Here is a 288,358-nt window from a genome sequence, read left to right as displayed (position 1 = left end):
CAGGCCAATGACTGAGCCCGCTCAAGGAAAAAACAAAACATAAAACGTTTTCAAAGTGTCACAAGTGCTCATGACACTGAACTGTAATGTTCAGCCATATAAAAAAAAACAATAAAATGTGATGTTATGCTTGTCAAACACTCTGTCACGTTTTAGAATGACCTGACAAGCTGCCATCAGTGCCGGCTCATCAAGTAATAGACTCTGCCCTGTCAGTGTTTCACCTCTTGACCATGGATGGTTTTGTTTGTTTGGTGACATCACTGGTTCAGTGAATGGAGAATGTTTTGCTTCAGTTGTGTCAACCGCAGATTCACCTGCTGCAGAGAAAATGACCTATTTTTTAACCCACACTGTCAAATCAGGGTCATATTTTGGATTGGAAATACTTATGTTTATTTGTTTGTTATTAGCTTGTATTGCCAGTACTTATCCACCTGGTTACAGTGCCTTTGAGGGTCCGTGACCGACATCCAATATTGTTCCTGCTCTTAAGCAGACATCAAACAAAAACATGCAACAAACAGCTAAAATTATAATTTTTTTTATTACAACAAATAAAACTAGAGCTTCACAGTTTGTCTCTACCAAATGTGAAGGTTCTGTGAATATGGCTGAAAACAACCACAACATGAGAGTGATTTTCTTGCTAGAAATGACAGTGCAAGTGAAAGCAGCAACACAGTAAAAATATTGCTATTTTTGTAAAACACACATTTTTTGGCACCATTTTGAAATAATTATGATAGTTTCTACAATAAACAGAGCAGTGTTGATAGAAACAGTAAATATTTATGTTATTAAATATATCTAACACATTGTCCATCCATCCATCCAATCATATTCTATCCCAAATGTGTACACAAACAAAAATAATTAAATTTAGCCAGGCTATGAATACCTTAATACCTTTCTGGGTAGGGGCCACATACTAAAAAATGAAAGGGCCGCTTTGATATTTTGTAAAGCACCGTCATATACAGTAGATATAATAAAAAAAATGTATCTTTGCAATTTTGTGATATAGGTTGTCTTAATATTTCAACTTGTTTGCATACTTCCAGAAATTGTCCTCTTGTAATATTCTGACTCCCATATTGTTTTTACTTAATTTTCATATTATGTGTTTTTCCGTGGCCACACAGCTAGGAGACCTGAGTTCAATTCCACCCTCTGCCATGTGGAGTTTGCATGTTCTCCCTGTGCATGCGTGGGTTTTCTCCGGGTACTCCGGTTTCCTCCCACATTCCAAAAACATGCTAGGTTAATTGGTGACTCCAAACTGTCCATAGGTATGAATGAGAGTGTGAATGGTTGTTTGTCTATATGTGCCCTGTGATTGGCTGCCAACCAGTCCAGGGTGTACCCCGTCTCTCACCTGAAGACAGCTGGGATAGGCTCCAGCATGCCCGCAACCCTCGTAAGGATAAGTGGTAGAAAATGAATGAATGAATGAATGAATGACTGTTTTTCCCTTAGCTAATTTACAAAAAAAATCCAACTTTATTTTGTTGATTTCTCATTATATTTCATTATCTCATATATTTCATTATATGTATGCTATTATTTTCTGTTCTTTTTTTTTGTTCATTTACTTGTTAAATCCTATTTTTCGAATGAGCCGTGGGCTGCACTTTGGACACGGTATGTCAAAGACTGACCGAAAGATGCTTACCACATATCTATGCCAACTGTATAATGCCAACTTGCTCTGGACTTACCATTACAATAAAAGACGGTCACCACCTTTGAGGTATCATTGAGTTATCAGTCACAACAGTGTGGTTTTCATTCACAGGGTATTTCTGGCTATGGCATTAAAAGTGCGCACTTTGCTCACATCTGCCACCTTCAGGCTGTACTCAGACGCTGACAGAGAAGCTCCCATTGTCACGCTATTGTTCCTGCACAAATAAAGGATACACCAAACCTTGTAGCGTTATGTATGTAGCACTGATAATTGACTATCATTACTGTTCCAGTCTAAAGTTTAGAGACCATTTCTCATGCTATTGAATAAGAAAGTGCATCCAAACCTGAATTTCATGGCAGAATCCCTGCTGGAGCGGGCAGAGCAGTGAAACTCTTGAGCTCCAGAGCCTTCTAAAATTCTTTGAAGGTTCCTCTCCGTGATCCCACCACCTGTATAAAATATATTCAATGTATACAAGTCATCTATACAACTTTACTTCCATAACAAACGAACGCTGACCTGGCATGATGATAATTCTGCCTTTAGCCTGGAGGGGGTTCAGAAAACAAACATTAAAATGTAAACTTGGAACATCAAGTTTATGCAATTCAGAATGTGAACAAATTTCTTCAGGGGATAAAATAGCTTAAAAAACATTACACTAACCATCAAAAGTGTGAAATGTACACTCAGGTATTTGTAGTGGTCAACTTCTTTTTACACTTGTATAGCAATGAATAGTGTTAAAATGCAACTTAAATAAATACCTGCACAGGTAGTAAAGGCTTTATAACATGGGTGTGCAAACTTTTTTTCCACAGAGGGCTGCATGAAAAGTCAAAGGAAGCGGGGTGCACTTATATATTTGTATATATTTTTTTATGTTTTGTAATGGTAATGGTTTTATTTCATTTGAACATGCATCAGATTACAATTGAGTGCATCGCATAATCAGTTCACAGTTCCACATGTCCAAAAGGAGTAGGAAGAAGCAAAGCTTATTAAATCCTACACCTCCATCTGGTACATTTACAATCAGTAACTGTTACATTTGTTCACTTCCTGCTTTCCTAATATAGTTAAAAAAAATTTTGGTCACGTACCAAAGTACGAGGTGATATGCCCATTAAAGTTTTGTAACAGTTAAAGAAGATCTACAGTATAATTAAAGACAAAGCTTAGTGTTGTTTAACAGTATCAACACTTACCTTGTGCCGTTAGCTCTGTTTTCCCATTTTTGCTGTTTTTTTTGTTGTTGTTTAATTGCATTTCTACCATGTGGTACGGCCCAGTAAAAAACAAGCTACTGGCTGCAAACAGCCCGCAGACCACACTTTGAACACCCTTGGTCTAAATAAGAATAAAGAAAAGTGTTCTACTAAGAACAATTTGTAACTCTAAGTGTGTAAACTAAGAAGTACAAAACAGTACATCATGTGTGGGCCATTAGTAGTCCATTATATTTTTAGACTTTAATACAGGCCAATTCATACAGTACATACCTGATCCACAAGGCGTTTAATGAGTGGGAGTCCCTCCAGAGCAGAGTTGTCACAGCCACTTGTCAACACACGCTGGAAACCTAATGACACTAGCGTTTCCAGGGCAACCGCTGCATCATGGACCATGTCAAAAGCTGACAAATACAGTACAATTGGGTGAATCAATATTTGAACATGAGTCTTTCTGTCCTTTTTAAACTCCTTTTAAACTTTTTTTTTTCAATTTAATCTTTACTAAAAATATGGTCTAAATAGTATTTTGAATTAAGTTTTGACAGTACCTCGATGGAAGGTCACAGGTAAAGGGCGAGCGGCAGCTACAGCAGAAAAAAAAGTGGAACAATACCATTGTGATGAGAATACTGTTTTGGTCATTGTAAGGTTTCAATAGCATACAACTGGACATATTTCTCATTACAAGTATTACCTAGAAACTCCATGCACAGTTCTGCATCCACCCTCCCATCCTCCGTCAGGACTCCCAGCACAAATCCATCTGCTCCATGGTTCTTCATCAACTCCATGTCTTTCCTCATCACTTCCACTTCCTGGTCGGAGTAAAGGAAATCTCCGCCACGAGGTCGGATCATCACATAAACTGGGATTTTCACATACTCTTTTACAACCTGCAGCAGGCCTGCAACAGAGTTAATAAGTAGGAGTACAATGTATAGGAGTGATTACACTTGATGTACTTTGTCCCCACAGTGGTACAAAATTTTGCATGCCAATGAGTAAAACTGGTAGTAAACTGGTGTAAAGTACGTGTAAACTGTGCAGGCATGAATGCTGGTTTACAAAGAATAAGTGATGTCTTCTCGTCAGCAATTCCCTCTTCCACAAAGTCAATTGACTCTTTTTTTTACAGTTTATTGCCTCCTAACTTCAAGAAAATATACATTTACATTTATTTTTGTTATTAGCTTCTTCTCTGGAGTTGAACAACTTGTATGTCCCATGCAAATAGGAATTAATGAAGCTATATGGGTGATCAAATAATGCCGCGACTGCTTCACGAATGTGGTCGTTTCGTACCAATGAGCACCATTTGCGGTTCACCATTTGCGTGCCACGTGAGTAATTGTGCGTAAACAGAACGCAAACAGTGCGCCATAAAAAAACAAACAAAGTAGAAATGAATGGCACGTTTTGCCACTGCAAATGGCGGGACAAAATGCTGAGGCAAAACGCCCGCAGAGCTTGCATGTTAATGTTCTCACCAACACTGGGAGTGAGTCCTCCTTCCAAAAGGCTACAGCACAGCTCCAGCCGACCCGCACCTGTCACAACAGAGATAAATCTCAGGTTGTTGTTTTTTTACATGAAAAATCAAGTTTGTCATTTCAATAATAATAGCTACTACAATGTAATGTGCTCAGACACTTTTTATTTTTATTTACAAGTAGAACTGTTATAATAACTGAGTGTATAATAGTATTACGTTTAGTTGTTTACAGTTACAATTGACAAAACTACACAACCGACCTCCTCGCTCCGCATTGACAGCAGACTCCACGGAGTCCACGCACACCTCCATTAAAAAAACATCTGCCATAATGACGACCTGGATAAACAAAGAGAATCAATATTATTTTTTGCCTCACATAATCGTGTTTTCATTCATACAACTACCTGTCAATGAGGCATTGTAATAGTTGACGTTTAGCTGTAAGTAGCTAACAAACACGGCTGTGGGGTAGCCACTTCCGGGGCGTTGATTTCTTTATACAAGGTTCAACGGGTGGACGGGCTAACATCAGCAGTACAAGTGTAGCCGCCCGTGCGGCATACGCTGTAAAGCAAAAGAAAGCCCACACGACTAAGAGTTCCGCTTTGAAAAAATGTGTAAAAATACGACAACTTTTTACAGTTATATCATCAATATGTATTTATTGTGGAATCACAAATATTTGAAAATACAAAAAAAGTTCGCCAACTATTTTGGTGACGTTGTGACGTCAGAGTTGAAAGTTCAAGCTAATGTTAAGAAACATGGTTGTGTAAACGCTGTGAGCAGAGCGTCACTGACAGCATCCTTAGTGGTGGACTTGTGCTACTTTTTTTATTAATATTAATAGCTTAATAAACAAACATGTTGCTAGCTTCGATAAGGACAACGATATTAAACGGTTGTAGACGAGCCGGAGGGGGAAATCGACACAGTAACGTAAGTGTGATACATCCAAGCTAACTAATAACCTAGCTAGGAAGACTGGGAAGAGTTTCGAATTCGATGTACAGAAGGTGTTATTAGTGACCTGAAGTATTATAAATTAGTCAATTAATTCGTCTCACTTGGAGCTTATTCATTATAACTGATTTGATAGTTTAGTTGCATTACTCAGCTGTCAAGTATGCATGCTAATGTCATATGACATTGCTGCAAGATCAATGGTTACACGTGCAAACCCTAACAGCCTCAGAATCACTGAACTGTAGTCCTGAAATATCTGGTCTTTGTTACTTTGCCAGGGTGCACAGTTACGATACTGGCTGGTGAGAAGGAGCCACAGCACCATCACAGCCGAGGCAGGAGCTTCATCCTCGCCGGCAGCAGCAGTCAGTGTCCCCAATGCATCCACAAACAGGATAGTAGGTCGCTGGTTACTAGGCTGTAGTGGCCTTGTGGTGGGTGCTGTTGTCCTTGGTGGCGTTACTAGGTAAATATCACAGTGCCTGTCATCCATGTGTGTCAAGTATCTGTGGTTGATTGATTGTATGTATATTTTTCATGAATCAGATTAACAGAATCCGGTCTTTCCATGGTGGACTGGCACCTGGTGAGAGAGATGAAACCCCCTCAGTCAGAGGCAGAATGGCAGGCGGAGTTCTCCAAGTACCAACAGTTTCCTGAATTCAAGATGTAAGATGGCGTTTGCTGTTCTTATTAAGCAGGTGCATTTAATTTTCCATGATGTTTGATTTGCAGACAACATGTTTTATGTTACGTTATAAGTAAATTTTCCGAAATAAATAATATAAATGATCAGGTTTGAGGGCTGCACGGCGGACGATTGGTTAGTGCGCAGAACTCATAGCTAGGAGACCCGAGTTCAGTTCCACCCTCGGCCATCTCTATGTGGAGTTTGCATGTTCTCCTCGTGCATGCGTGGGTTTTCTCCGGGTACTCCGGTTTCCTCCCACATTCCAAAAACATGCTAGGTTAATTGGCGACTCCAAATTGTCCATAGGTATGAATGTGAGTGTGAATGGTTGTTTGTCTATATGTGCCCTGTGAGTGGCTGGCGACCAGTCCAGGCTGTACGCCGCCTCTCGCCCGAAGACAGCTGGGATAGGCTCCAGCACCCCCGCCACCCTCGTGAGGATAAGCGGTAGAAAATAAATGAATGAATGAATCAGTTTTGAGTTTTCGTGTGACATTAAATCAGGCATTTCAGTATGTGGAATCAAACTATGGAATGGATTGAGTAAGACCCTCAAACAATGCACAATGATGAGCCAATTTAAGAAACAATACAAGCAGTTGATGTTTGCTAAATAAAAAAGGATGAAGAGTCTTGAACCAGTCATGATGTGCTATACATATCACTATATTGACACTTACTATGATACCGATTATTACCGATTGTATGGTCATATCACCTTGTACTTCGGTACGTGACAAAAAATAAAAAAACAAAACAAAAAAAACAACTTAAACTATATTAGCAAAGCAGGAAGTGAACAAATGTAACAGTTACTGATTGTAAAAGTACCAGATGGAGGGGTAGGATTTAATAAGCTTTGCTTCTTCCTACTCCTTTTGGACATGTGGAACTGTGAACTGATTATGTGATGCATTCAATTGTAATCTGATGCATGTTCAAATGAAATACCATTACTATTTGTAAACCTTTTGACTTTTACCGCATCGGGTTAAAATAATTGTTGACATGTTGATGAAAAAAGGTCCTTGCAGGTGATGTTTTGTAGCCCTGAATTTCTATCTCAATCTCACACAATACAAATGATGTGTCATCCTAGAATGAATCATGACATGACTCTGCCAGAGTTCAAGTTCATCTTCTACATGGAGTGGGGTCATCGTATGTGGGGCAGGCTGGTGGGACTGGCCTACATTCTCCCCACTGTGTACTTCTGGAGGAAAGGCTACTTCACTCGTTCCATGAAGGGGAAAGTGTTGGGTCTTTGTGGATTTGTCTTCTTCCAGGTGAAAAACATGGACGGTAATAAGTTGATGTACATTATGATAGAGCATCACAAGTATTTTGTGTGTTTTGTCAGGGTTTGTTGGGCTGGTACATGGTCAAAAGTGGTCTGGAGGAGAAGCCAGAGTCCCACGACATTCCGAGGGTCAGCCAGTATCGACTAAGTGCTCACCTTGGTTCTGCTTTACTCCTTTACTGTGCCAGCCTGTGGACCGGCCTCACGCTAATGCTGCCTGCACACAAGGTACTTCCTTACAGGTGTAATACTTCATCCACACGTATTCTGTCTTTTGATTGATTAATGGCTGTGCTTTATCTTATGAAGTTGGCAGAAACCAAACGTCTCATGCAGCTTCGGAGGTTTGCCAAAGGCGCGGGTGGGCTTGTCTTCCTCACAGCTCTTTCAGGTATTATGAAGTCAACATTGCATTGGTTTAGCCCCTAAACGTTTTATAGAATAACAGCATTCTGTATAAAAACGGGTTGAATGGAGTGAGCTTTTTTGTAAGTCATACAGTTGCTTTGTCTCTTTGGGGGGAGAAGGGTGGCCTAGCATGCTCACAGCGGAAGAGTGTAGCCGCGTGAGCAGCAATGCAAGGTGACATAATAGAACTAGTAGACGTAAGAGGGAAAAAGATGCAAGGTGAGCTCATCAACACGGATGAGCCAAAATGGTGAATTTGTTTGAAAAGTGGTGGACACAACTTATGAATCGCAAAATAAATTCTGCTCTTTAATACAGTTGAAAAGCCAGCATTTCAAGAAATGCTGCAAATGTCCGACAGTATGAAATGCCTGTGAGAAAAAAATACATGGCATAAATTGCAATTCCATAACTGACATTCATTCATTCATTCATTTTCTACCGCTTTTCCCTCACGAGGGTCGCGGGGGGGGTGCTGGAGCCTATCCCAGCTGTCTTCGGGCTAGAGGCGGGTACACCCTGGACCGGTCGCCAGCCAATCACAGGGCACATATAGACAAACAACTATTCACACTCACATTCATACCTATGGACAATTTGGAGTCGCCAATTAACCTAGCATGTTTTTGGAATGTGGGAGGAAACCGGAGTACCCGGAGAAAACCCACGCATGCATGGGGAGAACATGCAAACTCCACACAGAGATGGCCGAGGGTGGGATTGAACTCGAGTCTCCTAGCTGTGAGGTCTGCACGCTAACCACGCGTCCACCGTGCAGCCCTGGACACAACTTATGAATTGCAAAAGAAATTCTGCTCTTTAATACAGTTGAAAAGCCAGCATTTCAAGAAATGCTGCAAATGTCAGACAGCCTGTGAGAATGCAATTCCATAATTTTACAGAGCGAAAGATTACATATTAAAGGAAATATTGCTGATTTAGTATGATAATATTATTATATATTATAAGAGTGGTTTATTTGGTCTCAAAATATGCCGACAGTAATCGTTTAGTGTCAATTTGTAGGAAAATAAACATTTAAAAACGGCACCTGCATTGCCATTTTCTGAAAATCGTGACAATCTTATCTTGTCTTGTGGACTCAACTTGTGTATTGTTTCGTCTTGTGTCTTATGACACCCTTAATTTTAACTCTTAACTGTGTTTACATACATAGATGTCGTTATGTTTTGTTTTTTTTTTTGATGGCACAAATGTCTATGGGATCTCTTTTAAATGTAATTAGTGTTTACCATCAATAAGCTGAAACTATGTAATGGTAATTTAATGATTTACATGCACACCAGTACTTAACAAAAATATTTATTTCAGGTGCTTTCGTCGCTGGATTGGATGCCGGCCTGGTGTACAACTCGTTCCCTAAAATGGGAGAACGCTGGATTCCGGATGACCTTCTGGCCTTTTCTCCCACATTACAGAACTTCTTTGAAAACCCCACAACTGTTCAGTTTGACCACAGGATCTTGGTACGTCCATTTTTGAGTATGGTCTGGGACATGTTTGCCCGTCATTAGAGACTCCTATAGGACTCGAGTTTGTCAGAAGAGAACCCACGCCTCCGCTCATCAAGCCTATTTTTCTGTTGTTCTCCAGGCAATCACCTCTTTGACAGCCATCACTGGGCTCTATCTCTTCTCCAGAAGGATGGTGCTTCCTAGGAGAGCTAAGATAGCCATCAGCCTCCTAGCAGCAATGGCATACGGACAGGTAATTGTGCATATAAGAAGTTTGCTGCATGTAAACCAGGTCTTGAACTGTGTTCTGGTTCCTCAGGTTGCACTGGGAATCAGCACCTTGTTACTGTATGTGCCCACTCCGCTGGCAGCGACCCACCAGTCTGGATCTGTGGCGCTTCTCTCACTCGCCATTTGGGTTCTGGCCGAGCTCAGAAAAATGCCCAAATAATGTTTGCGGCCTCTCCAACCACATACTCACATTCATGTACCAGTGTGGACAGCCAATCTGGTTTCCGAACAAACTGCTCTATGTCCTGAGCCACTGCCGCAACGTAAATATGCAGCCTTTTTTTTTTTTAAATGCAAATTTCATTACTAAATTACTATGTCTACTACACTCTGCCTTCAAGCTGAGCTGGATTTTACTGTATAAAGGGTTTATTTAAGTTATGAACTAAATGTTGTTAAAATGGTGATGATACATTATGCAGAAAAATGTCCTTGTACGACTTTAATAAAATCATGTACAGTCAGTATGCATAGTAACTGATTTTATTATCTCTGTACAAAATATACATATTTTCATTATGTAATGTAACTAGTTAAGAGGCTCGCTAACAGAAGTCGGAACAACAGGTTAGTTGTCAGTACTCTAGACAGATTACATGCGGGGGAATAAAAGGGCCTGACTTGTGGGAGCTGAAAACTGGCGAGGAGCAATCAGATTTAAATAGAATAAAAATGGATTATTATGATTCTATCATGTTCTCACAGAAAGGAGTGGGAAGTGATTATTGCTGTCTACTTGTGTACAGTAATTCATTTAGGGTGGAAAAAAGCAAATTCTTCATGCACTTTGATGTAATCTCTTAACATTAAGTCTTGAAAAAAAATGAATGAGGTGAGGAAGAAGGTGTTCTGATTGGTCCTTGCCAATTTACAACACATTTATTTATTCCTATAATAGACAGGCCAAATGTTTCTTCTTTGGTGTAACAGAGAAAAAGAGAAAATAGGATTTTTAACATTACACACACACACACATACAATTACTTTAAAAAAAAAAAAATTGAATTACATTGTAAATTTAGCCTAAATCAGGGATTTTGAAAGTGTGACAGCAAACCAGCTGGGGCCTTTGCTACTTCACCCATTTGCATTTAATCTGTAAAGATAGTCAAACCTCCAAAGTCAAACATTTCAACAGTATATTCACATAGGAAATGAATGAATTTGTTCCAGACTCATAAATATACATTTTAACCGTCACACTAGTATAATAACAGGGTACGTTCTGTATGTAATAAAACTAAAATAAAGTAAAACTACTCACCGTTTGGATAAGTGGCATAGAAAATGGATGGCTGGATACTCACCATTTAAAAATGCCGGTACAGTAAAGCAGAAGGAATGTGGTTGCAGAGTAATATTGTCATCTAGTACCATTTCATAAGTATTGCTAAAATGAATGTGTTGTACAGCATAAAAAACTATTTCCTGATTTATATTTGTATTGTATTGGTAACATTGCACTGAGCAGCCGGACACTTGCTGTAGTTACATTTTTTGGTCTATGGTTATCATCACACATTTACATTTGGTAAAAGGAGAAATAAAACCTAAAGTGTCAAGTGATATGAGATATATTTTATTTTTCCGCTCCAAATTTGGGTTTTATGGCGTTTCACTTTGGAGGTTCCACTTTATTTTTCTCAAGCTGCTGCACCTCACACTCTGAAAACCTGCTAATTTGTTGCAAAGAAAAAGTTTTAGTTAAATTTTCATGTAAAAAATGTAAAACCTGCTATGACGACATGACTCTTGTGACCACAACAAGTTGACAAACAGCCTTGCTGTCTACTCCTGCTTATTGTAACGGCTAGAACGACTGGGACCGACTGTAATAGTTTGGAAGAATCAGAATCCTATGATGACAGAAAAAAGGGGAGGGGGGTGTTATTCCCAGTCTCATCTTCCATATGCATGATGAAGGTCATTCCTGTTGCACATGCACGCACACAAAGGGTGAGGCACCTGTGGATGACCGGGAAACAGCAGACGGACACGCAGACTTTGGAGCGCCTCGCTAAATAACGTTATAAGTGACATCATCATGCGATACTGAAATCAGTTCATGTTTGAGCCCCCCAATTGTCAGAAATGTCCTTCTCGTCGGCCGCAGCGTGCGTTTCACAGCAGTGCCACATGCACAAAGTCTGGATCGGATTCACATGGATCTAGAGGTCTTAGAGGCCCATCCGGAAGGGGAAGAAAATAAAAGAGGTGAATTGGGGGGCGGGGGGGCTTGTGCTCGTGTCTATGAGCCTGCTGCTTGCCTTCTTTTCCAGTGTTCCTCCACAGACGAGGAAGAGTCTTCCACTGTTGCTTCACCTGGGGCGGGGGATGGGTTGCTGTCGCTTCCCTCTCGCTTCCAATCCGGAGAAGGTCCACACGCACACACAAATACGCACACACTAACCCTGATACCTTCAACCCCCCCGCTTCCCGGGACCAGCACCCTCCCTGAGCCTCTTCTTTAGATGACATTGTCAAATAACTGCATGGACTGCATGATGTTCTCATCCTAGAGACATAGGACAGTTTGGGAAGAAGTCACTTAAAGTTCAACTGCAGTATCTAAACCAGGGGTCTCAAACACGCGGCCCCACGGGCCAAACGTGGCCCGCAGGACACTAGTTTGAGGCCCCCGCCTTGATATGAAAGTTTAATGTTAGTGCGGCCCGCGCAAGTTTGATATGGATGCTGTATGGTATCATGTACCCAGAAAAAAATATTACGTTTGATTAATGTTCATGTTAAAGGTTAAATAACTGTTAATAGTTATCCTCCCTATCCGTGTGGAAGTGGTAAGTTTTTGGCTATTTAAGTTTAAAGGAAATAACTTGAAGGCTACCGTTTAGGTTGCTAGCTCTCTAGTTTGCGAGTTAGCATGTGTCTCAAGACCCTGCAGTTGTGCAATATGTTGTAAATAAAAAGAGTATAAATGTGACTATAGTCGTGTTTTGTCATGTCTACAGGGCTCTAATAATGCTTTGTTCATTTTAATCTGAAAAAAATAATTTGTCTAGCCACAAAACTATATGTGGTTTCTTAAGTTTTTATTATTTGCCGTTTTATTATTATTATTATATTTATTTATTACTGATTGATTGATTTTCTTTTTTCTTGATTTGTTTATTTATTTTTCATTTTATTTTGTATAGAAAAATAAAAAGTAAGATATTTGAGAACAGTGGAATGTTTTATCAGAGCTTTTATTGTAGAAAATTGGAACCAAAGCGAAGTTTTTTAAATTTTTTTGTTTTTAATAAATGCGTTTTTTTGGGGGGGGGGGGGGTCTCACCCAGACCCGAGCTCCAGTGGCCCCCAAGTAAATTGAGTTTGAGACCCCTGATCTAAACACTGTTGTTGTTACATTAGAGCCTTGCCTATTAGTAGAATTATTTTTTTTAAATATATTTTTTTTAAATGCAAAGTGGTTTGATGGCGCTATCTGCAAGGGAAAATCAGTCCTGCAGTTATGAATCTAAGTCAATTCACTTAACATCTACAGCAGGAAAAGACATCAAGTTGTTAACCTGCATGTTTTGTAAGTGTATTATTGCGTATTGTATGCCTGTAATTATTTCAGAATGTGTAAAATGTATTGTACTGTTAACCTATAGCCAAGATATACAGTAATGGCAGCTGAAATGTGAGTTGTGTACTCATTTTTGTGAAATACTGTACCTATCGGTGTCTTACCTTTTTACACGACTCGATAAACTCATCTATAGTAACCACACCATCTTGATTTCGGTCCATTTTCTGAAAGAAAGAAAGAAAGAAAGAAAGCATAGCAGCCACAGATTTAATCAGTGCTTACCTCTGGGCTACTTTTTTTGGTGCCAACTGTTATTGGTTTTAAACAAAGTTATGTTATGACCTGGAAGAAGCTCTCCACATGCTCTCTTGGTGCATCATCCTGCATAGTGGGGTACGTGTACTTCCCCATCATGTCGTAGATGGACTTCATGATATCCAGCATCTCCTGCAAAGAGAAGAAAACAATGACGGTGGAGCTGAAGGAATTACAAACTCGTATTATATAATTAGTGTCCAATTTTTTTTTCTCACTGTTTAAAATTGACAGTTTTAGGTCAGTTAGGATTACCAAAAGTATTTCTGTTTCATTTATTTCATGATTATGACATGTCATGATTATATTAAGAATATTCAGGTTAGTTGCAGGTACATCTGTGCATGCATTCTAATGCCACACCTCAAACACACTTTCCTTATGTGACATTATGGCAAATCAACCTAAATATCATAAAAATAATTGCGAGCTCTACAAGTCTGGTTCATCCTTGGGTGCAATTTCCAGAAACTGGAAGTTGCCACACGTTCATCTGCACAAACAATCCTCAGAAAAACAGATGTCCATACCGCTCAGGAAGGGTATTTGGGACATATTTTGGTCCGAAATGTGAGAATCAATCTCAGAAACCAAAGCTAAAGACCTTGTGAAGATGGTGGCTGAAGCTGGTAAGAGTTTGTGTGTCATTTAATGCTCTTCCACTAGATGGCAGAAGGTACATAATTAACCTGTGTAGCCACCTTTTGCCATTTATTCCAGAGAATAGACACACTTGGTGGTGTGCAGAGAGATTTTTCTCATGTCTTGGCTATGAGTAATTAATCACATAATTAAAAAATATATATTTTTTACCTCATATATGGAATCACAAATAAACAAACAAATACATAGAATAGATGTATCAACAAAATCATAATTAATGGTTCAATTTATATCTAAAAAAACATTTTTATTTGTATTTATTATTTTTTTAACTGAAAAAATTATTTCTGCAAACTAACCATGATTAATCTAATCCACTAAACCATGATTAACTCATTTGCTCCCAAAGACGTCATTATTTTATTTTTTTTGCAACCTGACCGCTCGCTCCCAAAGACATATTTATAAGATTTTTTGCACAAGAGGCACAAGAAGTGCAACTCCTTGGTGCAGTTTTAAGCCGAAAAAAAAGCCACAATGCATTTTTCGCATTGAAATACTATACAATAAATACAAGGGAGGTTTCAAATTGAAGATACATTTTAACACATGCATACAGAGTTCAATTGCAAATATGAAAATTGTAACTAATTCATGGTGTTATATTTATTTAAAACAAATTTCATCCAAAACGAACGTTTTTTTGTGTTGTTTCTATTGTGGTATTGTTGTTTAGACATGTTGGCTAAATTTTATTGCTAAATTTGTGTCAAAGTGAAAACTGGTATTTTGATGAAACTTACCTATGATCAACAAAACGGAAAAAAGTAGAAATAAACTTCTTCTTTCTGATGCAAGATGAGAGTCTAATGCTTTTTTTTTGGTATATACCATATCTATATAAGCCCAAGACCACAATATTGTGTTCGCTTTGAAAAATCAGTACAAATCATCAAAACAAAGAGGGACAGCTTTTGAAAAATGGCTGATATTAAATGAGTTAATCAATCTATTCATTCTGCAAAATGAGAATAATGGACCAGTGTGGCTATTCAATGTATAAATAAATGAATGCATATGTAATTGCCATGATTAATCAGCCTAATAGCTCATTAAAACAGCAGACAGTTCTGCAAAGGTTAATGAAAGTGACAGTGAATGGAAGGTATTCAAGAAAAGTGACCTCTTTGGTGATGCAGCCGTCCTTGTTCAGGTCATAGAGGTTAAAGGCCCAGTTTAACCGGTCATTAATGGTCCCCCTCAGAATGATTGACAGGCCGAACACAAAGTCCTGAGAGAGGAGAGAACTATTCAGCTTACATCCTGACAACAATAACAATAAGCTCGATGCGCTCAAGCATGTCTGATACGAAAATGAAAAGGTCACCTCAAAACTAACAGAGCCGTTCTTGTCGGTGTCGAAGGCTTCAAACAGGAAGTGCGCATACATACTGGAATCTGCAAAGACACAGACACACTTGCAAAGGAATGCCTTCCTAAACCTGAAACCGAGCTGAGCAGGAAGCTAAATATAGATTTATAAAAAAATGATATAACTGGAGGCAAAGTGGTTCACATTTAATTGAACTAAACATCATGGAATGAGATGAAGTGCCTTGCTTCTTCATGAATGTACAATGGAACCTTGGTTGGCGTCATTAATTCATTCCAGAAGGTCCGAGTCTAACCAAGAGGGACCGCTAAACAAATCAATGGAACAATGGAAATGCAATTAATCCATTCCAGAAAGCCAAATATGTTAACACAAAAAACATTTTTAGAGTTTTATGATTAATAACATCGCAGACGGGTAGTAGGATGTTTTGTAGAAGTAAATGCGAACAAAAAAGCGCAAAATGGTGTGCGTTCACTGAGAGCGTATTTAAATACATGGCCAAAGAAATGCTACTCTTTAATACAGTTGAAAAGCCAGCATTTCTAGAAATGCTGCAAATGTTTTACAGACCGAAAATACTTGTCATAAGTGTCAAAAGCCACAAGTTTACAGAATGAAACATGACACATTAAAGGAAATATTACATTATTGTGATATTTTATTATATATCATAACATTAGTGGTTTATTTGGTCTTAAAAAAATGTTGACAATAATATAATTAAGCATCAATTTGTTGGACAGTAACTATTTCAAAACACACCTAATAATAATAATAATGATAAATTATAAATTTTATAGGCTGCACGGTGGAAGAGTGGTTAGCGCAGGCCTCACAGCTAGGAGACTTGAATTCAATTCCCCACTTGGCCATCTCTATGGACAATTTGGAGTCGCTAATTAACCTAGCATGTTTTTGGAATGTGGGAGGAAACCGGAGTACCCGGAGAAAACCCACGCATGCACGGGGAGAACATGCAAACTCCACACTGAGATGGCCGAGTGTGGAATTGAACCCTGGTCTCGTAGCTGTGAGGTCTGCGTGCTAACCACTCGACCGATTTAAAAAAATAATACATTAAGAACACATCTAGTGTATTAATAACAGGGAAAGATGTGCGCCATTTTGTATGCTAACCGATAAATGTACATAAACCAAGGCAAAATTTTCAATGCTAACCAAGGCTCCACTGTATGCTATATTCTTACTGGACACTTCACTTCAATTGTATGCCATCTTCTACAAGCAAAAATCACTTGGTATTTCTAATATTGTCCAACTCATTTGTTACATATTAGTGTCAAAATATTAAAAGTGACATTATTCTTAATGTTTTGCAAATATGAAGCAATCAGTAGTCAACTGACTCACCTCCCTGAGGAAAGAACTGGGAGTAGATGCTCTTAAAATTCTCCTCATTCACCACACCGCTCGGACACTCCTAATATATGCATAAAGGCATACATAAACACATCATCATGTTTTCTGTCATGAGTGTTTTTCCTTTAGTGGACGTACATTCTTGAAGCCCCTGTAGAGAACCTGCAGCTCCTTTTTGGTGAACTTTGTTTGCTCTTCCAGCTTGTCCATGCTTTCAGGCCGATGACACACGGTGGAGAGTTCAAAGTCATCTTCTAAGCTGTCTGCGGAAGGGACAAGAGGGACATGTTAGCATCACTAACTTCTATCATTTCACAGTAATTGGCATTCCGTAAATACTCCAATGAATGCCTCAGTTTACCGTAAATTATGACACTTAAGTCTGTTACTTTATTAAACGTTAAACACTGTGGCTTCTACAGTGGTGCACCTAATCTGCGGCTAAATTACACAATAAAAAAAACATCCAAATCATCACACAGCAACTTAACACTCAAAAAGCGCACCTATGAAATATACAAACATGCACCAATATGAGCCCATAATGGGACTTGCATTGGTACATGTTTGTATATTTGGTAAATCAAAAGGTAAACCTTTTGAATGTTAAGTCGCTGCGTGATGAGTGTTTAATGTTGTTTGTAAGATGACACCGTGAGTCAGACTGCTATATTGAGTAATGACCTCGTGTTGTTTCCGATTTGTTGACAAGCTTTTATAGCTCCTGAAGAGCTGCCTGGTCCTCTTGGACTCGTGCGCGACACAATATGCTATTTTGCATGGCATATTTTGCATGGCTGTTGGTGCTAAACTCATGCGATTAACGCTCGATGAGCAGTTTGCAGCTAAGAGCCATTACAACAGTGAAACACTTCTCATAACGTTAGCATGTAGCACTCGTGCTAACAGACAGAATATAGACACCACAATGGGATCAATTCAAACTGACAGGCTAACTCCATTAGCTTATGTTACATTTTGTAAGTGGCGTGAGGAGCTGTGAGTGGGTCACTGTGTCACTACGCCAGAAAAGTAGTTCTTGAGTGTTAGCTACTAAAATAACAGTGTCACTGTAGCTTTGTTAATATGCAGGTCATGTTATGTAAATTGAACATTTCACAGTTTTGGATGTGTTTTTTTTTTAAAAGCTTTATAGTGGAAATTGTTAGCTGCTTCATGTTTTTCTCACTTTAGAGATCCGTTGCATCAGTTGTTAGCGCTCAGAAACGGGAAAGACAACATTGACATAATGGAAGAAATTCCATACAAAAGTTCAGTCTTCCTTTAAGGTTATAAAAACCCCCACCAGAATGAAACACTTTGCTCGAAAAAAAAAGGAAGCCGAAACCAATTTTAGAGAGTGGACTGAAGAAAATGATGATGGCGGTTGATAGTGTGATGAAAACAAGGTGCAGACAATCAACAGCATACATTTTCCCATTTTATTCTCACTCCAACTCCCAAGTTTGACCTTCACAAGCTATTGCTTTTATACCCCCACTAAACTTGTCAATGTGCATAAACCATTCTCCCGCTCTCTCTCTTATATACACATTTCAGGGTCCAAAGTATCTAAGAATGCATTGTCATTGTAGACCGCCACAATGTATCCCACCAGGTTCCAGCAGACAATGTCTGTATACCATAAAAGAGAATGAAAAGTGAATGTTTCTGATGCAAGCCTTTCAAAATACATATATTCATAAATACATAATACATATATATCAGATCTTTCAGAATAAAAGTGCAACATCAGATGCACTTTCGCTTTCAATACAGTTGAAAAGCCAGCATTTCTAGAAATGCTGCAAATGTTTTACGGATCGTACATAATGCCTGTGAGAAAATACTTGTCATAAGCGTCAAGTCCACAACTTTACAGAGTGAAACATGACACATTTAAGGAAATATTGCATTATTGTGACATTTTAGTATATATCATAACATTAGTGATTTATTTAGTCTCAAAAAATGTTGACAATAATATCATTTAGCGTCAATTTGTTGGACAGTAACCATATCAAAACACACCTAATAATAATAATAATGATAATTATAAATTTTATAGGCTGCACGGTGACAGAGTGGTTAGCACGCAGGCCTCACAGCTAGGAGAACTGAATTCAATTCCCCACTCGGCCATCTCTGTGTAGAGTTTGCATGGTGTACCCTGCCTCTTGCCCGAAGACAGCTGGGATAGGCTCCAAACGCTCAAAACGATCCAAATAAAGTAAAAAAAAACAAACAAAAAAAAAAACTAAGACCTGTGTTCTACCTGAAAACAAAAGCATCCAGTATATATCTCCCAGGAGTTTGAGTGCTTTGTAGGGCCTGTTGTGCCCTGAACGTGTCAGTATCTGTATGGGCTCAATTCTTCTGGGAATAAGAACACACTAGGATAAACTAAAGATGTGCATAGAGTGAATGAGGACTTGCTTTCACTGATTGAGGGGGTGGCCGAGGGCGTGCAGCACGGCAGCAGCTTGAGGAATCGCTGCTTTATGGTTTTTTTGCTTTGGATGGTGGAAGGATTGCCTGCAATCACCAACCACAGAGGTTAGACATATCGCTTAAATGCATGCACAAACACACACATACACACATATGAGTTCATACCACAATTCACACCATGCCATACACACATAATAACAGGCCGACATGCTCCTGCTGACCCGGGTAAGCAATGGGAGACCCACTTCACTCAATAGAAACCACAACCACTCAATGGAAGACTTAAGAGTGACATCTAATTTGCCACACTTACAACATAGTCCTTACTTACAAGAAGCACACGCGGACCCACAAATTGCTCCATTTGCTTCTAAGTTCCCACGGCAACAATGGATGCAAACGATATCAACCAAATATCCCATAAAAGGGTTAAGGTAGTGGTTTTAAATTATTTTCTGTCTGCGATGGTGGATGTATCCACTTGAACGCTACCCCATCTTTATCCTCCTCATGAAAAGGTAGTGCTAGTCGGTAGAAGTTCACACATAAATACTGCAAAATTGGCAAAACTAAGCCAAAACTGGCAGGTATTACCAGTGCCTTTTACACAGAACTTAGTAAAAGTAGATATTGTGAAGATAAAATGGGTATTACACACAGATTTGCGCCTTTGTTAAGACCTCAGAAGCCGAAAAATGCCCAGGTCATCCACCATGACCTATTCACTTTTATACAGAATTTTGATATTGCCATCAGTGTGCCCTTTCACACAGTACCACATATTAAGTGTTGATCCCCTATACACAGACACAGAAAATTGTCAATCTTGTCAATCTTTGTCTTTCTTTGACCCTCCCATTCTGTGTTGGTGCCTTTTATACAGGTACAGTTCAGTTCATGTTGTCACGGTTACACCAATGCTGTGAGGTCCGCAAGTGGCACACAAAATGAGACGTAAAAGACAGGAATTTTATACGTTGGGCTAACCAAGCCATTGGAATTGGGTTTATCAATCAAAGAGCAGGTATGGTTTTACAGCCGTGCAACTAGGGCCGTCTTAAAAAGGCATATTGCAGTACAGCTCACATCTTCGTTTTTTTTTTACTAGTTTAGAGTGTTAAATCTTGTCTTGCTATTGTAACTTTGCAATAGAGCTTCTGGTAGGTTGAAGCAAAAGTCAACAGACTGATATCCCCGTCAGCATTTTCACAAGCTTCTGCACAAATTAAGTTTTTCTCTCTAATGAACGCCTCCTTCAAATAAATGCCAAGTATTTTTTGCACTTGGGTATATAAACATGCCATATGCATGCATAGACGTATGCTAGTTACTGTCCTTGATGTATAGCCTCAATAAAGTCTAAAGCAGAACAGGGTAGTCTATAACAGGGACGACGTTGCAGTACGTCTTGTTCAAAACAAGCATATTTAATGCAAATTCAGTTTCTACCCTGCACTGTGCATCCCTCGGTGCCATATGCACACCGCACACAATTTACTGCAGGGCTGTCAAGGCCACACCCCTTGCATGCATGGTGTATGGCTCTGAACCTGCACGGCTACCTTTTTACAATTCTGAGTAATGGGGACACATGCTGAATTTAAACATACAGACCAGCATTGGAGTAAGCTTTTATAATAATACAGGGGTAAGGTTTGCTTGGAACAAAGAAATTAAACCATAAAACACACCAAAGATAAAGACAAAGATGTTGATAAACTGCAAGAGGAAGCCTGAAAGGATTGAGTGGGTGCGATTTAGTACAATTTGCAAATCAAACAAAATAAACCAAAAAAAAAATTAATTATCGTTGATTCGTGTGGAAAGTGTCTATCTTTTGAATAATAGCAAAATGACACATTATTTAGGCTACACAAGAAAGTAAGCAACAACAATGAAGTACTCCCCCAGTGAAGACAATTAGTTTTTTTGTTTTTTTTAGCAAAAGTCCTGTCAAAGTCAATCCCTTCCATCACTATTGCCATCAAAATCACCATTTACCCAATCCCTCAGCAGCAGCGTCATAAACCAGACGAGAAGCATCACACCACAATTATGGCCAATATGATTCATTCATTCATTTTCTACTGTTTATCCTCATATATATATATATGATATATAATAGCAGTGGTCCAAATACAGATCTTTGTGGAACCCCAGATTTCAATTTTAGCATTTTCATTCATTCATTCATTTTCTACCGCTTATCCTAACAAGGGTCGCAGGGGGTGCTTGAGCCTATCCCAGCTGTCTTCGGGCGAGAGTGCGGGGTACACCCTGGACTGGTTGCCAGCCAATCACAGGGCACATATAGACAAACAACCATTCACACTCACATTCATACCTATGGACAATTTGGAGTCGCCAATTAACCTAGCATGTTTTTGGAATGTGGGAGGAAACCGGAGTACCCGGAGAAAACCCACGCATGCATTGGGAAGAACATGCAAAATCCACACAGAGATGGCCGAGGGTGGAATTGAACCATCATCTCCTAGCTGTGAGGTCTGCACGCTAACCACTCTCCACCGTGCAGCCAATATATGACATTTTGAGGCTAATAACGTGGTCACATTCTGATCTCATTTGCTACGGAGCATTCAGTTTGTTCAGTCATCACAGATTAGGTGCATGTGATGCGGTTTTCAGGTTGAAGGCCATTGATGTAGCGTCTTTTTCTGCCAATGGATCTTGGCAGTGTGGAGCGGTGTCAGGAGGTCCACTGTCGCCAACAGGTTTCCGGGGGGGGGGGCTGGAGTGCTGCGTGGGGATGACAGTACAGGCTCGGGGGCTGGCGCTGGGAGCCACAATACAAATTAGACAGATACTGGCTGGGTGTGTAGGGAGGGAATTTTGTAGCTGTTTGGTTCCAAAAGTAAAGAAGATGTGGTCATAGTTCCGAGGGGGAGGACGGGGAACAGGAGGCATTAGGCTACTGTTTACCTAGCCTTTTTACACGCACTGTGTATATATATATATATATATATATATATATATATATATATATATACTGTAAATATCACAAATTACGACCTACGTAACCCATGCCACGCCCGACATGTATAGCATCACACACGAGCAAGAGTCTTAAATGTTTATTCATTCATTCATTCATTTTCTGCCGCTTTTTCCTCACGAGGGTCGCGGGGGGTGCTGGAGCCTATCCCAGCTGTCTTTGGGTGAGAGGCGGGGTACACCCTGGATTAGTCGCCAGTCAATCACAGGGCCTTAAATGTTTAACTTGGTCTTATTATCTTCTCTATATTGTGTAATAGGAGTGGAAAGTTGACTATAGGGGTGTTAGTTCATGTCTAGGAGGCTCTAATAAGCTTCATTCATTTTCTTTTTATTTTGGGTGTACCCTGCCTCTTGAATGGAGTCAGCTCGGATAGGCACCAGCATGTCCCCGCAACCCTGGTGATAAAACCAATGAACAAACTAATTTAAAAAAGTATCATAACACTGGTTTCAATGGATGATATGATGATATATAATAGCAGTGGTTCAAATACAGATCTTTGTGGAACCCCAGATTTCACTTTTAGCATTTTCAATAATAAAATTATTCCGTCACTGTTATTCTTATACTTTTTATTTGTCTTCAGTCTTCAGGCGAGAGGCGGGGTACGCCCTGGACTGGTCGCCAGCCAATCACTGGGCACATATAGACAAACAACCATTCACACTCACATTCATACCTATGGACAATTTGGAGTCACATGTTTAACCTAGCATGTTTTTGGAATGTGGGAGGAAACTGGAGTACTTGGAGAAAACCCACGTATGCACGCTAACCACTCATCCATCGTGCAGCCCTTCTAATAATGTTAAAAACTTTAAAGTTAACAAAATTAACAGTCGGGTATGGAACCAATTAACCACAACAAACAAAGGATTTCTGTATTTTGCCATTCATTCATTCATTTTCTACCGCTTATCCTCACAAGGGTTAACGGGTTGCTGGAGCCTATCCCAGCTGTCTTTGAGCGATAGGCGGGGTGCACCCTGGACTGGTCGCCAGCCAATCACAGGGCACATATAGACAAACAACCATTCACACTCACATTCATGCCTATGGACAATTTGGAGTCGCCAATTAACCTAGCATGTTTTTGGAATGTGTGAGGAAAACCCACGTATGCACGCTAACCACTCATCCATCGTGCAGCCCTTCTAATAATGTTAAAAACTTATTAGAAGTTAAAAGTTAACAAAATTAACAGTCCGGTATGGAACCAATTAATCACAACAAACTAGGGATTTCTGTATTTTGCCATAATTTTTGAAAATTGTATACAAGATATCCAAAAGTTGGGTGGTAAATGCTAAAGCTATTTTAAAGTAAAAGCCCTAATTTCCCAGTGACTTTTGTATGTAATCCTACTAAAGTCTTGTGAGAACATATTCCATCTGTTCACCACCAACAAACTCTGTCACATCTTGATTCAGAATGACAGCATCCACAGAGCACAATGAGGGGCTTAATTACATTCATCAACAACGCAGAATTCATTATTATTATGTCCATATATTTCACATATCATTGACTAAAATTACATGAATCATTACATCTTTCCATTCGTCCAAGTAGACGTGTCTTTAGGGGGGAACCAGATGTTCCATATCTTCTACCTTTAGACGCAATAAAATTATAATAATTTGTTCAGGAATAGTCAATTCAGTGACTTTTTATTCCTGTCTTTCTTCCTCTCATGTTTTTCCTCGTTTCTTTTTGGCCTCTGGGGGAATCATGAAATTCGCTGCATGTTGTAATTGTAAATGTGCTCCGGCACAAGTCAGCGTGTCTCCAGGAAAGTGAGGGATCGCTGAGGGATTAACCTGATTTTAATAAACATATGCATACAAACATATCCCTGTAGGGGGGGCCCTGTGTGGTGGTGCCCCTCGTGTAATCAAAGAAACCATGCTGATGCTGTCATTTCTCTTGTTCGACTGCTTTAAGACCTTCATTCGACTGAGCTGAAGGGAAAAAAATAACATTAGACGTTTAATTTATTGTGCTTCATTCATGCATTTTTACAGTGAGATGCGATTTCAAGCTCTCTGAATGTAATTTTAACTTAAACCCCCGGATGTGCCTATTCAATTAGACACAGGGATGCTTTACATTGACCCAAATGTAAGACAACCATGAATATAAAACCACCATGGAAGACCTTCATTTTCATTCATTCATTCAGGGTTGCTGGGGGTGCTGGAGCCTATCCCAGCTGTCTTTGGGCGGGAGGCGGGGTACACCCTGGACTGGTCGCCAGCCAATCACAGGGCACATATAGACAAACAACCATTCACACTCACATTCATACCTATGGATAATTTGGAGACGCCAATTAACCTAGCATGTTTTTGGAATGTGGGAGGAAACCAGAGTACCCGGAGAAAACTCACGCATGCACGCATGCAAACTCCACACAGAGATGCCCGAGGGTGGAATTGAACTCTGGTCTCCTAGCTGTGAGGTCTGCGCACTAACCACTCGTCCGCCGTGCCGCCTCCTTCATTTTCAATACCAATGGAATAACTAGTAGATTACAATGATGGGATTGCAAAAAGACAATTTCTCAGCTGCTTGACTGTTCTCTTCTTAAAAGTGGCGTCATTGTTAACTCCGTCACCCGTCTATGACATCATCACCGGTTGACTCTGTAATTATTTGCTAACACAACTGTGCCACAAGTCATTGTTTTTCTTATTGATCGAACAACTTTGTGCAAGGTCGCGTGGTATACTGGAGCCTATACCACCTGACGTCGGGATACACCCTGGACTGGTCGCCAGCCAATCACAGGGCACATATAGACAAACAACCATTCACACTCACATTCATACCTATGGACAATTTGGAGTCGCCAATTAACCAAGAATCAAATCCAGGTCCTTCCTGATCCCCTGACTGTGTGGCCAATATGGTAACCACTCATCCACCGTGCGGCCAACTAGAATAACTATTAATTGGATTTGATTTCTTTCTTATGGTAAAAATTGGCATGCATTTCAGTTTGACTCGAACGTTCTGTAATTGATCAATGATGTTAACTGATGTCTTTTTCAGACTTTTTTCTAGGGAATAAATACCGTCTTAAAATCATGGAGTATTTTAATTGTTAAGACAATTACAAATATTTCATAAAAACGTTTCTCATGTTGTCATTATGGGGTGTTGTGTGTACAATGTTGAGGGAAAAATATATTTATTTTTAAATAAAAGGAGCTGCATGGCAGTCGAGTGGTTAGCACGCAGGCCGAACAGCTAGGAGACCCGAGTTCAATTAATTGGCGACTCCAAATTATCCATAGGTATGAATGTGAGTGTGAATGGTTGTTTGTCTATATGTGCCCTGTGATTGGCTGGCGACCAGTCCAGGGTGTACCCCGCCTCTCGCCCAAAGACAGCTGGGATAGGCTCCAGCACCCCCAACCCTCATAAGGATAAGCGATAGAAAATGAATGAATGAATGACTGTTTTTCCTTTAGCTAATTTTTCAAAAAAATCCAACTTTATTTTGTTGATTTCTCATTATATTTCAAATTTATGCTATTCTTTTCTGTTTTTTTTTTGTTCATTTACTAATTCCTATTTTTCGAATGAGCGGTGGGCTGCACTTTGGACACGGTATATGAGAGACAGACCGAAAGATGTTTAACATCTGATGTTTCAATGCCTCAGTGGCAAAAGTATGTAGAATTGCATAAACAAAATACAAATCTCATGAATCCCTGCAGAAAATATTCCTGATCATGACCAGGGTAAATGACACTCCTTATTCACAATGCCCCTTGTAGATTGTGCAATTAGTCTAACAGTATGCCCCTGCGTGCTGACAGGCCATCATAACTTCAGGAAACAACACAAATCAGCTCTATTTTTAACTTCCTGGCAACACATTTCTTCCGTCTTCATTTTTGAAGGAGGCTCTCGATTCATAAACCCGAGAGATCTGAGGAGCTTCTCAAGGCAAAGACAATGCAGCCAGCATGTTGATACAGCACGCTGCTGAAGATTAAGACGGGATGAGCTGCATCAAACAGTGAATGTTTCTCTTCTTAAACCGTCCTCAGACTTCTTCAATTCCTACGACCAATTCTGCAGCTCCATTCCACATCATGTAATAAACAGCCGAGCTATGAATACAGTTGACTGTAATGTGTTTTCCCAAAGTAGAGTCAGTTGAAGGTAGCACGGGCATCTATTTCGGCAACTCCGTGGGGAGGTGTTCCAGGAGAAGGCCTCGGGACAGACATAGGACATGCTGGGGGGACTATGTCTCACAGCTGGTCTGGGAACACCTCTGTGTTCTGTCAAGCTGGAGAAGGTGGGGAGAGACAGGGAAGGACATCCCTGCTGGTGCCACCTTGACCCAGATGAGCAGAAGATAATAGATGGATGGACATTTAAAAATCAATCAGTGGATGGAACCAAAAAAAAAAATCTGTGCTTCTAATTTTGTGAGAACAATTTGGGAAAGACCATTTTCTGTTCCAACATGGCATGGAGGACTTCGGTGGGAAACACCTTGGACACCAATTTTTGACTGATACAACTTTTACTTTGGTGCAACTTATAGTCTGCAAAATATTTTAGATACCTCACAGCTAGGAGAACCCGAGTTCAATCCCACCGTCGGTCATCTCTGTGTGGAGTTTGCATGTTCTCATGTTTTCTCCGGGTACTCCGGTTTCCTCCCACATTCCAAAAACATGCTAGTTTAATTGGCGACTCCAAATTGTCCATAGGTATGAATGTGAGTGTGAATGGTTGTTTGTCTATATGTGCCCTGTGATTGGCTGGCGACCAGTCCAGGGTGTACCCCACCTTTCGTCCGAAGACAGCTGGGATAGGCTCCAGCACCCCCGCGACCTTCGTGAGGATAAACGGTAGAAAATGAATGAATATGTTAGATACTGTAGCTACTAATAAAGTAGCCAGAGGAAAATCAAAGTATAAGAATAACAGTGATGGAATAATTTTATTATTGAAAATGCTAAAAGTGAAATCTGGGGTTCCACAAAGATCTGTATTTGGACCACTGCTATTATATATATATATATATTTAAATTTTTCTATGCCGCTTATCCTCACATTGAAACCAACGTTATGATATTTTTTTTAATTAATTTGTTCATTTGTTGTATATGCCTCCTGTTCTCACCAGGGTTGCGGGGACATGCTGGAGCCTAGCTGTGCTGACTTCAGGCAAGAGGCAGGGTACACCCGAAATAAATTCTTTGCCCGCTTAAACCAAAATATTTGAGTTGAAAACTCAATATTTTTTTTTACTTTTCATTTTTATTTTTGAGTTTCTTCCCTGAATGATTTCCAGGGGATTTATGTGCTTCAGTGAACCTCAGAGCCATACCAGCGAGAGACTTCACGTGGGACACCCAAGTTGGACAGGTCTCAGGGTAGAGGAATGACCAAGTGTAATCCACTTCTTCAAGTGGAGAGTTGGACATTGGACCTTCATTGCATTCATTCTGCCTACCCTGGTTTGAGCCCTTATGGAACGCATGGTTGTCTAGAACAGCTACACACATTCACTACTCCCAAAAAGTTAGGGATATTCAACTTCCAGGTATAATTTCCAGATGAAACTTCTCCAACAAGGAGCGGAACATCAAAATTTCCAAAACTGCGATCCATGAATTGACCAATAAATTACCACATCATCATGGGAGCAAGAAAACACCTAAAAATTGATCAACGGTACCTCACTATTGCAAGGTTTCAAACAGGATGTTGTCAGAAGAAAGTGACCTCTGAGCTTCGAGTGTCACAGAACAGCATACTGTGTTTAAAAAGTCACCTGTTGGGAATTTTGCCCTCCAGCTCCTTGTTAGGGAATAGCAAGTAGTGCAAAAAAGTACTTAAATATTGAACATTTGGACAGGAGTATTTCAAAGTTAAGTTCACCTGGAAAGCTTATAGTACATTTTTGCTTTATACTGAAATTTCACCCGGAAGTCCAATGTCCCCAATATTTTTCCGAGTAGTATATTTACTGTATATATGTCTTTCTGGAAAAATTACCGTTAACAATGTGGTGTAAACCTGCACTGCATCAGACAAAGGTGTTCCAAATATCCCGCTCCTGAATGGAGTATCCAAGGATAGAGTGTGTAGTACGTGCAGATAATCAAGTATCCAACTTCTTGTTATTTTTCCTCCTCAAACATCACTGTAACTTCTCTTACCATTAGTCTTACCTGCCGTGGTAAGGTCGATGAGCCCCAAAAAGTGCATCAGTTTGAGGGAGCTGCACACCACCAAGAGGATGCCCACAGTCTGCAGCCCCTCCACCTCCCACTTTTCTCGGAAGAACAGTTGCATCCTTTTTTTTTCTCTTCTTCCCCTTATCCTCCTCTCTCTCTGATTCTGCCAGTCAAAAAATCTTGCACCAGCGCCCCACCAATCACAGATGTCTTCAACTCTTCAGTCTCCCTCCATGTGCCGTATCTCTCCAGCCATCCCGAGACTACACAGCATCCTCATCACAGAAGCTGGATTGTTATTCCCTGCGTTCCCTCATCGAGAATGTGAGCAGGACTGTCTACTCGCCGCTCTGCCCCCACAGCTGCCACCTCAGAGGCTGTCAGAGGTTGTTTAAGCTCCAGGTGAAGTTCACACAATTCACTGTGTGTGTGTGTGTGTGTGTCCTGAAAGTGATGGCGGCAGTTGTTTGCTCTTCCAGATACTGACTCTCAAACTGTCTTCACTCGTTTGTCTGTCCTCCCGCCTCTTCCTCACCTTACCTCTACTCCCGCTGTGTCCCCTCCCCATGTTTAATTGGGCCAGTGAGTGAAGGAATGATGGACGTGGGGGAGGAGCAGAGGAGGGCTACTACATACGCTAGATTAAGGAGGGGTGGGAAAAAAAGGGAAGGAGGGTAATGAATTGAGATGAGACAAGGAGAGTTGAAGCGTGAAGAAAATAACAGCAACATCGGGACGCATTCAAATAACAAATGAAGAATCTAGCAGGGAGAGCGTGTGTGTTGGGAGGACAAATTTAGAAGAAGCACAAAAAAAGACGTGGCGGCATCGGAAAAAGTCGGTTACATTGGACAAAGTCACAGATGTGTCCGCTGTCTCTCTCCCCGAGCGTAAAATCAACACACATACACAAGCAACCACACAGCCTGGAGATACAATCTGGCAACAATCACGTGTTGCATTTGTAATTATGTACAGCGGGAATGTGAGAATAATACTGTCGCATCTGTCACTCGTCCTATTCTCAAACTTTTTTTACATTCTGGCTTTCACAATAGACGCAGTAGGTGGAGCTAATCGCACAACACGTCCAATGACGGACAGAGAATCCTCACTTTAGTGTAGCAATGAGAAGAAAGCTAATTTCATTTTTAAGGGCTGTTGGTAGCTGACCTTGGATGCAAATGGCGTTGCAATCAATTCTCACTCAATGCCCATTTGCAATGGTAGATTACAAAAGTCAAGCTGGGACTGCCTCCAGCTCCCGTGATGACCTGGTATACTGTCAATGGTCTAATTATAGCCGGGGTGTTTATTTAACAAAAGCACAAGGAGGAAGAGGTGTTAAGCAAGTGATAATGGGAGTGAGGCTGTTATTTCTGACATGTGAAAACTCATTACAGTATATTGATTAATTATATTGCACAACACACAAGCAAGAGAACCAATGTTGTAATAGCAGGAAGGCGGAAACCGGTCCGCCAGCCTAGTGTAACATGCTTGAGTTTATGGTCATTTGAACATGCATCAGATTACAATTGAATGCATCACATAATCAGTTCACAGTTCCACATGTCCAAAAGGAGTAGGAAGAAGCAAAGCTTATTAAATCCTACCCCTCCATCTGGTACTTTTACAATCAGTAACTGTTACATTTGTTCACTTCCTGCTTTCCTAATATAGTTTAAGTTTTTGTTATTATTTTTTTTTCGTCACATATACCGAAGTACCTGGTTATATGACCATACAATGACATAATGGGTACCATAGTAACTGTCAATATAGTGATATATATATATATATATATATATAGCACATCATGACAGTTTAACAGTTGAGTAGTGCAACCAACATTTTAAAGTACATGTAGATGTAAATAAAGCTGCTAGACACCGACCACTTATTCATTCATTCATTCATTTTCTACCACTTTTTCCTCACGAGGGTCGTGTGGGGTGCTGGAGCCTATCCCAGCTGTCTTCGGGCGAGAGGCGGGGTACACCCTGGACTGGTCGCCAGCCAATCACAGGGCACATATAGACAAACAACCATTCACACTCACATTCATACCTATGGACAATTTGGAGTCGGCAATTAACCTAGCATGTTTTTGGAATGTGGGAGGAAACCGGAGTACCCGGAGAAAACCCACGCATGCACGGGGAGAACATGCAAATTTCACAGAGATGGCCGAGGGTGGAATCGAACCCTCGTCTCCTAGCTGTGAGGTTTGCGTGCTAACCACTTGACCACCGTGCACACTTATTATACTAAAAGAAATCATCTTGTGGAATTAATGTAAAAACTACATCAGGAATATATAACATGGATGCATATTTTTACGTTATTTCGAGACTTTGCTGTTTTTTTGCTGTTGGATATCATACACCTACGTATACTTGCCAACTGTAGGAGACTCTGTGGTTAATCAGTGAATGCGAGTGCAACTCGTTTGTCTATATAGGCCCTGTGATTGACAGGTGATCAGTCCAGGGTGTATTCCGTCTTCTTGCCTTAAATCAGCTGGGATAGACTCCAGCTTCCCCATAACCCTGAACAGTATAGAGAATGGATGGATGGTTCTGGAAAAAAAAACATCCATTCAAAGGTTACGAGATTGATCCATTGTTCAATAAGAGATGGACATTAAAACAATATGGGAAGTGAATTCGCTTGGCTTCTTCATTAAAGTTCAATAACGCTGGAGGTCAGGAAGTGGAAGCCTCACAGGAAAGGTAGACGAGATACAGTATGTACAGTACATTCTGTACTATTCACTGTATGTCAAAGCAGGCGCCGGGGGGGGGGGGGGGGTAAAGACAGGTCTAAAGGAGCGTTTGATTTGTTTGTATGAAGATTTATGGTCCTTTGAGTCCAAATAAGACCATGAAGCCCACACCTCAACAAACTACAAGTAATCAGTGGCAGAATGCCGGGACCCAAAATGATACCAAGCTATGATTTTGCGGTCAAAGCCATAAAAAATAGAGCCCTGCACAGTCGCCCACAGTTGTCAGTCACTGTCGTTTAGAGAGTTCCCAAGGCGCCATTTTGAATGTCCTTGAAAGATGTGACATGATGATACAAGGTCTTGATTGTGTCTTTTGTCTTGCATGGGCAAAGAGAAGTTGATTGATGAAACCCTGCATACATTGTCTTACAGTATATTTTGCATACACCTACGACAACATTTAATGAAACAGGCCGCGTTGCTTCCCGGAATACGATGACATATTCAGGCCAGTACATTCACAGACACCCTTTGTAGTCGTAGAGTTCAATCGACAATGAAAGAGGAGCGAGACACAGTTCTCTCGGAGAGCAGGAGAATATTTGTCATACATGGAGACTAGGTAGGAAGATCAATATATTGCAAATAAAAAATCGTTGACACCCCTAGATGGTAGTACCCACTCTGAATATTTTTGCCTTTGTTAGACAGCAAAACATTTGAGTGTGTAGTGTGCAGAAGGCTACGCACTGTGGTGAAATTTTACAAACACAAATACGAACATTTATTTAGTTTATATTAATTATATTTTTATTTCATTTTTATATTAATTAGTTTTTATTAATTTAGTTTTATTAAATAAATAAAATATTACTTAAATATAAATATTTGTTTATGTTGTGGTGTAGTTGTTTAGATATTTGATCTGTCACAAAGGCAAAATATTCATGTCAAATATTACACTTGAAATGCATCTTTTCTCCCTTTTTAGTTGGTAACTGATATTTTCCTGAAACCGATGTTCTATCTTCTGGTTACTAATGAACGGAAAAGGGTGGAAATGCACTTTTTTCCCCGAAGAAAGTCATGAGTTGTATCTTTCTTTTGGTAAGTTATTCAAGCTATAGAAGATAATATTCATAATAGATAATATTCATATAATTATATTATAATATTATATTATCATATTAGCAAATATAATTATATTCGATAATATAGTGGCTAATGTCAAAATCGTCTAGAGAGGTTGTTATTTTGAAAAATGGCTGGGATTGAATTAGTTAATTACATTCTGCCTTTGTAATTGTTTGGAATATTTTGTAGGTCTGAAAGAAAGACCATATAAACATATATATAAACAATCTGTTATCAATATTATGTCTCTGAAATAGTAATAGATGCTTTTTCTTGAAAGGACATTTGAAGCTCTTACTGCAGGATCTTACTTTAGCCTGACCTGTTTTAAGATGCAGTACAACACATCTGCAAGACACCCCTAGAGAGATTCTGATCTGTTGTCACCCCAAATACATGCACACACACACACACACACACACACACTCACACAACCACAAAATCACCACACACACACACGCACACAATGATACAATTTTGGGTTAACACGTCGTATTTGATTAGTCTCGTAGTCGCACATCTTGCCTGAAGGCAGACACAGCACATAATTGAAATACCTCCATATTTAGACGTCTACCTGAGCAATTATTCCCCCCCAAAACTGATTAAAATGTCTAACAGAGAGAAACAGTGTGAAGTGTGTGTGTGTGTGTGTGAGTGTGCATGTACATGTGACTCTGCTGAGGTCATTGACAAATGATGCTCAAAATTGGCTAGTGCTTCCAATTAGATAAGAAAATTAGAGAGTAATTTGCATAAATCATTAGCTTGTGGGGATATTTTTAATACTGCAAAAGGGGTTTTTAAGCATGAAGTTCTCATGAACAGTTGCCAAAATTTGATTGATTGCTGGTCTAAATTAATTACTTATGTGGAGATATTTTATGTACAGTATTTTGAAAAAGTTGTAGGACACACACAGTCAGGAGATCGGGAAGATCTGTGTTCGATTCTCTGCTTGGGCATCCCTGTGTGGAGTTTGCATGTTCTCCCTGTGGTTTTTTTCCGGGTAATCCGGTTTCTTCCCACATTGCAAAAACATGCTAGGTTAATTAGCGACTCCAAATTGTCCATAGGTATGAATGTGAGTGTGAATGGTTGTTTGTCTATATGTGCTCTGTGATTGGCTGGCCATTTAGTGGTGGATCTGCATTGTCCTGCTGCAGAACCCAGGTTGGTTGTCGGAAATTCTCCTTCAGGATTTTTCATTTTATGGTTCCATTTATCGCAGTAAGTCTACCAGGTCCTGAAGCAGCAAAACAGCTAGACCACCACACTACCTCCGCCATATTATACTGTTGGTATGATGTTCTTTTTCTGAAATGCGGCATTACTTTTACACCAGATGTGATGGGCCACACACTTCAAAAAAACAGGGCCATGTAGATTTGGATATTTTTCTCCCTTAATAACTAAGATGTTTTCTTTAAAAACTGCATTTTGTAATGTCATTGGTTAATATTTAAATGTGTTTGATAATATGAAACATGTAGGCATGACATACAAGCAACCACATAAGAAATCAAGAAGGGAGCAAACACTTTTCCCCACCACTGTAGATAAAGTATATATATATTCCATGTACTTCTATGCATGCTGATGCATTTAGAGCTGAAGTGAACATCATAAAGATGTTTCTTCTGGTCTCTTAATTAGGGTTTTTCACTGGCTGACCTTTTCAAAAGAGCCAAATTTGAAATTCTAACTTACTCATATATTGCATTAAAACTGACATGTACGGTTGAGGTCAGAATTACATACGCTCACCATGAATGTCATATTAACTTTGGGGTTTCAATTATTTATTTGATGATATGAGAAGAAAACTGGAAATGGGTGAACAAGTTAGACATTTACGCTTATTTACTCAAGACTCAAATATACATTGATATTTTAATACCTGCTGCTGATGGTTGCAGAATGGTTTTAACTTTACATATATTTTATTTATATATTTATATATACTTATTGGTATTTATTTTTTATATTTATTTATTTGAATTATTATTATTATTATTATTATTATTATTATTCATTTTCAACCACTTTTCCTCACAAGGGTCGCGGGGGTGCTGGAGCCTATCCCAGCAATTATTATTATTGTTGTTATTATTATTATCATCATCATCATCATCATCATCATCATCATTATCATCATTATCATTATTATCATTATCATTATTAGCATTATTATCATTATTGTCATTATCATTATAATTATTATCATTATTATCATTATTATCATTATTATCATTATTATCATTATTATCATTATTATCATTATCATTATTGTCATTATCATTATCATTATTATCATTATTATCATTATTATCATTATTATCATTATCATTATAATCATTATCATTATTATCATTATTATCATTATCATTATTATCATCATTATTATCATCATTATTATCATTATCATTATTATCATTATATGTGGGCAAAAATACTGGGCTTTTTTTCACAAGTATGCAACTACAAACTACACTACACTACGCTACACTACACTACACTACACTACACTACACTACACTACAAAGTCCAAGTCTTATTAGCTAAAGTGAAACTACTAGCTGTTAAGGGGAAAAACTTTTTTTTTTTTTAAACCTAGAAAAACAGTGAAATTAATTCATCAAAAGTCACTAATCCACTAGGCACTTTTAGAAAATGTTTCCTTAAAATAACAAACAGAGTGTTTGATGATGTAGAACGCAAAACACAAAGGAATTTCCTGATTTTTTTCCTGACCCATATAGCAGCAATGTAGACAGACACCTGGAGAGGGCAGTGTAACGTAAGCCATTTAATGAGCCACACTGCCCTGCTCAACCTGAGCTACTTTTTTATTCATATAAATTCACCTCCAGAGACCTTAATGAAAAAATCACAAGCTATTAACAATTTCCGAGACATACACACATGCCACGTACACACACACACACACACACACACACTTACAATAACTACTGAAGTTCCATACTTTGAGAGTTATTTCTTTCAACTTTTGGAATGCATGATGTGCTCTGAAGTGATGAGAATCGGTTCGAGCACAGCAATCCACTGAATACATTCCAATCAAATCAAAAGCACCAGCCTCCCTCCTGTTTCAAGCAGATAAATCTGATAAACATCCCCAACAGGTCGATACTGCACAGAAAAGTTTCTAGCGGCTAACTCGATCTCAGTTGTTCAAAAGTTAGACATTCAAACAAAGACCGCAACAACCAACGTGAAGGTTTGATTAAAACAGAATACCATTTCTGCAAATCTATTAACTGGCCTGAAGGAAAGAAAAACATTTAAGTAAAGTCCGACCACGAGTGACGATCATACCAACACTGAAATCGATGGCCTAATGACAACAACCTTTAGCCTTCCATTGTTGCTGCTGTAAGACATGGTGAATAATAGCCACTGCCAGCGCATGAATGTTTTATGCGAGTAAATCCCGCAGCAAGGCTTGTCAGTACTGCAGTTGACTGAGGCAGACAATCCAGCATCAGAGTAAGCAAGAGAGAATAAACAACATCCAGCAGCTGAAATTCCCTCCTAAATCAGCAAAGTCGCAGCGATTTCATAACTTCCTTGGCGTCCAATTCCCGTGGGAGCCTGTTGAGGCAGATGTTTGCGTCCAACTGGTTGCTTTGCTGACAATGCAAAGCAGCAATGTTAAAATCCCACAAAGTTCATCATTGACGGGGTAGGAAATGACATCCAAAAGACATCAAATTGACCATACCAACTAAACACCTAGACCAGGGGTGGGCAAATGTTTTGACTCCCGGGCCGCATTGCTTTAACAAAATTTATAGAGGGGGCGACGTACTTCGGTACGTGACAAAAATAAAATGAAAAAAAACTTAAACTATATTAGGAAAGCAGGAAGTGAACAAATTGGACATTGCTCAATATAAGAGTCTGACTCACGGTTTCATCTTACAAGGAACATTAAACTCATCACACAGCAACTTAAAGGGGACCTATTTTGCTCATTCAGCCTTTTGTATTGGGTTGTGTATTCCCTTAGAGCAGCTACACATAATAACCCGCACAGAAAGCTTTCTAGATCTTCCAGAATCTCTACTTAGTCCAGCTGTATTTCCTCGGATTTCCAAAACGTTAATTTGTTGTTTAATTATGTTACACATAATGTCATTGTATGGTCATATCACCTCGTACTTCAATACGGGAGGAAACATTACAAGATTTTAAAATTTAAAAAAAAACAACCTTAAACTATATTAGGAAAGCAGGAAGTGAACAAATGTAACAGTTACTGATTGTAAAAGTACCAGATGGAGGGGTAGGATTTAATAAGCTTTGCTTCTTCCTACTCCTTTTGGACATGTGGAACTGTAAACTGATTATATGATGCATTCACTTGTAATCAAATGAAATAAAACCATTACCATAGACTATATATTTTACACGTAACAGTCCACCTGGAAGTATTGTATCTGTAAAAGTGTGTGTGTTGTGTCCCTTTTTTTCAGGAGCACTTTCTAAACCGCAGACCACATCAAATAACGAAATTGATAAAACAGCTACTTCAACCATCAAAAAGTTGGCTCAAGCTATGATGCCAGTTTGTATGTTAAGTTTATATTAAATACTTTGGAAAGAACGGGCGGGCCATATTCAAACACTTGGCGGGCCGGATGTGGCCCCCAGGCCGTATTTTGCCGACCCCTGATCTAGCCAGACTGAAGCAGTGGATACTGGTTCTAAACTTAGACCCAACAACATTGCTAGGAAAGCTCAATACTCTTAGTATTTTTTACCTGAGGAGGATGCTGAACTTACGAGCTAAAAGGGGAGCACAGTTCTTGTGCTGGAAGATACAGCCATCCCAATAGTCTGCGTCCCAGGGAGAAACAGTGGCCGTTTTACGATCTTATTTTGTCCATGAAACGTTTAGCACTTATATGACATGATAACGCAATGAGAATGCAGTGGCGGTTCTAGCTATGGACCACATGGGCAATTGCCCAGGGGGGCATTCTCTTGGAGGGCACTGCAAGGGGGAGATTAAAAAAAAATCCCATTTAATTCCCATTTAAAAAAAAACAAACGCTTGACCCCAAAGACATACTTAAATGTCTTTTATATTTTTTATAATTTATTTTTTATTGCGTGAGAGGCACAAAGAGGTGATGATGCAACTACACAATAGAAGAAATCAAGTTTGGTGCAGTTTTAAGATGCAAAAACGGCCAAAAGCTGGTAGAAGTAAATTTTAAAGAGCACCTGCTTCTTTCCCATTGAAATTGGGGTGGCGTGGCTCAGGCCTGCAACAACCAGGAAGTGAAAGTCAAAGTGCATCTTGCTGTGTAGTGCATAGGAGGTTACACACTGAAGGCAAATTTTACAGCACTGTCAAGTTTAAGTGTTTTTCCTGTTGCGCCATAAATGTTTAGACATCTTGGCAACATATATATATGGCTAAATTTGTGTAAAAATGAAAGTTATGCTTGAAATAAAAAATATAGTTTTTCATAAAAAGTATTTTTTTCTATTTTTTTGGTTGAAAACTGGTATTTTGTTGAAAACTTACCTATGTTCTACTGCTGTTTACTAAATGAAAAACAAGTAGAAACAGACTTTTTTCTGATGAAACATGAGAATCTAATCATTCTTTTGGTATATACCATGTCAATATAGCCTTAAAACACAATATTCTATGCGCCTTGAAAAATCAACCGCCCCCCTCCAGAACTTCCACTGCGAGAATGGCATAGTGTGTCATTATAGCTGGATCTGCCTAGCACGTAGCAACATCATTCTGTGCCTGAGGGGAGTAAAAGTAAAAAGTAGTCGTCGGTCTCATGAAGTCTGCCATTATTAATGATAGCTAATGTGCTTTATGTGCTGATGGAAGTAGCATTAGTCACTATGGGCTCTGTGAAATCAATGCACACAGGAACTAACTTCTGGTAATGCTTAAAATGACCAAAACAGGGTAAACTACTTTAAGTATCATGAATGTGCTTAATGGTGTTGCTACATGGTCACAACATAGGAATATGGCTTTATTAGCACAGAAATTACTTACATAAGGATTGTGGATTATTGGCAAAATTCCCCAAAAAGTGTCTATTTTCTTTAAAATTTCATGTATTCAATAAAATTGAAAAGGCTGCAAGACGTTCAAGTGGTTAGCGCGCAGGCCTCACAGCTAGAAGACCCGAGTTCAATTCCACCCATGGCCATCTCTGTGTGGAGTTTCCATTTTTTGTGTGTGCATACGTGGGTTTTCTCCGGGTACTCCGGTTTCCTCCCACATTCCAAAAACATGCTAGGTTAATTGGCCACTCCAAATTGTCCATACGTATGAATTTGAGTGTGAATGGTTGTTTGCCTAATGGAATGATGATGGGGTTACCAGATTGTTTCTTTTGAGGCTGTAGTGTAAGGGTATCAAACTTGTTTATGTTTACCCTAGAGAGGTACCTGTCACTATGAAACCACATTCATATGTAATCGCTTCATCAGAAATCAAGGTACCGAGCACAATTTTGACGATAAAACTTAACGTATAATTCTAGCATGTTGGCCACACATTCAGGAAATCGGGAAGATCAGGGTTCGACTCTCCCTTTGGGCATCTCTGTGTGTGTAGTTTGCATGTTCTCCCCGTGCATGTGTGGGTTTTCTCCGGGTACTCCGGTTTCCTCCCACATTCCAAAAACATGCTAGGTTAATTGGTGACTCCAAATTGTCCATAGGTATGAATGTGAGTGTGAATGGTTGTTTGTCTATATGTGCCCTGTGATTGGCTGGCAACCAGTCCAGGGTGTTCCCGATATGGAGAAAACTAGTTCCAACACACACAAGTGTTCTAATCATACTGAGGGATATTGATGCAGAGGAAAAAGACACAGATCCAAACAGACAAAGCAAGAGAGAGATACTATGTAAGGATAGAGAGAATTGTGTATTGAATGTCCTCTGCCGGAGCCTCCTGTGTAGCAGGCTCTCATCTTGTGGCCAGTGCGCCATCAGAGGGCAACAGCCCCAGACAAGGACAAAAAGAACATCTTACTTTACACTCACATTAGTTTTCTTACTCTTTACAAAGTTGACCACAAGCAGTAACTCAAAATAAGCAGAATTGATACAGTTTTTCCTGTATTCTCATCAAAAAGGGTAGCAAGAACATATACACACTTTTCTATAAGTTGCCTTTTGAAGGGCAATTATAATCAGAGTAAATGGACGCATGAGTGTTTGTGTATTTGCCCTAACGGCTGCCAAGCAATTTACCTGCACTTATCTCTCTCTCCATGTCTTAATCTCTCTCTCTCTCTTTGACACACACACACACACATCATGATGGTAATGTACTTTTAAGATGGAAAACTGCTTTGCTGAGCCTAACGGTGTACTGCTGAGATCTTGCTGGTTCTTTAGTCAACAGAGAATAATAATAAACACCCAGGACTGTATGCACAGTGTGTATCAATGGGGACACTAACTGACCGTTATAATTCACTGGACTCAAATGTCCAAAAAAAAATACTTTTGTTTCATAATTTCTCATATTTACAATTTGTCCTATTTTTATCCCGATGCAACAGTGCAACTGAATCAGCACTCTCATGTAGTTCTCACAAATCTCACTAAATTCTGCCACAGGTCACTATAAACTTTTATCTTGATACTTCTAAAAATAAGTAAACCTGTGATGAATAAAAATTTTAATTTATTTTTCTATATGGATTTAGCATAAAGGTATTTCACCCTTGTCTTGTTGTTGACTTTGAGATGCTGCATTTTTATTTTTATAGAAAGAACAGGCTGACCTTTGACTACCCAAATGTTACCAAAAGTATGTAAAGTATCACTCGCACAGTGTGAACATCCAGCAGCAACACAACATTTTGGAATGAGTACTATTTTAATGAATAATACAGTACACTGACCCGAGTCGACAATCTACCTCAAGAAATGTTTATTTTTGTTTACTCTGCTTTAGCTGAGAGTTGTTACCCCGATTATGTCAATTTTCGGAAATGAGGCTTTAACCGCGACAGCTAATTCGTCATGGCTGGTGCCATGAGCTACAACAATATATAACATATATAAAGTCTCATAGACAAAATATAGCCTTGATGCTAGAATTTAGACAGTAAGTGCCTTAGTAAGCCCTACTGAGAATACTGTATACTGTTTTGTGTCTGTCTGTCTTCTCCAGAGTTTGTGGCTCCAAGAAGAGCTATTGTTAGCCTTATCCACTTTTGACATATACAGCGTAACTCTGCACGTATCCAACATAATAGATGCCATATATCACATGCAACAACATACGTATGTACATAAATACAATAGGGGAACAGGACAAATGTGAGCAACTCCAGCATATACAGTATGTGCTACACTGCTAACATGACATCATATTTTAACAGCACCACCATGCTAGGTTAACCTTTTAAAGAAAAGCAAAATGATCAAACTTTTAGCTCTCACGTCTTTAGCTGACTGATGTGCTAGGTTGCAGACCTCAAAGCTTTATTTTTCCGTCTTTTTTCTTTGTTTGAACTTCAAAAACAACAATTTGAGTGCCTCTTTTCTCAAAAGTGGAACAAACAAGTGAAGTAGATGATAGATTATTTTACACTTTGTGCTCCTAAACAGGCAATAGGGACACATATTACTTGTAAAACATCATTACTCAACTTAACATAATCGGGGGGCCTTTAATAAAACAGAAACAAAACACCTATTACCACATCTACTGCTAATCCACTTTGGTTTTAGACTAGGGATAGATTATTAATAAGAATGTTGTTGGCTCATGATTCTCTACGACTGTTGTCCACACACACTTAGAAGCACAAAACGACAACAAACCATTTAACACCATTACTAGCCTGGGGTTTGTTTTCATAGAGACTATTAATACTATAGTGTGACAAATATGCACTCAAAAATGTCGTGAAATCTTACCATTATGCATTTCCACACAGAATCAGCATATGAGAAAAAGCATAAGGTGAAAGACAAATGGGAAAAAATACAGTGTGCAGCTTTGGAGAAAACAACTATGGTGGGTTCAAGGACTGTCAAACAAAGTTAGAAGGGCTGTGGCTCACAAAAATACAATGAAACAAAACAACATAAATTTGCAAAAACTGTGGGATTTTCATTCATTCATTCATATTCTACCGCTTTTTCCTTACGAGGGTCGCAGGGGTGCTGGAGCCTATCCCAGCTGTCTTCGGGCGAGAGACGGGGTACACCCTGGACTGGTTGCCAGCCAATCACAGGGCACATATAGACAAACAACCATTCACACTCACATTCATACCTATGGACAATTTGGAGTCGCCAATTAACCTAGCATGTTTTTGGAATGTGGGAGGAAACCGGAGTACCCGGAGAAAACATGAGAACATGCAAACTCCACACAGAGATGGCCAAGAGTGGGATTGAACTCGGGTCTCCTAGCTGTGAGGTATCTAACATATTTTGCAGACTATAAGTTGCACCAAAGTATAGTAAGTTCTATCAGTCAAAAATTGGTGTCCACCATGCCATGTTGGATCAGAAAATGGTCTTTCCCAAATTCCCAAATCACAGGGCACATATAGACAAACAACCATTCACACTCACATTCATACCTATGGACAATTTGGAGTCACCAATTAACCTAGCATGTTTTTGGAATGTGGGAGGAAACCGGAGTACCTGGAGAAAACCCATGCATGCACGGGGAGAACATGCAAACTCCACACAGAGACGGCCGATGGTGGAATTGAACGATGGTCTCCTAGCTGTGATGTCTGCGCGCTAACCACTCGACCACCGTGCCGCCCCCTGTGGGATTTTATTTTTTATTTTATTTTTTTTTTAATAAATTAATAGCTACACAAGTCTTCAACATGAGTATAGAAAACCCTCTGTCGGTAGCAGTAGGAAATACACCACAAGGACGCAGAACACAAGGTGTGTTTATACTCTATTAAGAAAAAAAGTAAGTTGAACCTTAATGTGGTGAGGGAACACTATGTTGCATTAATGGTGTAACAACATTTGAAAAGAGGAAGACAGAACAGCAGACTGAAATTTTGCTTCCTCAGGCACACATCCATATATCACTCCAACATTCCAGCCATCGTTCAAATCTATCAAATCCTTGTAAACTTGCACCCTACATTCTGTATATTGTGCACTTTCTCCTCACAGTCTCTTCAATCTTATATTTGCACCTTGCAGCTTTGAGGAAACTTGGACTTGGGGACTGAAAAATTGGTGGGATGTCAATTTGCCTCCCGAGACCTGCTCGGGTGCTTCCAAAATCCCAAATGCTCAGGGGCCACACACTGAAAAGAATGGTATGATGGAACAAATATCATACAAACTATTATGACTATTAAACAGAAAATGACACACCCAATTATAGAACACATTTCCAATAGAAGTACTAAAGCAGACAAATGAGATAAATACGTTATCCAACTAACGTGGTCTATAAATTCAGTCTTTTCATACGAGGCCAGGATATTCAATGTGGTGCGTATAGTGTATGGAGCTGAGAATAGTGCTCCATCTTTCCAGCAAGCGAACAATAAATGTCTAATAAAGTCATCTGAATTTTTCTTCATTCAATAGAAAAAAAAAAACTCATTAGTCTCAGTATTCATTGGCAAGTTGGCTCACGCAGTCATTTTTCTTAATGAATGCTCAAAATATGCATACAAAAGATGCTCATTGTGTCATGGTGTGTGTCTGTGTGCGTGTTTGTAGTGTGCAAAAGAGGACCAAGGACAGTTTGCACGCCTTGACGAGAGTTTTTAATCCAGCGTCCTGAAGAATGAAAATGGTCTGAATCACAATGTATGTGTGTAAACTGCATAAGATAACGTAAAAGCATTGAGACACACCTATTAGTGGTGTGTCAGTCATGAACGAACGGGTCAAAAGAACTAGTTATATTTTGTGAATGGAATGAACAAGGTCACCGCCCCTAAAATACCCGTTCAGTCTGTTCAGCTGCAAATGCTTTATTTTGATTGGCTTGGGAGTTAGTTTACCCTTCCTTTTGCAGGGCAGGACTATCTGCGTGCTTGTCTGTATTATCCTATCGTCGTGCCTCGCTCCGTGGGTGGGGTTAGTTGACTGAAAGACCGAGACCTCGTTCATTCCGTTCACAAAAAAGAACTAGTTCTTTTGACCTGTTCGTTCGTGTCTCGTTCATTCAGTTCACAAAAAAGAACTAGTTCTTTTGACCTGTTCGTTTGTGACCGACACACCACTAGTCATCACATGTTGTTTCGCTGTTGAGTCGGATCGAACGTGAACATGAGTGAACGGACTGACTCGGGTCTATGCACAGGGGGAGATCACAGGTTATCGACCAATTGAACGAAATGACCAAAATGACCAAAGTGAACAAAGTGAACAAAGTGAACAAAGTGAACAAAGTGAACAAAGTGAACAAAGTGAACAAAGTGAACAGGTTCACTGAAATGAACAGTTTGCCCACCACAAACCTATTCATCAACTAATAATATATCAGGGGTTGTGCTTTGCTACTTAGTTCCCACTGAACCTTGATTATTCATCCAAGCAAAAGATCTGTTCTTTTGCTTGGTCTGATACTTGATCTTATACTTCAAACTTTGTGGGAACAATTTGGCTACCCCGCCTCTTGCCCGAAGACAGCTGGGATAGGCTCCAGCACCCCCGTACCCTCGTGAGGATAAGCGGTAGAAAATGAATGAATGAAAGCCAAAGTATTCGTCCCTGGAGTGGAGATCCCAAAATACAAGGTGCCTCCACAAGCAGTTAGGGCCCTGGAAAAACCTTCAAAGGCATCATTTGCCATGTCTGTGTCCTCACAAGGGTCGCGGGGGTGCTGGAGCCTATCCCAGCTGTCTTCAGGCGTGAGGCAGGGTACACCCTGGACTGGTGGCCAGCCAATCACAGGGCACATATAGACAAACAACCATTCACACTCACATTCATACCTATGGACAATTTGGAGTCGCCAATTAACCTAGCATGTTTTTGGAATGTGGGAGGAAACCGGAGTACCCGGAGAAAACCCACGCATGCACGGGGAGAACATGCAAACTCCACACAGAGATGGCCGAGGGTGGAATTGAACCCTGGTCTCCTAGCTGTGAGGTCTGCGCGCTAACCACTAGACCGCCGTGCCGTCCATGACAGGTTTTAAAATGCCATTATTTTTTTTACAGGTAGTGTAGATGGGACTTTTGTTCCCAAAGAAAGACAACGAGCCAACATCTCCTCAGTGAGAGGAGTGCCTTCACACAGCACTCAGGCCCACTCTGTTCATAGTGTTATTGATTAAAGGGTAAAAGCACACACCCCCAGGACCAGAGGGAGGCCTCACACACAGCTCACATTACAGGGGAGCTAGGTGGGGATGGAGAGAAAGCATGGCGCATGTCCCGTTGCGCTTGTAACCCAAGACCTCAGACAAGAACAGCAGCTCGCCCCGGGACCACTACAACGGTGCACTGCAGATGAAAGCATCACTTCACGTGAGCAACAATTTTAGAAAAAGGTTGATAAAATGTTACCTTCACCACCGACTGGCTCAAACATCCCAAACTGCTCCAGGACTTTGATGAAGAGTCCCATGACCACCAGTACAGCAATCACCTCCAAGCCATCCAGAGTCAACATCTTGGTAGACCGCCGTCGCTCATCGCACAACGCTGCAGAGTCGCACCGGGGCCGAGTTCGACCAGAAAGACGAAAACCAACGACACTTAAGACCGGCGTGGTGTTCTTCCACTTAACTTTTAAATCACTTTTATCCTCGTCAAAGTCACCTCACCAATCCTAAGGTAAAAGTTTGTGCGTAACCAAATTGTCCAAGGTCCAACTGGACACAGCAACACACTAAACAGTCAGGAGTGAAGTGCCAGTGCTCAAGTTGAAGTTCCTCCAGGTCCTGCCGACTGATGGAATCTGCTTGGCATATGCAGCGCTGATGGTTCCTTTGGCAGCGCTTGTCAGGACGCCGGTATTGTGCGGGTGGGGTGGTGGGGGGGTTGAGTGAGCGGCGGTGGATAAGGAGGAGAAGAGGAGAGGGATGAGTAGATGTCATAGCAAATGAGACGGTTGGAAAAAGACCAACGGAGAGGGCGAAACATAAACTTAAGTTATGAAATGGAATGGAATAAATTGACATATTTTGACCCATCAAAACTATAAATGATTACTGTAAATGTTCAAATTTCAAATGAAGGTTTTGATTCAATTAACAGTCTCCTATAGTTGCTGGCTTGCGGTCAACAAACCGCAAACAAATGTTGGGGTCTCTAATTTTCTTCTCTGAAAATTCAGACTTTATTCCCATAAAATTTTTACCTAATTTACTAATTTTTACCGTATTATTATAATTTTTTTCCCAAACCTTTAGTTTTGTTTCTCGTACTATCCAAGTTTAAAAATGTTCATTTTTTCCTTAATATTGGAAAACAATGCTACTAAAATAGCATTATTTAATAACATTATATATTCCCGTAAAATTAGAGCTGTTTTTTTAGGGGTTTTTTTGTACGATAATGATATCAGCATAAAAAAGTGTTATCGGTCTATATCTGTATCTGATTTTTCCCCAATCAAAAAAAAACAATATTAAAAGTATGCTGTATACAAATAATATGTGCTCATTCCATCACAGGAGATATGTCATTTCTGCTGTTGTTTTTTTTTATTTTCTTTTTGTAGTATTGTGACTTTATTCCAATAATATTTTGATCTCATTCCCATATTATAATTTTTTCCTCAACCTAATTAATTATTACAACTTTGTAAAAATAATATATTTTTTCTTCAATATTTCAACTTTATGCTACTGAAATGTTATTTTCCCTCAATATTATTACAATGTTATTCTCGTGAAATTAAAACTTTTTTCTCATAATATTTTGACATGTTGTACTGCTGATTTTTCCACTTTCACTGGTTCTTTTTTGTAGTTTTCTTGTTACATTAAAATGGCACTCAGGCCGCACTTTAGACACCCCTAATTTAGCGTGCATGAGAAGATGGAAACGTATGTTGCACAACACAGCAGCACAACAACCAAAGTTGTAATAGAGGTAATGTGAGTGTGAGCATGAGTGTGAACACTGCTGATGAGTTCACTGAAAACAACCTTACTTCAAGTGTATTGCACAACATTTCACACCAATACCACACTATTTTAAAGCGCATGAAGAGATAGATGAAGCTGGCGCTTGTGCTGACCACTAATGACACTTCACATGCAGCTACTGCCATCCTGTGGAGTCAATGAAAAACAACATCGGGAGGTTGCCTACAGCCACAGCAGTCAGTGCTAATGTTTTTGTATCCTACAATTATGGCGTTTTTCCACCAAACTGGAGAAAGTTCAGCTTTCCTTCCATTAATTTCCATTTGTTGACACCACAGTCACCATATTTCCGACACTATTGAACAGCAGGCCTCATTACAAGATACTAAATATGTCAGCAACAGCTTCACTGAGGACAACATGGCGGACACTAAAGTCTCACACACACACACAACTACTACACAACTACACACAAGGTGACAGGAAACCTAATCCTAAGTGACGTTGCTGCTCCTCGGCACGGCGTGAGGGCAAACAAACAGGAGCAGTCCTATTTCTCTTTACTCTTGTGGCACTAATGCATCCTGACTGCATTGAAGCTGAGCTCCGATTGCACACACCACTGATAAAACACTGAACAAAAATGAATGAATAAAAATTCTTTGCCCGGAGATTTATTGGACAGTTGACATTTAGGTAGTTTGGAAGGAGGAAGGTCAAGAGAAGAATGACAGTAATAGGACGTAAAAGACGACTTGGAGGGACAAAGTGAGGAAGCAAAAAAAGATGCATCTATTCCTTATTAGCCGCTAGCACCTCTCAGATCCCGCCGGATGTTTCACCTCATTCCAGTTGGCACCGCTCAAAGATTGGACCTGCAGATGTGTCCTCTGTTCATTTGCTTTTTTCCTCCTTTTCCGCCCCTTTTTCATTAAGTGTACAAAAACATGTTCACGTAGTTTTCAGGGTCAAGGATGGAAAGTTTGATTTAAAGACAAATTGAACTCTCACAGAAAAAAAAAACATTGCAGGGTATTGTTGATGCTTCCACTACAACTTAGCCATTGATGTGCAACAGAAAATAAATATTAAAATTTGTCACTGTAAGTTTAAGTTTAAATACAATAATAAAAATAAATACAAAAATATACAATAATACACAATAATATAATAATACAAACAGTTATTTTAACTTAATTCCGATAATGCATTTCATCCCAGCAAGGCAGTTCATTGGTTATTGCTGCCGGGGTGCTGCGATTATGTCAGCCTCCTCCTGCTGGACAGAGGCAGTATCGCAGCATCCCGGTAGCATTAACCAATGACATGCTTTGCTGGGACAAAATCACAGTTAAAATAGCAGTTTTTTTTTATCTTATTGATACGTGCCTTGTATATTCCATATGTATTTTTTAGTGTTAAGTTGCTGTGTGATGATTTTAGCTTTATTTTTTGTATAAAATGACATCATGAATCAGACTGTTACCCTGCAATTCCGAAGTCTGTTGTGAGTTCATTTGTAGCATGTGATTGGCTCCTGCCAAAGAAAGAGCTATCATTTCGTCACTGAAAACGTCGCAGCCATTAGTAGTAGTTCTGGAGTCACAAGATTAGAACATAGCCATAAATTAGTTGCACTGCTTTAAGCCACAGGGTTCAAAGCTTAAAGGGAACTTATTGTGCTTTTCCACTTTTCTGAACTATAAAATCTGGACCTCCTTTTATGGGCATGCCCAAACACCAGCTGTATGTGCATAGAGTGTTGGCGGGAGGCATGCCTGGGGAGGGCCAGAGTGAAGTCAATTTGGCGGAAGGCAGGAAACCCAGGGAAGCACTGCAGGAAGAAGTGCAGAGTCTGGAAGATCTCGAAAGCTTTCTAGATAATACAAATGTCAGAAAATGAGTATAATAGTTTCTGCTTTGAGAAAAAGATTGCGGCTTTCACCATGGAAATTGCAGTAATAGTATCGCCTCTTGAGGGCAAAAATGGTACTACAACACAAGTTGGTGTTACCCTGCTGAAGTGATTCCAAATTGTCCCTTCAAGCATCTCCAGGTTTTAAGCTTTCAGCTGCATTATTATGTATAGTTTAGAGAAGGGAGGACGTTCAAAAAAAATCATAAATATAGGACAGGTAATAAATTCCCCTCAGTCCTTTTAGATATTCAGTTGTTGCCTGAGGCTGTGCAAGTGACTGTGACCTCTTTGAATAATGAAGTCCTTCAAAAGGAAAAAAAAAAAAAAAACAACAACAGAAACCGTGGCGGCTGTGAGATGATCGACGACATTAGACGGTCTGTCTGCTGCAAAGGAAAAACAAATTGCTTCACTTCCTCCATCTCTCCCTTCAGGCTTCATTGATTTTTCCAAATTTCTACTGCTGTTGCTTACTAAATATAACATGTGAACATTGCGGGGAAGCAAGTCAGCTGATAGGTACAGTGCTGCAGGGAACGTTGGAAATGAAATGGAGGTTTTCATTTTTCAGCAGCCCAATCGGAGGTATGCATGTCACATTTGAGGCCTTGGGGACATTTGAATTCAGGTGATTTATGTCCGTTTTCAAACCAGAATCCTTTTCCATCTTTTTCATAATACTGTATATCATCCATGAAAAGCTTCTGTTGCTTTGTGTCTTTGCAGTGATCACCTTATATGGACCATAAAAGATTGTTCGCAGCACTCACGCCTAATTTCTCCCGGTGCTGATGAGTCATGGGAGGACTCGGGTGAACGTACAGAATTTCTTTCAAATCGATAAAGGTAGACGTCTGGCCAAACACGTCCTCCTCAGGGAGATGAGTCCCCGTGCACGATCAATACAGACGTATAATGGAACATGATGGGGAATATGTGCAGAACAGGAAAAATAAAGCTACTGTAGTCGCATTTACTTTAAATGAATGTGTAACCACACTGCTGGGGACATCTAGTGGACACATTAGAAGGAGTCTACATGGATTTGTTGAAAACAGTTTTATCACAATGCAAATATTATATATACCTGCATCTGTATATATAAAGTGCCAAGATAATGATCACTGGAAATCTCGGAACGTTATTCATTTAATTAGATAAACAACAATAACATTTAACCACTCACAAAATTATAACTCACATTAGCGGTAAAACACAACATGGTGTAAACACACAAACAGACGCACCAGCATGCTTTGCTAAACTAAGCTAACCCCACTAGCTTCCATTCAGGCTCTGTAAGAGAGGAGTTTAGACGTTTTTTCACAATGTTTAGGGTTGCCGTTTTGACACGTTTAGTTTGGGAGGGGGCGGGTTAGTGCATGTGATGAGATTCTGCCACGATGAAGTGGTCCGCCAGGTAAATACTTGCCCACACAAACATTCCTTCTCATTGCGATGACACACCCCTACTTACGCGAACAACTAGTTCTGAACCTGTTGCCATGCTATTGTTGCACAGAGCAATTTAGCGCTGTGTTGTGTTGTGTTTAGTGTTGATGTCGTGCATCTTCTCATAACTGCTTCATGTTACGCTTCTTTTGACAGTGGGACTGAATCAACAGCGCATCTGCTGGTTACATCAAAGTACTTCAAATCAAATCAAATCATATCAACTTTATTTGTATAGCATTTTTCCTGCAAAGACATGCAACACAAAGTGCTTTACAGAATTATAAACAATTACCACAATTAAAAGGAAAAAACAAAGAAACAAAGCCCCTCCCTCCCACCCTCCATACTAGACACACACACACACACACAATCACACACAGTACATGTCTTTGGGTCAAATACATTAATAATTCACAAGTTAGTTAAAATGAAAGTAATAAATAGCTAAAAGTTCTAATAAATATTGTTAAAAACGCTAAGGTTAAAAAGTTTTACAGAGTGAGGCATCTTCTTTAGAAAGTATCGTTTTGGGCCACGAGAGAGTGCTCTCGCTTATAGACAAGCTTTGTCGTTTTTCTCTGAGTGAAAAGCAGGCTGGCTTCATGGCAGAAACAAAACCTGAAAACCTCATAAACACGCGGAAAGTTGGTCTAAACGCTTGTTTCTTGGAAAATGATCGTCTTTGTAAGTATATTTGTAAGCACTTACACAAATGCATCTGCTTTTTTAAAAGTTGTACTTGTTTTGAAGTTCGCTAGCTTCATGCTACTGCTAGCTTGCATTTGCAGTTGGTGTACGTGTGTTAGCTAACTGTTAGCTGATGTGTGTTTAGCCTGCAACATGAGCAGTATTAGAATTTTATTATTTTTCTGTATGTTTCAGTTACCACTTGTTTTTTACAAGAAAGCTCCATAAAGCAAGAAAAGCAAGCCTTGTATGCGGAGTTTTTCTTCATTGGTTCGCTGGCTGTCGAGCAACATACAGACAAGTGTTGTGAGAACAACACAGTACTACACTCCATGCTTCAACTACTTCAAGATGCAATTACACAATCATAAATTCCACACAATTCAAGCATTTGCATTGCAAGCTTGATACCCATTAAACACAATGACCATCAACAATATACCTCCGAGGTGGCCCAGGGGTAGGAGAAAACACACACCTATGCATAAGACGGATTTCCCAAGCCCAAATAAGACAGATAGGACGCAAGGTTTGAAATAAACAATGTATTATTCATGCCCTGAATCACATAGAGAAATCTTTTTTTATTTATTTATATATATCCCTGAGTGCCAGCTCGCAGGTGTTGAATGGAGAGAGAGAAGAAAGAGAATGGTAAAGAAGGTTGGAGGGTAGAAAGACAGGCCAGTGTAATGTGGAGAGGAAAGAGAATTACAAAATAACACAGGAGGGGGGGCTGCACACAGAGAATATTGTGCACAAAATGCATTACCAAGCCAACGGCATGGCAAAAGTGCAACTTCAATCAGCCACCACTAGAGGTCAGCACACATGCACATATAGTTCAAAGAGCACCCACTGTAGTAGCATCCATTGTTAATGTTACACAAAGTTTTTTTCAGTGGGGTGACTTTCAAGTGTTCTTGACGAATCTACTAACGTGATGAAGGTGTCAAGCAGATTTGAGATGGTGCCATCATCCCATCATGGGCACGTCTGTGCCTCGAACGCTAAAGAATAATGTAAAGTAGATTTTGGCACGCTGCCTAGTGCCCTCGTACTTGGGCACATGAAGTAACAACTTACTACCACCGTAAACAAATAGACCAAATCTTTAATGCACCACAGTGGGCTAACTAGAAATAACTGCTATTTTTTGTCAATATGTCAAACTCAAGGTGGCCGACAAAAGGCTTGGAATAATACAATCTAATCGTGGAACAAGATTTTTCAAGCATGTTTTGTTATTTGTCACTTTTAATTCTCATTTCACATCTCATTCCAAAGTTAATTATTCAATAATTAGTTTGTAAAACTATAATAAACTAACACATTGGCAATTGTGGGATACCACAGGGTCGCGGGTTGTGCCAGAGCCTATCCTAGCTTACCCTATTCATATATACAGACAGTTAAAAGTGCCATAACTGTGTACGTTTGACACCCCTGATATAAAGGATGAACTCCACAAGTATGTTTTGCTTTTTCTTTGGCTTGTTTGTGTGTTGCCAACACAGGGGAGTGCAGAGGGTGGCAAAGAGAAAATAGAGGAGGACCACCACAGAAATATGTGATGATAACCATAGAACTGGAAAAGGAAACATTCACTTCTGTCCTGGCTGCTCAGTACAATACACAAATATAGCAACCATAAGTCCATATTAATAATAAGAATAGTCCAATAGTTACTGGTCACCTTTTCCTGTTATACAATATACAGTCTACGTACTTTACATTTTTCAAGCCTATCGGTCAGGGCATAGCATATCAAAGATCACACACTGACATATGAATCCTTTTGCTACATACACCCATTCTATAGTAAAATGTCAGAAATGCATTTATACTAATAGTCCAGCCTGACCTTTTCAGCAATGGTCTCATTCAGCCATTGCACATACAGTATATATGTACACGGGAGAAGTCTAAACAACCTAAATGAGATCATGTGTGATGTCTTCTGTATGTGTTGTGACCTTCTGTGTGAATAGAAACAAGCACAGTGGAGGACAAACACCGATAGCTTCAACAGGACGTTGACAACAAGCTGAATCAGCTCCTCATCAAAAAGCCCAAAATGATCCATTATACTGACAAGGTCAAATCTGAATCTGCTGGATGCAAAGTCACAGGCTAACAAGGTAAATATTAGAGATCTATAGCACAAAAGGACAGTGTTGTTTTGGTGTGTGTGTGTGTGTGTGTTGTGTTAATATGCTCAACTGCAGCTTTGCATCAAAGATTGCGATGAGGGCATGAACAGAGCGTGAGGTGTGTACGGCATTTTCAGGTGTATACATTCCAATGAAATTAGGATGAGAGGAGGAGGAGGTGAGTCTGTCAACTACAAAGAGGAAAAGAGGGAGAAAGAAGCTGTCGTCATGGACACAACCATTCACACACACACACATACAGTATATTGGTCAAATCGACAGGGACGTGTGTTTTCATTTCATCTCTTCTGCCGTGCAGGCAAATGTATTGATCTGGTAAACATGTGAGACAAAGCAACACACAGCAAAGTGTGTGTGTGTGTGTGTGTTGGTTTCATCATGCATACACACACAAGCACACACACACACACACGCAAAGCCCTCTTGTGTTGTTTGATATGAGCAGACTTATGAACATGACAAACCTCATTACAGTGAATGTGCACGCTGCGTGGCAGCCATTAGTATTCTGAGGGCACACAGACAAACACAAATAGATTTATATTGCAAACATATATTTACATGGATGCTATAATGGATAGATAGTTTTAAGCACAAGTTTGTGTTCTTTTAAAACAAAATATCTTCCGGTTTACTTTTTTCTTAAACTTTTTTGCAGCTGTGTGGCGAATTTATGGCTAAATTCTCACCTCATGGCATCTCCTTTACTTCAGAACTACTAATAATTGTTTAAATACTGTGCTGCTCGTGGGTCGGTGAAGAAAGAATGGCGCTTTCTTTGGCAGGAAGCAATCAAAACTTATCAGTGCACCCACAACAAGCTTATGAACCCATTGGAAAATCACAGAAGGACAGTATATATATCCCAGTAAAACAACATTACAGTCTGACTCACGGTGTCATGTTTCAAAGAAGACTTTCCTAACAACACTACATTCATCACACAGCAACTTAACACTCAAAACGTGATTATAGAAATATACAAACATTTTCTAACAAGAATGTTTTTAAAAGAATGGTTTTTTTCCTTATATCGGTGTGCTCGGATACAAGCAGTACAAGCTCAGTGGGACCAATCACACGGGCATTGGGTAGAATAATGGTAATGGTTTTATTTCATTTGAAGATGCATCAGATTACAATTGAGTGTGTCACATAATCAGTTCACAGTTCCACATGTCCAAAAGGAGTAGGAATTAGCAAAGCTTATTAAATCCTACCCCTCCATCTGGTACTTTTACAATCAGTAACTGTTACATTTGTTCACTTCCTGCTTTCCTAATATACTTTAAGGTTTTTTTGATTTTTTTTTATTTTTAAATCTTGTAATTTTTTGTCCCGTATTGAAGTACGAGATGATATGACCATACAATGACATTATGTGTACCATAGTAACTGTCCAATAAATTAAGGTTTTGGAAATCCGAGGAAATACAGCTGGAATAAGTAGAGATTCTGGAAGATCTAGAAAGCTTTCTGTGCGGGTTATTGTGTGTAGCTGCTCTAAGGGAATACACAACCCAATACAAAGGACCAAATGAGCAAAATAGGTCCCCTTTAAGTTGCTGTGCAATTAATGTTGCTTGTAAGATGAAACCGTGAGTCAGACTGTTATATTGAGTAATGGCGTCCTGCAATGTCCAATGGGTTGACAAGCTCATCATGATTGGCTCCTGTCAAAGCTTGATGGTTCACACTTTTTGATGAGGTCTCACTCGCTCACCATCATTGTTGACAATAACAAAAAAAACTCATAGATGTGACTCAATATCACATTTTTAAGCCAATATCGGCCGATGCTATAATGGATAGTTTTATCTGATATACCTAGCACCTACTGTACCATGCTATGCTATTTTTAAAAACTTACTGCAAAACATTCGTCAAAGATCACTGACACGTTTTTATACACCACTGTTCAAAAAAGAAGTGCTTCGCTATTGTGAGAAATTCGCTGCAAAAATGTGGAATGCTGCAATGTTTTGAACTGAGATCACAGGTCGGTGTGATGTCATTCAAGGGCCTGATTTGGCCCACAGGCTAGCAGTTGAGTAGACGTTGTAGAGACTCACACACACACACACATGGTGGTGTGTGCTGCCGGCTTGCTGTCAAAAGGCGGCCAGTAGCACAGGTCATGACGTGCTACACAGTGTGGAGTGGACATCCACAGCTATAAATAGCCCTGAGAGGAATCAGATTTGGAAAACCGGAGGGGGGGAACTGATGAGATCTCACATAGCCATATGTGTAAGCTCGACGCACACACTCACACACTCAGAGACAAGACAATTGGATCTGAGGAAATGGAAACAGAGCGAGAGTGACACCCTGCAGACAGACAAGCAGACAGAAGCGGTGGGGGGCAGCCGAGGAGAGAACAGGCTTACTGAGACGAAGGTGTGAAGTGACTGATGTGGAAGTTGCCGACAGGAAGATGGGTGTGTAGCAGCCACATAAGGAGGACCTACAGAAAGCATGTAAAGCGTTCCTATATGACAGTTGAGTCATGTCGTGTATCGCCAGGCTGTCATATGCTTTTGGCTTTCATTCATTCATTCATTCATTTTCTACCGCTTTTTCCTCACGAGGGTCGCGGGGGGTGCTGGAGCCTATCCCAGCTGTCTTCGGGCGAGAGGCGGGGTACACTCTGGACTGGTCGCCAGCCAATCACAGGGCACATATAGACAAACAACCATTCACACTCACATTCATACCTATGGACAATTTGGAGTCGTCAATTAACCTAGCATGTTTTTGGAATGTGGGAGGAAACTGGAGTACCCGGAGAAAACCCACGCATGCACGGGGAGAACATGCAAACTCCACATAGAGATGGCCGAGGGTGAAATTGAACCCTGGTCTCCTAGCTGTGAGGTCTGCGCGCTAACCACTAGACCGGCTTTCAATTTTGCATAAATATTGTGGCGGGAAAATTGCATATTTTTGTAGTAAGATCATAGAAAACCTTAAAAAAAAATTTTTTTTCATTTTTTTACCATTATTAGAGCCCTTTATACATGAAATAGCACCCCTATAGTCAACTTTATGCCCTATTATTGTTTGTTTACACCACATTGCTCAACTGTAATGCACAGGCTACAGAACCACTGCAGGGACACAAGAGACTCCCACGGCTTAAACCATCAGCAAGCTAGTGAGCTAACGACCTAGCCTCCAATTTATTTCCTGTATTATATATTATATTCTTATATTAAGAAGGGGTATTTAAGAAGGGGTTTACATGGAATGGGGAAAAAGGACAAAATAAGAAACCCCAAACTTACCACTTCCACACTGAATGGGAGAACTGTGAAACATGCCATGGCTGACTCCACGCAGTGTGCATGGCTGAACAGTGTTTCCGGATTCTGCTTACCTTCATGACTGCTAATCTTTATTGGGCGTACAATACGGAAGTGAAAGTCACCGTTTTTACTTTCCAGCATCTTGGGCGGTAATTTTTATGTATGCAACCCTCGTATTAAGACTTTTCCCCAAAAATGTTTGGTCTAACTTCAAATTATACAACCTCAGGGGTGTTGAAGTTATTTATGTTGCAAGTCCCTCTTGCAAAAGGCAATCTAATTGCTTGCTTTGATCCATATTTTGTTGTTCAATTGCTCGGCAAAACAACGGGCCACTTTAATCCGCCGCATTCAAGTTCAAACATTAATGAGATTAATTATTTAACTTAAAAAAACAGAATTAAATTAACTTTGCATGAAGAAAACATCACAAGCCGATCGTAACCTCAGAGGCCGACAGAACCACATTTAAATGTCTCATTTTCCTGTCTGCTTTGTGCCATGAAGTCATCTCGAAGTACAACACACACACGTCAACATGACTGACAGCCATCAAAGTGAAGCGGAGCAATGAGAAGACAGATGAGCGCCACTTGAGAAAACGACAAGATTTACGGTAATGGAGAGAAGAGCAGGATTGTCAATCAACACAAGTGATGACGACTCTCTGCGGGTTGAGATTCATTTTTTTTGTTTATTTTGAACAAGTCATTCACAACTTTATTTCGTCACGTTTCAACTACATTATATCAACTATATTATAATTCATAATGCCACCTATAGAGAACATACTAACTCCTTATTTCTAAAATCACAAATACTTAAACTTGCTGATATTAATCTTCAAACAGCTAAAATAATGCATAAGGCTAAAAATAACCAATTACCTAAAAATGTCATCCAATACTTCTCTACAAGAGAGGAGAAATATGATCTCAGGGAAGAAGTACATTTGAAACACTTATATGCTAGGACTACGTTAAAAAGCCGTAGCATTTCAGTATGTGGAATCAAACTATGGAATGGATTTAGTAAGGACCTCAAACAATGCACAACAATGAGCCAATTCAAGAAACAATACAAGCAGTTGATGTTTGCTAAATACAAGGATGAAGAGTCACTATATCACTATATTGACACTTACTACGGTAACCATTATGGCATTGGATGGTCATATCACCTTGTACTTTGGTACGAGGTGCATTATTAAAAAAAAAACAAAAAAAACTTAAACTGTATCATGGAAAGCAGGAAGTGAACAAATGTAACAGTTACTGATTGTAAAAGTACCAGATGGAGGGGTAGGATTTAATAAGCTTTGCTTCTTCCTACTCCTTTTGGACATGTGGAACTGTGAACTGATTATGGGATGCATTCAATTGTAATCTGATGCATGTTCAAATGAAATAAAACCATTACCATTACCATTACTACAGTACTACGGAGGATGGATCCTACCTGTATATTAGCTAACTTAGATTCATTATATAATCATTGTGTGCCCTTCAAACATCTATTATTGTGTCTATTGTTGTGTCCCCACATACGACGCCACCTCTTTCTCTCACACTTACTTTTCCAACTTGTTCGCTCTGTCTCTCGTCATAGCGAGGTCAACAGGACGCGCTCAAGGTCGTCACAGTGGAAGGACTTTGCTCCTCACACTCGAGCGGCTTAGTAGAGCTGACAGGCAGTGTCCCAGTTGGGGAGCGACAGACTTTTAGTGGCTGTGACTTTCAAAATCCCTGGTGCATTGACATGATGTGTATACTGCTCTCTTTGTTGACCTTTTACTGTTGGGTGTAGGGAAAAAAAGGAAAATGACTAAGGAGGGGGTATAAATATGATGTTGGGGCTAAAAGAAGAACCTGAAGTAAGCAGATTTGACACCAGTGGCGTCCCAATACTTTTGGATGGGACCAGAAGTGCTGATGCTTGTTCATTCATTCATTTTCTACCCGCTTATCCTCACGAGTGTCGCGGGGGGTGCTGGAGCCTATCCCAGGCGGGGTACACCCTGGACTGGTGGCCAGCCAATCACAGGGCACATATAGACAAACAACCATTCACACTCACATTCATACCTATGGACAATTTGGAGTCGCCAATTAACCTAGCATGTTTTTGGAATGTGGGAGGAAACCGGAGTACCCGGAGAAAACTCCACACAGAGATGGCAAAGGGTGGGATTGAACTCGGGTCTCCTAGCGGTGAGGTCTGCGCGCTAACCACTCGACCACCGTGCAGCGCTGATACTTGTTATCAGAGTATTTTATCGTTTAATAGTAACAATAGTTAACTTATTTTTACACTTGTTAAAATGTCTTAAATAATACTTAAAATTGCCTGTATAGTAATTAATAAAGGGTCGACTGATATATACAGGAAGTGATTCAATGTGCAATATACGTGTAATGTTTATCACTGTGGTTATATTTTGTGAAATGTTTATATGGTAAACAAAACTATAACTTACTGTATATGCTCACAGAAAGTACCCCAAAATAATGGGGATCACAACACGGAGAGAAATATTTGTGTATATATGCAGATGTATTATATAAACAAGTAAAACAATGGGGCTAAGTAAAGAATTATGTGCGCACAATGTGTGAAGCCCTTGAGGCTTTTTTAGCAGCTAAAGTTAGCTTCGATTTATTCACTGGTGGCTGCTCGCTATAGTTAGCAGGAAATTTATCTAACCGCCACGGTAACTTGTCAACCCTGCACAGGAAATACACTTCCATCGGGTTAGCTAGTTAGCCTTTAATGGCGCCAAAGGGGGGGCTTTACTGATTAGAAAATTAATTATTTATCCCCCAAAAATTCCCCCAAAAACTGAAAAATTGAGAAAGGGTCATTAAGGTGTAAATTAAATGTGCTGACACCCAGATCAGGACGATGTGTCTTTAGCTGTGTGTCATCAATCTCAAAGGGAAGATCAATAACCTATCAAAGAGTGTTCATGCTGTCAGTTTGATGACTGACTGGCTGAGTGAGGTGATTATCCACAACACTGCTCTGATTGAACTTATTTGCATATTCCTTTCATACACACTCAAGCTTTATTGTCCGAGTTTAAAGCCCTAAATGTCTATTAGGACCTCATTAAAAAAAAAAAAACTACAGTATATCCAAACTTGGAGGTAATTATGCTCAGTTATCTTGTATGATTTCTAATAATTTCAGCACCATGGATAGAGGCAGATGCATTTACACAATACATTTGAGACCAGTTTGAAGCATAAAGGAAAGGATAAAAACCCGTCAGAAGATGTCTTTTCTTCCACTTTGCCAGTGTCTGTGAAACACTGAGAGGCCTTAACGATATATAATAGGATTATATGTTTTCAAGAAGGGAGAGAAATCTTCTATCCAATTAGGCCTCAACTTAGATAAAAGCACAAGGAGCTGAGATATTCCACTGCAGCTCTCCAACTACTGACACAGCAGCAAAATAATCTCAGCGACGACGACAGATGCTTTCATCCACTCTGTCATCATGGCCACTGTCAGCAAAACACACACTTTTTTTTTTGTTAAGAGGACGATGACTCTGCATAGGCTGAGCCACTATGTTCGTACATTGGAAACAAAAGACGCTTCATGAGGTGTACTCGCACTAATGGATAATGAGACCCAGATGTTATGATGATATCTAGTGTTCCACACCGGCCATTAGTAAAGTTATAATACTATGTGCTCTAACTATGATCATTTTCCATTTATAAATAATGAATCATCTACTTTGCAGAAATTCACTTTTTAACTCAATTAATTAACCCTTAGATGCACGAGTGACTGGACCCTACACTCTTCCACAAGTGGGTCAAAAATGACCCATACTAGAATCAATGCATTTTAATGCCAATTTTGCCATTTTGGTTAGGAATAATCACTTGTATGATATTTTTTCTTAAAATGTATAAAAGGTAAGTTTAAAATGTGAATGGCATGATATCAAAAACATGTTTTTTGAGGAATACCTGGAATATAAAATGATAAAAGATATTAATTACGAAGATATTTCAAGAAAACAACCTGACTGGGTCATTTTTGACCCACTTATGCATCTAAAAGGGTTAACAAGGGATTAGTGCTTTGTGACAGAGAGATAATCAAGTTTGTATAATTAATAGAGAAATGGATAAATGGACAATTAGTGTCCCTGTATAGATGTTTTACATGAATGCGGCCAAATATGTCACCAATGTCATGCTACTTCAGCTAACACCCTAAAGTGAGTGTTTGGGGAGGGCTGTGTGAGAATTTTCAAGCCCTTATTCGATCAAACTCTGGGGTTTAATACAGCACCATTAGGTGTATCCTTCCATCCATTATCTATATACCGCTTATCTTCACTAGGGGGTATGCTGGAGCCTATCCCAGCTGTCTTTGAGCTGATCCATCGAGAGCATTTAAAGTCCGTCTACTGTAAGAAGCTACACAGCAACATGGTGGGAAAGGAGAATGCGACATGCATGCTAACAGTTCACTCTAGCATCCATTTAGTCAGGCTGTCTCCTCTTTTCAGGCATTTTTTTTTTAACCCTCTTGTGTGGAACAGGATGGCAGAAAGTATGTTTGCACTCAAATGCAGCAAATCGTGCATCCGTGCTCATTCCCCGCACGTATGAATCCCTTCCGTTGACAGACGATTGTAAACCGTTTTTCCTCCTCACGTTCCTCTCTCTGATCTCCTCCTCCACCCCCGAACTCAAGCTGCTACTAATAGCAGGTTATTTTTAGCCACTTGTGAGAAGTGTGAGTGTGTACACAGATGATGGATGAAAGGTGAGGTTTTTTACACCTTTCTGGGGAAAAGGGAGAAGAGGTAGAGAGGTTGAAGGGCAGGTGAGGAGGGAGGTGCACGGCAGGAGTTACGCTTGAAGGAAAGGTGACACGGGATGCGTCGAGCCTGAGGAAAGGAAAGTCTCCAACAGACCAACAAAGCAGCTGGAGATCAACATGATGCTTTTCCTCAGGGGAGATGCAGATTGATAAGCACCGCCTACAGTATATACTGTAATGATGAATGTTTACCTCACCAAATGGCTACCACAGATTCAAACATAAAGTCATACATTAAAACACAAGCGATATGTTCACGCTCGTCAAAGACGTTCTGTGTCACAATATACAACGATTAATCGATGAATGAGTGATTGACTGATTATCCAATTAATCAACAACTATTTTCATAATTGATTCATTGTTTCATTTAAATATGAACTTTAAAAATGTACTGTTTTGTTCAGACTATCCAATGCCTAACGCAAAGCCTGCATTTATTTGGTGTTTCTTATTTATTTATTAGTAATGCAAATGTTGCAGTCTGTGTCAGTGACTCATTGATTTGCCAGAGTGTTCATGATATTTGACAGTTGATTGTGTATACCTCTCAAATTAAAATAGAAATAGAAAATAAAAAAATAACAAAATAAAAAAATTAAAAAAAATAAATGAATTCACCTTCCTCGCTCTCTTTGCTATGATTTTAGGATGGAAAAAAATACTGCATTTTTAAAAAGGGACTGCTACTAAAAGACCCGAGTTCAATTCCACCCTAGGCCATCTCTGTGTGGAGTTTGCATGTTCTCCCCGTGCATGCGTGGGTTTTCTCCGGGTACTCCGGTTTCCTCCCACATTCCAAAAACATGCTAGGTTAATTGGCGACTCCAAATTGTCCATAGGTATGAATGTGAGTGTGAATGGTTGTTTGTCTATATGTGCCCTGTGATTGGCTGGCGACCAGTCCAGGATGTACCCCTAATTTTACAATCAGTAACTGTTACATTTGGTCACTTCCTGCTATATACACACACATATATATACGTATATATATATATATATATATATATACACACATACATACATACATATATATATATATACACATACATACATACATACACATACGTATATATATATATATATATATATATATATATATCAGTATATCAGTGTGCACAATGCCCGTTTCAAGCGTGGCACAAACACGTCACACAACGAAAGTTCCTCCTGCGCTAAAAGTGCTACATCATGTCTGTATGCTCCCAAATCCGTACCGAGGCGCTACTCATCCCCAAAATTTGCCCACACTTGCACAGCAGGTAAAGCGGGTTGGGCTTGGGACTGCCTGACGGCACCTTGCCAAGTGCTCGAACCCCAAATGCCACACCAATCTAAAGCCTTTTAAAGCACCACCATATTTTTGTAGCATGTTTTAGAGAGTGCAAACTCTCACAAAGACAGGAAGTTCAACACTCGGCGGACAGGATGCTGCAGCGGGTATTTCACTGATATCAGCCGATCCCAAAGGGTGGCCGATCGATCGGAGCACCTCTAGTTGCAGCCCTAGATATAATACACTCTAATTGAGGGGTCATTGAGGGGTGACGGTGGTTCCCACAGCCAAACCAGATGATGGTCTTTTCAGGACCCACTATATGACACAAACATGCTTCTCTTTTTAAAGAGTTACTGCAAAAATGATCTAAGATCATCAATATTTTATGCCTTGGTGGGTTTTTTTTTTGGAATCTGCAGCAAAAAATGTGAGCTGCTCCTTGATCCAAACTCGTTGGGAGACATCTAATGTCACAAGTGAGAAGTCCTAGTCGAGGTCAACAAATACACAGACATCGTTTAGCATTCACTACAAATGCACCGCAGTGACATGCTGTGTGAATATAATTGGCAGCGTATGTACATAAAAACAAATGCCTATAACAAATATAGATTGTCACGCCAGATGTTTTCTACTCATGCTTTGACATTGAACTTGTGCAAAGAGTTTATTTATAGCTGCTCTTGTTTTTGGGTTTTTTTTGGGTCGTGTGAACGTGCAAGTCAGGAGGTGTCGAGACGAAACAGAAGTTAATAATGAGCAAAGGAGTGAGACATTTTAAGTGAGAATCTTCAAGGTTGGTGACAAAACAAGACAGCATTCGGTATTCCGCCACATGGCTTCTTTTGCTTGCAAATCTTTTTTTTTATTTTTTAATCTGGCTTTACTGTCTTAGTATTGCTTCTTTCAAGATGGATCCTTTGAACAAGAACAATAAATATTAGCTGATGGCAGTAAATTTCTGTAACAAACCTTCTGACACTTTGGCATGGACTAACATGAAAATACAACATCCTAACAACATTTATAGGTCAGAAAAGTGGAAAAAGCATCATCGATCATAGATTAATCAAGCATTTATGTACTAAAGATGTTGAAGAGGTGAGTCTCGATCAGGAGTGGGCAAATATTTTGACTCATGTGCCGCGTTGAGTTAACAAAATTGTCCGGGGTTCCAGAACATATATTTAACACACACACACTATTTTATGCTGATAATTTTCATTGAATTATTTGTCTAATTTTGTAATGGTAATGGTTTTATTTCATTTGAACATGCATCAGATTACAATTGAATGCATCACATAATCAGTTCACAGTTCCACATGTCCAAAAGGAGTAGGAAGAAGCAAAGCTTATTAAATCCTACTCCTTCATATGGTACTTTTACAAGCAGTAACTGTTACATTTGTTCACTTCCTGCTTTCCATAATACAGTTTAATTTTTTTTTTTTTTTTTTTTTTAAGTTTTTGTCCCGTACCGAAGTACGAGGACAATATTATCTATAAAAGTGTTATATTATCAGCTGTATGTTCTTTTTTTTATGAGCACTTTAAATATCAGACCACATCATCCATTCATTCATTTTCTACCGCTTTTCCTCACGAGGGTCGCGGGGGTGCTGGAGCCTATCCCAGCTGTCTTTGGGCGAGAGGCGGGGTACACCCTGGACTGGTCGCCAGCCAATCACAGGGCACATATAGACAAACAACCATTCACACTCACATTCATACCTATGGACAATTTGGAGTCGCCAATTAACCTAGCATGTTTTTGGAATGTGGGAGGAAACCGGAGTACCCGGAGAAAACCCACGCATGCACAGGGAGAACATGCAAACTCCACACAGAGATGGCCAAGGGTGGAATTGAACCCTGGTCTCCTGGCTGTGAGGTCTGCGCGCTACCCACTAGATCGCCCAGACCACATCAAACTATGTAATTTAATTTTACAGTTTTGTTGTTTTTTTTTAAACTAAATAAGAGATCCGACTTTATATGTTAAATGTTGAAATACTTGGAAAGCAAACTGGCGGGCCGGATTCAAACGCTTGGTGCGCCGCATGTGGCCCCCGGGCCGTAGTTTGCCCACCTCTGTTCTAGATGAATTCAAAATGCTGTTCTGGGTAACACAATGGCTCTTCTGTCTTTACCAGACGATAAAACCTTCTGGGCAATACTTGTTGTGAAGTGGATACAAATGACACCAAATGGCGAAACCCAGCTTGGCAACGCAGCGAGTAAAATGAGAAGAGCAAATGAGCTGGAACAACGAACGTCTTATACAATATACACGATGACACAAACTTGTGGCTTTCGACTTGCTTCCTGCTGCATATTAAAAAATATGAGCCTCTTTTCCAGTTCTGTGTTTCCATCACTGCCATGGTGATACCACAAGCAGGGGACATTAGTGGGGACTAAGTTGCACCCGTACGTTGATACACATTACCTTTCACAGTGGGAACGCCATTACCGCACTACTCTGCTCTCCACTCCTTCCGAGGCTAACACGGGCAGCCGATGTTTTATTAATCACGATTAAAATTCATGCTTAATGCGTGCTTGTCAACAGAAGTGGGAAGTGACAGACAGGTGTGTGATAACATCTGTCAGGTAAATACGGAGAGCAAAAAGGGGAAGGAGTTGGCCTTCTTCAACCATTTAAATAAGAAAAGTGTTTGATGGTGAGGAGACCCGCAGTGGATGGACTTGAACTGGTAAATGTTGACTTCAATTGCATCAGTTTTTCCTGCATCCAACATTTCTGACATGTTCTCTATGCTGAGGCTTAACATGGAGCATGTTTTATTAAGGAGAGTTCACACTAATCACGCCTGGTTCAGTTCAAATGAAGTCTGGTACCTTTGCTCTGATAGTATGGGTTCTTTTGGTCAATCCAAATGTACCATATTGTCCTGGTGTCTGTAATTGTAAATGTCATACACCTTGTTGTGTTATTAACTCATTCAAGACAGGCTGCACGGTGGACGAGTGGTTAGCGTGCAGGCTACACCCGCCACCATCTCTGTATGGAGTTCTCCGGGTACTCCGGTTTCCTCCCACATTCAAAAAAAATGCTAGGTTAATTATTCATTCATTCATTTTCTACCGCTTTTTCCTCACAAGGGTTGCGGGGGTGCTGGAGCCTATCCCAGCTGTCTTTTGGGCGAGAGGCGGTGTACACCCTGGATTGGTCGCCAGCCAATCACAGGGCACATATAGACAAACAACCATTCACACTCACATTCATACCTATGGACAATTTGGAGTCGCCAATTAACCTAGCATGTTTTTGGAATGTGGGAGGAAACCGGAGTACCCGGAGAAAACCCATGCATGCACGGAGAGAACATGCAAACTCCACACAGAGATGGCCGAGGGTGGAATTGAACCCTGGTCTCCTAGCTGTGAGGTCTGCGCACTAACAACTCGACCCGCCGCTAGGTTGATTAGCGCCTCCAAATTGTCCATAGGTATGAATGTGAGTGTGAATGGTTGTTTGTCTATATGTGCCCTGTGATTGGCTGGCCACCAGTCCAGGGTGTACCCCGCCTCTCACCCGAAGACAGCTGGGATAGGCTCCAGCACCCCAGTAACCCACGTGAGGATAAGCAGTACAAAATGAATGAATGAATGTGAGAATATATTAAATATAAATAATGACTGTCCCAAACCCAGGATAAAATATTAAACATTATCATCACAAGAGGCTTGTGAAAACTATGTGCTACTCCTGTCTTGTTTACCAGTAACTTGTTGGACTTACTGGCTTATGGTGATTCATCCTCGCCGGTATGCTCGCTATGCTATTGTTTATCTGAATTTGGGCACCGTGCGGAGCATGTAAGGTTTTCATGGAAAAACACATTAAAAACATAATTGGCAACTCTAAATTATCCATGGGTGTAAATGGTCGGTTGTGTCCGTGTGACTTATAATGGACTGGTGACCAGTCCAGGGGTGTACCTTGCCTCTGGCCCGAAGTCAACTTGGATAGACTCCAGCATACTTGCGACCATAGTGAGAATAAGCAGAATCAAAGATGATTGGGCTGTTGATCTTTTACATGAACATATCCGACAGCTACTCACACTGTTTGTTCTTGGTCTGTGCAAATGTGATTTTTGTATGTTTTGTTTACTCTTTGATACTTTTTTTACAAGAAAAATGTAAAGGAAGTGTCGCTCTGCTCGCAAAGTGCCAGTTTGAACACGACGCAAACCATCGAACCAGCGTGAGCACATTCTCAGTGCTGAAATGTTGTGTAGCTTCAATTCACAAGAAAATATAAGATATTTACTACAAGGAATACATTTTAAAAAAAGGTGAACGATGCTATTAATTAGAGTATATATTCCAGTGTGCTCTTGGAGAAGATTACAACCTTGTTTCATTATGTAAAAATGCCAGAATGCCTAACAAATGATCTCCCGCGAGGAAGAAGATGACGTTCATGCACGATTCGGTGAATTGAAAGTTTAATGCAGTTAAAAAAAAAAAAAAAAAAAAAATGAAAGGTGCTGTTTCTAACTACCAGATGAAATCACATGCTCTCGCCCCCCCACTCCCTCCTCCCCCCCAATGTAATTACTTTGCGGTAATGAGCCGCGTGCGAGCCGATCATTACGCAGCGGCCCCACCGAACACATTCATCACTGAACATGAAATATTGATTCAAAGCTGTTTGTTAGCAGCTCAAACAACGTGTGCGAACATTCACTGGGGAGTAACGTTGACAGGGCACGTTGTCGCTGAAGAACACCTTTGAATAACATCTCCTTTTACGACAAAGTCATTGTTTTTTTTAATACGCGGAGCCATGCGTGTGCACTCTATTGTGTTATTTCACTGGTGAGCCTCCAAAGAGCTTCATTTTCCACTTAGTTACTTCCGTAAATTGAGGAACTTTGTGATATAATGTTTATCGATCCGTGTGATTGTGACCTTTTCCAACTGACGTGTAATGTCTATAAAAACACTCCTGCCTCCCAATAAGACAATGTCACATGTCCAAGGAAGAAGTGTTTCAATTTAAACACACATAAATGCATCATAGTCAGTAGGTTGTTTTATACTGAAAACTGTATAGGTGCAGTATATAATGTTGGCACAGGTCAGTAATTATATTATTACTATATTACTACATACGCTATTACCTCAGTTAGCGTACGTTTCGGTTAATGTAAAAAATGTAAGCATATATTTAGCCTTTGTGTACATTTCATAACTCATTCAATACCAAAGACGTAACTTTGAGCGACTTGGACTCGAGTTACAAGTTTCATGACTTTGGACTCGACTTGACTCCAAGAACTTGGACTTTGACATTTAAGGGGAAATGCACTTTTGGGGGGAATTTTTTCCCATCATTCCCAATCCTTATGTGAAACATGAACACATATTTCTTTCCCTTATCTATGCATTCTAGTGCAAAAAAACATGTTAATATAAGCTAGCTAGCAATGGACGTCATGGGAAATACCTATTTTGACTCACAAGAAAACTCCAACAGTGTTCCATTAACATAACTGACTTGTGAATTAACCAAGCTACAGCTACTATATGGTTATTATAGTAGCTAGCATGAAAAATGATTAATGTAAAAAATGTAAGCATATATTTAGCCTTCGTTTGTGTACATTTCATAACTCATTCAATACCAAAGACGTCATTTTGAGAAAATTAAGGTAATTTTTTTGCCATCAATGGATTCGAGTTATGCGACTTGGACTCGAGTGACAAGTTTCATGACTTTGGACTCGGCTTGACAATATCACCCAAGGACTTGGACTTTGACATTAAAGGGGAAATGCACTTTTTGGGGAATTTTGCCCATCATTCCCAATCCTTATGTGAAACATGAACACATATTTCTTTCCCTGATCTATGCATTCTAGTGCAAAAAAAACGAATTTTTATAAGCTAGCTAGCAATGGACGTCATGGGAAATTAACCTAGCATGTTTTTGGAATGTGGGAGGAAACCAGAGTACCACGGGGGAGAACATGCAAACTCCACACAGATGGCCGAGGGTGGAATTGAACCCTGGTCTCCTAGCTGTGAGGTCTGCGCGCTAACCACTCATCCGCAGTGCAGCCCGTTACCAATTCAATAAGTGATTTTTTTTTTCCACACATATAATCACAGAATCTTACATAAGACAAAACAACAAAAGAAGAGTAGGACATCCCAGCAAAACCCCAGGACATTGCCCCGAAGCACACCACCAACCCCACCTGGCCCCGACCCCCTCTAGCCCCTGAGTGCACAACACCCCAGCAGTCCCCGCACACCCCGCTGCCCTCCAATAAGAAGCCATTTTGGCTGAACCCACAAGTATGTGTGTATGTGTGCTAGTAGAAGCATCGGTGGGGGGCTACATGGAAGGAGCAGACATTAGCTGACTGTTAATGTCAGATAAGAGCACAGCTAAAAGGACAGATCCTATACAACAGCCTTGAAGTGGGTACAACAGCACAATAGAGTGAGCTTGACGTATGGGAGCACTGTGAGCCGTAGTTAATACCAGGAAACAAAGCTTGTCCCTCTGTTAGCTAAATTAGCTGTAAAGAAGACACAAACCAGGCTAGTAATAAGACAAACTCATTAGTGGACAAACAGGTAAGCACACACACACACACTCGTAGGTAAGCTCATAAGCGTTGTATGGAAACAGGATGTCATTAGAGTCGTAATTGATATAACATGATTAAACACGCCATAGCTTCATCAGTGGCGCGATGTTAGCATAACATCAGAGAGCATCGGAAACAAGTGGCGGCAACTTTGGGAGCAATGTATTTAACAAGTTAAATGGCTATGGTGTTCGTACACAGCAAATTAAATTCCACCTCCCCGTGTGTGAGTAAAATGGCACGTCACTCAGCGCCTTGGCACGGCCCAAAAAGGCCACAATGTGCGATGGGGAACTTTGAATGGCCTTGATGAAATCCCTAAGCAGCGCAGCCATTATACAGTTCAGCTCTCATTGGCTACCAGTGTACCGAGTCCCTAGCCGTGTGACAGACATGCTGGTCGTCATGGTAACCCCGGTCTGTGTAAACTTATGGATGCACATACATATACAGTACATGACACTGCATGTGTGATTTTTTTTTAAATAAATACTTCATGAATGGGAGCTAGCTATGCTTGAATAGTTTATATAAGCAGTCAAATGTCAACTATGACGTTTAACTTAAAAGGTCTCATTTTAGACTATTTTTACACAAGTTTAAATAAGTCTCGGAGGTCCCACAATAGTGTATGGTAATGGGAATGGTTTTATTTCATTTGAACATGTATCAGATTACAATTGAATGCATCACATAATCAATTCACAGTTCCACATGTCCAAAAGGAGTAGGAAGAAGCAAAGCTTATTAAATCCTACCCCTCCATCTGGTACTTTTACAATCAGTAACTTACATTTGTTCACTTCCTGCTTTCTGATTATGGTTTAAGGTTGGGGTTTTTTTCGCTCAAAATCCAGCCACATTTTACTGTTGACTTTAAAAAGTCAGTTGTGCTAAACAAGGCCCTTTTAATAGCACAAATGATGCATGGGACATACTATATATTCTACAGTAGGCGCCAAACTGTGGTTCAGACTGAAAATCTTTAAAATAAAAAGTTCCGCAAGGCCCAATAACCTTTTTTTTAACATTAGCATATTGCTCTTTCCAAAGCAGGAGGAGAACATTGTGCTACAGCAGCAGGATGATGAATGTATTTGACTCATAAACAACAGCAGTGATGATGTCCATGGTAATGAGAATAAATGTCACTGAATCACTGATCACTGTTTTGAACTCTATTATGAGAAAACCCAGATTTGGAAAAATGCAAGTAAAACAGTCAATAGAAGGACACAAACAATTATCAGGATTACACTAAAAAGACTAAACCATTTTATAGCAAACTTTGTAGTGGTGTGACACAAAAACGCATTATATTTTATAAGAGAAAAGTACTATTACAGTTTAGCATGGGTGTCAAACTCAAGGCCAGGGGTTCGAGAAGATATGCTGGAGCTTATCCCAGCTGACTTCAGGCGAGAGGCAGGGTACAGCCAGCCAATCACAGGGCACATATAGACAAACAACCATTCACACTCACATTCATACCTATGGACAATTTGGAGTCACCAATTAACCTACCCTTACACTACAGCCTCAAAGTAACGGACCATCCCGCAAGAAACAATCTGGCAACCCCATCATCATTCTATTAACCTACAGTGTTTCCCACGGGAATTCAACATAATTCTGTGCATAACTGGCCATGATGCATGTGCATGTGATTTCTATCGATGCCGTGGGAGGCAAAAAGTGTGCAAAAAAAACATGAAAAGAAAAACAAATATGTTTCGAATTACTGTACTTTCTTCTGTTGCTTCTTTTAGTGTTATTCCAATGTGGACATGGTGGATATCTAACATGCACGCAACTCTGCAGATGTCAAAAATGTGAAAAGATAAAGCCAGAAGCTGACGTGGAGATGTCAAATTAGCATTCACGCTGGCTTCGACTGACAAGGTCGTCTAAATGCTGCTTTTCTTTTTCCACCTTGCAGGATCACTCGCATGGGGTTTAACACTGTTGAGCCTCCCTGGAGGCCATGTGAGCTGCTGCTCAACGTCAGTGAGAAGAAGAAGAAGAAGAGGAAGAAGAAGCGAGCAAGGTGAAGGCTGTCTCTGGCGAATGTGTACGGTGTATGCATGAAATTTTCTAAATATGATAATAATAATACCACGACTGAGATTAGCATTAAAAGTCATGTGTAACTCAAGGAGAGCTACAGAGAGAGATGGAGTCCATGTACTGAGAGATCGTTAAATGGCTGTGTGTGTGTGTGTGTGTGTGTATCTCCCACTGAGAGTTTTTCAATGAAGGTGGAATGCCACATGCATCCACAGGGCAATCACGGCTATAAAAAGGACACTCGCAAAAATAGAATAAAATAAAAGCGGTAGAAAGCAATAACAGTCACTTAATGGATGAATTGTTCCATTAGCGACATAAAAATACAATATAGCAGATAATATAAAGTAGATCATTGCGGTGTTTCCCACAGAAATGTAATCGATGTTTGGCAGTGTGTTGGACAGACAGCTTGATAGACAGATATTTATAAACAATACAGTAATCCCTAATTTAACACGGTTAATTCATTCCAGACCTGACCGTGATAAGTGAATTTCCACAATGTGGGATTCCTTTTATATAAATAGAATATTTTCAAACCTGTTTATGACCTTCTCAACATGGTTTTTAACATTATTAGAGCCCTCTAGTTGTGAAATAACACCCCTATAGTAGACATAATAGCAGATGTAAAGACATAAATAAGACTCACACGTTAGCATGTTGTTATTGCCTCATCAATGTAATATTACTGACACCTAGTGACCGGTGTGGAATACTACATTTTGCATTTTTTGAATGTGTCTTCTGAATGCTTTATATTTCTATTTTTGTTCATTTACTCATCTTTATGCTTGGAAATACTTAATTTATGCCAATAATACGTAAAAAGTGTTAAATTATACATATTATTTGTTACTAATAAAATTTATTTAGAAAAAAAATGTGATTAAGTGTATAATGTATATATGTAATACAAAATAGATGTGAAAATTTGCGATAAAATATTTGGAATTTATTTTTAACAACATTATTTAAAAATAAAATATAATACAGTACATACAATTGTTTTCAATTAAAGTTGTTTTGTACATGGCGACACAATACAGATTGACAGTATACTGCTACAAAGAGTATATTAAATTACAACATATACATATATAACATGAAAAGTGCAATATTCATTTTAATTTTAATGTGATATTTAATTTTAGGCAGAACAGTGAACAGTATTACACAGTTTGATTGATGTGAAATATGTTTTTATTAGGAATAAAAATACAATTAATTCAAATATTGAATAAAATACAAAGTAGAAAATGGGAACATAGAAGTCATAATAATATTTTTAAACTGTAAGTCATTAGATACTGTAGATAGTACATATTTATTGACAGTATGAAAATGAGTAAACACACATAAAACAGGTACTAGACACTTTAAGATCCTAGAAAGGGGGTCTTATTCTGTCTAGGGATGGGAACAAGCCCCCAAAGTGAAGAATGTACTGTACCAGCCACACTGAATCGACACTACTGTAATAACAAAATGTGCTACAGTCCAAAAAAAAAAAAAAACCCAAAAAAGCCAAACTGACACAGTGCAGCAAAAAGACAACCTCCACTGTCAGGACACCACCACACTACAACTTCAGCTACAGTTGTCTTCTTCACCCCCCCGCCCCAAAAACAACACCCGGAAAGGTTGCTTGCTTTGGCTTGTGCCTACCTTGTGTGAGCGTTCCCATGAGAAAACGGTAGAAGTATCGAGCAACCTTGGTGAGCTGCCTCTTGCAGCGCTTCCTGCACTGGCTCATCTTGATGCAGCTGTGCTGGAGCTGATGTTAGCACTTGGATGGCGACTTTGCCTGGGGAAGCAGGAGTCCAAGGTAGGAGGGGAGGAGAGTGTGTTTAGGTAAGAGTGTGTGTGTGTGTCTATGTGTGTGTGTGTGTTTCTCTAAAAGTCTCTCTTCTCCTCCTCCCTCACTCCATCCCTAGCCTCTCTGACTCTCTCTCTCTCTCCATCCTCCCCTCCACCTGTAGGGTGCTGGCTGTCAATCATTCGCCGGATCTGTCTCTCCTCCCCCTCACATTGTGAGCAGGCGGGAGCTCTCATTGGCTGAGAGGGGCGGAACATTACGGCCCTGCACACATGTTGAGGGTCTCTTTCTATCTTTTTGACATCCCACCTTTACTTGGAGAAACCTTTTCCTTTAATGTGAGCTAATTTGTGTGTGTGTGTTATACTACAAGGAGGTTGGCTTGAGTGGCAGCTGGTGGTTTTTCTCCGGCTGCTTCTTGTTGATGTTTCTTTCCCCTCCCTTTCCACTCACTGCTCATATAACGATGACAGCCTGCAGAAGAGAGACTGTGTATGTGTGTGTGTGTGTGTGTGTGTGTGTGTTAAAGCCAGCTGGAGGTTGTACAAAGTGTCACAGGAAACAAAACAAACCCATTAATTAGCATCACACACCGGATTTATGTGCGTGTCTGTCCGTCTCGTTAGCGTCCTCTTATCAAAGAGAGGAGGAGGACATAAATGAAGAGGTAAAGGGACAAAAAAAAAAGGGGAGGCATAATCAGTTTCCTATCATAAAAAAAAAAAAACGGACAAATAGCAGCCTTGAAAAGCTTTCGATTAACAGATTATGGTGTGTCCCCAAAGGATGAGTGAGGAGGAGGCGCTAAGTCTTATGGGATTGAGCAAGAAAGGTAATTATGTAAAGCCTCCCATCCTGTCTTTATCGTCCCGCCTCATTTTTCTCACCTTTCACTCAAGTGGACGCTTGCAAAGTCGCTGACCTCCCTCACCTTGCTGCTCATTTGGACATTCTACTGTGTGGTTCCTTTTCCTACATTTCTGCCACCTCACCTTCATCCTCCAATGCTCTATTAAAAAGTGAAACCGTTGCCAGAGCAACCAAGACAACTCCATGGATTTTTTTTTTTTTTTTCCCTGTGTCAGACGCACACGCTTACAAAGCCAAGTGCACACACGCCCTCCCAGGTCAGAAAGGAAATCAATCTAAAAGGGAAGCAGATGTTTCCCGCTTAGCGTTCACGGCAACATGCTGACATGAACAGTGCATCCTGTGCACATCTTGCAAATGTTTATGACTACTATAAATATATATAAGACAACAACTTATTCCGGTGTTTCGGGTTAAATATGACATAAAACATGCATGTTTTAGCAAATGTTACATAGGTTTTTCCAAGTATAAATTTGAACTCATTCATTTTCTTATCCTCATGAGGGTCGCGGGGGTGCTGGAGCCTATCCCAGCTGTATTTGGGTGAGAGGCAGGGTACACCCTGGACTGGTTGCCAGCCAATCACAGGGCACATATAGACAAACAACCATTCACACTCACATTCATACCTATGGACAATTTGGAGTCGTTAATTAAGCTAGCATGTTTTTGGAATGTGGGAATTAAACTTGTGTCTCCTAGCTAACCACTCGTCCACCGTGCAACCCTAAATTTGAACTAATATTCCAATATAAGGCATTCAAAAGATGACGTTAGTGATATGTACGTAGCATTTTACACTGGTCACTATGTGTCAGTAATGTTGCTGTAATGTTCAATGAAACACACAAGCACCAGACTTGATTATTGCATTCGAATTATGTCAAAACAGGCACAGTTATCCCTAATAAAAACACTACTACTGTGAAGTACTACTACCACCGTAAAGCATCTTTTTCTTTTGCTACTGCAGACTTTATGACATGAAAGCACCTATCGCTCTTCTCAACGAGCATCGGTTGACGACCCAGTCATGTTTGGGACATTGAAAAAAAACGACAAAAAGAAGCGACAGATGGAAGTTAATTTGTGTTTCTAAACACGTTTTTTTTTGCTCTTTTTTTTCCACTATTCAACCTAATTTTTCTCCTTTTTACCTAAATTAAGCAGTTTTAAGCATAAAAATGCACTAAAAAACACTAAAAGCCAAAATATGCGTTCAGAAATGTTGATCAAATGTAGTATTCTACACTGGTCGCTAGATTGCCAGTAATGTTACTTTAATGTTTGGTAAGATACACAAGCACCAAACTTGCTCGCCGGAATAACAGGCTTTTATTGCATTCCCTAGTAAAAAATCCCAAATAAAAACATGGACTACTGTTGCCAAGCTAAAATTCAGCTCTGAATCACTTCCTGTCCACCTCTCTTACTGGTCCCCCAGGGAACACATTTAAGAACACTTATTTATGTCTTAATTGTCTTATTTATTCCTAATTAGTCTACTATATTGTGTATTATGAGTATAAATGTGACTATAGGGGTGTTATTTCATGGCTAGAGGGCTCTAATGGTGTTCAAATTGTATTTGATGGTCATAAACAGGTTTTCTATGGTCCAACAATAGGATTTGGGGTATTTTGCACATCAATATCATTCGTTTTTGGCTCATATTACCGCTCAACAAACAAAACAGCAACCTCTGTGCTCCACACCATAAAACCAATAGATCCCTCTCCAGGCTGGATATAATTAATTACCATTTAACAACTCCATTTTGTGTTTAGCACTCTTAGAGGAGAATTAAATTAAACGTCAAACGGGGCTCCGTGAAGAGGGTAAAAATAGTCTCCATCTAATTATTGTCTGTCGAGACCTATAAAAGTGGTGAAAATGTCGGGGAGAATTACTGCACTGTTGACATGACACTAGTGCAGGAACGAGACCCTGGTGGCCTCAGACCCAACCCTGAACATCAAGTCACTTGTGGAAACATCATTAAAGCATCACGACTAGTTTTTTATGTCAACCAGGGCGAAAAGTGCATGTCACCTCAGCTTCCCACCTGCCTTTATGTGCTAAAGCAGGGGTCTCAAACTCAATTTACCTGGGGGCCACTGGAGCTAGGGTCTGGGCAAGGCTAGGCTGCTTCAGGTTTTCCAAAAAAAAAAAAAAGCGTTCATTTAAAACAGAAAAATATACAAACTTTTCCAGTGCTTTGGTTCCGATTTTCTACAATAAAAGCTCTGATAAAACATTCCACTGTTCTCAAATATCTTAATTTTATTTTTCTGCATAAAATAAGATGAAAAATAAATAAACAAATCAAGAATAAAGAAAATCAATTAATCAGTAATAAATAAATATAATCATAATAATAAAACGGCAAATAATAAAAACTTAAGAAACCACATATAGTTGGTGGGTAATTATTTTTTTGAGATTATAATTAACAAAGCATTATTAGAGCCCTGTAGACATGACAAAACACGACTATAGTCACATTTATACTCTTTTTATTTACAACATATTGCGCAACTGCAGGGTCTTGAGACACATGCTAACTCGCAAACTAGAGAGCTAGCGACCTAAACGGTAGCCTTCAAGTTATTTCCTTTAAACTTAAATAACTTACCACTTCCACACGGATAGGGAGGATAACTATTAACAGTTATTTAACCTTTAACATGAATAATATTTTTTTCTGGGTACATGATACCATACAGCATCCATATCAAACTTGCGCGGGCCGCACTAACATTAAACTTTCATATCAAGGCGGGGGCTCTCGCCCGAAGACAGCTGGGATAGGCTCCAGCACCCCCCGCGACCCTCGTGAGGAAAAAGCGGTAGAAAATGAATGAATGAATGAATCAAGGCGGGGGCCTCAAACTAGTGTCCTGCGGGCCACATTTGGCCGCGTGTTTGAGACCCCTGTGCTAAAGAAAGGATGGAATTAAAGATGAGTTGAATCAACGATGGGAAAATATTCATGTTGTTATTAAATGCTGTTTAATAACAGACCTCCTCCATCCTCCATCCATACAATCCCCCGCGTCCCCATCGCTCCTCAGACTCCAACCTCCTGCCACTCCCCTGTAAGACCAAACCTAACCTGGGGTGACAGAGCCTTTGCCCCCATTCATTCCGTGCTTGCTCTCTGACCTTCCCAGTTTCAAAAAACAACTAAAAACCCACCTCTTTAAATCTGTTTTTAATATCTAACTTTTTATAACCTGACTGCTGTGCTCCGCCCGACTTTTACTCATGTTTTAACTGTGTATAAACGAATGAATGTTGTATTTAAACATATCATTTACACTCTTTACTTGTTTTTATTCAACTCCATTTTTCTAAATTTTTTCTCATTTTTCCATTTTATTCAACTCAAAGTGTCTGAGTATTTTGAAAAGCGCTAGATGAATAAAATGTATTATTATTTTTCTTCTTATTATTATTATTGTTGTAGGGAATTATTGTTAGACGTATTTAACATTATTGACAAATAGTATAATACGGGACCTTAAACAATCAATTACTGGATCCTTCCCTGTTTCCAAGTTTAATGTTCAATGGTCACAGTCATGATGGGAGGCCAGATGTGACACTGATGCGTCACTAAAAGTGTGTCACACACACACACACACACACACACACACACACGTTCATACAAATTGGCTTTTAAATCTGAGCAGCAGCTGCCGAGCCCCACTCAACAGTCTATTTAGCGAGCGCATAGGGCGATGGAAGATGGAGTGAAAAGCAGACACACACAGGTGGAAACCCTCAACTTCAGGGATGCGCCATATATTCATCAATCCAATAAGTACAGAATAGAATAGGAAAGGAAATTCATCTCACCGCCTTAGTCACTCCATCTTTATTATATACCTTGACAGCTGCTTTCTATCTGAGACTGTTATTTGGACTACCATCATCAGCAATTACTCCTTGAGTCTTTACACTGGATAAAGTGTCACCTGTGCCAGCGTGACATTTCTCTGACCTTGAAATTTGCAAAGCCTGTCAAAGTGGTATTTTAGCGACAAGTACGCAGCAAACAGGTAGGGGGTTCATTATAATTGGGTGATGCAAAAAAAGGGCTGATATTTTGGCAGGAACATCGCCAGGATAAAATGGAGCAAGGATGGTATTTAACACAAACGTTCTCATGACCAGTCAGGAGGATAGTGTAGAAAAAGTAATGCCATTCAAATACAATACTTTGATTACTTTTAAAAAAAAAGTATATGCAGATATTATCATGCCTGTAATTACAGTTAATGCCTTTATTCAGTGAACACGTGTTGTTTACAAACCCGTGTGTCTCACACCTTTTAGTGATCTCCACATGATGGAAGAAGCTGCATTAGAAGTATCATGAGTAGTCAAGCCTTCAGCTTTATCTACCTCTACATGCACTTTCAAATGTTGTAATTTGGTGTGAAACCCATTTTACACTTGCCATACTCTTGTTTACATTGAATTCATCAGAGGTGTTGATGCTGTCTGAGCAGTTTCCTCTAGAACAACATTGGTTCTGTTGCTACTGTGTTGTACAATATAGTTATTGATGATAATACAGTCACAGAGAAGTACGTTTTCCTTTCCACGTTCTCGCTCATGTCAAATCATTATTTGGCTTTTGTTTTCGTTTCCATCTTTCAGGAACTGAACTCAAACTGTAAAATAAAATTTAAAAAAAATCAAAAAATTGTTCCAACTATATTGATTAAAACGGTAATATTAATGTTGATTATAATAATGGTGATAATAACAATAATAATGGTAATAATGATAAAGAGCTAGAGAACCTTCTCTTCAATTGCCATTGTTCATTAGCAATGGAAGCTAACAAGCTAAATGTTAAATCCAGGCTCCTTTCTTAAATATGCCTTACACACTTAATAATGATGATAATAATAACAGGGGAAAACAAGACTTTTGCTTCAGCCTACTCCTTTTGGGCTTGTGATCAGATAGTTGAATACAAATGTAAATAATGGAAAGTTATATTTTGATTGATGTAAGAAATGCACTGTAATGTTTCATATATTTGCCCAAATAAAATATTTAAAAAAATGTTTCAAAGATTCAGTTCATGAATATGTCTCAATTTCACCTTTGTCGAGATAATCCATAGCGTAATCATTGCACAGATGCGCCCCAGCCTGGCTACAATAAAAGGTCACTCCAAAATGTGCAAATGCTTTTTTTTACATATTTTAATTTAAGCCAAGTTGTGGTATTTCCCTTGGAAAATGCACCACTTTTCATCGTTGTGTATGCTTAGAGAATTTCTGCAGAGGCGGTGATTCTCATTTTGTTGGAAATGAGTCTCGTTTGCATTCTATCTACTATGCAGTTTCCTTCTCAATTATTAAGGCATCAACTTTGAAGCTTAATTATGACTTCTGAGCATGCGGATCGAGTAGAAACATGTTACAAATACATAACATGAGTTGCGTCTGATCCATGTTAGTGCAATAATACTGTCATGCATCCAACACTCTTACTGCATTATGGACAGTATTCACCCATAAACACAACATGACACTAGCCCCATCTACAGGCAAACACCTGAATAGCGTCAACTCCAGTAATGGATTCAGATTACTAAAACCTAGTCAGACGCTTCATAAACAAATATAAACTATAAAATGTAAAAAAGTACTGTTTAAGTACTGTTAGACATGACCAAATGAATAGCTTTTATGAATAAAAATAACACATACTTTATTTCAATCGTTGACTAATGTATACAAGATGAGACTCACAATTCCCGCGAATGCATCATTCACAGTCAACTAACGTGACAAAATTAAGCCCCCCGTTCAAATTATACTATTTTAATTACATGAAAAGTTAGTTTCACTTAAAAACAACTAGAGGCCAATGTGAGATTTCTGGAATGTTTTAGAAAAAGAACCTTACTTTGGGCCCCTTTAAAATCATACGTTTCAAAATCAGTTGCACCGCACTAAAACAACCAGTAGATGGCAGAAAAACACCACAAAAATACCCTCTGTGTAGATTCACATCCAGATTTGATGTGTTTAAAATACTGTATATGACCAGCACTTAATCACAAATGTTTTCTATTTTTGTAATATTTTCAAAATATAATAAAATTAAATTAAATACTCATAATACTTCTAATAGGCAGATACATTTTTTATATTATTTAAATATTTTTTTATATTATTATATTATAATATTATATTATTGCTGGCCTGAACACTACCAGAACCACCAACCTACTTAAATTGTCGTATTTGCTCCATAAAATTGCATTAATTCATTCCAACAGTCAATTATTTTTATTTTGTAGTGTTTTTCTTGGCTGTAGTGCTTTCAGCAGTGTATTTATATGTTGATTTTTTTTTTTATTTCAGCTTTAGATTTCAAGGCCTTCAGAATCAGGAGTGCTGGGTCTATGTCACATATACACGATTACCAATGTCTTGTTTTTTGTTGTTTTTCTTTCACTAGTCAAGATTTCAGGATTCACCTCTCAGTGACATCTACACTTTTTTGTCCTCTGTTTCCTGGATCAGAGCAAAAAAAGTGTTCAACAAGCCAAGTTACGCCTACAATGGCTGACTGCGGGGGAGTCATCTCTGGTGAGTAGATATACTGTATATGTTACTTCAAGTGCTCATGACATCAAAACTTTTATGTTCAGTGTATCATGCCTCCATACACGGTGATGCAATATAACGTCATGATAATACACATAATCAACCATAAAAAAAATTATTTGTTAAAAATTAAAATTTTGAAAAACCACAATAGAGCGACTGTATACAATAGCATCAGTATGTTAGTATGTAGTATGTATGTATGAATACTACATACAGTGCAGGGTTGTGATGAGACACAAGGTCACTTGAGGACACGGAAATATATAATGAAAATAATTTTTTTGAAGGTACCAGGATACATTTATCTGTAGAAAAAAAAACAAATTGTGCACATAAAAAGAAAATGCTACAATTTCTGACGATGTAAAAGCATAATCTTTTCCACTTCTTGGTTTTGATACCCCGTGGGTGCTTTCTCAGAATCCTTAAGAAGCAGCCTGGGATCAGGCTATCACTAGATGAAGATAGAAAGTGGACAGAGCCGAGGGAGAGAAGTCACATAAATGAAGAGAAGGATTTAGAAAGGGGGGGGATCACTGGAGGGCTGCAAATAACCCGGCGGGTTTGATAGTGTGGCTTTCATGTTGCCAACCAAGCTTAACTCCGTGGAGACGAGTGACGAGGGTCTGTGATATCCCCCCCTTCACGTTGACACAAAAGCCCCATGTCCCTCCACTCTGGCTTACATGGAACACTTCGCTTGTTACATGCAAGCCTCGCTGTACTGTTCCTCCCCTGGCATCTGAAGGCGGGCAGCAGGTGTTTTGCGACTGGAAGATCAGAGCGGCTCGGAGAGACGAAGCCCCTCTGAGCCAGGCTGCTTGTGTAGGAGGAGGAAAAGAGCCACGCTTTCATTGTTTGCTACACAGTTGACAGCCAATCACGTGTGTCTCCACTCTGTTGTATATGCTCATGTACATACAATAAGAGTGTAAGGGGAAAAAATTTAAATAAAAAAATTCATTAAAAAATTTAATTAAAAAAAAAAGACTAAGAGAAGGATGAAAAGTCCAATAAGAAAACCATCACCCCTTCCAAACATTCTCCCTGTTATTTAAATGAATCAGACAAGAAGTGTGTGTGGGTAGCAGCATTAAGTGCTTCATTTCTTCCTGACACCACTCGCCTTTGGAATACATCTTAAGTGCTTTATTGTTGTTGTGTGCACCAATGTGTGATTTATTTAAGAGCTTTTACAAAACATAAGGTGCAGACTGCTGCACGAGTGGTTAGAGCGCTGGACTCACAGCTAGAAGACCCGAGTTCAATTCCACCCTCCGTCATCTCTGTGTGGAGTTTGTATGTTCTGCCCGTGCATGTGTGGGTTTTTTTTACTCCGGTTTCCTCCCACATTCCAAAAACATGCTAGGTTCATTGGCGACAAATTTTGGGCTGCATGGTGATCAAGTGGTTAGCGCGCAGGCCATACAGTTAGGAGATGCAAGTTCAATTCCCACATTCCAAAAACATGCTAGGTTAATTGGCGACTCCAAATTGTCCATAGGTATGAATGTGAGTGTGAATGGTTGTTTGTCTATATGTGCCCTGTGATTGGCTGGAGACCAGTCCAGGTTTTACCCCACCTCTTACCTGAAGACAGCTGGGATAGGTTGCAGCTACCCCGCGTCCCTTGTGAGGATAAGCAGTAGAAAATGAATGAAGAAATGAAGGTGGGGGAAAAATGCTACATTTGTTTGTTTTTTATAAAAAAAGGGGCGGAAAAGGGGGGTGATTATCCATCCTTCCATCCATTTTCTTCCACTTAGCCGGGTCCGGGTCCCAGAGGCAGCAGTCTCAGTCCCTGGCCCTCTCTTCCAGTTGCACGAGAAGGACACCAAGGTGTTCCCAGTCTCTCCAGCGTGTCCTAGGTCTTCCCCGGGGCCTTCTCCCGGTTGCACATGCCTGTACAAGATGCCCAAGCCACCTCAACTGGTCTACTCTGAACCCCTCCCAGATGAGGGATTCCAAGATTTCGTTCTTTCCAGTCACTGGAGTGATTATTGTGTGTTGTCTAAAGTCCAATAAGTACCAAAATAACCAAATCCTCATCATCCTCTCAACATCTAAATGAGGTAAAAATACAATCTTTATCCTTAATTATGGTTGTAACAGCCAATATTCAACATAATTCAACAGAAATTGTCAACTATCTGGTACACTTCCTCAAGCCTCCATAACTGAACACATCTACATTGATGTGAGCCATGAAATCCATCAATAAAAGTTAAGGAAATTAATAAAGTATCGATCATGTACAACAATGATCCTCACATAATTCCTTTTGGTCTCAGCTCCCCTGGATGGCTTCTCGTGAGCCATTAACCAAGAGTCGAGCCAGTCTGGTGTGTCTGATGAAGACAGCTGCTGGGTTAAATGGACCATCTGTATCTAAATGATATAATCATTCCTAATAGAACAGGGAGACATCAGTCCCATCGCTGTCATCCAGCCCAGAACAACAGGTCACCTTCACTGCAATTTACTGCCATCCACCTGATTGGGATTCCGCTGTCTTGCGTCAGTGTGTGTGTGGTCTTGTTTTATAATATCCGATCATTATAGTGGAGCCTCCTAAGTCTTTAGTTACTGTATTTATTGCTAGGAATGTACAGACAATGTTTGAGGTATCATAAGATGCTAATACAGCAAGAAACTTTTTTACAACAATTTTACAAAAATATATCAATTAATAACGCATGCTGTTTTGTGATTAAATACGGCTGATTATTAGTTTAAAAAATGCATATTTAATATTATACAGAATAAATACATTCATTCATTCATTTTCTACCGCTTTTTCCTCACGTGGGTCGCGGGGGTGCTGGAGCCTATCCCAGCTGTCTTGGGGCGAGAGGCGGGGTACACCCTGGACTGGTCGCCAGCCAATCACAGGGCACATATAGACAAACAACCATTCACACTCCTATGGACAATTTGGAGTCGCCAATTAACCTAGCATGTTTTTGGAATGTGGGAGGAAACCGGAGTACCCGGATGCACGGGGAGAACATGCAAACTCCACACAGAGATGGCCGAGGGTGGAATTGAACCATGGTCTCCTAGCTGTGAGGTCTGCTCGCTAACCACTTGACCACCGTGCCGCCCAGAATAAAAACAACTTAAGGAAATAGCATAGACATAAACATAAACGAGTCAAAGTTATCTGCCTAAATTATGCATTTTCAAACATGACAAATTGATAAATTAAGTAATGTTACTGTAATGCTCGCTGAGATACACAAGCAGAACAAGAGGCTTTTATTGCAGGTATGGATTATGTAATAACAAGCACATCGATAGCTGAAAAAAACACAAGCTACAGTTGTGGTCCTAACTCATGCTAAGCTAAAACTCAACCCCCGACATCACTTCGTGTCCAGCTCCTCCAGTACCGGAACATATTTACAACAACACACACACGTCTTATTTATGTCTTAAAGGGGACCTTTTATACTCTTTCCACTTTCCTGACCTATAAATGTAGTATTCCCGTGTTAAACTATGCCAAATCATCAGATAATGAGGTTTGCCCATTTGGAAGTGAGCCCTCTGTTTTATAGAGGCTTTGCTAACATCGACTTCTACTGACGTCAATGCAGGCATGCCCAGATACGCTATTCAAGGTGCTGCCCACACCCTGCTGCAAGTGTGTAGCCATTGTTGATGGGAAAGTATGTGTGTACTCTGCACCCTGGTGAGGATAATCCATCAGAAAGCGTCAGCGAGTGAAGGTGATTAATGTTAGAGAGCCGTCCAAATGAATCCTAACAGGGCTCCCCTTTAAGAGGTTTCATGAGCTCAACGTGAACATCCCGAAGACCGGAGTGATTTTTGTTGTAGGGATGTATAAACATGGAACCTAAAGGAAGTCTTATTAGAAAAAAAGTTTTGTTTCTACTTATTTTTGTTTGTACTTAGTAATTAACAGCAGAGCATAGGTAAGTTTCAGGAAAATGTCAGTTCCCAACTAAAAAAAAAAAGGGAGGAAAACGAAAAAAATCAATTTTAAAAAGATCCATGACGAGCTCTTATCAAATACACTTCTGCCTCTTTGTGGCAATTTTTAATGGCTTTAACGTCTTTGGTACTGAATGAGTGAAGAACACAGCCAGTGTATTAATAACACAACAAGATGTGTGCTATATTTTATGCTAACTGGAAAATGCATGCAAACCGAGACAAAATTACAGCGTCACTTTTTGCAGTTAACCAAAAAAATGTTAACCAAGGAGGGCATTAACAGAGGTTCCACTGTGTATACTGGGTTCCACTTTTACTACTTGTCAGAGTCCCAGTAGAACATGTACCACCTCAGAAAACAAGTTGGGTGGTATTTATTATGGCCTTTGATGGTCAGACACAATGTACAGCATCATTGGTATTGAAAAATGTATCATAGGTTGTATGTTCCTCAGTGTCGTGTGCCCCAGCCCTTCATGCAGAAGGTAAAACGAGGTGAATTCCATCCCACAATAGCAACACGTTGACAAGAGAGACGAAGCAGACTCAGCAGCATCCAAACAACCTCAACGATCACAGTCGGAATTCTACGCATACTTTTAGTGTGCTACGGCCGCTCTACCACAACTCCACTCAACCACTCTTATGTAGTGTTGGCTATTGTTTTGATATTATCTGATATCGGTGCCAAATTGGCACTACTGAAACTTCTTACTGCTTAAAACAGGGTGGGCAAACTTTCTTGACATGCAGGCAACAATAGGTAAAAAGATTTTGCAGAGGGGCCGTCTATAATAGGCGGCATCAATCAGAATGACATACTTGCTCACGGAGCAACGAAAAAAAAACACAACACATCCACAGCATCACAACGCATCAGATAAATCAACAGCTAAGCGCTAAACATAACACGTGACTTAAAAATTTTATTTCCAAATGCCCACAAGGCATGCTAGGTAGTTTAGCTGCAACAAACAGCTACCCAGCACGCCTTGTGGTGGGAATATATGTGTGTAGAAATGCCCAGTGGGCCAGATTAAGATGCATGGCGGGACTGATGTGGCCCCGGCTTACACGGTGCACCAACTGGTATTACTGTTATTTGTCCAAAAACAGTGCAATTTTATTACATAATTCATTCATTCATTTTCATTCATTTTCTACCGCTTTTTCCTCACGAGGGTTGCGGGGGGTGCTGGAGCCTATCCCAGCTGTCTTAGGGCGAGAGGCGGGGTACACCCTGGACTGGTCGCCAGCCAATCACAGGGCACATATAGACAAACAACCATTCACACTCACATTCATACCTATGGACAATTTGGAGTCACCAATTAACCTAGCATGTTTTTGGAATGTGGGAGGAAACCGGAGTACCCGGAGAAAACCCACGCATGCACGGGTAGAACATGCAAACTCCACACAGAGATGGCCGAGGGTGGGATTGAACTCGGGTCTCCTAGCTGGGAGGTCTGCGCGCCAACCACTCGACCACTGTGCTGCCTGTTCCCGATCATGAAAACCGATATTGAAAAAATGCTATATCCAACACATGTGTGTTCACATATCGGTATCGGCTGATATCGGTATCAGAAATTGAGAGTTGGACAATATCGGCATATCAGTTTTTGTTGAAATATTTTTTTATCTATACTGTACAAACTAAGCTTGAGACTGAAAGCAGTAAAAAGCAACAAAATGGAGATCATAGTAGTGTATTCAAGAGTCAAATTACAAGTTGACTACTGCAAATTTGCACATGTTGCCAGGTCTGCACTAACATTGAAAGCCTCTCCGGCACCACCTGACAGTTCCCCGCACCCCCCAGTGGGGGATCCACCCCACTATTTGAGAAGCGCTGGTGTAAATGAACACAACAATGCAGACAGGAGCCTGGTCAGAGACTCATGGGAAATCAGTGTGTGTACAGCTATGGATCAGTAACAGGAGATGGAGGCTAAGTATTGCTTTCGCCCACTTTAACACTGTTGTTGTTGTCCAAGTGTGTACCTGTATGGAATGGTTGACTTATGGAGAGGTTGAAATCCACTTCATTTTTGTACAAAATGGTGGGTGGTGATATTGAAAAAAACAAACAAACAAAAAAACAGTGAATGAGATCTCATAATCCCCCCCAAGAGGCCGCTTATGGTGAAGCCGTGGTGATCATCACACATAAAAACAAAGCAGTATAAAGACAGTAATGTGATAACCACAGTGTTATTTAAAAAGGGTAAATTATAGCGCTTGGTGGCACTGAATGATTGACTGAAATATGAACCACTCAGACTGCAGCAGTCAGGACTAAATCAGCTGTTGTACAAGAGACGAAGGTCAATCGGTGCTGACAATGAGTGAAATACCGCCGAGCTGAGTGCAATTTTTTGGAGTGCTTTTGTATTAATGCTTACTTTTTTTATCTTTGTAAAGATCAAAAGTGAATGCTTTTGATCACGGTTACTGTACTACTTATTTTAATGGTGATGCTGCTCATAAATTCCACCCCGTGGGAACCAAAAAGTGAAAAATGTATGTTTGTATCATGTTATTAAGGCTACAAAGATAATACAAACATGATTAATTTAAATGTTTTAATTGTTGTGTTTTCTTTTAGGCATTTATCCCTTCTTCATAATTTCCTTTCAGCACTTCCACTTTGGACTTCAATATAAACCTTGAGCTCATTTCTCCTGTGGGGAGTTCTCCTTTATTCTTCAAGGGTCAGAGAAAGAGAGAGACAGAAGCCTGAGGTAAAGTGAGGCATGCTGTGGAGAAAAAGAAGCTCTCAAGACTGCACAACTTTTATCTATAATATATAGTGCAGCTCATTTAAATGCAGCCTTTACTGCCCCGTGCTCCAATTTCGTTAAGTCTCTCGGAATCAAGTGTGAAGCACTTCATCCACACAAACATTGGGGGAAACCATTTTCCGCCCCCCGTGAGGAAAGCTGGACGTTGCAGCGCCGCAGTGACGCTTTGGTGTTTTTGTTCATTTATCAGTCCCCACTCTTATCGACCTTATCTCAGCCAACCAATTTTCCCACTGCCCGCTATTCAATTTTCTCTCTCACATTCATTCTGAAGCCGTTGACACACATGGCCTAGTGTGGAAGTACAAAACAAGACAAAAAACAGCAGGGATCGCTGTCCCGATACGATTATAACAGATCGGATTATATCGGCCGGCATCTAAAATGTCTTGATACAAGCGGTATATTCCTGACTCCGCTCCGGCACATCTAGTACTACCAAACAATGTAAAGAACAAGTATTTAAATACAAATATTTTAATGTTCCCTTTACTTTTTGGAGCAGGGTAGAATCGCTGTGGTGATTAAGGGTGCAGACAAGTCCGAACGTCTTCATGGGTTGATCTGACTAACCTTAAAGGGAACCTATTTTGCTCATTTTTGTCACTTTTTATAATGTGGACTCCTATAGAGCAGCTACACACAATAACCCACACATTGTCCAGATTCAGGCTAAGATAACAACACAGCACTTTATTTGAAATGTGAAGATGCAGGCATTCATTAATTAAAAAGTTTTAATTAAAAGATGTGAGTTGTCATCGTTCATTTACACAATGACTTACTTTTGCAGTAAATCAGTCAATTCTCCAGCAAGCAGGCTCTTGGAAGTTTTGTGAAAGGTCAATTTCCAATAACTTAAAATGCCAACAATTTAATTATGAAAATACAAGCACAATTACAGCTCCAGGGAAGGGATTATGAAGAAAAGAATAAGGACAATAAGCATCATATTTAATGACTACGCTCGATTAAAGATTGCATCACTTGCAGCCAACCGCGTTGCTGATGTTGACTAAACTGGCTGACCATCACCATTTCAGACAAAAATAGACGCACGACTGGATAGAAGGTCAAACCCTGGGTACTAACTGGGCTACGTGTGTTTGCACCTTGCTCATAAATGATGAATGTTTCTTCTATTCCGTATATCTCCGGAGTAAAATTAGTTCCGTCTAAACAGACATGCACCCAAGGCTATACACTAAAAGCCTAAACAAACTCACACACACACACACGTTTATTACTGTGGGCAAACACACACGTATGAGTCAAGAAGTGAAACCGAGTGGGCGAACTTGGCGAAATGACAGCAGAGAGACGCCTGGGGAAAGAGCTGAAAGGGAATAAGTGTCACGTCTCTGACAGCGAGCATTAATGGCGGTAAAATAACCCTCTATTATAGCAAAGGACTCCACACGTATATAAACACACGGACATATAACCAAACGATCAATTTGTGGTTCTTTGATTCTCTCCTGAGAGTTCATGAAGCGTTAGTAAGTTTGCACAATGGAGTGAAATAAACATGATATTGAAATGAAAATGATATTTTAATGCAGGTTGTGCAGCAGCTGTGTTTTCTATAGGTTCCATAAAGCAGCAAAGGCCAGACAGCCTCCTACTGGACTTGCCTCGTTACTTTGGAGAATCTCTCAGCAAGCTGCCTGCACATTCCACGCCACTGGAGAGCGTGGGTGGTGGAGGTGGAAGTGGAAGACCAACGTGGGAGTGGAGTGGCTTACATGTGACAAAACGCACCAGCTGTGTCTTTCCAGCAGGCAACGCATGTAAAAGGCAGCATCCCCCACAAGGAAAGCTGCAAGTGAGGGGATTGCAAAAACAAGGAAAACTTGTACAAAAGTACGCCTGAATGCACCTGGCAACAAGATAAGCCTTCCAAGTCCAAGAAAACGCAGCAATTCTTGCACAAGAGCATCGTACGCCAAAAAAAGGAGTGGCCTCAACAAGGGGTGTTAAGAGTAGAAGAGCATAAGCAGAAAAGAAGAATGTACAGTGCGCAACCTTGGTTAGAGTACACCCTGGTTAGCAGATTTGTCAGTTTAAGTAAAAAAAAATTGCCTGGGTTTCCATCTCATCATGTTATTAAGGCAGTGCATGAGTCTAACGTAAGTTATTTTTAACACAAATCATAAAATAATTTACAGTGCGCAACCTTGGTTAGAGTACACCCTGGCTCACGGATTTTTCAGTTTACATTAAAAAAAATCGCTTGTTTCCATCTCATCATGTTATTAAGGCAGTGCATGGGTCTAACTTAAGTTATTTTTAACACAAATCATAAAAGAAGAATGTACAGTGCGAAACCTTGGTTAGAGTACACCCTGGTTAGAAGGATTTTTTGGTTTACATAAAAAAAATCGCCTTGGTTTCCATCTCATCATGTTATTAAGGCAGTGTATGAGTCCAACACAAGATATTTTTAACTCACATCATAAAAGAACAATGTACAGTGTGCAACCTTGGTTAGAGTACACCCTGATTAGCAGATTTTTTGGTTTACATAAAAAAAAATCGCCTCGGTTTCAATCTCATCATGTTATTGAGGCAGTGCATGAATCTAACGTAAGGTATTTTTAACACAAATCCTCCTCATTAGCAGCTTGTTAGCATGTTGACAATAGACAGGCAAACATTGATACCAATGGAGAGAAAGTGAGGCATTTTTGTGATGCAAATGTATTTCTCTTTTGAATGAATATTGTTTTGAGAATGTTCTTCATTCGTTTCCATGAATATAGTGCCAGGTGTCATTTCTACTCTCCATTTTTCTTCTAACTAACCCTTGATAGATGTTAGACTCCAGAGAACCTGAAGCCAACATCCTGTAACGGAACGGCAGGTGTTTGCAACTCCCCTCCAAGCTGCTGGCTGCAGCTGTGCTGTCTTTTCTCATTGCGACGATAAATCTGCTCTTAGCTTAAGCTAGGTTGAGACCATGGGATTTTTAGGATAGAAGATGGATGGAGGCACATACTCTTGTACAAACTTCAGCTATGCAAACACACAAATACAAACAGCCTTGAAGGCATGTTGTTTGGATTTCTACAGGACTTGTGGCATAAGGTTAATTGTTGGAATGACCCCCCATCTGGGCAAACACCTCAAGATATTACAAGCTGCATTCTCACTTTGGAAAAAAAACATGAGCGGAGAACATGTTTGTTCAAAAGAGATGATGCTCTGTTGGTCATGAAGCATGAAAATATAAAGGTACAGTAGGTCTCCATCCCCACTGCACTCATACTGAGAGACAGTGGGAACAAATAATTTTTATTAAACAGGCAGTCTGCTGGGTTTTAAGCATCGCCTCTGGTGCTGAGGTAATTTGAAAATGATGCGAGGAGCAACGTAAACAACAGCATTATTGTCAGCAACACCATCAACTCTACATACAGTATTGGCGCCTCGGTCTAATAAGAATGGAGCAGCTCAATTAGGGCGGCCATGGTGAATGATGGTGAAAAAAAAAGATTGGGGAGGGTGAATTACTCCTATGTCAGGGGTGGGCAAACTTCTTGACTCTCAGGCTGTATTGAGTTGAGTCACCATTATACTTCACTGCTGATGAGGATGTCATACAATTTCATGTCAAAAAAGTACGAACTATCCCTTTAAGTTGTGTGTCACATGCAGTATTAGATGACTTGAGTGTGTTTGGCACCATGGTTGAGGTAGTGGTCTGGAAAAGCGACTTGATGGACTCCTATGACTTACTTGCAAGTAATTTAAATTACTTTGGAATCAGCTGACTGAAGGAGGAATTGATGTTCAAAATGTTATTAATATGTTTAAATTGTGACTGTGTATGAACAGGTAAAAGAAACATCTGACTTTTGACCTCTGCTTCTTCAGGCAGACGAGTTCATCCATTCATTCATTTTCTACCGCTTATCCTCACGAGGGTCGCGGGGGTGCTGGAGCCTATCCCAGCTGTCTTCAAGCAAGGGACGGGGTACACCCTGGACTGGTTGCCAGCCAATCACAGGGCACATATACGTATGGTAATGGTTTTATTTCATTTGAACATGCATCAGATTACAATTGAATGCATCACATAATCAGTTCACAGTTCCACATGTCCAAAAGGAGTAGGAAGAAGCAAAGCTTATTAAATCCTACCCCTCCATCTGGTACTTTTACAATCACTAACTTACATTTGTTCACTTCCTGCTTTCCATAATACAGTTTAAGGTTTTTTTTAATTATTCATTCATTCATTCATTCATTCATTCATTTTCTCCCGCTTTTTCCTCATGAGGGTTGCGGGGGGTGCTGGAGCCTATCCCAGCTGTCTTCGGGCAAGAGGCCAAAGACCCCCAGACTGGTCGCCAGCCAATCACAGGGCACATATATGGTAATGGTAATGGTTTTATTTCATTTGAACATGCATCAGATTACAATTGAATGCATCACATAATCAGTTCACAGTTCCACATGTCCAAAAGGAGTAGGAAGAAGCAAAGCTTATTAAATCCTACCCCTCCATCTGGTAGTTTTACAATCAGTAACTGTTACATTTGTTCACTTCCTGCTTTCCATAATACAGTTTAAGGTTTTTTTTTGTTTTTTTTTTTTTAGACAACCATTCACACTCTCATTCATACATATGGACAATTTGGAGGGTGAGGGTGGAATTGAACCCTGGTCTCCTAGCTGTGAGGTCTACGCGCAAACCACTCGACCGCCATGCAGCCGGCAGATGAGTTAATAACTATAAATGTAGAAAAAGAACCAACCCCCCTCCCCCCCAAGAGGACCATGGCCAAATTATATTATACTACTTAGAAAACAATGTACATCAGCAGTTTCCAGTGCTGCTGGCCACACAGTCTTGGAGCAGCCGACTTTGACCTTTGCTTTCTCACGCGAACACGTTGGCACTTGTGCTCCTTGCGGTTGCCAGATAGCTCTGAAGACACTCGTTCGGAAAAGAGTAAGCAAGGATAATTGGCTCACAGACAAGGGATGGGGGGGGGGGCAAACATCGGGAAAAGAAGAGTCAAAGTCAGACAATGTGTTTTTACTTTCATGTTATTATGTTGCCTCATAGTTGCACACAAGTTGCAACCATGAAAATCGGGATGTTCATTCCCAGTGTGTGCTGTCATCCGAACTGGAAATACCAGTGTGTGGGAAGTGTGCCAAATCACTGTGTGAGTCCTTCAATTTCACCATGAGTGGGGAAGAGAAACACACACCCCCGAACCTTCACACGTCCCTTCTCTCCTACTCGATCCCCCCAATCCCAACCTCACCACAGCTGGCACAGGGCGATAAGACAAGGGGCCATCAGGAATAGGATAAGAAAAGAGGAAGGTATTTGCTAAGAAATGTCACACTTTTATACGACTGGTGCAGGGATGGTAATGAGCGTCTTTCAGTGTGTGCGTCCATGCAACAAATGTTACTTTTGATATCATTCTGTTGCTCGTATGGATGTCGGTGTAAGGGGGCGCCGTCTGCATTCACACTTTATATACAGTACATGTATACATATTCATAACCAACTGTAACCTGGAAATATGCACTTACAGTATACCACTAGAGCTGCACGGTCTAGTGGTTAGCGCGCAGGCCTCACAGCTAGGAGACCAGGGTTCAATTCCACCCTCAGCCATCTCTGTGTGGAGTTTGCATGTTCTCCCCGTGGGTTTTCTCCGGGTACTCCGGTTTCCTCCCACATTCCAAAAACATGCTAGGTTAATTGGCGACTCCAAATTGTCCATGGGTATGAATGTGAGTGTGAATGGTTGTTTGTCTATATGTGCCCTGTGATTGGCTGGCGACCAGTCCAGGGTGTACCCCGCCTCTTGCCCGAAGACAGCTGGGATAGGCTCCAGCACCCCCGCGACCCTCGTGAGGAAAAGCAGTAGAAAATGAATGAATGAATGAATGTTGCATGAGTTAAGCCCGCAGGCCTCACAGCTAGGAAACCCGAGTTCGATTCCACCCTCGGCCATCTCCGTGTGGAGTTTGCATGGGTTTTCTCCGGGTACTCCGGTTTCCTCCCACATTCCAAAAACATGCTAGGTTAATTAGCGACTCCAAATTGTCCATAGGTATGAATGTGAGTGTGAATGGTTGTTTGTCTATATGTGCCCTGTGATTGGCTGGCGACCAGTCCAGGGTGTACCCCGCCTCTCGCCTGAAGACAGCTGGGATAGGCTCCAGCACCCTTCACAACCCATGTGAGGATAAGCGGTAGAAAATGAATGAATGATTGGGAACGAATTTGACACCAATATCAACCGATTATCGGGATGATAATTATCAGTACAGATGATTATCGGACATCCGTAATGAATGGATATTGTCAGTTTCACTAGTATGTCCCTTAAGTATGATTTTATTTATATTATTGCCGTATTTAAATAACTATTATGGACTAAAATTGCACTGTTTTTGGACAAATAACAGTAATACCAGTTGTCTCGCCTGAAGACAGCTGGGATAGGCTCCAGCAACCCCCGCGATCCTCGTGAGGATAAGCGGTAGAAAATGAATGAATGAATGAGTATTAACCGTTTTATGTCGTATCAAGGGATAATGCTATGGAAATGAAACTGTTACACCTTACTCTCCACCGTATTTCGCTTGAGGATGTCAACACAGGTCACCGGTCTCGGGGCCGTGTTAGGGCTCATTATCATGCTGAAAGAAATAACCCGAGAAGCACCTTAAAAGGTCAGCAGGTGGAGGATGCAGACGACCTCTCCTTTGCCCTTAAAGTGAAGCTGACAACGCATCATAAGAAACACGGGAAAACACCTTCGCGGTATGTTTAACCATCGCCCCACAGCCTGTGAGTGGAGTCGGAAAGCTCCACTCTGACACGGCGTATGTCCTCTTGTGACACACAACAGTTGTTCATGCTGAGGGCTGACAGAAGAAGAGGAATGAGAGGGGATTATTGTCACAGATTCACTGTTGCCTGCGCCACAAAGCAGACTGCACATTCAGCAGGAGAAGAAAGCCATGCGATGAGAGGAAGGTGGATTTACAGTCCAGACAGTCGGGATGTCGACATCAGCAGCGTTACAAGCTCCGCAAATCCTTAAAACGATTCAAACTTTGTTTTTTTGTGCCAAAATAGCACTTTCACCCATCGCTCTACATCTTCACTCTGATTCCAAACCTCTCGTATTCATTCCAATTCACCGGAGAGATGTAAAGACTCAACTACAGGATTCAATTGAAGTAGAATTCCAGTAGATTTGAAGCATGTTGGAGTCAGAAAGATGTAAAAATACATTTTAAAAAATATTGCATTGATGTGTGAATAGTAATACTTTTCTAGATAATAATAAATAGCAGGTAGAAAGGAGTAATAATAGGATAATAAAATAAAAATATACAAGATTATTACAGGCGACTCCAAATTGTCCATAGGTATGAATGTGAGTGTGAATGGTTGTTTGTCTATATGTGCCCTGTGATTGGTTGGCTGGCGACCAGTCCAGGGTGTACCCCGCCTCTCACCCGAAGACAGCTGGGATAGGCTCCAGCAACCCCCCGCAACCCTTGTGAGGATAAGCGGTAGAAAATGAATGAATTAGAAATTACTACAAGACTATATAAGCAATTAATGTTGCATGAGTTAGAGTTAAGCGCGCAGGCCTCACAGCTAGGAAACCCGAGTTCGATTCCACCTTCGGACATCTCTGTGTGGAGTTTGCATGTTCTCCCCGTGCATGCGTGGGTTCTCTCCGGGTACTCCGGTTTCCTCCCACATTCCAAAAACATGCTAGGTTAATTGGCGACTCCAAATTGTCCATAGGTATGAATGTGAGTGTGAATGGTTGTTTGTCTATATGTGCCCTGTGATTGGCTGGCCACCAGTCCAGGGTGTACCCCGCCTCTCGCTCAAAGACAACTGGGATAGGCTCCAGCACCCCCGCGACCCTCGTGAGGAAAAGCAGTAGAAAATGAATGTTGCATGAGCTAAGCACGCAGGCCTCACAGCTAGGAAACCCGAGTTCGATTCCACCCTCGGCCATCTCTGTGTGGAGTTTGCGTGGGTTTTCTCCGGGTACTCCGGTTTCCTCCCACATTCCAAAAACATGCTAGGTTAATTGGTGACTCCAAATTGTCCATAGGTATGAATGTGAGTGTGAATGGTTGTTTGTCTATATGTGCCCTGTGATTGGCTGGCCACCAGTCCAGGGTGTACCCCGCCTCTCGCTCAAAGACAACTGGGATAGGCTCCAGCACCCCCGCGACCCTCGTGAGGAAAAGCAGTAGAAAATGAATGTTGCATGAGCTAAGCACGCAGGCCTCACAGCTAGGAAACCCGAGTTCGATTCCACCCTCGGCCATCTCTGTGTGGAGTTTGCGTGGGTTTTCTCCGGGTACTCCGGTTTCCTCCCACATTCCAAAAACATGCTAGGTTAATTGGCGACTCCAAATTGTCCATAGGTATGAATGTGAGTGTGAATGGTTGTTTGTCTATATGTGCCCTGTGATTGGCTGGCGACCAGTCCAGGGTGTACCCGCCTCTCGCCTGAAGACAGCTGGGATAGGCTCCAGCACCCCCCACAAGCGGTAGAAAATTAATGAATGAATGAATGAGTTAGAAATGAATATTTTCCCATCTTGTGAGGTCTTGTGTGGTACATTAAGGTCATGTTTGATAAACGCTTTTTCTTTTTCGAACTGTAGGGTCATTTGACTTGATTTTCTGCTTTGGTACGCCCATTATTTCCCGCTGCCATCCTCTCGGGGGCATACGTACACGGTCACTGATGACTGCGATGATGTGCTTTCATATACTAATTAGCCAACAGTGACTGGTTGTTTCATTTCTACCTAATGATGATATTGATAAGTCAGCAAGATCTATTGATCTATCTATTGTGACAAAGGCAGTGAAAAAGTTCAATATCTCGGCTAATTAATAACCAGCAGCGGGAGATGTGCTAGCCGCAGTCGGGAGCCATTACAAGAAACAAATTACCAATCATTGCGCTTTAAGATTGAGGCAGCAGCGAGCAGGTTTCCCTTGTATTTCCATTCTATCTTTAGAGCGTCTGTCTAACTCAAAGTTGTGACTCAGAGAGCTGGGAAGAAACACAGACATGGAGGGGACCAATTTATCTCAACTGCAGGAAAGACGGCAAAGCAGGAGAGGCAGGCTTTGCAGACTCTTCAACTTTGCTGTCTGTTCTCTCTCTCTGCATGCGCTGAAATGGCATACACACACACACACACACACACACACACACACACACACACACACACACACAAGGAATCTGTCGACAGCTTTTTCCCTGTAATTGTCTTTCTTTAAAAGAAACAGAAGTCGGAGAAGGAGATGAGTGGAATAAGAAAGCAGATGCAGCCGTATCCACGTTGAATGTGTAACACAAAAAAGGAGGGTAAGCCTCCATTCTACATTCACTACAAGAAGTCAGTCCCCAAAATAATAACAGACAGGGCTTTAAGGATTTCACTTAAGGGCCTATTTTCATAAATAAGTCCCACAATGGTGTATTGGAGGCGTATCGGCCTTGTTGTGTCAATTTCGACAGCTTAAAAGTGATTTTAATAAGCCCTAATGACAACACGGCGTTTTGTGTGTCTGTAGCTTTAACGCTAATTAGCTGTGTTTGTCCATGCCTTGTCCACACCTCATATGTAAAAGACATCCGTGTTGACAATCTAGCGACATTGTCGCTATATTTAGCGAGTAGGGAAAGGGTTTCTTGTTTGTTTCTTCCTCCCGTTGCACATAAGTAGTTTGATGGTGGCTTGAAAGCTGCATAAACCCCTCCACAATGCAGCCTAAACCTTAACTAAGAAGGCAGAACTTGGACACACTGGCAAAAAATCGCCTTCCTACCAAAACTAAAACAGTTGAGCTCACCAAATCTTGTCTGGTCTCATTCTGGACCTAATCTCGTCTATCGTCTCGCCTCATGATTCTGGTGTCTTATGGCACTTTGTGTGTCTGTAGCTTTAACGCTAATTATTTGTGTTTGTCCATGCCTTGTCCACACCTCATATGTAAAAGACATCCGTGTTGACAATCTCGCGACATTGTCGCTATATTTAGCGAGTAGGGTTTTGAGCTTGTTTCTTCCTCCCGTTGCACATAAGTAGTTTGATGGTGGCTTGAAAGCTGCATAAACCCCTCCACAATGCAGCCTAAACCTTAACTAAGAAGGCAGAACTTGGACACACTGGCAAAAAATCGCCTTCCTACCAAAACTAAAACTCGTCTCATTCTGGACCCAATCTCGTCTATCGTCTCGCCTCGTGATTTGGGTGTCTTATGGCACTTTGTGTGTCTGTACCTTTAACGCTAATTAGCTGTGTTTGCCCATACCTCATATGTAAAAGACATCCGTGTTGACAATCTAGCGACATTGTCGCTATATTTAGCGAGTAGGGAAAGGGTTTCTTGTTTGTTTCTTCCTCCCGTTGCACATAAGTACTTTGATGGTGGCTTGAAAGCTGCATAAACCCCTCCACAATGCAGCCTAAACCTTAACTAAGAAGGCAGAACTTGGACACACTGGCAAAGAATCACCTACTTACCAAAACTAAAACTCGTCTCAATCTGGACCCAATCTCGTCTATCGTCTCGCCTCGTGATTCGGGTGTCTTATGGCACTTTGTGTGTCTGTACCTTTAACGCTAATTAGCTGTGTTTGCCCATACCTCATATGTAAAAGACATCCATGTTGACAATCTAGCAACATTGTCGCTATATTTAGCGAGTAGGGAAAGGGTTTCGAGCTTGTTTCTTCCTCCCGTTGCACATAAGTACTTTGATGGTGGCTTGAAAGCTGCATAAACCCCTCCACAATGCAGCCTAAACCTCAACTAAGAAGGCAGAACTTGGACACACTGGCAAAAAATCGCCTTCCTACCAAAACTAAAACTCGTCTCATTCTGGACCTAATCTCGTCTATCGTCTCGCCTCGTGATTCGGGTGTCTTGTGGCACACCTCCAATTCCCACATGGCTCTGTTCACTACTAACTTATACATTATGCAATTATCCAGAAGGAAGAGGGGTAAGAGTAGCGGCTTATCATTTAAGACATCAATAATGTAGTTACTTTCCACTGTGTTCCTGTTAGTGATACAGGCTATGTTACCTCAAATGACCCAAGTGTCAAAGTATCCATATATTAATAGCATAAACATATGGTATATTATATCGCAAAGCCAGGTGGTTCACGGTCAGAATCTCAACTCTGACCTCTCTGAATGGAGCTTGCATGATCTCCCTCGTCTTTGGTTTAATTCGACTAATTCTGCAGGTCAGCCAGGATTAAATTGTCTCTCTCCAATGTGTTACATAAGATGACATTAAACGTCACATGCACCTCCATCGAAGGAACCTAATAACCTTAACATTAGGTACACCCACATCATCTGAACAGATCCACTCATTCCTCAGCCATCATCGTTTTTTTCCGTTGACTCTTCCAATCAGACTCATATTGGTGCTTTATCGTATACCGCATCATGCTAGAACCACAGCATCCACTAATCACTAAATGATGCCACATGACTCCATAAAACTTGGACATGGATCACAGCCCAACAAGCAGCGATGAGTAAAAAAGCCCACGAGCAGATGACAGCAGTTTCTTCCAAGTATGAGGTCATTTCATTTTTCATGATAGGACTGACCTACAGGATGGCTTGTGAGCTTATTAAACCGCGCTTGCTTAAAAGGCGCGTCAACGTGCTTGGCGGCTCGTGTATCTGGCTGGTTGCCCTGCTCACAAAAGATTGCGTGTTTTCCACTGACACCGTGCTGGAGCATAACTAGAAGAAGAAGATAATAGAGTGAACACTATATGTTCTAGTTTGCAGTTTCACCTCCATTTTTTCTGGATTTTCCCTATTGGAAATGAATTAATTGGGAATTAATCAGTTCCAGATTAAATTAATTAACAATCTTGTTTATAATTTATGATGCATTTAACCTACTGTAATGTTCATCAAGCCCAGACGTCAGCAACCAGCAACTCCAGAGCCGCATGATGCTGCTACAAATGCACGATGAGTACATTCCCTGGTTCTGTGCCACCACGGGAAACTTGTGCATGACAAGGTTTGCAATATCTTTTCTGGATTTCAATTTGCGGGCACCCAAGCGTGAGACCTGAAGGTGAAACCATCAATTTTTGCATCCAGTAAATCACCTTACTTCACTCGGGGCCAGATAAGGTCAAACGTGGGGAGAAACGGAGAGAGAAATTTACAAAGCACATAAAACCCCTCAAAATGTAACACATGTAACACATCTTGTCTCGGGGATTAGTATGAACGTATTTAAAAAGGAAACGAGCAGACAGTGAGTAGTGTAATACTACTATTATGTCTGCTCACATGACAAAATACAGCACTCATCACGACGCAGGAGGGAAACAACAAGCTCGTATTTCAATGGAGAAACGTTACACTGGCTTCATTAATAATCATTAGCTCCTTAATGACTCTGTGTGTGTGTGTGTGTGTGTATCTTTGTATGTGTGCACATGCTCACCTCAATTTGCCTTCAGCAGAAACTTGGGAATAAATTATGCTCAAGTCGCAAACTACGAACGATTCTTCTTCCTTTAGGATGAATCACACCATGTTTAAATGGACACAATTCATTCATTTACTACCGTTTATCCTGCTGGAGCCCAGCTATCTTCGGGCGAGAGGCGGTGTACACCCTGGACTGGTCGCCAGCCAATCACAGGGCACATATGATTGCTAAATATGTTGATGTTTGCTAAATACAAGGATGAAGAGTCTTGAACCAGTCATGATGTGCTATACATATCACTATATTGACACTTACTATGGTACACATTATGTCATTGGATGCTCATATCACCTCGCACTCCGGTACGGGACAAAAAATTTAAAAAATTAAAAAAAAAAATCCTTAAACTATATTAGGAAAGCAGGAAGTGAACAAATGTAGCAGTTACTCATTGTAAAAGTACAAGATGGAGGGGTAGGATTTAATAAGCTTTGCTTCTTCCTACTCCTTTTGGACATGTGGAACTGTGAACTGATTATGTGATGCATTCAATTGTAATCTGATGCATGTTCAAATGAAATAAAACCATTACCATTACATATAGACAAACAACCATTCACACTCACATTCATACCTATGGACAATTTGGAGTCGCTAATTAACCTAGCATGTTTTTGGAATGTGGGAGGAAACCGGAGTACCCGGAGAAAACCCATGCATGCACGGGGAGAACATGCAAACTCCACGGAGGGTGGAATTGAACTCGGGTCTCCTAGCTGCGAGACCTGCACGTTAACCACTCGTCCCCCATGCCATAGTAGTCTTTTTTTTTTACGCTTTACTTTACTTGTCCCAGCAACTAGCTGGAACTACTTTCCTCAGTACCAAAGTCGGACCAGAACTTGGCTCAGGACACAAAGTGTGGAGTGAGTCACTGTTGATGGACTTCACTGCTTATGAGGTGTCAAAAAATCTGAACTATCCCTTTAAATGTGACTAAAAGCGATAAAATAAAGACACAAGATCACAGACCACCCCAAATGTCCAACATCAATTTGTGTACAAATTTAAAGGCTGGAAGGAAAGTGATCAAAAAGGATGGTATTATATTACAAAAGACGTGCAGAATTGATGATTTGGAACGGTCTACACGCATGAACGATGTGATTGTGACCGAGCTTCAGATTACACACAGGTCTATGCCACCGTTGGCTGATAACAGAGGACAAAAAGATGATGTTGCTTGAACAGAGCAACAGGTGGCCGACATGAAAAGCAATGAAAAAGGGTGTGGATGTGAATGTCAACATCGATACATGATGTTTGGCAAGAATAACAACACCAATCCTGTCATCGTCATAACAAAAAAACACCAACATCACCAAAAAAAACCCAAAGCTAGCAGGGGAAAATTTTAAGGCACTTCAAAAAGGCAAAATCTACATCAAGTCCAAAATCATGTCAAGTGTTGACTGCAAGTATAACAGAGAAGTACCCTTTTTTTTTTTTTTTTTTACAAAAGTTTTAAATCTTAATAAGCAAAGCAATTTGCAGATGTACTCGGTGGTGGATTAGATTTGAGGCTTCTGACTTGCAATAAATTGCAGCATAATCCTCCACATCCTCGCAGCTCTTGCATGGACATAAATAGCAGCACCCATATTAGCCTGCCAACTTGGCTAAACAATATTTCACTTCAGCTAAGGAAGCTCAAGCGTTCTTTTTCCAACACTGAATGTCTTTGTTTGCACCGCGTACAAAGCGTAATAAGATGCTTCAACATTAGCTACGTTGCACGACATGGCAAAGATAAAGCTTGAGCAACATTACCGAGCATCGAGTCACATTAAAAAAAAAAAAATCAATAGGTTTCGGAACCAAAACTGAGATTCCCAACGGACATGGAAACCCAAAATTTCCAGGTCTCCTGACTGTGTGGCCAACATGCTAACCACTAGGCAACCGTGCAGCCCATTACTAAGGGATTCATTCATTCATTCATTCATTTTTTATCGCTTATCCTCACGAGGGTCGCGGGGGGTGCTGGAGCCTATCCCAGCTGTCTTCGGGCGACAGGCGGGGTACACCCTGGACTGGTCGCCAGCCAATCACAGGGCACATATAGACAAACAACCATTCACACTCACATTCATACCTATGGACAATTTGGAGTCGCCAATTAAACTAGCATGTTTTTGGAATGTGGGAGGAAAACCCACGCATGCATGGGGAGAACATGCAAACTCCACACAGAGGGTGGGATTGAACTCGGGTCTCCTAGCTGTGAGGTCCGCGCACTAACCACTCAACCGCCGTGCAGCCTCAAAGATTATCAAATAAAAAAATTTGGGTCGAGTGGTTAGCGCGCAGACCTCACAGCTAGGAGACCAGGGTTCAATTCCACCCTCGGCCGTCTCTGTGTGGAGTTTGCATGTTCTCCCCGTGCATGTGTGGGTTTTCTCCGGGTACTCCGGTTTCCTCCCACATTCCAAAAACATGCTAGGTTAATTGGTGACTCCAAATTGTCCATAGGTATGAATGTGAGTGTGAATGGTTGTTTGTCTATATGTGCCCTGTGATTGGCTGGCCACCAGTTCAGGGTGTACCCCGCCTCTTGCCCGAAGACAGCTGGGATAGGCTCCAGCACCCCCGCGACCCTTGTGAGGAAAAAGCAGTAGAAAATGAATGAATGAATGAAAATGAGTTATAATGCTAATGCTAATGTTCCATTTGTTATTTCACTGATATTTAAAACATGTTTTTAAAAACATCTTTCGTCTTTTATATGTCAATACGGCAATTACGGTTTGAATTTACCATTGCTGGTAATTTAAGTGGTTGCTGCACTGCCATTAAATGTCACAGTTGAGTGTGTGTGTGTGTGTGTGTGTGTGTGTGTGTGTGAATGTTGATTACTGGACTCCATCAACTCTCATGGAATTCAAGTTGCCATGTGAATAATCCCATTACCAGGTGGTGCCAGGAGAAGATAGATGTGGGGAGTGGATGGGTTTTTTAAAAGACACATTTCAGTCTTGTGAGGTCTGAGATGAAGTCCGAGCTCCATCTCCATCTCCATCTCCAGTCACGTCGGGACACAGTGAATGCATAAATCCCCCCGTCTGAGCACTTCAGCATCTCCCAATGTATTGTTCTGTCATAGAAACAAGATACCTTGAACCTTACATTTGCCTCCGAAATGCAATCTGCTCCATTTCCTTTTACCTTGTCCTCTTGTTTAGCTGTGCTGTGGTTTGGCTGACCTCAGCATCTCTCCGGGGACATAGAGGAGACAAAGCTGTCACAAAATGCCCCCCCAACAGGGCGGTGGGAGAGAATGCAAGCCAGAACAATGGAATACCTGCCAGGGCAGGGATGACGGCGCCAGATTTGATGTCAATCAGGAAATGGGAAAAGTTGATCGGTACTAAAAGCAATGGTCCTCGGTTTTTAATCTCCGAGTATGGAGAGTTTATATCTAATACAGCTGCTTCACAAGAGTACACCGCCTTTCCAAATAACAATGAACATATAGTTGTTTGAGCGGCACGGCGGTCTAGTGGTTAGCGCGCAGACCTCACAGCTTGGAGACCAGGGTTCAATTCCACCCTCGGCCATCTCTGTGTGGAGTTTGCATGTTCCGGTTTCCTCCCACATTCCAAAAACATGCTAGGTTAATTGGCGACTCCAAATTGTCCATAGGTATGAATGTGAGTGTGAATGGTTGTTTGTCTATATGTGCCCTGCGATTGGCTGGCGAACAGTCCAGGGTGTACCCCGCCTCACGCCAGAAGACAGCTGGGATAGGCTCCAGCACCCCCACGACCCTTGTGAGGAAAAAGCGGTAGAAAATGAATGAATGAATGAATGAAGTAGTGTACAACCACGGCGCATCCTTGGGATATGTGTTTCTAATGTATTGTCCCTTTTATATCGATAGCCACCCTCATTTAATTGTATGTAAGTATAAGTGTACTTAATGTTGTGGCCAATGAGTCTATATATCCCAGAGTGAAAAAAAGTCCATCCTTTAGAGTTCTTGCAACTTTATAGAGTTGTCATCTTGAGTGTGGCCTTTAATCAATCTTGCTTGTTTTTCAAGCAGGTGCAAAAAATAAAAAAAAAGTTTGTGGAGAATGTAATCTTTGGAGATTTCAAAGTTTTCGTGGTAAATGTGACCTCAGGATCAAATGGAGAGCCTGCAGACATCACTGCAGTACTTGTTTGGTTTACAGTAATCCCTTAATTAATCACTTAGTTAATTGGTTCCTGACCCTACCTATGAAGTAAAAATCCCTTATTTATTTATATACCTGCTTATGAATACAGGTTTTAACCTGGAGCCTATCCCAGCTATCGCCAGCCAATCGCAGGGCACATATAAACAAACAACCATTCACACTCACATTCATACCTATTCATACCTATTCATACCTATGGACAATTTGGAGTCGCCAATTAACCTAGCATGTTTTTGGAATGTGGGAGGAAACCGGAGTACCCGGAGAAAACCCACGCATGCACGGGGAGAACATGCAAACTCCACACAGAGATGGCCGAGGGTTGGATTGAACTGAGGTCTCTTAGCTGTGAGGTCTGCGCGCTAACCACTCGACCGCTGTGCAGATATCAGAGGTATTAATTTAATATTCATTCATTCATTCATTTTCTACTGCTTATCCTCATGAGGATCACGGGGGGTGCTGGAGCCTATCCCAGCTGTCTTCGGGCGAGAGGCGAGGTACACCCTGGACTGGTGGCCAGCCAATCACAGGGCACATATAAACAAACAACCATTCACACTCACATTCATACCTATGGACAATTTGGAGTCGCCAATTAACCTAGCATGTTTTTGGAATGTGGGAGGAAACCGGAGTACCCGGAGAAAACCCACGGGGAGAACATGCAAACTCCACACAGAGATGGCCGAGGGTGGAATCAAACTCGGGTCTCCTTGTTGTGTGGCCTGCGCGCTAGCCACTCATCCAGGTTTTAACATTGTTTTTATTATTCCCATAAAAATGTACAAAGCCAAACGCATGCCTGTACGTTTTAGCGAGATTAGTTTAAAAAAAAACATGCTGCCATCAAGAACAATGTTTTTGCAGGGGTTGCTGATAAATAAATCACACAATGACGTCGTTTGCCACTCTCTCCCCCCCCCACCACCACCACCACTAATCAGTACAACAACTGTGGGTTGATTGCTTTATGGGAGAGACACTGGGTCCTCTTTGAAACAACATATTGACCAGACATGTGTCCATTCCACGCCTGCATCCCTGTGTGTGTGTGTGTGTGTGTGTGTGTGTGTGCACGTTCACGGACGTCTTTGTGTGCCAACCTCTGCTGCTGTCGTCGTCGTCTCGAAACTCTTGTCAGAACCAGCTGACTGATTGCAAGAGCAGCAGTACATCAAGCTCAAAGCCCTTGTGTGTTTCTTTAAGATTGTGACAGGGCCAAAACCCCGGGGTTCCTCTAATCACCTCCACCTCTCCCTCGTCACTCACTTCAGTGCCGTCAATCATTCCGACGCGATTACTGAGGAATCCTCAGTGTGCGGAGTCACTATTTTCTCCGATCCAAAGCAGCCTGGAGAAGATGTTTCAAATATAATGTACAAAGAGAACAAGCCATCCTTAACACACTCAGTCAATTGGTATGCTTGTCCTTCAGGGCATCCTCCACACCAACAGTATTCACCTTCAATTCTGCCTCTCAGATGTGACACATACAGCTAAACCATGATGACAGAGGACTCTCTCTCGCTGCCTCATACCCACACAAAGTGGGTCTGAGTGGCGTCCTACATAGCTGCACACACACACACACACACACACTAACATTGTTTGGCTTGTTTACTGATCCTTCCTCCTCCACATACTGATGAGTGACTGTCAGTCTAATGGGAAAAACACTCCCAATGAGTTATTGGACACAAAATCATCTTCTAATGCAAATCCAATGTTAGAAGTGGCAGGAGAGGCGAAGCCCCCCCACACCCACCACGAGTGACATCAGGCTCTGAGACACTGTCAGTGACACCGCCACTCAACCGATCGTCAGATGACTAAAATGTCTGACTGAGCAAGTTGTTGCATGTGTGAGACTGATAAGAGAAACAAAATGATACAATAGGAAAAAATGGTAAAAAGTGTGATGATAACCACAGAAACATGTACTGTGGAAAATGTCAGGCTTTTCTTTTTTGTGTTAATATGAGCAGTGTAATTAATTAATTGGAAAATCAACGAGATACAAGCAAATGCCGGTATAAATAGCATATACGTGTCAGCATTATGGCTAACGACTTCACAATGGAAGTATTGGAATTTTTTTTTTTTGTATTTCACAAACAACAATGTCGACTTCCAAGCTTTTAGCCCTCAAGGTACCTTGGGTGAACAAATGTGTACACTCTGCTGATTTGATTGTTTTGATTCTCAATATATTTGTCAGCTCTTTCCCTCCATTGACTTCACTATTGACTGTTATACCCACATATGTTTGCTTTGAATTTAAATGGAAAACACTTAAGGGATCATGTTTGGACCTAGGGGTAAAAAGTGATGTTTTTTTTTTTAATAATAAACTCTCATTTGCTCCAAAAATAGTAATAAATCAAAATCAAAAGTGCTATCAAACACTAACCTAGCAGTGACTGTGGTAATCCCAAATATTGTGTATTTATTTTTTGTATTTTTTTTTTATTTTGAACAAAAATAAACAAAAAATTTACAAAAAAAAAGTATAAAACATTTACAAAACTGGATACAAACATTAATTTGTTTTAAAAAAAATCATAATTAAATAAGAGAAGAAATTCCCAACGCTTTTGATTACAAACAATATGCAGCCGTAGTATCTATGGGTCAATTAGTATGTCTTTGGCTCAAGGGGTGTAGTTTTGAATTGTCTAAAAAGCTACTAAAACAGGAAGCAATAGTGTATGTGAGGCTAACAATCCACATGTCTGAATCCCTATACATGTGGGTGTACCCCAGGGGTCAGTCTTAGCACCAAATCTGTTCACCCTGTACAGGAACGACATCTTTAAAGTGTTGTCGGTGTGTGCATGCTGGATCCGGGTGCTGCAGGATAGAAGTGCTGGAGCGGAGACAAATCTGGAATGGACCGCTCATTTTGGAGTGCTTTCATCAAAAATTTTAGATGCAGGCCGATATACGTAATTAATGCTGCATCCTATCGAACCGATCGGGACACTCACTCCCTTTCTTTTCTAACTTATTTTTTGAGTCAAAAGTCTGCTGAAAACACAACTTGTACACTTGAGTAGACTTCCGGCAACAGTTTGACTCTGGAACAGATTGAGTTCCATGATTTTCAATGGGAAAAGTACAGGGTCAGGCAAAATGATCTGACACATTTGTAGGTTAAATAAAAGGCAAATAAAGTAAAGAAACAAAAAAGTGGTTTTATTTTCGAAAAGTACATTTAATGCCATTCTGTTTCATTATGTGTTAAAAATTACATCAGTTCTGGCAGTGTGAGGTCGGCCGATTGATTTTCGTTTCAATGCAGACCCAGTAGCTCTTTCGAAAAAAAAACACTTTTTTGTTTCTTTACTTTATTTGCCTTTTATTTAACCTACAAATGTGTCAGATCATTTTGCCTGACCCTTTACATCTATAATAGTACTTTCCTGGTCTCCTTTCCTCAACTGTCTATCCCCATTCTCTCCCTTTAACCTTTACTCATCCCTTCCTCTCCTCTCCTGGAAGCCTTTCCAATTTTTACATTAACATAAAAGAGGTGAAAGGGGCGGAGGGGGGATACAGCGATGGGTCAACAGGGGGCTCATTTTAATTAACGATTGCCTGGCCCATTGTAGTTTAGGTCAAAAAATGAAAACTCGTTAGCATTGATCTTGGCATCCAGTTCCATTCAGCTGCGGTCCGACTGTGGTCTGACAAGAAAATGAAGATCTACTCAAAGTGTAATTATTTAATAAGTTTAATGTTGAAGCAACAAAAATATAAAAGTATGATGGAGTGTAATTCTACACCGCTGCAAACTACAACTAGAATAATAAATAATAATAATAACGTTAATCGCTCTCCAACAGCGTCAGCCCTTGTATTGGATCTCATTAAATTGCTCGTGTTGTGGCTAGTGAGTGTACATTAGCATTATATAATCTTATTTGTGAGGACGGAGGCAGGGTGAGGGGGAGGAGTGTGAAGAAGAGCAAATTAGAGCGAGGCACAAGTGGGGGGACTGTCATTGGGATTATTTCAAAATATAGCCAGGACATTTGGAGGTGGATAGCAACGGAAACTGGAGACGGGCAATTAAAGCCAACGTTATCTTTTCCACATACAAACATCCTCGAGGAGGGGTGTAAATATTTTAGACAGTGGCGATACATGAGCTGTGAGAATTATGGCAATGCAACAAGAAGCTGTAATGACAAAAGTCGTCAATATAAGACGATGGTTGAAATGAAAAGGGTGCGATATTATGCATTATCTTTCACAGTACAGTACGGAGCAACAGTAAGCATCAGATATCAATACTGACACTGTCCCATGTACAGTTGCACACTTAATGATGCATTTAAATCTTTAATGTTGAGGTGATTGGATAATTATACACACTATCAGTTGACCCTTTCGTAAAAAAGCCCCGGTTGCTTTCTGTATAAATGACACAAACACAGAATGAGGGGGGGCAAAGTCACCCCATCCATTTTCTATCCCGCTGATCCATATAATTTGGCTTTGGAGGCTGGGATTTTTTTGTCGTATTACATAATAATCCCTTCGGCCATCTCTGTGTGGAGTTTGCATGTTCTCCCCGTGCATGCGTGGGTTTTCTCCGGGTACTCCGGTTTCCTCCCACATTCCAAAATCATGCTATGTATGAATCCTAGGAATGCTAGGTATGAATGTGAGTGTGAATGGTTGTTTGTCTACATGTGCCCTGTGATTGGCTGGCGACCAGTCCAGGGTGTACCCCGCCTCTCGCCCGAAGACAGCTGGGATAGGCTCCAGCACCCCCGCGAACCTCGTGAGGATAAGCGGTAGAAAATGAATGAATGAATGATCCTGCATCTGGGCTGCACGGTGAACGAGTGGTTATCGCGCAGGCCTCACAGCTAGGAAACCCGAGTTCAATTCCACCCTCAGCCATCTCTGTGTGGAGTTTGCATGTTCTCCCTGTGCATGTGTGGGTTTTCTCCGGGTACTCTGGTTTCCTCCCACATTCCAAAAACATGCTAGGTTAATTAGCGACTCCAAATTGTCCATAGGTATGAATGTGAGTGTGAATGGTTGTTTGTCTATATGTGCCCTGTGATTGGCTGCCGACCAGTCCAGGGTGTACCCCACCTCTCGCCCGAAGACAACTGGGATAAGCAGGTATATGAATAAATACGGGATTTTACTTCATAGAAATTCACTTATCACGGTAGGGTCTGGTACCGATCAGCGATGAGCTGAAGTGAACCTCAAAAAGTGTCCGAACCCTGGCAATAATGACACCGATCACAAACACATTCAATCTGAATGTCATATCACCTCGTACATCGGTACGTGACAAAAAATAAAAAAATTCAAAATTTCCAAAAAAAAAAAAAAACCTTAAACTGTATTATGGAAAACAGGAAGTGAACAAATGTAACAGTTACTGATTGTAAAAGTACCAGATGGAGGGGTAGGATTTAATAAGCTTTGCTTCTTCCTACTCCTTTTGGACATGTGGAACTGTGAACTGATTATGTGATGCATTCAATTGTAATCTGATGCATGTTCAAATGAAATAAAACCATTACCATGACCATAATATTGTAATCTGCAGGTATGATTCTAGCTAAGGGGGCATGGCATGAGTCAGCGAGTAGGTTCATCACTCGGTTAAATGGACAGGAAATAACTTTTGAATGGCACAATTGAAATAGTGGTAATAGTGTATGCACGCGTGCATGCATATCAACTCATTCATTCCGTGTAGGTGATATGATCCCTTTGTGTGGCTCGCGAGGTGGAAGAGGAGATTACTGCACCTCACTTCTATAATTACCTCTCATCTCTCAGCCGGAGCGCTCAAACACAACAGGGAATGCCAGCCAGTCTACCGCACACACACACACACACACACTCACATATGCGGGAACAATCCACAAGCACAATGTAGCAGGCTGAGAGGGATTATTTCTAGAGGGTTACATTTCACTTGAACGTTGATTTGAGAACACCCACGCTGCCTTTAAGTAACACAGGTTAGCTGTGAGAGCACACACACACACACACACACACACACACAAGTTGCTTGCAAGCAAGAATGACTCACCTGAAGCTACCCTTCCCACACAAAAAACCCACTTAATAATCCATTCTCACAAGTATTCTTGTGCTGTACAGCTTTTTAGTGTGTGCCTCAGCAGAAAAGCACCTGTCACAGTATGTAACATACACTGGCTCTTGAACGTTATGACAAAATGCAACACAAGCAGCAGAACTCCCCCAAATTGTCAAGAAATCCTGATTTCTGTCAAGAGTCTTGAACAGTTCCAAATATCGGATATGTCTCCCTCTTGGTTGAGTACATCCAGACCCTAAATTGAACACCGTGCAGGTAACGTCTGGTCAACATCCCATCCAATTCAGAAATGGACCCTCTTATTGCTTTTTCTTTGTCATGTTTTGCTTGTGTTTGTTGTCCAGCCTTGACTTTTGGAGTTCTCCCTAAACAATAGACAAAAGAATCGCAACTCACCCACACGGTTCCGGCGGCCCACACACTCTATTATCACAAAACAGAAGAAGAACCCTACATCAAAACACACCTTTTTGTGTCATTAAAAAAGCCTTAAGATAGTCAGACAGTCATCCCACATCTATTGTGGTTCATTGCTTCCAGACCCGACTGAAATAAATGAATTTTCGCAAAGTAGGATTCAATAAACTGAATATTTTCAGAGTTAGAGCATCAAAAACATGTTTATTACTTTCTAAACTTGTGTTTAGTGTTTCAAACAGAATGGGGAAGAAGAACAAATGAGTCAAAAATTACCACTTCCACACAGAATGAGAGGAAAACCTCATTCGATCTCAGCCATGGCATTTCAGCTCGGCTCGTCTGCATGCAGTTAATCTAATATTCATTCATTCATTTTCTACCGCTTACCCTCACAAGGGTCGCGGGGGTGCTGGAGCCTATCCCAGCTGTCTTTGGGCGAGAGGCAGGGTACACCCTGGACTGGTCGCCAGCCAATCACAGGTAATCTAACATCATGTCTCATAGCATTACTGATGTTTACTGACCAGAATATGACATAACAGCCATCCATCCATCCATTTTCTATGCCGCTTATCCTTACTAGAGTGGTGGGGGTATGCTGGAGCCTATCCCAGCTGACTTCAAGAAGGAGGCAGTGTACACCCTGGACCGGTCGCAAAGGTTCCTTTTCATTCAGCTAGAGAACCTTCTCTCTTCAATTGCCATTGTTCACTAGCAATGGAAGCTAACAAGCTAAATGTTAAATCCACAATCTAGGCTCCCTTCTTACATATGCCTCACACACTTAATTAATTATGAAATATTCTCACAATGAGCAGACGAAATTGGAGTCACAGCACAAAACTATGGTGCATTCAAGGACAGCGGAAAAAAGTGCATAAAGACTTGGTCTGACAAAATTGAAATAATGTAATTCATTGTGTGAATATAATTTGCGTGGTTAATGCATGTGAATCAGTGTAAGCCACGCCTCTATGTTATATCGCCACCTGGAGGTACAGTGCAGAAGTCACCACAAAGTTTATTCTGACCTGAACACATCAATTTAAATCACATATACATATATATATATATATACGTATGTATCTCCAACTCACAAACACATCTATAATCCACTCATCATTGGAACGACACTTCCTTATTGTCACTACACAAACCCAAGCTGCATTTACGGACACTGCGAACATCACAACGACATCCAAAAAAAAAGCCAAACCCCCATCCAAAAAACAAAAGTGGGTATACTCGTATACATCATGGCAGCAGGCCACTATGTACTGAAATCTCAATTGTAAGATTTACTTTTATTTATTTTTTATGCATTGCTTTTTGTATCCTGAAGCACGACGTACCAAGCAAATTAGAAAATTACTCACTAATCAATCTGCATAATAAAAAAGGCATCACTATCATCTATATCCATAAATTGTCCAAAACATGCTCCAAAATGGCGACAAATACCTGTATTTCCTGCCCTGAAATTTGACTTTCTCTGAATAAAACATATGCTAAAATTGGCATATTTCAGAAATAGTTTAAAACTTTGATTAATCATGATTAATTAATTCCAAAACAGTAATTAATTTAATAAACAAAGACAAACATGTAAAAAAAATGTGCTTTTTTAACAGCTGTAATACATGTTGTCCATTTAACTTGTATTTATCACATATTTACAGTATAAAAGGGTGAATGAGATGTGTTTTCTGCGGGAAAAAAATACTTGTTTTTCTCTTTTTTGCCACACTTTGACACATGACTGCCAGCATCTGGTGTGATGTGTATAATACTTGTCGGACAGCGACAGTAATATCTTGGGAGACGCAAGTCTCTGGTGTGAATGTTCAAACGTCCATCCCGGCTTTGTGAAATACTCACACACACACACACACATAAGTCCACTACTGTCGCAGCTCTGATAGTACTTCTACAAAAGGTGCAAATCGCCAGGTTCACCCAATCTCTGCCATTTCTCAGTACAGCGAGAAAAAAAAACTGCTTTTAAGTCCGTAGCCTTAGATAACATTGTCCCCATGGAGATAAGGGGTGCACAGCTGTCTGGACAGGCACATGTCATCGCTCTGCAAAGCCAGAGGTGCGTTCAGGCATAAGACTGCGAATGTTACCGAGGCAGCTGGCACTTTAAACAGAGACCACATTAGCAGGGAGCTATGACCTCAGGAGGCCGCATGGAGTAGGGAAAGCATCTCCGGAGAGACGTGGGATGCACAGGTAGGCTCACTTGGCATAGCATTAAATGAGCCCCTTATCCTATGAGTAGTTAGTTTGTTACACTTGAAGACAAAAATAAAACACAGCATTTTACATTTGTAAAAATTGTGCACATCACCGCTATTGACAACTAATATCAATCACTGTCTTACAAAATTATTGGTCTCAAGCATTCATGCTTATGCAATTGTGCAAGAAATATTATGCAAATTACAACAGCATTTCTCAGAACTGTCATTTCTAGCCCACACTCAAAAGATGCAAGTAATTGGTCTAACATGTAAAACCAATATATAATAATAATTTGCTTATCAACTAAAACAGAGTGGTCTCCCACCACTGAACCAGGTGAGCAGCAATCACAGGTATCACACACACAAACACACACATGCAACATCATAGATTCAATATGTATCCATCCTCCACACCCTTTTTTTAACATTAATTCATTAAATGGTTAACTTTAGGGGGCTAAAATGTAGGGATTGGCAGTGCTGGGCATTGTTGCATATTTAATGATTATTTTATGCAATTAAATAAAGGTCCTTTATGATACTTAATCTTAAATAAGTGTTGAAAGGCCCACAATAATGTATAAAAATGAGTTGCCCAAAATGTATCCTATATTTAGACAGTTTAAAAATGTTTTTTAAGCCCTACTGGGAACACACAGTTTTGTGTGTCTGTAGCTTTAATGCTAATGAGCTGTGTTTTTCCATACTAGTCTACAGCCCCAATCAGTGCTATATCTCTGCACTGGTCCAACATTCATTCATTCATTCATTTTCTACCGCTTTTTCCTCACGAGGGTCGCGGGGGGTTGCTGGAGCCTATCCCAGCTGTCTTCGGGCGAGAGGCGGGTTACACCCTGGACTGGTTGCCAGCCAATCACAGGGCACATATAGACAAACAACCATTCACACTCACATTCATACCTATGGACAATTTAGACTCGTCAATTAACCTAGCATGTTTTTCTTAGCATGCACGGGGAGAACATGCAAACTCCACACAGAGATGACCGAGGGTGAAATTGAACCCTAGTCTCCGAGCTGTGAGGTCTGCGCGCTAACCACTAGACCGCCGTGCAGCCTCTGGTCCAACATTATTGACTTAATTTATAACATACAAGAAGCATACACAACTTGAGGCTTAATTTTAAGACGCGTAGCAAAGCCTACTTTTTACACAGAGCTGTTCTCCATGAAGTGGTTTGTTTACATACGTAGGGGAGGGGGAGCAAACAAATGAGGAAGACGATAAACAGGCTGTAGGTACATATATTACTGTTAGAACGTCAATAGGAGCTATTTAATATGTTTTTAAATACAGGAAGTAAAAAGTAAAACAAAAAATAACAATATTATGTGTAAATATTGCAGTATTTTAATAGAAGGTGGATGGAGTGAGGTCCCTTAGGTTAGAAAAGTGAAGTATGTTGCTGGACTAGACTGTAGTATTTAAAATGTGTTTAATTTGAAGCTTAATTGTGAAAATAATTGTTGTATTATATGTATATATTTTGTTAGAATAAATATTCAATTGTGGGCAAGCATATTCTATTATATACTGTATAAGTATTTATACTAATAATGGTAATAATTTTGATATAACTTAATAGGAACTTGTATGAGCTGAAGTTAGTTAGATGGAGCGAGAAGCATGTCTCCATATTGAATCTTTGACCCAGCACACGATGGCCCCCAAGAGCCCGGAAGACTCACCCGTCAGTGGGTCGTAAGAACCATCCAGCTCCCGGGAATGGGTCAAGCTTTGTTCGCGGTTTTTGTTCTTCATTTTTTTTTTTTGTTCCTCCGAGTGCGCTGGAATGAAAACTGTTGACAGGTTTTGCTGTCTCACGCAAAATGTTTGTTTTTTATTAATTAAATAAATTGCATACACCTGTTAACAATCTACATCTGCCGCGCCGTTGAGCAAAAGGAGCCAAGAACATGAAGCGGTAATCCCAGCGTCTCTTTTTGCGCGTCCTGCTGCAGAGTCAGTGAGCCGTGTGCGCGTCTACGTCCTCGCACACGAGCATTGCGCGCACACACACAAAGAAATGCAGGCAGCAACAGCGTCCAAAAAAGGATAAAAAGAGTCAGTGGACGTAAATCGGAGCCCGTAAATCAACAAGAATAAAACGATTGCCAAAGGAATAAACAAGAAATGAATTAAAGAACAACCATCATGGTGTTCTTCCACTTCATCAGGAGCTCCAGAGGTGACTACATGGGATCTATAAATACTCTCTGGAGTCTCTCGGAAGCTTCCTTGTCTCTCGCTCCCCTTCTTCATCACCGATTGCTGCCCCCTGACTATGACATTTGCTCACAATCTGTCAGGCAATCTGTCTAATGACGCCATATTTCCCAACATTATGTCACACTTTTTTCTATAAATCCATGTACAGTGTGTAAGGAGAAGTCACCTAAGTCCAGGTTGTTTGGATTTATGTATTTATGTTTCATGTGACATTCCTAATTGACATACAAGTGTAACAATAAGTTAACCCTTCTTAATATTATAATATATATAACATAAAAACAGTCTTGAGTGAAATGGTGAAGTCTTTTTTAGCATAATAACTTGTTGCAAAAAACATTAAATGAAAAAATTTAAATAACTGTATTGGGGCGGCACGGCGGTCTAGTGGTTAGCATGCAGACCTCACAGCTAGGAGACCAGGGTTCAATTCCACCCTCGGCCATCTCTGTGTGGAGTTTGCATGTTAGGCTCCAGCATCCCCCGCGACCCTCGTGAAGAAAAAGCGGTAGAAAATGAATGAATGAATAACTGTATTATGGAAAGCAGGAAGTGAACAAATGTAACAGTTACTGATTGTAAAAGTACCAGATGGAGGGGTAGGATTTAATAAGCTTTGCTTCTTCCTACTCCTTTTGGACATGTGGAACTGTGAACTGATTATGTGATGCATTCAATTGTAATCTGATGCATGTTCAAATGGAATAAAACCATTACCATTACCATAATGAATTAAAGAAGTGCTTCTCAAATAATGGGGAAGGTTCACCTGGGGGGGGGGGGGGCACAAGAGGCAGGGAATACTTTCAATGTTAGTGCAGACCCGCTAAAATGTACAAATTGTTGGTACTCGGTTGAATACGCTTGTATGCTTCACAACGCTCCATTGTCTTGTGTTTTATTGGTTTTTATATTCGAGTTACATCTGTACAGTACAGATAAATAAATAGAAATGAGCAGTTTCTCACTATTTCAATTTGGAAGGGGGCGGGGGCATGAAAACATTTCATTTCATTTTTAATTTCAAACAATAATAGAGAACCACTACCTTAAGGGATAGTTCCAATGTTCCAATGACCCAAATCCAAGTGTAGTGTCTGAACGGTGACCCCCCCCCCCTACCAATTTGTTCCATGAGCCGAGTTCTAGTCGAATTTCTATGAGGACGAACGTAGTTCCGATTAGTTGTTAGTTATTGGGGGGCCCTTCAGTGAAAGTTTTTTCTTCTTAAAACAATATGCGTTCAAAAGAGTAACACATTAATACAGTAATACAGGAGAAAGAGCACATCGTGACACAAACGGAAACTGAGAGATCTGTTAAGCAAACGCTTAACTGAAGAAACCCACAGCAACTAACCGAAACTATGGTACTAAGGTACTAAGTCAACATGATATTGATTATTATTTACTTTATAAAGTAAATAGTACATGGGCTAATACTTCATATGTTTGTTCCTGTTTCCTAGTCAGTACAGATTGGTGTTTTGGAGTGGGTCTGTTACCTTTTCGTGGTAGCATGAGGTGTTATAAAGTATTTATTTGGTGTTAGCGCCAACAATAACCATGTCGCTGTAGCTTGGTTAATATAGAGGTCAGTTTTGTAAACAGAACATTGCTGGCGTTTTTAGAGGGTTTAATCGTCAAAATAGGTTACCTTCTGGCAACCCTGGACTGTCCACTTGTTACAGTAGCTGGACAGGTTGTTTATTTACATAAAACACACAAAAAAAACTATTTAGAAGCAGGCAATAATTAGAGATAGTCATTTTACAACGTTAAGAATGGTGTGAAATGCATGAGATATTAGCGTAAAGTAAAATGTAGTACAGTGTAGTATGCCAAAGTTTCACACCAACAGCTGAGTGGTACAACCAACACGTTCAAGTGCATGCAGAGGTAAATAAAGATGCTGATAATGACCTCCATTAGTTAATTAAAAAAAACAAAAACAATGTCTCCTCTAGCCACAGCTGTAAATGCTAATGTTTGCTGACCCGGAACGAATTAAATACCTGAGCAGCTATTTGCTTTTATAGACCAGGCACCCGGCGAGAGGAGCTGCGGTTAATTGAATAGAGATGTTAATTGGCGCATTGCTTTACACCCATTAATCAGGCTGCTCCTGTTTTTGGAGTATGTGTCAGAAAAAAGTATATAAAAAGCCAAACACACGGATATAATCCTTTCATGCTTGCTGACGTTTGGCCTGACATTGATGCATGATGACAATTAGAACGCATGACTTTCATGATGCAAGATCGTCAACATTTTTAGAATTCATGACATCATTTTCCAATGAAAACCAAATCAAATAAAAAAGATGTGTCTTAAGGTGATGAAGTATCAAATGTTGTCATTTATTTGGACTTGTGTATTCACAATAAACAAAAAAGCCCACCATAACCCGAAAGGCTTCCTTGTTTCTGTCAACCATCACCAACAAAATATTTCACAGATATGGTCGATTGGACAGTGATTGGATTTCTGTCTGTGCTGAATAAAATGAGATGAGCGTAGGTAGATTCTAAATGAAGGCAAGGACGAGTGAAAAAAGAAAAGGGGATGCGGTTAGATCGATTCAGTTAGAGGGGATTTGATGATGCTGAGATAGAATGAAGGGGAATAAGCAAGCCACTGATGAGGAGGTTGTCTGAGACCGCGGGGGTTGTGAATGAAGGATTTAGGATGACGCTTCAATGTGGACACACACACACACCTCTTCTATACAAGACAAGCTGGACACAACGCCATCAATTTAGCAAGGTAAAATAGCAAAAGCAGAGAAAAAGTAGCTTTTCTATACAGTGGAACCTTGGTTAGCATCAATAACGGACTCTAACTGAATCAGTTTGAAATAAGAAATAACGTAATGTGTTCCAGAATGCTAAAAACAGAATAAACGCATCCTTAGTGTTATTCAAACTGTAAAAAAAACAGACAATTTCCCTCAACCAGTCAACAAATGACAAGTATTATATTATAATATTATTTTTTGTGTGTGGGGGTTTTCTCCGGGTACTCCGGTTTCCTCCCACATTCCAAAAACATGCTAGGTTAATTGGCGACTCCAAATTGTCCATAGGTATGAATGTGAGTGTGAATGGTTGTTTGTCTATATGTGCCCTGTGATTGGCTGGTGACCAGTCCAGGGTGTACCCCGCCTCTCAGCTGGGATAGGCTCCAGCACACCCCTGCAACACTTGTGTGGACAAGCAGCATATAAAATGCATAGACGGATGGAAAAAGGCTTCATTTGAACATGCATCAGATTACAATTGAATGCATCACATAATCAGTTCACAGTTCCACATGTCCAAAAGGAGTAGGAAGAAGCAAAGCTTATTAAATCCTACCCCTCCATCTGGTACTTTTACAATCAGTAACTGTTACATTTGTTCACTTCCTGCTTTCCTAATATGGTTTAAGTTTTTTTTTGGTTTTTTTTTATCATTTTTTTGTCACGTACCGAAGTACAAGGTGATATGAGCATCCAATGACATAATGGGTACCATAGTAAGTGTCAATATAGTGATATGTATAGCACATCATGACTGGTTCAAGACTCTTCATCCTTGTATTTAGCAAACATCAACTGCTTGTATTGTTTCTTGAAATGGCTCATCGTTGTGCATTGTTTGAGGGTCTTACTCAATCCATTCCATAGTTTGATTCCACATACTGAAATGCTATGGCTTTTTAACGTAGTCCTAGCATATAAGTGTTTTAATGTGGGAGGAAATCGGAGTACCCGGAGAAAACCAACACATGCATGGGGAGAACATGCAAACTCCACACAGAGCTGGCCGAGGGTAGATAATCTTGCTAATAATAATAATCATTGCAGTAATAACAAACACAATGATAAGTAAAAGCTGAAGCTGCACAAGTTAAATCCACCTTTCACTCAATGTCCTTGCTACGTTATTCACAACATTTTTAAGGCAATCCAGTTTACGTCTGCAAGTGCCTGATAAAAAGTCAAAAATGTGGACCCCGGAGTTGGTTGGAACGAGGAGGGAAAAGTAGAGGCTGAGCTAGATTCATCAAATTATTGAGATGCACCCTCTGGCTCTTAGTGTCCCCTCAAGGTGAGTCACCCACCCTTGTCGCTGAACTGTGAATATTAAGAACACAAATCGCTGAGGTCTTCAAACAAAGCAGTGTGTGTCTGTGCATTGAAATCATGGCTGAGCTCACCTTCACCTGAATCCAAACATACTAAGCAAGGAACAGGAAGTGTTCTCACTAGTCCCTTAGTGGGTGTATTCCATATTGGCTGCAGTCTCAGCAGAAAAGACTGAAAAAGATGAGGATTACCGTCCAAATAGCTGTCACTGGTGGTATTTTGGACCCCCCCCAGGTTCCTGAAGTAAAGACAGGGGGAAAAGGGCTCCTTGTTAAGGGCCGTTAAAAAGCACTTCAAATGTGTGAATGACACTTGGTTTCATTATGCATTGCAGACACTGTCCTCCAGCACTGAGCTGTCACTTTGGCCTCGCCAGCCGCCAGCCGCCAGCGCCTAAGAGACTGATGATGTCCACGGAGACGGACTGACTGACAACACACACACACACACAAAAACACACACACACAAATAGAATGCATCACTGTCTGCACTCACTGGACATTATTACCTTTCTAAACACCAATTGGCTTGGATCTTATTAGTATATTGTAGAGGTATACCTTTGTACACAGTACACTGTATATGCAGTATAGTCAAACATCAAAACATTAATTTTTATGGATTAAAAAAAAACACTTATTCAAAAGCCCCAATATGGGATGTAACTGGTAAATATGGTTAAGTTTGTAAATATACAGGACTTGATGGAAACTATACTTTCTACCTATAGATGGTAATCACCTGATGTGTGGATGTTGAGAACTTTTGGGACATCAATCAATAGTTTACCATTAAATCAGTGGGTTTAGACCAGGGGTGGGCAAACTACGGCCCGAGGGCCACATCCGGCTCGCCAAGTGTTTGAATACGGCCCGCCCAATCTTTCCAAAGTATTTCATTTAAACTCAACATACAACCTGGCATCATGGCCTGAGCCAACCTTTTGATGGTTTTATCAATTTCGTTTTTTGACATGGTCTGTTGTTTACAAAGTGTTCCTGAAAAAAGGGACACAAGCACATAATAATAATAATAATTATTATTATTATTATTAGATTATTTTAATTATTATTAGAACTATTATGATTATTATAATTATTATACTATTAATGCTAATTATTATATTAATTATATATAATATTATTGTTATATTTGCATATTTTACATAATAATAATATAATAATTATTATTTTAATTTTATTGTAATTGTTATAATATTTTATTATTTTGAAAATATTTAAATATGAATATAAAATAATAAATAATAATAGCAGATTGCATGACAATTTTACAGATACAATAATACCAGGTGGACTGTTACGTGTAAAATATATAGTCTGCCCCCCCTGTAAATGTTGTCATATCAATGCGGCCCGCGAGTCAAAAAGTTTGCCCACCCCTGGTTTAGACAATGAAAATAATTAGATATAGACCAGTGGTTCTCAACTGGTCACCCCATAATGACAAATGGTGGCCCAAATGAGTAACTACTGTGATTTTGATGTTCCATTTGTGTCTCTAACCTGATGGCTATATTGCAGTTATGGATATTATGACACAATTGAAGTTGAAGTGAGAATATGAAGGTAACAAGCAAGTATTTCTTTTGGATAACAAAAAATACTTGATGAGATAATATTAAAGTTGAGAAGAATTGCACGGAGTACATATTTTTTGTGTCAAAATGAAAGACCAAATATATTTAGAGGGCTGCACGGCGGATGAGTGGTTAGTGCGCAGACCTCACAGCTAGGAGACCCAAATTCAATCCCACTCTCAGAGTTTGCATGTTCAAATTGTCCATAGGTATGAATGTGAGTGTGAATGGTTGTTTGTCTATATGTGCCCTGTGATTGGCTGGCCACCAGTCCAGGGTGTACCCCACCTCTCGCCTGAAGACAGCTGGGGTAGGCTCCAGCAACCCCCGCGATCCTTATGGGGATAAACAAAAGAAAATCAATGAATGAAAATATATTTAGAAGGAAAAGGGTGGAGTGCAAGGGCTGCACGGCGGCCGAGTGGTTAGCACGCTGACCTAGGAGACCCGAGTTCAATCCCACTCTCGGCCATCTCTGTGTGGAGTTTGCATGTTCTCCCCGTGCATGCGTGGGTTTTCTCCGGGTACTCCGGTTTCCTCCCACATTCCAAAAACATGCTAGGTTAATTGGCGACTCCAAATTGTCCATAGGTATGAATGTGAGTGTGAATGGTTGTTTGTCTATTGTGCCCTGTGATTGGCTAACGACCAGTCCAGGGTCCTTGCCCAAAGACAGCTGGGATAGGCTCCAGCACCCCCGCGACCCTCGTGAAGATAAGTGGCAGAAAATACAGCTTTTACAGGCTGTATCTGGGTACCTTATACCTTAATCCATTCCGGAAAAAAACAAAAATGTTACCACAAAACACATTTTTACAGTTATAAAATCATAATACCTATCATAATACCTTTTACCTATTGCATACTAAGCAGAACTATCATCATAGCAACACAAGTGACAGCAAAAGGAATAACATGCTCCATCCTCTTTTCTGTCATTTCACTTCAATTTGGCAGATAAACTGTATTTTAATGAAACCAGATGTTCAAAGGTCATCTTATAAGGAAACAATGAACATTTAAATGCCAACATTTGGTAATACAATCTTCCGGGTGGCACTTTCTAATGAAGGTTATGTCCCATAGGCACATAAACATGACGTTTTAATATACAGTTCTAATAAACACAGCTGTACTCCTCCTGACTCCTCGCCACATGTGGTGTGTTGTTTTTCCTCTTATTTTCTTTCCACTCCAAGTACTTATTTATATACTATTACTGCTATTAGTGTATTGTGTTGGCATCCAAACAGCTGCACAGTGTGGTACCTCGGTTTACATCCGAGCTTGTTTTTAAATTAATTTATGCTATAATGTTGCCTTGGTTTGCAACCATTTGTTCCTGGTTTTTCATCTTTTTTTATTTTTTTTTATTTGGGCAAATACACGAAACACAAAATACAACTCTCCATTATTTACATGTGTATTCAGCTATCTGATCACAAGACCAAAAGGAGTAGGCTGAAGCAAAAGCTTATAAATGCCTACCCCTTTTTGCAAGATATAATCATGTTCATGCCACTGTCTTGTTTTCCCCTGTTATTATTATCATTGTAATATTATTATTATTATCATTATTATCATTATTGTTATAATCTTTATCATTATTACCATCATTATAATCATCATTAATATTACTATTTTTATCATTATAGTTAAAAAATTTTGGATTTTTTTTTAATTATTTGTGACACTTAGTTCACATTTTTACTACAGCAGCCTGTAAGGCACATACATGCCCCCCCCCCCAAAAAAAAACTCCACTCCAACCCTCTTCACTTATTCAGTTAATTATTGTCTGAAATGTGTTATTTTGTGTTCATAAAAAAAAATATTTGTATTGTTTTCTATAGGAAAATTTGCCTTGGTTAACATGTGTTTTGGTTTGAGTCAGAAAATTAATGACGCTAACCAAGGCACCACTGTAATTGGCTCTTCCCATTATACTGGATGTGATGTCTTCATTTAAGCGAGTCAAATGGGAATTTGCTGTCTACATCTGTCAGTTATTTTTCTCTGCTATCTCACACACGGACGCCAGTGTTTTCGTTTTGTGTTTGGTCTCGGAAAAAAAAAAGAAAGGTAACCATACAAGATGGGTGACACGTGTCAGACAGGGTCCTGCCCAAACGATGTCGCCTTTATCCTGAGGGACAGCGTCCTCAAAGACACTACGGTCACATCCATCAATCACTTAGTATGTAATGCTCTGTTGCTTCTAATATTATATAGTATATATAATAAACATATTAAATTAATACCTCTGATATCTTGATTTGTGACACAGCTGGATTCATTTAAATTGAGCAGATGAACATAATGAAGCGTCCCGAGAGAGTATTTATGTTTGCTGACCTGAAAAATGCAAACAAGCGAAGGTGAAAGCAGTATGAATTCCTCATGAGCATAAAGTGCACGTGTCTGTTTCCATAAGCACCTAAATATGGGAAGATTGGAAAGGTTGTGTGCATTGACAACAGTGTAGACTTTTCAGCGTTTATCACTTGTAACTGCTCGATGGAATGAAAAGTGTTGTTTCCGCTGTCCAAAATTATTCAAAATGCGAGGCGTACGCGGATGAACTTATTGAGTCGCTGCATTATTCCCAGTTCTAACAAATACGTGCAATTTGTTTTCTAATGCTTAAAGCCATGGCTGTCTCTTGTATCCGTGCAGTCGCCTGCGCATTAAAGTGGAGTGTAAACAAATAATAGGAGTCCAAAGCGACTATAGGGGTGTTATTTTGTGTCTACAGGGCTCTAATAATGGTACAGATTGTATTAGTTTAGAAACAGGTTTTCTAAGCTCCAATTTTGAAAATGTTCCATTAATTAACCCTTAGATGCACAATGACCCATACTAGAATCAATGCGTTTTTATGCCAATTTTGCCATTGTGGTTAGGAATAATCACTTGTATGATATTTAGTATTATATTTAAGACCACACAAGATTGATTTCGTCCAGCATCTGTAGGACCATTTCAGCTGTGTATCTAGCAGCCAAGGCAGCATGGATGAGGAAACAAAAGAGTAACAATACATATAGTCAAGTTAAGTCATAATAGTCATAATGTCAGTTAGTTATAAAGTAGGCTAATTTATTGATACTAACAGTCATGAAAGACACATACACAATATTATATGAAGATAATACTTGTATGTATAAAAGGTATGTTAAAAATGTGAATGGCATGATATCAAAAACATGTTTTTTGAGGAATACCTGGAATATGAAATGATGAAAAATTTTCATTACAAAGATATTTCAAGAAAACAACCTGAACGGGTCATTTTTGACCCACTTATGGAAGGTTGGGGTCGTAACACAAAAACTAAAATTTATTAAAATGTATAAAAGGTAAGTTAAAAATGTGAATGACAAGATATCAAAAACATGTTTTTTGAGGAATACCTGGAATATGAAATGATAAAAAAATTTCATTACGAAGATATTTCTAGAAAACAACCTGAACGGGTCATTTTTGACCCACTTATGGAAGGTTGGGGTAGTAACACAGAAATTAAAATTTCTTAAAATTCATAAAAGGTAAGTTAAAAATGTGAATGACATGATAACAAAAACATGTTTTTTGAGGAATACCTGGAATATGAAATGATAAAAAAATTTCCATTACGAAGATATTTCTAGAAAACAACCTGACCGGGTCATTTTTGACCCACTTATGCATCTAAGGGTTAATACTGACTCCTACTTTGCGTCATTTCACTTATCACAGTCAGATCCGGAACCAATTAATCATGATAAACGAGGGATGACTGAATGGGATTTTCATGATTTTCATGATTTTCATGATTTTAGTAGTTAGAGCATAGAAAATGTGTTTATGACCTTCTAAATACATTAACACTAATAGAGCCCTCAAAACATGAAATAACACCCCTATAGTCAACTTTACACTCGTATTATCCAATATAGTAGACATTTTTTTTACTTACAGGACTTTTTGCGGTGACTAATGTAACATTACTATGTCACAACCTGGCTCATGGGTTATGGCAAGGACTCTTGAGGACACAAACTAAATTAAATTAGGAAAATAACGAAGCCAAACAAACAGCCAAACAAAAAAAAACAGCATGGTGCAGCCTGAAGTCCAGGAGAGGAGACAGATATAGAAGATATTTCTAGAAAACAACCTGACCGGGTCATTTTTGACCCACTTATGCATCTAAGGGTTAATACTGAATCCTACTTCGCGTCATTTCACTTATTGCAGTCAGATCCGGAACCAATTAATCATGATAAACGAGGGTTGACTGAATGGGATTTTCATGATTTTTCATACAAAAACGATGGTAGTTCACACAGTCATTGCTCTAGAGACACATATTACTGTTAGAACGTCATTAAAAAGCCCACTTAACACCATAGGGGACCTTTAAAGACAGAAAGAGAGTAGCTGTTTATGCCTGCTTATAATTCCGTTAGGAAGAATGTACAATACATCACATCACAGGTTTGTGACAGCGTCTCCTGATCATCTGTCAGTACGATTCATTGTCATAACTTGTTTGTTTTCCATCTGCGTGCTATCCGAGCAACAGCCAGAACGTGTCGAACAATCCCTTCAAATTACAAATGGGTGTGGGTTGGCTGAAGAAGGTTAAGTAGCCGTCATAAAGAACAAGAAGAGTGGCCTGCTGATAGATCACTGGGGTCTGATTGGCTGGGCAAAAAAAAGCCCTTCAGAGAGATGGATGCAGAGGCTTAGATGGTGGATATGATGGAGAGCGTAAACAGGGGAAATTGCCGATGTGCCGAGAGGACAGATGGATGGAATGTGGTGGGTCGGAAACTGCCCCAGACTGTAGCCCCAAATGTGTTGTCCCATTAACATGCTTTTATGCTGCGGGAAAAGTTGCGTTGCTGCTGATAGAATTGTATTGTGGAGAGCTGGGAACATTAATGCAATAATGTGCCCTCGCGAGGCTCTTAAAAGCATCCCTCTTTTATTTTAATCAGTATGCTATCACTGCCTGCTCCTCCCTGGTGTGAAACTCATTTTCAGTCTAATCACTTTGACCATCTGTATAGTGACTGTGTGACTAGAACTCGACAATGGAAACCTTTTTTTAACATCAATTATTGTCATTTCAAAACATCAATTCTAGGGTAAAACTCACTTTTATTAAAGGTGCTATTCCTTTTGGCTGCAGATTCCACTTTTTTCTCTCAAAAAAACTCATATTACAAATATACAACATAAGGTGGGCAGAAATATTTCAGTATTGAACAAAGCAAAATTTGTTCTCAATCAGAAATCACTCCACACTCTTTATTGCTGTCTGGTTCTACCATATCTTACTCATTGTGTGGAAATATGGGCTAATAACTATAAAAGCAATCTTCACTCGCTAAATGTACTGCAAAAAAAGGTCAGTAAGGATAATTCATAATGCCGCCTACAGAGAACATACTAACTCCTTATTTCTAAAATCACAAAAACTTAAACTTGCTGATATAGTTCATCTTCAAACAGCTAAAATAATGCATAAGGCTAAAAATAACCAATTAGCTAAAAATGTCATCCAATACTTCTCTATAAGAGAGGAGAAATATGATCTCAGGGAAGAACTACATTTGAAACACTTCTATGCTAGGACTACGTTAAAAAGCCATAGCATTTCAGTATGTGGAATCAAACTATGGAATGGATTGAGTAAGGACCTCAAACAATGCACAACGATGAGCCAATTCAAGAAACAATACAAGCAGTTGATGTTTGCTAAATACAAGGATGAAGAGTCTTGAACCAGTCATGATGTGCTATACATATCACTATATTGACACTTACTATGGTACCCATTATGTCATTGGATGCTCATATCACCTCGTACTTCAGTACGTGACAAAAAAACAAACAAAAAAAAAACTATATTAGGAAAGCAGGAAGTGAACAAATGTAACAGTTACTGATTGTAAAAATGGCATTCACATACGCATATGGCTCTGAGAGATGCCATCAACAATTAGGAGTCATGCAGTAATCCATTGTTAATTGCCGTTAACTGCTTCTAGACCCGGCCGTGATAATTAGAAGTAGAATTCCTTATTCATAAATCTAATATTTTTGTAGTTAGAGCATAGAAAATGTGCCTATGACCTTCTAAATACAATAATAGAGCCCTCTAAACATGAAATAACACCCCTATAGTCAACTTTACACTCATATTATCCAATATAGTAGACATTTTTTATTTCCAGGACTTCTTGCGGTGACTAATGTAACATTAATATGTCACAACCTGGCTCATGGGTTATGGCAAGGACTGTCGAGGACAACAAACTAAATTAGCTTTTTAGCTTTTTAAATGATTTACTGTAACATAAGTGGAAATGAAGGAAAATAACTAAGCCAAACAAAAAAACTGCATGGTGCAGCCTGAAGTCCAGGAGAAGAGACAGAGCACTGCCGGAGGTGGAGTCCTTTTATATCCCAGGAGCGTCCCCCCCCAGGTGCTGTACGTCAGCAATCAGGCTTGGGTCCCATGGCAACCTCAGGGAGACAGCATGTTAATGACAGGTCCCATGGAGCCCCAACAGGGCCATCACTAAACTAAAACCTAGTGACCTGTGTAAAACACTGAAAATACTGAATGTAGACAAACTGGGGAGGACTGACTCTACATTTGAATAATAGCGCCCCCACTGCGGTACCTAACCATGACAGACAGCACGTTTAAGGGTGCTAAAAATGTTAAAAACTGTCACATAAGAGTAAACTGGCAGGTTTTGATTACATTCATTCATTTTCTGCCGCTTTTCCTCACGAGGGTCGCGGGGGTGCTGGAGCCTATCCCAGCTGTCTTCGGGCGAGAGGCGGGGTACACCCTGGACTGGTGGCCAGCCAATCACAGGGCACATATAGACAAACAACCATTCACACTCACATTCATACCTATGGACAATTTAGAGTCGCTAATTAACCTAGCATGTTTTTGGAATGTGGGAGGAAACCGGAGTACCCGGAGAAAACCCACACATGCACGGGGAGAACATGCAAACTCCACACAGAGACGGCCGAGGGTGGAATTGAACCCTGGTCTCCTAGCTGTGAGGTCTGCGCGCTAACCACTCATCCGCTGTGCCGCCCGTTCTGATTACATTAAATGAATTATTCATTCATTCTGTCGCTTATCCTCACGAGGTTTGCAGGTTGTGCTGGAGCCTATCCCAGCTGTCTTCAGGCGAGAACTGTCTTCGGGTACACCCTGGACTGGTCGCCAGCCAATCACAGGGCACATATAGACAAACAACCATTCACACTCACATTCATACCTATGGACAATTTGCAGTCTCTAATTAAATGAATTATTTGCTTTACTCATGATGACAATAACCATTTTTATGCAATTTTTATGACATATTTCTCACAAAAATGGTGGCAGCAACATAAGGGTATTGGAATTTTAAAGCCCCGCTGTAAAGTATGTACTATACGACACAAGTATTGCACATTTTGCAAGTAGAGTATCACTACAGTGAGTTCTTAAAGTCACATAAACAACGGTCAAATACACTGAGTCTCCTTTTTAGTGGTGCACGGATGGGCTGTCTTTTGCCTATATGTGTGTGTGTGTGTGTGTGTGTCTGTAATTGTGCATGTGCGTCCTCGGGGTGTTGAATAAGTAATGCAGAGGCGCCTAATGAGAGATAATGTCTAGCTAATGATCTGTCAAAATGAAGTGTTTGCTTATGGAGGAAAGGATCATCTTAGGCTTTCATTCCCATTCGATGACTAATACTGGATGATAATACACACAATATACACACATGCAATAACACAATCAAATACAAAGTGGGTCACATGAATCTTTTTCAGTTTACGGTTTTACGAATGGACTTCTCTCCGACTTCTCTCCGCATCTACGAACACAAGGATTAGCCTTTGCTTTTTTTCAGTCTTGGCAAGACCCTTCCTTCATGGTGGTGCTGAGCAGCGCTAGAAGAATGATGACTCCTCCAAATAGCAAGTGTTTATGGTTCTGAGATTTATCGTCAGCATGGAGATGGAGCTGGAATTTTAGTAGCTACATTCCGACGCCGACCGAACCACTCTTGCTAACACAGACGACAGATTATAATGATCGTAAAATGTGGGGGATTTGCCAATAAAAGGATAATGTTGCAGCACTACAAGAGAAATACTTTTGTCAGAAATTATGAAGTAATTACTTGTTATCACTTATATCTGACGTGTGCCGATGAGAGCTTACTTAAGTTGGAAATGTTGGAACAGCTGGTGAAGCCTCCCATTGTGTTCTGCGTTCTGATTGGCTGTACATCATTGTCAATCAACCTCCTTCATGCCGCACAGCATATTTCCTGTTGTATGATCACGAGCAGCTAGCAGTGTGAATACTGTGAATGTATCTTCGGTTCATGGGGAGTAAAATACTATAGGTGCAATCTATTTTAACAAGGATACAAAAACGCTACAGCCAAATGGCGGCAGGACAAGGCACCATCAGAGGAGTGAAATACATGTCAGTCACTTAATGATTTTTTGTGTCCAACAAAGTGCATAATGGACGGCCTGCTTGTGTTTTGTGTCGATGATCCAATGTCTGTGAACGCACCTCAAGTAGAAAAAGGACAAAGAGAGTGTGGAAGTTGGAGATGTTGGAACGTCTGGTGAACTTTCCCATTGTGTTCTGCGTTCTGATTGGCTGTACATCATTGTCAATCAACCTCCTGTACTCCTGCTGGTACATGAACTAATCCATCTTTGCACTCATCTTACAGTCATTTATATTCAATATCTTGCCATTATATGTTTTGCTTTATCTTGTTTATAGTATATGGATTTGTGTTTATTCCTGTGTGTTATTAGTTTCATTTGTTTGCTATATCTATATCAATTTACTATGGTACCCATTATGTCATTGTATGGTCATATCAAGTTGTACTTCGATACGAGGTGCATTATTTAAAAAAAACTGTATTATGGAAAGCAGGAAGTGAACAAATGTAACAGTTACTGATTGTAAAAGTACCAGATGGAGGGGTAGGATTTAATAAGCTCTGCTTCTTCCTACTCCTTTTGGACATGTGGAACTGTGAACTGATTATGTGATGCATTCAATTGTAATCTGATGCATGTTCAAATGAAATAATACCATTACCATTACCATTTACTACAGTTTGGATGTATTCATTTTTTGTCAGCCACAAACAGCGAGCCATTGATTGAAGGACAGATGCACAGTGTAATCAATACAATGTGATTTGCCATCCATAAAGCCCTCATCCCAGCATATCGTCCCACTTAAGACTGGCATTTACTGTTGGGTCGATACAGTTAGAAACTGCTGAAAAGTCATCATTGTAATTTATGTCAACACAGGGGAATTACCAACATGGATACGCCATTTATTGTGTGAATGAAATTTGCCCCAGGGTCTCTGTCGGCTTGCGGTGTGTATGTGTGTCTTTTAATGATCCGGCAGTTAAAATGAGGTTTTTGAGGGCAGAATTATAGTAAAACATCCCACTCATGCATTCCTAGAGTTGGAAAAGCTACAAATGACCCTGGATCTGTGATTCTATCATTTGACTTTGATTGTACTAAGGACTAAAAAGGAAGCGATGGCTATTTTTAGCACACATAAAAAACTGAAGTCCATCAGAATGTTGCTGTTGCTGCCCGTCCACAAGCAACCAATGTCATATAGTGATTGTTACAGCTGTTTTTTTCCACTTTCAGTATGACTGCGTGTCCCAACGCTTTCATCCATATAATGGTAATGGTTTTATTACATTTGAACATGCATCAGATTACAATTGAATGCATCCCATAATCAGTTCACAGTTCCACATGTCCAAAAGGAGTAGGAAGAAGCAAAGCTTATTAAATCCTACCCCTCCATCTGGTACTTTTACAATCAGTAACTGTTACATTTGTTCACTTCCTGCTTTCCATAATACAGTTTAAGGTTTTTGTTTTTTTTTAATAATGTACCGAAGTACCAAAGTACGAGGTGATATGACCATACAATGACATAATGTGTAACTGTTACATTTGTTCACTTCCTGCTTTCCTAATATAGTTTAATGTTTTGTGTATAACATTGTTATGCTGCTTGGAGGCATGATATTTGCCTTCAGAAAACAGCCAGGAAACAAAAAGAGGACTCCCGATGGTGAGTAAGGAAGCTAAAGAGCAGGAGACTGATGAAAGTGTAAAAGCAGTGATGTGATTGGGGAGTAAGCAGAGCCCCATACTTGCCATGACAGGTAATCACTCACACACAATGTGCTTTGACAGCACACAAAATATGTCAGGCGTGTTCCCCCCACGCAAACAAGGCGCAGTGAAGACACAGACATCCATTTGGAAAACGTCTCTGGGACTTAAGGGGCTGAAGTGAAGATCAAGCTCCGAATTTCACTCATTTCAAAAAAAGTACACCTCTCACATTTCAGCCACAATTTTCTTGCCTCGTCAAGAAGCTATACTATCCATTCATTTTTTATGCCGCTTAACCTCATTAGGGTAGGATTTTCTGTATGTCAAAGACATGGGAAGATCCTCGGTTCAAATGAAGGTCCAATAACGATCAGGCGGCATCTAGGAGACAATGGTTTTAAGAACAAAAACGGTCTTCAAAAACCTCATCTCACGCCAAGACAATGACCATTTGGAATTTGTACAAAAATTTGTCCCAAACATGGGACATATTTATATCACTATATTGACAATTACTATGGTACACATAATGTCATTGCATGGTCATATCACATTATTTAAAAAAAAAACAAAAAAAAAACAACCTTAAACTGTATTATGGAAAGCAGGAAGAGAACAAATGAAACAGTTACTGATTGTAAAAGTACCAGATGGAGGGGTAGGATTTAATAAGCTTTGCTTCTTCCTACTCCTTTTGGACATGTGGAACTGTGAACTGATTATGTGATGGACTCAGTTCTAGTCCAACTTTCTTCGGCTCCATTGGGGCTTATTTTGCATCCATAATCAATAAGAAAAGCAGAGACTTGTGGCTTAACTGTGCTAGTTAGACTCAATAACTGATATTGTCATAGACCAGTGACAAACCTCCGTGACAATGATTTCCGGTTCTGGTATCTGTGCTAACACACTGCTAATAGAGACACTGTGTGATAAAAATACGTTATGAACGCAGTTGGACTCAGTGGACGCAGTGCATTAATAACACAACAAACCACAAGCATTAATGTGTGCAAACCAAAGAAAATATAAAAGTATTCTAACCAGGACGTATGTTAACCAAGGCATACACCAACCAAGGCTCCACTGTATAAACAAACAACCAGCTGGGATGGACTCCAGCTGACAGACAATGAATAATTCATTTAATTTCTATATTCTATGTACAGTGTTTACTTTCAAGCATGTGCCAACTTATTGTTTCTATATTTACAAACTATTAATGAGCCAATTTCACCTGCTTGTAATGGTTTATGGTTTATGTAATGGTTTACAGCTTCTGCATTGTTTCAAGAAACACACACATAATCATTTATACAGCATTTTTATCAGAAAAATTTAATCAGCATACTTTTTAAGCAGATATGCACCAAAGAGAGACACTAAAAAAATCACACAGTTGGGAGAGTGTTCATGTGCGCATATACTGGCAGCTGCAAGCGTTACATAATAGACCTGAAGATTCTCACCCACCACCTCATCTGAGAAATGATTATAATCTTCTCTCTGGAAAAATAACCGATGGTGAGTTTGAATGCATTTTGTGGTTTTAATTTGATGTTGTATCTGTCTTAATTTTATACACAATACAGAACTTTTCACACCTTTGTACCTGTGGTGCCACCAGGAATTCCGGGTCCTGTTTTTTTCAGTCATACACAGTATATACACATAAAATATCCATATATTTCATGTATATACAGCCTATATTGTACACACACACATATATATGCAGTATATACAATATACTGTATATTACAAAAATGGAACATCAGATACATTTATTTAAGGAACACTTTTTCATTCATTCATATCCTCACGAGGGTCGCGGGGGTGCTGGAGCCTATCCCAGAGGCGCGGTACACCTTGGACTGGTCGCCAGCCAATCACAGGGCACATATAGACAAACAACCATTCACACTCACATTCATACCTATGGACAATTTGGAGTCGCTAATTAACCTAACATATTTTTGGAATGTGGGAGGAAACCGGAGTACCCGGAGAAGAACGGAACACTTTTTGTATCAAAAAATGTCAAATCATAACACAAACATATCGGACTGAACCATGAATTTTGTGTATCATTGCACCCATGAAATATAGCCTATGTTTTATGGGTCCAATGATACACAAAATTGCACCCGTAATCTATTCAACTCTGAACCCCGACTTCACTTAACACATTTATTGCAACAAGCCCAAGCACAAGTCTTATTTATATCTTAAACGGCTTATTTTCTTTGATTATATCTACTATATTTGGTGCTACGAGTATAAACGTGACTATATGGGTATTATTCCATATCTGGAAGACTTAAAAAAAACATATTTAGAAGGTTGTTAACAGGTTTTTCTCTGCTCTACGGAAAATATTTGCTTTATATAGAACCAATTAACAGCCAACGAGGAATTACTGGATACACTTTTCATACTTGACTGACAAAGTCAAACACCCTTAAAAATGATCCAGAAAACACCGACTAACCTATTGAGCTCTCAAGGCAGACAGCCTTCCCTCTGGTGTCAGACTCTGATAGGCTATACGGGGAGCCAAAGCAGAATAGGAATGAGCAAATGAAAGCGAATAATACAAAGCAGATAACCTGGAGGGGTTTAAGGAGGGAGAGGGAAATTGGAAAAAGCACAAGCTGAGGTTGAAAGACATCCACCATGTGGAAGAAAAGAGGTGGAGCACCAGTTGATGAAAACATGGCAGACAAAGAAAAAGCAAAGCGGCGAGAATGAGAAAGGGTGGCTGTGGATAGATAGATAGTATACCAGCAGTATCAGGTCATTGTTATTTTTAAGATATATGCAATATATAATATAAGCAATGTGTATATGCACTCTACACAACAAGAATTAGCATATTGACACCAACATATAAGACAACCTTTTTTCTGGTGTCTTACTGTATATTTGGTCACATGACTGTAACAAACAATACATCCCTGCTCTCAACCATAATTGTCGGAGTCGAACTACTCCTCCTTCACATTGAGAGGAGCCACATGAGGTGTTTTGGGCATCTGGTCGGGATGCCTCAGGGCACGTCAGACCGCTAGAAGGCTTTGGGAAAGACCCAGGACCCACTGTTTGTCTCCCGCCTCCAAACAGACAGGAAGAGAGTTGTGCATTGGTTTCAGCACATTGACACTATTGTTCCATAAAACAATGGCATGAACGGGGTGAGCCCTTTCGTCAGCCATACGTTCTTTTTGTCTCTATGGGTGGAGGCGGGGCCGTTAGTATACACACAGAGTGCAGAAGTGTGAAACCTTGTCAAGAGCAATGCAAGGTAACAGTAAAAAATAATTATTATATTGTTTATTCATTCATTCATTTTCTACCGCTTATCCTCACAAGGGTCGCGGGGGTGCTGCAGCCTATCCCAGCTGTCTTCGGGCGAGAAGCGGGGTACACCCTGGACTGGTCGCCAGCCAATCACAGGGCACATATAGACAAACAACCATTCACACTCACATTCATACCTATGGACAATTTGGAGTCGCTGATTAGCGTAGCATGTTTTTGGAATGTGGGAGGAAAGTGGAGTCCACACTTGCACAGGGAGAACATGCAAACTCCACACAGAGATGATCGAGAGTGGAATCGAACTTGTTTCTCCTAGCTGTGTGGCCTGCGTGGTAACCACTCATCCGCTGTGCAGCCAATTAGTATATTCATTCATTCATTCATTTTCTACCGCTTTTCCTCACAAGGGTCGTGGGGGGTGCTGGAGCCTATCCCTGCTGTCTTCGGGCGAGAGGCGGGGTACACCCTGGACTGGTGGCCAGCCAATCACAGGGCACATACGTATAGACAAACAACCATTCACACTCACATTCATACCTATGGACAATTTGGAGTCGCCAATTAACCTAGCATGTTTTTGGAATGTGGGAGGAAACCGGAGTACCCGGAGAAAACCCACGCATGCACTGGGAGAACATGCAAACTCCACATAGAGATGGCCAAGGGTGGAATTGAACCCTGGTCTCCAATTAGTATATTGTTATACATATTTTTTCATTGTAACTTTCCTAAAATCACATCTTGTCTTGTTCAATTCCAGTTTTAATAATAAAAACTTAGATCGATATAGTGTATGGTCTCCATAGTCCTGTATGCACTCCCCACAACACCCTGAAGTGGCACATAGAGGAGTGACGATTGTGTCAATTCTCCATTGAGCAAAAACACACTGCAACTCCACAGAGACGCTGCAGTAGTCCTTAAGTAATTGTTTGCCAACATGCAATACAAAACAACCTTGGTGAACAATTTGCCACAGCGGCGTCCAGGAATTGCGTAGTAGTAAAAAAAGTAGTAAATTGATAGAGGTGAGTTACCGCAGCCTCCTTTGGGACATGAGTGCCACCGGCTTGGTACTATAACTAAAAGCCTGCAGGGATTCGAACCTCCAAAACGGCTGTCACATAACAATTACAGATTTACCTCATGTATGTCTCTACTCGACAACCTCCAGGGTAGATGACAACCTTAAAAAAGGCTTGTAAGAATATGATTTGTACACACAAAATGTGGTAATAACTACAAAAGCAATCTTCATTCGCTAAATGTACTGCAAAAAAGGTCAGTAAGGATAATTCATAATGCCGCCTACAGAGAACATAATAACTTTCTAAAATCACAAATACTTCAACTTGCTGATATAGTTCATCTTCAAACAGCTAAAATAATGCATAAGGCTAAAAATAACCAATTACCTAAAAATGTCATCCAATACTTCTCTACAAGAGAGGAGAAATATGATCTCAGGGAAGAACTACATTTGAAACACTTACTATATACTACTAGGACTACGTTAAAAAGCCATAGCATTTCAGTATGTGGAATCAAACTATGGAATGGATTGAGTAAGACCCTCAAACAATGCACAACGATGAGCCAATTCAAGAAACAATACAAGCAGTTGATGTTTGCTAAATACAAGGATGAAGAGTCTTGAACCAGTCATGATGTGCTATACATATCACTATATTGACACTTACTATGGTACACATTATGTCATTGGATGCTCATATCACCTTGTACTTTAAAAAAAAAAAAACTTTAAGAAAGCAGGAAGTGAACAAATGTAACAGTTACTGATTGTAAAAGTACCAGATGGACATGTGGAACTGTGAACTGATTATGTGATGCATTCAATTGTAATCTGATGCATGTTCAAATGAAATAATACCATTACCATTACCAAAACATGTTAATACTATAGGCATACAATCTGAACAAAGCAATTGTGGAGGTGTACCTAATGAAGCGTCCAGTAAATATACATTGCTGTGTAATCTGCCCCCCTGATTCACCACCCCGATTAGGCCATCCCTCCCATTGAACTTCCAATATAAGTTGGAGGTCCATCATCCTTCAGTCTTTTTCACGCCTTGCTCTCCTCCGCCTCCTTCCCCCCTTGGGAAGCCCTGAGAGTGGTGGCATCCCCCCTCCTCCTGATAAATGAGCTCCAGGAGCTGGGGAACCTCCCATTCTGTGGAGGAGACTATTACACACGGAGAGATTGGGGCGAGCAGAGGAGGGATGCTGCTCACTGGACTGTGAAATTCTGTGAGAGGAATGATGGTGCTTTCATGAGGTCGTCCCGACCAAATCTCTGTGGGTAAAGTTTGTTTTGCTAGCTTTTAGAAGGAATAGTCTCACTCTATGGGGATCACCGCTGCAGGGCCATGGTGCTAAGCAAATAGTTCATTAAACAATGTGTTGTTTTAGCTACTATCTCATTTCCTGACTTCTATTTCCAAAGTGGGGTACGCGTGACCCCAGGGGTACACCAATTTTTAATACAGGGTACATGATTACAAATAAAAACAATTAGCTCAAAACACTCAGAATTGCAAGTGTGCCTGAACGCCTCACGCAGCAAGAACAGAGCATTAAGTTGTTTATTGCTGTGTGTGCATCATTAGAACAATTTGATTACTTTTTATATTTTGATTATTATTACTCCTCCCCCACACTTTCCAGACCAATCAAAGTATGATATCATATCTTTGCCTTGCACTCCTATTACTGTGAGCACAATGAGTGGGTGGTTAACCAGCATCAGTAAGAGCGGTTCTGGATGGAACAAGAAGGCACTGAAGTTGAAGCAGATATAGAAGAGGAAGTAGAAGACAGTTCAGTCAGTAGATGGAGAGAAGGAGGCAAATGAAGAACAAGCACAAGAGACATTCCAGTCCAAAAGTCGAGACTTGCACTGGTCTTCATCACCCCCGAACAGAGGAGGTAGAGCGATGAGGTCAGGACCAACACTGGATGCAACATCTTATACAGCTTCCAATTTCATAATTATAATTATACCACATATGATAAAGGAATCTCGCTCTGTAATGCAAAGGATTTTACACATTGAAGGGAAATTTTAACATAACATAACACACAGTTTAGTTGTATATGTGAAAATTGTAAACAATTCATGGTGTTATATTTGTTATTTTTATGTAAAACAACTATTTTTTATATTATTATTGTGATTTTTTTGGCTAAATTTGGGCTGCATGGTTCAAGTGGTTAGTGCGCAGGCCACACAGCTAGAAGACCCGAGTTCGATTCCACCCTCAGCCATCTGAGTTTGCATGTTCTCCCCGTGCATGCGTGGGTTTTCTCCGGGTACTCCGGTTTCCTCCCACATTCCAAAAACATGCTAGGTTAATTGGCGACTCCAAATTGTCCATAGGTATGAATGTGAGTGTGAATGGTTGTTTGTCTATATGTGCCCTGTGATTGGCTGGCGACCAGTCCAGGGTGTACCCCTCCTCTCGCCTGAAGACAGCTGGGATAGGCTCCAGCACCCCCAGGAACCCTTGTGGGGATAAGTGGTAGAAAATGAAGGAATGAATGGCTAAATTTGGGGTGCATGGTGGAAAGAGTGTTTAGTGCGTAGGCCACACAGCTAGGAGAGCCGAGTTCGATTCCACCCTTGGCCATCTCTGTGTGGAGTTTGCATGTTCTCCCCGTTTTCTCCGGGTACTCCGGTTTCCTCCCACATTCCAAAAACATGCTAGGTTAATTGGCGACTCCAAATTGTCTATAGGTATGAATGAGAGTGTGAATGGTTGTTTGTCTATATGTGCCCTGTGGAATGTGGGAGGAAACCGGAGTACCCGGAGAAACTGCACAGGGGGAACATGCACAGCGATGGCCGAGAGTGGAATTGAACTCGGGTGTCCTAGCTGTGAGGTCTGTGCGCTAACCACTCGACCGCCGTGCAGCCCTCTTCATAGTTAAAGTGACAATATTATATTGCACAAGAAAAAAGCTGAGCAAAACAAAACAGTCGAATACAATTCTGTATTCAGTCTTTTGTCTCATGCATGCAAGCCTCCAGATACCAGGAAGGAGGCAAAGAACCTTCAGTTTGGTCTCCTGGATACGCAGCTGAGATGTCAGTCATGCAATCACCTGACCGACATACCGGCCCCTGATGTCATGAGGGGGATACGAAGTGAAACGGCATAGCGGAGATGAAGGGAGGAGATGTGGTGCAGCCATTTATACATGACATTTACCCTAAACATGCTCACTGGCCTTTGGCTACAACACATACACTCACTCGCGTTTGGCTCTTATTTCAAGACAGAAAAGAGAGTCATTTATCAAAATGTGGCAGCAGGTGAAATTTTTTGCCATTCTTCTAGTTTAGCTACAAGAAAGCCGGTAAGGTGACCATTACTTATTTCAGCACCGCTGCCCTGCCGTGTCGTCAACACAGCTCAACTCCGCGTTTGTATTGATTGTTCCCACACAAATCCCTCATAGGTTTGGAGGTGAGGCTTATTTATTTCCATGCTATCCTTGTGATTTAGAGGTGCATGGGTTCATATGAAGGGGCGTCCCGAGGGCTGTGAATAATCCAGGGGTGGGGAACCGATGGCTTGCGAGTCAGAAGTGGCTCTTTTGATAACTGTATCTGTCGCTCAATCATTTCTTAACACGATAAAATGTATTTATTTTCATGTATTTTTTTCCCTGCTGGTATTTTACAATGAACAGGACAGAAATCAAATGAAAAAATAAAAATAAAAATAAAAATAAAAATAAAAATAAAAATAAAAATAAAAATAAAAATAAAAATAAAAATAAAAATAAAAATAAAAATAAAAATAAAAATAAAAATAAAAATAAAAATATTTTTTGGGGTTTTAAAATACTTCTAAAGCCATTTTTATTTGTTTCCATTAAGGGAAAAAGATTCACAGTCTTAAGTCCATGCACTCTATCCTTCTCCTGGAAAACTTCTGATACTTTGTTGTAAAAGTCTGATCACCTTCTGGTGAGCTTGACGATATACTTCTCTATTTTGGCAGTCAAATTAATTGATTTGTTCTATAGAGCTGCTCTTCAGTTGGTGCTGCCACTGTGGAAGGACACTGTGGAAGGACAGCAGTGACAAGCACTATCCCGCTCATGCACACCCCCACCCCTTCAGGACTGCAGGATGTATGTGGGACCTTGTTGTTTAATTGCATGCACAGTAAACTGGCTAATGTTCTAAAAGTGCTGCCTACCAACCCTTGATAGGAAGTATGCTGTCACACGCAGTAAATGTAGGAGATCATCAATATTTCATGCTTGGTCATGCAAGTCATGCAAAGTGAATGACTTGGGAGGACAGAAAATAAATATTTGCATGTGACGGGGCTTTTTCTCCTCTCTGATAGGCCGGTACAGAACCTGACCTCACACCACCACCTGAAGTAGACGGATTGTTATTTTAAGAGAGAACCTTTTCTTCTGCAAACACAGCTTCTTCTCAAACTAGATTCTGTGTTAGAGTAACTCTAGCACATCAAATTTTAAAACAGAGTACTGTTAGTTAAGGATGAAAAGCAAGAAAGAAAATTATGCAAAGTTGTATTTTTTTTTGCACTAAGTGCTTTCCACCACAGGGTTTGACGTCTACATTCCATTCATGTGGAGAAAAGACAACGGAAAACACTCCTTGGCATAAATCTTGTCTCAAACATTTGCATAATGTGTCAAATAATCTTTCTGATCCGTTTTGTTCTTGTCCTCTAGCGCAATCATTGATCCTTTTATCAACAAAGGCTTAAGCGTTTGTCTCCAGTGACCCATCTGCTCTCCATCCTTTTTGTACATACAGCATGAGGCCGGGCTTTGAATATGGATGAACTTGCCAATAATGCAATCTACATCAAGAAGACATCTGTCAAATTGGGTTCTTTCGACACACAAAATGACAGAAGCAATTGCACTTTGACTGACGGGAAGATTTCAAAGTATCTCCCATCACGGCAGGAGCTCCTCAAGCAGACAAAGGAATAAACCAAGAGAGAGAGAGAAAGACAGAGAGGGATGAAGGGGGAAAAGTGAATGCCGCCAAGAGGTACCTATCTCAGAGGTAGACGGCTAATTAATCTCCCAGAAGGAGGCAAGGGGAACGTCAAAATAGCAACAAGCGGAAAAACAATGACAGGAAAACTGCATCCATGTAATGAGGGGGGGGGCAAGGAGGAAATAACAAGTACATGATAAACGCTAATCGAGATCAGAGCATGTACAGGATTGGATGACGGCAGGTGCTATTGCTGCAAATATGAGGCAAGACAACCTTTCCAAGACATCATCATAAAACGTGAGACAAAAAGGGGTGTTCAATTTCCCCTAACCCACTTCCGGTTACTGTCAGAGGTTGAATTGTATTTTTAACGTGAAGTTGGAACCTGTAGGTCAGGGCAGGTGACTCGACTCGACTCGACTACTCGACTAGACTTGGCTCGACTCGACTAGAGTAGACTAGACTACTCGACTAGACTTGACTCGACTCGACTAGACTACTCGACTCGACTCGACGACCCGACTCGACTACTCGACGAGACTTGACTTGACTCGACGACTCGACTCGACTACTCGACTAGACTTGACTTGACTCGACGACTCGACTCGACTACTCGACTAGACTTGACTTGACTCGACTAGACTACTCGACTCGACTCGACTAGACTACTCGACTCGACAAGACTAGACTACTCAACTCGACAAGACTAGACTACTCAACTCGACTAGACTACTCGACTCGACTAGACTAGACTACTCGACTAGAGTAGACTTGACTCGACTAGACTACTCGACTCGACTCGACTCGACTAGACTACTCGACTCAACTAGACTACTAGACTAGACTAGACTAGACTAGACTAGACTAGACTAGACTAGACTAGACTCGACTCGACTAGATTAGACTAGACTAGATTACATTACATTAGATTACATTACATTAGATTTGACTCGACTTTATTGTTATTGCTCATGTCACTGGTACAGGGTAACAAAATGCAGTTAGCATCCAACCAGAAGTGCAAAATTATAAATACCTTATTAGTAAGTAAGTATAGAAATAGAATAGAGCTGTAAGTGGACAGATATATGTACAAACTATAACAGGCTATGACTATGATACAGTGTGGATATATACAGGGATATAAATGACTATAATATGGCTATTGCAGATTATACAGATTATAAACAGTATGCACAGTATGAATGTGACAAGATATAATAACAGAAATATATACAGTACTGCAATGAAGTGATTGGGGGGGCAGAGTTCAGCAGGGGGATGTGAGTAGTGGAAGGGGTGGGCAAAAAAACGCTGTTCCTGAACCTGGTGGTGAGGCAGAACCTTACCAAATACAAGATAAAAACCTAAGATACAATCATTATTTTTCATATAAACAGAAATGTCAGTACTTGCATCATGCTGAAAGTGTGAGGGTGTGCTTGAGCTGGAAGATGCTGGAGGATGATATATCCAACTTTACCAGAACCTTTCCAGGAGAAGGCTATAGGGTCCATGCACTTCATAGACAAAAGGTAAGACCATAAAATCAATCAGGGGTGTCCAAAGTGCATTTGGACATGCATCTTTTTTTTGTTATTAGCCTGCGGTCAAACCCAAAGAATAAAAATAAATAAATTTGGAAAATACAGCAACGAGAAGAAGCTGAAATTGTCACGGTGCGGCATGGCGGTGCTGCAAGTAATAGTCATTTCATGACCAAAGTAAGCAACCGCAATCAATGCTCAAAAAACTAAAACGAAAATGAACTAAATAATTAAGAGCATTAAGGTGCATGTAAAACTGTAATTGCAAAACTATTTTTAAAAAGTGTTTGGTGTTAATATTTTTAGAGGTCCTGAAGGAATTAATTCCATTTAAGTTATTTCTTATGGGAAAAATTGACTCAGTTAGCGTACGATTCAGACCTTTTGAAATCAATTAATAGCGCTAACCGAGCTCCCACGGAGCGTTTACATATTTCCGTAAAACAATAAAGGTTTTAATTGGAAATGATAAAAACTCCTCATTGGGTTTCGCTTCTAAAAACTTAATTTCATAGACGGTGGTGGGGAACTAGACTGGTTTTGTGACCAACTACAACAACCAGGCTAGACAGCAGAGAAGCTAAAAAAAAAAAAAAAAAAACAGAGCAGGAACTGATAAAGGATGTGAAAATGTTGCATTCAGTCAGCACTTGATATCTTAGGTGTGTGCATACTCACTTTATTGTGGGCACATACATACACAGGTGGAGGAGGAGAGGATTTTAAATAGTCACCAATCTTAAAGAAGGCAGCAAAAATGCAGGTCAGCAGAAGATATGAACGACATGCTTCGGTGTAGTGTGATGTGCACATTAGCTCAATTTTCAGCTTTGACAGTGGAAAATACCTTTTCCTGAAAGCCAAACAATTTTGCATGATATGAACCTTGGACTCCAGCTACTGTATGCAGACCATCTTCAGCAGACAATAACTTAAAATCAAAATAATGTTATTTTGTATTGTATTAACTGTTCACATAATGATTTAAGTAGCGCTGTCAAATGATTAAAAATAAATTTCTAATCAATCAATCATGATTAAGCCCCATTTGCATCTATGTGTGAAATATGCACATTTTTTTTCTTCATTTTATTGAAAATAAAATATTTAAAAATAAAAGAGAGTAATTGAGCTTTGTCAGTATGGAAAGTCATTTCAACCACAGTGAGAGCCATTATCCACAAATGGCAAAAACATAGAACAGTGGTGAACCTTCCCAGGAGTGGCCAGCTCATCCAAGAGGTCACAAAAGACCCCACAAAAAAACAAAAGACCCCACAACAATATCCAAAGACCTGCAGGCATCACTCCCCCTAAGAAAGAAAGAAACAAAGAAAAAAGAAAAGTTTATTAAAAGCCATTTATAAAGCTTTGGGACTCCAGCAAACCACAGTGAGAGCCATTATCCACAAATGGCAAAAACATAGAACAGTGGTGAACCTTCCCAGGAGTGGCCAGCTCATCCAAGAGGTCACAAAAGACCCCACAACAATATCCAAAGACCTGCAGGCGTCACTCCCCCCAAGAAAAAAGAAAGAAAGAAAGGAAGCAAGGAAGGAAGCAAGGAAAGAAAGAAAGAAAGAAAGAAAGAAAGAAAGAAAGAAAGAAAGAAAGAAAGAAAGAAAAAAAAAGAAAGAAAGAAAGAAAGAAAGAAAGAAAGGAAGAAAGAAAGAAACGAAGCAAGAAAGAAAGAAAGAAAGAAAGAAAGAAAGAAAGAAAGAAAGAAAGAAAGAAAGAAAGAAAGAAAGAAAGAAAGAAAGAATTCTAAATCTTTGGGACTCCAGCAAACCACAGTGAGAGCCATTATCCACAAATGGCAAAACCATGGAACAGTGGTGAACCTTCCCAGAGTGGCCAGCCAACCAAAATTACCCCAAGAGCATAGCAAGGACTCATTCAATAGGTCACAAAAGACCCCGCAACAACATTGAAAGAACTGCAGGCCTCAATGAAGATCAGCGTTCATGACGCCACCATAAGAAAGACACATGGCAAAAACAACATGAAGGTCCGTCTCAATTTTGCTATAAAACATCTTGATCCTTGATCCTGAAGACCTTTTGAAAATACTTTGTGGTCTGACAAGACAAAGCTAGAACTTTTAGGGAAATGTGTGTCCCATTACATCTGGCATAAAAATAACGTTGCATTTCAGAAATTGAACATCATGCCTAAAGTAAAACATGGTGGTGGTAGTGTGATGGAAGACTTGCTGTAATGGAACCAATGGAACCATGAAATTTACTATCTACCAAAAAATCCTCAAACAGAACCCTACGTGGGTTCTGCAGCAGAACAATGATCCAAAATACAAGTCCACCAAGAAAAACAAAATGAAGACTTTGGACTGGCCTAGTCAAAGTCCTGACCTGAATGCTATTGAGATGCTGTTGCATGACCTTCAAAAAGCCGCTTCATGCTCTCGCTAGCTGATGTCACACGGATCACTTCCCAGGCCCCGCTTCTTAAAGGCACACACACAAGACACCGTATTAAACTTCATGTTGACACTTCACATCTTCTGAATGCCTTATTTTGGTTTATTTTATCATGTTTATGCTTGAAAATGCTTAATTTAGACATTGAGTATCATTAATGCACACATCTTCAGTTTTTCTGTTAACTATATCAATATTCATTCATTTTCTACTGCTTTTTCCTCACGAGGGTCGCGGTGGTGTTGGAGCCTATCCCAGCTGTCTTCGGGCAAGAGGCGGGGTACATCCTGGACAGCCAATCACAGGGCACATATAGACAAACAACCATTCACACTCACATTCATACCTATGGACAATTTGGTCACCAATTAACCTAGCATGTTTTTGGAATGTGGGAGGAAACCGGAGTACCCGGAGAAAACCCACGCATGCACAAGGAGAACATGCAAAATCCACACAGAGATGGCCGAGGGTGGAATTGAACCCTGGTCTCCTAGCTGTGAGGTCTGCGCGCGAATCACTAGACCGTCGTGCCGCCCCTATATCAATATTTTTATTTTCAAATTGTATTCATTCATTTTAATGATTCATTTTCTAACTGATTTAATAATAATAATCAAGGTAGAAAAACATTGCTCTCTGAAATCGTAGCCCAAATATCGCGGTCCTTGTCGCATTGCATGCAACATTGCATAAAATAATAATGTAGTTATATTTATGGGGGAGCTACAATGACAATAATGGACCACATTGAGTCATGTGCCTGCACACAGCGACTGAAAATGGTGACAGATGAACAACATTGGAATTCATGTTAAGAGTTGTTCATTTGAATGCATAGAGGTGTGTGATTTGAACACAGGGGAGAAACACTGACTTATTGCAACTTGCAGGCAAACAGACAGTCTTTCCAATTAATAGTGCAGTAATACAAACACACACACACAATTTAATTGGAAAAGAAGCACATATTTGCATTGGTCTTGTGTGGACCAACCAATATGTCCACATAACAAAAGTGTAACACCATGAAATACAGACAAGAACACACACTAGCTGCAGGAGGAAACACCGAGCAGGTACACAGTGCATTGTCACACCTGGGGGAGCACACGTTGCTGTTGCTATTTTTGTTCATGAATGAACCCAATTTTTCCTGACCTGCATCTTCTGCATCCAAAAATGACATCATTGAAGGAGCCTGGCAAACAAAAGTCCTTCTTAGTGGTATTTTATTTACTCTATGTAGAGAACACAGTTATTATTCAGTGTATTGCAAGTGTGTGTATAAACTGTTACACTGGATGTGTGTTGGTGTGCGTCATCACTGTGTGTGTTCTGTTTGTATGGAATTTGTGGCCTTTGTAGTCGTTTTAAATGAAATAAAAGGACGCAGACAGAATTCCAATCAACTGATTGAAAGAAAGAATGATGAGAATATTAGGGTAATTGGAGTTAATTATTGGAGTGTATTGATGATGGGTTTTGACATTCTTGCGCTCAGCTGCAGGCTGTCAGAAATCCTAATTGAGGCCTTGATTAATTCCATTGCTCTATTGTGAAGGATGGTGGCGGCATTGGGAGATTCCATTTGTTTAACATAATGTAGGTTTATTTTACAGATAGACTACTATACAGGCTGCACGGTGCAAAAGTGGTTAGCACGCAGGCCTCACGGCTAGGAGACCCGAGTTCAATTCCACCCTCAGCCACCTATGTGTGGAGTTTGCATGTTCTCCTCGTGCATGCGTGGTTTTTCTCTGAATACTCCGGTTTCCTCCCACATTCCAAAAACATGCTAGGTTAATTGGCGACTCCAAATTGTCCATAGGTATGAATGTGAGTGTGAATGGTTGTTTGACTATATGTGTCCTGTGATTGGCTGGCCACCAGTCCAAGGTGTACCCCGCCTCTTGTTGAAGACAGCTGGGATAGGCTCCAGCACCCCTGCAACCCTCGTGAGGAAAAGCGGTAGAAAATGAATGAATGAATTTCTGTGAAGCCATCTTGGTCTCCTCAGAGGAATGTTTGTCTTGTTAGCGGTTTAATTATCTACCTCAGTCGCCAGGAAAACTTCTTTCCTGTGTTGTCTGCTGCTCTACTGTGAGAGTTTTACTGCAGTAGCGATTACTTGTAGTTTCAAAGAGGCACTTGAGAACCGTTAATATTGGAACTATAAAACTCAAACCATGAAGCAAAAGGTTCTTAACAATACTTCCCACATTACTATTCTGTAAAAGTTGTCGTGTTCAGAGAGTTTTGGCTATTTTCAGTATAATATTTTCTTTGAGGTCATTTGTCAACACACATTGTGTGACAGCAGTAGCGGTAGTTGTTTAAACACAAGCGTGTTGCTTTTCTTACACCTTCACCATGTTTTATATATAATCCCCGCTGCCCGACTTGGCAGTACTGAGACGGGTAGCAGGTACCGCCTGACGTCCCGCTCTGGTGAACACTCCATCCATAGCGGCTGGGAAGACAATCTGGATCAACAAGAATGGGAATTGTAGTTGACCTCTTCCTTCCAAGAGACACCATCACATTCATTTGTTGACAGATTAATAATATAAGCCATTTCTCAAACTGATCAAAGTGCATTTAATTGTGAAATTGCTCTACAAAATAAGGTGTAAATCTCCAATTCACACACACACACCCACAGCAAAGCCTGTGGTTTAAAGTTGATTGATCACTGGTGGCGCCCTGACTGGAATGTGAAATTCAAGGGACATCTCAAAGATCAATAGGCATCTGACTCAGTGTCATTACATTACAGTAAAGACACAAGTCTATTCATTTAACATCACCGTAAACTGTATCTAATTTTGGCTTCCATTTCTTTCTAAGGTTTCTTTCTAATGAAAGGGGTGTACATGACTTCAAATAAGAACACAAATGTACAGTATAGTAGTAGTAGTGTAGTCATAATTTACATTTATAATATGAACAACATTGACTGTAATCGTTCTTCCTTTACCGCAATTCGATATAAATAATATAGTCGGCCTTTCATTTTGAAAAAATCCAACATCAAACCGTTCAGCTCATTCGGGTCAAAATGGCTACCAATTCAGACTTTTCGAAATATTGTCACATTTAGTGTAATTTCATATTGTCAGTGAAACTTTTCCCACTAAAAATGAATGGGCATAGTCATGGAGTCAGATGAACAGCAGAAATGACATTGACATTAAGTAAATAAATGCAGTAAATACATACACACAGAGCATCAATTAATACTCCATGGAATGACAAAAAGAAAAATGATGCAGACGATGCAGCGTCAGTAGACATTATATATGAATGTTGAAAAAGCTAAAGCAAAACTGAAATGTTTTGAAAAGGTAAAATTTAGCTTTTTGGAAGCTGAAGCTTGACTGAAATGCTGTGGAAATATGCTAAATCGTAGAATGGAAGTTAGAGTAGTTCAATAGTTTGAACTTGACTCTGGACTTGAACTTGAGATCTCTGAGTAAGGAACCAGGCAGCTTTTACAAGCCCGACAGAATGGGTCATACAGTGACGTCATATAAATTGCCCATTCATTTTCAATAGAAACATTGAAAATATGAACTGACACTAAGTGTGGGAATATTTTGAAAAGTCTGAATTGGTAGCATTATTTTTTTTTTGGGTGAAATTGAAGTGACTTCTGCAAGAAAGCAAAGCCTCTGCCCATATTAAAAATGTATGTGTGTGTGTGTGTCCTCTTATGTGTGTGTGTTTCGTGACTACCCTTTCTGGAACTTTGCTTAATCCTCTTCTGAAACACAAAGGAGGTCTGAGCTGATACATTATTTAACACACCCCTCACACACGTACACGCCTTTGCCTTAGTTGACACGTGCATGGACTGTTTGTGACTTAGCAACGTATCCACGAGTCTTTGTGGTCCACTGTATGTAATTTCCCTCCTTATTGTCTAATAATCATAGAAAATACAACTCCTCTTGTCTGTCTGCTTTCAGGCAGTAGCAACATAAAGTCATCCCACTGGTTCTTATCAACCGACTCTTAAAGGTCACTCCAAGTTCCGAGCTTGAATTATACATGGGTCCAAAAAGTATACATGAAATAGTCATGAAAGGGGATCAAGGTTTACAACTACATCTGAAGCTAAAATAGGCTACTATTTGACCAATTTAGGAGCATAATGTAAAAGTAAAAGGAAGTTAAAAGCCTCTCAGAGATTTAGAACAGGAACCATTTTGGAAATGGAAATGGAGTCACCATATTTTCTGAACCATAAGTCCATACACCACATGTGTGTTCATTCCAACATATGTAATGTTACACATATTTGTATTGGGACCAAATACACACTGCACAATACTCAGTGGGTTTTAGCATAATTGGAGGATTGGTTTTGGACGCCTATAGAAAGGCCCAAAAAAGGCCAGCATTGCTAGTCCAGTGAACAGCATCATGCCACGTCTAGCACTGATGTATTGGGACCAAATACACACTGCGCAATACTCAGTTGGTTTTAGCATAATTTGAGGTTTGGTTTTGGAGGCCTGTATAAAGGCCCAAAAAAGGCCAGCATTGCTAGTCCAGTGAACGGCATCATGCCACGTCTAGCACTGATGTATTGGGACCAAATACACACTGCGCAATACTCAGTTGGTTTTAGCATAATTTGAGGTTTGGTTTTGGAGGCCTGTATAAAGGCCCAAAAAAGGCCAGCATTGCTAGTCCAGTGAACGGCATCATGCTACGTCTAGCACTGATAGAGCTACAGTGATATAGTCAGGCTTATAGGCTGCTCCAAACCCACAATCAGAAACCTGCATGAACGCCATAACACAACAAGCTGCGTTGACGATAGACCACGCCCTTCATGAGAGACAGTGACAGCTCCCGAGTTTTTTGTTTGGAAATTATTTTTGAAATGTTTGGGTATGCCAATATCATAAAAAATGATTCATATGAGAAAAATCCACTTTCGGACTTCAAAATTAAAATGATGTTGAAAAATATGGTTATTATTATTTTATTTTTAGACAGATGTGAGTGTCTGACTGACATTATCGCCATTTAAAAAACATTATTTTTTATAGTTTTTTTTGCCAACACTGACCAAGGGAAGGAGTTTGAACAGTTTGTGCGCAGGGTGTGAGGTGTCTGCAGTGATGTTCTCTTCCCACTTTCAAAACATACCGCGTATTGATCAGCATTATAATGTTACATAGAATGTTTTATAAGGGTGTTAGTTTTACCCTGGGACCGATTATTTCAATAGGGCTACATCCATCTATGTGGTACGCAGAGACACACACCGCTTGTGAACCACATCGATACATAATTCATACTGCTTTAATGGTTATGATCAGGTTCATTAAACGTATGACTGCAAAACAATCACGGATACTTAAAGTAGGCTGATGCTTTATTTATTGCTTATAATTAAAAGTCAAATCAAGTGTTCAGTGTCGTGGACTCTGGTTCATTTGATCAGTTTTGATGTCATTCAACGACATAAACATAAAGCAAGTTTATTTTTAGAGTACAATTCATACACAGACAATTTAAAGTGCTTTACCGGTCCATAAAATTAAAGGAAGGCAAATTAAATAATTCCTTAAAATATGAAACTCATCATTAATTCAATACGTTAAAAATTAGGAATGCACAAAAGCATAATTTCAGTTGGTCATATGTGCAAGAAGCATAGGAAGGTCAGTCCTTTTATGAACAGTAGATAGTTGTACCTTCGCTCCTGCTCTCTGCAACTTGTTTCTGACGTCCCTACCGGTTGTTTTCGGGTCTTTCTTTACAGCTGTCACAATTACGTTGTCATCAACTTGTGATGTTTTCCTCTGTGTACCTTCTTTGCGACATTCCGAATGATTATAGCGTCTTTGATCAATATTTGTGCAATAGTTCTGATTCATTTCCAGTCACAATTGCTAGTTTTCACCTCTAAGATGCAATATATACAGGCAAAACCCAGCGTAGACATTCATTCATTCATTCATTCATTCATTTTCGACCGCTTATCTTCACGAGGGTCGTGGGGGTGCCGGAGCCTATCCCAGCTGTCTTTGGGCACCCTGGACTGGTCGCCAGGCAATCACAGGGCACATATAGACAAACAACCATTCACACTCACATTCATACCTATGGACAATTTGGAGTCGCTAATTAACCTAGCATGTTTTTGGAATGTGGGAGGAAACCGGAGTACCCGGAGAAAACCCACGCATGCATGGGGTGGAATTGAACCCTGGTCCTCATAGCTTTGTGGTCTGCACGCTAACCACTCGACCGCCGTGCCGCCACAGCATAGACATATAGTGCTATTTATTGATTGAATAAGCAATATAATTGGGAAACAGTACACGCCTGTCAGATATTTTTGGCTTCAAAAATATGCAATTTGGAAGGAGTCCACACAAAAACATGTAGGTTACACTATAAGTGATTTTTTTCAAGTTTTCTTCTGTCACTCATATGCAGCCATTTTTTTTCTTGACAGCCGTCTTATATGCAGGTCAATACAATATGTTGCACAAGAGCACCTTTGACATTCAGGCACAATCAAATGAGCCTGAACAACAACCATGTCACGAGGGAACACAATCATGTGACCAAAAGGCAAACCCTGGTTCCTCATTAAGCTCAAACAGACTCAGCTGCTTTAGGTCAAGTCACCAGCTGCAGCAGAACGTACAACTATCAGCCTTAATAAGTCTTAAGTGAACCGTGGGGATGTATGTATGTATGCATGGCAGAAATAATGTGACATCGAGAAAAAAAAAAAAAAGTGAGATTATGTCGCTACAGCGGTTGCGGTCAGATTTACTCGTATGCAGTGATGCATATATGCGGCTAGTATACAAATATCTACATTGAGTGAAAATGCATGTATACAAACATTTGCTGCCCACGTATGTGGCACATTTACACGACATGTTTACATGCAGTCAATATTCTGGTTTCTTAAACATTCAGAATAACCCGTTTACATGCCTGAACAAACAGGGTTATTCCTGTATACATGCTGATTGTAAACAATCGGGATCAAAACAGTGACAGTGTCACGCCCTGTGTGGGTTCCCACGTGACAGGTTGAGTTTGAGTTACTTTCTTGGGCTTTGGTTTTCATTTTGGACACTTATTTTGTATTGGACTTCCTGTTTTGCCTCGTCTGCCTTCGTTGCCATAGCCACCCACACCCGTCCCTAATTTGTCCCATCTAGTTCTGGTGTGTGTTTCTCCCCTTGTGGGATCATTGTTGTTTGTCCGTCAGCTACTTGAGTTGTGTTTCCTTCTGCTGCTATTATTGCTAAAATAAATATTATTTACCTGCATTTGGTCCTGCTCTCTGCATCCTGGGGTCGCACCGCAAAGCTCTCGTGGCCGACCGTGACAGACAGACATCTTGGCGGTTCTTCTTCCAGTATACAAAAACACCAGAAAGGCGTCTATAGACCGTCTTTGCATGTCAACATGTTTTGAAAATGGTTATTGGTGTTATTGGTACACAGCCGTGCACAACCAGGTTATTGCTAATATTGATAGGGTTATTTGACTTGCATGTAAACGTAGCCAATACCGATAAGCCTACACGTTTGAGCGCCATTGTGCACACAAATACACACCCATAGAAAAGTAATTCTTTTGCGCCAAAATATATCAATAAATATGCTTTCGTCACGCTCTTATTTAGTTTGACTTCCTGTGTTATTCTGTTCTGTTCCCAGTCGCCTTTACATTCTTTATACGTGCACCTGCCACTAATTTTATTCATTTATTCATTTTATATATACATGCTGGAGCCTATCCCAGCTGTCTTCAGGTGAGAAGCGGGGTACACCTTGAACTGATCGCCAGCCAATCACAGAGCACATATAGACAAACAACCATTCACACTCACATTCATACCTATGGACAAATTGGCGTCGCCAATTAAACTAGCATGCATTTATTTACGTCTTAAATGTCTTATTTACTCTTATTATGTCTACTATAATGCGAATGTAAAGATGATTATTAATGTGTTATTTCATGTAGGAAGGCTCTAATAATGCTCTCTATGTTCCAACAACAAAAATATTAGATTTATAAATAAGGTATCCTATTTTGTGGAAAAGAGATGCGTATGCATTAATTATGCTAATAAAAAAAAGTAAAATAAAAGTAAAAAAAAGTAAAATAACTTCATTCCCACTATTAAGTACTATTTTTGACAGCCCTTTAAATCATATAAACATTCAAAATAGAAATATAATTAGTATATTAGAACTAAGTATTTAGAAAAATAATTAGTATATTAGAAATAAGAAAGCATTCATATCAGCTTTGATTTTTGAAAAATATTTTTGCCTCTTTTCCAATATGTTGCGAACCAAGCCAGCAACTGTTTGTATTTGTTTTATATCGATTGGGTCCATCTAGGGATCAAAACAACAAGGTTCAGATTAATCGGCTAAGAGAATAATCGTTATGTGAAGCCCTAAAACAAACAGTTAATGGCCTCATATTATTGGTTGTTCTGACTCCAAAGCGAGGTGCTGAAAACGAAAACTATTTCACTGTATGAGAGCTATAAAGTTACTCTGATAAAAAAAATAAAAAAAATAGAACACCACTGGAGTGTCATTGAAAATGGGGGTAAACATAAATGGCTTTTAATTCAAGTAAACAAACAGAGGCCACAGGCCGAGAATAAAAGTTTTCTTTACATTAAATATTCAACAGTACAGCTGTGAGCTAACCTGTTAATGTGATACAGGAGTATCTAAATATTGATGGGTAGTTTATGAGTCATTATTCTAAAAAAAAACAAAAAAAACACTGCCATTAACATATGATGTCTAGCCCTCAAGCCCTCTATTTTCGCTCCAATGAACACCAAGCAGGGAAAAAGCAGCCATTATCAAATTCATGTAATATTAATAGAAGTGATTTTAGCTAAGTGTCTGATTGCAGAGTGGATGTTCTACATATTCTAGCATCGTTTACTCTAATCACAGAATATTAGTGTTTGTCATGGCACCTGCTGCTTATCATTGCTCTTACACATATACAGTATCTCCTACACAATTTATTATTACATCCTTGTTTTCATGTAGCCAGTCAATTTATTCAAGACACTTTAAAGGGGACATTCATTCATTCATTCATTCATTTTCTACCGCTTATCCTCACAAGGGTCGTGGGGATGCTGGAGCCTATCCTAGCTGTCTTTGTCGAGAGGCGGGGTACACCCAGCCAATCACAGGGCACATATAGAGAAACAACCATTCACACTCACATTCATACCTATGGACAATGTGGAGTCGCCAATTAACCTAGCATGTTTTTGGAATGTGGGAGGAAACCGGAGTACCCGGAGAAAACCCACGCATGCACGGGGAGAACATGCAAACTCCACACAGATATGGCAGAGGGTGGAATCGAACTCGGGTCTCCTAGATATGTGGCCTGTGCGCTTGCCACTCACCCAGGTTTTAACATTCATTCATTCATTTTGTACCGCTTTTTCCTCACGAGGGTCGCGGGGTGCTGGAGCCTATCCCAGCTGTCTTCGGGCGAGAGGCGGGGTACACCCTGGACTGGTCGCCAGCCAATCACAGGGCACATATAGACAAGAGGTTCTTGGAATGTGGGAGGAAACCGGAGTACCCGAAGAAAACCCACGCATGCACGGGGAAAACATGCAAACTCCACACAAGAGATGGCCGAGGGTGGAATTGAACCCTGGTCTCCTCGCTGTGAGGTCTGCGCGCTAACCACACGCCCACCGTATCAGTATCAGTTATGAGTATTATATCTATGATTATCTATATATATATTATATATCTATATCTATGATATCTATGATTATATTGTTATAATATTATGGGAATAGGTGGCACAGCGGCCTAGTGGTTAGCGCGCAGACCTCACAGCTAGGAGACCAGGGTTCAATTCCACCCTCGGCACCCTCTGTGTGGAGTCTGCATGTTCTCCCTTGTGCATGCGTGGGTTTTCTCCGGGTACTCCGGTTTCCTCCCACATTCCAAAAACATCCAAATTGTCCATAGGTATGAATGTGAGTGTGAATGGTTGTTTGTCTATATGTGCCCTGTGATTGGCTGGCGACCAGTCCAGGGTGTACCCCGCCTCTCGCCCGAAGACAGCTGGGATAGGCTCCAGCCGCCCCCGCGACCCTCGTGAGGAAAAGCGGTAGAAAATGAATGAACAAAGTATGGGAATAAAGTTGTATTGCAATGGGAAAGACTGAAATTCATAATAATAATAGGCTTTTTCACCTATATCACAAAGTTGAGATGCATTTTTTTTTTATATATACAGTATATAGAGCAAATGGTCCTTGCATCCTTTCATTTTCCAGTATGTGGCTAACAGCGGAAAGCATTTGGACACTTTTGGCAAATGTTTTTGTTATCAGGTAGAACATATTACAGTGCATTGCTATGGCTCTAAGTTTACATACCCATATTCCATATCTTGTACTGTATATATTCACTAAGCATCTCCACATGTGCTGTTGCTCTTCGGAACAGTAGCACCATTATCCACATCATCATGTTGTTATTTTAACACTTTCATTTGGCCCCCATCTTTTTTGCTCTTATAATGACACAGCTTGAGGACTATTGACTCTTGAACAAACGGGTGTGGAAAAAAGGTAAGCAATAAAAGACGGGTTAAATGAAAGAGCCAATGTAAATAACTAAAGAACCTCTACAACAAATTGGGAAAGGAGGAGGAAAAAGTCAATTACTGTACCATGTAGCGAAGATGACTCTTTTATTGCCCATGCAAAGTTTAGTCGTCTCTTAATTTCCCTTGAGATGTGAGAGTTTGCAAAAGTTTAAGGAAATTTGTGCATATTTACCTTTCGCCTAAAAAAAGAAAGCATATTACTCAAACGTTATGTTTATTATTGTTTGTGGATTGCACAGTGTCAGACTGACAGTTACTATTTTAATTATTATTATTATTATTATCCTTCCGTGTGAATCAGTGCAGACAAATGGAACATTATTCAATTTCTCAGGGCAAACTAAGGAAATCCCAAACTCCCTTTTGACTGTCCAATTAAGGCACGTGATCCCAACATCGGCATTGGCATAGTTCCATTTTGTAGACAGTTATGACACATCGTTGCATCTCATAACGTCCATTTAATGCGTGGTGAGGTTGCAATTTTCCCATCCATATGGCCCGTGGCAAACACGTAATAAATGCGCACTGTAACGTCGGATGCCCATACCTAGGGACCTAATTTATCAACTAAAGGCCAACAGTGTCAAAGCCATTTCCTTGTGAGATGCAGCCACACAGCAAATGACTCAATGAGGCCGTAATGTGCAAGGTGTCGCTGAATAAATTTGTATTCCCTCCACCGTCGTCTATACGTGAAGAGGAGCTAAGGTCAAATAAATGTGACAAGCAAAGCACAGACTCACGGAAGGAGGATAATGTAAGGTGGCATATTTCCTATTACTGGGAAATACTTCTATTATCTTCATTTTAAATGGTTGGAATATTTCACAGTGTTGTATGGGAGCAATTTCGATATGTGACAAAAAGGAACGTGAGTGTGTCCAATGAGTCTGGAGATGTGCAATTCTTCAGAGTGTGACAGTTATTTTCATTTTACTACGCAGATTATTATAAATGGTCAATTTGAGGTGGGTCGCTTCATTTATAAGAGCTCGAGCTTTTCTTTTTCTTTTCATTCCAAATTTGAGTTAACCTTGACACAACTGCCTGAAATTATGAGTATTATTCTAAAGTATTATTCTAAATTATTCTATATATTAGCGGTGCTCTGATCGATTGGCCGATTTTGGTGAAAAAGCACATTATCGATATCGGCCGATACTTGCTTTATAACACCGGCATTTTGTCTCCTGTTCAGGACGCAGAGTATAATATAAAATATAATCAAACATACAGTATTACTATTATTTATTACCATAAGTACTCACAGAATGCTAGTAGAATAAATGACCAGAAAGAGCACTACACAAGGTAGTAGTTGAAGTGTCCAAAGAAACAATCTGGCACAAAGTCAGTCTCACAGCATATGGCTTATGCCATAAGTGGCTCCGCCCCGGCAGGACGTGCAGTGCACTGCAAAAGACAACAGACAGGTGGCAGCAGAGCAGCTAAAGCAGAACATGGCACTATTGTTATTATTATTCATTCATTCATTATCCTCACGAGGGTCGCAGGGGGTGCTGGAGCCTATCCCAGCTGTAGGTACACCCTGGACTGGTCGCCAGCCAATCACAGGGCACATATAGACAAACAACCATTCATACCTAACCAATTATTGTTCTTGATTATTAACTAATTCTATACCAAAGATGTATTTATACGTTTGTTTGTTTTTTTCAACCCGGCCGCTCGCTCCCAAAGACATACTTTTTTACATAAATTTTCTTGCGTGAGAGGCACAAAGATGTGATGATGCAACTCCACAATAGAAGAGAGGTGCAATTTTAAACCGAAAAAACGTCCACAAGGTGGCAGAAGTGCTTTTTTTATGAGTATGGACTGACCTGGACTGGTCGCCAGCCAATCACAGGGCACATATAGACAAACAACCATTCACACTCACATTCATACCTATGGACAATTTGGAGTCGCCAATTAACCTAGCATGTTTTTGGAATGTGGGAGGAAACCGGAGTAACCGGAGTACCCTCGAGTGGTCGAGGGTGGAATTGAACCCTGGTCTCCCAGCCGTGAGGTCTGCGCGCTAACCACACGACCACCGTGCCGCCCCGGCTATAATTGTTCGTTCATTCATTTTCTACCGCTTTTTCCTCACGAGGGTCGCATTGGTGCTGGAGCCTATCCCAGCTGACTGCGGGCGAGAGGCGGGGTACACCCTGGACTCGTCGCCAGCCAATCACAGAGCACATATAGACAAACAACCATTCACATTCATACCTATGGACAATTTGGAGTCGCCTAGCATGTTTTTGGAATGTGGGAGGAAACCGGAGTACCCGGAGAAAACCCACGCATGCACGGGGAGAACATGCAAACTCCACACAGAGATGGTCGAGGGTGGAATTGAACCCTGGTCTCCTAGCTGTGAGGCCTGCGCGCTATCCACTTGTCCGCCGTGTAGCCACAGACTGCATCTTTCCCTTTGAAATTACATTACATTACACATTGAAGGGAAATGTTAGCACATGTTAATGTGTTTACTTGTATACAATGCACAACCACAATTGGGTTTAAGGACAAATTTTGTGCAAAAATAAGAAGTCTATCGATGTTACAGGGAAGTCCAACAGTCGCAAATGTCCTTTTGTCGGTGTTGCTGACCTTCAAGCTTTCAAAAAATGCCAGCCAATATAAACCCACCCTGTTTTGTTTTGAATGATATTCAGTCCAACATGAGGTTCTGAGGTCAGAGGTCTAATCAATAGTCATTTATTGTGGCCTCTCCACATCTTTTATTCAATGATTTGTTGTCGAGTGGGTATGAGAGGACGACACCTATTGCTTTGGATGCTATTTCATCTCATTCGGATGAAGTAGCGAGGGTTAAAGGTCACAGCTGCAGTCAGCACTGATTGTGCTCACTGCTAATTAGTGATCACTGCATGGAGACTCTATAATATGTGTTCCAATTTTGAGTTTAGCATGCAGGATGAGGGGGAGAAAATGAGCCTCATTTGGACGCCCCGCAGCACGATTGTAACAATGCAGCAGGAGGCAGGTGGATGTTGCGAACGCACATCTTTATCAGAACCATCGGGGACACCTTTAAAACATTACAGGTGCATAAAAAAAAAAAAAAAAAAGCAACTGCTGAACGCACATGCAGACAATTCCAAATGCCACAGAGCTCTAATGGCTTGGCAAGGCATTATCATTTCACAGCTCACTGTCTGATGCCCTCATCCGGTCGCATAGAAGATGACTTTATTAATCCTTAAGAGGTTTGTGACTGACTACTTCACATATTAGGATATATAAATATATATATATATATATATACCTATAAATGCACAACTAGTTTTGAAGCACAGGTCACCGTCTAATTGGTTAAAATTTCCAGAGTATTTTTCCCCATAGAAATAATGGAAATAAAAATAATCCATTCAAAACTATTAACAGATTTATGAGTGATCAGCTTCCCGAAAAAGCCCACACTAAATGAAATGAAATTCCTAAGTAGCCAGCATATTATATCAGGACACAGAACACAATGAGCGTTGTTGATCTCATGACCGTAGTACAGAGGCTGATCAATAAAATGTCATTGTCTTATTGCACAAACTTTATTGGCTACAAAACAGACACAGCACTCATATCGGGCCGTCGGCGGTGCAGACAGAAGAGAGATAAGAGAGAGAGACACAGTCAGCTGCTACAGCACAGAACTACAACAGTCAACTTCCCACAATGCAGTTCTTATTAAAGGTCCAAGCTGGGCTTGTAACAGCATTCATACAAAAAACGTGAACTACAATGGAGCAAGGGAACATTGCAATTAACGATGCTCATGGTAAGATGATATGATGGTTAAATTAAACTCATATGAGCTATTTATCATTATCACATACTACAGTATTAATTGTCCCTGTACCCTAGAAACCGCCCATGAATGATAAGGGAAAAGGCTGAAATGATACTTTGTCAAAGCCCAGGGCAGTGATACTGATAAAATATAGAGTTTAACCATGTCCAGTATCAGCCCCCGTAGCTGTCCACTCAGAGTGCGCTGCTCTGGTATCGTGCCCGTGAAACAACCAATCAGAGAACAGCACACGAGTGCTTAGTGCCTAATGCTTCTCCAGTCACCAAAAAACCCAAACTTGATTAATGGAACTTTAATTGTCAGACATTGATAAGACAAGACTGTTGATAAAATATTATTATTGAAATATTTTTGCAATTGTTGTGTTTACACTGTTTAGATATAATACATGTAATAAACTGAACATTTTCTGGAAACAAAATGGTCTTTTGATTAAATATTATGTGATAATAAGCTCATGATTAAATAGTATCTGATAATAAGATCATCACATGGTTTGTCTGGTATCAGGCCCAGTATCATGCCCCCGCGTGCCAGTATCAGCCCGAGACCGAAGGTGGCATGATACCTGGCCTGATACCAGACAAACCATGTGATAACCTATAAGTATCATTCATTCATTCATTCATTTTCTACAGCTTTTCCTCACGAGGGTCGCGGGGGTGCTGGAGCCTATCCCAGCTGTCTTCGGGCGAGAGAGTACACCCCGGACTGGTCGCCAGCCAATCACAGGGCACATATAGTCAAACAACCATTCACACTCACATTCATACCTATGGACAATTTGGAGTCGCCAATTAACCTAGCATGTTTTTGGAATGTGGGATGAAACTGGAGTACCCGAAGAAAACCCACGCATTCACGGGGAGAACATGCAAACTCCACACAAGAGATGGCCGAGGGTGGAATTGAACCCTGGTCTCCTCGCTGTGAGGTCTGCGCGCTAACCACCGTATCAGTATCAGTTATGAGTATGATATCTGTCCAAACAAATGTACCTTTTGTCATTGAAGTGAAGAATCAAAGATGGTTTAATAATTTTTTTCATGATTGTACATCATCTTCAATAGAGCGTGACATCATGAACGTTTGATAGAATCAGGACTCGATTCTCGAGCTGTCGCCAGTAAAGGTCTGAAAGCTCCACACGATGGAGGCTTTGTCTCATTTACCTGACAGTAGGATGGAAGTTAAGAGAGGCTAAGTAGCAAAGTGGCGAAGAAAAACCTTGCTACAATTACAGGCTGATTAATGACAAGCCGGTTGAAGTGCAATGAAGGGGAAATTAAAGGAATGCAGAGGCAGAATCCTGGTCTTTGAGTGCAGATATGGCTCAATTCCTGTTGTAACCAAAGCAGCAGAGTCATTTTGGACATTTACTCTATGTTGTGTACCAAAGTCCTTGGCAATATACTTGTAAGTACTATAGCCACAAGAAAACCTTTAATCTTTGGGGTGGCATGGCTCAAAGGGTAGAGGTGAAGGTTGCCGGTTCGATGCTCAGTCATCCCTGTAACCATGTCAAAGTATCCTTGAGGAAAGTTCCTGAAGCTCTAGTTGCTCCTGATGATGCATATCATGTCAGCTATTGGTCACAAGGGTTACGACGTGTCACTGGTTCGTGGGAGAAGGGGGGGTTTCTCTTTAACTTTTTTCTTTCACATCTTTTGTCCACACACAAATTTCATTCTGAGTCACTAAAATCTGTGTTGAGTCATTTTTAGTGCTATAAAAGCTGTCGTAAATAATCTAAATGTAAAGTAATATAAAGTATATCCAAGTTGTAGGTTCTATAGAAGATGTCCCTTGAGAAGATATACAGGGTCATGGCAAAACGATCTGAAACATTTGTAGGTTAAATAAAAGGCAAACAAAGTAAAGAAACCAAAAGGTGTTTTTATTTTTGAAAGGTACCATATTTTCCGAACTATAAGTCGCACTTTTTTTTATAGGCTGTTCATGGCTGTTAATTTTCTGTTCATATTTATTTTTGGTGTAGCTGAATAACCATTAACCAATAACCATATGTGTTTTGCTTTTATCTTTGGCTAACAAAATTGAGCAAATACCTTCACCATTGTGTTAGCATAACTTAAACCTATTCAGCCTGTTCTCTATTCTTTTCTTAATTTTAGAACTTGCCTTCCAACTTGCCTTCCTAATGTCTGTTTTGGTCAAGTAGTTTGTAAAATAAATTACCTGCAAAAAATGTGACTTATGTATGTTTTTTTCTACCTAATTATGCATTTTTGGCCTTGTGCGACTTACAGTCCAGAAAATATGATACATATAATGCCCTTTTGCTTTGTTTCTTTTTCAGTTTCTGCCATGAATTGGACTGGTGAGCATCGCGTTTTCATTGTGGATACATTTATCAAAACAAACTAATCTGTAACTGTAACACGAGCGTTATGTTTGCACTTCAATCTTGGTAGACATGATCCCATACCAGCTCCAAACACCATCTTGTTATGGGTTACCAATTTTAGAGCTACTGGATCTGCATTGAAACGAAAATACCAGAACTGATATCATTTTTAAAACATAATGAAACAGAATGGCATTATATGTACTTTTGGAAAATAAAAACACTTTTTTTGTTTCTTTACTTTATTTGCATTTTATTTAACCTACAAATGTGTCAGATCATTTTGCCTGACTCTGTGCAATGGTTGCTCAGGTGTACTCACGTTTGCACGTGTTGGATTATAAGGACAGCAAAGACTGAAAAGGAGCAAAGCGTCCAAAAGATGCATCCTGGAATGCACCGTAACTTCATGAATTCGATTAATAGTGCGATGTGAGAGCTAATGATATCTCTGCCCCTAGTGGGAGTGTGAATCATTGAGATAAGAGTGTGGGCTAAATGCGGAGAGACAAGCAAAAGTGAACGGGCTCTTATCTAATCAGCCAGTGAGGCAGACGATCTGTTACGTGCATCAGAGTGAAATACGCTATACACACATTTTACCACTTGAAATGTTCAATAAGAAACCATCCATTAATTAATTAGTTTGGGAGAAAATATTGAAATTGTAGGGCGGCACGGCGGACGAGTGGTTAGCGCGCAGACCTCACAGCTAGGAGACCAGGGTTCAATTCCACCCTCGTTTGCATGTTCTCCCCGTGCATGCATGGGTTTTCTCCGGGTACTCCGGTTTCCTCCCACATTCCAAAAACATGCTAGGTTAATTGGTGACTCCAAATTGTCCATAGGTATGAATGTGAGTGTGAATGGTTGTTTGTCTATATGTGCCCTGTGATTGGCTGGCGACCAGTCTAGGGTGTACCCTGCCTCTCGCCCGAAGACAGCTGGGATAGGCTCCAGCACCCCCCGCGACCCTCGTGAGGAAAAGCGGTAGAAAATGAATGAATGAATGAATATTTAAATTGTCGTTCCTAGCTCACCACGTTTGAAGTGTAGAGATTCTGGTGAAGAAGTATGGTCACAATCTCGTTCAAGAAAATTCACTTAAAACACTTCAACAAATTCATCAAGTTTTAAAGCCTCTGATAAAGTGGTGGCTTTTAAACATCAGGTCATGAGCATTTTTCTGATGCAGAATGAATACGATTGACACACCAACCTCAATTTCTACATTTCTTTGCTGCACATGTCCTCCTGAGATGATACACAGGGATGCATTCAGGTCATCGTGAGAAAATAGCACCTCTGATCTACAAATTCTACAAAAATCTACAAATACAGCTTCGGCCTTGAAGAGACGAGGAGGAGGAAAGCGTTGATAAAAGAAGAGAGCTCAGATTGGAGACGCTGTCCTTGAAGCCGCACTGACTCACTACTTCTTCTTAAGTAAGTGCTATTGCACAACATGATGAGAGGTGGCTGAGGAGAAACTAAAAGTACTGCTTTGAAGATTGAATTGACTGATTATTCGGCGACATGAGCATCACTACACTCATGTACTGCACAAAGAAATAAAGATATATGTACGTAAAAGTAGTAGAGTTGTGGTTAGGGTTAGGTAGATTTGTTCCTCAACAAGCTTCCATAGGAAACATGAAGTCATGAGGATATAGACATCAGAGCTTCTTCTTTCTCTTTCGGCTTTTCTCCTCCAGGGGTCACCACAGCAAATCAATCTCCTCCATCCAACCCTGTCTTCTGTATCTATCTCTCTCACAGCAACTACCCTCATGTCCTCCTTACTAAATCCATAAACTTCCTCTTTGGTCTTCCTCTTGAAGGTATTTGCTCAAGTTTGCTAGCTAATGATAAAAGCTAAAACAAACACATAGTCTCACAAATACAGACAAAAGATACTTTTACACTGACAGTTAAGGTGGAAACATCAAGTACGCATATGACAGGAAAAGACGCCTTGATGCCCCTGCAAAGGAAAGATACCCTGATACCCCAGCGAACAAACGAAAGGAGAAACACCATGAAAGCGGTTCAAGCAAGGGCAGTGCCGAAAGCTGATTGGTCCAGGACTCCAGCCTGGAGTGTATAAAAGGCCGGGCAGGGAAAGGAAGGGTGCTTTTTTGCAGCTGCGCTGTAATAAGACCCGCTTACTTGTAGGCATACAGGGACTGCAGATAAGCCTGGATGTCTGTATTAGGTATTATTGTCAGGAATAAATAATCTGGTTCTCATTCTATAATTTGGTTCTTTAAGATTCCCTTATCCTCTATTCGAAACCCACTTAGAGGGAGTCCTCGAGTGTATAAAAGGCCGAGCAGGGAAAGAAACGGTGCTTTTTTGCAGCTGCGCTGTAATAAGACCCGCTTACTTGTAGGCATACAGGAACTGCAGATAAGCCCGGATGTCTGTATTAGGTATTGTTGTCAGGAATAAATAATCTGGTTCTCATTCTATAATTTGGTTCTTTAAGATTCCCTTATCCTCTATTCGATACCCACTTAGAGTGCTCAGGGGGAGGATTTCTACACTACGCCTCCTACCTGGCAGCTCTAAACGCAACATCCTTCTACCAATATATTCACTATCTCTCCTCTGGACATGTCTGAACCATCTCAGTCTGGCCTCGCCGACTTCATCTCCAATCTCTGATGTACTCGTTCCTGATCCTATCCATCCCGGTCACTCCCAATGAGAACCTCAGCATCCTCATCTCTGCTACCTCTAGTTCTGCTTTCTGTATTTTTTCCTCAGTGGCACTGTCTCCAGACCAAACAACATGGCTGGTCTCACTGCAGTATTGTATATCTTTCCTTTCATAGAGCATTATAGCACCCGAAACAAAAACTCAATTTTCACAGCAACATGTTCTCAAAATTGTGCTGAAATTAACATATAACATACACCATAGTGCATCGCTTCTGTGTGTATGGCTGACAGCCCACTCATCTTCTTTATCAGCCGCTATAAAATGTTCATTTCATTGTCATTGGTTTCCTTTCATGCACCATATAACTCAAACTCTCCCCTGGCTTTAGTCTCCAGACAAGTACTTTATCTTGGCTTTGAGCAGCCTAAACATGCTGTCACGTCAAGGCAAGACTGGTCGGTTTGGAGCAGCGATTTACTGTCTGAATAAAATATAAAAAGCTTCATGCTTCATCAGTAATGATACAGTGTCATCATTGGATAGAAATAAAAGGACACTGATGTGACGGAGCTTTCAACATGAGAGACTGTAAACGCTCTTGTACAGATGCAAGGCTATTATTTTTACACCCAATGGGGATGGTTGCTGATATAATAGGAGGCAAAGGAGGCAACCTTTTGATTTAGTTAATTAAAACTTAAGTTATCATTTACAGTGAGTGGCTGAAGCGATGCATTGATCAGTATTTCTACTTTTTTATAGACACTTCTTTTCTCAAAGCAAGACTTCAGTGAATAACACCGGCGCCACCAACTGGACATTAAGGAAAGTTGCACATTGAATTCAGAAGACAGCTTACTGTGCTGTGAAAAAAATGTTGCTTTACAATATTTGGATGTGTTGCATCAGGTGGTACAATTATAGAAGACATTCTTCATGATTTCATTATGTTATTGGTCTCACAAGCTTCTCAAACTCACTTAAAAGCATGGAGTCATGATGCTGATGCTCTATCTATTAGATCAATTATTCCTCTCAGGATGGGAGGAGGGAGCGGTTCTCTGTGTGTGCCGCTGCCATGGAAACAACAGCTTTTAAATCTATTTTTAAAGTCACTACTTCACCTTTCATGAATATTGTAGTGAAGGTTTGGCTGATGGGAAACCTGTTAAAGGGTGGCAAACACAAGACGAGGCTTTCCTTAACATGCCCCCTTTGTTCACGGGGTACCTGCCAAATTAAACAAGGGTGTGCTGCAACAGTTTTGGCCGACTTCTGGCATGGACGAACGGATGACAAAATGTGGACAAAGGGGTTAATAATTTATCAAAAAGCATGCAGCACTGAACTATAGAGCATTTTAGGTTCGGTGGCATTTGAATGGTTACAAAATAAACACTTCCACACACACTGTGTAGGATTACTCGATCACTCCAAATCAGGGGTGACTTTCTAAATTCAATTTTGACCATTATTAGAGCCCTCTCGACATGAAATAGCACCCCTATAATCATCTTTACACTCATATCACTCAATATAGAGTAGTATATATATAATCGGCCAAAATAGGCCATTTCAGAAATAAGTAAGACTGGTGCTCGTGTGTGTTTCAACAAATATCTTCGGAACGTGTGGACAGGAAGTGATTTCAGAGTATGTTGATTGTCAGCCACATCAGTAGTTATTGGGATGATGATGACTATTGTGTTACTACAGTTCATCAACGTCTTGTATTGCCTTAAGCTGTATTTTACTTAACTTTGAATATTTTTACATGTGAAAATGCTTCAATATGTTTTTTTCTATTAATAATAGGCCGTAGTCAACTATGAACCAGCAATCATGTCTTAATTGTTGAAACAGTTCCAGTTCACCTCTGACCCTAATGACGAGCTGACTAGTTTAAACTGACTAAACTGGATTATAATTTTTTGCATTAAAAGTAAAAACTGGCTATGAACATGTTGATTTGATAGTAAAATTGAAGAAAGCCAGAGAGTAAATTACACTACACAGCAATGATTCATTCATTGAGAAATCTGCCTAGCAACAAGTGGTCACAGTCACTGTATACATTTTATCAGGAGCTAAAAAGCAATGTGTACGAAAGGAAAGCAGTTGTGGCTGTATTTATCAGCGTCTTTTTTGTTTTAAGTATCAGTTTAATATTGTTTTTCCGCGTTATACCTCTATGTGCTCGTAGTTCCGTAGTTTTATTGGGTGATTTCACTGTACACAGACGGGGCCCACAAGCTAGTGCCCTTAATCTACGCCCCGCCCATAATAATGCAAATCGCTTTTGTATCCGGAAGTGAACAGTCCCGTGATGTCAGCTATCGCAGCATAGTATCGGAATGAGCCCGATTCTATTTGCTCTTTAAAACTTACCCTTCGTGCCTTGTCAGTAAACAACGGAACTCCACGGTCGTCGGTTTATGTTCCTTCAGCGGTAGGCGAGCGATGTCGGACTTTATTGCCTTTCTTTTAAGCGAGTGAAAGCGCTCACATGACATGTCGGGATGCCATTCAGTTAGCAGGTCGGTGCGCTACACAAGCTAGTAGGCTACATTCGGCTACATTCCACTGCTCGCTCATGACGGGAGTCATGTCTCGCTTTGTGTTGGAGAAGCTATCTGACTTTGGGGATTACGCCAAGAAAAATGAGCTGCATGAGAGTTTAAATTCGACCAACGTTCGCCTGAGCCCTGATGGACGTCACGTTCATGTCATCCTCAGCCACCCGAAGCTCAGTCTTGTGACTGTGGACAAGTATGAAAGACCTCAGCTGGTCCAGAATGCGAGGACACTGGACTTGTGTTCAACAAGAGGTGTCCCTATTGTGGATATTATATATTTGGATAATAATGACAGCAGTAGCAAAAGGGACTTTGTGTCTGCTGCTGTGGTTTACAAGAATGGAAGAACTGAGTTTTGGAAATTCCAGGAGTGCAAAGGCGGCTGGAGTCTCCTGCAGACATCCGACTTGTGCAACAGTCCCCGGGCTAATGTGGTGTCTGTGTGCGCTTGTTCTAATCTTATCATCTGGTGTGAGGAGCGGCCACCCTCGGAAAGCTCCCCTGTTCTCAGCTCTGCCAGGAGTAAGTTGAGGTACTGTGTTTGCAGGCGGGACTACGAGCTGGAGGAGGGGGCTGTCATTTTAGGGGGGGTGAAAATCGCCCTCCACAACAATCCTAAGTTCACAGTGATCAGCTCTGGGCAATATGTGCACCTCCTCCCTGCGTCTCCTCTGATCAAATTCTTCCTCTCATGGTGCCCCCGCCGGGACTCTTTCAGGGTCGGCACCACATGTAAAGCCACTCCTTTAAAAAAGCTTGATACGAAGGAGTCGGACTTAAGGAAGTTGATCACAGACTGCTTAGGGTATGTGTCAGCACTCAACCCACCTGAGATCTGTGATGTGTCTCCTTCTGCTTGTGGAGGTTTGCTGCTGCTTCTCAACACGGGCTGGGTGTGCCTCCTGCAGAACGACGGGTTGCTACGACACATTTACAAGCTAGCAGACAACTGCCCTGTTAAATATGTTTCCCACACCAGCTTCTGCACATTTGATGATACGTTGGTGCTTCTTGTGGGTCAAAAGCTGCATCTGATAGACATGAAATGTGGTAGAGAGCTGGAAACTGTCATACTAAAGACCGAGGGGGTTTTGTTTGTTAAACAGGCTGATGGATCACCTCACCTGTTCTCAGAAACCGCACTTCATAAAGTGGTGCAACAAGAAATGGACACTAGAGACCTAAAAATGAAGTCTACAATGGAGAACATCTGCCCTGGAGCACTTCTGGCGGAAGCGGTGTTTGAGGAGGCCTGTAAATACTACCAGCAGAGGAGCTTGAGTAGCACTCAGCTCACGGTGGACGCTCTAAAGAAAGAAGGCAGGTTCCAGGCTCCTATCTCTTTAGCGTCCATTCTCAGGGACTACCTCAGTTCAGGACCCAAGCAAAAAGCATCAGAGCTAACTCAGAATGGAGGATGCACCGTGGGACAAGATAAGCTGAAAGTGTCCCTGGAGCCCGAACTGAAGGCTCTAGTCGCTGTGGAGGAGCTAAAGGGGACTTTGGTGAGGGGGGGTGTGAAAGATGTGGAGGCTCTTTGTGAGAGTCTGATGGAGAAAGAAATAGCCAGGCTGCTATCGAACTGTGAGCTGGATCACAACGACCTGGTCTACCTCAACTCCATCTTCAGCGTTTTCCCCTGCCAGGCATGGAGGGCGGCTCAAGCTGCTCTCCAGTTACACTACAACGGGGAAGCGTCTCTGTCCAGCCGGGCCCCTCCAGATGTGTGGAAAAGCGTCCTGAGTCCGACTCCGAGCTTCCCAGGTTCCCTCACATTAGCAAACGGGGGCTCACAACACAGGCACAGCCCAGCCAAAGCGGATCACAATGCAAACTGTACATCCAAATCCACGAGCGCCACTTCTTCACCCATGCCCATCTTTGAGCTTCTCTGCCATTCGGTTTTACGTTTCCAGCCCACTTGGCTACCCGGGTTCTTGGAGCTCAGCCAGCAGCAGCAAGGCTCGGCTGGGCTGGGCTTGAGCCTAGCGGCCTCCACCTGGAGCGAGAATAACATGCCGCTCTACAAACGTGCCCTGGCCGTCCTGTCATCTGTGAAAAAAGACGGGGACCAGCACCAGGAACTGGAGGTGGAGTTGTTGATGGTCAGCGGGCGGCCTAACGCCATCCTCCAGGCGCTCAGGATCCTAATCGGGCAGCAGCAATGGGAGCGGGTCACCCAAGTGGCCCAGAAGTTCTGCAAGCAAAGCCCACTGCTCAATAAGGAGATTTTCACCACGCTGCTATGTGAGGTGACCCAGCATCGAGACCTGGACCCCTACTTGGACCTTCTGTGGGCTCTGTGTCCTGAGGACCTCACTGTCACCACCATTCTGAACTTGGTGCTGAAAAACCTCCCGCTACCCAGCACCCCACAGTCCCTGTCATCGCTTCCCATGTCCCTCACGTCCAACCCCCCCTCCTCCTGTACTCCCTTTGCTGACCCTCAGAGCGGTCAGCTGACCATCGGGCTCCTGAAACCTCTCCTGAGGAAAGTTCTCCAGAGGGAAACCAAACCTAGCCAGCGCTATGCCGACATCCTCCAGTCCCCGTCCTTCCCGCCTCCGGCACCGCCCCGCTTGCCCATGGAACAATCCAGAAAAAGCGTGGCCTCGCCTCCCTTTGCAGTCATACCTGACGCTTCTTCTACCTGCTGAGTTTTAATGTCACATGACTACTGGAACTTAACAATAATAACTACTGACAATGTTAGCCGTGTACATTTTTGCCTCTAATTTTAACTTGTACATAACAACGCCCCTGTGAAGTTATTTATCTCCTAAGTGTTATACGCATGTGGATGTTATTAGCTTGCTGCAGCCAGTATTGAAAGTAGCTTCAGGCAACAATGTCACTAACATGTCAAAATGAACACAAGTGTCTTTTAAAAATATATCTGACAAGAGGCTATTTATTTTTCTTTATTTAGGTTTGCTTATGTATTTAGTAATGCCATGCCCCATTTCCTCCATTTGGTATTGTTACTGTGCCTCTTCCTAAAATAGCCTTATGATGAAGGGGTACGCCTTGTGATGGGCATTCATCTAAATCCCCAACATTAGTACATTTAAGTAATACATTAGCTAATTATTAGCTGTTGTATTAATTCATATACTATATATATATTATAAGGATGTGGCTCAATTTCCAATGGCCTACTTCATGTTTTCCTACCACTGCAAATTAGTGAAGACGGAAGTACCAGCGCCATCTGCTGGTGGTGGTTAATTACTGCACTTTATTTGATAGACTGAAGTATATATTTTTTTGGAAATACAAATATGTTTTAAAATATTTTAATTCATTCTTTGAATAATTGAATTATAATCATAACAATAACATGGGCTACTGTTGCGGCTAAAACTCAGCGCTGAACCCCAACGTTACTTCCTGTCCACATATTTTTTTTTTTACTGCTTGCTTCCTGTGATTCTATTATATTGAGTAATATGAATGTAAATGTGACAATATGTGTGTCACTTCGTGTTTAGAGGGCTCTAATGTTAAAAAAAGCATACTTAGGAGATTGTAAAAAGGTTTTGTGTGCTATAACTATGGAATTATTCCATTTATAAATAAGGATTCATACTTTGCGTATTAAGTATGATTCACCTCAATCAGTATTTTTTTTTCTATCATTTTAAAGTGCCTGTTTTGTTTTTTTATTGGGTCCAAATTGCAGTTTGACAATCCTCTAACTGACCCAAGTGACATATTTTAGAAGCCAAAGCAGATGATGACATTGTAGTCTCTAATGCTGCGTTTAATGAGCAAAGGAAAAAACAGTTTTCAATACAATTGTTTCAGTTGAATGATTGTCCTTTCTGCTGTTATGTCGCTTCAACAATGCTCAGCGTCGCTGTGAATGTCTTGCTTGTTGCTAAGTTGTATTAAAGAGGTTAAATATTAATCTTCCCTGACAAAGGTTTCACAGTTATGTTTTGTAAAAACAAGACATGAACGTGTACCGGTATTTATGAGTGGATGTGAATGCTATAAAAATGTGATGAAACTTATAACAGTGTGACTTTTGTGGGTTCTGATAGTGGCAATTGAGCACTAGAATGTGTGTTATCACTCCTACAGCCAATAGGCTGGTTCCACATAGAGATGTGAGAATCACAGCAGTGGTTCAAATGTAGACCCAAGGAGTGTCCTAATAATACTAATACTTTGTTTGACAGTGCATAATAATAAAATAATAGTGGAAGCCGATCGATATACCTGTTTTAACTTAAGACTCTTTGGTTTAAATGCCCACACATGCTGCCACAGAAAGCCTCCAAAAGTAAGATTTATGTGCTGAATTACAATTTAAGTCAGTGTCAACATAGTGAGAAAACTGACCTACCGCATGCAGTTCATGCAAGACACACTTTAGTTGACAGCTCCTTCCCAGAATTTCTTCCGCTCTCCTACAGGAAGTTGTGTGCTGCAGTGAAATGTGTCCGAGCGGAAATGGCGACACCACAAAGCAATCAAATGTATATATTCGAAATATTTGGATTTTAAAGTCAAATATATTTCTGAATTAATTTTTAAAATACATATATTTTTTAATTACATTAAATATATTAATGTAATGTAAATTTTCTGATAGTCTAAAATAGTTTATCCTAGTATTTCTCCATAAATCAGCAATTACTGATTGTTCACTTCCTGTGTCCATACGCCATTTTTTAATATGGGTGATGATATAGGTGTTGCCAAAATGTTGTACTGTTTTCATTTTTTCAGTAAGAAAAGTAGCTATTGACTAGAAGTTGCTATATGACCCGTCGTCTAAGTTGATTTAAATTGCTAGACTAAGTATGGAGACAATGGTGATTAAAACACCAATTACGTTTAGAATTACGAATGAACTTCATTGGTAGTCAATTTTATCAAAATGTATTTTATCTCGGCCAGCATGTCTCAGACTCTTCCCATCACACTATTGAGAACTTTTTAAAATTAGCAGAATTGAACAGCACATAACAGATTATGCTGTGTTTTTTCAAGGGCTAACGTTATGGCAATATGGTTGCTTAGTACCCCCTTGTGGTGAATATATGTAACAGCAATTTATTTGTACTTGGTTTGAGAGCTTCACATCCCATCGTGGCTTGTGACTGACTGCCTGTGGGCTGCTCAGTGAGAACACAACTGTTTGCCATTTAGAAGAACAACTCAAGTCGGAACATGTTCTCTAAATGTGATTATTTTATTTGTGCATCTGATACATGATTCAGATGGACAGGGAGCCTACAACAGCAACAAAAACTTGGAATATTCTTTTTGATTGTGAACATATTGAACCATTGTGAATTTACTCGGGTACTGCCACTCTACCAGCTTTCACTGACTTGGCATCCCTACAAAACAACTCCACAGATTATTCATGAGCACTGTACAGGGTGGCTTGGACTTTAAACAGCATGTCAGTACATAGAAAAATAAATACAGTTTGCTAAAATGAGGCCAAAATTATATATTTTTTTAATCAGTGATTGTACCATTAAAAATCACATTTAAAAAAAAAACAAACTTAAGAGGCATTTTATCTCTTTACATTAGATTGAGCTCCTTAAAGTTCTAGGGAGAAATACATAGAATAACTTTTACAGAAAGAACTAGCTAGAAAATATACAAGCACAGACACAAACAAGCCAACAAAATGATTCTTCATAAAAACAAACAGCGCAGTGTCATTGATATCTAAAGATTCTTTACATGTAGCTCCTTGGTCTACAGCTTTCTTTTAATTGGAATTAAAAACATTGCTGGGAAACTTAATACAAAAGTTGTTTTTTTTTTAATTATTATTCTTCCTTATTTTACAATGGTTTCAAAACTTGTTTGAAAATATCAGAGTAGCAAATTTGAGACGTGTGACGGGCCTGCAAGTGACGAGGTAACACGTACAACACAGGCTTTTTTTTGTTGTTGTCATACACAGAAGTTAAAAGCCTTGTTCTCCTCAAAACAAAAAAGGACCTGACCGATGATAGCGTGACACAGATGGAGGACTTTACATGAACATTATTACCATCACAAGAAGAAAGATCCAACGGCAAATATTTAGAATATACTGCAAGGTTCAGATGTTTTACAGTTCTTACATCAGCAATAATAATGAAGAAAATAAAACACACAGTTCAAATCCATAAGAAAAAATAGATTGGAGTTAATTGTGAAAACAGTGCAATGAGTATTTTTGGGGTTTGTTTACAACAAAAAAAAGTCTACACATAGAAAATGAAAACACACTTGTGTGGAGTCTGGTCCAGACATGCTGCGTACCACCTTTCTGCTGTACCTTAATGTTGCATGTTGTATGAGAAAGAGAGTGTGTGTGTGTGTGTTTTAGAGATTGCGAAGTGGTTCTCAACTCCGGTCCTCAAGCTCCGGCACTGTACAGGTTTTTGTTCCAACCAGGTCCTACAAAAACAAATAATTGAGTTTTATAAACCCGGATGATGAATTTTGATACTAAAAGGGTGCACACAGTTTTCTGCAGCCTGCAACACAAACAAACAAAAAATTAATAAATGAAGTCTAAGCATTTGGGTGACGCTGACATGAGCACAACAGATACAATGAGGTGCGGTGTTGAGCACACCTGAGAGACCCGAGGTTGGAACAAGAACCCACCGACATGGCAGACGATACTGGCTGGAAGGCAATGCAAACACACACACACACACACACACACACACACACACACACACACACACAGCCAGTGTCAGTGCACCTCTAAGTCTGAGCAGACGAGGGCTGGGCTTGAGCACCACTGAGCATGAGCGAGGGCCATGGTGTTTATCACGAGACACCTCGGAGACGCTCCAAGTGTCCTTCCCTCTAAATCACGCCGCTCTCCTCCTTGGAATCACAAAATGCCGCCTCTTAATTCAGTCTTGTCTTATCCCGGTGACTTAAAAAAAAAACACACAACGGGGCGGCTGGGACATCAGCGCTCTACTGGGACGACTGGGAGTCATTCTTGCTCTCCTGACTGGAGGGGGGCTTGCTGTTCCAGGGCGAGAGTGCCCCCAGCGTGGGGGAGCCGTTGAAACTGTCCTCATCCTCCAGGCCATTGACCCCATCGAACTGTGTGTTCTCCAGACGTGTGATCAGACGCTCGTCCTCGTCACCAAACTCCCCTCCCATCAGAGTGGGCTCTCCCACCATCATCACGTCCTAAAGGGGACAGTAAGGGCCGGTACATATTATCCCCATGATACAGGGGGCGGCGGGCGGGTGGGCGGCGGAAGTGCTGTTATGCTTTTGTCCAGTGTGATTTAGTGAGATCTAACTGGGATTTAAACCAGATTTACAAATCTACACAAACCGACTTCAACAAGACAAAGCCCCACTGCTCCGACCAGCATCCAAGTACTACATCACAGTTATGCCTCCTTACTACTGCATGGATATATATACAGTATCTCACCAGAGTAGATCCCTGACATTTCAGCAACCATTTTTATTCTATCCTCTCAAGTTGTGCAGACGAGTCACTTTCCAGATGACAAGCGCTTTGCTGAGGATGCTGAAGGTGAAGAAGTGGCCAAGTATCTCTCCATATCTCATCTATATTGGCAGTTGCCCGGTTGCCAACATTCAAACACCATATTGCGCTCTCTTCCTGTTTTAAGAATGTTGTCTTCCTGCAATTAGGATGTAAACTACGCCTTGTGTAACACATGCACGCAAACTATGTTTGTCAGTGAATGATGGCGATTTGGCAAAGTTTAGTTACCAACATCAGCTATCTTTGTATGTAAATTTAGATAATCTCTCCGAGGATGCATTTCTGAATACCAACAGTCATGAGTGACAACCATTACTGACTTTCCAAACAAAAGTATACAATAACTTTCATGCCGTTTTCTTGACAAGTGTGAAAAATAAGAATATGTTTTGTACGATCTGTTTTTTTCAACTATTGGTTTAATAGCCTAGCGGGTGGTTTGTATTTGGATGGTTGCATACAGTCTGTTAAAGTTATATTCAAGCTTCATTGCTATCGTAATGTCCCTTGAGAAGACACACCGTACTAAACATGGTTGCTGAAATGTGAGAAGTGAAGTCACTTTGTGACATACTCAATGGCCAAGCTGACTCATGTACTGTATACGTAGCCAGCAATGACAAAGACTTGCATTACACGCTATGGTCACCACTCAGCCCTCTGTCTTCTCCTGTATAAAATGATGAAAAGTATATACAAGACTCTCATTTTCCTCCATTGGCTTTGTTTGTTAGCCTGTGTCATGACTGATGCCTTCAATGAGGTGTGGCTTTTGCGGTGGAAAAGCATCTTTATGTGAAACGGGGGGGGTTCAGTCAACCTCGGGTCTCAACCAAACAAAATACTGTGTGCTCCGACAAGCTCAGTGGCGGGAAGAGCAAGGCGACATAACCCAAAACCAGCACCAGGGGACTGCCCATCACCTGTCCCGGCCCAAATCCGGCCTCAAGATGAGCTCTTCTTCACAAGCTAGACCTATTAGGTCTCGTGGATGTCATGCTTGGGGTACCTGGCTGGAGAGAGAGAAGCTGTTGGCTGGACTCTTCTTTTTGCTGTTGTTGCTGTTGTTGCCGCCCCCGCCGGAGCTCACGTTGCTGCCGCCCGACACTTTCCTTTTCCGCCGCTTGTTGGGCGCTTGTCTGGCGGGCTCAGCTACATGCAGAAAGTGTTATTAGTACTTTTTTTCTTTGTTAAAAGACATCTGTGAAACTTGTCTTTTTTATTTTAATTACCTGGGGGCGCTACCATCCTCTGCCACTTTTGGAAGAGACAAGTCTTCAGGCAGTCTCGAGGGCTCAAACTGTACGTTTTGTGTCTTGACATCAGCTCTTGCATGGGCTCCAATATCACACATAGCTTGGAGAACAGAAGTATTATAAATTACTCTTAAAAATGAGCTCTGATGTGAAAGTTACAAAGACTATCAAGGGGAGAAGCGTCCTTACACGGAGGTAGTTGAGAGTGGAGTTGGACAGCCCACATCTGGTGATATTTTTAGCCAGTTGATCCAGCATTTGGGGATCCTGCATGAACATGATTGACAGCAAAAGAAGTGGAATTAACTCTTAAGAATTGCTCACAATTCACTCATATTACATTATGTTGTCGTTCCACTCCAAGTGAGTCAATGTTTTAAAACTACCTCAGCAACTACTAATGAATTAATATGACTATCAGCTCACTGACTGTATATAAAACATTGGTATTGGTACCAGCCCTGGAAAAAACATAGCCGTTGATGTGTAATGTTAACCATTTCAAGACTGCTATATTGACAAAGCTTTAGTTTTGTATCCCCCACCCTAAAAAAAAAAAAAGCTAAACTAAACACACTTTATGCCCCAAAATATGAATAGGATTTGAACGTGTGGTTTCTTAGTACGCACGTGCATGGCCAAGATGCTCCTGGGGAGGACCTCTCTGTGTTGTCTGATGCTGAAGTGCCACGTCTTGATCCTCATCATGTCATCAAACATGAACTCCAAATACAGGCGGCCCTCCACACAAACCTTATCCAAGAGGCAAGCAAAATAAGGTTCATGGATCGAAAAAGTCACAAGCTGGAGGATGTAGAAAAAGTGAAGCCATACTTGTGTGAACATGGGCTTGCCATTCTGGGTGACCATGGTGCACTGGTCACAGTCGAGCGAGACAAAGTTACTGTGGAAGGACTCCTTGGGATGCTTCAAGTTGTAGAAGAGCTCAGTGGCACCCCCCTCGAAGATGCTCCGAAAATATCTGGGAATCAATGTCCTACCAATGGCTAAAGGATGGAAAAAAAGGTTACAGAAAATTATTAATAGAGTTAAAATATCCCAACTTTTCCCAAAAAGTCAAGAAATGTGATACTTTTTATTATGTAAAAAGTCTAACTGACATTATACATGCATTTTGGCATATTTTTACACCCATTATTAAACCTTTTTGCAGTCATGCTGTCTTGTATTATAAAGTGACAACATGGGTAAATGTCATGCACATTGTGAATACACTGCAGACCAGCAGGGGGCATCAGTGGAAGAGAAACCGCATGGAATTATGATATCCATACTGTCTGAAATAGGTCCTTATCACGCGTCGTTAATAATTGGTGACAACTGACAAACATTGAAATTGCACAACTAAAGGCGTCCCTGCTAATGAAAGCCTGGTACTCTGCCAGGGCAATCAAGCTTCGTTATCAATTATTGTTCATCTTACTGTATCGTTTGGGTCCATCCTCCAAGCAGAAAGTGATGGTGAGCATTGCATCGTCCTCAAAGAACTCCGTGGTGAAGGCATCCCACCACAAATTGTCGCAATCCTGGCAAAGGAACCACAACAACTGTTTATGTCTTCGTCATAATTGAATGTCTATGTCACATTAAGGCAAAAAAAACTTCTATTTCTTCAACAGCATATCACTCTGGACGCTGCGTGTGACGAGATCTCATGAGATTAAAACCAGATGAGATTTCTCAGTCAGAAAAAAAACCCCACAGGCACCAGACCTAGGGTGATGATTAATCTATGATCACTAATTAATCACAAATCTATCTAATATTTTGGCTTCAAACCAAATGAGCAAGGTGAGCTCAATGACACAGACAAGCCAGAATGTTGAATTTGTACAAAAGTGGTGGCAAAAAAGGTGACAAAATAAATACAAACAGAACAGTGCAAGATAGTGCACGCTCACAGAAATGTAGTAGAGTATTTTATAAGAGAAATGCTGCTCTTTAATATAGTTGAAAAAGCAGCAGAAAAAAAACTTTGACAGGCAGTACAAATTGCCTGTGAGAAAATATGTGCCACAATTATACAGCAGTGCAAGATGACTATTAAAAGAAATAATGCATTTTATACACACACACAGACCGCCATCATCATCCTCCTGCAAACTAAAACCACTGAAGTCATAATCTTCTTTAACAGCTTCATAATTCCTTCCTCACACACTTTGTCAGTCTCTCTCCCTTTGTTGTCGCCCTAAGCTATAGCTGTCCTCTTCATCACGGAGTAGCCCAACATTTCATAACCCATTGGAGATATTGTAGTAAGATCGGAAGTATAGGGCATCTATAGTCAATCTTTGACAAGAAGTCACTCAAAGTTGCACTCTTTTGGAGAGGACGTGCTGGCTCCCTTTATTCAACGCAACGGATGAGCCCAGTGTATCACAACAACAGTCGCCTTTATATGACATCATCCATGCAGCCCACTTTCCAGGCATGACTAACCAACCTATGCTAAATCAAACTGTTACTGGAGAGGGTTGGCTGTCCGAGCAGTCCACACAGAACCTGTAGTAATTTTACAGTTTATCCAATTTACATAATTCCTACAAAGACTTTAAAACGTGATATGAGCATCCACTACTTCTAGGACACCTAGGGAACTATACTTCTAGCCATAAATTAGCTGTTATTATATTAATATATTGTATACAGTATAATCTAAACATTTGTGGTTAACATGTTGGCTACACAGTCAGGAATCAGGAACATTCCAAAAACATGCACGTTAGATTAATTGGCTACAGACATGAATCTGAGTGTGAATGGTTACTTGTCTATATGTGCCCACTGAATGACTGGCAACCAGGCCAGGGTGTACCCCGCCTCTGACCCAAAGTCAGCTGGGATAGGCTCCAGTAAAGCGGCGACTCATGTCAATCAATCTCATGTAACGTCTCGTCTCGTCAAGTGTATTCTGATACCTCTACAATAGACTAAAATTGAGATTGGAAACTTGACTAATACGGCATGTTTGGACTCTTGCTGGACATGGACTTAACTGTACATTCCAGCTGAAATCCTTGTCATGTGTGGAGATTATCATGCGTGTTTGTTGGCGTGACTGATAGAAAATGTGCCTATTCAGTTGGCCGCTCGGCATTTAAACAGTTGGCACTCCAATTACATTTCAGCCAGGTTGATCAGATAATCTTATTAGAGTAGAGAATGTAAATGAAGTCATTGAGGTCTCCGGATTAATTTCCACAAATACAACAGCAGCTGTGAGGTCAATGTTAAAAACGCGGTGTTATTAAAGGGGAACGCATGTCTCACCTCTGTCCAGTTCTGTAGCCTTTTGTTGAGCTCGTACATGCGATAGTCTGTCTGATTTCCGTACGGTGTGGGTCTCCTGAAACAGAACAAGTCGGATTTACAGGGCATTTAAAATGTTTTTTTTTTTTGCAAAAATCTGATAAGATGAATTTTATTTGCAAGGCCTTGAACTTACCCCATTCCTGGTTCCATGTATGATGGGGGGTACATGGGTGTAGGCCTGATTGAGGACACAAAAACAATCAGTAAATCAGAATGCATCGGCTTAAGGAAGTCAGATGCACTATATATAAGTGAGCATTGTAACGCTTTACATTATTATGATTATCAAACGAAGATCATATAAACTGCTCACAAAGCACGAGTGCCCCCCATGTGCAAAATGTCATTAAATTTTAAACCTCGAAGCACATCAAACCTCAGTACACAATGTAGAAATGTCTGTAAACCGTAATACAAGTATAACAGTGAGTATGGCTACACTTCACATTACATTTAAGACAGCTGGGATAGGCTCCAGCATGCCAGCGACCCTAGTGAGGATAAGCGACATAGAAAATGGATGGATGGATGGAATTAAACTGTATCTGTCTACAGTACAAAAAGTACAAAATAACCAAAAACTATATATGTGAGTAAATTATTTTCCACTTCTGTCTATGAGGCTATGTATTTTTTTGCGCTGGATCTCAGCTGGTGTACCTAATGTTATGGCCAATGAGTGCAGAAAGCATTAATAGAGTCATAATATAGAAATATTGTTTAAGGAGACTCACCCCACATCTCGGTCCAGCATAGCGCCTGGATGGAAAGGGGGAAAGCTGCCACCGTTGGGGGGTTCCTTGGGAGAGTACAGCTTGAATGACTTAGACGAACAGCCTGCACACAAACACAGCAGGGAACAGGGGAGGGGGGGGTTAAAAAAAAAAAAGCAAAGATTTAGAGAAGATTGCTTCGATGTAGCTGCTTCCCAAATCACAACATCATTCAAGTAATCCAACTCTGGGTGTTTCTGCTCGCTCCAGTGTCTGTGTTTACCCACCTCCCCTTTTTCTAGGCTGCTTTCATTAGCTAATGCATCTTCAATCTGGTAAATGGACAAGAAAAACAAACACGATATGGCCGCTTCTTGTATCATGCACGCCGTTATAGGGAACCCTCCCCTCCAGAAGAGCCGATCACCATCTGCACTAGTGTCTACATCTCCCCCTCTTGCCTCCTCCACCCATCCCCCCACTTACCCACTCATCCTGGCTGTTGTTAACCCTTGTCTGCCCAGATAAAGCATTCAAACACTTTGGGGGCGCTGGGAAAACATCTATTCTGTGAGACCTCACACAGGCAGCGGCTGCATGTAATTGTGACTAACGATATCTTAAGCACTACCAGACAGAGATGGGGAGAGGGGCACATTCCTTGGAAATATGACCCTGGCTGCCTCATTAGAGCCAGCCACTCTTTTCACAGATGCTTTTATTAGACATTAATTACGGCGCTGTTAGACCGCTATAGTATTACCTTTTGTTGGCAATATTTTGCTAAGGCAAGCCGAGGCAATGCTATGTTAATTTGACCGGTCACAATTCATGCACACCATAGTATGTCACTGTCAGCTCGCCGTATAAAAGGCAGCGGTGCCAGATTAAAACCAACACAAGCAGAGGAGGGGGGGGGGGGGTGACTGCAGCATTGCCTAAATGGGTTTAATCTTCCCAGTGAGGGGGCAGCCAAGCATCATTTTTGGTGTTAGTACAAGACGAGAGTGGCGTGAGTAGAGAACTACATACGTAGTGAGGATTTACTTTCTCAGGAGCACTGCTTCACATTTGACCCCAGGACTGACACCCTACACCGAGCAAAATGATCACATGCTGTTTTTGATTGCAGCCAGGTACATTTTTTCCTTCCCACATAAACGCCACCATATTAGTGTGCATCAGATGGATGAAGTTATTGAACATGTAAAAGACTAACCAAAGATCACTTGTGCTTGAGAAGGGTTTAATTGTGCATTGCTGTGCATGATTTTCTAATTATACACCGACCCAAATCCTTCCTGATGCCGAGAGACATCTAGCCTGAAAGGCACCCTCCCTAATAGGATGTTGTGCCCCCCAAAATTGCAGGGTTTGTCATCCACTTGAATGAAAAGACACCACACCTCAAATCGACAGCCAGTTAGAAAGTGAAATTAGCAAATTAATTTACTCAGACTTGTCAAACGTCATCTTGAACACAACACACGCAGAGGCCATATGGTATCTGTAAAGCTGGGGTTTATTCCCAGGTTTTCAGGGCAAAATCTGCTTAACATGTCAAAAGAAGCCTTAAAAAAGTGCTAATGGTAATCAATATGATTAAAAAGCAAACGATCCACTACTGAACAGTACAAATTTGGTATTATGGCTTTCAACTAGCATAGCAGATATGTCTAGAACTATCTGCAGTTAAGTAATGAACACTTGCAATCACTATGAGGGAACGTAGCAGTTTTCAAAAGGTACAGCAGCATCAATTTGAGAGGGAACTTAATGTTTACAATAGCAGCCATATAAGAATGTGATCTACAGCAATAATGCAACTTTTAAGTGGTCCTGGATCAGCATTAGTCCGCCATAACAGATCAGTGCAAACAATGGAGCTGCATCTAATTACACGGACGTTGGATGTGATCACAAGTATTTTACACATATCAAACAATAATAAATATTTGCAATGACAATACGTGTTCGATACTGCTGGATGGGTCTTCTTACACAAGACGCCATACTACCCATCACGGGGGGGCTCGTTGTAAACGGATCCGCAGGGCCGCATCCATTAACGGAGAAAGGATGCTAGGCTATCAACCTTGTTGCTAGCAGTGCCACTAATACAGAACGGTCCAATACAGTATTCGATATCTAGCAATGAACCTGCGGCGAGAATAACAACAAAAGGGGTAGGCGTGCGCGGCAGTTACCTGAAGAGAAAGGTCCACCGAAAGGCGGTGTTGTAACACCTCCACTCGGCGCTTTCAGCTTAGCTTCGATGCTAGCCGGAGAGGCTGGACGGCCAAAGCTCCAGCTCCGTCGCTTGATAAAACACTCGTGTAGTCCCCACACATGAGACGGCAACTCGGGTAGAAAACTAAAGAACCCCGCGGGAACTTAAAAACAATAAATAATGCTCTAATTTGTGTTTTAAATATTCATTTGCATACGTGTGGTTGTATTCATCTATTACTACTCCTACTACTACTACTTCAGGACCCTTTGTTCCTGCCAGTCCGTCGACTCTGGGGGAGAAAAAAAACAAGGCCCGCCTCCAAAAGGCCACGCCCCCTACGTGCAAAAACTACACTCAACAACTACAATGTTAGGTAGACTTGTACAACTTCCTGTAAAGACTTCTCCTTGAATTCAGAGACCTATTCATTCAAGAAAATATTAATTAATGTGGAATATTATTCATAGAAATACAGTAGTTGTTTCCCATGGCATAATGTAAACAATTAAAGGTTTTACACACAGTAAGCCAGCTCAATATATGCTACAATATGTAAACATCTTCTGCAATTTAGTGTAATCTCTGATAATAAATCCCTCCTCTAATACTTAATACATTTTATTTTTACACTGTAAATAGAAAAAAAACTGTGGGCTGAAAATGCAATTTGGACCGCTTGCCCTCACGAGGGGTGCCGGAGCCTATCCCAGCTGGGTACACCCTGGACTGGTCGCCAGCCAATCACAGGGCACATATAGACAAACAACCATTCACACTCACATTCATACCTATGGACAATTTGGAGTTGCCAATTAACCTAGCATGTTTTTGGAATGTGGGAGGAAACCGGAGTACCCGGAGAAAACCCACCCATGCACAGGGAGAACATGCAAACTCCACACAGAGATAGCCGAGGGTGGAATTGAACCCTGGTCTCCTAGCTGTGAGGTCTCTTCTTTTGTTGTTTTGTCTTATGTAAGATTCTGTGATTATATGTGTGGGGGAAAAAAATCACATATTGAATTGGTAACTGCTATGGCGTGGAGAAGGGGTAGGATTTAATAAGCTTTGCTTCTTCCTGCTCCTTTTCAGACATGTGTAGTAATGAGGTGTTGTGTGTGTGCATGTATGTGTATGTATATATGTATATATGTGTGTATGTATGTATATATATACACACACATATATATATATAAATAGATATTGTAAGTGTATTGTATTGTAAGTGTATATGTGAGAAAGAATAATGTAACATAGTATGCGTGTCTGAAATAAATTAAGAAAGAAAGAAAGGTCTGCGCGCTAACCACTCGTCCGCCGTGCAGCCCCACGCTGCACCCAGCAAACCCCAAATAATGAAAGTATTCATTTTTGTGACCCACCATGAATATACTGTATCACTACAGACGCTACCGATTCGGCTTTGCTCACAAACACATTATAGTGGGGCTGTTTGTGTAGCTTATTGTTACAACTCCATCCAGTGAGTGCCATTGTAACACTCCTCATATGCATACTGTACTGGTCATGGCTCATCAAATTGAATGTCAGTCTCATGCAAACCCAAAAACGTAAGTCGACACATAACAACAATGAACAACCATTCTGTGTGGGTAACAATGCCAGAACGCTAAAAACAAACATGCAACTTTAACTGTTATTTACTAAGTTCCCGCAAGGCATGCAGGGTACTCCAGTGGTAACTTCTCATAACAATACACTGACATCGGTGAACACTTACATGCAAAAAGTTTCTTTTTTTAATCGCCCCTGATGATGATAATGAAGCTAATTCCATCGCTTCATACTCTGCTGTTAAATAGGGTTTCAAAACACGAGTAAATGTCGCACATTTCTTATGACACAATCCAAAAAAGCACCATTTTACCCACTCACCACACAAAGACTGAGTCAGAGTTTAGACTCTGGACAGGGTTTTTGTGTCATTCATGCAGTATGCAAATGCAAATTAGGCGATGATGTCTCCTACCTCCTTCGCCCCCCAGCAACTTAATGCCAGAAATGGAGCTTAATATAGTTAAAAAGAATAGAAGTATGTGTGCAATAATAGTCAAAATGAGCACCCTCAGGAACTAAGTATTACACAGTGCAGTACTGAAGTGTAAGTAGTAGTACACATATAGAATTCTCAGTCGGTATTTATGTTATCCATTTGTGCAGAGGGCTTTTATAAGTGACGGCTATTGGCCTCCTCTACCCGCATTCTTGTACAAGATGAAATGACCACAACTGCCCCCCAAGCGCCTCAGAGGCCAATGATCGAATTAGACATATTGAATGTAAACCAGGACTTCACATAGAAGTATGAAAAATGATAATAATAATTGTAATATGAGGTCTTTTGGAGGAATCTAGCAATGCAATCTAATTATTCAGTCTTAATCATCATCTGTGAGTAATGAAATGATGACGATCAAATTAATTAACCCTTTGTCCTGACCTCCTCCATCTTAAAACAGCCTCGCCGTCATCATCTCTGTGGCTTATATGAAAGCTCTGGAGTATGATCAAGAGCTTTGGCAAGTCTGAAGCACTGATCGGTGTTAATCGGGCTGGTTAATTCAAGGCGTCTTTTAGTAAAGGCTTTTGCAAAATGATTGACTCTTTGCTGATGGCTCAAATCCTTTTTCAGACCGCAGTCCTGATCCTTTTCTAGCCTCACATTATGTAAGGGAATAATCTGCAGCCTCACTTTTAATCAATAACCACTCTGATGTTTACAAGCAATAGATTTGAAGGAAAGGAAAAAAAAAAGCCTTTGTGGTCTCTAAGTGCGCTTTAAAGCCCAATTGGTTGAGGCATTGGCTTTGTCAGTTTGTGTAATTATATAAAGCTGGAGGACAGCAGATGAGGGAAGTGAAGCGGTGGGAGTAAATACATCTGAAGCCCACCAGGGACTCATGTACGAGTAAAGCCCCGCATTAGATCAGGCAGGGCTTCCACTTCAGCAACTGTAGAATGTTCAGTCCACAGGTGGAAGGAGATACAGCAGTCGGCAATAACAGACTACATCTTAACATTCAATTTAAGTGGTGATATGAAACTTGCTTTTTTTTTTTGTGGCATTTCAGTTTTTTTTTCAGTCTTGTCACTTTTTTGACAAAACACACACAGCGTTATCAACATTTAAAAAGCTGCAGGAGATGGAATATATTATATGAGAGAATGAACAAAAAGCCTTCATTTGCATTCAGTGATTGTCAGTGAAATAAGAGCACAGCTAGAGCTACACTGCCCTCTGCTGGAACCCTGTGCAAAAACCTACTGATGTACAATATCAAAACTAAAGGTAGTTCAAGACAATTAAACTACAATAAATTTGTATTTGCGTATGATTTTAAATAATACTTTACTGAAAATTACATTTATTATATATATATTTACAATAAATGTTATTTAATTTATAATAAAGTTTCCATAAGTTTATATTTAGCAGCACACAAAATGAATTAGTATTTTTATTAGATATTATGTTTACAATTATTTTATATTATTTTATTTTTTATTTGTTATATTTATAATAATGTAGGCGGCACAGCGGTCGAGTGATTAGCGGGCAGACCTCACAGCTAGGAGACCAGGGTTCAATTCCACCCTCGGCCATCTCTGTGTGGAGTTTGCATGTTCTCCCCGTGCATGCGTGGGTTTTCTCCGGGTACTCCGGTTTCTTCCCACATTCCAAAAACATGCTAAGTTACATATTATGTTTGCAATTATTTTCATATTATTTTTACATATTATTTCATTTTTTAATATGTATATTAATTATGTTATCTTTATAATAATGTAGTCATAATTGCAGTATATGTTTAATATTATTAATATTATGTGGTTAATGTGTTCCAGACCCAAAAGTGGTGCTTGAATTTCTGTCAAGTAGGATTCATTATTTATAAATGGAATATGATCGAAGTTAGAGCATAGAAAGCTTGTTTACGACCTTCTAAATATGTTTTTTAACATTATAGAACCCTCTAGATGTGAAATAACACCGCTATAGTCACTTTTACACTCATGTGACCCAATATAGTAGACATAAAAGACAGAAAATAAGTCATTTAAGAAGACTCACACATGTTAGTTAGCATTGGGAGAATCCCGTTATACTTCCTGTACTTTATTATGTTATCAATGTAACTTTACCGCCACCTAGTGACCGGTGTCGAATACTACTTATCAACAACATGTATATTATAGGCACGGCGGTCTAGTGGTTAGCGCGCAGACCTCACAGCTAGGAGACTAGGGTTCAATTCCAGCCTCGGCCATCTCTGTGTGGAGTTTGCATGTTCTCCCCGTGCATGCGTGTGTTTTCTCCGGGTACTCCGGTTTCCTCCCACATTCCAAAAACATGCTAGGTTAATTAGCGACTCCAAATTGTCCATAGGTATGAATGTGAGTGTGAATGGTTGTTTGTCTATATGTGCCCTGTGATTGGCTAGCGGTAGAAAATGAATGAATGTATATTATGACGTACATCTGGGGATGATTTGGCTCAACTTCTGAAGTCACAATGGAATTGATGCCGAGTGCATCAAGCTGTGTGAGACATTTCAAGTCAATCCGAACATTGGGAAAAATATTGGAAAAATAATGGCAAAGGCGTCACAGCGGGTGTGCATGTTTTGACAAATTTTCACCCTTTAGTGTGCAGCGGCTCAGGAGTAGTAGAATGCTGTTGTCATTTGTTTTTCACCACCACCAAAACTCCCCAGTAATTCAGGTCTCTTGCTGTGCTAACATCCAGGGAATGAAATCATATGTCCTGGGGAAAAAAAAAGGTGTTTTCCATGATCTCACTGCAACACACTCTGGGTCTATGTGTGTGGTAGTTAGTTCTTCTTTTCGCCTGCTTAGCTTGCAGAGACAGATGGGAGCGCTACGTCTAGTTATTTAAAGACTAACGCTGAATAATGAAACACCTATATGGCACTGTGCTATATTTGACAAGAATATTAGCACGGTTGATTTATTATAGAGGCAAAAAAAAACAAAAAAACGTCAATGTCACACCTCAAGTACAAACTCAACATTGTTGGTTGCTAATTCAAAGACAATGAATCAACGCCACTGATGATATTTTCATGACTTCACCGCACGGCTGCTAAAATAGCTCTCTGTAAATCCTGTTTTATGGCGAATGATTCCTTTAACGGCTCCCATCTGCCAGCATTTACCTTGATTTGCATTCTCTCCACGACACCCACAGTGTCGTTCGCTATCTGTTATTCACATCCAATATCTACCCTGTCAGCAGCCAATTGCCCAAATAGACATTTAATAAGTCTTATAATAATAAAATATGAATGAGGATAACGGTTTGTGTTTACAAAGTAGTAACGCTTCTCACTCTTTTTCCCCGATGCTGTCACAAGTCAAGATGTGCTCTGATTTTTTTTTTTTTTTTTTTTTTCAAAAAAACACATTTTCTTCATCCTGCCTCCCCTGCTGCTTGGCACATGCCAGCCTTCCGCTGCCATGCTGTGGGCCTGCAGCAGATGTGACATCACAACAGCTCGTCCCCCCTCTCTGCAAAACCCCCACCTTCCATCTCCTTTTCCTATCACACTCCCCAGCATCTCCCACACATTCCTCCTTTTTTCTTCCTGCCTCTGCACACACACACACACACACACACACACGGCCATTTTGATCTGGTTTACAGTCTAAGGAGAAGAGAGAGGACGCATCAAGAAAGACGCTTTAAGCGCAGTGATGTTGTGTAATCACTAAAAGGTTGTTAGGCTGCCATCTTGGCTCTGCTTTAAGTCACCCCCCCCTTTCCTCCCCAATCAGGAGACATGTGACTTTCTGCATGAGGTAACAGCGATGTTAGTGCATGGAATGACACACACACACACACACAGAGTGAAACAAGGGCAAAGAGTGAGAGGAATGGAAAGGAGGGAGGGGTAAGAGTGATGAGCCGAGGGGAGAGTGTGCATTTGAGGGGGATGAGGGCGGGGTGGGGGGGGCATACATGCAATCTATTTTTACCATTTAGTCGGAACAAAGGACGTGATAGGCTCTGCTGTGTTATAAGGGCGCATGAGAACAAAGCCTTAAAAAAAAAGGCAAAGTCACAGCAACAGAAGGTCGTCAGTGCAATATGAAGACACATAATGCAACACACGCACCCAGGTCAGCCATCTTTAATGGCTGTGCAAAAACACATGACCCGAGGGAAACAGGAAATGTGGCCATTTGTTTTCTCAGTGCATATCCACACATGGACACCCATCCATCTATTTTCAATACCACGTAACTAGCTTCGGGTCACGTAATGTTGGAGTCAATCACAAAGACACTATTCACTGATGTCAGCACAGTCAACCACTACACTAGGAAATAATGGAAGTAAAATTAATCTGTCCCTGGGTCAAATTTGGCTCCATTATTAGACCAATCCATCCATCTTCTATGCAGCTACGCTACACTGGAGCCTATCCCAGTTGTCTTCAGGGCGAGAGGCGGCATACACCCTGGACTAGTCGCCAGCCAATCACAGTGCACATATACACAAACAACCATTCACACTCACATTCATACCTATGGACAATTTGGAGTCGCCAATTAACTTAGCATGTTTTTGGAATGTGGGAGGAAAGGTAACCTCTATCTTCCCCAAAAATGTTTACTGCGTGCAAACAGTGACACATACACGTGTTTCTCTTTGGGCTTCTGCAAGATATCTACCAGCCTAAACCTGTCCCAGCAGGCTCTTTTTTTTCCCCTCCATGATGGGTGCTTGAGCGCACGTACTGTACCTTGACTGCTGCTTCACAACATGCAGGCTACAGCAAATTCTCTCACACACACACACACACACACATATGGATGTCATTAAATGTTTCTGCCCTACAGTGAAGTCTGTCAACAAGGGGGGGGAACAAAAGTGGAAGAGCATAAGAAGGCCAGGAAATAGACCAAACCCTCCGTTCCCCCCCCAAAAAATCACCCCTCTGATATTATAGCCGATAACTGATGTCCCAGTACATCATTGATGTAATTAAAGTGATTTTGACTGTTTTTTGCTTCTCAGTAGGTAGCAAGCATTGAGAGGAAAAACATGAAACGTGAGTTGTACTACTTGAGTGGGGCGGGGGGGGGGGGGGGGGGCATGGGATTTCACACCGTCATCATGAGTGGCGTCATGCTAAAAGTCAGCAAATGTCAGAACCTTTACCACTGATGATCAAGAGTAAAAGTGCGATGATGGCCATAGAACCAGTTATAACATAAAAAAGTGCAATATGATAAATGCAAGGACCATTACATATTCAAAATGACATTAAATGACATACACACACATGTGAATGGTGCGGACGGATGCAGTCGCAGAGCAGAAACATGTTGCAAAAAGTGTCTCACTTTTAAGAATAATGGGAATAAATGATCATTAACTGTTGAGCATGGTTTGATATCCTCACCTATATGTTGTTATTTTAGTTAGTTGTTACAATAAAAAAGATAAATTGTTTAGGTCTAAGACAGGTCTTGAAATGGAGAAGTGTTCTTGCATTAATTTCACCATACTGATGCTAGCATGAATACACGTTTGATACCCAAGACATTAATCCCAGCCATACATGCCAAATTAAATGTCAAAAGCAACCCGTGCAAGCAGAAGAAATATGGAAGCACAGTGTAAAAACTGCACCGGAAGTAATAACAGTTACACAAAGGTACCTGTGACAAAGAATTCTCAGCATCTTGGCACAGTGAATCATCTTATGTTACCCCAACTGATGCTTGAATCAGTCAGACTTTTGAGAAAACTGAAGCACCTATTGAGCTCCTGAACAACAACTGAAATCATCAGGAAGTGCGATGAAAGGCAGGAAAAAAAAAAAGGTGCTTGACATGCACAAGAATCAATTTCCTCTTTGTGCATCAGAGTGAAAATGTTCTCCAAAGTCACGTATTGATATGTGGAGCGCTGCCTGTGCATGACTACATGAGTCTCTAAACCCTTGTTTTACTCCATGTCTGTTCAGAGCACAGCACATTAAGAGTGACACAGTTTTTGACGCATGGCCTGGGGGGCCGCTTTGCAGCTCTTTTTTTTTTTTTTTTTTACATAAGTCATGTTTGTGACAGCAAAAAGAGGGGATGGGTGAGGGGGAGAGCGGGACGACGAGGCACTCACCGGGACAAGCGCAACCTCCAACAGACATCTTCTCACATGTTGGGGCCTCGGCTCTGAAGGAAACGGCAGCTCTCGGCCCTCACGCTGCTTGCATTCGGGCTACGCTTTCTGAGGAAAACAACACAGGCAGACAGAGAGAGAGTGAGAGAGAGAGAGAGGGAGAGAGGGGTGGAGAGATAAGAAGAAGAGGGAGTGGTACGAAGCAGGGCCACCGCTCTCTCTCTGTCAGAGGCAGGAAGTTGGCAGTGGCTGCATCATTAACAGGCGTGTTGCAACACAAGTGGGAGGGGAAGCGGAAAGAGGAGTGAAACTGAGTCTTAATTGCACATGAGAGTGGAGTAAGTATGGAGCAGGGATGAGAGTGTGTGTGTATGCGCAGGTGTGGGTGAAAGAAGAAAGCAAGAGAGAGGCAATTAGCAGCAAAATGCACTAGATGGGTGTGTTTCTATGTGTGGCAGTGATGCATTTTTTTTTTTTGCCAGAGATAAACATTCTCAGTCAGAGCCCAAAGACGCAAAAAAAAAACAAAACAAAAACCCACATGCACACGCAACCTCTGCCTCATGTATGACTGATTCCCATCTCTCCTCCTTTTGCTCCCTCATTCCTTTCTTCTACTGCAGAGAGAAGACGGGCGTTAATCACCGCAGACAGTATCGATTAAAAATGCAAAGCCCACCTGGAGAGCAAAGACAAGAGAGGCCTACAGAAGCCAGGAAGAGCACATACGAGTTAATTTGCACTCAAACCTGTTTACTGTCTTCTACATGCTTTAATGTAACGTCACACTGTCTGTAGTGTAACACAGGTGACAGTAACTTGTTTTTGTCAAGAAAAAATGGAGGTACATCACTGTTGTTTACAACTCTACACAGGCATTTCACTATACTGAATTTCTGTGATGGTCAATGGGGAAAATTCAAATAAGTCCGTTAACAACGGAATACGGATGCACGGCGACCAAGTGGTTAGCACGCAGGCCCCGCAGCTAGGAGACTCGAATTCGATTCCGCCCTCGGCCATCTCTGTGTGGAGTTTGCATGTTCTCCCCATGCATGCATGGGTTTTCTCCGGGTACTCCGGTTTCCTCCCACATTCCAAAAAGGTGGTTGTTTAAATAGTAAATGGTTGTTTGTCAATATGTGCCCTGTGATTGGCTGGCCACCAGTCCAGGGTGTACCCCGCCTCTTGCCAGAAGACAGCTGGGATAGGCTCCAGAACCCCCGCGACCCTCGTGAGGAAAAAGCGGTAGAAAATTAATGAATGAATGAACAGCTGTGGCTGTAGGCAACCTCCTGAAGTTGTTTTTATTGTGTGTATTGTTTTATGTGTTTCCTAGGTAGACAGGAAGTAACATCAGAGGTTCAGCGTTGCACGAGTAATGGCCGTATGTATGTTTTTATCAGGGATTTTTCAAAATTATTATTATTAACATCTTTGAATGCGTCTTTAGAATTCCTTATATTGGTATTTTTATTAATTTAGTCATTTTATCCTTGAAAATGCTCAGTTTAGGCCACAAATATGTAACACTGCTTAAATATGCCAATTTTTTTTATTAACGAGTTAGCATGAGTTAGCTCACAATGCAAGTCGCTAAATCCCTAACAAAAAAACTAAAAAAAACGACAGCAGTGTTTACATGACTGACTTGTATATTAACCAAGCTACAGCAATATTATAATTGTAGCAGCTAACAAGAAAACAATAAAAAAAATTAGCGTCAATCACAGATGGAAGAGCGGATACTTATCTTTCAATTTGGCTGCAAAGACTCAACAAGATGCTTGTTTGCCGTCAGCATGTTTTACACGTCTTGTGCTGGAAGATACAGCCATCCCAAGGAGAGCAGACATTGTGTCAGCATCGTATCTATGCTGCTGTTGTTGATGAACGTAGTAGCGTAAGAATAAGTACTTTGGGTAATGTTTTAAAATAAAAATACTGCAAGATACCGTAAGTATTACATGTTATATCATCAATGTACTTGTTCATGCATGATCACAGCATGTAAATAAAACAATACAACATTGTTAGAGGTTTTCTTTAGAGGGCATTCATATAAGGATCGTGAATGATGGGCTAGAAAAGTGCAGTTTTCCTTAAATGAAACGCTGGGATAGGCTCCAGCAAAACAACATTGTTAGAGGTTTTCTTTAGAGGGCATTCATATAAGGATCGTGAATGATGGGCTAGAAAAGTGCAGTTTTCCTTTAAATGAAACGCTGGGATAGGCTCCAGCATACCCACGACGCTAATGACGATAAGTGGTATCCAATATGAATGAACGAATCAACAGGACCTCTGCTGGTCGCAGCCTAGTAGCGCACTCCATTTTGACTTTATTGCTTCAAGCCAGGCTGCATGGCGGTTGAGTGGTTAGCGCATAGGCCACACAGCAAGGAGCTCCCTAGTTCAATTCCACATTTCACATTCCAAAAACATGCTAGGTTAATTGGCGACTCCAAATTGTCCATAGGTATGAATGTGAGTGTGAATGGTTGTTTGTCTATATGTGCCCTGTGATTGGCTGGCCACCAGTCCAGGGTGTACGCCACCTCTCACCAGAAGACAGCTGGGATAGGCTCCAGCACTCCCGCGACCCTTGTGAGGATAAGCGGTAGAAAATGAATGAATGAATGAATGAATGAATGAATGAATGAATGAATGAATGAATGAATGAATGAATGAATGAATGAATGAATGAATGAATGCTTCAAGCCACCATGAATCAATTCCACACAAATTCCTAACAATCAATTACTCCTTTTTGTGACCATGCATTTTTAGTACTTCACATAAACTTGCCACTTGTGATTCCCATGCATGTGAATCTGGTCCTGTCAAAACTGATGGTCTCTGTTGTGATGCAATATCTGACAACTTGGCTGGCACTCGAAAAAAAAAAAAAAAGTACACGCATATGGATCTCCCACGTTGCTGAAGATCCCTCATGTGGGTTTGACAAAAGCTCCCATCCCTGACGCCTGTCACTCAATGGCAATATAGCAACAAAGAGCAGTACGTGTCAGCCCTGGAATGAGAGCTGACAGGCACATTGGCTACACACCAGTGAACAGGCAGAAGCATCAGAGTTGTGTATGTCATACACCATGTCAGACAATGTTCCAGGGGACCCAGACACAATGAAACAACCCTGCGGGTCCCCCTTTCTTGTCACAAACTGCCACATTTATTTTGTGTTCATGTATTTCAACTGAAATGACAAAAAGGCAGCACGAGCGAGAGGAAATAAAAAAGGGAAGGTTGGGTGAATGTGAATGGGAGAAAAAAATGGCTTCCAGGAGCAATTAAAGCCGCTTCGCACTGTCAGGCTTGCTCTCTCCTTCCTTGCACAGAAATATGCCCGCACTGTGGCGACACATCAACAACAAGCGCTTCTCTTGGAATAAAAGAAGTTCCCGCATCACCTCCTTGCACACTACCTGGAATACTCAGCCGCACATCCGCTTCAAAACACACTCTTCTTATGTTGTGGCAAAACACACGGCTCACTTCCTTCGACCTCAAAATTCTAAATGTTTAAACAAGCTCCTGATGCCACCCTTCATGCCATTTCTGCAGCTGTTTTGACCCCCCCTCCTCCTTCCGCCCCCACATTTGCCCTCCATCACATCTTTTGTTTCTTTTTTTTTTCCACCACAGTCCATCTCAGCGCTTACCTTTCTTTTTCGCCCACGCTCGTCCAGCAAAAGTCCGCCTGGGTCAGCCAACGCAGAAGAAACCGAGCTGAGCCAGCAGGCAGAGAGAAAGTGAGGGTGGGGGGTGGAGGGAGGGGGGGTGTGATGAGCAGATGCAGATATGAGACACAAATAGAGGGGGATCAAGCAGTGTGCAAATTGGATGATAAAAAAGGAAGGAGGGAAGGAAAGAGGACGTGGAGGAGGGTGGGGGGTGGGAGGTGGGGGGCTTGTCTCAGCTGCACTGGTATGACGCAGAGCCTCTTCTCCTTTCTCCACTCCAAACCCACTGGATGGGGGGGCCCTGTATCCATGGCAACGGCAGAGCAGACTTAGGTAGTAGTCAGGGAGTGCGTCAGGCCAGAGTGCTGTTGCTTAATCACTAGGATGTGCACTTCACGTAGCTTCATTGAGGACATCAATTAGCATGACCTGCAGTGACAAGTACACTGGTCGGACTTGTTGCCTACAAGACGAGAAAGTGGGGAAACAGGATGCACAAGTTAAATTGGTTCAACTCAATTGTTTTTATTGGGTGAATGGATATCTTCTAGCTCAGGGGTGTCCAAACTTATTCCAGCCAGGGCCACATAGTGAAAAATGAAAAAATGCTAGGACTTTAATATTTGTAATGTAACACATGTAGATATGCTAATACATTATTTTAAAAAATGCTTCTTAGATTTGCGATATAGGTGAAAAAGTGTGAATAATGTCTATATGTGCCCTGTGATTGGCTGCCGACCAGTCCAGGGTGTACCCCGCCTCTCGGCCAAAGACAGCTGGGATAGACTCCAGCCTACCCGCGACCGTAGTGAGGATAAGCGGCATAGAAAATGGATGGATTGTATTTGAGATTTCTTCTTACAAATTCTTCATAAATATTATTCTTGTAATATTACGACTTAATTTTCAAACTTCACTGCCATATTATAACTTTTGTGTATGCTGGAGCCTATCCCAGATTACTTCAGAGAGTGTACACCCTAGACTGGTCGCCAGCCAATCACAGGGCACATATAGTCAAACAACCATTCACACTCACATTCATACCTATGGACAATTTGGAGTCGCCAATTAACCTAGCATGTTTTTGGAATGTGGGAGGAAACCGGAGTACCCGGAGAAAACCCACACATGCCCTTTTTTGTCATTAAAGTACATGTTTTTTCTCCTAACATTTTGACTTTATTCTCATAAAATTCCAGCTGTTTTTTTTCAATTTACACTTTTTGTTTTGTTTTTTTTCAACTATTTATCTTTTCTTCTTGTACATTTTCTTCTCGTAATTATAGTTTTATCATATGTAATATTTTTACTTTATTCTCTAAACATAATTATTTTTACACCAACTTAGTTTACCAAAAAATTTAACTTTATTCATTGTTTGGTTTATTTCTCATAATATTGCAAATTTTCAAAAGACTACAAAGGACACACCAAGCACTGTATTATACATACATACTTTGATGGACTTGTCAAGTGTCTACTGGACGCCACTTTTTAGTGGTCTTTAGAATTTGCAGATTGTTTTTTCAGAACAATTTTTTAAGGCAAAGTTGTATCATGTTTATTACGATTGCCAGTCCGCACTCAACCACATGACTGTGTTCTGAGCCAAGATAAGTAAGACCAGGTCTGTTTTAAAGACACTGAAAGTGATTACATTTACAAGAATCATTAAAAAACACTGCTTGTTGTGTCAAATATTGTTGTTAATCAAAATGTGATTAACTGTGATTAATTACAGTGACTTAAACTAATCAGAAGACTACTACATTCAAAATCAAGTCCCACCACTTGACTCATTCTGCACATAAACAGGATCTTATCGATGCTGTCAGTTTTTTTTTAATAAACTTTGCAGCATTTGCAGTCTTTCACATTGTTGTTTTCACATTGTAAAGGGAGTTAGAAAGCCCTAGTCGTAATTAAAACGTAGGCCATTTGGCATGGATGATAAACTAATGGATTATTATTCGAGTAAACTAGTTAAGTAAACCAAAATAAACTGATATTGTAGTATCACGCGTGACTAATATGGCAAAACTATTGCACGAACAGCTCTATGGATTACACAAATGAGCTAAATAATGTCTAATGTCACATAAACTCGCACGTAAATAGCACCCCTTTAAAAAGTTGAATGGTTTACTATTTTTGTTTCAAGTAGTCATCTGCATACTAGATGAAAGACATAAAAGAATAGGATGAAAGACATAAAAGAATAGGATGAAAGAATAAAAGAATAGGATGAAAGACAGTATCACGATGAACATACCGAAAACAATCTTCAGTTTAGCGGGTGTGATGGTTGCGGTCATATTTGTAGTCTTTCCTCTCAGAAATGAGGAAAAGAACTACAAAACGTGACCAAGTTACCTTTGACCTCCCCTATCCACAGCGTCACTTTTGCCGGGAACGTATGACCACGTGTCTCCTCCTACCAATTCATTTGGAAGCAAAAAGCTCCAGGGCTAGTAAGGGAGTAAACTTGCAAGATGGCGGCGCAGTGGGGCGCAGGCGAAGAGACTTTAACTGCCTGCAATATGGATTTTTTCCCTCTGGACACACTAAGCGAGGTAATATATGTATTGTGTGTGTTGTTTTCTGAACTGTTTTCTTTGTTGAGCTTTCTATATAAGCGTGTGTTTGTGTAAGAACCAGCTGCAGTACACACGCTGAGCATGGTAAAGTGACACGTGGATACAACCGCAACATCACTTGAAAGCCGGTTTTGAAACTCGAATCTTGTTTTATTGATTATTATGTAAAAGCACTGCCCTTTTTAAATTATCGTCAATATATTCTATATTATAGTCAAAGTCAGCGTTTGAAGCACCTCATTGCCATGATGCTAGCAAGCCGGCCGGCTCAACAGCCCGTTTATACCCGTAAAAAGTATTAAAAGGTAAAAACGGTTGAGGTGACAGTTGTGCTTCGTTATAGCTGGCATGTGCACAAATTGCCTTGTTGAGTTAATCTGTTGTCATTCTAATTCAAATAATTAGCAACTGCCTCTCTGGTGCTACTGTTGATTCATTCACACGTGCTGACAACACTGCAGCATGCTAGCAAGCTAGCAAGCTCGCTGCCGAGGCTAGGTATGAGTGTTGCTTTATACAATGTCTTGTTCGCATTAACATAAAAAGTTCCAAGTTACTTTCTGGTGATGTCGTGTCAGCGTGGATTTTTTTAGGCTCATTGCCAGTTCTCTGCAGTGATGTGTCATCATTGCAGGGATGGAGTACACGTCGACCGACATTTCAACAAACCTGTATGGTAATTCCTGTTCAGTACCATAACGCGACTATAAGAGTTAAAGTGTAACAAAAAAACAACATACACAATCACATTTCTTTAGTGCTGTTGAATCACGTTTTTCTAGTCACGCATGCGCACCAAACTCCGTAATGCCAACTTTGCTATTTATTGAATCTTCCTTCGTGTGTATGCTTCTAAGGGAAATGTTGAAATACAGCATATATATTCCCAGTCACGCACAGTGCAAAATATAAATACTGTTGTTTTGTAGTACAACACGTGGATGACTTCCATGTGGATCAAACATGTCTGCCCAATGATTTATGCATGTGTGCACACAAACACGTGGGGCATGGATGTTTATGTTCAAATATTTGACACAATTCAGTACTTTTACTATCTACTTATCTACTCACTATACTTTGATGAGGGTGGTCGTATGAAGGCTTTATAAAGTGAAATGCTTTAGAACTACTTGCCAAACAGTCAGCAATACTGCATTGTTGTTTTGGTCATAAGCCAATGTTCAGCTATGTTGCATGCTAACACTTTACAATATGTCCACTCCCGTATAAGTGCTTGCAACTCATGGTGACTGGAGCTCAAACATTTAAAATATTTATTCTAGGAATTATTCGCCTAGTTGTAGACAACCTTTGTTTGATACGGCCTGTGAGGCAGGCCAGATCAATGCTCTTTTCCAAGCAGTTCCGCAGGCCGGATGAAATGGCATCCCAGGCCTGAGTTTACAAATTTCCCCACTGAGGGACGAATAAAGGCATATCTTAAGGCATATCTTAGTTTGATACCTGTGATATAATGGGTGGCTTGGATGATTTAATTAGTATGTTTTCTGTTTTTCAAGACTCCTGAGCTGTGCTCTGGAGGAACGCTGGAGGCCCTTCAAAGTTGCTTAGACCCCTCCATACTTTCCATCTTTGATGACAACCCGTTAATAGAGGTGAGTCTGCATTCTTGAACTCCCTTTTAGAAACACTGATAGTCTGTGACCTGGTTTCCTTTTGTGCATGTAGACGAAAGGACTAGATGAGGACTGTGAAGCCACGCTGTTAACCGCCCTGACGGAGATCCTTGACAACGTGGATGACGAGAACCTGTCCCCTTTTGACACGCTGCCTGAGTCGGACCTGCTGTCGGGTCACAAGGGCAGGGACCACTCTCCGGTTAGTGGCCAGCTGTCGTACATACAACTCTCCTATGTATTCTTCTGCTGCGTTCCGCTCCGTTGAGGAGGATATTGGTTGACATGTGGTTCTAAACATACTTAATGTATGATGGGGATTCTCAATTAATTTCTGTCATTCCCTGTGTAGGGCACATCTTTTTTTACATCCCTTCCTGAATTCAAATGCTATTCTGTACAAATCACTGAGTTGCTAGCAGTAAGCAAGAAACTAACAGTCCTAATAACCTTAAACACCCCCCCCCCCCACACACACACACACTGACTATTTACATATACCTTGTCAGGTTCATGAGTCTCCAGCTAACAGTAGTAATTAAAAAGGGATTCTTATTGCAGCTGGAACTAATCAATGTGTTACAATTATAATTTTATTACAAATATTGATCTAAAATCAGAGAAGAGTTGGATTGACACTGATTGGTCTTGGAGGTGGACAGTCTGCCCTCCGGGTGAGTCGTGTGTACTCAGGAAATAATGTTCTCCAAGCCGAGCGATCACTGCCTTTGAGGTCAGTGGTTAGATTTTTGTCAGAGGTGCACATCATGCGACGCTAGGTTTGCAGGGGGTAGCAAGCCGGTGTAGTGTACGCTGGTGCCTCAACACAGGCGCATTATCCAGGCATCCAAGGAAATGTAACAAAATGCAGTGAGCAAGCGTATTTAGAGGACATGATGATGGCCGGTCTGCACTAATACTGACAGTCGGTTTGCCCCACTGTCTTATGTTCAAAGTTAACTAAACCATTGCCATAATTTGCACCTAGAGTGGGGGGGGAACTAATTTTGTTTTTCTTCCCATTGTAGCTCAGGAGATTGCTATGTATGCCCAGGTCTGCCTCAGAGAAAGACATATCTTTAAGCACAAGACCCTTGTCAGCTGGAAAGGTATCCACCTCGGCACATAAGCAGTATTCAACCCCATCATATATATATATATATATATATATATATATATATAATATACACAGGGCTTTGTTGTAACATCTGCCTTTCTGTGTGGACTCAGAACCTGTCTAGGATACCAGCTGACTCACTACAGAGAAGCGACGGGGAGGATGAAGAGGCTGGCGCTCTCACTCGGAGCCCAGTCAAGCACAGTTTACCTCCAGACTGGGAAGGTCTGACCCTCCCGTTTCCTGTCACCTTTGAGCAGGAGAGCGACGAGGGCCTTTCAGTCAGCTTGGGGGACTTGGTCAGACACATGCACCCATACATGGCCATTTGTGTGGAGGACGACAAGGGGGTGCAGATGTTGCCGGAGGGAGGCATCTTGCTTGAGGTGGTGGATCAAGGGGAAAATGGAGAGCCTATCCTGGTTGTCCCAGACATGGATCTACCAGCTCTTCTACCGCTAGAAGAGAAGTTTGCAGGGGTGGAAGAAGCAGCATCTGACAGTTCAGAGCATATTGTCGTCGATGATGATGATGGTGACATTGATGTGCTATGTAAGGCTCCAGTAAATATTCTAAGCACATGTTCAGATGAGATGATTAACAAACAGAAGGACGAGACCTTAGCGAGAGTTCCCTCCCATAGGAAAAAGAAAAGGAAGAAACATTGCCCTCCTGAACCTGTTGAGGGAAGGGTTCTTAGGAGTACCACTGAGAGAAATCGAACACAAGAATTGCCAAAAAAACTTGAAAAAAGAAGACTCAAAGAAAAGAAAACCAAAATTGCAAAGGCTCCAGCTGCTCCTGTACCGCTTGCCTTAAAATCTGAGAAAAGAAGTTGCCAAAGTGGAACCAACAACCCAGAAACAAGTGTGAAAGCTGCTATGTTTGCGACACTCAGACAGGACACGCATCCAACAAAAGCTGGTGTTCCTGAAAGTCCAGACACCTCCCAACAGCCTGATGAAATGTCCAAGCAGGTGCCCCAAGCTCCCAATGAGCTCTCCAGCCAACTCCAGTTGGTGTCTCCCAGCAGCCCGGCAGCTGCTCCTAACAGCACAGCATCAACTGTCAGTGAGCCCCTCCCACCCGTTGCCCCTGCCCCTCCAGAGTCGAAGCCCAAGTCCCTCAGTTTGGCCGAGTACCGACGCCTCCGGCTGCAGAAGAAGCCAGTCGTGGTGGAGAGCCAAAGCAACAACAGCACCAAGTGGCCCAGCCTTCTGGAGCCCCCCAAAGAACTGCCCCCTATCCCCTGTCTGCCTGACCCCTACCCCAGGGATCCTCGTCAGCCCGCCTCCCATGCTGCGAGAAGGGATGTGGGCGAGATCAAACCCGCCTGGCAACCGCGGGGGCCGTGTGCCCCTCCAACCCCAGAGGCTCTTTTAGTGCCACCAGCCTACATGGCGACATCAGCCAACAAATCCGCAACCGCTGCTTCTAAATCACCGGAGTGGCAAGCGGTCTCAACTTCTAAATGTGCAATGCCCCAGAAACCTTCAGCTGGTACACCTGATGTTGTCAACGCCCAGCCTCCGTCTTCCGAATGCCAACCTGTGAATCAGTCGCCTGACAGACAGCCTAAACTTCCTGATGCGCAGTTTGCTAAAGTGGTTTCTCCTCAAACCACTTCAAAGATGGTCAACGCTGCTGTAGTTCCTGTCACCAGTCTCTCGGAGAAGACCGCCATTTCCCAGAATGTGCCTCAGGTCGTTCCTCATAACGCTGCTGCCTCTTCAAACAACCTCCCCACATCTGCAAAGTCCCCTGCAATAAATGCCAAACACTGCCCTGCACCTTCCTTGGCCTTGCATAGCCTTAAGTCACAAGCTATCGTGCTTGAAGCTAATCAGAAAGTGAGTACACCAGTGGAACCACCTAAGGCAGGGGGCACCACAAAGGAGTTGGTCGAGTCCTTTACCAGCGAGATGGGTAAGTTTGATTGGTGTTCATCAAAAAGAAATGCTATTTTCTTAACAGGAGCAAATATCAAGGTTGTACCATTGTTCAGCAATTTAATATGCATCTAGATTTCTGCAACAACAATGCCCAAATAAGAGCAAAGTGCGTTTAGTATGCCCTACTGGGAACATGCTCTTTTGTGTCTAGCTTTAGTGCTCTAATAGATGCAATATATCACATACAACATCAAGGGGTGGGACAGGATGATCCAAACATTAGCAGCACTAGCATAGCTACAGTACATTACACTCGTGTTATAACAGCAATAATGATGTTGAAACTTACAACGCTCATGTCTGTAGCTGGCAGAGGTCCAGGCTTTTTTTTTTTAAACTAAAGTGCTGGCTTTTCATCATCTAGCTAGGGCTGGTCAGTGGTTGTATCACGTCTTTGCCTTCATGATGTCATAAAAACACTGAAATTCGGGGATAATAAAAAGGGATCTTTTGAAGGGGTTATTTTAGCTTCTGAAAAGCGTGAGCAAGTCCAGCAAATATGCAGGTGTATTACTGTGTGGTGTTCTGTCTTGAGTATTAATGTCAATATTTTGCAGGTATAGAAGCTGCTGATCTGACCAGCCTGTTGGAACAGTTTGAGGAAACACAAGGTGAGCAAAGCTGCTCTTTTTTTTTTTTTTTACCTGCATCTGTTAAAGTACTGTATAATAATGTGGCCATTTTGTCGGCCTGCAGTGGTAGGTCACATATTTTAGTTGCTTAATCTAGATCGGCGGTCTCAAACATAGTCAGTGTAAGCCAAGCCAATACCGATCTCACAGAGAAATGAATGAAAGGTGGGGGGGGGGTGTCACAGAACACTATCTACAATCGCAGGGCAACCCCTGACTTCCTTGACTGGAAGCCATCATAGCGGTGCGAAGGTCTTCTTCTAACAGCAGTAGTGTTAGATGCTTTACTTTTGAGGGATGTTCTCTTATCTGAGATGGGTGCTGGGGGGGGGGGGGGCAGAGAATCTGCTTTGTGCTCTGGAATTCTGCCCCGTCTGCACATCCCTTTTAACGCTTGCCGTGCTGACTTTGTTGGTGGGTATGTATACAAGGCTCAACATGTCGGGCATAGTGACTGGCATGCTAGTGCTGTCTGTGGAAAGTGTTATTAAACCCTGTTTGGTCTGTGAAGATGCACACGCTGTATTTGAACTGGCACCCTTGTCCTCTAACATCCTAAATCTCTATTCTGCCCACTTCAGCCAAAGAGCAGCAAAGTGTACCGGAGGTCTGTGGTAGAGCAGCAGCTGTAGGAAACTCGAGGTGGGTTACCCTACAGCCTTCACGCTGCTCTGTGAAGAGTGATGGAGTCAAAATCGTGTGCATGTACATTGTGGTGGAGTGACTCTTACCTATTGCCAAGACCTGCCGCTAATGTAGGCCTTGGAATGGCCTTCCAGGGTCCTGTCCAGACAAGACATTCTAGCTTCTCGTTTGTGGTTGTGTGCAGTATTAACTCGTACGTTCACTTTTTAGTGCTGAATTTGCACGAGAGAAAATTGTCGTGGAGCGTGTCAGAGCCAATGATCTCTCAAACCCTGCAGGTAATTCATACAAAAAGCAATAAAAACAGTTTTGTTAGCTGCCTTCTCATCATGTTAGCCCATTGTTAAAGTGTAATAATGGTGCACTTTTCCGGCTTTAGCCCTGACTCCTCCAGCCACTCCTCCACACCAGATGTGGAAGCCTCTGGCCCCTGTGGCCCTCCTGGGGAAGGCCAACGTTCCGCTCTCTTCCAAGACCAACCCCTCCAAGGCTATCCAGATAGAAGCACGCCCTTTACCGTTAGCCAGATTCCACAACAAGCCCACCGCACCTGCTGCCGCTGTCTCCCACAGTGTGGCGTGCATGGATCACGACTACTGCCGTCCCAGCAAAGCTGCTTCTCCCGCTGGAGAGGCGGGCAAGCGCTGGAATGTCCAGCAACAGGCATTCATCACAATTAAACCCATCAAGCACGCTGCCGCCGCGCCTACAGTGCCCCCGCAGTCTGCCTCCCAGTCTAACACCCAAGCACCAGAGGCTCTGCATCACGCAATGGAAGGGTCTTCTGTGCTGGAGACTCCAGAGGCCTCTCCAGTCCGGCAGGAGAATGAATCCACTTTTAAAGAAGGCGCTGCCAGGAAGGGGCCTTTTGAGAGGTCCTATGGTTGTTACCCTTCCTCCCGCACCTCCAGCCCCCAGAAGAGGGGGAGAAAACGAAGAGCCCGGCGTTCTCCGTCTGTGTCCAGCAGCTTGGAGTCAGACTCCCATTCATCTCGCTCTCGGTCCAGATCTCACTCTCCATCCAAGAAAAGGTTAGATTCACTGTCTAAGTAGAACAGTTATTCCTTGCTACATGTCTCGTCAAACATTGGGCCCACACTCTTCACGGTTTGACTGGTAACTAAAATGCAATTATAAGGCAGAAGAAGCATTGAATAGTGACTGTACATCATGCACATGAATATAATAATCATAATCACAATATGGGTTACTGTTGGTGTCATCAGTCACGACTTCCTGTCCTCTATATATCTGCCATCCAGCTCCCAAAGGAACACATTTACTGTGACACACCCAAACAGGAGTTTTATTTACGCCTTAAATGGCTTATTTGCCCTTATGGCTACTATATTGGGTAATGGAGTGCCATTTAAAGCCACAATTACATTACATGGATTAGAAAATAGCCACTGCAGGAAGTACCCTGACATCTTCTATGTACTTAATCTATTTCGATATTGACTCACACTTATGAAAGTTGAGTCTGGAAACCAGTTAACTGCGATTAACTGCATCTCACTTCCATTATAGTTTGAGGCTCATCACGCCTTCTTCCCCTCTAGGTATCGTCACCGCCGCTCTCGGAGCAGATCCAGCTACTCCTCGCGTTCCTCCTCTCGGTCCTCTGTGTCCCGCTCACCACTCAGGAGGAGGAGGTACTCTTATTCCTCCTCTCACTCTGGCTCTTGGAGTCGCTCCAGATCGCGGTCGCAATCGCCCCAAAGACGTGCACCGTGGAGGAGAAACAGAAGATTGTGCAGGTACTGTATTTGTGTAAAACTGGGGATTTTGTTCATACTTGGGTTGTTTATATTTATTTTTCTATATTGTGTATTTTGTACTGCTTAACTGATTCTGTACTCTTGCTGCTGTGCAATGCAAATTTTTGCATGTGCTGTTATAGGCTTTCTTATGCTGACTAAATGTGTTTTCTGTTTCAGTCCCTCATATCGAAGCACCTATGGACACTGTGAAAATCCAGAGGATGTACAGAGACGGAAGGATAAAGCTATTGTAAGTTGCTTGTAGATCATACTTAGACGTCTGTGAGGAGTTTAAGATTTTCCAATTCTTTCCATACAGGAGGAGCGACGGGTTGTTTACATTGGTCGAATTCTGGGCACAATGACCCAAAGGGAGCTCAGAGACCGTTTCTCTTACTTTGGCAAGGTGGAGGATTGTACTCTGCACTTTAGGGACCGCGGGTGAATACTTTTCCATTTGCGTCGCTTTTGCACTGTTACTGAACCTTTTTGGTCTCATCTGTGACTTTTAAGGTCAAGGTACAGTGCTAAATCATAAACAGGCCTGCTCATAACTGGGGCCTCCTGGATACGTCCCAGGTCGCTCTTTTAAAAGCAGACCACAGCTTTGATCACCATAACATTGTGATAAATAGCTGTCGCTAACGCTTGGATTATCCGCTGCCGAACAGGGATAACTACGGGTTTGTGACTTACTACAACACCAAAGATGCTTTCACCGCCATCGAGAATGGAAGCAAACTGCGCAAGCCTGATGAGCAGCCGTTTGACCTCTGTTTTGGTGGGAGGAGACAGTTTTGCAAGACCAGCTATTCTGATCTGGGTAGGCAAGACACGCGGTGTTCTGACTCATCTATTTAAATGGAATGTGTAATAAGCTCAAATTTGCCTTATTTAGATTCCAACAGAGAATATGACCCGGCATCTACAAAAAGCAAGGTGAAGACACTAGATTTCGACACTTTACTCAGGCAGGCCCAGCAGAGCCTGAAGAGGTAACAGAAGGCCCATCTCCGGAAGCAGCCCAACACTTACCTCAAAAAGAAGCAAAACTTGTCTTAAGTTCTTTGTGGCATAAGTTTCATTTTTGTTTACACTTTATTTTGTTTTCAGCAAAACTAATACCTTCTATTGAAGTGAAAATTTATAAGTAAATGAGCAAAAGAGGTAAAAAAAGTGATGATTTTTTTAAATGTTTATTTAAATGTATAAAAAAACACAAAATTGAAGTGTATGGAGAGAATCACTTTTAAAAACGATACATAAGAGAAACTCCCTAATTGTTGGGAGACAATATATGCATTTGAATGTACTGCAAACATGAATAAAAATACAAACCTGAGTTCTGTCTGGTCTTTTTTTCATCTTTTATGCTCCTCTTTGTTTTTAAGTTAGGGTAATGTATATGTCGAGTTAGTCTGCTGACTAACAGAATCTAAACAGAAGTTAGTCAGTTACACCTGAGCATTGTTACTGGAAACACACACCGAATGCAAAAAGCATCAATTTAGCTACGTGCATTTGGTTGTAAATGTTAAACCTGGGCTTTTCAAAGTGGGCCTCCCCTCCCGACTAATGCTCATGGAATTTGCCTAGCAGACTTGGAAAAATTAGAGAACGGTATATGTTCAAATGAATATGGAGTGGCTCTGCTGAGTTTATCAATGCAAGGCCAATAGTTCCAGTTTTTAAATATTGCTGACACACATGCAAGAAGCACTCCCCCACTTTTTTTTAAAACGGCATTGGCTCTCTGTTGCATTCCTAATATGGGATGGGAATGCCAAAGATGTTTAATACAGTCAAGATAATACACTTTAGTTTTGATTTTTTAAAACGTTATATATTTTAGACCTATTATGTAGGGGTTATTAACTGCAAACTGGATCCAAAGTTGTTTGTTTTGATAACGTGTTTACTATATTAAATGATTTTATCAGCTGTAAACAGTAAATGTTAAGGTAAACGTGGACATTGTGAGAACAATCGGCATGGTACTAAAGCCTTTTTCCTTTAACATTAAAAGACCGTCCCTCGACATGGTGTTAGCTAAAAATGTGTTAGGTGTTTGGAAAAATAGATTTACATTAAAGAAGGACTGTCCATTTTTTGCCATTGTGTTTTTCCAGCACGGGGGACATCAACTTTCTTGACTGTTGAAACATCTTCGTGCTGTTTTGTCAGACAGATCTGGTTCTGACTGGTTCTAACTGGTTTTGGGAGCATGCGCACTAGGTGTAAACAGGAAGAAGGGAGTAAAAAAGCAGGACAGCAAGAGAAGAGAATGCATGGACAAAACAAAAACATGTCCCCTGGATCATTTTATATTAATAACCGCGAACAGTTATTTTGTACCATCTGATAGTCATTTCGACTGAGGCCCGGAACAGGTGCGATAATTCAGCAAATTCTGACAGCCTCGCCAAAATCGAAAAACGCCAGACCTTCGGTTGTCTGCTTCGACGCCATTGATTTGTTCAACATTTTAAAAACCGTGTTGGATTTCCCACAAGTTTGTGACTCGTCTCCCCATAAAAGAATGGTCCAAAAAGATAAGACGTTGGAGACTGCGCCGGTGGAAGCCGAACCGAGCCCCAGCCCAATCTCGGGAGATGCTTGTGCTGCGGGCCCCGGCCTGGTAGAAGAATCCGGCATTGGCGTTGAAACGACAGGACACAGAAAATTCATCAGTGGTGTGGTGGAAGGTACTGCATGCAATCAACCTTAAAGCTATTCTGGAAGTGCCAGTTAATACAAAAGGGGGTCAAGTGAATTGCATCGATCATGCGTTCTTTTACTGCATTAACACTAGCTAGCATCGTTCTGCTCGGTCTGCTGCATTTGCATTTTTATAAAACGCAAATGAAATGGCTATTAACTTGTTGTGATGTAAAATTACAGGTAAACATTTTTTCTATTACTAATTCAAATTAACTAAAATGTTTGTACATTTGTCTGACGCAAAATGCAGTTAATTGTGTTAATTCGGTGTGTGTTTTTTTAATATAACATGTAAACATGGGTTACCTTTAAGTGTGAACTTGCCACATGCCGGAAGTGACCCGCTATCAGTAATTAGTGGTAATGTTTAATTGTTGCAAATGAAATTATTCTGCAAACTACTTTGCACATTAAAACTGACTTCTTTCTTAATGCAGGCTTTTATGGACGACCATGGACAATGGAACAGAGGAAAGAATTGTTCAGGAGGTAAAATAATAAACATAATTATTATTTGCACATTGCACAAGAGCGCATGGGATGTTTCACTTCTTGCCATCATTTATATTTTTCAGGCAGCAAAAATGGGGTTTGAATACGTACCTTTACGCCCCCAAAGATGACTACAAACACAGAATGTTCTGGAGGGAGTTGTACTCTGTGGAGGAAGCAGGTGACTATTAAGAGTTAAAATGCGGTTCAGGAAGTGGCATTACAAGATTGACTCGGATTATAAGACCACCTTGAATACAAGGGGTCTGCTTATTTGCTGTGTTTATAGGGAAATAACAACTAGGACATTGCAATAAAAAGGATATCTTTGCTGCTTGACAAACTGCTTCATTCATCACCATCACCTTAAAATTAGCACGCCTCCATTTTGTGCTGTGTTGCACAGCAATTGCAACACTATTTCAAATGGGTGCCTGTCATGGCTGCATCTTTTCGAGATGAGCGACTAGAAGAAAAGCTCTGATGAATGTACAAATAGATCCCCACACATTAGCTGTTCAGCACTCACTCTTCTTCATATTCTCAGGTTTGCTTTATGTTCTTTAAATAGTAAATAAATCGTAATATTTTTAGCAGCTTAAATAGAAAGCAGTAGGGTGGTGCTATCTGCAGGGGGAAAAGGGTGGTGCAGCTACAGATCCAGCAGAGGGCAGCATCCCACAAGTCAATTAACTCAATATTTGCCAGCAGGAAGGTGATTTGACAAGATGTGGTGTTGTGTAACTGTATGTTTTGTGAAGTACAGTAAAGTACTGTATAGTGTATAGCTTATTTTAATAATGGAGAGTATAAAAAATAGGCTTTTTCACAGTTTTTCAGCATTCACTGGTGGTCTTGGAAATTAACTTTTGCGAACATAATTGATCTACTGTACAGATTTGAACAATCTGACTATAGGAAACCTTAGGAAAAAAATGTCAGGCATTTTCCTAGGAAACAAAGTTTGTCTTACGTTCAGGTCATTACCATTATCCATGTTAACGGACACATTAAGTGAATGTTCCTGATTATCTCACAGAGCAACTGATGACGCTAATTGGTGCCGCCAAAGAGCACGGGATTGAGTTCATCTACGCCATTTCTCCTGGACTCGACATCACCTTCTCCAATCAGAAAGAGGTTTCTGCACTCAAGAGGAAACTGGACCAGGTATCGCTGCTACATGTGTCCTACAGCAATTGGAGCCAAAATCAGATCCCTCACTTTCTTCCCTGTGCCTGTTAGGTGACTCACTTTGGCTGCAAGTCATTTGCCTTACTCTTTGACGACATCGACCACAACATGTGTCCTGCCGACAAGGAGGTGTTCAGCTCTTTTGCACACGCTCAGGTTTCCATCACCAATGAGATCTACCAGTACCTAGGAGAGCCTGAAACCTTTCTTTTTTGTCCAACAGGTATAGTTTGCCTCTCTCAGAGATGTATTTTTTTAGGCTCATTATCGATTTGTTTATTGATGTGCTCCCATGCAGAGTACTGTGGAACCTTCTGCTACCCAAGTGTCTCTCAGTCTCCTTATCTGCACACAGTAGGAGAGAAGCTGCTGCCCGGCATTGAGATTCTCTGGACAGGCATGTGTGACAGATTCTTGGTTTTGTCATTTTAAGTTCTTGCTAACCAGGTCGGGCTTTTCTGTTCGCAGGACCAAAAGTGGTGTCCAAAGACATCACAGTGGAGTCTATAGAGGAAGTATCCAAGATTCTCAGAAGAGCACCGGTGATCTGGGACAACATCCACGCCAACGACTATGACCAGAAGAGGCTTTTCTTGGGTCCCTACAAGGGTCGCTCCACAGAGCTCATCCCCAGATTAAAGGGTGTCCTCACAAACCCCAATTGCGAGTTTGAGTCCAACTTTGTTGCCATCCACACACTGGCCACCTGGTACAAATCGAACATGAACGGTGTACGCAAGGACGTGGTCATGAGTACGTATGATCAGAAATAGAATGTTGTCGTCTTTACTGTTTAGTATTATTAAAGTGTCAATATTTTGTTTGCTAGCGGATGGTGAGGACAGCACGGTTTCCATTCAGATTAAGTTGGAGAATGAGGGAAGTGATGAAGAACTGGAGACGGACATGCTGTACAGCCCTCAGCTCGCTCTCAAGCTGGCGCTTACCGAATGGCTCGGAGAATTTGGTGTGCCTCATCAGTACAACAGTAAGAGGAAGATGGCAGTCCTACCATTGCTGTGTCCACAAAAGAGCTGTTGCGTCAACGTAACCGATCCTGATTCTTTTCCAGGCCGACAGGTGCCTCAAAGCGGTGCCAAAAGTACGGCCATTGACGTGTCATCCATGGCCGCGCCGTCTCTTTGCTCCGCGACCACGGTGACGACGGTTTTCCAACAGCCTATAATGTCTCCGGCCATGCCGCCTCATTGCCTGGAACCACACCCTATGGCAAAGACACAGCAGGAAGAAGAGGTAGGAGTTTATTTCAGCCTGAACTACAGCATTTTTGCCTATAAAACATATACAAATAAGTAAAGGAAGCACCTCAAAAGATTCTTGTCTACTACGTCTACGAGGTATGAGGCAAACACAACCAGGAAGTGGACAACATCTACCACTTGAAGGAGAGACAGATACAATACATTATAATAGATAGATAGACTTCCTTTATTGTCATTGCACAATAACACAACAGTGAAATTGCCAACGAAATGTCGTTGCCTGGCTCCTGTATAATAATAAATAATAATGTGGAGAATAAATAGATAACAGTAATTTGCACAAATTTAAATAATTTGGAAAAAACAGCCCCTTAAATATGACTTTTACTCTGTGCTGTTGAGTAAAACTACTGACAAAATGATGGTGATGTAATTACGCTTATATTGCACCTGTACAGGTGGAGGTAGAGAAGAAGGATTCGGACGAGGAGCCAATGGAGATGGTAGTCGAGAAGCAGGATGAGGCTGACGCAGAAGAGAAACACGAGGGTCCAGTCTTAGCTGACAAGATGGCTGAAGACCTTAAGCCCATGGATACGGACAAGGAGAGCTTAGCTGAGTCCAAGTCTTCAGAAGAGTCCATACAGGAGGACTCCGGGAGTGATATTGCCCCCATGCAGACAGACGATCAACTCAAACAGGTACAAATTAGACATGAATAGGATTTTTTTTTAACCACTTGTGATTTAATTAATACCATTCTTGGTTTTGTCCTTTACAGGATGTGTTTGTGCCTGGCCCAAATGAAAAGCCCCTGTTCACAGTGGAGCCACTCTCCATTGAGGACCTGAGCCTGTTGGCGGAACTCTTCTACCTGCCTTACGAGCACGGTCCCAAGGCCATGCAGATGCTCAAGGAGTTCAACTGGCTGAGAGCTAACAGCAGCGTCGTCAGCGTCAACTGCAAAAGAAAAGAAACTGAGAAGGTTGGTTTGGAATTAAGTGTTTTGAGCTTGTGGTAAGCTTTTTATGGTTCTGCAAAACAAAATGGTAGATGTGTACTACCCCTAATGCCCATTGGGTGGTGTCGCATTAACAGGAAATGAAGTGCACTTGCACCACAACACACTGAATTGTGTATTTTGATGTCAAAACAAAATTAAGATTTTCCATTTTTTTTTCTTACAGGTTGCAGAATGGCAGCTGAGGGCAGAGAAGTTTGAGGACATGTGCTGCTCTGTTATCCAGATGTTCACGCGCCTGTCCAATACAGCCAACCGCACAATCCTGTACGACCTCTACCCTTACATCTGGGACATCAAGAGCATCATTTCTATGGTCAAGTCCTTTGTCCAATGGCTAGGTGTGTATGAGCTGAACCATATGGCTTTGAAAGGCCTCAATAGGCATATTATACACAGAGAACAGTGGTCAAAAACCAAAATAGGCAAACCTGAAGAATGTGGCCCGCAACCTGTATACAGGATAAGAGTGGCCTCTTATACTTTAATTTATAGGTTATTATTTAATTGTAGCTACTTTTTAAAAATGCAACATACTTGCATATGCTCTTATTTTGTACATATTTTCATTTATTTATTTTAATCTGACTAAATGCTGCTTGCACCGCTACAACTCCCATTATAAGACAAAATCCAAACCAGATCTCAGTGGTAAATGTCCCCATCAGGGTTACTGCTGCTTGCTGTGTATCCAATAATGTCATACTCACACCAACCCACTTGCTTCCATCTCTCTTGTCTGTGGGAATGGGCACCTGTGGGACACCCCTCGTCCTCCTCCACGCCCTAGCGCACGCGAGCTTGGAGAGAAAGTTGATTCACTGACTATGGAAGGCCATTCTGGTGCATATAGCAGATACGTTTGGCTTCACATAGAAGATTCAAATAAGCAAATGCACCATTCTGAATCAGAATGTAACATATACTGGTGCAGAAAGAGATACTGTATTTCCTCATTTAGTGGACATTTAGCTTGACCCTTGACCCTCATTTACTGAAGTACTCTAGTCACTTTCTTACTTTATGATACAATACAATTTGAGATACATGGCTCATAATATCACGATAAGATGAGATAAAAACAAAAATATAATCACTCCATAGTTTTTATTTTGCTACAAAATATAACCAGAGTGCAAACAGCTAAGATTCAATATTAATGAAGGGAATATTTTCATATTTGGTGCAAAGAAAACCTGCTCTTTGCAATTTTCACTATTATTAGAGCCCTCCAGACAAGACATAACACCACACGGTCACCTTTACACTCATATTACCCAATACAGTAGATACTATCAGAGAAAATAAGCCATTTAAGACATAAATAAGACTGTTTGTGTGCGTTTCAGTAAAACATTCCAGACGTGTGGACAGGAAGTGCTGTCGGTAGTTCAGTTTTAGCTGAAGTCTGTGTTATTATGATGATGATGACTTTTATTATTATGTTACTGTGCTTGCTGCTTGTTGTCTGGCGCATGTTACTAGTGACACCTGGTGGCCAGTGTAGTACAGTTCATGAACATCTTGTATTGCCATAAACTGTATTTTAGTTCACTTAGAACATATTTATGCTTGAAAATGCTTAATTTAGGCCAAGAATATTTAACATTTGCCTAAATATGCATTTTTTGTACTAATAATAGTCTGTAGTCAACCATGCAATGGCAATCACCCGATAGAGTGATGTCCTGCAAAAGCAATGACACTGTTTTAATGCAACATGTTTAGAAAATGCAACATGTATTAAGTAGAAGCATAACAAAAGTAAATATTTATTGTGGGATAGTAGTAGTGATGTAATCACAGGAACCTGTATCAGGTTGAGCTGAAAACGGAGACTTCAAGCGCGGGGCACTATTTGAGGAAATAGGGTATTTCTTATATACAGTACCTCTCTGTTTCCATGGGCTCTGGCTGTGTGAGATGGTTCACTCTCTCTCAGTCTGAGTAACATTGATTCTTGGGAACACACGAGAGGTCGTTGTCCATAAGCACGCAAGCACCAGCATGGCCTGTAACCCAGTTTCATTCACAGGTTTCTGTTCAACTATATGGTAAAGCCGAGGACTCCAAGTACACAGCAGGCAGCAAACCTGCAACCGGAGAGTGCTGGCTTAAAGCCTTAATAATAGGGAACTAAATCTTTAAGGTTAATATAGCGACCATTTTCTGAAGATGATTGATTTTCTGCTCTTGTCCCTGTGATGGAAGCTGTGCAGCCTGCACTTAGTCACAACCTCCCTGGTTACTGTACTGAATGCACCTACTAATAATGCTTTTCTACTGTTTTCTCCCTTCACTATGTACAGATGGAAGAATCCACAGTACAAGTTTCTACTGCTATTGGATCGACAGTGGCCGATGTATGCGCAGTGCAGGCGAAATGGATTCATGTATTTTTTTTTTCTTAAATTAGAGCCCTTAATTGTGAAAGATTTAATTGGAGGAAAAAGGAAAGCGGCCCACCGGATGAAGTCACATTTTTTTTGCGCAGCGATTATGAGCTTTGAGCGTTAACTTTCAAATGTTCTTATTTTTCTCCCTACCACCCCCTCCCTGCAGCTTCCCTCTAACTAGTGCTTTTTTTGTTTCTGTCAGTAGGCTTGTAGACATGGCTCAGACCAGCCTGATGCACCTACCCAAGGGAATTCACTCTTTGCTTCCAAAGTTAACCCTCACACTTGATCCTACTCATCTACCCCTGTAGTTGCGATGTGTAGGCTTGTAAATGTGTCAGATCAGACCACTATAATTGTTATCTGGGTGAAAACAGTCCACTCAGGGGGTGCTTCTTTCTTTATTGCGGGACATTTAATTGCATTACTTAGAAGCAAGTTCAGCGTTCCTCCCCGTGGGTGCATCTGCATGCTGTGTCGTGTCACATCGTCAGAGGAAGCACGTCTAGCTTGTCAGGATAACTTTGTAAAGCCATGCTAGGCCTGTCTGGTCACATGACAGGGCCTCTCTTCAAACTGCTTGCACACAAAACTGTAAAAGCGCCTGTGCTCTTTTATTCGCTGTCGCTTATTTTATAATTTATATCTGGTGCGCCTGTTTTTACTTTGTGGCTAGTAAGCTGACAGGACGTGCGCTTGATGGGTTTTCCGGTTTTGATGAGTCACGCTCCCTAGTCATGTGACAAGGCAGACGAGAAGAGAATGTGACTTCACGCCGGGTGCCGAGATGAGTGGGGTGACGGCAGCTGAAGCTTACACTGATTGCACAAAGATCATGTGGTTTGTCTGTTAGCTTTATTTCAATTCCGGGGAGCGTGGAAGTTGTGTAGGCCTGCACAGCGGTTTGACTTTGTTGTGTCGGAGAAGCGAAGACAAGAGATGTAAGCTTTAGTTGCTCGAGCCCCTTTCTGCCCTCGAAATAGCGTTCCAAATGAGGCGCCATTGTTCATTTTCAGTTCTTAAATTCTGATTTAATTTTTGCATTTAGGATCAAATGACTCCCCTTCCTTCCTCCCCTACTTTCTTCATCTGTGTCCGAGAGCCCCATGCTTTGGTAACACTCTCCGCTTGGCTCTGCTCCTAACAGGGTGTCGTAGTCAGTCCTCAGCACAATTCCCTAAAGGAGACCAAGAGCCGTGGGCCTTTAGGGGAGGTCTAGCAGGAGAGTTCCAGGTATCTAATGCACTGAATGTACCGAAATCAAATGGAAAAAAGGAGAAAAAAAAGTGTTTTGAGCAAAGAATATTATGATCAATGCGTGCAGGTATGAAGGGATTTGGTCTGTCAAAGGTGAGCTGATTGGAATTGAACCCCCTTCACTTCCTTTTGATTCGTTCATAGTATGTGAGAGTAACAAGTGAGTTTCCAGTCCTGATTTGTTATTCATTTGACTTTCTTTCAGCAACTGTCCAATGAGATGCTGCTTTCCCTTTAGCGCAGGCGGCGCACGCGAGCACGACTAGCGTTTTTTAATTTTTTATTTTCATGACATCTCATTTCTTTGCAGGAAGCGCACAAATTCCCACACCAGCTCTTTGCAAGCACCCGCGCGAGCATCGCACAGCGCCAGCGAGTACGCACGCGCGCACATCTGCAACGGAAGGGGAGGGGGGGGGGGACGGGAACTCCAGGATAAAACAGAGCTGTCCAAGTTATAGGTGACTTCTCCATGGAGAGGAATAAAACTTCTATAGTTACAAGTGCCCCCCCCCCCCCCCCCCCCCCCAATTGACTGACCGATGTAGCTCATATGAGACGGGTTGTTTTTCCCCTGGAGTTCTCGCTCTCCCTGTCTCGGCGCAAGCATCATTATTTTTCTCAACAGGAGGGTTGCGCAGCGAAATATTGCGATGCCTTAAACAAGGGAAAGGAGCATCTCCTTCAGTAAAACCTTGGCCAGACCAAAATAGCTCCCTGATTTTGTTCTGCTGAACATGAGTGTTTTTCGCGCTGTTCTCCAATGACACTGAGGTGGATGTTTGCTGCAGTGGCCCACTGTCAGATCAACCAGGAATGGGAATTTTTCCATCATTTCCTTTTAACAATCTTCCTTGAGCATTTGGCTTAATTTTCCATTTCCTCTTGGTTTAACAGTGGTTTCAGTGTAGCAAAAGAAAACACACAGTGAGGCGTTCAGGCAAAGCAGCTTGCCACCGACTGTACAGGAAACTGAACCTGCTTCTTTTGACGTCCACAGAGATTGTTGCCAATAGATGGTGCAAACGATCTTTTCTACCAGCCTCCCCCATCAATGCCAACCTCCAAAATCTATTCCATGAGGCCGTACTTTGCCAAAGACGAGGTGAGATTTGTTTTCCGTTTGTGCCCTACATTATTGAGGAAAATACATGCTTTCAGAAGTCCCTTTTGTTGTTGCTCATATTCCCTGCTGTGCTGTCCCAGTTTACTTCTATACGTGCTTGACGTGACACTCTCTAGTAACTCAAGTCTTATCTTCCTTTTTGCAGGCTTCAGTTTATAAAATCTGTAAAGAAATGTACTATGAAGGCATGGAGGATGCTCCTTCCTCTGACCAGGATCCTGACCTCATTGGTGACAAGTAAGATCAGTTTTTTACATTAATCTTTAGGCTTTATAGTACAGTGGTCTGTCGTTTATCGCGGGGGATAGGTGCCCAATATTATTAATTGTTAGATATGTTTTATGGCTGTAAAACCTCTCACTATACACCTCAACTTACTTATCAGGTGGCTGATAAGTAAGGTTTTTTTCTGTGCTCAATGTTTTCTTTTTGTCTTTTTTTTCCCCCTCTCATCGCGGAACATTTGGTACAACGTCCTTCCGCTTAAAGTTTTTACAAGTGAGGTACTGGGAAGTTACGATAGGCCGTGCTTGATTTGCTCCCCTACACATTATGGGTGATCTTGCCTAATTGAAGTTTTTTTGTGTTATCAGTTCTCAGACCTAAGTTTAATGTTATCGGTATGACATCAGAATTCCCAGCCTAATAATTGCCGTTCACCCCCTAATATCCAAGTTGACTTTCTTTGGCCCTTGAGAAGATGCAACAAAAATGGCTGCTGCAATGTGAGGAAAGTACTCTCATTTGTGACATACAATTCAATCATCATTACTAAATGGCAATCACATGATGATGCCAGAACCTGTGGTTGCCACAATGTCAAATCAAATCAACTTGATTTGTATAACACTTTTCCTGCAAAGACATGCAACACAAAGTGCTTTACAGAATTAAAAACAATTACCACAATTAAAAGGAAAGCCCCCAGCCGGCCGGGTCGAAGGGACCCAAGGATGGCACCCCCTCAGCAGACCCGACACAGCCCCCAGTGTGGAGGACCCCCACTGAGGAAATACTGGAGTTAAAAGCTAAAAACTAAAAGCATAAAATAGGACTAAAAAGATAAAAACATAAGAAAAGTTTAACAATATTAGTTCAAATCCTGATTTAAAAAGGTGTGTCTTTTTAAAAATATGTCATCCTAAATGTGTTCCCAGGTTGGTTGGAGGTCTTCTCTCTGTGAGCCCAGACTACGGTTTTGTCCTTGAAGATGATGAAGGTATCTGCGGTTATGCTGTGGGCACTGTCGACGTCAAGCCCTTCATCAAGAAATGCCAAATGAGCTGGATTCCTTTCATGCAAGAGAAGTACCATAAACCCGACGGTCAAAAGGACCTCACCGAGGCCGAGGTACCTTCTTGTTTCATCTGCTTTTGTTGTCATCAGAAATGTTGTGATCTTGTTCTCACAATGTCGCTATGTGTCATCTCTGCAGAAGATGATTTTGAGTTTCCACGAAGAAGAGGAGGGTCTTCCTGATTCCTTTCTGTCCAACTTCCCTTCCCTTATTAAGGTTGATATTCATGCCAAAGTCACTGATCCCAGTGTGGCCAAAAGCATGATGGGATGCCTGTTATCATCCCTGAAGGCCAACGGTAAGTAACATCCATAATCACAGCTCACATGTTTTTGGAGACATTTAAAAAAAAAAACACTCTGTTCATTCTGTCATGTCCAGGCTCTCATGGTGCATTCTGTAAGGTCCGTCAAACCGACAAAAGAATGTTGGACTTCTACAGTAAGCTCGGATGCTTTGAGGTGGCTAAGATGGAGGGCTTTCCCAAAGACATCATCATTATGGGGCGGAGCTTATGAGGCATTGATTACACACTGAGAGGGGAAGAGACAACAGAGAAAGCTCCAGTCAGCACAGCACCTTCATGAGAAACAACTTCCATGATGGTTTTAATGCTACGTGACTGCCCGTGCTAGCCAGAGTCACCTGTTTTTTTTTTTTTTTTTACAACACACTCCGAATCACGGCACGGCCCAGCTAATACCAACATCAAAAAGGGCCAAGGTGTAGTCAGTAGAGATGAGCCAACATGGAAGCGTAGGGCTCTGTAATTTATGTCTGGAGCTCCACAACTCGTATACCTCCTTGAGGCAGGAAGCAACAACTATCTATACCTGCCTGTTTGCTGATTTCATCCAGAAGACATTGCATAGATATTACCCTCACACCCTCGTCTGAAGAGTCTGGATCAAGTAGATGCAGAACTGTGAAATGAGGGCAGTCTGTGCACTTTTGACTAAGACAAGCAACACAGTGTGACATCTTCACCTAGGAAAAGCCCATTATTGCTCCCTTGTCATGGCACCACAATTGCGTCACATTTGACTTTTTGTGGGCTGACGGGGAAAAAGTGGTGCTGAGTCAATACACATGCACAATTATACCTTACAAGATCACTGCACACCACTGTAGTTTTGTTGTTTTTTTTTTTTAAATAGGTGGCTTGTTCATTTTAAAAGCAATAGAGAAGGGCTCGTTTATGCTCAGCGCTTTGCTTTTCGACTTATTTCCCTTTGCCTTTTGGTTGTTTGCCTTCTAACACAGACCTCAGTGTCTTCTGTCTCACCACCTAATATGTCACATACCTTGAGGGTTGGTGATTTTTGACATAATGTAGCTGAATTTGTCTAAGAAGGTCTGTTATGAGATTGTTCTAATTATTTTCCCAGTTGTGTGTTAATCAAGTGTCATTCACGGGACCAAAAGTTTGGGAAAACTGGCTTTTTTTTTTTCCCTGTACATTTTGCAACATCCTCATTCGCAAAAGACTTGCTGTTTCTTCTCAAGCGCTCTATTAGTACTTGATCTACAAATCAGCAGGTAATCTAAGCTGGAGGTGATTTCACTCATACTTCCATCCTTTGGATTTGCACTGCTTCCACTTGTCTTTAGCATGAATGTCTTTGCAGCCTATAGCACCCATAGGATCACTCTGGCTGTTTTTGATCCTGTCACCACGTGGCACTTCCTCTTGTCTAATTCATGTTGAATGTTTTGCCTCCTGTCAGACATACATAGTGAACAAACAAGCACTTTGAATACAGATTTGGGCGGGCGGGGGGATTATATTCAGTTGCCCTTCACCCTGCCAATAATTTTTGTGTTAATAAGTACATACATCTTGTTCATATGATGCATATTGGATTTGCCCTGTCGGTTATCAGTTTAACCTCATTTTAAGGCACAAGAGGAAGACACATGCCACTCAGTTACTGTAGACAGTAAATACTGTCAAATGTAAAATGTAATATTATTTTGTATATCTTTATTAAACTTGTGTCAAGCATTGTGTTTGGCTTGAAGGAAAATGATTGCTTTGTTACCGCACCCTTTCATCTACAGATACCACCCTTTAGTGGAGAAAGTCACCATCAGGTCTGAGATCAGTGTGGACTTTTCAGAGTAGTGTTAAATGTTTTTTTTTTTGCGATTGATTGATTGATGGGCTGGGGCGGATTGAAAGGGCCCTTGTGCTTTTTCCAGTGTATGGGAGAAGGAGGCAGTTTACATATGTAAAGTTTGTATGTATGTAAAATTCATAAGGTTGACAATAAACTTATAAATTATGATGCAAGAGTTTTGTTAATAATTATTACCCTATTTTTGTGTAGTAATGTGGGTTATGTTCAGATTGGATAATGTTTTTGTGAACAAAAAGTCACCTCTTCAATACAAGTACAACCCGCCTCTCGCACTAAGTCAACTGGGATAGGCTCCAGCATTCCTCTGACCCTAGTCATGATAAGCGGCAAAAAAAGATGAATGGATGCTCATCTAAAACATTTCAAAGAATAATCTTCACAAGACAACTCAATAGGCAGAATATTATTATACAACAATGCAAAAATACATGTAATTACAAAGAATCCCCTCTACAAGAAAACAACAACCCTAACCCGTTCAAAATTAGCTAACCACAATACAACTACAATACACATTCATACAATACATTTTCACTTTGTTTTCAAATTCCAAAGAAATCACGATATTTAAAGAAATCAGTCACTTTGTCGTGAAAAACGTATTTAACACTGTATTTTGTTCTTTCCTCTATACTTTCCCACTCGTGTTTATTTTTAGAGTTACTTTTACGCACGTGAATGTTTTGATTTCAGAGAGAGGGCGCTGACAAAACGTTAAATACGTGTCGCGCGTTGATTGCGTCACAAACACGCGATCAAATGCGACGTTCTCTTCCCTCCAGAAACTTGTCTGCTTGGTAAAACGTGCGCTGTCAACCACCACCACTTTTCGGCGCGTGTTCAGGATGTCTTTCACAGACGACGAGTGTTCAGATGGCGGCTTGGCTGGTGAAAAAAAGCTACAGAGCTTCCTTTTCAGTAAGGAGTTTAAAATTATGGTTTTTTATATAATGTTTTGTTGCTTGGCGTGGCGCGCACGTGGGCTTGTTGTACATGTTCCATCTGTTAAAAAAACATGCTTTCTAATTTCAAACTACTGTATACATTTCAAATAAAATAACTATTATTCTGATACTTACAGGTTGTCAGCTCTCCTCCAAATCACCTTTTTACACCTTCCAGGGAGATGAAGAGGAAGACCTGGAGCACTTCATTGAGCTCAGAACGGTATGCTAGCCGTTATTTCCAATAAGCAGAATTTGATAGGTCATATTAATATGTCTGGTTTGTATAGATATGTCTGGGAGAAGGTGCCCTGGAGGAGAATAATGTGGTGGAGGTAACAGCCATGAACCATCAAGGAAAGACAACGTCAGTGCCAGTGGCGAACCTTCACATCAGCTGCCTGCCAATGGTAAATAGTACAATATATCAACTGTTATTACTGTACCTTCACAAGTTATTGGTGTGTTCCAACTAGGAGTATGAAAAAATGCATAGGAGCATAGTTGGGGGTTGGGTGGGTTGGACTATTCCAAGGGCCAATGGTAGAAAGAGTTGCTTAGGGTGGCAAATGTGATGTTTTTTCCCCCCATGGGACCCAGAATTCTTAGTGGCACCCCTGCCTGAATGTTGCATTCAGCACTAGGAATGGGGTCGAGCTGATCCAGTGTTTACCATATACAGCCCCCCCCGACATTCCTTCCTCTCTATATTAGGGTTTTTCAAACATTTATTAATATGCGATCACGTTTTTATTCAAAAAATATTTTAAAAAGACAGGTTATATGTAGTATTCTGGTCTTGAGGTGTCTTATTTATGACATGACATTACCTCAACACTGCATGGAGTAAACCATGACATGTCTGACATGATGTAATTAGGAAAAAAAAGTTCTCCCATTACATGTGGAAGTGGTAAGTTTTTGGTTTCTTACCTGCCGATCTTTCCGACTTCATTGGAAACCCTATTTTGGGGTTTCAAATTGGAGGCTAACTCCAGGCTAGCACAAGTATGCTATGTTTAAAGCAGCATCAGTTTTTTTGTCCCTGCAGTGATCCAGTCGCTTGCACATTAGCAATTTGATGCAAACAAAGAATAATAGGAGTAAAGGTGATTATAGGGTTCTTATGTGATGTCTACAAGGCTCTAAAGCAGCGTTTCACAAAGGTTGTTGCAAGGCTCTTCCTGTCATTTGTTGTCTCTACTGTCTCAGCTCTTATCATATGCACCTCTGCCACGTAGTCGCCGTTTTATGGTATTATAATTCATCTCAAGCCGAAACAATTGGTGAGAAGTTGCAGGAGGACCTTGTTTAGCCTCTGGTGCAAAAACATAGACGTTGTAGGGATCAGGCATTTGAGTTTGTAGTCCTAAAAGCACCAAAAATCCTTTCAATTTGTAGTATGAACCACAGAGCTCTTGCCATGCATGCCATTTCCAGTCAACAAGAGAGGGGAAAAAAAAGTTATAAAACGTCTATTTGAATGTTTTATTCTTTCCCCAGGTGTGTTTGGGTGAGTTTGAGCTCAAAGCACCAGTCACCATCAGGCTCAAGGCTGGCTCAGGACCAGTTACCATCAGCGGCCTGCACCTTATTGGTAACGCAGTTACACAGCTTTTTATTTTCAAACTAAATTCGACAGGATACTTGGAATGTAGCAAAACTGTATGAACTAGCTTGTCTCAAATTAGACGACCTGATTGTTAGGTTACTAGGTCTGTAAATACCTTTTGTTTTACGACAGTCATACCTTTTTTAAAATAGTGCTTTATAATTTGGTAATGATAGTTCACTGCATGCAACCTGTCAACGCCATATTTATTGAGTGATTTATTTGATTGTATTCCCTCCAGCTTTATGAAAATTTGATATTGGATTTCATCGGATGTTTGCTACTAAATAATTGATTAATGAATCACAAAAGTAATCACAGCAATAATCAGAGAAATTTTATGTTTTTTAATTTATTATTTTTCAATAGCCAGCATCTACCACTATAAAAATGTAACCCATGAGTGCACAGAACAAAATGTGTATTTTTATTAGGACCAAACTATAATTATAAATGATGTATTTGAAAATATCTAATTGTTGACTTAAAATAAGATGTGTTTTTTGCAAATTATGTAATATTTCATATGAAATCAGGATTTACACACAAATTAATAGAAACGGTTGCTGTTTTTTGCTTGACTATGGCCCGTTGTGGCCCAAAAATATTGAAAGACAACTCTTGTAGATGTTATACATTGAGACATGACATTAGATTACTTTACATTAACACTGCGCATGGAAAAAAAAAAGAACGGGGGAAAAAGTTCTCCTATTCCATGTGGAAGTGGTATTTTTTTTTCTTACTTTATCGTCTTTCCCCACTCCATTTGAAATACTCAGATTCAGACTCAAATTCATTCAAAATAAGTTTTGAATGAATACATTGGAGGCTAACTAGTTAGCTTGCGGGCTTGCTATATGCTACGAGCGGCAGCCGTCTATGAAATTCACTTATCTTGGACAGGTCTGCAACCAATTAACTTTTTATGTTGTATCAATTCCCAATGAAATCTTCAGCCAGGGTGGAAGTGATTGACCATTTGCTGCTCTCTCCCCTCCAGCTTCAGAAATTGAAGAGTCCGACTTGGAAGAAGAGGATGATGATGATGACGACGATGAGGATGATGATGATGATGATGATGACGAGGATGATGATGATGACGACGACGATGATGACGATGACGAGGAGGATGATGAGGATGATATGGAGGAAGATAACATAAGCCCCATAAAACCAGCAAAAAAGAAACAGTAACCCTCGATTGGCGATTTAGGCTTTACATGAGGCAATAACAATTCAGGGGTCACAGTTGAAGTCACCTGACACCTGAAACTGCCAAACACCTTCCCCATATTCCCAACACGCAGCTGGAGGAATCATTCAAATTGCCGCTAGCTAAGGACGAAAGGACTAAACTCGGTGAAACACCCGAGACTCAGTTGTTGAATCAAAATAGCGTTGTAATAGTAAGGTCACCGTGTGTTACGAGAAGGGTTCCTCGGATCATTCGCCGATTTATCAATGCAAGTCACATTTTTGTAGCTTGAAGATAACTGTTTTTTTCTATGTTGAATGTCAAATCATACATGTGAAAGATTTTGTACTTTAATGAAAGCACAAAAAACCTTGTCTTTGTCATTTTGTAATTTACCGTAAATGCTAAAACAGTCATTGGAAAAAAATGTCCCCAACCAAATACATTTTCACATTTGATGAGATGCATGTTTACATGCCTTAAAAATCCATTGTCCGCACAGCCTTGATCAAAGTCTTAAGACCATTTGAACATTTGGATCACAATGGGGTTTTAAGTAGAGCTACAATATGCAAAAGCCAGAAGGGAGTGTGACAATAAGCATTTCATTGAAAACACCCATTAAACTTGAATAGGCTTTAAGACCTGATCGCTCCAAAAAAAATGACAAAAAGCTTTCCAAACCAGAACAAAAAAAATTCTCAGTAATGAGTAGCTCCACCATACTTCAAAAATTGGGCATAATTGATGCGAGTGTTTCCAGGAAGTGTTGGGAAACATTACTCCAAGTGGTGAAGATGGCTTCATGAATTGCATCAACTGTCTGGAACTTATAGCCATTTTTATAAATTTCCCTTGCCATCCATCCCCAAATGTTCTCCAAAGGATTTAAATCAGGGGAACATGCGAGATGGTCCAAAAGAGTAGTGATCTCCCTAAAGAAGTCCTTGGTCAAGCGAGCATTGTTGGAAAAACCCAGCTGCGACCACACAGGGAAGGTCCTCAGTCATCTAATTAGTTTTTGTCACGTTTTCTTGCAATTACACTGTACTTATTAAATGTATTGTTGAAAAAAATGCATTTCTGCCATTAGATGGTGGTATTGTACCCAATGATGTGAATGTGGCGTGGCTACTATACAGACTATCTGCTGTTGAATGTACTTAATTTGGGATTTGTTTGCAGTGTTAGTTGAATCTAAGACACTCAAGGCCAGCAAAGTAACCGTTATTCATTTGTACATAATATACGGTATTCTATCAATTAAAAAAAGCAAAGCAGTAATGCAAATTATCACATAAAAAGGGTTATATTAGTTTCTTATTTGTCATATTCTGTGCCATTTCCGTGTTCTCCATGAGCTGTGATCACGAGTAGGTCTGATCAGTTAGTCAGCTATTGATTGCTTTGGGCTCCATCTCCCCTTAGAAGGGAGTCACCAGTCTGGTGGTCACCAGCTGAGCAAACACTATTGTTTCCATTTCTCCTTTCAGGTAAATGGTGAGGATAAAATAGAAATTCGGGTGTTTCTTTTAAGTTGTGGAACATGACAAATTCGTATATGTTTGAAGTTGTGACTACGTTTGTTTTCTTTTGTTTTGTTTTAAATGCTAGCTAGAAAATCGCTAAGCTAACGTTAGCCCCTGCTTGTCTGGCAGGTTCAACCCGGTGTGTAATGCGGATTGGACGTTTATGAATGTGTCTTTCAAAACGAGTTGATTAATGTGATTCTTCTTGTATTTCAGTACTAAAGCACAAATGTGTGTGGGCCACATACTTGTAATAAGTCACCCACCGTTACCTCAAAGTATTTGTTTTGAAAAACTCCTTGATTGAATGCACTTTCCACCTCTCTGTGTAACAGGTGTCACTTCAATACAATATCAAAACCCAGCGTTACTATGGCGACGGCTCAAGCGCACCACTTTGTATTCACTCTCAATGACATATACAGCTTTCCTCCCCTGAAAGGCCTTTTAATTTTAATCTGATATGTCAGTCACGTTAACGCACATTGCAGTGTGTGTGTGTGTGTGTTTAAATCCAACAGGAATTTCAAAGGTCTTATCAGATGAAGGTTAGCATTCTCAATGTGAGCTTAATCGACATTCTGCATACTTCCTCCTCTGCGCATACAAGGAATGTCATAGTTTTCCTGTAACCTTGAACGCATTGCACTCTGACTGCAGATCCATGTGAGACACCAGTTACACAATAACTTCTCCTGAAGTGACAATTTCCTACAGTGTGTATATGTTTGTATTTTCTCATTTATGTTTTCTTCTTATTGTGGGCAGAGTTAATGTTTGGATCTTAGCAGTGTCTGGTGCGGGTGTCCTGGTAAGTAAATAAACGTTTGAATTTATCTTATGTGTGAATGTTTAAATTAACACCTATCCACCCTTTTCATGGGAAGGAGCTTTGCTTGAGAGAGTTTGGTGTGGAACACTGTTCATCACACCTTTGGGGATGAACTAGAGCAGAGATGACAAGCCAGCAGGACCTTCTCTCAGGTCAGTGACCCCACAAATGTTCTTCTGGATGAATACACAGAAATTCCTGCACACACTCCCCAAAATCGATATTGTCTTCCATTTTGCAGTAACTATGTGGCCAAACGGTTGTCTATATAGTGTCTTACATATAATGTTTACATGAGCAGGTGCTGACATACTGTAAATGGTTGGTAATCGCATGCATGTTAGAAGAAGATGCCATGGGCTAAGTCTCACAAACAGCAGCTGCACAACAGCTGACACTTCTTCATAGTAACGGCTGACCCAATGCACACACGCACACCCTGCTGCAGGCGAGGCATCTAAGTGCTCATTCATATGGAGCCCCAACACACCTGCCACTACACAACACAGCTGTCAAGTGCATCACCCTTTACTGTATACATAACCTCAAAGTGTGCACACACACACGCACACACACACATACACACGTGAGATAACACAGGATAGCTGATTGCACGCTGACACCTGAGCACACATTCATTTGCACAACAGGATTTGACTCGCACCAAGCCCAGACAAGGCGGCCCAACCCAAACACAAACACACACACCCATACGCATGCTGTGAGGTTCGACTCCTACCCTGCAGCTCATTACTGTGAGAAGAGAACATCATGTGATATGAAGCCTGCAATGCAATAAAAACCTGCATGTGTCTCTCTTCTGTTTATTATGGGCTAGTGAATGAACGTTGCCCCTTATTTATTATTAGCATGGAGCTCCCGTTTTGGCTGGAATACTATAGGGGCTTTTTGTGCCAAAATGAAATACATATATAACCAAATAAATATATGGGAAATAAATAAAATGTAAGACTAGGGTTCAATTCCACCCTCGGCCATCTCTGTGTGGAGTTTGCATGTTCTCCCTGTGCATGCGTGGGTTTTCTCCGGGTACTCCGGTTTCCTCCCACATTCCAAAAACATGCTAGGTTAATTGCCGACTCCAAATTGTCCATAGGTATGAATGTGAGTGTGAATGGTTGTTTGTCTATATGTGCCCTGTGATTGGCTGGCGACCAGTCCAGAGTGTACCCCGCCTCTCGCCCAAAGACAGCTGGGATAGGCTCCAGCACCCCCACGACCCTCGTCAGGAAAAAGCGGTAGAAAAATGAATGAATGAATGAATGAATGAATAATTAAAATGTAAAATCATCTTATGAATTCCAATAATAAATGCACTTTAAAAATATATTTTTTATCTGTTTTAATCTGTTTGATAAGGTCCGACTCAAACCAAAACGGCCTCTAACCAAAGCAAGTTTTCCCATAGAAAATAATCTAAATCCACTTAATCCGTTCCAGACACCCAAAAATGGTCACACAAAACACATTCTATAGACGATAAATATTATTTTACATGCAGAAAATGATACAAAAATAATGACAAATGAATGGACGACTGAACATTTCAAAGAAACATGTACCTTTAAATGAAAAAAAAAATACAACATGGCCTCTCTGAATATCTACTGTATGTTTTATTAATAGCGCACACAGGAGGAACGGTACACAAGAGGAATGCTAATAGGCTCACGTGCACGTACACAATAAGTGTCAGACTGATGTCACACTGTAACCAAATCAGCGCCGCCTACTCCTCTGGCTCTATATACAGTACATATATATGTGTGTATGTATATATATATATATATAAATAGACACACACACACACACACAGTATTCAGGGCTAGAAGGGGAGCATGCTCCAATCAGAGAATCTTCACATCCACTTACTTGAATTTGAATGGGTGGAAGGATTAAAGGGTGAAAGAGAACATTTTAGAACCCATAAATAAATGATGGCTGTCTCGTGCTCTCGTCACTCTTTTTCTCCTCCCCTCTAGTGGTCCTCCACCCCGCCCCCATCACTGTATGGTGGATGTGATGATGAAAGGAGTGTGAGTGACAGATAAGTAGATGAGTGTACTATTGCAGCCCTCATTAAAAAGTCTACGCCTAGATCAACCGGCACTCTGCCCCTCCTCCTCTTCCAGCAATGAGCCCTGGTAAATGATACCCCGGGAGAGACGGTGGAGGGTAGGGCATGGAGGGTGTCTCATCAGTTATTCCCACACTCCGACATAACTTGACAAGCAGCTCCAATAATGAGACAAAGAGGGATGGTTTTGCCAGAGAGCCGGACGTGGACATGGAAGTGGAAGAGAACTGATTAGCATTCTCGTTTGTTTTATTTTTGTTTTGTTTCCTTAAATGTTCATTCATTCTCTGTGCAGCTTCTCCTCATGCACTTAAATGTTGCTTAAATGTATCAGGGTGGAGTTTCTTATGTGGCCCAGTGCTTTGTTAAATAATATTAAGACTCCTCTCATTTCAGCCACCATTTTATTATGCACTCTCATTGGACAATACTATAGAAATATAACACTTCCAGATTGTGTCCATTTATGGAATTCACCAGAGCTGCAAAGGTTGTTACTGGAATCCTCTTTCACGCTTCCATGATGACATCACCGGTGGAGACGGTGGATGTTAGAAACCTAGCACTCCCCCATCTTCCTCCCGTCCTTCCTTCTTTCCGTTTGAGGTTGTTCAATTGGGTTTAGGTCTGGAGACATGCCAAGTACTGTGCCACTGCATCACTTTCACCATACGCTTCCTCAGCATTCCAAACCATGACACTACCTCCACAGCAAGACACAATTATCATGGTACTCACTTGTGTTGCCAGTTATTTACACGATAATGGCTGTGTCTTGACTTATTTTAAGTAGATAGTAAATAGGGATAGATAGCTTTCACATTTGAACTGATACAGTTATATAAGTATTGGTATTGGTAGAAGTACCAATGACGGGTACCTGGGTATCTGTGTCAGTACTTAACAGTACCAATTTGCAGTGCTTTTGTGTGTTTATTTTTCTATTTAACATACTCATTTCTTGATATATAATCATATTGCTTGTGGATCATCTCTGTGTGGAGTTTGCATGTTCGCCCCTTTGCTTACTTACTCCAAAAAATATGCATGTTAGGTTAATTGGATACTCAAAATTGTCCATAGGTATGAATGTGAGTGTGAATGGTTGTTTGTCTATATGTGCCCTGCGATTGGCTGGTGACCATTCCAGCATGTACCCCGCCTCTCGCTCTAGCATACCCACAAACGTAGTCCGTCCATCCATTTTCTATGCTGCTTATCCTCTACAAATGAATTGCCCACTTTGGGGATAAATAAAGTTTTCTGAATTGAATCTGAATCTCACTAGGGCCCACGAACCTAGTGAAGATCTCAATTAAGGTGTCAACTTGCATTTTCAAAATATGTTTTTTTTTGCCAATTCCTGCATGTTTTTAAGTCCAAAGAATGCATTTAGATACCAAAACATGGTACCACTTCATTTTACATAAATCAGTACTCGTTAGCACTGCCAGAATTTAGTACCCATCCCAAATAGTAAATCTATACTGTTATTCAAAGTATACACTGGCTACATTAAATAATATTAACATTTAATTTCTATAGCATAGTGCCTCAATAAGTAATACAGATACTTGTTGTAATGTAAAGGGTGTACTCACTTTTATGAGATACTGTAACTCATGTTAAAACACTATAAGGAATCACATCAATACAGAGTTGATTTCATATTTTCACTGTTTTGTGGTTTATTAAAGCCTTTACAAATGTAGTAAAATATTGACAAGCATGTGTGGTCCAGTGTTTGTTTAAAGCCACTTGGACTCTGGAGTGCATACAAGCTTCCTTGCATGCCTTCACCAGCAAACAGGAAATAAGTCAAAATAAGAGCAGGGGAAGTCTTTTAGGCACTGATTTCTCTTTAGTCCTTTTTGGAGGGGGAATGTATTTTCTTTAAGATACAGTTGATAGATTATATTGATTTAAGACTATATTATCTGCATTATTATTCCCAGGCATGTTGTCCAAGTGAGCTGTAGATGGGACGAGGACATATTAGCAGACCACTTCATTAGGTACATTTGCACATCTGATTCAATATACGAGCTAAATAAAATCTTAATGAATTGTGCAGTAAGCGCATTTTGAATCCAAAATGATGATGTCATTAATGGCGATGTTGATAGTAAGATGTGTTACTTGGTCCCGTAATGCTTGGTTGAAGACTGGCTGTACAGGCCATAATAGTCATGGTGCCTCATGGATAAATGCTGCAGGGGTTGGCTGGCAGGGAGGGTGCCAAACTCCTGAGAGGCAATGGGGGCGAAGGTGTCGTGTGTTTGGTAGTGGGAGTGGGATCGAGCAGCTGCAGGCCTGGAGCAGCAGCAGTTGTTCAGAGTGCACATCAGGACTTTCCTCCCCTCATATACGGCCTGTTGGGACGTGCCCCCGCCCCGGAGGTGTGCCGGGAAAACGGGCCCTGAGTGTTGGGCCGAACCATCCAGGAAGCGACCGTGGCCTTGGCCTTCAGCGGGGAACATATTTGAATTACGCTGGCTGTGTTCAGACAAAAGAGGCTTTTTGTTGCTGTAGAGCAAAGGCGGAGGATGCTGGGAAGTGGAGTTTTCCGTGTTACTCTCCACAAAAGCCATGCCATATTTCCTCTTATTGAGTCCTGAGCGGGCGCCAACAGAGCTGAGGTGTGTCGGGACTATCTCAAGAATGGATGCCTCATTGACAGGTTCTGACAATGTGGGGAAAAAAAGCAGGATTAAGTTAAATACAAAGACAGACAAATGTGAATTCTGCCCTACCCTCTAGTATTTTGCGCAAATTCTTCTCCTGCGTCGAGAGGCCTGAGAACAAATGATGAGAGTTGATTTGGCCCACTGAGAGTGGAGGCACGGCACTGTTGAGCTGTGAATTTGACCTAAAATGGCAAAGTCAAACTTGAAACAAATGCATCTGAGCAGAATGCAGAAATGAAAAAAAAAAACACTTACCTGTCCATTAGTAGTTGGTAGGGTTTTGTGTTCTGGAAAATAAAACACACAAGTCAAGACTGGTGGACAGCGTTTTATAAATAAAAATACAGTCATCCCTCGTTTATAACGGTTAATTAGTTCTGGACCTGGCCGCGATAAATTAATTTCCATGATAAGATTCCATATTAACGAATGAATGAGAGCGACACAGTGTGCAGGAACCTCTTTTTGAACGTAATTATAACATAGAAAACCTGTTAATGCCTTTCTTCCTATGTTTTTTAACATTATTAGAGCCCTTTAGCGATGAACACGCCTGTCGTCACCTTTACACTCCTATTATTCATTGTTTATAACGCTGTGCAACTCTTATGCTGTAGAGACTCAAGATGGCTGCTCACTAACAAGGTAGCAAGCTAACCAGTTACACTTGAATTCATTTCTTCTAAACCTAAGAAGCCAAAAACCTTACCACTTCCACACAGAATGGGAGAACTTTTTTTGTCACTCTATCATGTCAGACATGTCATGGCTGACTTCATGACAGTTTTAAGGAAAACTTTCAGCAATGCTTTGTGTTATTACTGCCGCCTAGTGGCCAGAATAACACATATCACTTGTATTTCAATGTGTTTCGACTAATAATAGACCATCATCTACCACTAAACAGCAACCATTGATTAATGAATTAATTTCTATAAATCCCCTATAGCGAGGGAGCAATAATCAAACCGCACTATTGCGACTAAGTGCACAAACATGTTTTTCAGTAATTATTTTGAATAAATGATTGTTTTTAATAAGCTAACGAAGAGTTACGATACAATTGGATAATGTCTGACATATAGAATTAGAATGAATATGATACGGTGAAATCGAGACAAAGTTCTAAATAATTATATATGAAGTAGGTTTGATTAAACCGGTTCATTCTAGCCTGAGTGGAGTTTATTACTGCAATCACCTGACACCATCATTTGTTGAATTGTGTTGGCGTTTGAAGTAAATATGCAAATGAGATCGTGTCTGGATGTGCGGCTTCACTGAGTAACATCAAATGAGACAGTCAGTGCCAAAGCTACATTCCTTTATGTCTTGCTTTGATGGAAGAGGAGGGGCACCTTCATGAAGTTGATGTTGTCTGCTCTTTGAAAAAAGGCTTGCACCGAACTGAGGAGTTTTTCCGCCTGTTGCCGCCTCTCACTGAGCTGTAAAACCTGCTGGGAGTGTTTCCTTGCATACGAGCTGCAGGCTCTCTCCAACATCTGCATAGTTTCACACTGTTTGGCTTCAAGCAAGGCGTGCATCCTTTGGTACTGGTCTCGGACTTGCTCCTTCAGGTCTGACACTGCATCCTGTAGACAGTAATGATGTTGATTTACAACACTGCACCGCAAACTGCTGCGAGTTAGTTTCATTAAGATTCATTGTGGACAAACTTATTTGATTCGGTTATCACTTTATAGACATAATCCGATGTCCAAACCAATCCACACTAAAATAAAATTTAGTGTACTTAGTTAACAACAGAACAAACTAGTACTGTAAATCCACTTGTGAGGATGTTGACTATTGTGTCTGTATAGGATCTTAAGCAGTATGCAACGTAGTGTACCTTCATCAGCGTCTTGTCAGACTCCAGCTTGGTAATGTGCTCATCGATGTTCTGAACACGACCCTCCAGTCTGTCTTGCTGCCTCATTAGCACGGCCTGTAGAGAGATGACAAACAGGAGATGAATAAGGTGGACAAAGACAAAAAACAGGACACAACTCCCAACTTCCTAAGTATGACAGTTGTGCTCCGTTCACCACATACTGGTTTGGAACAGTCAACCCTGTTATAGATCATTGCGTTTCTACTGTTTGTGAGGTGTGCAGGTCACTTCACATCGACTGTGTTACTGTCGATACCAATGTGCTGAAGTCGCGAATTTCTCTACAACATTCACAGACCGTACCAGGAAAAACTGGTATAATAACCTACTAAATGCAACTTTTCAATGTTTTTTTTCTGGTGACATCACATGCTTGCGCAACCTGTTGTTGCTTGGTGGATTTCATAAGACATAAAAAATAAAATAGGTGGCAGTGTGGCAACAGGATTCTGCTGCCTCACGCAGGAGAAAAAAAACTGGAAGAAAGGACTGTCAAAGTCAGACAAACAAAGAAAATTACTCCAAAAAAAAAGCACAAAGGCTAAAGTAAAAAGTGTATTATTTATACATATTACCTTCAGTGCCCAAAATACATATTGAAAAAAAAAAATTACAAGCTTTTTTCAACATGTCATCTGTTGGGTTTGCACAGCTGCATTTGACCCCCAATGCAAAATCAACTCTCTGATTGGAGTACCACAAAAAGCACTATGGTAGTTTTTCCAGTGGAACCCAAGTGCTGTGAACCGAGCAGTGCTGCCTGGTGTAAGCCTGTGAGTCACATCACAACCTCCTCCAAAATCCAGAGCGGACAGAGGAAGCAAGTGCTGGCAGGCACAACAGCAAACATTCATCTATGAGAACACTGACAACTGCACAAATCCACCTGACCCCAGCTGTCCACTGTTGGGAGCCGTCCCACTTCCTGTGTGTAGTACACAGAGTCCCACAGGGGGTCAAAGAACTAAATAGAATCCTTCACCATTTAGTGCTGCAGATGGAAATCAATGTACAGTCTGAGGTTGATTGATGACAGGGAGTATTGGAGGGCACGGGTGCCCTTTAATGAGATTGGTTGTGCATGGAAAAGCCACTTGTGCACAAACTAAGAGGAAGCCTGCGCTCAAGGCAACAAAGCCTGCTGGATTATCTAATGTGCATGTGGGGGAGGAGACACTCTCACTAGCCCCTCTCTGCTTTCTCCTCTCGCCACATGCATCCCGCTCCCGTTGTTTGCATTAGCCTCTGCGGCAGCAAAACACACTGTCATATCTGTGTGCGGACCCCCGGGGCCCTGAGAGAAATAGTGCTGAATGACAGTGAGACATGTAATCCGTAAGCAAGAGAGAGAAAGTTGGGAGCAAAAATGACAAGAGAATGAGGACATTCCTTTGGTCTCCAGCGAACGGTTTTCAGCACAGCTACTTTGTGGTATCACAGCAACCGGGCCTCTTCAGCTACCGACAACAAGCGGCTGGCCACTAGACTCCACTAGAACAACACTGCAACTCATCCTTAGTGATGACGAGAGCTTTTCCACCATGTGATTTGCTGTTTGAAATCAAATGTAATTAGACAAAGAAGATTAAAGCAAAGTAGTCAATGATAAATAATATGTACTGAACATTATAGCAACACCCATGCACAATCAAATGAGATCCAATACACAATACATATTCTTTTTAACAGTACGCTTACTATAGTGCAATTTTACTGGCCAGTTATACTACATACGAGGACAGCCAATAAGAAGGAGTTGCATTAATCCATTGGTTGCGATTACCAAGACAAACATGCAAATTGTCAACAGTGTTTTATTTATCTATTTTTAATGGAACATGAAATCGTACTGCTTAGTGTGCAGGCCACACAGCTAGGAGACCCGAGTTCGATTCCACCCTCTGCCATCTCTGTGTTGAGTTTGCATGTTCTCCCAGTGCATACGTGGGTTTTCTCCGGGTACTCCAGTTTCCTCCCACATTCCAAAAACATGCTAGGTTAATTAGCGATTCCAAATTGTCCATAGGTATGAATGTGAGTGTGAATGGTTGTTTGTCTATATGTGCCCTGTGATTGGCTGGCAACCAGTCCAGGGTGTACCCTGCCCCTTGCCCGAAGACAGCTGGGATAGGCTCCAGCACCCCTGCAACCCCTGGTAGAGCTCTAAGAGCAATGGCAACATTGCATTTTTTGTATGCAATACAGAATAATAGTGGACTAAATATATTGTGATATATTTTGTAGGTTTTTGTAATAAAAATATACACTCCTGATCAAAATGTTAAGACCAGTTGAAAATCTGCAAGAATTTACATTTTGCACTGTTGGATCCTCAGGAGGTTCTAAGTTTAAAAAAAGAAGAAATGGCAACTATTTTGAATAAGTAATTCATCATAAAAAAACAAACAACTGCAACTGCATTAGGTTGTTAATCTGTCCAAAAGAGTGATGTTGTTTCTCGGGAAGAAGTGCTTTGTCAAGTGGGCCTTGTGAACTGCAGCGTTGTCTTGTTGAAAAACTCAATCTTTACAAGGGCCTTCAGTCATTGGTGATGCCACCTGCAACATGACCAACTGCCATTTGACGCCCCTGCACAACCTGATGCTCCAAAGGAAAAAAGACACCCCAGATCATGATGGCGCCCCCTCCACTGTGTTGCGTGGCAAACATCTGAAGTGTGATCGCTTTGTCATGCCAGTAACATTGGAAACCATCGGAACCATCAAGGTTACATTCCACTTTTCATTGTCCCATGTTTGGTGCTCTTGTGCAATTGTGTGGCATTGAAGGAGAAGAGCCCTTTGAAGGCGTTTTTTTTTTGTTCTTTTTTGTTGCTGTCTGATTGTTATTGGACTGCACTCGGCACCGGTAACAACCTTCATTTGAGCCGAGGTTTGTCCTGTGCCTTGACAGACAGCCAACGGGTTTCTTCTGACTTTTTTTGTTCCATAACTGTCAGGATCTTTTAAGAAGTTTCAAACAACTGTCTTACTACATCCAACCTCAGCAGCAATGGTGCACTGAAGCTCAACAATAAGACCACATTCTAAAAGAAAAATCTTTTTTGCCTTTGCCATCAAAAGCTCGTGACAGTGTGAATAACTGTCTCATTTTTTTGGTTTGCATTTCAAAACTCTACTTAGAACTTCTTCAAGATCCAATTGTGCAAAATGTAAATTCTAACTGGTCTCAATATTTGGAGCAGGAATGTATATCACAATATATTATACGGCATAAAAATTATAATGCAATAATTAAAAAAAAACAGGTTGTAGGTTACTCCTCTTTGAGTGTATTCAGTCATGTCCAGTTTTTGGGCATCTGCAATCACAGTATAGTTGCTCTGTATTATTATCACTCCAACTTTTCAATCTCCTTCCTAATTACCTGTTCATGGCTAGTTACTCTGCATTGTAATATGTCTGTAGTTTACTAAGCACTTTTTGTTTTGTTTTTGTTACTTGACATTCAAGTTCACTTAGTGGTTAGCATGGTATCTCCGTCTTAGCTTAGCTAGTCCTCCAGTACTCCAGTGATAATGACATTTATAAGAAATGTAGATTATCATGTAGGCAAAGACTAGTAACTCAGTAGTGTGGCTCGTCAATCTGGAAGGACATATTTTAGCTGTGCTAGCCACAGTACACAGCCCTACAGAGTAGGGTTTAATTTACATGAATAAACTTGTCTCACGATTCCTGGAGTTTCATTTTTGAACATGCTAGTGCAGGGGTCTCAAACACGCGGCGCTAGTTTAGGCCCCCGCCTTGATATGAAAGTTTAATGTTAGTGCGGCCCGCGCAAGTTTGATATGGATGCTGTATGATATCATGTACCCAGAAAAAATGATTAATGTTCATGTTAAAGGTTAAATAACTGTTAATACTGTTAATTTTAATCTGAAAAAAATAATTTGTCTACCCACCAACTATATGTGGTTTCTTAAGTTTTTATTATTTGCCGTTTTATTATTATTATTATATTTATTACTGATTGATTGATTTTCTTTATTCTTGATTTGTTTATTTATTTTTCATCTTATTTTGTGTAGAAAAATAAAAATTAAGATATTTGAGAACAGTGTTATCAGAGCTTTTCTTGTAGAAAATCGGAACCAAAGCAAAGTTTATTCATTTTTCTGTTTTTAATAAATGTGTTTTTTTTTTTTTTTTAAAAACCTGATGCGGCCCAGCCTCGCCCAGACCCTAGCTCCAGTGGCCCCCAAGTAAATTGAGTTTGAGACCCCTGTTCTAGTGGTTGTGACAGGCAAACAACAGTATATGCGTTTATAAACATTAGCCAGTGGCAGAGTGATTGAGCCCTATGAACTCTGCCAATGACAGGACCAGAAAAATTGCCATACAGTACCTTAATATGGGTTACTTGGTTGCACAAACATTAGAAATTGTGTCTTCCCACACTGATAAGACATCATTCAAAGCAACTGTGGCTTTGATATCCGACTCGTGTTGGCACATTGGTGCTACACACCTTTAGTACCGTATAGACTCTTGTATATGTAAATAAGGGAGAAAGACTTGACATCACAATATGGGAACAGCCTCTCTGTGTCTTCCCATTTCCTGCAGTTCCCTTTTGTGTGGTTAAGTGCTTGAAAGAGCGCCACAAGTGGAACTCTCTGGTTTCTGATCCCATCTACAGGCAGTGTGAAAACCTATCTTTATCAAGATTACATCCTACAATGGTCACTTTCCGCACTGTCCTATTAAAGCATCCGCACAGACACGAATTGCCAGGAAGCTCATGTTCAAATGAGGAGTCCTCAATGAACAGAGAGCCTCTTTCACAATCAGCGGAGAGCTATTCCCCACTTGTGATGTCAAGCAACAGGCCTCACAGACAGATTTCACTGCAGCGCACATGCAAGAAAGTGCAACAAATTCCAATGAGTTTCCTGCTGAGAAAAGCAAGGTGAGGTTGCGTGGGAGGACTCCTCCTCCATCTGTCCCTGGGATGACATTAGTCTTTTATTGCTCGTCCTTTCTTGTATCTAAATCACCAGCAGGCTACTCTCAAAGTCTCCTTTGAGAGCCACTGAGCCAAAGATAACCAAAGATATGAACATAGTCACATTGGTATTTCCATCTTTGTTTATCCCAAAAGCAACAACACAGTTGCCAAGGGAATCTAAAAGGTTTTCTACCAAAATAGACCACAGCTCCGTATGTGTAGGACGACCGAATTACACGCATTCATTCCTATTATTTTGACAAAGTGACAAAAAAGACTAACTTTGTAGATTGTAACCTCATCAGCACACACCGAGTCTGGTGTGGACAGTGTTAATATGGGAAGAGCCGGGAGCAGTGAATCCTGGCCGGATCAGTTTACCGTTTAGCACATACAGCTGTGAAAGAATAGAAAGATGGGTGGGTGTGTGCATGCATCTGCGGTGAGCAGCTGTGGAAAAAGGCTGAACAGACATCTTTTGTCCCAATAATAGCTTTGCAACAGTTTTCACCGAAGACATCTAATTTAGAACTTTGTGTGCGCCTGTGACTTTCCCATCAGGAACGAGCGCAAATATAGGTCACATACTAAAACCAACCTGATTCTCAAGCCAGAAAGACGCTTTGGCCTTATGTGATGCAGATTATTTATCCAAGGGCTGCAGGGCGGAGGAGTGGTTAGTGCGTAGGCCTCACAGCTAGGAGACCCGAGTTCAATTCCACCCTCGGCCATCTCTGCATGTTCTCCCCGTTCATGCGTGGGTTCTCTCCGGGTACTCCGGTTTCCTCCCACATTCCAAAAACATGCTAGGTTAATTGGCGACTCCAAATTGTCCATAGCTATGAATGTGAGTGTTTGTCTATATGTGCCCTGTGATTGGCTGCCGACCAGTCCAGGGTGTCCCCGCCTCTCGCCCAAAGATAGCTGGGATAGGCTCCAGCACCCCCCCTGATCCTCATGAGAAAATGAATGAATGAATTATTTGTCCAATATGTCCTGCATATCCTGTTCAGGGTCATATGGAAGATTAAAGAGATAGTTCAGATAGTTTTTTGACATGAAGTTGTATGACATCGCCATAAACAGTGAAGTCCGTCAACAGCCACTCATTCCCCACTTTATTTCCTGAGACGAATTCTTGTCGGTTTTCAGTGCTGAGGTAGTTGCTGGGAACAGTTAAGTAAAGAATTTCACTTCTCAAAAGCACATTACATTTGCATCACAAAAATGCCTATCTCAGGTGACTTAGGGCAAGATGTAGGGTATAGAAGATGAAAGGATGGCTAAGCTGCTTTGTCTTCAAATGTACCTAAAATACAAGGTGGGAAATACTGGATAAAAGCCCAATATGACCCCAAGAACACTATCCTTACTAGAGGTGAAACCATCCTGCTTTGGGGTGGTTTCTCTTGATTAGAGAACTGTTGATGAACAGGGCTGTGAACCTCCTGGCCTCAACCACAACACTGAAAATGGATCATACACGGGTCTTCCAGTATGACAGTGGCCCAAAACATACGACCAAGGCAGCAAAGGAGTGGTTCAAAAAGAAGTGTACTAAGATCTTGGCATAGCCTAACCAGTCTCAGTACCGTAATCCTATACAAAATCTGTGTAGGGAACGAATTATATGAGTTGCCAAGTGACAGCCTAGAAACCCTCAGGATTTGGAGAGAATCTGTAAAGAGGAGTGGCTCAATGTGTGACATTGGTGACCAACTGCAAGAAACGTTGGACATCTGTGCTTGCCAACAAGCATTTCTCCACTAAGTAGAAAGTCACATTTTGCTTGGGTACCCAATACTTATTTCACACTGGTGCGTATTTGCTTCCTTGTGATCACAGCACCTACTGTAAACAAACTGTATGTCCTCCTAACCTTGCAGCTTATCACTTTCAATGGCTGCACATTGTATGAAAGCTCTGAGCTGATGCAAAAGGCAACACGGCCAAGGTTAAAAGCTATGAGTGACGTGACATTTTGTACGTGTCGTGTTTACCTGCATCTGCATGCGTTGTGTGTCCACATCACACACTGTGTGTCTTTTGCCGGTGCAGTGGGAGATGCAGCAGAAGGCACAGAGAGCCACCTGCTCCTCCTCACAATGGAGCAGCCTGTATTCATCGTGACTGGGACACGTCCAGGCGCTCAGCTCCTCCGCATCCACCAGCAGGTGACCCGGTGCCGCGCACGGCTGCTGTAGGTGCGTGTGCACGTGCATCTGGCAACAGGGCTCCTTGCAACGCAGGCACACCTTCCTGACGGGCAGGGACGGACCTCGTCTGCACAGGACACAGTGCAAAGTTGCCGGGGCCTTCTCAGAGTCCAACACGTTGAACCTCTTCACGATGTTGGCCAGCTTGAAGTTCTTCTCCAGTAAAGGTTTCTGCTCGTACTCGTGGTTGCACTCGGGACAGCGGACCCCTGCGCCGCTGTCTTTAGCCCACGCCTCTGAGATGCAACCTTTGCAGAAGTTGTGTTTGCATTGCAGCTGGATGGGCTCCTCGAACACATTCAGGCAGATGGGACACAGAAGCTCCTCCTCAAAGTAGTTTCTCCAACTCAGATCCATGACTTCAGCTAGGTCTAAACTCTGAAAGTAAACAAGAAAATAATAATTTTCTTGGAATAGTGCCATGAAGTATAGACATACTAATATTATGCGTACAATGCTATTGCCATTGTGCTCCAAGTAGATGGAACAGAACAGAAGGTCAAGAGGTTTCCAGAAAAGCTAATTAAGAGGGTGGATGGTTGGAAACTATTTAGGTAAACCAACGTAAAACAACAGAATAGTTTTCTGCACAAAATAAGATGAAAAATAAATAAATCAAGAATAAAGAAAATCAATCAATCAGTAATAAATAAATATAATAATAATAAAACGGTAAATAATAAAAACTTAAGAAACCACATATAGTTGGTGGGTAGACAAATGATTTTTTTCAGATTAAAATGAACAAAGCATTATTAGAGCCCTAATATTGCGCAACTGCAGGGTCTTGAGACACATGCTAACTCGCAAACTAGAGATCTAGTGACCTAAACAGTAGCCTCCAAGTTATTTCCTTTAAACTTAAAAAGCCAAAAACTTACCACTTCCACACAGATAGGGAGGATAACTATTAACAGTTATTTAACCTTTAACATGAACATTAATCAAACGTAATAATTTTTTCTGGGTACATGATACCATACAGCATCTATATCAAACTTGCGCGGGCCGCACTAATATTAAACTTTCATATCAAGGCGAGGGCCTCAAACTAGTGTCCTGCGGGCCGCCTGTTTGAGACCCCTGGGGTAGACTATAAGGCTATCCAGGTAACCCACAATAGAACAAAGACGGATGCCAATAATGTGAATTTAAAGGGGAGTATGTAAAAAACGATGACAATAATGTGAATTTAAAGGGTGGAAGGTGAAAACAAAAATCATGTAAGACAATAGCATGTCAATACGTCCCAGTAATGCAAATTACAAGGGTGAAATGTAAAAAAAAATATCATGATAACCCACATTAGAACATAAATAGACGTCAATACATTAATGAAAATTTACAGGGTGATATGTGACCCACAATAGAATGCCAATAAATCCCAGTCATTCCAATTTTCCACTGGTGAATTTAAAGGATGCAAACTATCCATCCCTACAATTGCATAAACAGTAATAGAAAACACTCACTGTGAATTTAAAGGATGGACAGAAATAAACTATCCATGTAACCTACAATACAATCAAATGCTGTAACGTGAACGTTCCAGTGATATAAATTTAGCAGGTGGTTCGTAATTTTAAAAAAAGTAATCGAAACACCTTTAAGAGCTTTAAATTGTTATGATAATATAATCTTGAACGCCATTCAGGTAATATAACGTGTGTTTGTTGTGTGTCAATTGTCATAAGGCAATCCCAGCAGAGGCGTATAGAAAGGGAAAAAAAAGTGTCAACTTGCTTCAAAAGCAGAAATGTCATGCTGAGCTACGCAGACACTGTATTGTAACACCACATTTCTGCTTCCTGTACGCGACCATAACAGTTGGAATTCTCACCAATGAAACAAAATCAAGCCACGTAGCCTACCAACTATTTCTTTTCCATATCATCCGCAACCACTCCAGCGCACCTTCCACAGAGAGAGGGACCTCTCGTCGTCCAAGCCCCGCGATGAGCCTGATCCTCGGCGTCCGAGTAGGCGGCGAGCCCCGGTGTAGCGATCATTCACTTAGCACCGGGATTGTGTCGTTTGTGAAATAACCCGTTGCCACTATTTGGTGTTTATTTAGCCGAAGAACCGTCAAAGGTATGTCGAAGCCAAAAGGAAAAGTCGTCGGAAGGGAGCTCCGCGCGTCCACGCAGACCGGCCCACTCTGCTAACGTGACCCGTCAGAGTTGATACATACACGGGGAGGGGAGAAGCCCAGAGGAGGAGCCAGCAGGCTGGGAGTCAGCAGCAATTACTTTTAGAGCTGAGGCCCCCCCGGGGCCCCATCAAATAAAAGGGAATAAAGTTCTGAGCGCAACATAAAGCTAATAAACATTATTTTCATTCAGCAGTTAAATTGGTGCTCATGATATAAGCTGCTGACCAATGACGAATTGCTTTAATAAGGATAACATTTGAATTTAGGTCATAATTATTGTCACAATCTACACTATGTATTCATCGCTGGGGGTTTCACTAAATTTATATACACAGGTCAACATAACAAACATGTTTACCTTCATTCACTGGGGGAAATGATGTCCATTTTTGGTGTGGGCTTGAAGGATGAACCTAGATTTTATATTTACAAAAATCTCTGCAGAAATTAGAGTAGAATTCCAAACAGACTCAAACATCAGCATGTTTAACTATATTAGCATAATCTTGTCCATGAAAGACATGGTGGTTTTGTCATTGTTCCAGCTTTATTGGTGTAAATACCTACACTCTTTAATGCACTTGGGATTACAATAAGCAAGTTCAATCAAATGTGATAGTACATAATAAAATATCTAAATTTGTCACCCAACTTAAAAAAATAGACAAAAACAGCATGTGTCGTGACATGTGATGTAACTGTGCACTGTAAAAAAAAAAAAAAAAAGTAAAAGTAGTCTTCAGTTTTGGTGCTATTGGGCTAAAAAAAAAATCCAGGAGCTTTATGGTGCAGTAACAGTCAACACATTTTTAGTATGAGGTCCTTTTTTAAACTCCAATTCATTGGTTAAGAGGTCCTCCATATGACAACAACAACAAAAAACACAACTACAGAAGATAATGGTTGAGATTACCATCATCATACTGTTTGACATAAGCGAGAATGAAAGTACAAGCCATAGATGATGTTGGCACACAGGAGAAAAAGGCTTGTACCTGTAGTATATTAGATACAGTACATACTGTAGGAAAGAAAAGAGTTGACATGTGACAATGCACTGGCAGTGATTGGTAGCTGTTCATGTATCGTATGACAGCCATGACTTTGGCATGATGAAGACAACACATGTCCAGCATTTGTTAAGTCTACACATAAAGGCAATATCAAACAGAACATCTGTTAAAAGGGATCAGTAGCTGACGTTTTTGTCGTTACTGCGGCCGCTGGAATAAATAGAACACAAGTTATTGCTTCTGACGTTGACGCCTGCTTTGCGAAATGTTTTTAATTTGGACCTGAGACTTTAAGCTGCCTGGCTGGAGGCACTTTAGAAAATGGTCAACTGTGTGTGGCAATGGACCCATGCGGATCATTTGATAGTCTTTGTGAGAGTTCACTTGTCTTCGTGAGGACATAATTCAGTGTGTCCTCTGGGTGTATTTATGTGCAGGATTGAAGGTTTTTTTGTAGTAATTAGGCATCGCCTCCTCACTGCAGTGGGTTATCAAACACAGAGTCTGATAAGATGGAGATCTTCAGCTTCTTCTCTGGCCAAGTGTACTCCTTTGGTAATTTCGTCTAAGAAAGAAAACTGTTAGCCCAAACAGAACTGTGGTCTAAAGTTACAAAATATTTAAATGCACTCACATCCTCACAAGTGTTAAGGTCCTGTATGTCTCCAAGCATCTGATCCACAAACTCTTCCGTCAGCAATATCTACACAGGGGCGACAGATACACATATATGGTAATGGTTTTATTTCATTTGAACATGCATCAGATTACAATTGAATGCATCACATAATCAGTTCACAGTTCCACATGTCCAAAAGGAGTAGGAAGAAGCAAAGCTTATTAAATCCTACCTACTTTTACAATCAGTAACTGTTACATTTGTTCACTTCCTGCTTTCCATAATACAGTATGTTTTTTGGGGGGTTGGTTTTGTTGAATTTTTTAATTTTTTGTCCCGTACCGAAGTACAAGGTGATATGACCATCCAATGACATAATGGGTACCATAGTAAGTGTCAATATAGTGATATGTATACCACATCATGACTGGTTCAAGACTCTTCATCCTTGTATTTAGCAAACATCAACTGTTTGTATTGTTTCTTGCATTGGCTCATCGTTGTGCATTGTTTGAGGTCCTTACTCAATCCATTCCATAGTTTGATTCCACATACTGAAATGCTATGGCTTTTTAACCTAGTCCTAGCGTATAAGTGTTTCAAATCCAAAACATGTAAATGGCAAACTGAAAGTGTATGTGTGTACCTGAAGCCAGGGGCCATGGGCTGCATAGGGATGCTCTTCAGTGGCAAAAGCTCCCTCCACCCCTGTAGACACAAACGTAATGGCCGTGTCTCCATGAATACTTTTGAAAGTAAAATGTCTTCCGTGGAGCAAGCGACCCCTGTAAGACAGTTCAATATAAGAGTTAAGTGTATTACTGAGAATTAGCATTAGGGTTAAAAACTTTCTTTGGCTTTTTTTGTGATGCCACTGAAAAGGCACCACTGAGAGCCAAGAGCAAATATGTGACGATGACCATAGAACCGGAATGCAAGTTGCAAGACACATTTATGTACTATGTCAAAGAAGAACAGAATGTACTCTGCTGTCTTTACATGTCTTGCGTTGGTATGTATATTAATTAGTGGTCAACTTCTTTTTGCTTTTGACAGTTTAAGCACAATGAGTGAAGTCACCATGGAAAGAGACTTGCCTTCAAGAACCCTCCTTTCCACTTCCCTATACACTACGCATGATCCAAGTTAAAAGTGAGTACATCATTTCAGTATTGCAACTGACTTATTTTTACACTTAAGAATGTTAGTGTTACTTAAAACAGATTACAGGAATCCCTTGTTTATTGAGGTTAATTGGCTCCAGACCTGATCGTGATAAGTAAATTTCCACAAAGTAAGATTCCTTATAATATTTTCATAGAGCATATAAAACCTGTTTACAGCTTTCTCAGTGCAGGTTTTAACATTAGAGCCCTCTAAACATCTATCTATTTAACTTTACACTCATATTACCCAATATCATATATTGCAGACATGTGAAAAAACTACATATGAGACATAAATATGATGTAACACACACATAAGGGAGAGTGCCTTACTGGACAGCATAGTGTACTGTCTCATCAATGTAACATTACTGACACCCAGTGATCAGTGTAGAATACTACATCTCACATCTTTTCTTCTTCCTGGTAATACCCCGTTTATTGCAGTTAATCGAGTCGTTCTTTATAAATATTTATATTTTTGTAGTTATTGCATAGACAGCCTGCTTATGATCTCCAGACATGAAATAAGACCTGTAAAGTCACTTTTACATTTGTATTACCCAATATAGTAGACATAATCCAAAAAAATATAAGCCACTTACGACTGTTTACATTGTCGGGGAGCAAAATGGGTGACTGACAGGAAGTGATGTAGGGGGTTCAGAGTTTAGTTTTATGGCCACAACAATAGCTCGTTATTACAATAATAACAATGTCATTATCACGTGTCCAAACTCCACCTTCTTGGCTGTGTCGCTGGTTAGGTGTTGGGTTGCATTGTGGAGGGCTTTATGCAGCTTTCAGACCAACATTACACAAATGTGGTGCCCCACTCGTACAATTTGCTTAAACGTGCATACTTTGTGACTAATAATAGACTGTATTCAACTACGAAACAGCATGATTTATTAATCTGATTTTAAAACAGTCATAGTGAAGCCATGAAATTCAAACTGTGATGTGACAGTTGTATTTTCATTTGTTTCGTCATTTTAATGCTTGAAAATGTTTAATTAGAACAAGAATATATAAAAAAAATTGTAACTAAAAAAATAGGCCCTAGTGAACCACTAAACAGCAATAATTTCTTTATTTTGAGAAACTGGAAGATTGAAGTCATGAAATTAGAATTGCAAAGTGGTGAGGGATGACTGTATTTCATTTTCCATTACAACATACAAGAGGTTGCATTGTATTGCTAAGAAGAAAATGTGCTCGTACCGTAAGCAGAGGGGAAGCAATGTGCCTGACTCTTGGTTAAACTTCAGATGGACACTTTCCAACTGTCGTGTTCGGACCAACTCATGAGGAACGATGGCCGTTGAGCTCTCACTTTCCAGACTGTCTTTTCGACTTCTGTGGAAACACAAAGACAGGAAAAACAACTGCTGAATAGGAAATGCTCATACAACAGTGTGACAAACTTCCTCACAGAAGACTGCAAGGTGTAGGACTGCGTGTGTCAAACTCACTGAGGTCTCTCATGTCTCTGGCTGTTGATGGGGGGTAGTGCTGCCTTTGTGTTAAACTCCAGGCCTTTCCTTAAGGTCTCCCTGATCTGTTCCGTGTCTGTCAACATACCCAAGTGCCAAAGTCAGAATGGAGTGATCCCATCATATAGTGCTGGCAACGTGGAGCTAGCTACCTTTGTCAGAGAGCCTCCGCGGCTGCGACCCTATGCAAATGGATCGACTGTCCTCCTCGTCGTCAGGCGGCCGACTCAAATCATCCCACACGCACTTGGCACTGACCCCGCTCAGATTGGAGCCCTCTGTCTCGATACCATGGTCCACTCTCTCCTGCTTGGAAGAGCAATGCAAAAGATGCAATCGTCAACACTAACTCTGGATTTCCCATGAAGCACCAACAGAGGGCGCTAAACCCTTTTGAAAAGGTGTCACACAGACTGCTTAAGACAAATAATGCTCAACTCATTCTTTACACTATATTGTATTCGTGTTATTAAATATGTACAATGAGGCTAGTTTTACAACGTGATGTGAAAGTCTAGAGTACATAATGTAAGCAATATTTCAATCAATTGAGGGGACAGAATTTAATTAAGCCTTACTTGTAGGTGTGGATCAATGTCAAAGATGGTCTCCCCTCTCCTCATGTCTGTGATCAGCCAGGGACCGCCGGCTCTGTACACAAGTCAGCCATCAGTTAGTATTACTTCAACAATAGAGCATTTATTATTAACTAAAAAAGCAATTAAGTCCTTTTCTGTGCTCAATCGATCAAAGTGAACACTTTTTCTAAAGTTTAAAATGATTATTAAAACATGCTCTAAATTGCTTATTCACAAACAGTTCCACTCACATTGGAACACCTCGCATAAGTTCCAAGATGCCCTGGCCATTCCACTGCTGGGCTGCCTGCAGCTCCTCTGTGCAAACGCCCACAATCTGCAGGATACAATACACGTGACTTAGCATACTTGTATGTTGATCACATGCTATCAAACATCTTGACCCACCTGGAGGAAGCTGACAGTGCCAAAAGGAGTTTGGATAGGTTGCATTTGAGGGTCCTCTGTGAGCAGCATGTGCTGGATACGAGACTCACTGTTGTCGAGGGGATTGTGCCATGATATATGGTCACCGCTACAAAACGTGTTCTCTGTAAGGGTAAAAAAAAGGGGGGGGGGAAATACTGACATGAAAGGTACCAGTGTTAGTTTGCATTTGGGCCACTAGTGGGATGCTGCAGGGCAACCTTCCTTCCCTTTGTAACCAAACAGTCAGTCATAAATACAGAAGCAGCTTTAGGGTAACAGGCAAAACGGAGAACTGAGACAACGACATCTGAAGTGCGAATCTACATTTCCATGCGAAGAATCTGTTTGGAGGGGTAGCATGCACCCAGTTCAGTTTTTTGCTACAGGGGAAAAACTGCCAGGGATCCGCATTCAGTGAGATCAGGGGCCCAGCAAAGCCCACCCACGAGCAAATTGATCCCAGCTGGAGCGCTCAGGGGTCGTGGTGAAGAGACAGGGAGCCTGGAATAAACTGTCTAAAGGAGTCCCTTTGTTCCTTCTTTATATGGATTTTAAAATGCATACAGTATGTGTATATTTTACAATATGATGGAAACTCAAAATACCAACTTTTGTACACTAACCATGAAAAATACCACAAACACACAAAAACACTGGATGTCAAACTGCCATCATGTATGATGAAGCATCATTGAGCATTTTAATTCTTTGTATACTTTTTGTTGCTTGCCAATGGATGCAAGCTAAATAAATCAAATGTAATGACAACCATATATTACAGAAAGCAAGTAAACATCCTGTGGCTGCTCAGTTCAACAAATGAACAGTATTGACTTGTGTGAAAATATGAACAAAACACCCAGTCTCTCAGGGATGGATGCATTTGACTTTCGAAAATTCAATACACAATTATACAATTTAACACCCATTTCACATCCACACTAGCAAAAAAGTACAAAAAGATATGAGAGGCCAAACTATCCCTTTAAGTGAGTACTTTCATATTGTTATACACATCTTAGTACATGCGGTTGTTGTGATTACATGGGCTCTATCCAGCCGCTGCTGGACAGACATGCTGGGGCGTAGCCTGGAATCGACTGCTTATATCCGACTTCCAATATTAGAGATTTTAGATGCATGCAAAAATAATCCACAACTCGTTCTTGCTGATAAATGGCCCAATATTCAATGTTAATATCGTCTCAAGACACCCCTATAATCGATACCTATAAGCTGCAGATGCCCCGTGACTATTATTGTGTAGTTGTACCTTTAAGCTACTGATAATAATCATTGTGCTTCTTACCAGACTGGAAAACATAGCGCGCCAAGCCTTGCATGAGCTCAGCCGGCCAGGTTGGTGGTGCAGTCTCTCCCGTCTCTCTTTTGAGTCTAAAGGTGAGCTCAAAGCCAAAGCCGCTGGGCTTGTCTAGCCCTGTGAATCTGAAAGAAACACACACGGTGAAAAACAAACAACCATTATACTCTCGGGTGTCTCTCATATGCATGAGGCACAATGATAATCAAAATAAACAGCTTGGGGTGAGATAATGAGAGGGTCATGCTAATTAGTATATGGGAAGAAGTGGGGGGGTCGCCACAAATATATGGATATAAAGTAGGCCAAGAAAAATCACATCTCCATTAATCTACGCAAGCCATCATCCTATTCACGGACACCCATACCTCACTAAATCTTCATTCTATTATATAAGATACGAGAGATCTAGCAAGGCATATCTAACTTGAACAAGCCAAAATAGTAAACAATACTTACTCATGGACCCTGTTGTCTCCATACAAGTCACTGAGGCCAAAGCTTACATAATGCCAATGCTCTTGAATGTCCTGCGATGGACACCCCATATTTCGATACATACTAATGTAGTCTAGCGGATCTGGACCACCTAACCTGCAAAACAATAACACATCGGGGTATGTTGTATACTGTTGTCAATAGACTATGTTTACACTTTCACAAAACTAGAAAGAAAAAAACACTGCAATAAAAACGGTGCGGGCACACAAATATCACTTCATGTTTAATAGTTTGCATAAACCTTAGAAGTCCAACGCTCTCTAACATGGCAATTACCTCGAGCGAAGTCCCCCTTCTCTGTGTAGCTATGTTAGCTTCGAAGCTAGCTGTTCGCAAACTCTTTTTACCTACTACAAACTCAAAGAGAAAGAACTAAATATAAAAAAATATACTTACCAGTATTTTACAATGGCTGTGACTTGAAGGGGGTTAGCCTGTTCGGGATAAAGTCTCCGACATTCCCCATAAATAGCCTGCAGTCCAGGGGGAACCAGCGACACTAGCCCGTGTGCTTGGGCACCACTGCTAGGCCGTACTTCATCCATGCCACGGCCTCGATCTAAGCCTATTTACTCTCTAAAACACAACGTGAGTGAAGTTATTCTCTGCTAGCCACCTCTCTACGTAGGGAATACATTAAAGTCCACTATAAATGCTTCATATTTGCAGTTTGTCTACGAAGAAAAATCGCTTTAATGCAGTCGTTGCGCTTCGCCCAGATGGGGGCCCTGCCTGTTGCGCATCCTCTCGGGAAAAACATCTATTGGTTGGTAGGATGCAATTACGTCATTGATTGACACCGCCAGTAGCCAATTAGGAATGAATGGTGCTTTTGCATTAATAGCAAGTCTCGTGTTATGTTATTTTACTGTCACATTTACGCATTTATTATTTTATTATTATGTTTGTATATACATGCGCAATATCTATTTGTATGTATACATATCAATGTATAATTTTTTATTATTATTATTACTATAGAAGAATGAATTGGTTGTGCAGAATACATGTAGTGTATGTTTCAAATGACACAATAACCACACATAACCTCCATTTTCTTTCAAAAGAGCACATTCACAAGTCCATACACTAATTGCTGTGTGAGACATTCACAACTCATTACGTCTTCGTCTGCACAATTCAGGAATGCTGAATGCTTGCACTTTTAGACTTCTTTTAGACTTCTTCATGAACTTATAATAATAATATATGACACAGCAAGCCTTCACAAAAAAATCAGACAGTTGATCACTGAGAAAGTGACATTTATTTAAAGGTCCCGTTACATTTAATCATATTCAAGTCACAGTCATACATGATTCACATTTAATGAAACCACTTCTTTTTCTGTTTTATTGCCGTGCATGTCCATTCCCTGCTGCTGCCACGGTGTAGGAAGTTTGTGTCATGCCACAAGAACTGAGCCCATAGATGACACCTGAAGATCCCACCATCTATGGAATTCAGTTCTCATAGTAGAACACATATAATAAATGTATGTATGTACATACAGTACTCAGTGCTACTTTAAAAATACATTTGACCAGACCCAAATCAGTAATTTGCTTATTCCCAGGACCCAAACCCACAGAAATATACAGTATAATGAATTCCCACAACATCAACATACACTGCACATAAACTAATGAAAAATAACATGGAAGACATTAATTTATTACAACAAACATGGAAACTGACCAATAAAAGTTGGGCCCAAGGCTAAGTTTGAGAAGCCCTGATAAAAAAAAGTACATGACAGTAAAAAATACATTTATGAATAAACATCCACACCTAGAGGATTACTCTATCTGCATAACAATCAGTGGACAGCACTTACTTTTAATGTACAAAATGTAGTTGTAATGGTGTAAATATACGTAGTTAATTTATACAGTTTTAACTTTGTTGTCAACATCCTCATTTTGATGAAGTTGCCACCTGATTGGTTAGTGAGGTTAGTGAAAGCAAAAACAAACCTTTACAGAAGGAATGGTTACTTTTTTAGCCGATTAAGGATTTTGTGAGGCTGTTCTCTTCATTTACTCCAGGAAATGCTTCACTACCACTGAAATGACAGTCACTGCCTGCTAGGCTGATGCAAGCATTGATAGCACTCTGGTCCCTGCATGATGTGACTCATCCGTTACAGGCACCGCATTCTCAGGAAAAACAGCTCACTGAATACAACAAGGAAGTTTTAAAGTCACAAACAATGGCAGTGGTTTCACCTTCCTCTTTGGAAAGTCATTCAGTGGATTGACAGCAGAGTGAGATCATCCTTGTGATAAGGTTTATTTAATTTGAAACATACGTGCAACGTAGAACAATTGAGGAAAGGCCACACCTGCTCATGTTTAGGAAACAACATTATTCCAACCAACTACCTCCATAAAGATCTTCTATAAATACATTGTAATAAAGTTCAAGTAACTACGCCAGAATAATAACAGAATAATCCAATGTAAATGTGTTTAATAAGCTTCCCCGAATTTTAAAAATGACTGAGTCCAGTTGTACCCCTTAATACTTGCCTCACGTCTCTCCAGATCAAGTTAATCTCCACTAGTAGCCGGCAACTTGAAAACAATTCCAGTGCTCTCCAAAATGAATGAACACAATTTAAGCCATCTCTTTGCTTCCCGGTGTAAAATACAGCACACAGTCTTGACATCCTGCTCTGACCTTAAATACCAGCATCACCCGGCTTCCCTCCCTCCCTCCCTCCCTCCCTCCCTCCCTCATCGCAATCGGTTATTCATGCACTCCCTCCGTTCCGTAAGCCTGACAGTCACTTCCCAGTAAGAAGGAAACAGTGGGAGTCAACACAACGCCCCCACACAGTGAATCAACACAAAATAGTTTCAGAGGAAAACCATCTGACTGGCCCCGCCCCCTTGTTCTCATAAAGTAAAGAAAGGGGAAAGGCTGTATCTGTGGGAGTCAGGAATTCCCCCGTAGCTTCACGTACGTACGTACAGCTGTTGGATGACAAGACGATGACACACAAAAACTGGGTTTGGTGATCTGAAAGATAAATAATCAATAGAAGACATTTTTGAATTGATAGCCGGTCATTGTGGGCGTTAAATATCCCGTCACGATTGAGCTTGAGTTTTTGTAACAAGTAGAGATGAGCATAGTCATCGAATTCTGTGGTTCGTTCCGAATTGATTGTTGATGAATCATGTCTTTTTGGGGCAAATTGGATTGCACTCTTTGGCTGAAACCAGGAGAGGCGCTGCTGATTCGGTCTCAGCTACTTTTCTGATGGATGACATACCAACAGCACTATTTACGTAATATTTGAAGCCGTTGATTCATGAACCGATTACATCAAATAACTAACTTGAATTCAACAATGTTTCTGGCCTCAATAATCCAAAATGGAGCCAAAGAAAGCTGCAACTGCCACAATTTGTTAAAGAAGGTGTGAAAAATTATTAAATTCAAGAAATAAAGTTAGGCGGCACGGTGGTCGAGTGGTTAGTGCGCAGACCTCACAGCTAGGAGACCAAGGTTCAATTCCACCATCCGCCATCTCTGTGTGGAGTTTGCATGTTCTCCCTGTGCATGCGTGGGTTTTCTCCGAGTACTCCGGTTTCCTCCCACATTCCAAAAACATGCTAGGTTAATTGGCGACTCCAAATTGTCCATAGGTACTGTCGCCCGAAGACAGCTGGGATAGGCTCCAGCACCCCCCGCGACCCTCGTGAGGAAAAAGCGGTAGAAAATGAATGAATGAATGAAAGAAATAAAGTTAGTTCATGAATCAGCGGATGGCATATAGCAAGCTACCGAGCGAACTAGTTAGCCTCCAATGTATTAGTTCCAAACTTATAGTATTTTAAATGGAGTGAGGTAGAAAGACAAACTAAGAAACCAAAGATTAACCATTTCCACATGGAATGGGAGAGCTTTTTTTTCCACTGACTAGAAACGTGTAGCATACCAACAAGAGTTCCAAAAATTCTCAGTGACGACATCCCATTTAAATTTGCATAATGTGGGAAATTGTCTGTGTTCAGATAATTAGAGTAGATTGGACCGTGACAATCGTCTGAACGTGAAAGTTTCAGGTGTCTGTCATTTTCAGGGCACCCTTACACACAGCTGTTGTCCCACTTCAGATAGTAGAAATGTGCTTTTGTGTTGTTTATACAGAACAGGAACAGGGAAACAAGGCGCTTTTTAATTCAAGTCATCTTTGTTAGGCGACAGGTCACAAAATGCTGACTCACATGGACACAGGTGAGGCAGATTATGAAGTCTAAAAAAAATATCGTCATCCCTTTAAACAAGACCAGACCTGATACATATTTTTTTCACAAAAGGCGCTAACAGATGACTTCACTGCATTTCCTGGATGTCTATTTTCCAGGATGTATACCGACATCAGCATGTGTCACATCAAGTGGTTGTTATACAAGCCACACCCAGGAATGGGGAAATTAGTATTTTATTTTTCCACTGAAGGAGCAAACAATGAAAAGCCCCAGAATTAAGCATGTGGACTATTTTTTTTTTTTTTTGGAATTAGACCCCACTGAGCCCCACCACTGACGTACCGTGACGCCCGAATCCACTTTCAAGCTACATCCTCGAGCAGGCGGGATAAGTTGCAATTGACATTTTGTGTTGGACTTCAGAAACAAGCCTCGCTTTCATGCCACTGTTTGAACACGGGGGAAATCACTGGCAAAGGTCACTGAGCCCATTTCCTTTCTTTCCTCCTGGTGTGGCTAAATAGACCTGGAACAGCCCCCTTTCAACTGGTCCTCTTACTGGAAGATGTCTATGTAGGAAGTGTGTGGGTGTGTTGTGGGGGGGTGGAACATTGACTTTGGGATGAGACATCATCTCAGCGCACCCACAATTACTAATATTAGTATTAATTATATTATTATTAGTTCTAACTGGGCATGTAAACCATAAACTGATGTGACTAGTTAGACAAGCGAGAGATGTGGCAGCATCGGTCCATAAAAAAACAGCCATAAATCCTTAAGATTAATCGATTGTAGAGACATGTACTGGGTACATACTCTGTAGATTAGCATGATTGGTAATGGTAATGGTTTTATTTCATTTGAACATGCATCAGATTACAATTGAATGCATCACATAATCAGTTCACAGTTCCACATGTCCAAAAGGAGTAGGAAGAAGCAAAGCTTATTAAATCCTACCCCTATCTGGTACTTTTACAATCAGTAACTGTTACATTTGTTCACTTCCTGCTTTCCATAATACAGTTTGTTTTTTTTGTTTTTTTTTATAATGTACTTCGTACCGAAGTACGAGGTGATATGACCATACAATGACATAATGTGTACCATACTAAGTGTCAATATAGTGATATGTATAGCACATCATGACTGGTTCAAGACTCTTCATCCTTGTATTTAGCAAACATCAACTGCTTGTATTGTTTCATGAATTGGCTCATCGTTGTGCATTGTTTGAGGTCTTTATTCAATCCATTCCATAGTTTGATTCCACATACTGAAATGCTATGGCTTTTTAACATAGTCCTAGCATATAAGTGTTTCAAATGTAGTTCTTCCCTGAGATCATATTTCTCCTCTCTTGTAGAGAAGTATTGGATGACATTTTTAGGTAATTGGTTATTTTTAGCCTTATGCATTATTTTAGCTGTTTGAAGATTAACTATATCAGCAAGTTTAAGTATTTGTGATTTCAGAAATAAGGAGTTAGTATTGAAGTCAAGAATGGAGCTCTATTTTTAATAGTTATACTGAAGGTAACAAATAATAATAATAAAACACTACTTCCTATTAATGTGCCTTCTGGTGCTGCATGGTTTTTCGCAAGTTACACTGATAGTCAGTAGAAACTTTGAGACCATATTTTCAAAATCATTTTGATTTTGAAGCCCTGAACTGGATTTTTCTCATATGAATCATTTCTTTAGGATATTGGCATACAGAAACAGACATAATGCATACAACTAGTGGTACCTGCTTCATAACCAATGTGTTGGATGTGTGTCCTAACATGGTCTTCTGATAGATAATCTCAGGTTTTATCAACTAATTACCTGAAAGAAGTGCAGTATAATGAAATCTGTGCTAATTCCTTCACACATTAGCAGACCATCTGACAAATAAGGCTGACTTTAATATTCCAAGGTGAACTCACATCAAGTTATTATTCACACAGATGCAGTTGACACTACAAGAGCGCTTAGAGGACTAGTCTGATTCTTTTTTAAAACGCAGGACTACGACATGTCTTTGAAGTCCATCTTCACCATCCCACAGGTGATCCAGAGAGAAAACCCCCCTTTCCAACACAAAAGTCTCAAACAGGTGCAGGCCACCTCCCACTCCGAAGTAGTGGGCCTTTGTGGCCAGGTACACCACTCCGTGCGCTGCCAACAGTTTGTGGAGGGCGTCGTGAAGCGCTGGGTAATAAGCAGTGTTGTATATTGTCTCTGAGGTCAGTATAATGTCATATTTCAATTGCGTCTCCTGATTTGAGGCCAAAGTAAGAAATGTGCGCCAGTCACCAGAATAAAATTTACACCTGGATAGTAACGGGTGCTGGGATGCGGCATCTAAAGCTCTTCTTTTAGGGGGTAGGCTGCCATCTTTTGTGTTTAATTTACAGTCTTCTTCCTTCTCTAGTGTTGCCTCGCCCTCCCCTTTACTGTCATCATCATGGCAGTTTAGAATGACGTTTGACACTGTAAGCTGCTCAATGACTGTACTGTTGTAGTCTTGGAAGTGGACTTGCCTGGCTCCTCTTTTCAAAGACAATATCCCCAAGAGCCCGGCCCCGCAGCCCAAATCCAAGACCACCTTATCGCCGAATGTCTCCCCTTCCCTGTCGATCACCTCCAGAAGGTCATACGTGCACTCCCAGACCTTCAGCCCTCCCTCGTACACTCCAGAGATGAGGTCAGACCTCTGCTCGGCCGTGCGGTAAAGAACGTTCTCCACGTCCTCCCTCTCTGAGACAGTCTTCTCGAAAATAGTTTCATTGAGGTAGTGAAGCGGAGGGAGAGCGCCAACGGAAACTGTTTCATAGACGGCGTCGTCGAGAAGGTTCTGAGGGTCAGAGGGTGGGAAGTGCTCTTTGGCTTCTTTCACTGGCTCTGCCGGGCTGTCACGTTCCTCCGACTGAAAAAAACACAGGAAATGTATATTGGTTCAGTTATTCGTTGTGAATCAGCAACTTTTCCACTTGCAGCTTGTACTCGCAGGTAATTGGCTCATGACATATGAGCTGAACATTAATATTTCAGAAGATAAAAACAGAAGTAGAATTAAATGTCAGTAATTCCCTAGGTTAATAATTAAATGTTCCACCGGTGGTAGTATCACAGTTTGAATCTGATCTAAGTCAGGGTTGTCCAGGGGCCGGATACAGAAAAACGGAAAGGTGAGGTGGGCTACTTTGATACATTTTATACATTAAAAAAAAAATCCAATCCACTGTAGGTCAATATATGCTAAAATATCGGAATAAAACATAGAAATCTTAAATTATAGTACATTATAATCTCTCATTAAATATTTTCTTTTTAGAATATGCAAAGGCCCAATAAAAACAAGCACCCAGTCACACCGGAGTCTTGTTGACTGTGAAAGGAGGCCCTCTAGTGGGTGACTGTTGAATGTCTGAATAATTCTGTGTGATTGTGAACGTCAACATTCTTTTTTCAACTATTTAGAAAGTTTGTTTGAATGGAGACTTCCTTTCCGATCGGATTACTGTTGACAGGAATAAGTTATTTTAATTTTAACCCGAACACAACATTAACTAAACCGCGTCTTGACATTGCACACTGTAGAAAACAAATAATATATTATGAGGATTCTGATGACAACAAACAAGTGCTGTTATTACTCACAGGTTTTGCAGCACATTCAGTCTTGTTGCTGAGCGACGTATTTCCATCGACGGTGAAATTAAAACAAAACGACATATTACTGGTAAAGTTGTACGAGTTACACCCGACCACAAACGGTATTAGCTAGATGCACATGCCAAGCTAAAGTGGCACGGCGCCTCGTGCCGTCAGAGTAAAACTCAAATTCCCAGAATTCATAGAAATGAAACCGCCAAAACTGATCTCGACGTATGTGACACTATTAATCGATGTCTTAAATGGCTAGTCAAAGCATGTACAACTGTACGAAGTTCGAACTGTGACATGTAACATTTAACATTGTGCTGAAATAATGTGACCAACACTTCCGGACTAAAGACCATGATGCTTTTCGCGGCACTCATGCGCGCATGCGCTCTCGACTAAAGGCTCAAGCGCTGGAGCTCAACTGTCACACAAGCTGACCCTTTTTTTCTTGCCTTCGACTCATCTCTCAATATATGAATATAATCAGTTTTTCATCGACCTTCTGGAAAAATGTCGAGTAGGTGGTGTATTTCAGCAAGTTTGTCATTCACCAGAAAGTGAGTATATCATTTACGCGACTATTATACGCAGCATTTTAAAACATAATGACATGGATCAAGAATGGATTTAGAGGACGTCTGTTGTATGCATTGTGGTATCCACAATGACGTGTAATGGCTTTATAGGACTTGAGACAAGCTAATACCTTCCAATTGTCATTGTTGTTGACTCTATCACTGTCTTAAGATGCACAACCGGTGTTAAAAGTCAGCCACCTTCCATTTAAGCACATAAAAGACTCCACCCTGCTGGAATGCTGGAAAACATAATTGTTATACATTTGTGCTTATGCCATATTTATTAGCGACTGTCCAATAGACTCATTTCAACGACGTCCAGATGTTGCGCCAAAATCCAAAAAAATGAAGCATGCTTTTGTAAATCCTGTCAATATGCATGACTGCTGCAGCAGTTATTCTGTTGCCCACGAACAAGCTGATGTGTAATTGACTTGATAATCAGGTTTCTTAGTTTTAAGGAGGTACCTCTTGCTTTTCTTAGCACTGTTGGCGTATACAAGTATTTTCAAGAGGTTTTTAAGCTGTGAGAGATTAGTTGAGATCCCCTTTATGTGAGTGGCTGTAATGGTCCAACATGTTGTCAACAAGGCGGTTTATTTCAGACAACTCAGTCTCAAAGCTGTCAAGTGATTTTGTAAACCGTTTTTCTCTCATCTAGGTGATTGCTACAAGTGCAGGATGCGGTGGTGGTGGTGTCCCGGTTCCCTTGTGCACCTGTTACGATGCATACTATTGCGCTCATGTTCCAGGAGAAGAAGATGCCGGTTGCCTTTGTGGTTCACTAAAAGGCAGGCCTACTTGAAACTAATGCTGCAGTCTCTTTTCTATAACTCCCTCACGGACTCAGATGTGGTTTTTGATTCACTGTTTGAACCAATGTTTTGGACTGTGGACTACTTGACGCGTTGGTTTGGTATGGTAAGTATGTGCATGCTCGATTTACCGTAATTACTGATGTATAAGCTGCTACTTTTTTTTTTTTTTTAACAACTGTACGGCTAATTTAGGGCCATGTTCGAATACTGTGTTACTCTGGAGTTAGTGAAGAAACAGTAGCTCTTTCTTTGACAGGAGTCAATCACAAGCTTTAGCCGAACTCACAGCGACCTTGTCAACCCATTGGAAATCGCAGAAGGCAATCACTCAATATAACAGTCTGACTTGCGGTATCATTTTGAAAATAAAGCTAATATCATCACACAGCAACACTAAAAAGGTAGGTAAGAAATATACAAGACAAGTACCAATACGAGTCCACTAAAAGGAGACTCCCTCTGGTGGACACAGGCAGCTAAATAAATCATTGCAGTGCCCTGGCTAATTCTAAACCCGTATTGGCACTTGTCTTTTATATTTTTTACCTACCTTTAAAATAAGACATTTTAGACAGAAATAATATAATATAGACTCACTTATTAGCATTGACAGCAGTGACTTTACTGCCGCTGTTTTTGGCTAGGGAGAAACTAACAATGCACTTCAAACACATTATTAACAAGCAGAGAACACATGCAGTGAACATTAACATAGGGCACACACAACAAATGACAGGGATCATGAGTGCCTTTTATATGTATTTTTGTTAATTTAGTATTTTTTTATGCTTTTAAATGCTAATTTAGGCCCTCCAAAACACACTCACTGCATTAAGGAGCTCCATTGGTGACAGGATGATACATCTAAAGTGTGTGAATGAGAGATATTGCATGTCTTTCCTTTCTGTAGCTGGCATACACAGGCAGGTACATTATTATGGGGATGAAAATGAACAGTCGAGGAAACTTGCATTACGTTCTCCACCACCAAAAGCTGTCCAGTGAGATACACTGTTAGAGCTTCCAGCCATATGTATCTACCCGAAACTCACTGTTGTGTTTTTGTTTATAAGGTGTTTGTTTTCCTGGTGGTACTACTGACCAGCTCTATCCTGGTGATAGCTTATGTGGTCCTCCTGCCACTCGTTCTCAACACATATTCCCCACCCTGGATCGCTTGGCACCTTTGTTACGGACACTGGAACCTAATCATGATTGCGTTTCATTACTACAAAGCCACCAAGACCTCCCCGGGATACCCCCCTGTTGTAAGACACTCTTTTCTGTCAACTTCAGTCACTACCCTAACTGTAATTGTGTACTGTAATGCAATGCTTTTTGAATATGCTGGATTTCTTTCAGGAAAAAAATGACATCCCTTTTGTATCAGTCTGCAAAAAATGTGTCACTCCCAAACCAGCTAGAACACATCACTGTGGTATCTGCAACAGGTAAGTCTATGTCATTGCAAGTGTCCTAATAATACCGCTAGATTAAATGTCCTAATAAGTGTAATCGTGCCAGCACTGTCAAAATATGTCATAATTAAAAATGATTTGCTAATTTCGGCCCTTTGTATTGAATAGTTGACTCAGCTACACACAATAACCCACAAAAGCTTTCTAGATCTTCCAAATTCTCCACCTATTTGATTTCCCGTTTTGATTACATTTTACTAAAAAGAAATGTATCCATTGTAAAAATGACGGGCGGCACAGCGGTCGAGTGGTTAGCGTGCAGACCTCACAGCTAGGAGACCAGGGTTCAATTCCACCCTTGCCCATCTCTGTTTGGAGTTTGCATGTTCTCCCTGTGCATGCGTGGGTTTTCTCCGGGTACTCCGGTTTCCTCCCACATTCCAAAAACATGCTAGGTTAATTAGCGACTCCAAATTGTCCATAGGTATGAATGTGAGTGTGAATGGTTGTTTGTCTATATGTGCCCTGTGATTGGCTGGCGACCAGTCCAGGGTGTACCCCGCCTCTTGCCCGAAGACAGCTGGGATAGGCTCCAGCACCCCTGTGACCCTTGTGAGGAAAAGCGGTAGAAAATGAATGAATGAATGCTACCTTAACTCTTTTCTTTGTTGTTTTTGCACAGGTGCATCCTAAAAATGGACCATCACTGTCGTATCCTTTTTGTCAAAGCAATTCATGTTCAAAGTAGCGCTGGAAATATTGTTATTTTTCCCTTAATGTATTCCAATTAGCCTGGTTGAATAACTGTGTAGGACATTTCAACCACCGTTATTTCTTCTCCTTCTGCCTCTTCATGACCTTGGGCTGTTTGTACTGCAGCATCAGCGGCAGAAACCTCTTCATAGATGCTTATAATGCCCTGGAGGTGAGATGATCTAACTCATATGCACAGCCTTTTTGCTTGGAGCTTGTGCCCTTGTTTCCTGTAATTGTTGCTGTCTTTTTCTGTGGGGTCAGCAAATTGAATGTCTCCTTGTTTATGTCTTTTAACACTCTGGTCGTTGTTTGGGGGCTGCTGCTTTAGCGCTTTAAGCATTTGGAAATGGAAAAACCAGGGATACCTGTAACAGGCATGGGACCTCTTATAGGGCTTCTTCCCACTGGTCAGGTACTAACTAAAAAGTATTTACTAGTATTTCTATCTGTCAGTTTATCACTACCTCATCTAATGTTTATTCTTCTTTATATGTATATGTATGTGTGTGCAGACAGACTATGTGACTCCTGCGCCTCCGTACACCTTTAAGGAAAGGATGATAAATAAGAGCATCATCTACATGTGGGTGCTCACCAGGTAATATTCTTCAAATATTTTCATGTGGTCATCCCACAGTTGACCATGAGCCACAGTGAAACACTGCAAGGAAACATAGTGTAGTCTTGTCTTATCTGTCATCAAAATAAACCATTTCCTTCTCTCTTTGTTTAAGTACACAGGCCTTCATAGTTTTCAATATTTCCTGACAAAGCACACCATGCTGGAATAAAACTCCCATATGTAAACAGCTTTGTTCGATGAACCTAACCTGAATATAGTTGTGCCAAAAAAGCTTTGGCTTCAATAACTTTGCATAAGAAAATGTTGCAGGTGTCTGTACTGAAGACGACAGAGATGACGTTTCACTATTGTTTTTTTTTCAGTACATCCTCAAAAACAGCAGAGCGCTCCTGTCTCATACAGTAGAGGATCTTTGACAAGCATAAACCTATTGCTTGTGTTTTGATTTATGTCTTTATGACTTCATTTGTGAATACAAAGGTAGTGACTCAGAATGTGTTGTGTTCCTTCAGCACAGTGGCAGTAGCCCTGGGAGCGCTGACCACGTGGCATGCACTGCTCATATCCAGAGGTGAAACCAGCATAGAAAAACACACCAACTCCAAAGAAAAGCATCGAATGGCAAAAATGGGACAAGTGAGTGGTTAAAAGATTGTTTAAATAAATTGCATAATCGTGGTATTAGGTCCTTTCTCCTCTCTGCATTGTATAAGGTGTACAAAAACCCATTTGACTATGGCAGGCTGCATAACTGGAAAGTCTTCTTTGGCGTGGAGAAGAAAAGGTGTGTTTCTGCAGTGTTTTGTGTACTATGTGCCTATGACAAACTGACATCTGTTACCATGTAACCTTTGTTTCCAGTCACTGGGTAACACGTGTCCTGCTCCCCTCCGGGCACTCCCCGCTTGGCGATGGCTTGACATGGGATGTCTTCCCCTTAAAGAAGGACCCAATGCCTGTATGATGGGCAACATACAGACCTTTGAAACTTATCAAGCTGCTCCTGGCCAGGCTCTTTTCAAAATGAATTCCCGATGGAACTCAAGAAATTGGGTGGTATCGACCTCCAATACCTCACAAACATTCTGCTCAGACTTGCAGAGTTGGATATTTTATCAGCCACTGATGGAATTGAAACAAATAATTGAAGGATGTTATCTCCTCTTTCAACCCCAGCTAATACTAGATAGAATGACACATAATAAAATGTTATTTATATGGATTTTTTTTATCTGTTTAAGTTAATAAACCTTGTTTATATAACCTCACATTGTGTCAATTACACAAATGATACATTTTCACATGTTCTTCTTTGCAACAATGAGCGATATACCTGCCTGCATAACTGCATTTTTGTCTGAGTGCTGGATCACAACATCTCATGTGTTACGTCACAGAGATGTTTGTGCAGACAGACCACACACACATGCTGTCTGGGATTAATTCAGATTTGATCTTCATTGGAATACACTCACACTGCATCAGTGGTAGATACAGTATAAGAAGTGTTTGAATAGTATTATTGATCAATTGGGGCAAATAAACTGTGTTTGCTTGATAAATCAATGCACCACAAACATAGGATATAATTAACTAAATTATTAATAATTTCATATTCTTGAAAATCCGGATCCAATTGCAGGGTGCGTTCAGTGACTTCAATTGCAGTATGTCGGCCACGTTCTAGGCTTAACAATAAAAGATCCATTCCCTTTTTCTCAGTGAAAACACTATGTCAGGTTACAATTTTCTAATAGTTTCTTAGTAAAAGTATAACGTAGTTTATAGTCATTGTGAGAAAATATTGTGAGAAGCACAGTTATCAAAAGGTTTATCCCAGACTACTTTACTAGGCAGTTTATTTTGAAAGTCTGTAGTTCTAACTTCCGCTAACACGCGCATAAGAGTTGGTAGCGTCTGCGCATGAGCAGAGCTTGATCAGGCTTTAATTCTAGATCGATGCAATCTCTTGTACAGTTTGTTCTTTTCTCCTGAATACAACGTAGAAATAATTGCAGATTTTTATTTTATGTTACTGTATGTTACTGTAGATACATTTAAAGTGATTTCCTGAAGCCTGCAGGAGAACCAGGACATTTATTTTTATTTGTTGTCCTTTTTGTTTGCGCGCATCTTCAGGTTTTGGTGAAAATTTGGGAGTTCTAATGTGGCAAGCTAACTGTCGACGAATGCATAATTTGGCAGACTGGGTTTCTGGTAAGTAATTATAAAGACGGACTACAGTATACGTTTTGATGAATTAACTAATGACTATACATTTATTCATATTCATATAAATACGTATATAAATGCAATTCTACATCAAATGGTCGATATAATAGTGGAAATATGAATGATAGTGGCGCGTGGAGCTGGCGCGTGCTCCAGTCAGCTGTCAGTACACGTGACGTAAACATTACAGCCAGTCTGTCCTCTCAGAGCACGCTGGGCTGTTCTATTAACTCTTTCTCCCACTTTTCAAAAATCGGTATTTGCACATGTGATTTAGAGTATATATCTCCTTGGTGTGGCACATACAGGGACCGTGATGGGAGGCTGCGTGGGGAGGAGGAGCAGGACTGATGGACAAGGGAGTACCAGAAGCTTAACCAGGAGCAAAAAACGTGGAGGTAAGAACCCGGAAGTCGTGCTCTAAGTGCAACAACCTTGAGATTCTGATTATTTTTCATGTAGCTAAAATGAAATCTGGCTACTTCAAGGGGACAGTGATAACTAGTAGATGTAATATAATAATAAATGTGTCAGAGGTCCCATAAAATTGTAATCTAATCTAGCTCTAATGAGATCACGCTGTTTCATGTCTGTAGCTTTAATGCTAATGAGCTGTGTTTGACTAGCCTGTCTCTGCTTTTTATTTATTTTCATTTTAATTTTGCACTTGTCTGACATCAGATACAGGAGGGGCGAGATCACAATGCTAACATTGCAGTCCCATTTTAAACAGCAATGTCATGCTCAAACTTAGCTGACAGACATACGTATAGTTGCCAATGCTCCAGGCTTTATATTAAGATGCGTAGCGAAGCCTTTTAAAAATAAAGCTGTCCTATTGCATTGTGTCAGTTTTCCTTTTTTTGGTAGGCTGATGCACCCCTTGATTAAAAAAACACATCCACTGCACAAATGAGTTAAAATTTCTACTTAAAATGCAAAAATATTGCCCTATTTTGGATACCATTGTTGTTGAATGTTTCAGGCTTTAAACCTGTGCCCTGATTTTCATAGACACGCCACAAAAAAAACCCCAAAAGTGTCTGCAGGCAAGGCTGTATTGTTATTCATAATGCATTGAGCTGCAGCTGGAGCCTGCACAGAAAGCCCTGATATCTCTTTTTGACTTGACTTGCATTTGCCATCATGTATTTAATTTAGAGAGACATGTCTGCCTCTAAAATAATCACCTGCTAGCGTTTTGCTTCACATAATTCCAGACTATGACTGTCTGACAGGGTTTTATTGTCTTCTAATAGGTTTAGCTTGCTAGCGTTGGGTATTTCTATCCTACTCTCTAAATAGAACTGATAGGATTATAGGCCTCTTGTGTAAAGATGCAACCTTCAGGACAGTCAGGACACCTTATACTTATTGTCACCGTATTGAACTCTTGTTCCATGAACTGCTGCTTGGGGAGGATATTTACAGTCGGCCAAGAGGTTGTTAATAGCACACATATAAATAGAGGTAGTGTGTTCATTTCCACATACCTGGGCTATTGTTGCCATGCAAAACGGAGTCTGCACATCCAGACTGACCAGATTGTTGTTGTCCTCTTGACCGGCACAAGTGGACCTTAAATGTGGACGTAGCGGCAAGAATCTTAAAGATCCAAAACAACATAATGGGAGTTCCTAACTCCAGGGAATACGACTACTACCATTCTCCAAATCCACCTTTAAGGGTTTTGCTGAAAAGTAAGTCAAGGTAGATTTTTTTTTTTAGTATTCATCCAATGAGGGAAATTATGTTTCTGTGTATGGACTTCATTTATTGGATGCACAGTTGGTTAGTTAATGTTTATTTCTGGTTTTTTTTACTGCTGCTGGTGAGGATTTATGTCATTATTTAGTAATTTAATTATAAAATAATAATAATAATACATTTTATTTGTATAGCGCTTTTCAGAGTAATCAAAGACTTTTTACAGTAGAGTAATAAAAATAGAGTTGAATAAAAACAGAGTAAAAGATGCATTAAAATACAATATCCATACATTCATTCAGAGCTAAAACAAGGTAAAAACGGGGCTTTAAATTATATATATTTATAAATATATATTTATTATATGTATTTAATATTCTATATTGTAGATTTTTAAATATTAGAAACAAAGAAAACATTTTTGGGGTGTGTGGAAACAAAATACTCAACACATTTATATATACATGCTTTTTTAACACTACAAATAGTTGCTATGGAAACCTCTTTTATCTTTCTCTTACTTACCAGAAATTAATTTATGTTTTACACTTCATTATTCGTACTTGTATTGCATAAAAATAACATTACAAATCAATTTTAATCATTTTTTTACTACAGCCATTGCGATTCACTTCTATTTAATATGGAGCTTGTGTGTATAATTGAACACTAATTAAGTACTAAAGCACTAAAATGTATACAACCTGCCTTAAGATTTATACATTATTCTGTGTGAATTGAAGGTAAATATGGAACAAATTAATATTGTGGAAAAACAAAAAGAAGCACCAGAAGTTAAGAACTGTTTTTTTTGCATTATCTTGCCAACTAAAATACTAACCAAACATGATGGAAACCTCCATGTTGGATGTTAAAATTGGTTGGATGTTTTGGGAAAACAACGTATCCAAATAATATTGTCAAGGCGGCGACATATATTCAGTATAAAGTATTTGGCAGTTGTTCTGTCAGATGACGTTAGTCTGCCTGCCATTGGCCAAAGCATGCTTGTGTGTCCAGCCAATGCCCACTGAGGATAGCCGGAGGGATAAATCCTGTTATGTGGCACCTGATTACTGCCTGTAATCTGCTGGCGTGCACCCACGTGTGGGTGTAAAGTCAGCTTCACATGTATGTGTTATTGCTCACGACTGTAATCCACACAACTACTCTAGAATTTCATCACTTTAATGATGCCACACTCTGAATCATATTAACTTTCTTGGTTTGCACACACTGAATTGGAATTCCAATATTCCAGTCCAATCCAATTTCAATAATACGCTTTGACAAAGATGATAATGCTACATTATGAGAAGATGTTCCTTTAAAAATAAGGCAATATGAAAAACTTACTGTGATAAAACAAAGCGCATGAAAGAAAGAACTTCAACATTTTACCCTTTTGTTCAATTTTTCTCATTTTTTTGGTTTAATTTTGTAGCTGCAATGTGCTGCTGGCCAATAAAGAAACAAGCTGTGCGCCGCACTTTGGACATCCCTGATCTAGTGGTTAATTAAATTGGATTCAATTACATTTTGCATTACAGAGGATTATATCATTGTGGATTAGGCAGACATGATAAGGGGTAGCATACAGAACCAGATGCTCTAATGTTGCGGCTGGTGTATGCAAAATTCAGTTCAATCCAGTGAACGGAACTGCTAACAGGACTACCTACTAATTCATTAAGTACATTTTAAAGCATTCTTAGCTTTCCATTGTAAGATCATCATTAATCTCACAATTGCACTGTTTTACAACGACCTTGTCTTCTTGTTATGAATTAGCTACAAACATTTATTTGTCATCATGACTAATCTTGCCCTGACTGTGCCATCAGGACGCAATGAGCCTCTCCGAAAGGAGCGTCCCAAGTGGAAGAGCGAGTACCCGATGACTGAGGGCCAGTTAAGGAGTAAACGGGATGAGTTTTGGGACACAGCTCCAGCCTTTGACGGACGGAAAGAAATCTGGGATGCGCTCCGAGCAGCAGCCCTTGCTGCAGAATGCAGTGACCTGGAGCTAGCGCAGGCCATTGTGGACGGTGCCTGCATCACTCTGCCTCACGGTATACACACACACACACACACATTACATATATGCATCATCAAGTGTTTACATGTTTTAGTACATTTGCTTGTCATAATTCTGCAAATGTCAGAGAGCACTGTGCAGAAGGTCATGCATTAGTTGTTCAGAGATTACTACCAGAATCGTTACATAATCGTGCCGCGTGACCACGTTATAGCAAGAAGAGAGAAAAAAAATCAGCTTTGCACCAAAATTTGTTAGTTTTACATGTGCTAACCCTGTATAAAGCTTCATAGAAACAGGTTTTTATCATTCTAGCTTAATCCTGCTAAATAATAAAGCTACAAATTGACCTTGATACAAGCATGATGCATGAGGAGTTTGTTTTCTAGAATTTGCCGCAAGTTTGGATATGTATTGACAGTACATGCTGCACTGCATGTTTTTTACTTTTACGTTTGAACTTTTTCTACGGCATCCTTAATGCGGGAAATTGTATTTAAAATATTTTTGTCTGGGTCTCCGGATTTATACTCCGTTCAAACAACTTCTCCCTAAGTGAATCACAGCTTTTCTTCCTGAAATCAGAAATCAGAAAAAGGTTTATTGCCAGGTATGATCAAACACATACTAGGAATTTGTTTTGGTGAAGTAGGTGCAGATACATCTATTAAAAAAGAATGAAAAATACAAAATATACAGAATATATAGTATAAATGTACACAGTCTGTTTTTTGTTTGTTATTCCGGAAGTGCAGTCTGTCACTCGCACACACAAACACATACGTACACTCCAGTAACCTGGATTCAGCTGAATTTGTATAAAAATGGGCTATTTATAACAAAAACAAATACATTCTATGTAAAAATGCATGCTAAGCAGCAGTCATGGGCACTCCTGTGTAGTCAAAATGGTACAATCTTGATCACATGACATTTTGGGCAACGACAGTGAAGAGCAATGTTTCTTAGCTTTTTTTTTTTAAGAAATGCATTCTCATCTCTTTCCAGGCTCTCTCACTGAGAGTTATGATGAGCTGGGCAACCGCTACCAGCTGCCAGCATACACTTTAGCCTCTCCTGTCAACCTCATCACCGAAACATGCAACGAAAGCAAAGTTGGCGAATCCACGCAAAAACAAGCGCAGCCTCCTCCCTGCAGGCAAGAGTTCCAGCTGCGTGTGCGACTGTCCACCGGTGAGAAATATCCAATCTAATGATGAATGACAGCCTTGAAAGCATCATGATAGATCATGATTGTTGCTTTCGTAGGAGAGGATGTGCGTCTGACAGCCAGCATGGCCGATTCCATCGCTGAGTTGAAGAAGCAGCTGGAGCAACAAGAGGACATTGACGTGTCCCGCCAGAGGTGGTTCTTCTCAGGGAAACTTCTCACTGACAAAACTCGTCTGCAGGATGCCAAAATCCAGAAAGACTTTGTTGTCCAAGTCATTGTCAACGTGAACCCTCCAGTTATATCCAACTGAAACAAAGCAAAAGGGCTACAAAGCGGTGGTATTTAAATGGAAGCAGGGCTGGACATGTTTATGAGATTTTGTGTACAATTTTATATATAAGAGAATTGCTTTTATATTGTTCCTTTTTGTATTTGTTTTCCCTGTTTTTCCAAAGAAATTAAGAATATATAAAAAAAAAACTTGGAAACCCTTTAAAAGGGTAGAATCATAGTATGCACATCCTTGTTTTTGTCCTATCACTTACACTGTCATTGTTTACACCAATATTCTCCTTAGTGTTGTGTTTTTCTTGTGTTAATGGAAAACTTAAACATATTTGCTCCGGATCCAAATACAGAAAAACATTTTTTTTCTTTATGTAATTTGAGAGGACGACAGGAAGAAACATGTAAATATCAGCATCATTGTGTTGTTTGGTCATTCTATTTCAAATAAAGACACAAAGTACAAAAACAATAATGAGACAATTGTTATATATGAAGTACTACATGCTAAGAGGATGACAAACTACAACTTATATACAACATTTAAATAGTAAAATAAAGAAATATCCAGAGTTCAACATCGTTTGCTGCAGAAGTGTTTGTTTTGAGCTAGACAGTGACCCCTAGTGGCAAAATATCCTAAGGAAAAAACGACGTGACGTCATCAATTGAGCGACAGAGTCAGCTGGAACCTGCGTGTACACAGAGCAGGGGAAGCGTGGTTATTTTCTACCTGCTAAAATGGTTAAATCTGGGAAACTTCGATCCGGGACGAGCGCTAAACTCAAACGATGGAAGAAAGGACACAGCAGCGACTCAAATCCGCAGACTAGTCGACATCGACAGGCTGCTAAAAGTCGCTTCTTTAGCCGACCCTCGGGTATGCTGTACTTTTTGCACGTGGGATTGAATGGGGATGGGCTAACTTGAGCTAACCCTAGCCAGTTAGCATAACCTCTTAGTGAACAAAACTCCAGAAATGTCTAATAATAATATAGTTGACGTTTTCTTACTTTTATGGACGAATGCTGGATGTTAATTTACGAACATATGGCGTAAATTCAATGGTCACAGGCCTTTAGGTACACACCACAGTTTGACAAGATGGTGACCAATAACAATGACTAGTAGAGACACGTACACAACTTAAACACGTTACAGATCTCACAGTGTCATTTCAAATAGTGTCTTTTATGTAAAAGCTGAATCTTGATACAGCTCTTGTGCAGTGTTGGGAGTATGCGGCTGTACCTAATGTTATGGCTGATGAGTTCATCAATCGACTTGTTTACTTTCTTTGTGAAGAGTGTAATGATTAATTCTGAGATAATGTAAAAGATCAAGTACATTGAAAATGCTTCTAATCACTCTCAATGTTACACAAGCTGCATGGAAGTGTCATGATTGTGTACGCATCTTACAAACATGTACATTATGGTTTAATTAGTTGTGTTAATTCCACTTTAAATGTATGCATGTCTTGTTTTGTTTCCCCTCCATGCAGGAAAGAGCGACCTGACAGTAGATGCTCTAAAACTACACAATGAGCTACAGACAGGTCCGTTGGAGGTCAGCACAGACAGACAGAAGGATGCGTTCATGGAAGACGAACCGGATCAGGCGTTATCAGACAGAACGTCAGGCACCTTCCTCAGCGGCCTGTCAGATTGCTCCAACCTGACCTTCAGGAAAGTGCAGCGATTCTGGGAATCCAATTCGGCTGCTCACAAAGAGGTACGGCGATGTTACAATGTGTCATTCTGTGGAAGCCTGCAAAAAACGGTTCATATCATGGAAATAATGCTCTATGCGTCCATGTGCATTTCAGATCTGTGCAGTGTTGGCAGCTGTAACTGAGGTGATTCGCAGTCAAGGAGGGAAGGAGACAGAAACAGAGTACTTTGCTGCTTTGGTAAGGGTTCTGATCAACTGGTCCATAATCATAAGGAATTCCATAATAAAGACAACTAAAGCTGTGAGCTTTGTTATGTAAATCCAGTCCTTTACTCATTTTTACTCACAGTTTATGAAATTGTGGAGTTAACTTTACAAGTTGTAAGATATTTTATTGTTATTGCATATCACAATGGAATAAAACTTCCTTTCGTGTGCATTCAAAGAAAAAAATCCATAGTATATGAGAGTAGCATGTGTATTTTTGTAGATGACCACTTTGGAGGTGGTGGATTCACCTGAGTCACAGGCTGCAGTGGCATACCTCCTCAACCTCACCATGAAAAGGTTGGACAAGCAGTTTCCCCCCAAATCGACACATTCAGTTAAAGTTCTAGAAGATGGAGAATAACAATCATGTCCGTTATTTCATACTCTCAGGGTTCCTGCTCCGGTTCTCATGTCCAAGTTCTCAGACACCACCAAGGCTCTGATGGACGTCATGTCCCAACAAACCACGCCCGAAACCGGCTCAGCTCTCAGATGGGTGAATACTGTTTTTTTTTTTCTTTTTTTTAAATTAATTGTGCACATCAGAGATTGATTGTCTTGTTGTCATTCCTAGATTTTGTCATGCTTGGCTACTCTACTGAGGAAACAAGACGTGGCTGTGTGGGCGTACCCGTCCACTCTACAGGCTTACCACGGTTTGCTCAGCTTCACCGTGCACAGCAAACCTAAGGTCAGCACATTATTATTATTATTATGCTTAAGTAGGGAATGGTTAAACACGGTGCTTTAAATGATATATAAAATGTCTTCTCTGAGCAGGTCCGTAAAGCAGCACAGCATGGAGTGTGCTCCATCCTGCGAGGAAGTGACTTCCTGTTTGCAGACAAAGCGCCTACCCATCACCCTGCTTCAGCAACCACAGCCAAGTTCTGCATCAAGGAGATGGAGCAGGCAGGAGGTAGGGTATCCATATTTGTTTCCACCTTATAATCAAGATTGTAGTACTATTTGTGTATTTTTTTGTGCCAGGCAACAGAGAGGACACCACCACGCTGCATGTGCTGGGCCTCCTCAAAGAGCTGGTGCCGACGTTTCCGCTCGGGGCCATCAAGTCGTGTTGTGAGACACTGCTGCGAGTGATGACGCTCAGTCATGTGGTGAGAACATTATTCAGCTCATTTACCATTTGAGTACAGTAAAGTACAGTAAAATGCTTTCGTACAAACAATTCAAACCATTAGTCATGAACATACTGTAGACATGAACGATTCCTATTTACATTTTGTAATAGTCCGTCTTTCAAATCTAAATATCGTTAATAGTGGCCAAAAGTGTATGCAATGTTGTCCTCGCATTAAAAAGTGACAATTGCTGTTTGTAGTTGGTGACCGCCAGCGCCATGCAGACCTTCCATAAACTCTTCAGTGCAAAGCCAGGTGCCTCCAGCTTGTCACCTGAACTCAACGCACAGATCATTACAGTAAGACATCGTCAACATGGCGGTATTTTTGTGGAATGAAACATAATTTCTAAGTATCATTTCTCTACAGGCTTTGTATGACTACCTGCCCAGTGAGAGTGATCTGCAGCCTCTGTTGGCCTGGCTCGCTGTCATGGAGAAGGCACACATTCACTTGGCAAGGTAACACACACTTTTACATCATGGAATTTGGCTGTAGTATCTTTGGCTGTGTGTATCTTTGTGGTCAAATGAGTTAAGTGTGTCGTGTGTAGTCTGCAGAGCTCTTTGAGTCTGGGCCACCTTCCTCGCCTCTTCTCTGCCGCCATGTCGTGCCTCTTGTCGCCTCACACACAGGTGGTGTCTGCGGCCGCCAGCACACTCAAGGTAAAGGAAAATGCATAGCTGTAACCACTTGTCTTGACAACAATTTAGGGAATCATTAGCCACGTTTACATGAGGAGTTTTTCTCTTTCCGAATGGAATCTTTCCGAAAGCAATGGTATACATGGAAAGGAATATTCCAATCGCGTGTCTACATGCGCCGCTATAACCAACCAGAATAGTCATGGGGCATGCGCAGTAAAGCGTAAACATTAACATCACGTGATACCAACTTCCTCGAGTTTTTCTTTCACTTGTTGGAATAACTCCGTATTGCCAGTTTTTCGCTCGTCCAGTCTTGAAATTTAGTTTGAATCAAAAACAAACTTTCCGCAGCAGTCCAGTGCCGATTGCTCGCCTCCATTTTTTTAAAATCGAAGAACGTCTCGAGCTGCGTGTTACGTCATATCTCAGCATTCGCTGAAAGAACGCACCCGGGAACAGGAAAAGATAAAGTTCAATCTTGCTAATATTTTATAATTAAGCTCGGCACATGTTATATATAGATTCTTTTTTAATAAAACTGGACTTGTGAATGGCGTATAGAAGGGTTTAGATTCTGTTCCACAGATGGCGGTAATGCACACGAAAGCTGCTTGCCAACCGCCAATAAACAACAGAAGAAGAAAAACACCACGAAGAAGAACGCAGTCTGACAACTTTCCCATTGAGCGGGTACAAGATACCTCAATCGGATTGGGGAAAGGAATATTCCACCCCTGTGAATCCGATTATATATTCATTCGGATTGGCACTTTTCTTTCGGAATGAAGTGAATACAAAGGTTACATTCTTTCCGAATGGAATTGGAATATTTGGGTCCATGTAAACGTGGCTATTGACTGGTTGTTTTTAAAATGCATTTTCTAACTTGCATGCACTGAAAATATGGTATAAACAACAATAATTTCCATGCAAAACTGTCCATATACCTATTTATGACTAATTTACTGATTGACACGTCACGGGAATGCAAAATTGCATAACCTTGCGGGGACAAAATGTGTGCAATTGTAAATTAAGCTTAACACATCAGACCCGCTGTTGTAGCGTCATGGAGGAAATGCGGTGTTAACATTATGATGCATTTATCTTCAGATGCTGTTGATAGAGTGTGTGGGCCCTCACATGGAGGAAATTGGCACGGTCACTGCCACGGCATCTGTAGGGAACCCTTCCTATGTCTGCAAAATGTTTCGGTAAGGCTCCAGACATAGTTTTTAAAATTTAATTTCTCATTAAATTGTGAAGTTAATATCTGCATATGTGTTGTTACAGTATAATCGAAGAAGGGCTGTCCTATCGCTTCCATGCTTCCTGGCCATTTGTTTTGCAAATACTCGGTTGCTTTTACAAGGTTGCAGGGAAACAGGCACACCCCATTATGACCAAGGTATCACAGTCAAATATTATTAGTTATATTTAATTGTACTTGTATACAGTATGTCTGTGTATATGCTTTTTTTTTAATTCTCTTAGAATTTACTTGTCTATTTTGTTATGAAAATATTAACTTTATTAGCATTTTGAGGTTAAATAGGAGCACAGGATTTTGTGCAGGAAATTGTATCCAATGTAATTTTGTTTGCGTACTAGTAAATAAGCACTGTGTTCATGGAAGTTTTTCTCCCCGTCCCAGTCCTTGCAATCTCTTGCCGACCTTCGTGAAACCCCTCGATTCCCCTTCAGTGGTGAGTTGGATCTGGCAGTAGGGGGCGCTGTGGAGAGCATGGGCCCAGAAGTTGTACTGGCAACGGTGCCTCTTAACATTACTGGCTATGAGTAAGTCTCACATTGGTACAAACACCTAAGTAAGTCTTTCTGGAATGAACTCTAACTGTGGTCTTGGCCAGCGACAACCTGGAGTTCCCCCGCAGCTGGCTGATTCCGGTCATTCGTGATCACCTAAGGAACACTAAGCTGGGCTTCTTCAACTCCTACTTCCTCCCTCTGGCCTACACGCTCAAGCAGAGAGGTGAATTGTGTGGCGTTTTGGTGCATATTTGAAAATAGGATTTTCCTTCTTAATTTGGATCCTGTGTTCAGCTGAAGAGTTGGAGCAAGTCGGTCAGAAGTTGGAGGCCAAAGTCTATCAGACCTTACAGCTTCAGGTAAACTCTTTGTCATGCATCCTGCATCCTTGCACACAGGCAAGCAGGCATTGTCTGTCTTTCAGATATGGACGATGTTACCTGGTTTTTGCACATGTCCCGTGGACCTGGTGGCGTCCTTCAAAGGAGTCGCCCGCTCACTCGGCATGGCCATCAACGAGCGGCCCGACCTGCGGCTCACAGTGTGCCAGGCTCTGCGCACCATTATCAATAAGAGCTGCACTACCGGTACATTGTTGTGTTAATACAAACACACACTACATTTGACATTGCCATCTTTGACCGCCGCTGCGTCTTCACAGAGGACGAAAAAGCTGAAGTGAGTCGCTTCTCCAAGAACTTTCTTCCCATCTTCTTCAACGTGTTCAGCCAGCAGCCTGCAGATGGCGAGTCTGGAGCCTACAGAATGGCCGTCTTGGACACCATTAAAGTCTACTTAACTGTTACTGACCCACAGGTGAAGTTACCATGCATGGCAGATACAGTCATCAAAGCGGATCTCGCTAATTAAATCCCTAAATGTCCTTAGATGATCGCTACGTTCTTGGAAAAAGCCACAGAGAGATTGACTAGCTCAGAAAGCACAGAGTTCACACGGTAAGATATAGAGATCGACACAGATTGTTTGTTACAGTAAGCCTAGCCTCACACAAATGATTTTTTATCAGGCACCTTTTTTGTCATGAGGAACAAATGCCAGTTTTTCAGTCACTTTGCCATTTTAGGTTTATTTAAGGAGCAGACATCACAATTGTAGAAGGTCTAAAAATTAATATCTTCTGTTATTCAACCTGGAATTATTTAGCACAGACAAAAATGACTTGAAAATATTTTTTTTTATTGCTGGTTTACCTTTAGAGTGATTTATACTTGTGCTCTTCTTTTGTTCTCAGCCACAACTCAAGTGTCTGATCCATATTTAGCACAGACAAAAATGACTTGAAAATATTGTCTATAGGATCCCTTAAGGCAGTGGTGTCCAAACTGTGGCAGCTCACGGCACATTCTTAAAGTATAATTTCAAAATGAAAACTAGTATTATTGAGTATTATGAAGAAAAATGTAGTAATTTTAGTATCATAAAGCCTATATAATACTAGACTTGTGTCCCTCTTCACTCCGTAGGCTGTCAATGATGGACCTTGTGGTCGCCATGGCTCCCTTCCTGAATCAGCTCAACATGACTAAGACCTTCCAGCTCATCAGGCCATACTTGGAGGTTTGCTTGTTTACATGCACTTAAATCATTGACAGCTCCAGGAGTGTTTATTCTTTTAATCTATCCATTCTTTTATTGTCAGACCAAAGAAGTAGGCATGCAGAAAAAGGCGTACCGTGTGCTGGAGGAAATGTGTGCTGGAGAGCAAGAGGAGTGCAGGCGGTTTGTCGTGGCCAACCTTGAGATGCTTAAAGCGGTCCTGCTTGAGACTCTGAAAAACGCCTCTCCACCAGCAAAAAGGGTGAGAGGGAAAAAAAAAATCTTTTGCCACGTTAGTGTAGCTTTATTGCTGGTTTACCTTTTAGAGTGATTTATACTTATGCTCTTCTTTTGTTCTCAGCCACGACTCAAGTGTCTGATCCATATTGTGAAAAGGCTCGACAACGAACACAAAGACTTTATCACGTCCCTGCTACCGGAGGTACGTATACTCACATGTACATGCACACACATTAGCCACGAGTTTTTCTCTTACCGAATGACCTTTCCGAAAGCAATGGTATACATGGAAAGGAATATTCCAATCGCGTGTCTACATGCGCCGCTATAATCAACCAGAATAGTCATGGGGCATGCGCAGTAAAGCGTAAACATCAACATCACGTGATACCGACTTCCTCGAGTTTTTCTTTCACTTGTTGGAATAACTCCGTATTGCCAGTTTTTCGTTCGTCCAGTTTTGAAATTTAGTTTGAATCAAAAACAAACTTTCCGCAGCAGTCCAGTGCCGATTGCTTGCCTCCATGTTTTTTAAATCGAAGAACGTCTCGAGCTGCGTGTTACGTCATATCTCAGCATTCGCTGAAAGAACGCACCCGGGAACAGGAAAAGATAAAGTTCAATCTTGCTAATATTTTATAATTAAGCTCGGCACATGTTTTATATAGATATATATTTTCTTTTTTAATAAAACTGGACTTGTGAATGGCGTATAGAAGGGTTTAGATTCTGTTCCGCAGACAGCAGTAATGCACACGAAAGCTGCTTGCCAACCGCCAATAAACAGAAGAAGAAAAACACCACGAAGAAGAACGCAGTCTGACAACTTTCCGATTGAGCGGGTACAAGATACCTCAATCGGATTGGGGAAAGGAATATTCCACCCCTGTGAATCCGATTATATATTCAATCGGATTGGCACTTTTCTTTCGGAGTGAGGTGTATACAAAGGTTACATTCTTTCCGTTTGATCAAATAACCCGAATGGAATTGGAATAGTTGTGTCCATGTATACGTGGCTACTGTATAGGTAGTGATGCCTTAGATTTATACAAGAATTCTCTCTTCTTCTCCAGGTCATTATATGTACCAAAGAAGTGTCTGTTGGTGCTCGTAAGAGCGCATACACTCTGCTGGTGGAAATAGGAAACGCATTTGTGCGCTTCTGTGGTAACTGTAAAGGTAAGAAGAAAAAGCAAGCTCAGGCTTTAATGGTTTTAAGTGTTATATACATTATGGATGTTAAACAAAACCATTATGAGCTGTAAGGAACAGTTGATTTTTTTGTATCATAAGGCGGTACGGTGGAGAGTGGTTCGCGCGCATACCTCACAGCTAGGAGGACCAGGGTTCGATTCCACCCTCTGCCATCTCTGTGTGGAGTTTGCATGTTCTCCCCGTGCATGCGTGGGTTTTCTCCGGGTACTCCGGTTTCCTCCCACATTCCAAAGACATGCTAGGTTAATTGGCGACTCCAAATTGTCCATAGGTATGAATGTGAGTGTGAATGGTTGTTTGTCTATATGGGCCCTGTGATTGGCTGGCGACAGCTGGGATAGGCTCCAGCACCCCTGCAACCCTCGTGAGGAAAAAGCGGTAGAAAATAAATGAATGAATGTATCATGACATAGTCAAATCAAAATGGAGTGCACTACTTCAGTTTGCTCACATACCACAAGGATTATGCAGTGGTTCCCCTGGTTGGGAACCAGGGGTTTTGTTATTTTTAACAAATGTTGTTTGTTATGTTTAACAAATTGAATTAGTTGACTCTAGCGCCATGATATTATGATGCTACACTAATGCTGTGTTATGTGTTCAGCAGAGGCCGTGGAGCAGTACCTGTCGTTGGTCTATGCTGGCCTTACAGGCTCCACCACCATGATCACCTGCACAGTGCTGGCCCTAACACGACTGGTGTATGAGTACAACGGTATATATTTGGACCGCCATTTTAGTAGCACAAGACACAACAAAATGTAAAACACGCTTTCTTTGTTGCCAGACACCATAGAGGTGTCCACCATGGAACAGCTGCTGCACAACGTCTGTCTCCTGCTGGGCTCGCGTACCAGAGAGGTGATCAAAGCGGCACTGGGTTTCATCAAGGTCATCCTATTCGTCAGGGAGCCCAAAACGTTGGCATCGCATGTCAACGTCTTGGTGAGTTCTTGGAATGCTTTTTGTGTCGTGTGTACCCCCAGAGTACACCCTCACTCATATGTGTTGATCTCAGCTGGCTTTGATCGAGAGGCGTGGGGTACACCCTGGACTGGTCGCCAGCCAATCACAGGGCACATATAGACAAACAACCATTCACACTCACATTCATACCTATGGACAATTTGGAGTCGCCAATTAACCTAGCATGTTTTTGGAATGTGGGAGAAACCGGAGTACCCAGAGAAAAACCATGCAAAATCCACACAGAGATGCCCAAGTCGGAGAATCGAACCCGATCTCCTGATTGTGTGGCCAACATTCTAACCACTTATCACCACGCTGGAGCCTTTGAGAGGACATATTTAGGACATATTTAAATTGAAAATAACACGATTAAACAATTAATAAAATAGTTGTAGATTAATTGGGTAATCAATTAATTGATTAATTGAGTTTTAGACCAAAGGTTTATAAAATTTAATCTATTTTTCTTTTCAGATGGAAGGCATCGGGAATGTCAACGATGATATGAGGAGGCACTTCAGAGTCAAACTCAAGAACGTCTTTACTAAGTTTATTAGAAAATTTGGGTAAGGCTTTTTATTTTATTAATCACCATCATGTGCGTGTTAACATTAGTTTATATTTATTGTCTATTTTTATTCATATTCACATATCCTATTTTGTTTGTTATGGTCTGTTTTTTATGTAATTGTACCATTTTGGCTAGTTAGTTTTTAATATACTGCTTGCTAACAATGTCCTCTATAAGAACAAAAAAAATACTTATAAATAGGCCTATAATTATATTAAGGTGTTCTTCTATTGATTAAAATGTGATGTTTTTACTGTCTTAGTTAGCTAGCTCGCTAGCTAGCTTGTGGTCGCTAATAGTGAACCCACTAAAATATATTTGTAAATAGGTATATATATTTTTAACAATTATGTTATTTAATCTGCACTTTTATCTTTTACTTTTTAAAAGTATTTGTAATTGAATTCATGAGAATTAGTAAGCGAAAACTCTTGCTAAAATGTTAATCGCTTCAGTTTAAATGGTTATTCTGTACGTCTCCCTTTCCAACAGTGACCCCTGTGGTCAGAAGTGGTAATTACATGGCATTAAAGTCAGTTAACAAAGCAGCCACCTAATAGAAACTGACCCTAATTTTGTGAAAGGGTAATTATATGTCTTATTATATTAGTTGATTGGCTGTACTAATAATGCATGCTGTTCCTCGGGTGCAGGTTTGAGCTGGTGAAGAGCATGCTACCCCCTGAACACCATAAAGTGCTGGCCAACATTCGCAAGGCAGAGGCTCGCAATAAGAGACATAAGCAGGCATCGGAGCAGCAGGATGACTCGGACAGCGAAGAAGAGGCCCCGAAAAATAAGAGTGACAGGTAGAACATCGCTCTGGGGTCTGCAACCCGTGGCTCGGGTGGATGGATCTTTTATCCTATGTTTCACTCGCTTCTGACGGCATCCTGATCCATTGAGAAAAACTCTGAGAAACCATGATGTTGGTCAATTACAGTATTTCACTTTGTTAGCTTCCTTTGTTGTTTACCTGAAATTGGTGGACAAAAACATGACAAAGTGCTTAAAAGGGAACTATATATGTAGTGTTAACTTGAATTTAGTTTTGTTTTGCCTCCAAGTTTAATTTGGTGTAAATGGTCCCCAATGGCTCCTTTAATACGAAAGGTTGCTACTCCTGTGATAGCTGAAATTGCATATTTTTGACCTACCTTCAACCTGAACCTCTCGCATATTTTTGACCTACCTTCAACCTGAACCTCTTGCTTCTGTTCAGTATTGAGGACATTCTGGCAGGCTCGGAGAGCGACCTCTCAGAGGATGAAGGCAAGGCGGCAGCAAAGAAGAAGCCTGGCAAACAGCAGAAGGGTCGGGCGTGGCTGAAAGAGGGAGAGGAGGATGACCCGCTCAACTTTTTGGACCCCAAAGTTTCCCAAAGAGTGCTTGGTAAGAAATAAACCAGTGTGTCTGTTAAAAATCCACAATACAACAGGAGTACTTTGTTTATTTGTGTACATGAGAGTCTTAACTAAATGTTATTGTTGTGCTTCCAGCCACCAACCCCAAGCTGAAAAGGAGCGTCAAGACTGAGCACGGCTTCAAAGTGACATCAGACGGGCGACTGATCATCAAAGAGGATGAAGACGAAGACATGAACCAGAAAGGTGAACGCCATAAATCCTTTGTAGTATTATATAAGACATAAAAAACACCACAGAATGTCCAACAACATGACTCTATCAACAGATGATGAAGAGATAAAGGATGTTCTGGAAGAGGCTGGGGTGAAGAGTGTGAGTAACTTGATGAACTGAAGAGCAGTGTTAACATTTACTTCTGATTCATGACACTTTTTCCTTTTTTTTGTGTAGAAAAAGACCCAAAAGAGGAAAATCAAAGATGATCCTATGGACAACATGGATGTAGAACCACAACTCAAATACAAAGGTACTGGCTTGGCCGTGAGAAATACATATAGTGGTGTGATAAAGTGTTTGCCCACTTCCTCATTTGTTACTTTTTTTTTACATGTTTGCAAGCACTTAATGTTTCAGATCATTAAACAAATGTAAATATCAGTCAATGACAACACAACTGAAAAATGCATTTTTTTTGTCATGAAAACTTACATAGCAGCATCAACTGCAATCAAGCGTTTGCGATAACTTGCAATGAGTCTTGCTGCACTGTGGAGGATTTTTTTGTCCACTCTTATTTAAGTTCATGCCACAGCATCTCAATAGTCAATAATTGTGGTTGACAGCGGAATTCATGGTTTAATTTTTTCACAGCAAGTCTTCTAGGTCCCGAAACAGCAAAACAGCCGTAGACCATCACACTACCTCCACCATATTTTACTGTCAGTATGATGTTCCTTTTCTGAAATGCAGATTTATAATGGGACACACCTTCAACTTTTGTCTTGTCAGACCACAGAGTATTTTCCCAAAGGTCTTAGGCATCATCAAGATGTTTTCTCACAAAGTCGAACTACTGACCTTAAACTTTGTTGTGGGGTCTTTTGTGACCTCTTGGTCTGAGTTGTTGCTGCATTCCTGGCGTAACTATGGGTGACCGGCCAGTCCCGGCATGGTTTAAATTTGTTCCAGTTGTGAATAATGGCTCTCACTGTGGTTCGCTGGAGTCCCAAAGCCTGTTACGATTTAACAGGAGGGAGACATGCAGGGACATGTAGGTTTGAATTTATTTTTCTTCTTTAATCATGAAAGGTTTCATTGAAAAACTGTATTCTGTGTTCAGTTGTGATGTCATTGACTAATATTAAAATTAGTTGCATGATCTGAAACATTTTAAGTGTGACAAACATACAAAAAAAATCAATTATAACACTTTAAAGTAAAATGTTTAAGGGTCAAATCACACAGTAATTTTGTTTTAATGTAATTGATTCATTTATTAATTATTTTTAATATATTACATTTTTGTCCTTTTTTTGTACATTTTTTTCATTATTGTTTACCTTGAAGTGAATTTCTGAATTTTCTTTTTGACCCAGCTGGCGGTAAAGGTATCCACAGAGCTCTGGATGGGAGCAGAGACTTTGGAGCAGAGTACAAGTCAAAGGTCAGTCTGCCAACATGTATGGTGTTAAATACAAATGCTAACTTATATTTCTTTATTTCTGCATGGAACAGAAAGGCAAAGGTGATGTGAAGAAACAAGGCAAACCGGACCCGTACGCTTATATCCCTCTTCGGAAGGCCCAACTCAATCGCAGGTATGATCGCCTTCATGAAATCCTCCATTGTGAAAGGTGGCCACTTTTATAGGTCGTGTATGCTTTTGTCAACAGGAAGCGGGCCAAACTGCAGGGCCAGTTCAAGGGCATGGTGAAAGGAGCCCAGAAGGGTGCAATGGCGGGCAGGAAAAAAATGCTGAAGAGCAAAAGAAAAGCTTGAAAAGCATCAGTGAATGGACTATTATGGATATTAACTAGTGTGTTGGTAAAGTAATGTACAGCCTTTGCGTGGATGTGATGAGGTGTGTTTGTGGTCTTATGAGTGTCGATGAGGTGACATGTACTTCTACACTGAGCCACCAGAGGACAGTGTAGACCTATCAAAAAAGGAGGACATCATGAGTCTAATAAAAAGAATGATTTAAATACATGAAAGTTGTGTTTGTTGAGGAAGAATAATGCACTTTTCTGGTTGAAAAAACAGGGGAAACCTCACACACACTCAAAAGGGGCCCCAGAAGCATCCAAAAATGACATAAAATGCCAGAGTTTGAGGGTGGTGATTTTTGACAAAAAATGTAAGTTAGTATGTCGTTTTTTTCTGTTTTTTTCAACTTGCTTCTAATGCACTTTTCTGGTCAAAAAAACAGGGGAAGCCTCACACACACTCACCAGGGGCCCCAGAAGCATCCAAAAATGGCATAAATGCCAGAGTTTGAGGGCGGTGATTTTTGACAAAAAACGTAAGGGGTTAGTATGTCGTTTTTTTTCAGTTTTTTCAACTTGCTTCTAATGCACTTTTCTGGTCAAAAATCCCCGCCCTCAAACTCAAACCGCCCCTGGTGAGTGTGTGTGAGGGTTCCCCTGTTTTTTTGACCAGAAAAGTGCATTAGAAGCAAGTTGAAAAAACTGAAAAAAAACGACATACTAAGCCCTTACGTTTTTTTTTTTTTTCAAAAATCACCGCCCTCAAACTCTGGCATTTTATGCCATTTTTGGGTGCTTCTGGGGCCCCTGGTGAGTGTGTGTGAGGTTTCTCCTTTTTTTTCGACCAGAAAAGTGCATTAGAAGCAAGTTGAAAAAACTGAAAAAAAACGACATACTAACCTCTTACGTTTTTTGTCAAAAATCACCGCCCTCAAACTCTGGCATTTTATGCCATTTTTGGGTGCTTCTGGGGCCCGTGGTGAGTGTGTGTGAGGTTTCCTCTGTTTTTTTGACCAGAAAAGTGCATTAGAAGCAAGTTGAAAAAACTGAAAAAAAACGACATACTAACCCCTTACGTTTTTTTTCAAAAATCACCGCCCTCAAACTCTGGCATTTTATGCCATTTTTGGGTGCTTCTGGTACCCCTGGTGAGTGTGTGTGAGGTTTCCCCTTTTTTTCGACCAGAAAAGTGCATTAGAAGCAAGTTGAAAAAACTGAAAAAAACGACATACTAACCCTTATGTTTTTTTTCAAAAATCACCGCCCTCAAACTCTGGCATTTTTTGCCATTTTTGGGTGCTTCTGGTGCCCCTGGTGAGTGTATGTGAGGTTTCCCCTGTTTTTTTGACCAGAAAAGTGCATTAGAAGCAAGTTGAAAAAACTGATAAAAGCGACATACTAACCCCTTACGTTTTTTTTTCAAAAATCACCGCCCTCAAACTCTGGCATTTTATGCCATTTTTGGGTGCTTCTGGTGCCCCTGGTGAGTGTGTGTGAGGTTTCTCTTTTTTTTCGACCAGAAAGGTGCATTAGAAGCAAGTTGAAAAAACTGAAAAAAAACGCCATACTAACCCCTTACGTTTTTTTTCAAAAATCACCGCCCTCAAACTCTGGCATTTTTTGCCATTTTTGGGTGCTTCTGGTGCTCCTGGTGAGTGTGTGTGAGGTTTCTCCTGTTTTTTCGACCAGAAAAGTGCATTAGAAGCAAGTTGAAAAAACTGAAAAAAACGACATACTAACCCCTTACGTTTTTTTTTTTCAAAAATCACTGCCCTCAAACTCTGGCATTTTATGCCATTTTTGGGTGCTTCTGGGGCCCCTGGTGAGTGTGTGAGGTTTCCCCTGTTTTTTTGACCAGAAAAGTGCATTAGAAGCAAGTTGAAAAAAACTGAAAAAAAACGCCATACTAACCCCTTACGTTTTTTTTCAAAAATCACCGCCCTCAAACTCTGGCATTTTATGCCATTTTTGGGTGCTTCTGGGGCTCCTGGTGAGTGTGTGAGGTTTCCTTTGTTTTTTTGACCAGAAAAGTGCATTAGAAGCAAGTTGAAAAAACTGAAAAAAAACGACATACTAACCCCTTACGTTTTTTTTTCAAAAATCACCGCCCTCAAACTCTGTCATTTTATGCCATTTTTGGGTGCTTCTGGGGCCCCTGGTGAGTGTGTGTGAGGTTTCTCCTGTTTTTTTGACCAGAAAAGTGCATTAGAAGCAAGTTGAAAAAACTGAAAAAAAACGACATACTAACCCCTTACGTTTTTTTTCAAAAATCACCGCCCTCAAACTCTGGCATTTTATGCCATTTTTGGGTGCTTCTGGTGCCCCTGGTGAGTGTGTGTGAGGTTTCCCCTGTTTTTTTTGACCAGAAAAGTGCATTAAAAGCAAGTTGAAAAAAATGAAAAAAACGACATACTAACCCCTTACGTTTTTTTTTGAAAAATCACCGCCCTCAAACTCTGGCATTTTATGCCATTTTTGGGTGCTTCTGGGGCCCCTGGTGAGTGTGTGAGGTTTCCCCTGTTTTTTTGACCAGAAAAGTGCATTAGAAGCAAGTTGAAAAAAACTGAAAAAAAACGCCATACTAACCCCTTACGTTTTTTTTTCAAAAATCACCACCCTCAAACTCTGGCATTTTATGCCATTTTTGGGTGCTTCTGGTGCCCCTGGTGAGTGTGTGTGAGGTTTCCCCTTTTTTTTCGACCAGAAAAGTGCATTAGAAGCAAGTTGAAAAAACTGAAAAAAACGACATACTAACCCCTTACGTTTTTTTTTTCAAAAATCACTGCCCTCAAACTCTGGCATTTTATGCCATTTTTGGGTGCTTCTGGGGCCCCTGGTGAGTGTGTGAGGTTTCCCCTGTTTTTTTGACCAGAAAAGTGCATTAGAAGCAAGTTGAAAAAAACTGGAAAAAAAACGCCATACTAACCCCTTACGTTTTTTTTCAAAAATCACCGCCCTCAAACTCTGGCATTTTATGCCATTTTTGGGTGCTTCTGGTGCCCCTGGTGAGTGTGTGTGAGGTTTCCCCTTTTTTTTCGACCAGAAAAGTGCATTAGAAGCAAGTTGAAAAAACTGAAAAAAACGACATACTAACCCCTTACGTTTTTTTTCAAAAATCACCGCCCTCAAACTCTGGCATTTTTTGCCATTTTTGGGTGCTTCTGGTGCTCCTGGTGAGTGTGTGTGAGGTTTCTCCTGTTTTTTCGACCAGAAAAGTGCATTAGAAGCAAGTTGAAAAAACTGAAAAAAACCACATACTAACCCCTTACGTTTTTTTTCAAAAATCACCGCCCTCAAACTCTGGCATTTTATGCCATTTTTGAATGCTTCTGGGGCCCCTGGTGAGTGTGTGTGAGGTTTCTCCTGTTTTTTTGACCAGAAAAGTGCATTAGAAGCAAGTTGAAAAAACTGAAAAAAACGACATACTAACCCCTTACGTTTTTTTTCAAAAATCACCGCCCTAAAACTCTGGCATTTTATGCCATTTTTGGGTGCTTCTGGGCCCCCTGGTGAGTGTGTGTGAGTTTTCCTCTGTTTTTTTGACCAGAAAAGTGCATTAGAAGCAAGTTGAAAAAAATGAAAAAAACGACATACTAACCCCTTACGTTTTTTTTCAAAAATCACCGCCCTCAAACTCTGGCATTTTATGCCATTTTTGGGTGCTTCTGGGGCTCCTGGTGAGTGTGTGTGAGGTTTCTCCTGTTTTTTCGACCAGAAAAGTGCATTAGAAGCAAGTTGAAAAAACTGAAAAAAAACAACATACTAACCCCTTACGTTTTTTTTCAAAAATCACAGCCCTCAAACTCTGGCATTTTATGCCATTTTTGAATGCTTCTGGGGCCCCTGGTGAGTGTGTGTGAGGTTTCTCCTGTTTTTTCGACCAGAAAAGTGCATTAGAAGCAAGTTGAAAAAACTGAAAAAAACCGACATACTAACCCCTTACGTTTTTTTTCAAAAATCACCGCCCTCAAACTCTGGCATTTTATGCCATTTTTGGGTGCTTCTGGGGCCCCTGGTGAGTGTGTGTGAGGTTTCCCCTGTTTTTTTGACCAGAAAAGTGCATTAAAAGCAAGTTGAAAAAACTGAAAAAAAACGACATACTAACCCCTTACGTTTTTTTTCAAAAATCACCGCCCTCAAACTCTGGCATTTTATGCCATTTTTGGGTGCTTCTGGGGCCCCTGGTGAGTGTGTGTGAGGTTTCCCCTGTTTTTTTGACCAGAAAAGTGCATTAGAAGCAAGTTGAAAAAACTGAAAAAAAACGACATACTAACCCCTTACGTTTTTTTTCAAAAATCACCGCCCTCAAACTCTGGCAGTTTATGCCATTTTTGGGTGCTTCTGGGCCCCCTGGTGAGTGTGTGTGAGTTTTCCTCTGTTTTTTTGACCAGAAAAGTGCATTAGAAGCAAGTTGAAAAAAATGAAAAAAACGACATACTAACCCCTTACGTTTTTTTTCAAAAATCACCGCCCTCAAACTCTGGCATTTTATGCCATTTTTGGGTGCTTCTGGGGCCCCTGGTGAGTGTGTGAGGTTTCCCCTGTTTTTTTGACCAGAAAAGTGCATTAAAAGCAAGTTGAAAAAACTGAAAAAAAACGACATACTAACCCCTTACGTTTTTTTTCAAAAATCACCGCCCTAAAACTCTGGCATTTTATGCCATTTTTGGGTGCTTCTGGGCCCCCTGGTGAGTGTGTGTGAGTTTTCCTCTGTTTTTTTGACCAGAAAAGTGCATTAGAAGCAAGTTGAAAAAAATGAAAAAAACGACATACTAACCCCTTACGTTTTTTTTCAAAAATCACCGTCCTCAAACTCTGTCATTTTATGCCATTTTTGGGTGCTTCTGGGGCCCCTGGTGAGTGTGTATGAGGTTTCTCCTGTTTTTTCGACCAGAAAAGTGCATTAGAAGCAAGTTGAAAAAACTGAAAAAAACCGACATACTAACCCCTTACGTTTTTTTTCAAAAATCACCGCCCTCAAACTCTGGCATTTTATGCCATTTTTGGGTGCTTCTGGGGCCCCTGGTGAGTGTGTGTGAGGTTTCCCCTGTTTTTTTGACCAGAAAAGTGCATTAAAAGCAAGTTGAAAAAACTGAAAAAAAACGACATACTAACCCCTTACGTTTTTTTTCAAAAATCACCGCCCTCAAACTCTGGCATTTTATGCCATTTTTGGGTGCTTCTGGGGCCCCTGGTGAGTGTGTGTGAGGTTTCCCCTGTTTTTTTGACCAGAAAAGTGCATTAGAAGCAAGTTGAAAAAACTGAAAAAAAACGACATACTAACCCCTTACGTTTTTTTTAAAAAATCACCGCCCTCAAACTCTGGCATTTTATGCCATTTTTGGGTGCTTCTGGGCCCCCTGGTGAGTGTGTGTGAGTTTTCCTCTGTTTTTTTGACCAGAAAAGTGCATTAGAAGCAAGTTGAAAAAAATGAAAAAAACGACATACTAACCCCTTACGTTTTTTTTCAAAAATCACCGCCCTCAAACTCTGGCATTTTATGCCATTTTTGGGTGCTTCTGGGGCCCCTGGTGAGTGTGTGAGGTTTCCCCTGTTTTTTTGACCAGAAAAGTGCATTAAAAGCAAGTTGAAAAAACTGAAAAAAAACGACATACTAACCTCTTACGTTTTTTTTCAAAAATCACCGCCCTAAAACTCTGGCATTTTATGCCATTTTTGGGTGCTTCTGGGCCCCCTGGTGAGTGTGTGTGAGTTTTCCTCTGTTTTTTTGACCAGAAAAGTGCATTAGAAGCAAGTTGAAAAAAATGAAAAAAACGACATACTAACCCCTTACGTTTTTTTTCAAAAATCACCGTCCTCAAACTCTGTCATTTTATGCCATTTTTGGGTGCTTCTGGGGCCCCTGGTGAGTGTGTATGAGGTTTCTCCTGTTTTTTCGACCAGAAAAGTGCATTAGAAGCAAGTTGAAAAAACTGAAAAAAAACGACATACTAACCCCTTACGTTTTTTTTCAAAAATCACCGCCCTCAAACCCTGGCATTTTATGCCATTTTTGGGTGCTTCTGGGGCCCCTGGTGAGTGTGTGTGAGGTTTCCCCTGTTTTTTGACCAGAAAAGTGCATTAAAAGCAAGTTGAAAAAACTGAAAAAAAACGACATACTAACCCCTTACGTTTTTTTTCAAAAATCACCGCCCTCAAACTCTGGCATTTTATGCCATTTTTGGGTGCTTCTGGTGCCCCTGGTGAGTGTGTGTGAGGTTTCTCCTTTTTTTTCGACCAGAAAAGTGCATTAGAAGCAAGTTGAAAAAACTGAAAAAAAACGACATACTAACCTCTTACGTTTTTTTTCAAAAATCACCGCCCTCAAACTCTGGCATTTTATGCCATTTTTGGGTGCTTCTGGGGCCCCTGGTGAGTGTGTGTGAGGTTTCTCCTGTTTTTTCGACCAGAAAAGTGCATTAGAAGCAAGTTGAAAAAAACTGAAAAAAAAAACGACATACTAACCCCTTACGTTTTTTTTCAAAAATCACCGCCCTAAAACTCTGGCATTTTATGCCATTTTTGGGTGCTTCTGGGCCCCCTGGTGAGTGTGTGTGAGTTTTCCTCTTTTTTTTTGACCAGAAAAGTGCATTAGAAGCAAGTTGAAAAAACTGAAAAAAAACGACATACTAAGCCCTTACGTTTTTTTTTTTCAAAAATCACCGCCCTCAAACTCTGGCATTTTATGCCATTTTTGGGTGCTTCTGGGGCCCCTGGTGAGTGTGTGTGAGGTTTCCCCTGTTTTTTTGACCAGAAAAGTGCATTAAAAGCAAGTTGAAAAAACTGAAAAAAAACGACATACTAACCCCTTACGTTTTTTTTCAAAAATCACCGCCCTAAAACTCTGGCATTTTATGCCATTTTTGGGTGCTTCTGGTGCCCCTGGTGAGTGTGTGTGAGGTTTCCCCTGTTTTTTTGACCAGAAAAGTGCATTAAAAGCAAGTTGAAAAAAATGAAAAAAACGACATACTAACCCCTTACGTTTTTTTTCAAAAATCACCGCCCTCAAACTCTGGCATTTTATGCCATTTTTGGGTGCTTCTGGGGCCCCTGGTGAGTGTGTGTGAGGTTTCCCCTGTTTTTTTGACCAGAAAAGTGCATTAAAAGCAAGTTGAAAAAACTGAAAAAAAACGACATACTAACCCCTTACGTTTTTTTTCAAAAATCACCGCCCTCAAACTCTGGCATTTTATGCCATTTTTGGGTGCTTCTGGGGCCCCTGGTGAGTGTGTGTGAGGTTTCTCCTGTTTTTTCGACCAGAAAAGTGCATTAGAAGCAAGTTGAAAAAACTGAAAAAAACGACATACTAACCCCTTACGTTTTTTTTCAAAAATCATCACCCTCAAACTCTGGCATTTTATGCCATTTTTGGGTGCTTCTGGGGCCCCTGGTGAGTGTGTGTGAGGTTTCCCCTGTTTTTTTGACCAGAAAAGTGCATTAAAAGCAAGTTGAAAAAACTGAAAAAAAACGACATACTAACCCCTTACGTTTTTTTTCAAAAATCACCGCCCTCAAACTCTGGCATTTTATGCCATTTTTGGGTGCTTCTGGGGCCCCTGGTGAGTGTGTGTGAGGTTTCCCCTGTTTTTTTGACCAGAAAAGTGCATTAAAAGCAAGTTGAAAAAAATGAAAAAAACGACATACTAACCCCTTACGTTTTTTTTCAAAAATCACCGCCCTCAAACTCTGGCATTTTATGCCATTTTTGGGTGCTTCTGGGGCCCCTGGTGAGTGTGTGTGAGGTTTCTCCTGTTTTTTCGACCAGAAAAGTGCATTAGAAGCAAGTTGAAAAAACTGAAAAAAAAACGACATACTAACCCCTTACGTTTTTTTTCAAAAATCACCGCCCTCAAACTCTGGCATTTTATGCCATTTTTGAATGCTTCTGGGGCCCCTGGTGAGTGTGTGTGAGGTTTCTCCTGTTTTTTCGACCAGAAAAGTGCATTAGAAGCAAGTTGAAAAAACTGAAAAAAAAACGACATACTAACCCCTTACGTTTTTTTTCAAA

At 40.7% G+C, this 288,358-nt stretch overlaps 14 protein-coding genes, 1 long non-coding RNA gene and 1 other non-coding gene across 33 annotated transcripts; 10 read left to right on the top strand and 6 right to left on the bottom strand.

Moving 5' to 3' along the window:
* Positions 1-1,721: 1,721 nt before the first annotated feature.
* cutc (cutC copper transporter homolog (E. coli)) lies at positions 1,722-4,942 on the bottom strand. Its single transcript, XM_058059172.2, has 9 exons — positions 4,828-4,942; positions 4,681-4,759; positions 4,416-4,475; positions 3,623-3,832; positions 3,477-3,512; positions 3,196-3,329; positions 2,213-2,240; positions 2,037-2,142; positions 1,722-1,904 (listed from the first exon to the last, which is right to left on the bottom strand). Exons 2-9 carry the CDS (start codon positions 4,748-4,750, stop codon positions 1,793-1,795), a joined length of 756 nt encoding a protein of 251 aa, XP_057915155.2. The 5' UTR covers positions 4,751-4,759; positions 4,828-4,942; the 3' UTR covers positions 1,722-1,792.
* Positions 4,943-5,148: 206 nt separating this feature from the next.
* Positions 5,149-10,245, top strand: cox15 (cytochrome c oxidase assembly factor COX15). The gene is made up of 9 exons (XM_058059162.2): positions 5,149-5,362; positions 5,668-5,855; positions 5,936-6,058; positions 7,180-7,366; positions 7,441-7,608; positions 7,690-7,771; positions 9,121-9,275; positions 9,403-9,516; positions 9,583-10,245. The coding sequence occupies exons 1-9, from the start codon at positions 5,288-5,290 to the stop codon at positions 9,712-9,714; spliced, it is 1,224 nt and encodes a 407-aa protein (XP_057915145.2). The 5' UTR covers positions 5,149-5,287; the 3' UTR covers positions 9,715-10,245.
* LOC131108260 (A-type potassium channel modulatory protein KCNIP2) lies at positions 10,006-151,306 on the bottom strand. 6 transcript variants are annotated; one of them, XM_058059164.2, is made up of 9 exons: positions 114,133-114,738; positions 19,216-19,318; positions 16,922-17,042; positions 16,775-16,844; positions 15,395-15,465; positions 15,191-15,298; positions 13,432-13,536; positions 13,251-13,313; positions 10,007-12,069 (listed from the first exon to the last, which is right to left on the bottom strand). In XM_058059164.2, the coding sequence occupies exons 1-9, from the start codon at positions 114,203-114,205 to the stop codon at positions 12,022-12,024; spliced, it is 762 nt and encodes a 253-aa protein (XP_057915147.2). In that variant the 5' UTR covers positions 114,206-114,738; the 3' UTR covers positions 10,007-12,021. The 6 variants fall into 6 exon arrangements, with proteins under 6 accessions (XP_057915148.2, XP_057915147.2, XP_078655539.1 ...); XM_058059165.2 differs by lacking the exons at positions 19,216-19,318; positions 114,133-114,738 and adding an exon at positions 28,448-29,463 and having other exon boundaries at positions 10,006-12,069; positions 16,922-17,046; XM_078799413.1 differs by lacking the exons at positions 19,216-19,318; positions 114,133-114,738 and adding an exon at positions 151,247-151,306 and having other exon boundaries at positions 16,922-17,046.
* Positions 151,307-165,812: 14,506 nt separating this feature from the next.
* Positions 165,813-170,278, top strand: hps6 (HPS6 biogenesis of lysosomal organelles complex 2 subunit 3). The gene has a single exon (XM_058058353.2). It carries the CDS (start codon positions 166,002-166,004, stop codon positions 168,726-168,728), a length of 2,727 nt encoding a protein of 908 aa, XP_057914336.2. The 5' UTR covers positions 165,813-166,001; the 3' UTR covers positions 168,729-170,278.
* Positions 170,279-171,255: 977 nt separating this feature from the next.
* LOC131107897 (LIM domain-binding protein 1-A) lies at positions 171,256-193,115 on the bottom strand. 6 transcript variants are annotated; one of them, XM_058058359.2, is made up of 12 exons: positions 192,976-193,113; positions 189,293-189,400; positions 178,911-179,013; positions 178,310-178,354; positions 178,135-178,210; positions 176,285-176,387; positions 175,675-175,847; positions 175,471-175,593; positions 175,030-175,107; positions 174,817-174,940; positions 174,594-174,736; positions 171,256-172,491 (listed from the first exon to the last, which is right to left on the bottom strand). In XM_058058359.2, the coding sequence occupies exons 2-12, from the start codon at positions 189,318-189,320 to the stop codon at positions 172,438-172,440; spliced, it is 1,050 nt and encodes a 349-aa protein (XP_057914342.2). In that variant the 5' UTR covers positions 189,321-189,400; positions 192,976-193,113; the 3' UTR covers positions 171,256-172,437. The 6 variants fall into 6 exon arrangements, with proteins under 6 accessions (XP_057914342.2, XP_057914337.2, XP_078655471.1 ...); XM_058058354.2 differs by lacking the exon at positions 171,256-172,491 and adding an exon at positions 172,500-173,250 and having other exon boundaries at positions 192,976-193,115; XM_078799345.1 differs by lacking the exons at positions 171,256-172,491; positions 192,976-193,113 and adding exons at positions 172,500-173,250; positions 189,847-190,755.
* A 2,291-nt stretch (positions 193,116-195,406) lies between these two features.
* Positions 195,407-204,690, top strand: pprc1 (PPARG related coactivator 1). Its single transcript, XM_058059125.2, has 14 exons — positions 195,407-195,575; positions 197,123-197,218; positions 197,292-197,441; positions 198,268-198,348; positions 198,470-200,282; positions 200,866-200,919; positions 201,522-201,582; positions 201,796-201,863; positions 201,965-202,616; positions 203,148-203,345; positions 203,526-203,598; positions 203,668-203,789; positions 204,020-204,171; positions 204,247-204,690. The coding sequence occupies exons 1-14, from the start codon at positions 195,495-195,497 to the stop codon at positions 204,345-204,347; spliced, it is 3,702 nt and encodes a 1,233-aa protein (XP_057915108.2). The 5' UTR covers positions 195,407-195,494; the 3' UTR covers positions 204,348-204,690.
* Positions 203,817-203,955, top strand: LOC131108323 (small nucleolar RNA SNORA50). The gene has a single exon (XR_009120447.2). It is a non-coding gene; the product is annotated as a small nucleolar RNA SNORA50 (small nucleolar RNA).
* Positions 204,691-205,558: 868 nt separating the features above from the next.
* oga (O-GlcNAcase) lies at positions 205,559-216,740 on the top strand. Of its 2 annotated transcripts, XM_058058046.2 has the most exons (19): positions 205,559-206,053; positions 206,507-206,558; positions 206,645-206,742; positions 207,601-207,731; positions 207,807-207,978; positions 208,054-208,152; positions 208,224-208,508; positions 208,585-208,743; positions 208,828-209,009; positions 209,437-209,679; positions 209,760-209,963; positions 210,166-210,340; positions 212,309-212,362; positions 213,543-213,628; positions 214,653-214,757; positions 214,924-215,015; positions 215,936-216,128; positions 216,214-216,373; positions 216,457-216,740. In XM_058058046.2, exons 1-19 carry the CDS (start codon positions 205,888-205,890, stop codon positions 216,591-216,593), a joined length of 2,793 nt encoding a protein of 930 aa, XP_057914029.1. In that variant the 5' UTR covers positions 205,559-205,887; the 3' UTR covers positions 216,594-216,740. The 2 variants fall into 2 exon arrangements, with proteins under 2 accessions (XP_057914029.1, XP_057914030.1); XM_058058047.2 differs by lacking the exon at positions 212,309-212,362.
* Positions 216,741-218,955: 2,215 nt separating this feature from the next.
* On the top strand, positions 218,956-222,342 carry npm3 (nucleophosmin/nucleoplasmin, 3). Its single transcript, XM_058058057.2, has 5 exons — positions 218,956-219,134; positions 219,298-219,383; positions 219,451-219,570; positions 220,664-220,757; positions 221,776-222,342. Exons 1-5 carry the CDS (start codon positions 219,062-219,064, stop codon positions 221,967-221,969), a joined length of 567 nt encoding a protein of 188 aa, XP_057914040.2. The 5' UTR covers positions 218,956-219,061; the 3' UTR covers positions 221,970-222,342.
* Positions 222,343-224,264: 1,922 nt separating this feature from the next.
* On the top strand, positions 224,265-243,228 carry LOC144902157 (uncharacterized). Of its 2 annotated transcripts, none has more exons than XR_013630464.1 (3): positions 224,265-224,310; positions 224,387-224,483; positions 243,038-243,228. It is a non-coding gene; the product is annotated as an uncharacterized LOC144902157 (long non-coding RNA). The 2 variants fall into 2 exon arrangements; XR_013630463.1 differs by lacking the exon at positions 243,038-243,228 and adding an exon at positions 238,040-238,614.
* trim8a (tripartite motif containing 8a) lies at positions 226,550-240,412 on the bottom strand. Of its 2 annotated transcripts, none has more exons than XM_058058049.2 (7): positions 240,069-240,412; positions 237,982-238,575; positions 230,969-231,064; positions 230,475-230,708; positions 229,372-229,403; positions 229,183-229,298; positions 226,550-229,112 (listed from the first exon to the last, which is right to left on the bottom strand). In XM_058058049.2, the coding sequence occupies exons 2-7, from the start codon at positions 238,552-238,554 to the stop codon at positions 228,565-228,567; spliced, it is 1,599 nt and encodes a 532-aa protein (XP_057914032.2). In that variant the 5' UTR covers positions 238,555-238,575; positions 240,069-240,412; the 3' UTR covers positions 226,550-228,564. The 2 variants fall into 2 exon arrangements, with proteins under 2 accessions (XP_057914032.2, XP_057914031.2); XM_058058048.2 differs by having other exon boundaries at positions 240,112-240,412.
* On the bottom strand, positions 240,878-248,216 carry sufu (suppressor of fused homolog (Drosophila)). Of its 2 annotated transcripts, none has more exons than XM_058058052.2 (12): positions 247,869-248,216; positions 247,431-247,565; positions 246,960-247,096; positions 245,630-245,772; positions 245,473-245,558; positions 245,222-245,294; positions 244,796-244,952; positions 244,623-244,719; positions 244,372-244,506; positions 242,628-242,766; positions 241,997-242,065; positions 240,878-241,927 (listed from the first exon to the last, which is right to left on the bottom strand). In XM_058058052.2, the coding sequence occupies exons 1-12, from the start codon at positions 248,015-248,017 to the stop codon at positions 241,838-241,840; spliced, it is 1,410 nt and encodes a 469-aa protein (XP_057914035.2). In that variant the 5' UTR covers positions 248,018-248,216; the 3' UTR covers positions 240,878-241,837. The 2 variants fall into 2 exon arrangements, with proteins under 2 accessions (XP_057914035.2, XP_057914036.2); XM_058058053.2 differs by having other exon boundaries at positions 244,796-244,949.
* Positions 248,217-252,590: 4,374 nt separating this feature from the next.
* On the bottom strand, positions 252,591-255,716 carry mettl18 (methyltransferase 18, RPL3 N3-histidine). The gene is made up of 2 exons (XM_078787223.1): positions 255,349-255,716; positions 252,591-254,614 (listed from the first exon to the last, which is right to left on the bottom strand). The coding sequence occupies exons 1-2, from the start codon at positions 255,421-255,423 to the stop codon at positions 253,685-253,687; spliced, it is 1,005 nt and encodes a 334-aa protein (XP_078643349.1). The 5' UTR covers positions 255,424-255,716; the 3' UTR covers positions 252,591-253,684.
* Positions 255,717-255,723: 7 nt separating this feature from the next.
* On the top strand, positions 255,724-260,789 carry zdhhc16a (zDHHC palmitoyltransferase 16a). Of its 2 annotated transcripts, XM_058058055.2 has the most exons (11): positions 255,732-255,911; positions 256,594-256,853; positions 257,824-258,018; positions 258,113-258,201; positions 258,851-258,879; positions 258,960-259,093; positions 259,253-259,336; positions 259,437-259,522; positions 260,020-260,143; positions 260,221-260,291; positions 260,369-260,789. In XM_058058055.2, exons 2-11 carry the CDS (start codon positions 256,614-256,616, stop codon positions 260,469-260,471), a joined length of 1,155 nt encoding a protein of 384 aa, XP_057914038.1. In that variant the 5' UTR covers positions 255,732-255,911; positions 256,594-256,613; the 3' UTR covers positions 260,472-260,789. The 2 variants fall into 2 exon arrangements, with proteins under 2 accessions (XP_057914037.1, XP_057914038.1); XM_058058054.2 differs by lacking the exon at positions 259,253-259,336 and having other exon boundaries at positions 255,724-255,911.
* A 661-nt stretch (positions 260,790-261,450) lies between these two features.
* On the top strand, positions 261,451-267,123 carry ubtd1a (ubiquitin domain containing 1a). 2 transcript variants are annotated; one of them, XM_058058476.2, is made up of 5 exons: positions 261,451-261,724; positions 262,048-262,137; positions 265,291-265,518; positions 266,493-266,678; positions 266,754-267,123. In XM_058058476.2, the coding sequence occupies exons 1-5, from the start codon at positions 261,673-261,675 to the stop codon at positions 266,966-266,968; spliced, it is 771 nt and encodes a 256-aa protein (XP_057914459.2). In that variant the 5' UTR covers positions 261,451-261,672; the 3' UTR covers positions 266,969-267,123. The 2 variants fall into 2 exon arrangements, with proteins under 2 accessions (XP_057914459.2, XP_057914460.2); XM_058058477.2 differs by lacking the exons at positions 261,451-261,724; positions 262,048-262,137 and adding an exon at positions 263,031-263,439.
* Positions 267,124-267,584: 461 nt separating this feature from the next.
* On the top strand, positions 267,585-280,578 carry rrp12 (ribosomal RNA processing 12 homolog). 2 transcript variants are annotated; one of them, XM_058058361.2, is made up of 34 exons: positions 267,585-267,823; positions 268,448-268,677; positions 268,772-268,855; positions 269,108-269,184; positions 269,278-269,383; positions 269,462-269,578; positions 269,668-269,806; positions 269,878-270,005; positions 270,230-270,328; positions 270,399-270,490; positions 270,583-270,694; positions 271,790-271,890; positions 271,970-272,084; positions 272,331-272,473; positions 272,545-272,666; positions 272,738-272,802; positions 272,868-273,030; positions 273,105-273,259; positions 273,332-273,399; positions 273,928-274,021; positions 274,104-274,262; positions 274,362-274,442; positions 275,317-275,422; positions 276,066-276,173; positions 276,246-276,403; positions 276,902-276,993; positions 277,652-277,807; positions 278,221-278,390; positions 278,498-278,608; positions 278,691-278,737; positions 278,816-278,891; positions 279,961-280,028; positions 280,100-280,182; positions 280,258-280,578. In XM_058058361.2, the coding sequence occupies exons 1-34, from the start codon at positions 267,685-267,687 to the stop codon at positions 280,361-280,363; spliced, it is 3,870 nt and encodes a 1,289-aa protein (XP_057914344.2). In that variant the 5' UTR covers positions 267,585-267,684; the 3' UTR covers positions 280,364-280,578. The 2 variants fall into 2 exon arrangements, with proteins under 2 accessions (XP_057914344.2, XP_057914343.2); XM_058058360.2 differs by having other exon boundaries at positions 276,063-276,173.
* The last annotated feature ends 7,780 nt before the right edge of the window (positions 280,579-288,358 follow it).

This window comes from Doryrhamphus excisus, linkage group LG20, assembly GCF_037039965.1.
Source record: "Doryrhamphus excisus strain RoL-2023G ecotype Guam linkage group LG20, RoL_Dexc_Guam_v1.1, whole genome shotgun sequence".
NCBI lineage: Eukaryota > Metazoa > Chordata > Actinopteri > Syngnathiformes > Syngnathidae > Doryrhamphus > Doryrhamphus excisus.
This window is presented reverse-complemented; position numbering and strand designations above follow the sequence as displayed.

Coding starts and splice junctions, on each gene's coding strand:
- cutc (XM_058059172.2), bottom strand. CDS start 4,750: ATGGCAGATGTTTTTTTAATGGAGGTGTGCGTGGACTCCGTGGAGTCT. Junction 3,833..4,415: donor AGGACTCACTCCCAGTGTTG/GTGAGAACATTA, acceptor ACTCTGTTGCAG/GCCTGCTGCAGGTTGTAAAA. Junction 2,143..2,212: donor CAGAATTATCATCATGCCAG/GTCAGCGTTCGT, acceptor TATTTTATACAG/GTGGTGGGATCACGGAGAGG.
- cox15 (XM_058059162.2), top strand. CDS start 5,288: ATGTTGCTAGCTTCGATAAGGACAACGATATTAAACGGTTGTAGACGA. Junction 5,856..5,935: donor GTCCTTGGTGGCGTTACTAG/GTAAATATCACA, acceptor TTCATGAATCAG/ATTAACAGAATCCGGTCTTT. Junction 7,367..7,440: donor GTGGATTTGTCTTCTTCCAG/GTGAAAAACATG, acceptor GTGTTTTGTCAG/GGTTTGTTGGGCTGGTACAT.
- LOC131108260 (XM_058059164.2), bottom strand. CDS start 114,205: ATGAAGAACAAAAACCGCGAACAAAGCTTGACCCATTCCCGGGAGCTG. Junction 16,845..16,921: donor TCTACAGGGGCTTCAAGAAT/GTACGTCCACTA, acceptor TGCATATATTAG/GAGTGTCCGAGCGGTGTGGT. Junction 15,466..16,774: donor CCAGTTCTTTCCTCAGGGAG/GTGAGTCAGTTG, acceptor GTGTCTTTGCAG/ATTCCAGTATGTATGCGCAC.
- hps6 (XM_058058353.2), top strand. CDS start 166,002: ATGACATGTCGGGATGCCATTCAGTTAGCAGGTCGGTGCGCTACACAA.
- LOC131107897 (XM_058058354.2), bottom strand. CDS start 189,320: ATGTCTGTTGGAGGTTGCGCTTGTCCCG. Junction 178,355..178,910: donor ATGCTGGACCGAGATGTGGG/GTGAGTCTCCTT, acceptor GTCCTCAATCAG/GCCTACACCCATGTACCCCC. Junction 174,737..174,816: donor GAGGATGGTAGCGCCCCCAG/GTAATTAAAATA, acceptor TTCTGCATGTAG/CTGAGCCCGCCAGACAAGCG.
- pprc1 (XM_058059125.2), top strand. CDS start 195,495: ATGGCGGCGCAGTGGGGCGCAGGCGAAGAGACTTTAACTGCCTGCAAT. Junction 201,583..201,795: donor GCAGCTGTAGGAAACTCGAG/GTGGGTTACCCT, acceptor TTCACTTTTTAG/TGCTGAATTTGCACGAGAGA. Junction 202,617..203,147: donor CACTCTCCATCCAAGAAAAG/GTTAGATTCACT, acceptor CTTCCCCTCTAG/GTATCGTCACCGCCGCTCTC.
- oga (XM_058058046.2), top strand. CDS start 205,888: ATGGTCCAAAAAGATAAGACGTTGGAGACTGCGCCGGTGGAAGCCGAA. Junction 208,153..208,223: donor CATTGAGATTCTCTGGACAG/GCATGTGTGACA, acceptor TTCTGTTCGCAG/GACCAAAAGTGGTGTCCAAA. Junction 214,758..214,923: donor CGTACTTTGCCAAAGACGAG/GTGAGATTTGTT, acceptor TCCTTTTTGCAG/GCTTCAGTTTATAAAATCTG.
- npm3 (XM_058058057.2), top strand. CDS start 219,062: ATGTCTTTCACAGACGACGAGTGTTCAGATGGCGGCTTGGCTGGTGAA. Junction 219,571..220,663: donor ACATCAGCTGCCTGCCAATG/GTAAATAGTACA, acceptor TTCTTTCCCCAG/GTGTGTTTGGGTGAGTTTGA. Junction 220,758..221,775: donor CAGCGGCCTGCACCTTATTG/GTAACGCAGTTA, acceptor TCTCCCCTCCAG/CTTCAGAAATTGAAGAGTCC.
- trim8a (XM_058058049.2), bottom strand. CDS start 238,554: ATGGATCTGAGTTGGAGAAACTACTTTGAGGAGGAGCTTCTGTGTCCC. Junction 230,709..230,968: donor CTGACAAGACGCTGATGAAG/GTACACTACGTT, acceptor TACTGTCTACAG/GATGCAGTGTCAGACCTGAA. Junction 229,404..230,474: donor ACAACATCAACTTCATGAAG/GTGCCCCTCCTC, acceptor TTTATTTTCCAG/AACACAAAACCCTACCAACT.
- sufu (XM_058058052.2), bottom strand. CDS start 248,017: ATGGATGAAGTACGGCCTAGCAGTGGTGCCCAAGCACACGGGCTAGTG. Junction 247,566..247,868: donor ACAGCCATTGTAAAATACTG/GTAAGTATATTT, acceptor ATTGTTTTGCAG/GTTAGGTGGTCCAGATCCGC. Junction 244,953..245,221: donor ACATTGATCCACACCTACAA/GTAAGGCTTAAT, acceptor TGCTCTTCCAAG/CAGGAGAGAGTGGACCATGG.
- mettl18 (XM_078787223.1), bottom strand. CDS start 255,423: ATGTCGTTTTGTTTTAATTTCACCGTCGATGGAAATACGTCGCTCAGC. Junction 254,615..255,348: donor CTGAATGTGCTGCAAAACCT/GTGAGTAATAAC, acceptor TGTTTTTTTCAG/TCGGAGGAACGTGACAGCCC.
- zdhhc16a (XM_058058055.2), top strand. CDS start 256,614: ATGCGGTGGTGGTGGTGTCCCGGTTCCCTTGTGCACCTGTTACGATGC. Junction 259,337..259,436: donor GGCTTCTTCCCACTGGTCAG/GTACTAACTAAA, acceptor ATGTGTGTGCAG/ACAGACTATGTGACTCCTGC. Junction 259,523..260,019: donor TACATGTGGGTGCTCACCAG/GTAATATTCTTC, acceptor GTGTTCCTTCAG/CACAGTGGCAGTAGCCCTGG.
- ubtd1a (XM_058058476.2), top strand. CDS start 261,673: ATGTGGCAAGCTAACTGTCGACGAATGCATAATTTGGCAGACTGGGTT. Junction 261,725..262,047: donor TTTGGCAGACTGGGTTTCTG/GTAAGTAATTAT, acceptor TGGCACATACAG/GGACCGTGATGGGAGGCTGC. Junction 266,679..266,753: donor GCGTGTGCGACTGTCCACCG/GTGAGAAATATC, acceptor TTGCTTTCGTAG/GAGAGGATGTGCGTCTGACA.
- rrp12 (XM_058058360.2), top strand. CDS start 267,685: ATGGTTAAATCTGGGAAACTTCGATCCGGGACGAGCGCTAAACTCAAA. Junction 270,006..270,229: donor TGATGACGCTCAGTCATGTG/GTGAGAACATTA, acceptor TGCTGTTTGTAG/TTGGTGACCGCCAGCGCCAT. Junction 277,808..278,220: donor CCGAAAAATAAGAGTGACAG/GTAGAACATCGC, acceptor GCTTCTGTTCAG/TATTGAGGACATTCTGGCAG.